The sequence below is a fragment of the Sycon ciliatum genome, chromosome 3, assembly GCF_964019385.1.
Source record: "Sycon ciliatum chromosome 3, ocSycCili1.1, whole genome shotgun sequence".
Taxonomy (NCBI): Eukaryota; Metazoa; Porifera; class Calcarea; order Leucosolenida; family Sycettidae; genus Sycon; species Sycon ciliatum.
Window position 1 is genome coordinate 17,421,308 of NC_088645.1, and position 243,793 is coordinate 17,665,100.

The 243,793-nt window shown below is 46.2% G+C and overlaps 10 protein-coding genes and 3 long non-coding RNA genes across 15 annotated transcripts in view; all 13 read right to left on the bottom strand.

Moving 5' to 3' along the window:
• Positions 1–22,792, bottom strand: part of LOC135811602 (probable serine/threonine-protein kinase DDB_G0284251) — a 151,166-nt gene extending 128,374 nt beyond the window's left edge. For both annotated transcript variants that reach the window (XM_065324837.1, XM_065324836.1), the window contains exon 1: positions 21,755–22,792. In XM_065324837.1, the coding sequence (XP_065180909.1) occupies positions 21,755–22,699 (945 nt within the window). In that variant the 5' untranslated portion in view covers positions 22,700–22,792. The remainder of the gene's footprint in view (positions 1–21,754) is intronic.
• Positions 22,793–34,599: 11,807 nt separating this feature from the next.
• On the bottom strand, positions 34,600–37,191 carry LOC135812888 (hemicentin-1-like). Its single transcript, XM_065326108.1, has 3 exons — positions 37,100–37,191; positions 36,327–36,845; positions 34,600–35,009 (listed from the first exon to the last, which is right to left on the bottom strand). The coding sequence occupies exons 1-3, from the start codon at positions 37,113–37,115 to the stop codon at positions 34,600–34,602; spliced, it is 945 nt and encodes a 314-aa protein (XP_065182180.1). The 5' UTR covers positions 37,116–37,191.
• Positions 37,192–44,388: 7,197 nt separating this feature from the next.
• Positions 44,389–47,718, bottom strand: LOC135811620 (uncharacterized). The gene is made up of 3 exons (XR_010552669.1): positions 46,900–47,718; positions 46,358–46,483; positions 44,389–45,326 (listed from the first exon to the last, which is right to left on the bottom strand). It is a non-coding gene; the product is annotated as an uncharacterized LOC135811620 (long non-coding RNA).
• A 4,077-nt stretch (positions 47,719–51,795) lies between these two features.
• On the bottom strand, positions 51,796–55,027 carry LOC135811616 (uncharacterized). Its single transcript, XM_065324851.1, has 3 exons — positions 54,676–55,027; positions 53,897–54,415; positions 51,796–52,508 (listed from the first exon to the last, which is right to left on the bottom strand). The coding sequence occupies exons 1-3, from the start codon at positions 54,689–54,691 to the stop codon at positions 52,078–52,080; spliced, it is 966 nt and encodes a 321-aa protein (XP_065180923.1). The 5' UTR covers positions 54,692–55,027; the 3' UTR covers positions 51,796–52,077.
• Positions 55,028–78,463: 23,436 nt separating this feature from the next.
• On the bottom strand, positions 78,464–92,243 carry LOC135811609 (uncharacterized). The gene is made up of 5 exons (XM_065324844.1): positions 91,932–92,243; positions 91,074–91,601; positions 88,060–88,524; positions 86,938–87,063; positions 78,464–79,693 (listed from the first exon to the last, which is right to left on the bottom strand). Exons 1-5 carry the CDS (start codon positions 91,945–91,947, stop codon positions 79,167–79,169), a joined length of 1,662 nt encoding a protein of 553 aa, XP_065180916.1. The 5' UTR covers positions 91,948–92,243; the 3' UTR covers positions 78,464–79,166.
• LOC135811606 (uncharacterized) lies at positions 82,752–85,887 on the bottom strand. The gene is made up of 2 exons (XM_065324841.1): positions 85,716–85,887; positions 82,752–85,059 (listed from the first exon to the last, which is right to left on the bottom strand). Exons 1-2 carry the CDS (start codon positions 85,826–85,828, stop codon positions 83,064–83,066), a joined length of 2,109 nt encoding a protein of 702 aa, XP_065180913.1. The 5' UTR covers positions 85,829–85,887; the 3' UTR covers positions 82,752–83,063.
• Positions 92,244–124,554: 32,311 nt separating the features above from the next.
• LOC135811615 (uncharacterized) lies at positions 124,555–127,580 on the bottom strand. The gene is made up of 2 exons (XM_065324850.1): positions 127,361–127,580; positions 124,555–126,156 (listed from the first exon to the last, which is right to left on the bottom strand). The coding sequence occupies exons 1-2, from the start codon at positions 127,554–127,556 to the stop codon at positions 125,150–125,152; spliced, it is 1,203 nt and encodes a 400-aa protein (XP_065180922.1). The 5' UTR covers positions 127,557–127,580; the 3' UTR covers positions 124,555–125,149.
• A 4,578-nt stretch (positions 127,581–132,158) lies between these two features.
• Positions 132,159–144,412, bottom strand: LOC135811605 (uncharacterized). Of its 2 annotated transcripts, XM_065324839.1 has the most exons (10): positions 144,306–144,412; positions 142,698–143,216; positions 140,968–141,105; positions 139,281–139,403; positions 137,751–137,873; positions 137,351–137,482; positions 136,981–137,103; positions 136,485–136,607; positions 135,233–135,364; positions 132,159–133,643 (listed from the first exon to the last, which is right to left on the bottom strand). In XM_065324839.1, the coding sequence occupies exons 1-10, from the start codon at positions 144,337–144,339 to the stop codon at positions 132,808–132,810; spliced, it is 2,283 nt and encodes a 760-aa protein (XP_065180911.1). In that variant the 5' UTR covers positions 144,340–144,412; the 3' UTR covers positions 132,159–132,807. The 2 variants fall into 2 exon arrangements, with proteins under 2 accessions (XP_065180911.1, XP_065180912.1); XM_065324840.1 differs by lacking the exon at positions 137,751–137,873.
• Positions 144,413–145,720: 1,308 nt separating this feature from the next.
• LOC135811611 (fibrillin-1-like) lies at positions 145,721–155,937 on the bottom strand. The gene is made up of 7 exons (XM_065324845.1): positions 155,861–155,937; positions 154,263–154,811; positions 152,540–152,677; positions 150,231–150,353; positions 149,738–149,860; positions 149,028–149,159; positions 145,721–147,273 (listed from the first exon to the last, which is right to left on the bottom strand). The coding sequence occupies exons 1-7, from the start codon at positions 155,889–155,891 to the stop codon at positions 146,786–146,788; spliced, it is 1,584 nt and encodes a 527-aa protein (XP_065180917.1). The 5' UTR covers positions 155,892–155,937; the 3' UTR covers positions 145,721–146,785.
• Positions 155,938–159,308: 3,371 nt separating this feature from the next.
• Positions 159,309–174,554, bottom strand: LOC135811617 (pro-epidermal growth factor-like). Its single transcript, XM_065324852.1, has 4 exons — positions 174,433–174,554; positions 173,010–173,132; positions 170,173–170,304; positions 159,309–159,937 (listed from the first exon to the last, which is right to left on the bottom strand). Exons 1-4 carry the CDS (start codon positions 174,548–174,550, stop codon positions 159,429–159,431), a joined length of 882 nt encoding a protein of 293 aa, XP_065180924.1. The 5' UTR covers positions 174,551–174,554; the 3' UTR covers positions 159,309–159,428.
• A 619-nt stretch (positions 174,555–175,173) lies between these two features.
• On the bottom strand, positions 175,174–178,735 carry LOC135811622 (uncharacterized). The gene is made up of 3 exons (XR_010552671.1): positions 178,655–178,735; positions 177,147–177,659; positions 175,174–175,303 (listed from the first exon to the last, which is right to left on the bottom strand). It is a non-coding gene; the product is annotated as an uncharacterized LOC135811622 (long non-coding RNA).
• A 3,859-nt stretch (positions 178,736–182,594) lies between these two features.
• LOC135811614 (adhesion G protein-coupled receptor E2-like) lies at positions 182,595–242,153 on the bottom strand. Its single transcript, XM_065324849.1, has 6 exons — positions 241,945–242,153; positions 239,959–240,096; positions 193,351–193,482; positions 191,920–192,042; positions 186,040–186,171; positions 182,595–184,235 (listed from the first exon to the last, which is right to left on the bottom strand). Exons 1-6 carry the CDS (start codon positions 242,138–242,140, stop codon positions 183,733–183,735), a joined length of 1,224 nt encoding a protein of 407 aa, XP_065180921.1. The 5' UTR covers positions 242,141–242,153; the 3' UTR covers positions 182,595–183,732.
• LOC135811619 (uncharacterized) lies at positions 212,765–214,274 on the bottom strand. Its single transcript, XR_010552668.1, has 3 exons — positions 214,116–214,274; positions 213,247–213,333; positions 212,765–212,866 (listed from the first exon to the last, which is right to left on the bottom strand). It is a non-coding gene; the product is annotated as an uncharacterized LOC135811619 (long non-coding RNA).
• Positions 242,154–243,793: the final 1,640 nt, after the last annotated feature.

Genomic DNA, 243,793 nt, shown 5'->3' on the forward strand with positions numbered 1-243,793 from the left:
TAGCGCTAACCGACAGCCTTCCAACTTGGAAGGTTCAAGGTTATGGAAAGACCAAAGAAGGGAAGGCAAGCGCGACGAGAACGAGCAAAAGCTACAGTCCCAACGGAACAAAGCATGTCGATTGTTACTGGACGATGACGAGACCAGTACGATATTTGACAAAGCGGTCTAACTACAATTCGAAGCAGCAAAGCAGCACACCACCCAACTTGGGTGGGTCATAAATATCAAAGATAAGTAAAGAAAGGGGAAGCTTTGCGAAAACGAATTGTACGAGCCGAAAGCCAAACTCCTACAGTACTCCTCATGCATGACATTGTGATGGACTAGTTGACTACAAAACAAGTTGTTTCACACGACGTACGTTTCGCCGTATGGTTCGTATGGTTCGTTCTCGTCGCGCTTGCCTTCCCTTCTTTGGTCTTTCCATAACCTTGAACCTTCCAAGTTGGAAGGCTGTCGGTTAGCGCTACGGAGATGTGTTGAAGCTAGGTGTCAGGACGTCGAATGACTCAGTACTCTTGTCAGTTGTGTGCCTAGTTATTGCACTTTCTGACTGTATATAGTATCCAGTTACAGTGATGGAGAGTTACTCTTAACTCGTATCCTTATGTCCTTTTCCGTTCTACATAACCAGTTGAGAGCATATATTCCATATATCGGCACTCCCGGAGCGGATCACAAAGTGCAGCTACCCGTTCAATCTGTGAGCAAGTGCAAGCTAGGTAAAGACTATCAGAACTTAAGATCATGGGCTGAGGCCATTGCCGCAGCCACCCGTGCTTTGGCTGCAGGTGGCGTCCGAATGTTGCTCGAGCAGACATTGCCTTCCACCTTCCAGCCTCTCTGAATATCGAGTCTGGCAGCTGATGCGAAACAAGTGGCCGGTGTACAACGCCAGGCCAAAGCCACAACTGATGAGCAATATTCTCGCAGTTGCCGGAAATGGCGATCGATTGGCATTCGCAGCTGATGCCGCTAGCTTTCCCATGTGCTGCAGGCTGCCACAATTGCAAACAACTCTTTGCAATTGCTGCTCTGCTTGATTGACTGTCCATCGCCCTATCCCCGGTCGCAATTGTACGTGCACCGGCCAAGTGCACCACTTGCATCAGTGAATAGCAGCAAGTCGGGGGACGGCGTCCACTTAGGATGTAGGAAGAAGGACCGGCCGTTCTGTTAATCCAGGAGCTCAGGCCATCAGCGAAGATCTTTGAGACACTCTTTGGAGAGCTTGATCAGGTAATACGGCTGCCGGTACCAGTTGGCAAGTGACCATAATCTGCAATTTGCGTCCAGGGGCCATCACTCTGGTAGAAAACGAGAGCTTTCATAGAAGAGACTCGAGTTGACATTGGGTAGTTGAAGCTGTGTGAAGAGTGGCCCCAGGAGATCACGAAGCTTGGCAAGTTCGTACATAGGCATACTGATGTTAGCGCGGTGGGTGTCCGGGATGATGCTGATAAACGTCAGGACGTGGGCTGGACCCTCCACTTTTGCTAACGCCAGAGAAACACCGAGGTATGTAAACGGGCAATGTGCAACATACCAGCATAGGATCCGAATGTGAGTCCAGTAAGTTAGAGAAGTGAGAAACTGAGTGCTTACACAGTTACTGACTGGGCCTTGCACTGAGCCCTGGGAGGTACTCCTATTGGCACTGGAGGCAGCACTGCCTGAGCTGACACTTGCTAGCGTTGTACTCGTAGTGGCGGCATACGGTTGTGGTACATGATGCGAATCAGGACTGGTGAGTGGGACGAAATGCGCACGGAAATGCTGGGAGGTGAATTGAGCTGCACCGGTGGCAGGCAGGTCGTGCTTTCCGAGTACGCGGTGGAGCGCAGTTGCAACAAGTTGATATTGATAACCGGGCTTTGGAAAATTGTATTTCATTGCTATCAGATTCGGCCCCATTTCCTCTGTGTTGCGCTGATGAGTCCACAAAGGACGAAACAGTTCTGTCCAGTTCCTTGCCGGGCTTCGGACAGGTATCGGACAAGAACTGGCGATTGGCCGTGGCTATCGCGGCCAGATACGTCGACAGGTACTCGTGAAAGGTGGCGAGGGACAGCGGAACACAGACCATTTATGAACACTGTCCAGGCCTCAACCGAATTACTACCTGACAGCAGCTGGGCCGAGGAGTCGGACTGTCCACCTGAGGGGAAACTCTCAGGGGGCGATGAGGCTAGAGCATTGGCGATATTGGCAGACTGCTTCCACAAGAGGCCGCGGGAGTCGACCTCCCCATTGGTAGTTTCTAGTGATAACCAGAGGAAGAAGAAGGCGAAAAAGATCACTGCGTCAAGCAATAAGCAGTTAACTTGGCGCAGATAACATCTTCTCCCCCTGTGTAGCCCTAGGTATACAAACACAATCTGGTTTTCCCTGTCCTACTTCAACCTCGTGTCTTCCTCCAGCTTCCTCATTCTTATCTTTAGCTTGATCCTTTTAGGTATTTCATTAGATTTTAGTACCCTTAGCCATACATGTAACTATGCACCCGCTTACGCCAAATGTCCCTCCTCTTTTTTAATTACTTCCTCCTGCAATGAAGGGTAGCAAGCATCTTCGCATTCTCTGCACAAACGCTTTCGGCCTAGCCAGCAAACTTCCCGACCTACAGCACGCACTCCTGCAGCATCAGCCCGACGTAGCAATTGTGACAGAAACGAAGTTCACTGCGGAGAAAGTGCTTCCCTCTGACATTAGCTTCCCTGGATACAGCTCACCACTTCGGTTGGACAGAACGGCACATGGGGGAGGGGTAGCCATCTGGGTGAAGTCGTCACTCCCCTCCATGCTCATCCCTGAACTCATGTCCCCCGCACATGAGATCATCTGGGTTTCTCTCCAGCTGGCCCCAGGTCTCCGCACCGTCTTGGGAGCAGTGTATCGGTCGGGGTCCTGTGCCCCTGGCGATCTTACCTTAATCGATCATCTCGACAACATCCTCCCAGAAGCTAGACACCAGGGCTCCCACATCATCCTAGCTGGCGATTTCAACGTGCACAACCGGGCTTGGCTGAACAGCTCGAAAACTACGCCTGCAGGCGAGGCTCTCGAAGATACCTGCGCTGCCCATCTTCTTGTCCAGCATGTCACAGTACCGACTCGTGGAGACAACCCGCTAGATCTCATAATGTCAACGTTCACGTCCCCAGTAACTACACGTATACTTCCGCCCCTCGGTCGATCTGACCATGCAGTTGTACTGTCAGACTTTTCTTCCGTGCTCCCTAGACATGAACCCCCTGTTAAGCGAACAGTATTTCGCTACAACAGGGCAGACTGGGATCGCCTCAGGGCGCACCTTCGCAACGTGGAATGGGGTGATATCATCACGGAGGACCCAGAAACTTCCTGTGAGCAGGTTACCGCTTCGATTACTGCAGCTGTTGCACAGTTTGTCCCATCCAAAGTCCTGGAAACGAGGCCTTCCGATCCGGTATGGTGGACGCCTGAATGCACCCAGACCGAGAGGGAGAAGGAGAAGCGCTGGCGCGACTGGAGAAAACACCCTTATGACCCAGCATTTCAGCAGGCATTCACCGATTCCGTGACTGTAGCGATCGCCACCCAGTTCCGATCACGACGTGCAAAGGAGGACAGCCTCCGTCGCAGCCTCTCAACTGGGTCAATCAGAGACAAACAGTGGTGGACGAAGTTAAAGAACGCTGCTGGCAACCGCACACAGCCCGAAATTCCCTTAGTTGTCGACTCTGACGGCCGCGAGTGGGCAACGAGCTCAGAGAAAGCAGAGGCATTCGCTCGCTTCTTCTCGAAGAAATGTAGCGTTGCCGGTCCGGACCTTGTGGAGGCTGACCTACCGGACCCTGCTCCCTCAGAGGCTCCACCTCTTCGCACCATCCGCTTCCGCCCACAGGCTGTACGCCGCCTCCTGGCAAGGCTCGACGTCTCCAAGGCTACCGGGCCTGACGGTATTTCTGCTCGCGTCCTTAAGGAATGTGCTCATGAGCTCGCAGAGCCACTGTCCAAGTTATTTGCTTTATGCTTCCGGTCTGGAGTGCAACCTAGGATGTGGAAGACGGCCAACGTGGTTCCGATCCACAAGTGGTCTTCCCGCTCAACCCTTAAGAACTACAGGCCCGTATCCTTACTGTGCATAATCTCGAAAGTAATGGAAACTCTTGTAAACAGTCACATCGTAAACTATTTTGAAGACCATCATCTGCTCACGTCGCACCAGTTTGGATTTCGCAGAGGCCTCGGAACATCGGACGCTTTGCAAGCTCTCCAAACTGCCTGGGCAAGCGCTGTGGGCTGTGGAGGGGCGGCTCGTATCCTTGCTGTGGACATCGCAGGAGCGTTTGATCGTGTCTCGCATGTCGGCCTCCTCCACAAGGTACGTAGCCTAGGCATAGATGGTCCGCTTCAGAGATGGCTGGCGTCGTACCTGGACACCCATTCCCTACAGTGCCTCGTTGGAGGGCGGACGTCATCTAGGTATACGACCTCCGCTGGAGTCCCCCAGGGAAGCATCCTTGGACCAACGCTTTTCCTGGCCTACGTCAACGACGCGCCAGATGTTCTCGCTGACGGCGCCAGCTTGGAAGCCTATGCTGATGATACAACTTTGTACAGCTTAGTCACCTCCCAGCAGACCCCAACAGTCGCCGCGCAGTCACTGCAGGTGTCCGTTGACCGACTGCACGAGTGGGGTCGTACATGGAAAGTGATGTTTGAACCGACCAAATCCCAGGCCATGACAGCCACCCTCAGACGCACCGGCTTAGATCTCCCCCCACTCCTGTTTGGTGGCACACTGGTGCCCGAGACAACCACCATCACCCTCCTTGGTGTGAAGGTGGACGCCAAGTTGACCTTCAGCGATCACCTACGCTCCGTAGCCACCCGTGCACGCCAACGGCTTGGGGTCCTAAACAGAGCCGCCCACATACTCACCCCCGCCGGCCGGACGACCGTATACAAGGCGTTCGTACGACCAGTCATGGAGTATGCGCCTCTTGTATGGATGGGAGCTGCGCAGAGTCACCTCCAGCGTCTGAACAATGTTCAGCGCCGCGCGCTTCATGCTATCGGCCCTGGGGCACACCTACCCAGCCTGGCCATCCGCCGCACTGTTGCCTCGCTTGCCTGCCTGTACAAGCTGCACTACTTGCCTGGTCCTCCGCAGCTGCTCTCTGTGTTGCCACCGCGCCACATCAACTCTACCAACCCCAGAACTCGCAGCGAGCACGGTGCTGTCAGTGGCCATGACCACCAGCTCCAACACCAGCTGCCTGCATCTGCCCCGCTGGCACTGAAGCGCTCGTTCCCACACTGCAGCATCAGCGATTGGAACTCCCTCCCTGCCGCTCTCCTATCCCAGCCTCCCCACAGCAAGAGAATGCAATCATTCAAAACGAATGTTTACCGCCATCTTCGCAGCACAAACTGGCTCTGGGCAGTCGATTCCCTATGAATAGTATGACGCTAAGACAGTTTCTCCCCCACAATCGCTCGTGTTAAGCCTTGGGTTTTTGCATCTTTCTCACCTGTACAGCTCTATCTTCTTCTTTTTTCATTGTTTTTGGTGCGTGTTTTTGGCCGTGACGCCGAGACCTCAGGTCGGCAGAGTCATCAATGCCCCACCATCACTGCTGCGTCTCGGTGCAGCGCCTGCTCATTAGTTGTCACGTTTGTCCTAGTCTCCGTACCATTGTCTTTCCTTATTCTTTTCGAGCTGGTTATGTGAACGTAGTAAAAAAAAAAAAAAAAAAAAAAAATACAGTCATTTACCCTACGACGCAGAGTTTTGGCTTCGGATTCAAATAGAACTAATGCTAGTGCGCCGGAAGAGCAACCGGGGCTACGGAGTTGGAACGTCGCCGGAGCTGCACTGTAAGTAGAACTGACTGAAACTGAATCGGGCAGCAAGAAATCAAAGTCCGAAAACTCGCCTCTCTGGACACGATCGAGAAGGGCACGGATAGGGCAGTCAGGTTCACCTGCTGTAACAGGGTTGGTGCTGCATGGCGGTCATCACCGCACTGCGCTCCCAGTAAGGCCCGGCTTGCTGGCGGTGATCGGCGATACGGATCCAAGTAGAGTGAGGAATAGCTGGGTGGCGTTGGTGACGGCAGTGGATGCGGCGCGTTGAACTTCCAACAGAAAATCAAAGAACACAAACTCGTCTCTCTGGATCCGAATTATGATCGTCAGGCTCGCGCCTGCTGTGGTAGTGTTGGCGCTGCGTGGCGGCCGTCGCCGCGTTCGCAGTAGGGTCCGGGTTGCGTGCGGCGGAGCCAGGTAGAGCGAGGAGCTCCGGAGAGGCTTAACGCCGGTTGGTGACGACGGCATTGTTTCAAGGCACAAACAAGGGTCCCTGAGATCGGAATTTGAAGCGTGGAGGTACTTCACAAAACCTGATGCTGGCGCAAGCTAAAAGTCCACAGTCGACGGTCCACTGTAGACGACGACATTGTTTCAGGCACCAACAAGCGTCATTGAAGTCTGAATTTGAAGAGTAGGGATACGAATTTGAAGAGTAGGGATACGAGAATGCAAGCTCGAAAGTCTAAACGGAAGAAAATTGTTTGGGAACGCATGATCCGCAAGTTGCACGCTCGAAAGTCGAAACAGCAATGACATGCAAGAGACATTGTACAGGATCTTGGAGGGTGCATGCCCAAGTGACTCGCGCATGTGCGCAGGTCGGTCCAGCTCGCTGGGCTGGGCTGGCTGCTAACTTGTGTTAGCATACTAACGCTCATTTAACCCTCTGATACAAGACCATACAAAATCATCTGTTTTTGGTTGATGTAGTTGCTTGCACTGAAATGCTCACAACTTATACTGTTCTTGACGAAAGTTCACAGTCAAAATACCAGGAAAGAAGGAGAGCATCGCAGCTCTCCAATGTAACATTTGCCAAAGGTCTACAATGCAGCATTGCACTATTGGAGCATTCTTCGATGAATGAGTGTGAAATAGCTGGCATCGAGGGAATTTGCTGGTATATTCAGCTCTGTGGACTATTCGAGGCGCTGCTGCCTTTGATATGTGACAGGTGTGGTGTTGAGATTGGGCTCATTGTTCTCTGTACAGGGGGAGGGGTCTTTCTATACAGGCCAAGGTTATGGAAATCTGATAACCAGAATCAAAAATATGGCCAGGGTATGAAGGTTAACATGTAGCAATTCATAATATTGCAATTCCAGTTCAGGAAATCAACGTGAAAGCCGATAAAATCCAGAACCAGTAGCAAATACCAAAGAATCAATACAGCAAGCTAATGAAAGACAATATCAACAAAACTCTAAGATCGCGCCTGAGCATGGGTACGATGAAGTCAGCAGCGAGGCAAAGGAGATCACAGAGGGTCTAGATCTTGCCATGTACGTACTGGCTAAGTAAGAAGCATTCATTAAGTAATAGTGCTCAAAGACGATAAGGACAACTTCGCTAGAGCGCCGCCCTACAGACTAATTAACCCGGCCAAGTCCGAAGTGGGTGTGTCCGTTCCTGATGGTTCAGGTAGAGTCACCAATTCTGGACTTGCTGTTCACACACCCATCAGATATGCTGACTCTATTATTTCTTCAAATTGTTTCCCAGGATACTTGCATAATGTCTCTCAGACCTTTTCTATTCACATGTTACAGTCTTGCCAGATTCTATTAGCCATTTCGCATAACTCTTTTTTCTTTACCTGTTTTCCTGCTTTGCTATCTCTCTCTCTGGGTGAGCGTTTTGAAAGGGGAGATGTAGTAATATCGTGACTGTTATGCGTACACCACTGTACACTTATGACCATATGCGCTGCATGCCGTATGTACGTCATGCAGGCTATCACCCGTAGGCCAGAACGTTTGGTGGGCTTCTCTCAAGGGCTCGGGAACTATTTGGGTTCACTGACCTGCGGTTTGTGAATGTTCTTGCTCCTCATTAGTTTACTCTTCTATGTCTCAGTGTCCAGACAATATCGAGAATGATACTACATAGAACTGGCAAGAATTATGGCTGCTATGCGTCGCCAAACAGAAGTAAACCTATGTAGAAACACCGTGTCCATGAGTGAGTAGTCTGATTAAGGAGATACCAGACAAGCAGCGCCACACATTCCTATGCTTTGACGATATAGAATTCTACCCCTTGATTGGTGAGCGACTCCTTTGTTCTCTGCTCTATCGGTTGCAGAGCAGTTCACTGCAATCGAGTAGCATGAAATGGACATCATTCACGACCGAAAATTGCTTCTTTTTTATAATACCCGTCCCTGGATGAAAAACAAGGACAATATATGTTGGACCTAACGAGAGGCGGCTATGATGGTGCCAAGACTTGTAAGCTTGTGGGCACTTTTCAGCTCAACTAGCTCTCAAACAACGTGCATATTGATCTTCAAGCGCTTTGACCTGAGAATGACTATCGAACCAAACTTCAAGAACTCAGATGGTGAGCCAAGGAAAAAAATTGTAACATGGAAATTGTGGGCACAAGTTATGCGATCGAGCCCACCAACTAAACCAGATTTTGAACAGTGAGACGTTTCATGTCGTGAAATGTCTCAGTACTCCTTGTTAGTTTTGTGCTAGATTGTGCACATCTGACTGTTCAAAATCTGGTTTAGTTGGTGGACTCGATCGCATAACTCGTGCCCACAATTCCATGAACCAAACTTTATTAAGATAGTGGATTTTTTGGATTTCACCATGAACCCGGATATGGGGAAATTTCAACCTCTCCTAAAGCAAAATGACAACTCCCTCTACGTTAGCAAACAGTCCAATCATCCACCCGGGATCACCAACAAAATACCTGCTGCTGTCAACAAGTATATTTCCACGATATCGACCAGTGACGCATTGAGGCATCCAACCCCGCAGCACCTTGTACCCAGAGCTCATTGTAGTCTATTGGATATACAGAAATCTTGCTCTATCGGTCCGAGGCACAAGAGCAGCGGAGCGGGAAGAGAAGTAGCTGGAGGGTTATATGGTTCAACCCCCCCCCTCCCCCTCCCTCCCCTCCCTTACTCCAATAACCTGTGTACTAATGTCGGCGGTAGATTCCTGAGCCTTGTTTCCTAGCACTTCCCGAAGACATAAAAACTCCGCAAGATCTTCAACCGCAATACCCTGAAAGTGACCTACAGCTGTGTGCCTAACATGGGGGCGGTGATCAGCAGCCACAATGAGAATAACCTGAGCAAACTGAAGCATGTGACTCCAGAGTCAAGGAATCCAGCTCACTGTGAGGAGAGTGCTAAGCCAAGGAAATAGTGTACGAACACAAGGAATCCAGCTCACTGCGGGGAGAGTGCCAAGCCAATGAAACAGTGTACGAACACAAGGAATCCAGTTCACTGCGGGGAGAGTTCCAAGCCAAGGAAATAGTGTACAAACACAAGGAATGCAGCTCACCATGGAGAGCGTGCCAAGCCAAGGAAACAGTGTACGGACACAAGGAATCCTACTCGCTGCGGGGAGAGTGCCAAGCCAAGGAAATAGTGTACGAACACAAGGAACTCAGCTCACTGCAATGAGAGTGCCAAGCCAAGGAAACAGTGTACGAACACAAGGAATCCAGCTCACCATGGGGAGAGTGCCAAGCCAAGGAAATAGTGTACGGACATGTTTGAATCTAGCAACAAGCCTACATCTACAGCATCTCACCTTCTCATAAACTTATCTTATTGGCGATGGTGCCAAGGAAAGAAGGTGCGGAACTGGTTACCCTATCCCGCTGGAAGGTTGGTATAGTGTACTTGAAAAAGGCTAGTTTGCCGTCATAGCCTGCTACCAGGGGTCATGTATTGCTTGAAAACGAAGTTTCTTGACCTGAATTTGAACGCGTGTCTTGTTCAGCGTATTGTTGAGTGCAAAAGAGTCTGCCTCAAACTCTGATGAAGACGTCGACCCTAAAGGGAGGCCACAAATTAACCCATTTAAGGCTAAAGGCCATTGTACCCAGGCTCTGCACTCCTAAATAACGAGAGAGCTTGGAAGCTCAGGGCCCTACGCTATGCTTTTTTGCTTGATGACATAGCCAAAAAAAGCATAGGGATGTTATAAATTCTTATAAGTTTCTACTTTTTGTTTTTAGACATAACCTGGGATTCGAACCCGCACTATCGCCGTGCATGCATCCCCCGATAGTAGGGCCGATACACTTCGCGTACATACTAATTCTTCCAAGTTGCTTCACGTTATGATCTTGTTAGTCTGTGGGCCAAGTGGAAAATATGAATTTTAGTTCCGAGGAAGAGGGCACCGCAATTTTTCTTACCCAGTCGATAGATGGGCTGGCATACATTGAAAACCACTTGTCATTCCTGATTTTGTCCAAGGGTTGCACTGGGAGTAAAACTAAATTCAGCACTGGTTGCTATGGTAACCGGAACCTAAAATGGACTTTCTGGCTAATTGTTATGGTTTTTTGGCAATATAACTTTTCTGGAGGGTCATGTAAACAGAATGTTTCCTTCCTGGATCTCACTGGAAGGCTAAAAACATGATTTGAACTTGAAAAACTCAAAACTGAGCAAACTGCATCATAAATGTACATGTACATGCACATGCACTACATGTACGAGTGCAATACAGTCTGTCAATAGCATGAGACAGTACACAATAACTATTTTGAAGTATAAAGGAGTCATTGCATGCCATTTCATCAGAACATGACTGGCTGCAGCATGAAGCAGCCACGTTTCTGATCACTTTGTCGGATCTAATAATAATAATAATCTCAGACGGATCCATGCAACGTACAGAATATTCAGAATATGCGGGCGCATTGTGCATTGTATATTGGTTGCAGATTGTCCACAGAAAGAAACAAAACGTTGAACGTCTGCACCAGTCGCTGCAAACCAGATAGACAACCCATAAAGAATGATCAACAACACAAAAACATGACAGTCTGGACATACCTGTACATGTATTGCTAATAAAGTACATACACTGGCAGACCAGAGTTGAAAGACCGTGTGATCCAAGAAGACCATGCCGACCGTTGTGGCTGTTGATGCGACAGACTTCATCATCATAACACTGGCTTATGACATCTCCTTCATAACACCAATGTGTGGCATCATCCAGATGAAATGAAGCAGTTTAGAGTGTAGGTGAACATTCTGTGCGGATGAAGGCGCGAAGCTGGCATAGTTCATGGGGGCACGTGCACCTCCCTAAAAAATTCGACCTTGGTCCCTATACAAGCATCCCTACACTATACAGGCTATACAAGCACCATGTACCTGCACAAACATTCACAAATTCTCCCCTCCACTACCCCAGAAACGCTCTCACAAACACCCCCACAGGTATCCAGGGGTCACTACTATCCACGCAAACATGCACACTCGAGAAGCACACCCACGAACGCCCCCACAGGTATCCACAAGAACACCCCCACAGATGCCCCACAGTAACTCCCACAAACAGCACATGTACACACACACACAACTACAAACATCTACACACGCACACACACACACACACACACACACACACACACACACACACACACACACACACACAAACACACACATACCTACACACACACACACACACACACACACACACACACACACACACACACACACACACACACACACACACACACACACATACACACACACACACAAACACACACACACACACACACACAAACACACACATACCTACACACACACACATACACACCAAGGCATTTACTTCAGAGCATAAACAGTAAGCTACGTGATTGTACGCACCATGTATGCACTGCAAACGATTCACACCATGGACAGGCAAGCCTTACCTCAGCTGCAAAGGAATCTAGAAAACCCTACACATACCATTATCAAAGCAAGTTGTTTCTTCTCTACTTGTCCTATAATTGCAACCACATGCTCAGCATGGCTCCTGGACCAAAATTTAGTTAAGTTTACTTTCTCCGCGTCATCGAAGTTGTCGCAGTTTGACTTTTGATATAAAACGGGGTATTTACTCACCAGCACTCGTACCAGAGGCAAGAAATCGGACATAGGCGATAGTCATCAGTATAGGGTGACGGCAAAGTTCTATTTTCTGTTATTGGAAGCTGACATTTTTGAACTAGACGCAATTTCTTCGCTGATGTCGCTGCGATGGTAATTTCGACTCGCTGAGATCAGTCAAGCGCTGCAGCCCGCAAATTTCTCGTGCTTATGGCCATTCACTCAAAGCCTCATCACTGTTTTACCTTAGCCGGGGTGAGAATGACTTCGTGGAACAAGTGGCAGCGCTTGGAGAAACATCGAGGGGTCAGCAAACTAAATACATGCAACAGCAATAAAATTTGTCGCTCTGGCTGAGACACTCTTGCAGGTACATGATTGTACCTGCAAGAGCCGTGTAGACTACACGCAGTGCTAGTGATGAACGCGCAGATGCCGTACCATGGTATACCAGTGATGCTGAAAAAGAGGGCGCGCTGGACGTGATAGTACACTTACCTGCATGAGCTGTGACCACACAGCTAAAAATAATTGGGCATGTCACGGCTAAAAAAAGTTCATTTCAAGATCGAGGTGATTCCGCCGACGGTAATCAACCGACCTCGCAACGATCGTATATTCTTACTTCGTTGGTGGTGAAGTAGAAATCATCCAGAGCTAGCAGACGACAACCATAGCAGCTCTTGTCCTGTTGAGAAAGTCAAAGCGTTTGATATGAGGCGCGACCAACTTGCAACCTTCCTTGAAATATATCGGAACGATATTTTTGCGTCAATTGACATCAGCGACGACGAAGCCTTCATCTCTGCGTGAAAACTCTCAGCCCAACTGTCCTGGAACGTTACTTCAGACTATCATACTGTGTAATAGGTTTTGAATGGTTTAACTTATGGAGTTGTGAGTAAAAAGTGACAAGTCACTAGTCAAACTGCGACAATTTCGATGACGCGGAGGAAGAACATGTATAGAGTTTGCAGCAAGGAAACTTATTGCTTGGACGATGGTGTGTGCAGGGTTTTCTTTGTTTGTTTGTTTTTATTACTATTATACACAAACCCAACTCGTAAAATAAATAATGATGTGGAGAAAAACAAACAGCTACTGAGTAGGGGCTGCACAGGGCAGCAATGATGGTGAGGTACCAGTCCAGGGGCTCCACCGACCAAAGGTCTCGGCTTTGGTCCCACACTGTACTGTGTTATGTAATGGCTGCTGTGGATCTTACACGCCTTGAGGAAATGCTGTCACAAGGAATGTAACAAAAGGGCTATTGTGTGCCGTAAGGGACTGTCAAAGCTGTTATGGCATCTCTATTATTGGGAAAACTCTAGATTTCCTGTCGACTGATTCGACTGTGCCGGTCTTACTCTACACAACAAAAGACGGTTCAGTTTGGTACACGACACCAAGCATTAAACCAGCTCCTCGAACATGCCATTAATTCCCGTAGCTATGCAGAAGACGTTACTTCAGTAACGTCTGGCGCTAGCCAGGGTCTACACAGCTTTAATTTGATTTTTTTGTGTCACACCTGGCGCTATCCCATATCTGTCCCGTATTGTACCATCAAACACAGCTGGCCACAAGCAGCTGGCCACAATATTCAAATAGGGCTTTCAAATGCAAGATCATAACGTGAAGCAACTTGGAAGAATTAGTATGTATGCGAAGTGTATCGGGGGACGCATGCAGCGCGATAGAGCGGGTTCGAATCCCAGGTTATGTCTTGAAAACAAAATAAGAGAAATGAACAATTTATAACGTCCCTATGCTTTTTTTGCCTAGGTCATCAAGGCAAAAAAGCATAGCATAGGGCCCTGAGCTTCCAATTTTTTTTGAACTTTGTTTTACTTCGCAAAATCCAAACGGGAATTTCTTCCCAATGACAAGGTAGCAAAGATCTTAAGAGGGAAAGAAAAAGAGAGAGAGAGAGAAAAAGAAAAAAGTGTGTATGCACATGATAGAAAAAATTATAGTCAGCTGGAAATCGGACCCATTGTCAAACACGGCATTTGCTACTGTTGCATGTAGTCAACGAGCAAGTGCGTAGGGAATGTAACGGAACGACACTTCACACTGAAGTCGCACACAGCACACACTGAGCCACACGTCAACGTCTTGACAGAGAGCTAGAAGATATGTTCCATTGACTTTGTAGAGTGGGACGAACAACAAAGAAGACAAAAGCAAAAAAAAACACGAGAACGCAAAAGCGCTCCGGGAACGGTCTTCCAGTACGCATGTACGCGCACGCTGCGCATGTGTACGGCAGAGCAACGCCTGCGGCGTCGCGGCTGGACGGCCGCGGGCGCGGCTCAAACAAAAGTGCAAAGCAGGCATGCACAAATCAATGCTACGCAAACGAGAAAGAAACAAACAGTCTTCGAATAAATCAGAGAGAAGTAATGCGCTGCAATCAAAGTAGACCACAGGACATCAACAGACAAGAAAGACATTTATGCAGTTTATGCAGATAGGCGAGGTATAGTGAAACAGGTAAGCTATTGTTGATGATGTTATTACATGTTACCAAAGTGACACATTTCCTTACACCTCACCCCCTGGTAACATATAATTATAAGCAATAAACAATCAAAGTGCCAGCCGATTCCTCAGACATAACGAGAAGGCTTGGCTAAGTTTCCTCTGTTCCGCAAGGCATAGCTTCCAACCTCAGCTGGAGCCTCTAGGCCTCCGCCAGCAACATCTTCGAAAAGATCAATGACGTCGACATCTACTGCAGCGTCGTCAGCTGCATTGGGCTCTACCGGTCGGCCCTGCTCCTCGTCGTCGTCGTCAGGTCCTAGCGGGTCGGGCTTCAGAAGATCGATGTTAACGACCTTCGTGCCACCATGTGTCGCTTCAATAATAACCGTTGACGCCGATATCACCCGGTGGACATGCCAGCCGGATTCGTAAGGCGACAGCCGTTTCTGGTGGCGGTGTGGCCGACGCAGCAACACAGCATCGCCGTCCCTGAACGGGCACGGGACATCAGGCTCGTCCATGAAGTCCAGCGCTGACAGCTCGCCCTCCAGGAAATCTCTCGTCTGGGCGGCTTGCCTCCGTTGGCGATCCATACTGCACACGCGTGAGGCGACGGTCCTGGTCATCATACTGCAGACTGACACCGCCCAGGCAGGAGATGACGTCCAGGCCAATCAGCAGGTCTGAGTTGACCACCGCCAGGTCATCCACTACCAAAAACTCCGCCTCTGTTTCCGGCAGGCTCACACAGTCGTCGTCCAATCTTGAGACAGAGAGTGTGACGGACCCAGACACTGCCAAGGCTTCACCATCAATGGCCACGATCCTGTCGGTGTAGGGCAGCACTGACAGCCCCTTGCTGGTCACCAGGCTGGAGCACACCAGAGAGCCTGTAGAGCAGGAGTCCACTGCTGCTGAGTGCCTGCTACTAGTGGGAGCTAGTGCGCACTTCACATCCACATAGATGCGTGGCAACTTGGCTGATGCATGTACCACCATACCCAAGCACTTGTCATCCACTACCTTACACCTACAACATGCCTGGCGCGCTGCTGCACTCGCCGCTCCCTGCTTGGCCAGCTTGGGACAGCTCGGCTTCATATGTCCCTGCTCCTGGCAGTGATAGCACCGTGGCCCTGGTTGACTGCGTCGCTCACGCTGGGGGCAGTCACGTCGGATGTGGCCAACCTGCTGACAGCCGTAGCACATCACGGACCTGGCCGGAGTCGTGGAACTCGCTCCAGCGCCAGGCGAGGACACAGCAGCCACAGCCTCACGGTGATCACCGCTGGCGCTGCTCAAGTCCAGCTGGGCAGTCTTGTCTGCAAAGCAAAGCGCTCTCGCCTGACTCGCCATGACGTCCACGCTCAGTCCGTTCGCTTGTGTGGCGATGCTGAGGCGCAGGTGACGCCCGAAATGAGCTGGAAGTCCGTTCAAGAACTGTTCCTGCAGCATCGGGTCCTCGTTGTCGGACTTCGCCGTGTGGCCACTCAGGCGCAACAATCTCCGCAAGTCGGCGAGATACGCATCGACAGTCTCATCGCCACGTTTCCGCCACTGCACAAACTTCGTGTACGCCTCGGCAGGCGAGCTGGAAAACGACTCTGTCAGCCGCTTCACAACTTTATCCTCGTCTTTCTGATCGGCTTCAGCCATCTCACTCCACACTGTGAACGCATCACCAGCCAAGTAGAGGGGGAGATACGCCATCCTGTCCTCCGCGCTGTCGATCTTGCGAATCCTCGCAACCACCTTGAATTTCTTCAAAAATTCATCTAGATCATCTTCTGTCCCTCGGAAAGGCCAAAGCAACGAGCTTTCCAACTGTGACATCTTCCCCACCGGCCTGGTCCTCCCGGGTTTCGGCACCAACTTGTAACGGAACGACACTTCATACTGAAGTCGCACACAGCACACACTGAGCCACACGTCAACGTCTTGACAGAGAGCTAGAAGATATGTTCCATTGACTTTGTAGAGTGGGACGAACAACAAAGAAGACAAAAGCCAAAAAAAAACACGAGAACGCAAAAGCGCTCCGGAAACGGTCTTCCAGTATGCATGTACGCGCACGCTGCGCATGTGTACGGCAGAGCAACGCCTGCGGCGTCGCGGCTGGACGGCCGCGGGCGCGGCTCAAACAAAAGTGCAAAGCAGGCATGCACAAATCAACGAGTGTCCAGATAGCGCGCCGCGTGGCAAGCGTCGCATCCTGAGAGAAATCTGCATGCACCGGTATGCTGTGAAGTATGGCTGCCCTTTCCAGGCCTCAGTCATACTGTTAATCAAATTGGCTGTTTACGAGTGTCCAGATAGCGTGCTGCGTGTCAAGCGTCGCATCCTGGGAGAAATCTGCATGCACCGGTATGCTGTGAAGTATGGCTGCGCTTTCCAGGCCTCAGTCATACTGTTAATCAAATTGGCTGTTTACGAGCGTCCAGATAGCGCGCCGCGTGTCAAGCGTCGCAACCTGAGAGAAATCTGCATGCACCGGTATGCTGTGAAGTATGGCTGCCCTTTCATATCCAGGGTTCTACCGCATCTGATCTGTCTCGATAAGCGGTACGGCTTGGAATGAGACAACACGACAACGCCCGAAAACGATGCCTAAACGGAACGAAATGGAAACGCACATCAAAGGGTTTTGAAACGTTTCCGTTCTCGTGCAAACGGTGAAAACAGTGAAAACGATTGAAAACAAGCGCGGACATGGAAACCATTCCGCGCAGGACTATATTTCGCGGGAAATACCCAACCCTTACAACCACCAGCACTTACCAATTCCAACTAACGTGCTACTACCCGCCCTTGCGCCAAGCCAGCACGTGATAACTCCACTCTCCAGGCCGCTAATCGCCCGTTTTTCGTTTTCGTGTAACCGGTTCAAAACAATTTGCCGTTCTCGTATAAACAGTTTGAAAAGGATTCGAGGACAGCCCGTTTTCGTTCCGTTTCGTTCCGTTTCATTTCGTCTCCGTGTAAACGCAGCCCTCAAGCTGCGTTAACGAGTATGTATGCTAAGTGTATCTGGGGAATGCATGCAGCGCAGGGCGCTAGTGCGGGTTCGAATCCTAGGTCTTGAAAAAAATAGGAGAAATGAAAAAATTATAACATCCGTGTGCTTTCTTGCCTAGGTCATCAATGTGGTTGACGGTGTCGTGTTACCCTCGAATGCAAAGAGAATGTTTATTTCTTTCGCTCACGGCCCTACGCTATGCTTTTTTGTCTGGCTCATCATGAATGTTGTTCGAATAGATGGAAACTGCCTGCAATACAACGATGTAGCCGATCAGTTCGTTGTGGCATGGTTGGGAATTGTAGCCATTATTATTTTTCTGGTTTTAGAGTTCATATCGGAACAGCCATTCTGTAATTCAAAGGGAGCCGTCATGGTCGACATAAAACACTATTTACAATACACAAGCTCGGGGAGCAAAAGTCTCTCTGTCCCATAAGCTGCCACATACCAAGTAAATACAAACCCATGCACTTTACATGAGCTAACTGTTACTTGCAAACGTTGCCCTTTTCACGAACCCAGACAAAGGGATTAGTCTATTTCAATTTAACCAAGAGTACTCTTGTTATAACACATGTGCGAAGTCACTAGATTACACATGCACCAGAGATGAAGGCGACAGCGCCAGACATCAATACGGTGTTGTACGGTATAAGGATGGCGTATAGCATGTCGTACAACAGTACGATGAAATCGTGGGAGAAACCAACGACCACTTAAGCGCTTGGGAACGATTAACATTGCAACAGTCTTATTGTGAGTGACAGTCAGGCTGAGTTTCCGAAGATCAGTAGCGAGTGCTATCCCGAGGATTATGTTAGCATTACAAAAGCATAGACAGGATGCGTATTACAGGAGACCCAAGTTGCTGAAGACCAGTAGTCATTGCTGATAGCGTGCAGAAAAACTACATCTGCAGCTTATTTTGCCGTCGGACAGGATGCGTATTATAGGAGACTGTAAAGTTATGTAATGTGCTCCACAGGCAACCATGCATTCGGCCATCAGCAACAGTTAAGCACAAGCACACTATCAAGGTAAGGACATTATTGTATTTTTGTATTGTATCGTATTTTATGGAATCTAATTTTACCCCATTGGCTCAACAGGTCAATGTATTACTACAAAAAGCCAGAAAATCCGATTATAAGGAGATATAAAGGAAAAGAAGGAGCAAACCAAAACTAGATGAAGTGAGAGAAAAATAACAATCCGCAATAAATTCTGCAAATGCTTTTGCCTAACTCATATTCAAACTGATTGAAACGATTTTGCAATACAATGATTTAGCCAATGAAAGTAAAAACATTTTCATCAGTTCTAATGACATGCACGATGAACTAGGCAAAAAAAGCATAGCGTAGGGCCCTGAGCTTCCAAGCTCTCTCGTTTAATCCACGCGTCGTATACTTGCAACTGATTGATCGTAATAGAAGGAGTGATAGAAGAGGCGGTTTGAAAACCGATAACCGCACTGTCCAGTTGCTATTCATGATTCTCTCCGCTGCATTGGTTGGTGGGCATTAATTGTAGATGTACTCAATCTGCGGACAGAACTGTTTCGACCTTTGCGGGCTCATCAGATAATGAGGCCGAACCTTATAGCAATGAAAATAAATCTTCCAAAACCTGATGTAATTGTAGATGTGAAAATATGAAGTTTCGGGCCAGTCGCCCATCAACAGAACAATTTACTAGGGGATGGGTGACTGTCTTGAAACGTCATAACTTTTACATCAACCATAAAAGAATTTCCATTTGCAGCGCATGGGTAGATCTTGAATAGCAACTAAATAGAGGGATTATCAGTTAATAAAACTCTTTTTTTCTATACTGCTGGTGCGTGATAACCATAAATTCTTTTTAGACTTCATTGAAATGAAGTCTAGAGTCAAAGGGACCAGTAAGCTACGAGTCATGATTAACGGTGCACCAAGGCGACGAGATATTATACAGTCTGATAGTGCGACAACAGGCAGGCACAGTGGTTTGGTCAAAGACCATCATTGAGATACAAGAGGTACCTTGTTCAAGTCCTGCCTGGGAGCGGTTTTCCAGCCGTGCTGCTACCAGAGTCAACTGGGAACTTGTGACCAGGCACGAGGGGTACATGGATGCAGCTAATGGGGTTTCTCGGCACTTATGCCAGTGGTTGTGAAACTTATCCACTCATCCCCATTGCTGCATCTGCCGCTAGGGTTTAACAGTTTGCTAGTGGCTGTAGTGAGTTCCCTTTGGGAACGGACACGATAATGTACTCATTTTAGTGCGACAACAAGGCACCACACTGACAAGGACAGTGAAATATTCAACGACCTAACACCTAGCTAGGGTTTATCGGGTGTTAGCGGCCGTCGTGAGTTCCCCTCTATAACGGATACGATAATTTACTTTATTCCCGTAGCTATGCAGAAGACGTTACTTCAGTAACGCTTGGCGCTAGCCAGGGTCCACACAGCTTTAATTTGGTAATTGTGTGTTTGTTTGTTTGTTTGTTTGTGTCACGCCTGGCGCTATCCCGTATCTGACGGCAAAAAAATCATAGGGATGTTATAAATTTTTCAGTTCTCCTATTTTTCAGGCATATCCTGGGATTCGAACCCGCACTATCGCCCTACATGCATTCCCCCATACACTTCGCATTCATACCCATTCTTCCAAGTTGCTTCACGTTATGATCTTGCGTTTGAAAGCCCTATTTGAATATTGCGGCCAGCTGTATGTGGCCAGCTGTGTTTGATGGTACGGTACGGGAGACGGTGTTGTATTACCCTCGATCGTACCTGTCCCGTACCTATCCCTACCGTACCGTACCATCAAAGACGGCTGGCCACAATGCATATTCAAATAGGGCTTTCAAATGCAAGATCATAATGTTAAGCAACTTGGAAGAATTAGTATGTATGCGAAGTGTATCGGGGGATGCATGCAGGGCGCGATAGTGCGGGTTCGAATCCCAGGTTATGTCTTAAAAAAAGAAATTGTTAAAGAATTTTATAACATCCCTATGCTTTTTTTTGTCTAGGTCATCAAGGCAAAAAAGCATAGCGTAGGGCCCTGAGCTTCCAAGCTCTCTCGTTTTTATTTTTTAACACCTAGCTTTTACACATCTAACAAGCGCAAACCAACTACCTACCAACTTGGAAGGCTCAGATGCGGAGAGTTCCAAGGAGAGAAATTCTCTCTCCCATTTCTCTTTGCTTGACATCTACTGTATTGGCTGAACATCAGAGTTTTAAGAAGTAAAGGGTGAGAATGATTTTATAAAATCATTCTCATTCTCAATGCATATAATGCATTCATCCACAAGATAATCAGGGTAATGTGCAGTGCAGGCACAGTGTCCAGCGCAAGCGCAGTGTCCAACGCACGCGCAGTGTGCACCACATGTGTAGTGTACAGCGCACGTGCAGTGTGCAGCGCACGCGCAGTGTGCAGCGCACGCGCAGTGTGCAGCGCACGGGCAGTGTGCAGCGCACGCGCAGTGTGCAGCGCACGCGTAGTGTTCAGCGCGCGCCTACGGAATTAATTTATAGAAGACAGGTGCGTACATGTACTTGTACATGGCCGTCTCAACGTTCCTGGACGGCAGCCTTCAAGACAATGTTGGAACCAACGACCGGGAAACTCTGGATTTCCTCACAACCCCATCATCCCCCCCCCCCTCCCCCCCCCCCCCCCCTCTTCCGCCGGATATCGAGAAGTTACAAAACAAGAAAACGACGAGGCCGAGGTGGCAAGGCAAAAGAAGCAGGCGCGTCGGAACGACTTTGGAAGTGGGGCGGCCATGGAAGGGGGGTCGGGGGTCCTCCCCCGGGAAAAAATTTCAAAAATTAAAGCCAATTGCAAGCATTTCCGGGCATTTGGTGCCATTTCAGTGTACGGTAACTACAATGAAAGACTTTTTGATTCTGCAAAAAACCAAGAAGATGCTACGATCGGGGACAAACATAACCCTCCCCCGGGAAAAAATTCAAAAATTGAAGCCAATTGCAAGCATTCCCAGGCATTTGGTGCCATTTCAGTGTACATGGACTTTTGATTCTGCAACAAACCACGATCGGGGACAAGGATTTGCCACGTTTGCGCTGAGATCATCGCGCTTTGTTGCAGTGTGCTAAAAAAAAAAAAAGGCCGAAAAGTGGGGCGGCCATGGCCGCCCCGACCGGTGCGGTTCCGACGCCCTTGAGAAGGTAAACATTATGAAGCTCTCAGAGTTCTTGGGAACTCGTGCCACAACAATACAACATGGACGTCATTGATTTTCGATTTCTAACAGTTCAACACACACGTACCTGCGGCAATGAGGACAAGAACTGAGTAACACCCTGGACGAATTCGTGAATCTCCTCTGCAGCTGGTCGACGGGCCGGTGGGTCAGCAAGACAGCGTCTCACTAGGTCCTTCAGCGGGTGGCCGTCAGGGATGCGAGCAAACTCCGCGTGTCGCCGCTCCAGCTCTGGTATAGCGACGTGGCTGCCGTCAGCTGCCTGGCGCGATCTTGGTGCGAACATGAGCTCAATGGAGGGCATCACACCGCTCAGCACGCTCATTGCCGTCACTCCGAACGAAAAGACGTCAAGCGAAAGATCGTACCTTGCCCGGCCAGATTCCGTCTCTTGCAACGCCTCTGGCGGCATGAATAACTGTGTACCAGGCTGTTGGGTCATGGACTGAGCGGCTTCACGGAACTGATCGGCAACGCTAGGCAGTAGCGTGGAGAGGCCTAAATCCGTGATTTTGGCCACACCATTGTCAACGAGGACATTGCTTGGCTTCAGGTCGTGATGCACCATCGGGATGGAGTGCAAGTAGTGAAGACCTGCAGCAGTATGTTCGATGTAGCGAATCAGCTGAAGCAAGTCCTGTCTGCGTGCACCAACGCTCATTGTTTCCAGTGTGTCGGACATAAATTCCACCACGATGGCTGGAGTTGTTCCGACCATGCCCACGCCGAAAATTTGACACAGATGCGGGTGGCGAAGACGTGCCATGCGTGCAATCTCTGCTCCAAAATCATGCAGTACGACGTCGCGTCCTTGGTTTCTTCGATCAATCAGGATAGAATGAAGTGCCTTTGCGGCCACCTTCAATCCACACCATTTAGTCTTGTAAACTACAGCAAATGAGCCACGACCCAACTCATCCTCTGTTTCATTCACGTCCAATGTACCCAGATAGGGCACTGCAGGCTCGTTCAAGCCCAAAGCGGTGAACACCGCATTCTCCTCAGCGGCCATAGCAGCAACTAGCGCACCGCCGACCACTGGCACTATAGAATAATTGTAAACGACCAGGGACAAAGACTTGAGAGAGACGAAAACACAGTAATGGACGAAGGACGATCGTGAAGTGCGACACCTACTACAGACTGTCAGTCTACTACTAGTAGTAGATCTACGTCAACACCAGTGAATCGGAAAGGGCTTTTACGAATCCCTGGTCAACACGGTTGCTGAAGTACTACCGTCCGGCGACAGACAGATTATGACTCATTCATTTTGACGGTGTTTTCCATGGTTTAGTGATCCCATTAGTACTGACTGTCTGTACATCACTGATCACGCCGGGAGTCGTGTAGATCCCAGTAGATCTACTACTAAGGACTACAAATGAACAGTTATGTCATGTAGTAGATCTACCAGATCTACTGTCGACATGTCTGTAGACTCTGTACACATGTACGGATCTCACGGCTTTACGTGAACTCTGCCATCACTGAAGTCACTGCATTGCCGTCACTGGCGTCAGGTCGGGCCGTCAGTACCGTCACCAACACCTTATCTATGGTTCGAACTCACCCCTCCGCCTTTGCCATGCAAGTCGCGCTGTAGACAGCGGAAATGAGACGGCTGAGCACGAGCTACAGCCAGGGCCAAAGGCGTGAACAGGCTAGCGTCTAATAGTAGCGATCCAGTGCAGCCAGTTCATGGTCTGTCATGATGAAAAGCGGTTGGAGGCCCTCTCAACCACGTGCAAGCAAAAAATGTGTCCGACTTTTCTGCCAAATATCCACCATTCAATTCTTGGCTGACCATTCGTACAAGAAAATCGCCCCAGATTTGTCGAAAACTTGCACTCTAACACAGCATTCCGGGCAATTATTTTCGCCCCGATCTTGAGCCGATGAGGATTTCCCACGCTGGCCGAAAAATCTCTCTGGCGTGGACCAGACATCAGACCAGGCATCAGAACCGGGAAACTGAACGCACCATTGCTAGCAGTAGCAGATATCCGTGCTAGGCATGGGCGGGTGATGGTAGCATTATGGCTGGCATTAAAGTCCCTTTTTTCCAGGTGGCATAATGCTGGCATTATAACACCATTTCGCATGCAAAATTAGCATTACAAGCATAATTGCCGGTCGACAACGGTGTCATGCATGAAGCTGGCTAGGTCCAGTTCCGAAAATCGTGCATCTGAACTCGTCTGGCTTCGTCCCAAGACTTGACTTTGCAAATCAACCTTCTGACTGGATTGTTTCAGACAACATGCTCACTGCTGTGAAGTTGATTGTTCCAACTAGGAACACACGCTAAGTTCGTATGCTCACTGCTGTTTTTAAAGTTTTTCTCTTCTACGCTTTGGCCTTGATCCAAGACGGCCTTCTTAAATCGACTTTTCCAACTTTCAAACTGGCATTATGGAGGAGTGTGAGCATTATTAGTGACATTATATCCTCATATTATTTAGAAAAGCGATCCTATCAGCTTTTCTATTATTGTGTTCACACGGTAAGACCTAACGAAACCGCAATTGAGACACGTTGTCTACGTAAGGTGATTGGTACCTGGACCATGCATGTACTTCATTCCAACCATCGCGTGGTCGGCCGCGTGCGTGTGCAAAACTGTGCATGGCAGACATGTTGCAGCCTTTTCGGATGTGCATGCACGAGGAACTTCCTTCTTTGGAACTGCTTCTTGCATGAGATGGTTCGGATATTTTGTCTCCTGGCCTGGCTTATTTCGATGGCGCTGCTGAGACCTCCTTTCACTGAATATTACTCAATGACGGGCGAGTTGGCCAGTTCCCTTTGATTCATTTGCTTTTGTTGACTTTTTCATTTTACGAAAAGTGTGCTGATTTTAGGTGCAATGCAATAAATAATGGAAAAGCTGACAGGATCTCTTTTCTAAATTTAGCTTTTCCGCTCTCGAGGCCTCCTTAATGACAGGTGATCTCTGAGTTGACCAGTTTCCTTCGATTCATTTGCTTATGCTCACCCTTTTATTTACGGAAACGTGTGCTGATTATATTAAGATTTAGATCCATTCGCATCTCTTTGCCCTTGCCCACAGTGTGCGAAGAACGCGAGTTCACCTTCTTGACGATAAAGCTTATGATGCTGCTGAGGCTTAGATGTGTTGTCGAAATACTCATGTTCATTGTACATTGGTACGTTACAAGTAAGGCACTGGTATTGCTTCCGGCATTCCTTGCCCCGATCATGGAGTAGAATCTGAATTTTGCAGTGGCATAATATCTTTGGCAGTTCCCAATCTGGAGGGAAAGGTTCAAGGACGCATTGACCGAGCATGCAAAATAAATTCACGTATCAGGGAAAATCTTCATTATGGAGAGGTTCAGTGACTTGTTTGCTTCATACGAAACAAGCCAATGGGTGCAGTCTCGTCTCGTGTTAATCTCGTACGATTGGATTTGTTTAGTCTGGGCTGCTTGATTTGTGAGTAGCCCCGAGATTGCACTGCCCCAAATAAAATTGCATGCCGGCAGATCAAGAATTACGATCTGCAATCTGTTTGTAGTACCTGCAAGAATGTGCTGTACATGTATCGCATTTTCTCTGTTGTTGTTTCAGTTGCCCTCATGTTCCTAAAGAAAGGTTCAGTGACTCATTTGTTTCATACAAGACGATTCAATGATTCGGTCTGGCTTAGAATCTGTCGCTCTAGACGAAATCCATTCGTATCTCTATTGGAGAAATCATTATATTCACTGGTTATAAAATAGGGTTAAGACAAACATACAGAACAAATACCATCGGTCCCTTGATGTTCGTCCTAAAGAGGTTCGACTGGATATCATTCATCCTCACCAAAATATGTGTAACATTTTATTATTATGGAGTGCCTTGTTTATCTCCCAGTACCTCCAACCATATATCCTTGCCCCTTGTATCCTCAGGATCAGTGTAGTAGTTGGAACGAGGTGTCAGACTCAACAATGTGTTTGTTTACATTTTAATTCATGTTTATTGCTCCTACTTTGCTGTGTTGTTTTAGACAATCGTGGACTACCACTTTGAAGTCATTGAACTACTTCCAAAAGTTATATCGACATCAACAGGATTACTATTTCAGTACAATATGATGCAGGATGACCTTACCACGACAACTAAACCCATAGCTACTTCAGAAGTACAATTATATACACAGAATCAACAAAAACATCTGCGACACGCACCTGGTTACATTTCTCAAGTAAATCTGATTGAGGGTGGGGAAATCTGAATTATCTGAAAGACAAGACAATTTTATGACAGAGTCATGAAATTCTGCAACGGCAACATCCACAGAATGACCTGAATATTTAAAAAAAAGTATCACCACCACTACCCATTTGTTTCCCCTGCAGAAGAACATGATTATACAATACGAGTCAAGTGCCATTTTCTGCAAGAAAAGGCTTGCCCATCAATGCGTCTAATACGGTATTGATGATGTAGAGGCCCTCATTTAGGTCATTCCATTGGGGACATACTACATGATTGCAGTATTATAAGATATCCTTAGCTAAAAAAACAAAAGAAATTATTGCCCCCCCCCCCACTGAATAGATGTAGTATTATCACCCTTTCTTTGTTTCGATCTTGTTCAATTTCTTTCACTTATATTTGTCCATATAAGATAAGTTCAAGTAGCTCCCATTCCTTTGTTACGTAGATTCACTGATGATTGTAACAAGAAAACAGTTCTGAAGGAATCCTCGCTTTCCCTTCCTTGTGTGCCTTGCGATAATCGTACAATATTTTACAATTACATGTCGACATAATATATGAAATGCTTACTGTGCAATTAGTTGTCTTTGAAGCTATATTATATATTTATTACAACATCTCAAGACTCGGTGGAAACACCGGCCAATGTGAAGAGAGTGGTTGATTGCCAACCACGGCGATAAATAAAAGTAAGGGGAGATATTAAAAGAAATTATAGCAATAAAAACTGCTTTATGGCAGCTTTCTAAAAAACGTTATTCTGTTCTAGTCCTGGGTGGCGTGGGTGCTTCCCCTTTAGAAAATGTATAAAATTGCTTTCCAAACTGCCTTGGACTCCGTCTAAAAAGTAAGAAATTAACAAAATGTGATTGCCGAAAATAAAAATTTCACACAAAACCTCACAATAATCACACACAGGATGTAAAAGCTAGAAGACCTTTTCCCCCGTGATCCTCTTTCCCATGCATGCATGTTGGTGCAGTAGAAGTGTTGAAAGCAGTATTTCAAGTGTTGTGATTATTGTGAGGTTTTGTGTGAAATTTTAATTTTCGGCAATCACATTTTGTTAGTTTCTTACTTTTAAGACGGAGTCCAAGGCAGTTTGGAAAGCAATATTATTAATTTTCTAAAGGGGAAGCATCCAGGACTAGAGTTTTTATTGCTATAATGAGCATTGCCTTTAGCATTACGGAGGATTAGCAAGACGAAATTCGCGTTCTCGTTCGCAAACATTTTTCAGTTCGAGAACTGGATTGCGAACTTTCGCATTTTTCGTTCGGAAAAGTAGTCGGAACACGAATCGCGGATTCGTGTCAGGGCAGTCATAAATTTACCATGCTGTACTGTCTGTACACAATGGACGTCGTGTCAACGTCATGCATGTGCGAATTCTGTTTGATAATCCTTCTCATAACGCGAATTCCGTCACTGAGTTTTACTTTCCTTGGAGAGCGAAAGCAAACGCAAATTTCGTGTTGCTAGTCATCCGTATTATCGCAGCAAACGAGAGAGCTTGGAAGCTCAGGGCCCTACGCTATGCTTTTTTGCCTAGCTCATCCTGCATGTTATTAGAACTGATGGAAATGTTTTTTCCTTTGATTGGCTACTAGCCTTTAAGGTGCTCTTCTAATTCGCACTTAGTGCTTTTTGCGTCCCTCAAAATATGCTGAAAAAGTGCTCTTTTCTCAGTGAAAACAGGCAAAAAGTGCTCTTTTTTCAGTGAAGCATAGCCATGATCCATGTTCAGATATCAACCCGAGCTGATAAGTTGTTGGTTGGTTGGTTTTTATTTCACTTCGCACATTCAAACGGGATGACGACCCAATAAAATGACGGCGAAGGCTTAGCCTAGAAGTGGCTATGAAAGAACATAGTAAAAGCTATGGAAGCACATAGTAAGAGAATTGGATACTAATATCTGCGGGTAAACGGGGGGAGAGAGAGAGAATACGATGTATCTGTGATACTACGTGCGGGTTACTGAACTGCACGGGGAGGGAGAGCAGAGCGATCAGCAGCAACTCGAACTACTCCCTACAGGCGTATGGTACACATGCATGCTTAAACTCAGGTAGCCGGGTAATTGTGCGGACCTCACCAGGGAGAGCGTTCCACAGCAGAGCACCAGCAACAGAAAATCTCCGCTGACCGCGGCGGCTACGGTTTGCCTGGCTTAGTAGGCCATTTGACTGCTGATGGCGGGTAGGGGTGCCTTGTGCCGGGGTCAGAAGCTGGGCGAGCACAGGGCTGGTGCGGGCGTGGATGCACCGCCAGATGGTGATCAATATTTTCTGCCTGTAGAGCTCGCTGACACGGTACAGGGAGTGAGCAGTTAGCAGCGGCTGCATGGCTGTCCGGGGCGGGTTGCCATCGATACAGCGGATGGCTCTGTTTTGCGTGGTTTGCAGTCGATTCAGAGTGAATACGCACTCTTCCATTTATGGGTCCATGAGAGGCAAAACAGGAAGTAAAGTTCAAAAACCCACTTTTTACAGCATTGTGTACCCGGTCGTGCAAGCTTCACCAGCCTGTTGCCCCCCCCCCCCCCAAAAAAGCAGCGTGCAAAGGCCCATCGAGCACTCGGAAAATGTGATCGCATGCATGAGCAACGGACAACTGTACAGACTTGCCGATACTTTTATCGTCTTCAGCAGCGACAACTTAGTCAGAAACAGCTCTAAAAACAATTGTGAGCTCCTACTTGCCACGACACTTCTAAAATATGACTGTTTTTCGAACTGGGACCCCGCACTATTATTGTCTTCCAAGTGAGGCGTGCATTTGCCTGACTCCGTGTGAGAAGATTCTTGTAGTACTGGGTCCTGAGGCGTCGGGACATTCGCTTAGCCTCGGCTCGTGCTGATTTGAATACAGTTCGCAGAGCCATATCAGTCGGCGACGCTCGCCAGCGACGATGTGTTGCTTTGCGAAGTAGAATAGCGTCGTGGAGGGCAGGTATTTTCCAAAGGACAGGGCGTGCGGGAGGAAGATTTAAGCCGATACGCTCGGACAGGAGCGTGCACGTCCAAAGCGGAAACAATCTTGTTAGTCCAAGAATACCACATGGCATCCGCAGTCTGAGCGGTTGAAACATTCTCCAGGTCACAATGATGCAAGTCATGAGCGAATTGGTTCATATCGATCCTTGCTAGGTTACGACCGCACTTGACAGCAGGAGGTTCCACAGTGCACTTGAAAGGTAGGTCAATTACGACCGCAAAGTGGTCACTGATGGTACAAGGGAGAACGTGCAGGAGGTTATCGCTCCATCCACAGCTAGAGCGAGATCCAGTGTTGTTCTGCTGCCGTGGGAGGCAATGCGGGTAGTGTCCTGCACCTTGTTGCTGATATTGAACTGGTCGCAGAAGCGATGTAAATTGTCGAGCCGGCTTACGTCGACATTGAAGTTGCCCGTTAAAATCAGCGGGGACGATGGCATTGACGCCGCTGCTGTGTCAACTGCGTTGGACAAGTCCTGCCAAAACTGTACTGGCGTACCTGGAGGTCGATACACTCCTCCTAGGAGAACATCCACTTGTACATGTACGTTAGAGCGTACACTTGGCGGCGGGCAGCTAGGCTCTGTAGCAAGGCGTCAGGACCAATATTAACAAGGGCCTTCCGCTGTACTCGGTCGAGAGTTTGCAGGTGAGAGTTGGCTGCGCCCACCCATATCAGGATTGTCCGTTGTCAAGCGTCCTTCACGACCAAGAAAACTTGATGCTCGACGCAAAAATCCTAGCCTGTGTAATTTTAATTTTTTTAATTAATTTTATTTATGGATTCCCCAAAAGCGAAGGCCTAAGTCGGGGGGTCTCCGTTCATGGCTTACTGGGAATAGATCTGCAAAATTATAACATATAGATTGAGAAGAGGAAGGGTTATAACAAATGCATACTGTAGAAATCGGCCATACCATTCTTTACTACTTCAAATTATGAAGTTTGTACCGCCGAAGTCGCAACTTCTAAGTTCGGACTTCAAATTATGTTATAGAAACTCTGGAAGGAATGAAACCAGCGGGTTTGAAGCGGGTGTTGGCAAAGATGGTACGGACACGAGACACAAAGCAATGACTATTTTGGGTGGTTCTAATGTCAGTGGGGAGATAATTCCAGGTGGCAGCGGTAACAAAGAGGAAGGTGGCACGCGAGTAGCTGTTCGCCCTGGCAGGCGGTACAAGTTGGAGAGGGCGCCGCGCGCTGGTGGAGAGACTATAGCCCAGCTCCATAAGGGCAGTGGTCTGGTGGTGGACCAGGTGACGGAGCTCCCGGAGGCACTGGATGTGTCGCCGCCATGCCAGACTGGGCCATTGCAGGTGCCCGTTTCACCTTCTTCTGCCTTCCTATCACTGCACACCTTGTACGCGCCTATCACTCCACACCTATGTACGCACCTATCACTGCACAGCTTGTGCGCGCCTATCAGTTGCACACCTTGTGCAACTTCTAGCTCTTACTGTTCACGGCTAACCTTGGTACCTGTTATTCTACTTACTGTATATAACTGCTTCTTTACTAATAAAGAGACGATGATTCCTCAGCCGACTAAGTGAGACGGTTACATCTGTAGCAAGAGGATGGTTATCAATGGTTATCTTCAGTTTGCACTCGTTCCTTCCGACGCCTGCTGTCTTATCGTTCCTGGTACTCAGTTTACTGGTTTTTGCCGCTTTTCGGGAGCTGCTGCGAGTTGCTAGGCTACTAGCCAACGGTTCAACACTAGCAACAGTACCTGTGACTCCTTGGAAGGGTATTGTAGCCACGGTCAACCAGAATCGGCCTACCTCCAGACCTCGGCCCTGTACGAAGGAGCCTCAATTGTTCGGTGGCGAGGCAAACCAGTTCAAGGAGTGGTCTTTCGCTATCGAATTGGCTCTCAGGTCCCTGGAATTAGGCAGTTCGGATAGAGAAGTGAACTATGCCGCTAGTTTCCTTATAGGCGACGCTCGCCTTTGGCTTATCTCTTCCCTGGAAGCTGGTGAAACCTTTCCTGACTGGCCGTCACTAAGAGATGCGCTTGCTAAGGTATACGGTCCAAGCCTTCAGGTTCCTGAGTTGGACGAGCACTCAAGGGCGCTGCTGTTCACCAACGGGCTGCACGGCGATGTCCGAGAACAGGTACTTCGTGACCATCCTTCACCCAGTGTCACCCAGATTCACCCATAGTCACCCAGTCACCAAGTCACCAAGTCACGGAGATATGGAGACACCAAGTCTCCAAGTCACGGAGTCACCCAGAATCACCCAGTCACCAAGTCACCCAGTCCTGGAGTCACCCAGTCAGCTAATGGGTCTCATCTCACCCAGTCAGGTAAATTCCCGTAATGACAATGCATATCGCCTAAACCTGCCGACAACCTTACGCTGCCACCCTGTGTTCAATGTGACCGCGCTGAAACCATACTAACCGAAAGCAATTCATTGGCGCCGCCAGCCGCCTCCGCCGCTTATAACTGATTTGGACGGCAAAACAAGGTAGAGTGTTGAGGAAATCTTGGATCACCGAGGATGCAAAGGCACACCCGAGTTTTGCTTAAGTGGAAGGGTTATGATGAGACAACCTGGGAGCCAGAAAAATTTCTCAAGGACGAGTCCGGAAGAGACGTTGTTCCACTTAGAACTTATAAAGGAAATTTATCCTGAATTGTATTCTTAAGTATTTCATTCTATTATGTTTTGCACAATCGAGAGGAGGGGGATGGTGTAACCATTACACCTTCTTCTGCCTTCCTATCACTGCACACCTACATGTATGTACGCGCCTATCACTGCACAGCTTGTGCGCGCCTATCAGTTGCACACCTTGTGCAACTTCTAGCACTTACTGTTCACGGCTAACCTTGGCACCTATTATTCTACTTTATGTATAAAACTGCTTCTTTACTAAGAGACGATGATTCCTCAGCCGACTAAGTGAGACGTTTACAGCCGGGCTACAGCACGAAGAGAAACATTGCGGAGATGGCGTCTGAAGGTGAGTTTGCTGTCGAAGGTCACTCCCAGGAGCTTCAGCTCGTCCCCGCAGGGAATATCATGGGCTCCGAATGTTAGGTCTGGGAATGGCCAGGTGTTGCGGTGGTGGCCAATATGCAGCAGCTGCGACTTTGTCGGCTTAAAGTGAACATGCCATTGTTCTCCCCAGCTACTCAATCGATCCAGGCTAGATTGCATGTCTGCAATACCTGCCAGCGGAGTCATCTCTGGATCGTATGATGGTGTACAGCGTAGTGTCATATGCGTACACGCCCATTCGCGTTGATGGGGAAAGACAGGTGTCAGCATCGTTGACATACATCATGAATAAGGTGGATCCGAGAATGCTGCCTTTGAGCATTGACGATTGCGCTTAGTGTGCGATTCCGCAGATAGTCCCGTAGCCACTGGAGTAGGCCACCGCCAATACTGAGAGTGGCCGCTTTGTGTAGGATGCCAGGGTGCGACACGCGGTCAAACGCACACGCAATGTCGACAGCCAGGACGTGGACACAGCTGTAATGGGTAGCCGAGTGGTAGGCGCGGTGAAATCAACAAAAATTACTTTTATTTTACTTCTTTCAGATGCACACCTGAGATATAATTATTAGTGAAAGAAGAAACGGCAAAATAACTGACTTTCTCTCCGGCGCACACCTGGAGGTTGAATAGCTCGTTATTATCAAAATCTCTCATCTTCTTCAAAACAGAAATGCGCAGCCGCTTTTATGCAGCAGACGCCGTACGCTTACATACGGAGATACACTAACTATACATCAGGCAAAGCTCCGTATTAGTTCCGTACTACTTCCGTATTGGTCGGGCAGGGATACTACCCCCTCCCTTTCTACAGATAATCACGCCCTCGTGATTTTCAAAAAATTAGTGAAGAGTTATGAACACAGCGTCAACCGGAAGATGGCAAATTATATCGGAAATGATAACGTTTAGAGTAGACAGAAGAAATGAACTGATAACAAATCATAAAGTAGAAGCACACCAGGTTCACACGATCTCACGGGGTTAAAAGGGGAAAGAAATGTCCTCCAAATAGGACCTGAAAAACCACAGCACTCTTGCTACACAACGCTGGCACAACCCGCCAGGAACATCGCAGGTCAAAAACCGAACTGAATACACTATACCTATAAGGGGCGTTGTCACACACATTGTCCCACGTTAGCTGGGTAAACCGTGGCTCACCATGATCAGACGCCTACCAAACTAAACTGGATTCACACACTCGCATAAAGGAAGACTGAAAAGAACAGGGAGACTGAAGGAAGAGAGGAAAGAAAATGCCATACCTAGAATCAGCGTTAGTAACCACGGCGGCGGCTGGAGCTACAGCGGAGGGCGAGCCAGGTTTTATCTTCGTCTTGGTTGAGCCGGGCACTCAGAGCGGCTAGCTCGGCGTCAGACAAATAACCTCCCTCCTCGTCTTGAATCGAGGTCTTCACATTGTCGATAGCATTGCTCTGCGCGACGTAAAGAGTGATGGTCTAGCCAGGAAGAGTGTCGACGAAAATCTGCATCCCACCACGGAGGCGAAGTACCAAGTGAAGAGTGGGCTCCTGCTTCCGACTGCTGATCTTGGGGACTACCCTCCTTGTCTTGGGCAGCAGCCTGCCTGTTGTCGTCCTCATCAGCTTCGCCATCACCACCGGTAGTATACATGTAGGTAGGGGGTCGCTTGGAATCGCCATCGGAGTCTTCAGTGTGCCGTGCGGAGAGAAGGGTGATCCACGCTAGCACCCTGACTGAGCTGCAGGCTAATAAGCAGTGCCAGGCCGAGGAAGGCAAGAAACATGATTCTCATCTTGATTCGTCGCACGGAGCTGTAGCGGGTTGAGCCATGGGGGTCTGGGGTCGAATCACGTTGTTTTATTTAAAACTACACCGCTGCCACCAATGTAATGGGTAGCCGAGTGGTAGGCGCGGTGAAATCAACAAAAATTACTTTTATTCTACTTCTTTAAGATACACACCTGAGATATAATTATTAGTGAAAGAAGAAACGGCAAAATAACTGACTTTCTCTCTGGTGCACACCTGGAGGTTGAATAGCTCGTTATTATCAAAATCTCTCATCTTCTTCAAAACAGAAATGCGCAGCCGCTTTTATGCAGCAGACGCCGTACGCTTACATACGGAGATACACTAACTATACATCAGGCAAAGCTCCGTATTAGTTCCGTACTACTTCCGTATTGGTCGGGCAGGGATACTCCACAGCCACCAGAACCAGCTGCCAGCGACCAGACTCGGTGTCTGAGAAAGTTAGCACTGTCTAAGGCGAGAACCTATTGCGTACATGTATGGTCTTTGTTTGCGTGTGTGTGGAGGGGGGGGGGGGGGGAGCTGAGAGTGTCATCACGTGTCTACTAATATTCTGGAGGTATTCTGGAGACATACATGTACACGTGCCTACATGTACACTTACTCTGTACCTGAATGACTGTACAATAATGATCATTCTGTGTACATCTACATTGTATTTGATTGTGTCTGGCGGCTGAGCTACTGAACGAGGGCATGACCTTAGGAGGACATGGAGAATGCAGTGCGCACGGGCAAAACCGTTTAACCATAAACCCTGCAAGAAGCCATGAATTAAACCACATGGCGTATCAGCTTCAGACACGAGATATACCCAGGTCTAAAGTACATGAATAACTACTTACCTACACATATGGTTCTATTACTAGTATCCCTCGACGCAATTACACGAGTAGGACCCCATACTGTTCACGCATCTTCTAGGATCTTGCGCAGAGTACGCAACACAGTGGTGAGGTGTAAGAGAGCATTCATCAATATCCTGGCATTGAAATCGGTCTCCCTTCTTGACAATCTCATAACCTTGCCGGCAAATACACTGATAGGCTCCAGGAGTGTTCACACAGTCTGGCTCATTATCCCTGCGGATATATCCATAGCAAGGCGTAGAAGACAAAGCGCATTCATTGATGTCGTTGCAAATATGGCCATATCCATGTCGATATCCACGCGGGCAAGTCCTCGTACAGCTGAAGGATCCCCACGTGTTTGTACAATATGAAGGGTTGTAATATCCATAGCAGAGATGATTCGATGCTGAACATTCATCGTGATCTGAAGGGAATATTGAAAAATGCTGGGCAGTCATTGATTAAATTGTTCACAATAGTTGATCATGCACGAGACATGGAACGCAACGATTCTGATTCATTTTAAGTTACATGTACTTCAAGTAGAATGAAGTTGAAGACACCACTGCAGCTGTGCCTATGGTTGATAAATATGGTGGTAAAGACACACCTGGCAATATGGCGGTAAACACACGCCTGCCCACACACGCTCTCTAAGCTGCAAAGTTCTGGCACAGAGCTCTACTGTGCCAGAACTTTGCAGCTTAGAGAGCGTGTGTGGGCAGGCGTGTGTTTACCACAATATTTATCAACCATATGTACTTCAAGTACTGGTATATGTATAATCACTGGTTTCAGGACCACAGGTGATTATCATACAGCTGATCCCACTGGTATTTTATCTTATTATGCGAGTGGATATCTAGCTTACATCAACAATTCTGGTTAACGAATCTTTGAGAATGAACTCGAATGGAGAGCGAAGGAAATATTATTAATTGAAGACATGGAAACATCAGCCCACAAGTTATGCATAAGAGTCCACCGACAACACCAGACGTTGGCGTAGATAATCTAGCAACAAACTGACATCGAGTATTAAGACATTCCACGTTGGGCAACATCTGGCATAGATGATTGAATGCAAGGCACAACTTGTGCACCACTGTTTTCTACAGTAGCGCGACTATATTATTATAATTATTATGCGAAACCCCAGGAAAGGAAATCAAAGGATTCCGAGCATGACAGTGCTAATCCACTAATATCTGCAATCTGACATACGAATCTATGAGATTGAGACCTCATTTTATACGAACCCCCAAGAATGGAAAGAAAAAGGATTTCGAGCGATGCTACACCACAGATATGCGTTCTGAAAAACCAGAAAAACGGGTGCTTAGATGGGACAACCAAGAGCAAGATTTTCAAAGTTACTAGCAGTATTGTAGAGGTCATTTTAGAAATAAAGGTTTGCAAGTATATCTCCAATGATGAGTTTATACTTTCTCTATTTTTCGCCTTCGGATATTCAAGTAGTTCGAAATGACCGTTCTACTTCATGCAAATGATACAGAGGGCACTGGTCCACGTACATTTAAATACATTTAGCAGCAGGAATATACATGACTGTACATATAAATAATGTACCAAAATGACTCAGTAAAATTGCTGTACACTGTACTGAACATCTTTCAAGGTGTTCAATAAAACACATTCTAGAAAAGCGACTAACTGTGGTATACTGCGCCCGCCTAAATGGAAAGATTTCCTAACTAACGAAGGAGTTAAAATAACATACCTTCTTGAACCTGCAAGGCGATGTACGGTTCACGTGCTTCATTGAGTTTAAACGCACACTGGCTGAGAGGACGTGATGGCGGACTCCGGACTGTGAATTTGATTTGCAACCCATGTGATGATTGCACGGAGAAATGGAGATTGTGACGAAATCCATATTTACAACTATGGCTGAACCTGACTGACCTTTCATTTGACCAACCATTGTGGTCAAACGACTTAGACGAAAGTGAGACGCGACATCTTCCAAGTGCCGTGAATGATATGCCTATTGCTTTAATAGTGCAGCTCCCGTTAAACTCAAAGTATGTGCTATAAACACGATTGTGGCGGAGGTAGAAATTTGATAATGTACCAGGTGTATACCACTTGAATGTTTCTAATCCCCCGTTCCTGCCTTCGTCAGTATATGGGTGATGAGCTTTTGGAAAGCATCTTGGCGTCAAACACCATACCTCAGTTGTGATCACAACCAGTGTCGTCACTAGTACGATCCAACTGTATTTGGTCTGGACACAGACTGTAATGCAGAGGGCAGCAAGGACAACACGAAGCAAAGTATTAATCTACCGCTAGCTATGTACGTATGTACATTGCTAGTTGTATAACGTATGCAATCAACAAGTGGTGGTCATACACTTTATGATTTCTAAGAAAGTGAGTTGTGTAGACCAGTCAAGTATAACAATGATGGGCTGGAGGAAAACAAAATGAATTGTTTGGGGCGGATATTTTCGCTGTCAATGTAGCAGTGACACTATCTACCATCATTACCTGACAAGTGCACCATTATCACACAATTGTGTAAGTATCAGGACAGAGACGACGTTCCAACCCAGGTCAAGCCAACAAGTGGTAGAATTGGGTACGAGTTGCTGAGGCAATCCTTCCTCGATGTGATCCACACAATCATAGACTGACCTTTTCCGAGACCGAAGCCAATCTGAAGAATATCTTCATGAAAATAGCACTGATCAGTATGGAGCCTCTCCACAGAGTAGCTTTCCAATGTCAATTTGTGTACGAAATGATTTGAGTCGGTCACAAAGATGCACTTTGCCGGCGAGACGTTAGAAAAGCAACGTTCTGACATCCGTGTTGCCACCGGCTATGCAATGGTGTTAGAAGCGCAATCAGCTTAAGATGATTAGCACTTTGCAGGTCACCAGCATGCCTGATGCATATACATGTGGGGATGTGACCAATGATACACTACTGCAGATCCAGTGTGCCACCCTAGCACTGATATGCAGGTAGCGAAAAGGTACAATGGTTCTACACACGACAGCTGTGGCGTCATGGCTGTAACTCATACGAATACCAGCTGTTCTCTTACAAAATGTGTACAACATTGGCTGGCACACATCCCACGAATCAAGGAGATGGACATGTTTAACGTGTTCAACGTGTCGTTGGAAACCGCTATCAATGATGACCTCGCCCAATGTGTCTTCTGGTTTGCCAAAGACTTGCACTGCACGTTTGTCTAGTTGTTTGGCACACCAGCGAGTCATGGTGTCTAAAGAAAGGTCCTAAGCAGATCGCAATATGTTGAGGTCAGGCAGCGGATTGTGCATGTTTGTGTGATTACCATAAATGGACTGTTGCTGATCATTAGTTGCATGCAGTATGGTGTCTTAGGCTTGGTAGTGTTTGGGATCATCGAGTCACGGCCGGACGGGTGGGAGGTCCAATCTATAAACAAGACTGAGACCTAGACGAAGAGACTGTTAAAACGTGTGAGCGAGGGTGACCGTATGCTCTGATCGTTGTGTGTGCAGTTTTAGAGTGCATACAGTGTATTTGGCACGTAACGAACTTGATTAAGATTTGAAGTGCATTGAGAGGAGTTTTGCAAAGAATATGTCATAGTTCCCGCCCGGATTGAGCAAAGCAAAGCACGCGTCCCACAGGATGAGAATCGGACAGACCATACACAAAACAAGTCTGATAGCTAGTGTTCACCCAAAGCGGTTACAAATGTAAGCAGAGCTGATTGCTCTCGTATTGTTTTTCCGCAGCTCAGTGACGGCAGATTTTACACGTATCCATACATACAGGATCAATGGCTCTGTGTATCACTCTATTATGTATCAGTATGATTACATTTTAGGTGCAGCATGTACGATTGCTGTCCAAATGGCTACTGATGACTATACAGTTCTTTGGGCGTCAGTGAAACTGCATCCGCTTGGCCCTGATGTGAATCGTGTGGTTTACCATGTGTGCACCATGCTTGGTTAGCGTCTCTAACAATACAATAGAGCTCATTGAGGTAAGTACTAGGGCCGACTCCTGCTTAGAACGCATACTGGTCCATGCACTGGTGTCATGATCCAAACCAAAGTATTTTGAGATAAAGTGTAACTCAGATACTACGTACTATGTACACTTTCCTGCTGCCCATGGGGAAGTCTTGCAAATTTGACACCTTTGGTGATGCGGCAGCCATGTTTAGATTCCCATAACACGAGCTAAGGCTTCCACGTGAGAATTAGAAGCTGACTTGGTCCAGCTTGCAAACAAGTATCAGCAAATTGAATATCTCAGCCGCCTGTTTGTACTGGCTGCCCATTAACCATTGCGCAGCTGCTCTCTTGCTCTTCCATAGCCATTTGAGACTGCACATGCAAGTCCTAAATGAAATCAGAAGTTGATGATGCAAATTAGGAATGGCGTGCAGTTGAATTCTGAGGATATACAAATAGTACTTATACAAAGCTAACACTTCTATTGTGACTCATGACGATCAGTTTGCGCAGTAGACAGTAGCTGAGTACAAAGATAAAAACAACACGTCATGTGGATTATGACTATGAAGATCACGAGTTTCAAAGTCCCGAAAAACACTACACATGTACTTGGTAGTTGTTGTTGTAAGTGTCTGGAATGGTCAAAAATGCATTGTACGTCTTACAGATCTACACAGGAAAATACTATCCGCTCATACAGCTTTGCAATGTGAAAGCACTCCGCAATGGCATAATATTATAAACAAGAAAAATGTTGCACCAGTTGTAGAAGCAGTGCTGAATGCTCTAGGCACAAAACTCTCTCACACACACATACACGAACACTTGTACTCGCACACACTCTCACACATACACATGGATAACAAAACAGCAAAGAGAAGTATGTTTCCAACTCTTACGGACGTTTATCATCCGTTGCACTCCATTCAGTTGCTGTCCTTTTGGTTCGGCCTTGCTCCATTCCCTTGTTTGTTTCCACCTATGCGAGTTTGGTGTCAGGATATTGCGTGAAAGTTATAATATACTTAAAGGAAAGCAATTAGTCGTGAGAAAAGAATATTGAAAGGCTGGACATTGTGCTAAAACGTTGGCTATCACTTCGTTGCAAAGGTAGGGTAACAGTCAGTCGGAGGGAGAAAGATAATCTGATGGATTCTCTGGTACTTTTCTTTCGCCTGAGAATTAATGCTATCTTTTGCTCTGAACATGTCCCGCGATAGGATTCATTTGGCAGTGGAGGTGGCATGCCAGCCAGAGTGTCATTGACAGGAGGTCTATCCATTCCAACCATTTAGTTTTCGGGATCTTTCCTAGTCACCATTGCTCTCTGATTTTTGGCCGAGGTGTTAGACACATACGTTGAATCAGACGTGGATCTGGAGCTGCATGGTGTGGTCCTGCGGTTGGGAATAGAAGTGCGAGCCGTGGCTAAAGCGTAGCCATAACCATCTGTGCTCCCCATCAAGCTGCTTGACACAGCGCCCGCACATCTCCCCGTGTGATCAACACAATTCATTCATTGCCTGGAGCAGTGGCAAGGGCTTATGTATATTCCACACTCTGATCCATATGGTCTGGAACACAAGTATATTCGTTTGGCGATTCTTTGTTATGTTGTCGTTTTCCATTCGATTCGAAAGCTGGGAATGCCTCGCTGCATTAGTAGTAGAGCCAGTATTCGGGGCTGTTGCAAGAGAGTATTCACACTGCATATTCTGCTGCTTTTGGTCAGGAACACTAGCGTATTCGTTTGGCAATCCTTCACCGAGTGTGTAGACGTTTTCCATTCGGTTCGGAGGCTGGGAGTGCATCCCTGCAGTAGCAGCAGATTCGGCGGTGGGTGCCGTGGAAAGGGAATATGTATGATCTTCAATCCGGGCAATCCCAATGGCAACGGAAACGGTAGTATATTCGTCTCCTATTCCCGTGTATGTCGGGAGCGTTCGATTCGGCTGTTGAAGGGACATTTCCGTCTCTGTGCGGTCTGCGTGAACCATATTAACATGTCCATGAACAGCTGTGGGCCAAGCGATTGAATTGCGCTGAAATAATATCAATATATTCTCTCTCTTCCGGAGTGTAAGCGCCACCAGCAAAGCAATAAGTATTACACTAATAGTCGACAGAGTCACCAGCAAAGTCTTGTCGTTCCGTACTTTTCCTGATGGTGACCTTGGCACTTGCGTACTGACGAGATGAGTTGCTCATGTTGAAGTAGCTGTAGTATTTCGGAGCGATGTTCGTGCTGCAACGGTTTTCAAGTCCTTGTGTAAGGCCACCCTTTGTTAATTCATTGTGTAACGTCCTTTTTTTCGCGAAAAGGTACGCGGGAGGGCGGAAAAAAACAAAAGCCCATTCCAAAAACTGGAAACCCCAATCAAACATTTTGACCCGTAAAGCATGTGATATATACAATATATCTGGGTCTAACGGCACTTGCAGGCATAGAACAACACTCTTTGATGGTACATTGGAGCACATGCCTGATGAATCCAACAAAAAAGGTACATAGCATTGAGTTAGCATGTCATGAATTCATTACATCTGGATTTTTACTAGGACACACACCGTACGATATTTAAAAGCCAACAAAAAAGAAAAAGAACACAAGACAAAGGCATGCCCGGGAGGCAAGATTATAAGTTTAAGGTCATGATCGGCACACTGTGAAACTAAACAATCATGTATTTACAACTTCGCATATTATTGGTACTACTACTTTCTTGTTTTTTTTTCGGTCGGAGGCAAAAAGGTACGCGGGCGCGGACGTTAAACAACGAAAAAAGAAAGGGTGGCCTAATAGACCAATCCCGAAAAGATTGTCTGGGTTCGTGAAAGGGGGCACGCGTGCAAGCCAGCACGTGTGAAGTGCATCGTTTTGTATTCAGTTTGTGTGTGTCAGCTCATGGCGGAGGAGAGAGAGACTTTTGCTCGCCGAGCTGAAGCTAAAGGATTTGATGGAGTCCTGCCAGCATCTAGTCAAAGGACCTTCGGTACCTTAGGCAGACCCTGACGGAGTTTGGAGGCCAGATAGCTCTCGGTGAGGAGAGAAACATTCGCGTGGCGATCGACTCTCCGTAAAAAATGCAAGCTACATAGCGCCGACATACTGCAACAGCTACGATTTCAGCTAACTAATACTTCTCGATCTGCTGCTTCACAAAGTTCAACTATTTACAAGTCCTGACTGTTGTAGTCTGAAGCTGGAGTCTCATCGCCCACCTACAGGTAGCTTTTGGAGCTGATGGATTTCCCGACTTGGACTCCTTCCGCGAACTCTCGCAACATTACTACAGTGTATGCTGTGTTTCCGCACGCTCGTGTCGACATGTCACCTATACTGTACATGTACTGGGTCGCGGAGGAGCTTGACGACCTCCGCTGACTCCAGGTTTCCGAAATACTGCCGTCGTCTTCGTTGATGTCGCTGGTGACATTCTTCCCTTGCAGGACGTGCACATAGTTGTCGTCCCGGGGGTAAAGACTATGTTGTTTTTCGAAATAGTTCTTCATCACGCTCGCGCGAATGATGTTTTTCATCATGAACTCGTTCCGACGGTGTGACACGGCGATGGTCTTTGGCGGGGCACTGGCTTGCGAAAACGATATCTTCTTGTGCAGTATAACATTGATCGGCTGCAGATGAGTACAGTAACTTCGTGGTTGGTCCTATAGGAGGGCAGCTGCCAGGAAAGAGGCAGGACTCATCGAAGACGAAGCGCTCGCAACAAACAATAGCACTCGAAATATCTCGTAAGATTTAGGGCCTATCGCTTTGAGCCACAGCGCTCACAGCCTTGCCTACTTCATCAAAGTGAGCTCTACATGTTCGTTGAACTCTTCACACTACACAGAAGAGCGAAACAAGGATTATGTCTTAGCATTTCAACTCCAACAGCAGACCATTACCAGTGCGAGAGAGAAAACTACAAAGGGCTTCGCTTTCTGTCGCATCGTCTCTCTTGGCCTTGCATGCAACTAACGAGAAAATCGTGTACTTACCCTCGCATTCACACGCGAACTATCAAACACGTCCTGTGCCGCATGCTGATCAAGTAGTGCCATGTATGTGTTGTACAGTGTACTCTCAGTTGACATGCCCCCTTTCGAACCCAGACAACCTTTTCGGGATTGGTCTATTGTGTTGGGGTTGGTGACGCAGTTGACAAGACTACAGGAAACCGGAAAAATAAGTTACAAGTTCAAGAGTCCATCGACCAATTCCAACTTGTACTGGTGATGGATTGTTGTAGAAAATCAGGACTGTCAAATTGCAATGCTTCTTCAGGACTACTCTAGTCAGCATTTTAAAAACGTCATGAAGTGTCAGACACATTTCGTCTACCTATTTCTGTTCTCCCTTGTACAGACCACTCTCTTTATAGACATTTTTGTTCCCCGAGTACACCCACCCCTCTCTTTAAATTGTTTTAAAATGAACTATTGGCATTATTTAGATCTCTCTGGTGCTACGTCTCGGAACAAGTCAGCTGATATCATTACTAGTCTAAGCCGCAACATTCATCAGACCCAATGACAGAAAATCTCGTGTGTTACCGGAATAGAGCAAACAAAATGTGGTCGAGACAACCCATACCATATTGTTTTAGAAAATAGACCAACACGGAAAGGCATTTACAAGTTACTTCATGAACTAACGTCAGCATGTTCAAGTGCTATAGCTTCCGGGCGATATACAGCATGTGGATGTTTGGCAACGGATGGTAGATCTATTGAGTTTTGCAATGCACACATCTCCGGTAGCGAATCCACATTGATAGCAAAGCGAACAGCGATACTCGCCTGCAACAAAAAAATGTAACGTTCTAGGCACATCCTCGACTTATGAATAATTGACTATCAGGCAGATTCAACTCTTTGATTAGTTAGTAGCTTCCAGGTTGGCTAGTGATACAGCCATACGTGCGGCAGATGCTGGAAGCATATCCTATCCGGTGTAAAGTTAACCAATCCGGTTCCCTATCTGCTCACTTGAAGTTGATTACTGCTGTTACTTGTAGCATCTACATCTAGAGATACATGTACATGCGTTATGGTCAGTTAAAAGTCATTGATAACTGAAATTCCATTGCTGATACTAGAACAAGTACCTGCAAAGGCAACACCATGTAACCTATCCAACTCTATAATCACAGAGTATTAGTCAAACAACTACCAAAGCCGCACAGCTTGCATAAAAACCGCACTTGATTCAGTCCACACGTCAATAGCAAACTTCTGAACATATCACATTCCCACCCGATGCGCCTTCTACTCATGGTTTTCAAAGGACTGTTAGCGTTTGAAAGCATTTAGCGCAATATACAGCCACACTGCTTCAATGGCTCTAAATATCCTCAGTTCCATGTTCAAACTCTACGAGGATGACAGTAATATTATGTTAATGCATCGGCTAGCAGAGAGACAAGTGATAGGACCTATGCCGTGAAACTACAATGTACGTGGAAATATCGAACAGAAATTAGCGCAGTAGCATTGTGAATGCAGCATACAATGTTTGAATACCAATGAAAAATGATGAAATTGGCGTACAGGATTAAACACCCTCTGAGTACAGCGAGTTGCAAAGAAGGATGTGCAATATCGCAAGGTGTGCAAAAGCACATGAAGTCACACAGGGGAGAAAATAACTATAAAGCTGACTCACAAGGCAAGTGGAATTGGTCGATGACTTCATTCATCGTAACGTTATTATGCACGAGATGTAATAAAGAGATTGAAGTCATCACCTTTTTGACACAAATTACTTAGTTCTACACGACGTGCAGAAGCAATGAAGGAATGAGTTAAAATACAACATCTTCCAACTGAATGAGAATGGTCTTATTCGCAGCTTATCCGCCAAGAAGATAACTAAAACTGTAAAAAACGTAAAAGAAGAAAAGGAAAAAAAATAAAAAGGTACACATATGGATTTCACCAATTAATCAACATGGATTCAGACCTATAGCTACGGTTCGTATCGTGTTAGCGTCACGCGATGGATTTTTAGAAGCACAGGAGGTGTAAACTTAGGTCTGGTGTGGTGCCGGTGTAGGTACCACCACAGAATATTGCGTGTCCTGACCATGGATCTCGTCATAAGGGAGATACTTGGTCTGAAGAGTCGTTGAGTGAAAGGATAGTGTGGTGTATTCGTAGATGGGTACATCACGAGCATCAGGTGCATTCGAAAAAAAAACTGGAATATATTTGTGCGCATGGTTATTAGAATAATGATATTTTTGATACGTGGGGTTCCGATGTGCGACTTATAGATCCGCAGGCGTCACATGACTCAGTAGGGAAGAAACCCAACGTTGTTGTACCAACAATCTTGGTTGTCATAAGGATTGGTGTCACGTGTAGTGGTGCGTCGTTGGAGCTCCCCGTGAGTGGCGGTGAAATGTTGCCATTCTCGGGAATAGACTGCAGGACGTAGAGTTCATTTTCAGTGAGGTGGGTCGTGTAGGATGGGTCTCGCCGTACACAAACTGTCCTCGTTGAGTTTTCGGGAGGTGCGGAGTTTTTCTTGCTACGACGAACAACAATGATAATAAACAAAGCAGCAACAAAAAGTAAGACTGATACAATAGATCCTATGATGATGTAGAGAGTATAGGACGCTTCTGGCTGAGCTGTTGACTTTATCATAGTTGATTGCACTGCGATCGATATGGGATCAGAATCCCTTGATAGTGGACGTGTTGCCGTATCGAGCTGATGAGAACTTGTGGATGGAGTCATTGCTAGAAAACAGAGTGGGATGCAGAGAAGGAATGTATCACGTACAGATGGAAAGCCAAAAAAGGTAAGTCCACTGTATCGCCCAAAATCAAAATGTCCCTACTTTTAGTCTTCCAGGAACTGTATGATTCCATTGGTCTGGGTCCGAACCAGCTGAGACGCCTCCTTTCTCCTATGCTCCTATTGGTCGTAGTTATAATGAAACTGGCGTAATTACTGCGGCAATGAGGGAGACTAGATTATGTTTTTGTGTGTACATTTCTCTGAAAGCGTCACTTCCTTCTTATGGAACTACGGACGAAGTTGGAGCCTTCTGAACGGCGTCTTCTGGACGCTGAATTGAATGGCCTTAGTCCGAAGAGGTTGCGATACTGCGCGCGGCCTTTGTTTCTAATGCAATGCACTCCTCGCACCAAGCCAATTAGACTCGTGCAGTATCCCGACATTTCATCTTACCCCATACTGTACCTCCCAGTTAATTGTTCCGACTAACAGTCCACCAAGGTAACAAGATAATATACAGTCAGGTAGTACGACCACAAGGCATAAAACTGACAGGGCATGAGACATTCAACGTCTTGACACCTAGCTTCAACACATCTACCAAGCGCAAACCAACTGCATTCCAACTTGGAAATCTCAGGTCCGGAAAGTTCCAATGCCAGGTCGCTGAATGTCTTAGTATCTTAGGACTACTGGCTAAATATCTGAATTTTTGGTATAATTACATTATCATACTCCGAGCATCACGTTAGTGAACACCTGCAATTTGGGGCCTGAAAACGCGCATAATATGTATCAAATCTTCACTAGTTTGAGTGCACCAAACGTTGCCATTATACTCCAGCAAATAAGGTAATGTATGTTGTGGTACGTTTCCCCTTGTAATCATGATAAAAGTCTCGTGGCAGTCAAATGAACGCGACGTTCAAATACGTATACATTGTTGCTCATGCCATGCATGTAATCTTTTTTCATCGTTGTTAAGATATGAACCACAATAAGGAGACAGGAATCTGAGCATATCACTCACCATCACAATCGGCACCATTGTAACCAGGCAGACATGGGCAGTCGTAAGATCCGTTCAAATTCTGACAATACCTGTTGTCACCATTGGTCTTGTTGTTACAGCTGTGAGTGCCGGATTTGCACTCATCTATATCGGAATATAGCGATGTGGACCAGTGATGTGTATGAATAGCAGCGATGGAGATCAGAGTGAGCAATTATACAGACAACAAAAACACATTGGCACACACCCGCATACCCAGATAATCATATCAAAAAGGACAAGTAGCTGTTCGCCAATATTGATCGTACAAGTGCGATCATCAAAACTCTCTGTTAGCCGCAGCCAATCAGTGCTCAATTTCACAAGATTACACTTCCTCCATACTTCATAACTATAATATTATACAGGATAATGCCTCAAGCGCGATTGTGAATAACATAAGAGGGAAATCTTTTCACCAGATATCCAACAAGACGCAATTGACATAAAATATCTCACAACTCCTTCAGACACACAACAGACCTACATTAAAGTACATTTGATCATTGCAAATTACTTACCTACTTGTAAACATTGAGTACCATTAGGAGTATCTCGGATAGTGAATCCCTCGAAACAAATACACGAGTAGGTGTAACAGATTCACTGTTACTACTAACACTAGGAATAGGATACACTTATCACCTGCTATTATCACGCTGCTGCTGTTAGGTGTTATGTCCATCATTGCTTGTTCATGTATATAAGAATGCATTATGGCAAGGATCATTGCTTATTCCAAGAATGACTACTGAAGTTAGTTGGACTGTTACACTGGTAGCAAGAGGATGGTTGTTCTTTTCGTCGTGTTCGGGCTATGCGCAGTGGCCGCATTAGTCGCCTACGGTATATTCGAGATTCAGAAGCGTCTGAATCACCTTATCGCACTCGGTCAGTGCGATGGATCAGATCAAACGCCAAGACGTGCTCAAGCTCCCAGCGGAGAGAGGCCACGCATGCGCCATGTTAAGTCTCCGCCTGTGTTTCGTGGAGATACAAGAGAGTTCAAGGAGTGGGCCTTCGCCATCGAACTCGCCATGAAGTCCCTGCAGCTGGACAACGCGGAGGAGCGCTTGAGCTACGCGGCGAGTTTTCTGGAGGGCAACGCTCGTCTTTGGTTTATCGCCTCTCAGGAGGCAAACACCCTGTTTTCCGACTGGCCAGACCTGAAAAGCAAGCTGGGAGAAGTGTACGGCCAGGTTTATGACAGGGAACAGGCGCGCATCGACTTATTCGCTCTTCACCAAGATGAGACTCTTGACGAATACATCAACAAATTTTCGCGGCTTAGCTTACAAGTTCCCGAGCTTGATGACCACTCCAGAGCTATCTTGTTCACGCGTGGGCTGGCTCAGGGCCTAAGCGGTGAGGTACTTAGGGAGCATCCGCAACATTTGGCCCAAGCCATACGAGCTGCGGTCTCAGCAGACCAGTCGATGCGGCTAGCCCAAGCAAGCTACGCCAAGGCAGTGCGCGCACCAGGGCATCAGAGGCGCCAGCCTGGACCCTGGTCAAGCCAACCAACACCATCCGGTGGGAGAGAAACCAGGGAGCCAGAGGGTCGTTCAAGGCTGTGTTTCACCTGCAGGAAACCCGGCCATATTGCCAGATTCTGTCCAGAAGGAGGGAGGAACGCCACAAGCAAGCCTTCTTTAAACGATGGACGCCAGTAAGGAAGGGAGTGCGACTACTGGCGAACACGAGAGCACCCAGGAATAGGCCACGAATCAAAGTTCAGAACAAATTCAGCCCCTTAGCAAATGAGGAACCACGCCTCGAGGAGACCGAAATTCAAGCCTCGCCTGTCAAGCATTCGTCACCTGATACTGTTGGCCGGCCTAATGAAGTAACCGCCAGCACAGGGAGCATTTCCGCCGACAATGAACACGACCTAATGCGCGTCCAGGGCAAGATAAATGGACGTCGCGTTACCATGCTACTGGATTCTGGGTCAACCCACGACTTCATTTCAACTGACTTTGTCAAGAAGCACAACATCTCCACAACAACCGGTAGCGACGTCCTGAACGTCACACTTGCTGATGGATCGGTCCGCTCACAGCCTATTACGAAAACGGACAGCTTAAAGACCGTAGTCGGCGACTTTAGCGAGCACCAACAGTTCCTAGTATTCCCTATGACGCGGTATGACGTGATCCTCGGCAAACCATGGCTGACCCGGACGAACCCACAGATCAATTTTCGTACCAATGAAATCAAGCTGGAGGGTGGATCCATCATCTGTCAACCGAGTGAAAGTGATGGCACGGACAAATCCAACCCACCGATCGAGACGTTCCTCATCTCAGGGAAGCAGGCTAGGCATGCAATGAGAGGTGGCGCAGAAGGAATCCTAGCGTATGTGACAGCAGATCCGGATGAGCCACAGACGGTGGATAGTCCGGGTAGGGAGGATCAGATGGATGTCAAGGACCTGCTGAACGAGTTCGGGGACGTCTTTCCCGATGAGCTTCCAAACAAGCTGCCACCCAGAAGAGGCGCAGATCACGAGATAAAAACGGAAGAAGGAGCTAAACCGCCATCTCGTGCAGCATATCGTTTACCAAAACCAGAGATGGATGAGCTTCAAGCTCAGCTCACCGAGCTGCTCCGTAGAGGATTCATCCAGCCCAGCAAATCCCCATACGGAGCCCCTGTGTTCTTCGTTAAGAAAGCGGATGGAACACTTCGAATGGTATGCGACTGGCGTGAGCTAAACCGCATAACCATTAAGAACAAGGCATGCCTACCGAATATTGACGACCTCTTTGATACCGTCCAAGGCAGTGCGTATTTCACCAAGCTGGATCTGAGGTCCGGTTACAATCAGATTCGAATAGAAGAAACAGATATTCCGAAGACAGCAATAAATACCCCATTCGGTCACTTTCAGTTCACAGTGATGGGTTTCGGCCTAACAAATGCCCCGGCAACATTCCAAACCTTGATGAACAGTGTCCTCCAGCCATACCTGCGTAAATTCGTTGTGGTGTTTCTAGACGATATCCTCATATTCAGCAAATCATGGGAGGAGCACCTCGATCATGTCAGAACCATCTTAAACGCCCTCAGGAGGAATGAGCTATATTGCAAACCGTCTAAATGTGAATTCGGCCGGACAGACGTTCTGTTTCTTGGGCACCGGATAGACGGCCAATGCATTTCTCCAGATCCAGAGAAGATCAAGGCCGTGCATAACTGGCCTGTCCCGACGACGGTCACGCACGTAAGACAGTTTCTGGGATTTGCTAATTACTTTCGAAGGTTCATTAACCATTTCTCGGCCATCTCCAAACCCCTGGAGGCACTGACAGGGAAACATGTGCGCTTCGAGTGGAATCAGACTCGACAGGAGGCATTTGAGCGATTGAAGTCTGCTCTGCTGGATGCACCAGTGTTGCGACTAGCAAACGTCAGTCAGGATTTCCGCGTTGAGACTGACGCAAGTGACTTTGCTGTGGCAGGAGTCTTAACGCAGCAAGCAGAGGACCAGTCCTGGCATCCTGTGGCTTACGTGAGCCGAAAGCTGTCTTCTGCCGAACGGAATTACACGGCCGCCGAGCGAGAAACTTTGGCTGTAGTGTACGCCCTGCAGTGCTGGCGAGTCTACCTATTTCGCCACTTTCAACTCTACACCGACAACATGGGAGTTGTCTACCTCAGGACCAAACCAAACTTAACCAAGAGAGAGGCTCGATGGATTGAATTCCTGGCCGACTATGACTACACGGTACATCACAAGCCAGGGAAGTGTAACATAGCAGACCCGTTGTCACGTCGACCAGACTTGGAACTGAATGGAATCGAGTTCTCTCTGGATGTGAATCAAGGAATTGCGAATCAGATCTCAGCAGGGTATGATAGTGACCCAGAGCTTTCGCCAGTAATCAAGCGCTTGATGGCTTGCAGCGAAGACGCCATGCATGAGCGATACGTCTGGAACAGTGTGGACCGGAGGCTGTACCTAGTAACATCGGGCGATGCTCGCCTCTGCATTCCTCGCGGTCCGGTACGGCTGCAACTGCTCAAACAGAATCATGATTGCCTGACGGCCGGCCATCCGGGGAGAGACAGGACCTACCTGAAGCTGAGCAGATACTTCTATTGGCCAGGCATGAGAAGTACTGTGAAGGACTTCGTTAAATCTTGCGACCGGTGCCAACGCGTAAAGGGTAGCCAGACCAAGGCAGGACTGTTGCAGTCCCTTCCAGTCCCCGAACAGCCCTGGACAGACATCAGCATGGATTTCATCATGGCACTGCCGCTGACCTGCCGAGGACATAGCGCCATTCTAACCTTTGTGGACCGTCTGACGAAGTATGTGCACCTGATCCCGACGACTGTTCATGTTGACTCTAAGGAGGCAGCCCGATTGTACGTGGATCATGTGTTTGCTGCCCATGGCTTGAGCAAAACGATAGTTTGTGATCGAGATCCGCGATTCACGTCGGCGTTCTTCAAGGAGGTTTTCAGTATTCTTGGCGTGGAGCTAAAAATGAGCACGGCCAACCACCCGCAGACCGATGGCATGACTGAGCGTGTGAACCGTGTCATTGAGGATACGCTAAGAGCTTTCGTCAACCATAGACAAAACAATTGGGATGAACTCCTATCGCTATGTGAGTTTGCGATCAACAATGCCGATCAAGCGTCAACAGGTAACACGCCATTTTTCCTCAACCATGGATGCCATCCAGTTACTCCCTCGAGCTTATTGACGAAGCAGAAAGCTGGAGCTGGCATGGACACGAATGGTCCGCTGTCATGGCTGGATGGCCGCGTAGAGGCACTACGTGAGGCACAGGATGCCATCGTGGCGGCGCAGGCCCGGCAATCATTGTATGCGGATCGAGGACGGGTGGAGGACGCCCTGAAGGAGGGGGATGAGGTGTTGGTCTTCAGGGACTTCCTGCTGACGCCCGAGGAACGAGACAGGCCTTCACACAAATTAAGGCTCAAGTGGTATGGGCCGTTCAAGGTGCAGAAGAAAGTGGCCCCGAATGCGTACAGATTAGCTCTTCCAAGAATCATTCGGGCCCATCCAGTGTTCAATATTGCTGCCCTCAAGCTGTACCATGGCAATGAGATACCGGGCCGTACTCAGCCGGCACCTCCACCCCTAACCGATGCGGATGGCCATACGCGGTACATTGTCGAAAAGGTGTTGTCGCACAAGAAGAGAGGACGGCGCACGCAGTACCTAGTGAAATGGAAGGGCTACCGAGATGCCACCTGGGAGCCGGAGGAATACTTGATGGATGAAGCAGGAAACGCTATTATTCCGCTGAAAACCTACCTGGACCGTTTTTCATAAATTGCTATTTAATTGGCAGCCACAGTTGTATTGCTAGTTCCTACGTGTTGCAATAGAAATGTAGCATTCTGCATGATAAGGATAGTGCTTCCCTGCCAGCCAGGCGTTATTTGCAGAGGACATGCACTGGATCTTGAGTTCATCAGTGTTGTTTTCGGCTACCATGCATTCCACATATCCATGCATGATCATTAGTTACCATAACTGTTCCTTCGAATTGGTACTGTTCTGACAGTTGAGAGGGGGGAATGGTGTAACAGATTCACTGTTACTACTAACACTAGGAATAGGATACACTTATCACCTGCTATTATCACGCTGCTGCTGTTAGGTGTTATGTCCATCATTGCTTGTTCATGTATATAAGAATGCATTATGGCAAGGATCATTGCTTATTCCAAGAATGACTACTGAAGTTAGTTGGACTGTTACAGTAGGACCCTGGAGTGTTCACGCATTTCCCTGTAACTTGCGCAGAGTACGCAGCACAGTGGTGAGGTGTAAGAGAGCATTCATCAATATCCTGGCATTGAAATCGGTGTCCCTTCTTGACAATCTCATAACCTTGCCGGCAAATACACTGATAGGCTCCAGGAGTGTTCGCACAGTTAGGCTCATTATCCCTGCGGATATATCCATAGCAAGGCGTAGAAGACCAAGCGCATTCATTGATGTCGTTGCAAATATAGCTATATCCATGTCGATATCCATGCTGGCAAGTCCTCGTACAGCTGAAGGATCCCCACGTGTTTGTACAATATGAAGTGTTGTAATATCCATAGCAGAGATGATTCGATGCTGAACATTCATCGTGATCTGAAGGGAATATTGAAAAATGCTGGGCAGTCATTAATTAAATTGTTCACAATAGTTGATCATGCACGAGACATGGAACGCAACGCTTCCGATTCATTTTAAGTTACATGTACTTCAAGTTGAATGAAGTTGAAGACAACACTGCAGCTGTACTTATGGTTGATAAATATGGTGGTAAAGACACACCTGGCAATATGGCGGTTAACACACGCCTGCCCACACACGCTCTCTAAGCTGCAAAGTTCTGGCACAGAGCTCTACTGTGCCAGAACTTTGCAGCTTAGAGAGCGTGTGTGGGCAGGTGTGTCTTTACCACAATATTTATCAACCATAAGTACAGCTGCAGTGGTGTCTTCAACTTCATTCTACTTCTACTTTACCACAATATTTATCAACCATATGTACTTCAAGTACCAGTACATGTATAATCACTGGTTTCAGGACCACAGGTGATTATCACACTGCGGATCCCATTGGTATTTTATCTTATTATGCGAGTGGATATCTAGCTTACATCTTCAATTCTGGTTTACGAATCTTTGAGAATGAACTCGAATGGAGAGCCAAGGAAATATTATTAATTGAAAACATGGGAAACATCAGGCCACAAGTTATGCATAAGAGTCCACCGACTACATCAGATATTGAACTGTTATGCGTAGACAATCTAGCAACAAACTGACATGGAGTAGTAAGACATTACACGTTGGGCAACATCTGCTATAGGTGGTAGACTGTAAGGCACAACTTGTGCACCACTGTTTCCAACGAGAGCGAGACTACTGTTATATTATGCTAAACCTCAATAAAGGAAATCGAAAGATTCCGAGCAGGACAGTGCTAATCCACTAATATCTGCAATCTGACATACGAATCTATGAGATTGAGACCTCATTTTATACGAACCCCCAAGAATGGAAAGAAAAAGGATTTCGAGCAATGCTACACCACAGATATGCGTTCTAAAAAACCAGAAAAACGGGTGCTTAGATGGGACAACCAAGAGCAAGATTTTCAAAGTTACTAGCAGTATTGTAGAGGTCATTTTAGAAATAAAGGTTTGCAAGCATATCTCCAATGATGAGTTTATACTTTCTCTATTTTTCGCCTTCGGATATTCAAGTAGTTCGAAATGACCGTTCTACTTCATGCAAATGATACAGAGGGCACTGGTCCACGTACATTTAAATACATTTAGCAGCAGGAATATACATGACTGTACATATAAATAATGTACCAAAATGACTCAGTAAAATTGCTGTACACTGTACTGAACATCTTTCAAGGTGTTCAATAAAACACATTCTAGAAAAGCGACTAACTGTGGTATACTGCGCCCGCCTAAATGGAAAGATTTCCTAACTAACGAAGGAGTTAAAATTACATACCTTCTTGAACCTGCAAGGCGATGTACGGTTCACGTGCTTCATTGAGTTGAAACGCACACTGGCTGATAGGACGTGATAGCGGACTCTCGACTGTGAATTTGATTTGCAACCCATGTGATGATTGCACGGTGAAATTGAGATTGTGACTGGATCCATATTTACTACTATGGCTGAACCAAACTGGCCTTGCATTTGACCAACCAATGTGGTCAAACGACTTAGACGAAACTGAGAAGCGACAATTTCCGTGTGCCGTGAATGATATGGCTATTGCTTTAATAGTGCAGCTCCCGTTAAACTCGAAGTGTGTGCTATAAACACGATTGTGGCCGAGGTAGGAATTTGATAGTGTACCAGGTGTATACCACTTGAATGTTTCGAATCCCCCGTTCCTGCCTTCGTCAGTATATTGGTGATGTGCTTCTGGAATGCATCTTGGCGTCAAACACCATACCTCAGTTGTGATCACAACCAGTGTTGTCACTAGCACGATCCAACTGTATTTGGTCTGGACACAGACTGTAATGCAGAGGACAGCAAGGACAACACGAAGCAAAGTATTAATCTACCGCTAGCTATATACGTACATGTATGTACATTGCTAGTTGTATAACGTATGCAATCAACAAGTGGTGGTCATACACTTTATGACTTTTAAGAAAGTGAGTTGTGTAGACCAGTCAAGTATAACAATGGTGGGCTGGAGGAAAACAAAATGAATTGTTTGGGGCGGATATATTCGCTGTCAATGTAGCAGTGACACTATCTACCATCATTACCTGACAAGTGCACCATTATCACACAATTATGTAAGTATCAGGACCGAGACGACGTTCCAATCCAGGTCAAGCCAACATGGGGCAGGATTGGGTACGAGGTGGGAAGGCAATCCTTCCACGATGTGATCAAAACAATCTTAGACTGCCACTTGCCGACACCGAAGCCAACCTGAAGAATACCTTCATCAAAATAGCACTGATCAGTATGAAGCCTCTCCACTGTGTATCTTTCCAACGTTACGTTGTGCACGAAATGATATGAGTCGGGCATAAAGATGCACTTTGCCTGCGATATGCTAGAAAAGAATCGTTCTCACATCCGTGTTGCTACCGGCTATGCATTGGTGTTAAGAAGGGCAATCAGCGTAAGACGATTAGCACTTTGCAGGTCACCAGCATGCCTGATAGAATCTATCAGCCGGTGGCAACACGGATGTGAGAACGTTTCTTGATATACCTGTGTGGATGTTACCAATGATACACTACTGCAGATCCAGTGTGCCACGCTAGCACTGATATGCAAGTAACTACAAGGTCCCAGTGGTTCTACACACGACAGATGTAGCGTCATTTCTGTTATTCATAGTAGTACCAGCTGTTCTCTTCCAAAACTTGTACAAAATTGGCTGGCACACATCCCACAAAGAAATAAGATGGATGTGTTCGACACATCATTAGAAGCCGCTGTCAAGGATGACCTCGCCCAATGTGTCTTTTGGCGTGCCAAAGACTTGCACTACCTCTCTCTAGTTGTTTGGCACACCAGCGAGTCATGGTGTCTAATGAAATGTCCTGAACAGATGGCAACATGTTGAGGTCAGTCACCGGATTGTGCATGCTTGTTTGATTACCATAAATGGACTGCTCAGGATAATTAGTTGTATGCAGTATGGTGTCTTAGACTTGGTAGTGATTGGGATCATCGAGTCACGGCCGGACCGGTAGTAGGACTAATCTATAAAAAGCCTGAGACATAGATGAAGAGACTGTTAAAACGTGTGAGAGAGAGGGTGAACGTATGCACGGATGATGGCTGTGTGCAGGTTTAGCGTATATACAGTGTATTTGGCACGTAACGATCTTGGTTAAGATTTGAAGTGCATTTAGAGGAGTTTTTGCAAAGAGAATGTCATAGTTTCCGCTAGGATTGAGCAAAGCAAAGCACGCGTCCCACAGGATGAGAATCGGACAGACCATACACAAATCAAGTCTGATAGCTAGTGTGCTTCAGTTCACCCAAAGCGGTTACAAATGTAAGCAGAGCTGATTGCTCTCGGATTGCTTTTCCGCAGCTCAGTGACGGTGGATTTTACACGTATCCATACATACAGGATCAATGGCTCTGTGTTTCACTTGTATTCGGTATCATTATGATTTTATTTTAGGTGCAGCATGTACAATGGCTGTTCAAATGGCTACTGATGGCTATACAGTTCCTTGGGCGTCAGTGAAACTGCATCCGCTTGGCCTTGATTTGAATCGTGTTGTTCACCATCTGTGCACCATGCTTGGTTAGCGTCTCTAACAATACAGTAGAGCTCATTTTAGTACGTACACAGGCAGACTCTTGCTTAGAATGCATATTGTTCCATGCACTGGTGTCATGATGCAAACCAAAGTATTTTGAGATAAAAGTTAACTCAGATACTACGTACTATGTACAATTTCCTGCTGCCCATGGGGAAGTCTTGCAAATTTGACACCTTTGGTGATGCAGCCATGTTTAGATTCCCATAACACGAGCTAAGGATTCAGCGTGAGGATGAGGTGACTTGATCCAGCTTGCAAACAAGTATCAGCAAATCGAACATCTCAGCCGCCTGTTTGTACTGGCTGCCCATTAACCATTGCCCAGCTGCTCTCTTGCTCTTCCATAGCGATTTGAGACTGTAAATGCAAGTCCCCAATGAAATAAGAAGTTGATGATGCGAATTGGGAGTGGTGTGCAGTTGGATTCGGAGGATAGACAAAAGTACTTCTACGAAGCTAACACTTGCATGGTGACTCATTACGCTCCGTTCGAGCGTTTGTGGGCAGTAGCTGAGATCAATGCTAAAGACAACACGTCATATGGAATATGGCTGTGAAGATCACGAGTTTCAAAGTCCCGAAAAACATTACACATGTACTTGGTAGTTGTTGTTGTAAGTGTCTGGAATGGTCAAAAATGCATTGTACGTCTTACAGATCTACACAGGAAAATACTATCCGCTCATACAGCTTTGCAATGTGAAAGCACTCCGCAATGGCATAATATTATAAACAAGAAAAATGTTGCACCAGTTGTAGAAGCAGTGCTGAATGCTCTAGGCACAAAACTCTCCCACACACACACATACACATGGATAACAAAACAGCAAAGGGAAGTATGTTCCCAACTCCTACTGACGTTTAGCATCCGTCGCACTCCATTCAATTGCTGTCCTTTTCGTTCGGCCTTGTTCCATTCCCTTGTTTGTTTCCTCCTATGCGAGTTTGGTGTCGGAATATTGAGTGAAAGTGATAGTATACTTGGAGGAAAGCAATTGGTCGTGAGAAAACAGCATTGAAAGGGTGGAAGATGTGCCAAAAGGTTGGCTATCACTTCTTTGAATAGCTAGGGTAACAGACATTCGGAGGGAGAAAGATAATCTGATGGATTCCCTGGTACCTTTTCTTTCGCCTGAGAAGTAATGCTACCCTTTTGCTCTGAACATGTCACGCGATAGGAATCATTTGGCTGTGGAGGTGGCATGCCAGCCATAATGTCATTGACAGGAGGTCTATCCATTCCAACCATTTACTTCGAAGTAGTTTGTTTGGCGATCTTTCCTAGTCACCATTGCTGTCTGATTGTTAGCCGAGGTGGTAGACACATACGTTGGATCAGACGTGTATCTGGAGCTGCATGGTGTGGTCCTGATGTTGGGAAAAGAAGTGCGAGCCGTGGCTAAAGCGTAGCCATAACCATCTGTGCTCCCCATCAAGCTGCTTGACACAGCGCCTGCACGTCTCCCCGTGTTATCAATACATTCATTGCCGGGAGCAGTGGCAAGGGCATAATGTATATTCCACACTCTGATCCATATGGTCTGGAACACAAGTATATTCGTTTGGCGATTCTTTGTTTATGTTGTCGTTTTCTATTCGATTCCAAAGCTGGGAGTACCTCGCTGCATTAGTAGTAGAGCCAGCATTCGGGGCTGTGGCAAGAGAGTATTCACACTCCATATTCTGCTGCTTTTGTTCAGGAACACTAGCGTATTCGTTTGGCAATCCTTCACCGAGTGTGTAGACGTTTTCCATTCGGTTCGGAGGCTGGGAGTGCATCCCTGCAGTAGCAGCGGATTCGGCGGTGGGTGGCGTGGAAAGGGAATATGTATGATCTTCAATCCGGTCAATCCCAATGGCAACGGAAACGGTAGTATATTCCTCTCCTGTTCCCGTGTATGTCGGGAGCGTTCGATTCGGCTGTTGAAGGGACATTTCCGTCTCTGTGCGGTCTGCGTGAACCATGTTAACACGTCCATGAACAGCTGTGGGCCGTAGTGCGATTGAATTGCGCCGAAATATTTTCAATATATTCTCTCTCTTTCGGAGTGTAAGCGCCACCAGCAAAGCAATAAGTATTACACTAATAGTTGACAGAGTCACCAGCAAAGTCTTGTCGTTCCGTACTTTTCCTGATGGTGACCTTGGCACTTGCGTAATGCCGAGATATGTTGCTGATGTTGAAGTAGCTGTAGTATTTCGGAGAGATGTTCGTGCTGCAACGGTTTTCAAGTCCTTGTGCAATTGTGTTGGGGTTGGTGACGCAGTTGACAAGACTACAGGAAACAGGAAAAGAGGTTACAAGGTCAAGCTGTGTTCTTTTGAAAAAAAAGAAAGAAGAAGAAGAAAATGGCCATTATCAAAGATCCTCATTCCGACGTGAAGCTATCCAGGTATTCTTGTGTTGCTCAAACTCCGATATTATCCCATGCTCATGTAACTGCCTTGTACAAGTTCAATCTCAATGCTTCTCTCAAAAGTCTTGTAACATTTCCCCATGTGCTTTATATTTGTACTGCAAAAGTAGCCAATGCCATGTTACACACTGGATTCACACCTTTGAAACCCGCTCTCTATCGTTACCATACATAAGAGAGATGGCTTAATTCGGATACAGTGAAGTCAGTCCAACTGAATTTGTACATGAGCAGGGACAAACGTATATAACAATGCTCACACTTTCGCCCAGAGTGCAGCAAAATGGCTGCGTCGGCAATTTGAGCTGAATCATCACCCAGGAAAGAAAAATATCTTTGAGTCAAGTACTAGTCGGATACTTAGATTCAGATACTAAGATGAGGAACAATTTAAAATAATATTGATACAGTATCAGATTACAGTTGTATATGGAATGCTCAAGCACTTTTAAAGTTCACATTGTTAGGACTAATCTGTATCTCCAAACGAGCTCTAATGCGTTTTCCCTTTGACTGCGCGATCAAAAGCCGACACTGCCATACGTAAGAAGTCCCACTGCACGAATTAATGCGAAAAAGGTCAGATACACATGGATACGAGTTATGAGCAGTCGTTCATCACTTAAACTAGACAATAAACGGTACAAAAGAGCGAATAGTAGGCACCTTACTGACAGAGAACTGAGAAATTTAGCCGCCCCGCTCACCTTCCCCTCTTTTGTATTTCTCCAAGCTTACCTTACAAGTACTTCAAAAGGAAGTAAATTGGAAGGTCTAGCAGATAGTATATGTATTGTAACTACATGTGGGAGTTAGGTCGTTGAATGTCTGACCAGGCATGAATTACAGTGGCGGACAGTTGTTCATAAATCGAATCCATTGGTAGTTACTTGTATTAGTTATAAGGATCTAAAGCAGTACAATTACAATGCTTCGGATCACAACTAATGATTTGTCAACAAATCACGTATGACTTGAAAAATTGGGCAACGAAAACCTTCTCCCACAATTGTATGGCCGCCATACACCTCATGGTGCTGCATCCCCCATCTTTCGGAGAACTCCTCCTCTGTTGTAATCCTTACCTCGGCATAACGTGCCATTAGATGTGGGAGTAGCCGAATATCCACTGGAGCATTTACAATAGTAGGACCCAGGAGTGTTCACACATTTTCCAGACCCTTGATTGGAAGGCTGGTTACAGAGATGACGAATCTGAGAACATTCATCGATATCCCGGCAGAGGATATTACTCCAATACTGTTTGTGTTCATAACCGTTGTGACAAAAACATCGATAGGATCCCATCGTGTTTCACAGTATGGCTCGTGATTACTGTGATACTGACCATAGCAAGGATTTTTTGATTTTGAACATTCATTGATATCTTTGCATGTAAAAACTGGCGCATTTCCCCGGGTAATAGGTTTATATCCGTCTTCACAGTCACATTCGTAGGACCCCCATGTGTTGATGCAGGCGGGTGTATTGCCGTTGCTAGAGTGATCATCGCAAGGATTATGTGCATGATCGCATTCGTTGATATCTAACACAGTTAAAGAGGGAAAATCATTCCTTGGGATTCACACATGACTTTGTTTGATTACACGAGATAATGCGACTGTCTCCAGATCGCACACTTCACGCCATTAACTAAAACCCTGTATCCGGAGAACAAAATACCTTCTTGAAAGATTAATCCAATGAATGGTTTCTTGTCTGGAGTCAATCGCATCATACATGATCGACTCGATCCAGTCATTTTAAGGACGTTGAATGTGATACGAAATTTAGTTGATGGTATCAGTGCCAGCTTGATATAGCCATGACCTTCTGACGTAACTTGGCGCTGCATAGTTGTTGTGGACGAACCATTGTCGTAGACATCTTCCGAGGATACCATGAACAGGCAGGCATCGTTTGAGTTGTATTCTATTCCTGAGACATTGATGCGACAGGTACCTTGAAATTCGAAGAATGCAGTCACGTTATTGCCTGAGAGGTTTTGCCACTGAGGATGGGGTTTGGTAATAGGATTCCAGGTTACCCATTTGAGTACTTCAAGGCCTCCAAACATCTCTTTTGTAACAGTAAGGTAGTGATCATCTCCCAGCACACATTTAGACTGCACTGTACTTGATACCAACTGTGTAACCGACCACATGCTGATTGCGAGGACAATCAAAATGACGTTAGTGCATGATAGATGAGTACCTGGGTATATGAGGAGCAACACAGTACGAAAAGAATGGATTCGTTTCCATCGATTTCATCGTAGTAAGAGCTGTTAGAGCTTTGCTGGCCCAAAGGGAGGGTCCCTAGTTTGAGTCCTGGTTGTGACAGTTAATTTTGTCTTCAGATCTTTCCCGTTTTCTACTCTCAAACCTCTGAATATTTGTCATATTAAATATAGAAAATATTACGTACAAATTGAATATTCACTTGTTTCAGAGAAAGACACAGACGGGAAAAGTCGGAATAAAAAATTGACTGTCACCACCTGCACTCGAACCAGGGAGCCTCGTTCATAGCCAGCGATGCTCTAACCACGGAGCTATGGTGTAGTCGGCATCCAGGCAGAGACACATTATCTTCAAAAATTGAATTTCAATTTTTACTTGCCCAACACAAAATATGTACTTGTACATGCATATCTGAGGTAAGATATTCATTCAGAAATTCACCCTTTTATCAAACACATTCAGAACTAAATCGTGCGATTTTCTACTTCTGGAGAATCCATGGAAACTATTCAGGTTAGATAAACTTACAAGGTAGATTTGATAACCGTATCATGATGGCTACGATGTGGAAGCAAAAGGAATAGAAGAATATTGTACCGGTGATAGCGAGCCTGTTATCCGATTGCAACAATGTTTCGGCTGGGATTCAGCACCATCAGTCGGTATATTGGCCAATAGAATAGCTGAGATACCTATAGTTGGTTTGTCTCTGAGATAATTTCAGACGTGAAAACCTATCACCGGTTAGGCTTATGCGTTAACGTAGAGTCCATGGAGCAATTGGAACTTGTACTGGTGATGGATTGTTGTAGATAATCAGGACTGTCAAATTGCAATGCTTCTTCAGGACTACTCTAGTCAGCATTAAACGTCATGAAGTGTCAGACACATTTCCTCTACCTATCTCTGTTTTCACTAGTACAGACCACTCTCTTTATATACATCTATGTTTTCCGACTACACTCCTCTCTTTAAATTGTTTAAAATGGACTATAGGCATTATTTAGCACTCTCTGGTGATACTTCTCTGAACAAGTCAGCTGATATTAGTACTAGCCTAAGCCGCAACATTCATCAGACCCAATGACAGAACATCTCACCTGGTACCGGAATCGAGCGAACAAATGTGGTCGAGACAACCCATACCGTATTGTTTTAGAAATTAGACCAACACGGAGAGGTATTTACAAGTTACTTCATGAACTAACGTCAGCATTTTCAAGTGCTATAGCTTCCGGGCGATATACAGCATGTGGATGTTTGACAACGGATGGTAGATCTATTGAGTTTTGCAATGCACACGTCTCCGGTAGCGAGTCCACATTGATAGCAAAGCGAACCGCGATACTCGCCTGCAACAAACAAATGTAACATTCTAGGCACATTTTGCCCTTTACATTGTCCTCGACTTATGAATAATAAACTATCGGGAAGATTCAACTCTTTCATTAGTTTGTAGCTTCCAGGTTGGCTAGTGATGCAGGCAAACGTACGGCAGATGGTGGACGCAAATCCTATCCGGCGTAAATTTAACCAATCCGGTTCCCTATCTGCTCATTTGAAATTGATCACTGCTGTTACTTGTAGCATCTACATCTAGAGATACATGCACATGTGTTGAGGTCAGATAAAAGTCATTGATAACTGAAATTCCATTACTGATACTAGAACAAGTACCTGCAAAGACAACACCATGTAACCTAGCCAACTCTACCATCACATGGTATTAGTCAAACAACACGGAGCGGAGCCATACGCGCAGATTACCTCCTTGCGGCGCTGTCGCCTTGGGTTTGCCCTGGTTCGTTGTGATGTAATGTGCCTGCGTGGCTCAAGGAGCATGTTTGTTCCTGTGTTGCCCGAGTCCCCTGCAATGCTGAGGCACGCAACCACTGAACCTGGTTGGGTTCTTTTCATTTGCTTTGAGTTATTTTCATTTGCATCAGGTTCTTTACATTTTCAAATTGTTTTTATGTTTTAGTTGCATTTCTATTATTGATCAATATGGTATTTTTGCCCGTGCAAGAAGAGGCTTGGGAAAGGTAAAAATCCAGTGAACCTGCAGCGATCCTACTGACTCTGTGTAGTGATTACTATTACAGTGTATTATCATTCGTTTGATGTTATTGTGTTGATGCTTAAAATGTGTTATTTTGCCCGTACAAGAGACGCAACCTGCTTGGAAAACAGTCAAACAACCACCAAAGCCGCACAGCATGCATAACGGCTGCGGAATTCAGTGCATACGTCAATAGCAAAGCTCTGAACATATAACATTCACATCCAAATGTGTGCGTCTTCTACTCATCCTCTTCAAGGGACTATTTTGGGAGTGAAAGTGAGAACCATTTAGCACAATATACAGCCACACTGCTTCAATGGCTAAGCATTACACCGCACTCGGAAACCATTTCCCTTATGTATTTGCTCAAACACACTAACGTTATAAATGTGATGAATACCTTTACTACCCACGATATCATTTTTTTTCAAATACCCTCTGTTACTTGTTCAAACTCTACGAGGATTACGATAATATTTATTCATGCATCGGTTAGCAGAGAGACAAGGAATAGAACCTGTGCCGTGAAACTACCATGTACGTGGAAATTTCGAGCAGGAGGTAGGGCAGTAGCATTGACAATGAAGCATACACATTTTGAATACTAATGAAGTGTGTGTGTGTGTGTGTGAGAGAGATTTAGAGAAGGAATATGTGTGTGTGTGTGAGAGAGAGAGACTTAGAGAATGAATGTGTGTGTGTGTGTTTGTTTGAGAGAGATAAATTTAGAGAATGTGTGTGTGTGCGTGTATGTGCGTGTGAGTGTATGTGTATGTGAGAAAAGGGAGAGAGTGTGGGTGTATGTGTGTAATAGTATGGGCATGTGTGAATTTGGCATTTAAAAGTCCCCAGCTCTATTCTATATCATTTGCGCCGGAACTGCTGCTGTATAGCCCCAAGTCTGAAGACTTGGCAACTTCACGCCTGCACCTGACTCTTGCGCTATGATACTCGGAATTTCCCTCCTTGCTCCCCCTTATGTTCTGGCTGCCCGTTTTGGATCCATCCGTTGCCTGATGATCGTAGTAATACGTGAAACTCAGAGTTGTAACAAAGCTTCCAATCTCTCTCTTGTATAATGAAAATAATGATGAAATTGGCGCATAGGGTAAAAAAGCTCTGAGCACGGTGAGCTGCAAAGAAGGACGTGCAATATCGCAAGGTGTACAAAAGCACATGACGTCACACAGGGGAGAAAATGAATATAAAGCTGAATCATAAGGCAAGTGGAATTGGTCGATGACTTCATTTGTCGTAACGTTATTTTATGCAAGAGGTGTAATAAAGAGATTAAAGTCATCACCTTTTTGACACAAATTACTTAGTTCTATACGACGTGCAGAAGCAGTGAAGCAATGAGTTAGTACGACATCCTCCAAATGAATGAGAATAATCTTATTCGTGGTTTATCCGCCAAGGAGAAAACTAAAAGTGTAAAAGTGATAAAAATAGAAAGGGAACGCATATGTATTTCACCCATTAATCAACATGGATTCAGACCTATAACTACGGTTCGTATTGTGTTAGCGTTACGCGATGGATTTGTAGAAGAACGAGATGTGTAAACTTAGGTCTGGCGTAGAGTGCGTGTTGGTACCACCACAGAATATTGCGTGTCCTGACCACGTATCTCGTGATAAGAGAGATGCTTGGTCTGAAGAGTCGTTGAGTGAAAGGATAGTTTGGTGTATTCATAGATGGGCACGTCGCGAGCATCAGGTGCTTTGGAGAAAAAAACTGGAATATAGAATGTCTCTGGAGGTGTGCGCATGGTTCCGAGGTGATAGTTCTGATACGTGGGGTTCCGATATGCGACCTATAATCCGCAGGCGTCACTTGACTCAGTTTGCAAGGCATAAAAACCGACATCATCCTTCCAACAGTCTTGGTTGCCATGAGGATCTGAGTTACAGGAAGGCATTGTGGTGTGGTGTATGTCTCTACCCTGAGTGAGTAAAGCAGAAAATATTGTATTGATCGAGTCTCGCTGCCCGCTGTACAAGTGTGTTCAAACACACAGTAGTATTATGCAATCTCCATGTAATCAGAGGCATCTTCCTGAGTGGATACTGTTTTCGTTGAACCCCGTGACTGTTGACAAGTCGATTCTTCGTACACTGGATTGATGGTAGTGAGTGCTCGTACGGGTGTAATTGGTATCAAGGGTAGTGGTGCGTCGTTGAAGTTACCTGTGAAAGTCAGTGAAATGTTGTCATTCTCGGGAATAGCCTGCAGGATGTAGAGTTCATTTTCAGTGAGGTCGGTCGTGTTGGATGGGTCTCGCCGTACACAAACTGTCCTCGCCGAGGTTTCGGGAGGTGCGGAGTTTTTCTTGCTACGACGAACAACAATGATAAGGACCAAAGCAGCAACAAAAAGTAAGACTGATATAATAGATCCTATGCTGATGTAGAGGGTATAGGACGCTTCTGGCTGAGCTGTTGACTTTATCATAGTTGTTGAATTCGTTATTCTGACGATGTCACTATCGCCAATAAGAGGTATAGTTGATTGCACTGCTGTAGCACGGCTCATTTTTGATTGCACTGAGATCGATATGGGATTAGAAGTCCTTGGTAGAAGCCTAGTTGCTGTATCGTGCTGGTGAGAACTTGTTGGTGCAGCTGTTGGATTTATCATAATTGTTGAATTCGTTATTCTGAGGATGGCACCATCGCCAATAAGAGATATAGTCGATTGCACTGCTGTAGCACGGCTCATTTTTGATTGCACTGAGATCGACATGGGATTAGAAGTCCTTGGTAGAAGCCTAGTTGCTGCATCGTGCTGGTCAGAACTTGTTGGTGCAGGCGTTGCTACAACACAGAGTGGAATGCAGAGAAGGAAAGTGTCACATAAAGATTGAACACGTACAAGTGAAGTAAGGTCTCACTAAATGTCACTACTTGGAGTCTTTGGTGTGCTGCATGAATTAGAATGGTCTGGGTTCGAGGAAGCTGAAACGCGCCCTGTATTCCTAATCGAACCTGCGTACTTCCTCCGAAACTGCGATACTAGACAGGTAGATGTGAGCAAAGAGTCACTTCGTTCTCGCTCCACTTATACTGGCCCACACAGAGACATAGACACCAACAGCGACAACACACAAAGTGAAGGATAGTTGGCCGCAGCCAGATGTGAACCGGATAACGAGTGAGGTATGGAAGCAAGGACTGAGAACAGAGTGTCTCAGATGGAATAGGCGTGCCAGTGGATAGAAGAAATAGGCCATGATGCAGAACCAACTGGGTCCGTCAGATAAATCTTCCTGGACTGAGCCAGCCGGGAAAAAACCCTCGCGCCGACAGACACAGTTGTGAGGGAAAACACCGGGTGTATATCCCAAAGGCGATTAGGCGTCATGTAGGCATGGCAAGCACATCACGGCAAAAAGTGATAAAAAGCATTGAGAATATGCACAGAAAGGAAGGTTGGAAGGCAGGGGCACTGGTGAGACTCAAAAACTGACTGAAGAAGTCAGGAAAAGAAGCGACAATAAAGAGCACACAAGATGCCATATTTGCAACTGAAACTGTTTCGCGAGAAATCATTTTCTCGCCTATCTCGCTGCGCTCGGCCGGCGAGAAATACAACTTGTCATAGAACTACTGGGAAAGAAGAAACTCTCAGACCCTTGTAGTGTTCTAGACAATGAATTGAATCGCATTTGTCCAAGGAGGCTGCTATACAGCATGCAGCCTGTTTTCACAATCGAATGGGGTCCTCGAAACAGTATCACTCGACGAGTGCAGCATCTCGTACACAACAAGGACAGTGACATTTTGATTTTAGGCCATACTACCCCTTTTACGTCATGTATACTAAATTTATAGTAAAGAAAAGGACCAATGAACTACGAGTTACGCCACTAACACCACCAGTTACTAATATAATATGTTGCCTTAGATCTCCTAGGATATAGTCGTATTTCATCAGTTCCAAGCGCGAAACCAGCACTGCTGGTAGAGAATTAAACACTGAATCGCAGGGTCGTAGGTATGAACCCCAAGGGGTTCGAGCGTAATGTTGAGCCACCCAAATCCGCATGGTCACCATTAAAAGCCAGCCAAGGAGGACATAATAATGTTGGCGAAGAAATTGGTATGGGGAATATTCAGGAACAGAAATTATGATCAACCGGTCAGTATCATTACATACATGTATAAATGCCTCCGTAGTGTCCTCAACAACGATTAGTATGGGATATTGACCAGGACGAGGTCTATATGGAATATATAGGCTGAGTGAAAGACCGAGGTCCGCCGAGGTCTTTTACGAGGCCTATATTTCCCATATAGACCGAAGTCGAGGTCAATATCCTATTAATATTATTTTATCACGATTCCTTTGGCATAACCCCAAAATTTGAACTTTTAGGTCATTATCCCATACTAATCGCTGTTGAGAACACTACATTTATAACCTACTTTAACCTTCTTAGCATAGCATTTGTACTATAGTGTACATAGGATGTTGCCTATTTTGGGTACAAGACTGTAAGAAGAACAGGGTTCAGCAGCTGCAGCACAGTGGCTGGGTGGTATAAGGGGTTGCTTTAGATTCATACTGTTGTGGGTTCGAATCCTGCTTGCTCTCTTCCTTTCTCTTCTTTCTTTCAAATTTTCTTTTTGAAGTGGAGAGAAAATTTCTAAGTCCCTCCAAAGTCGAAAGATTACAATGCCTAAGTGGTCGATACAAGCGGTCGATACAAGCGGTCGATATTACGGCGATATGGGTAATATAGGACCAGTCAAGGATCACAAGAATTAGTGGAGGTCGATACAGAAGAGTGATAAGTATATATTAAATACAACCCAACAGTACGCTTGTACGTGAAATATATACCGACATACAAACCGAGGCGAAGCCGAGGGGGTAGTTGTCGCTTCCCTGAACGATTTTTCAAATTTATCTTGTCTACCCGAAAGGCAAAGAAATCAGCTACAGTAGAAATTGAGGCAGAGCATAGTCGACGGACCAAGCGTTAGTTTGTGGCCTTCCGCTTCGCTGCACTTGCAGCTAAGGCCGACGGCTTCATCAGAGTTTGAGGCAGACCATTCAGCCCTCAACAATACGCTGAACAAGACGCGCCTTCAAATTCATGTCAAGAAACTTAGTTTTCAAGCCATCCATGCATCCAGGTGGCAGGCGGAGGAGGTGGCAGGCGATGACGGCCAACTAGCATTTTTTCAAGTACACTGTAACGCCCTTCTACCGGGATAGGGTAAGCAGTTCCGCACCTTCTTTCCTTGGCAAGCGCTTCGCTGATTTTGTTGGTATTTTCAGACCTGCTACCTTCGCAGCAATATGCGCCACACGTAGAGCATTTTAGGAATTTGAGAACACTTTGTTGATGGGGTGGTGTGTGTATGTGTGTGTGTGTGTGTGTGTGTGTGTGTGTGTGTGTGTGTGTGTGTGTGTGTGTGTGTAGGGGGGAGGTTGGTGGCTACAATGACATGTAGATTACAATGTGCACAGGAAATCCCTTTTACAAAAATCCATTGACTAGATAACATGGCGGACCTGCCTAAGAAAGGCTAAGATACGAGATAGGCCAAAGTTTAAAGTGTATTGATTTGAAAAACAAGTGATTCACCGAAGTACACATATAACGTGACTCACCTGCACATATCCGGCCATTTTGAGTATCTCGGATAGTGAATCCCTCGAAGCAATCGCACGAGTAGGACCCCGGAATATTCACACATTTTCCTAGACTTTGCGCAGAGTACGCAGCACAGTGGTGAGGTGTAAGAGAGCATTCATCAATATCCTGGCATTGAAGTAAGGTTCCATTGCCGATAACCTCATAGCCTTGCCCACAAACACAGGTATAGCTTCCAAGTTTATTTACACAGTGCAACGCATTATCACTGCGAATATATCCAGAGCAAGGAACATCAGTCTCTACACATTCATCAATATCGTTGCAAGTATAGGTTGTTCCATTTTCCGTGAGTTTATATCCATGTTGACAAGTACACCTGTAAGATCCCCACGTGTTGTGACAATGCGGACCCGAATCATGGTTCACACTGTATCCATAGCAGGGATTATACGACGCTGAGCATTCGTCGTGATCTGAAGGGAATATTTAAAACATGCAGAGCAGTCATAGATTAAAAGTTTTAATTTGAAACACGGATGTTGGGACAGTAATATAATCAATGTGCGGACAATAATATAATAAAATATATATATTATTATGTACTCAATCTGCGGACAGCATGCTGTTTCGTTCTTTTTGAACTCATCAGCGCAGCACAGAGAAAATGAGGCCGAACCTGATAGCAATGGAAATAAAAATTTCCAATCAGGCCCGAACGTACCATTATTATGTAGAAAGGAAAAGGACATAATATGTATGAATCTTCCCAGAACCTACGAGTTGGACTGCTGTTGGTTTGTTAACTGATTTGTAAGGTGCGACATTATGCTCTTGCATGGCACAGGCTATAGCATCTTCTAAGCGATGGTCCTTGTTCTTGAACCTTCTTCTAGATTCTAGCATATTCAACTTGATTCTCTTGTCAGCCAGCTTGCTGATAACATTATTGCCTTACTGCTCGCTATATAGGCACACTATTCCACTCTTCTGAGGCACCTGCCTCGCGCATTGCTTGCACATTGGCAATTCGTACGACTTGCACTCAGGACTTCAACTGAGTTCATGGTTCACAGACTTGAACAAGTTCAGCAAGATCTGCAATTTGGGTTTCTTATGCAGTTTTCAGGAATGATTGTGTGAGCCGCTGTGACTAGATGCGGATCGAGTCAGCGCATTGGTTGCGGGAAGGTCTGAATTAAGAAGGGATTCGGAACATTGTTTCGGTGAATTGTGGAAGGATTCCTTTCTCTTCACCTCCGATACGATTAGTTCGAAATGGTGTTAGTGGCTAACTTTGGAGAGCTGCTTGCTTCGGGCATCCAATTTATTAACGTTACTTAGTGTCATTTAGGGGTTGTCCACAAATTAATATCAATATATTTTTAGAGAATGTGAAGAAGAAGTTGGTGCGACTTCGGCGATAATTGGACACCATGTATTGAGCAGGGAGTGGTGCTTCCTTGCAGGTTTTCCCAGTGGAAGGTTCTATGGACTTCTCGTGTGCTCTGGATGGCAGTCGTGAGTCAGTCAAGTGAGAATTCAAGTCGGCCGGAATAGCGCAAGCTCACTCGCAGGGAGCAAAACACAATTACGGAAAATAAGAAAGAGTACAAAAATCGACGTGAATACATGTAGCAGCAGAAATGTGCCAAAAGATATTCATGCAAAGTTCTTTGTTATTACTGAAGTGCACAGTGGAGCAGAGAACCAAAAAGGAAGACAGAACAAAGTGGAAGAAATAACGATACAACGGGAATCCGGAGCAGCATGCTGATGCATTGGGCCTACCTCCCCCGACCATGGGCCTCGAGCGGCAGGACCAAGCACCAAGCACAAAATACATTTTGAAACTCGGATGTTGAGCCATAAATAAATGTAGAAAGGAAAAGGACATATGGATACGAGTTAAGATTAGCGCTACGGAGATGTGTTGAAGCTAGGTGTCAGGACGTCGAATGTCTCAGTATTCTTGTCAGTTTTGTGCCTAGTTATTGCACTTTCTGACTGTATATAGTATCCAGTTACAGTGATGGAGAGTTACTCTTAACTCGTATCCATATGTCTTTTTCCTTTCTACAAGATACATTATATAGGTATAACAGAAAAATAGAAAATACGAAAGTATGTGTGATGTAACGAAACAACATGAGATGGCAAATTGTCTGGTGTTGCAGATGAGGTACAGAGACTCGAGCAGAGAGAGAGAGAGATAGAGAGAGAGAGATAGAGAAAGAGAGAGATAGAGAGAGAGAGAGAACAAAGAGAGAGAGAGTGAGAGAGATGGAGATAGAGAGAAATATATAGAGAGAAAGAGAGAAAGAGAGAGAACAAAGAGAGATAGAGAACAAAAAGAGAGAGAGAGCGAGAACAAAGGGAGAGAGAGACAGAGAGAGCGACAGACAGAGAGAGAGAACAGAGAGAGAGAGAACAAAGAGACAGAGAGACAGAGAGAGAAGGAGAGAGAGAGACAGACATACAGACAGAGAGAGAGAAAGACAGACAGAGAGAGAGAGAGAACAAAGAGACAGAGAGAGAAGGAGAGAAGGAGAGAGAGAGAGACAGACATACAGACAGAGAGAGAGACAGACAGTTGCTGTATAAAATTTTAACAACCTAAAGAGAAGTCCAGCACAAGGACCAACTGACATCGAATCCCATCTAAACGGGAATATTTATTACATAAAGAACCAAAAAGTAAATAGCGTACCTTCTTGGACATGCAAGGCGATACGTGGCTCATGTGCTTCATTGAGATGAAACCAACAGTTGAAGTGACTTGCCCTCTGAACTGTGAAAATGATTTTCAGCCGATGTGATGATAGCACGGAAAAAGGGAGCCAATGACGGATTGTAAAAGGAGCACGATAAGTATGCTCTACTGACCTTTCCTCTGACAAACCATTCTGGTAAGAAACGGAGAGGTGGCAATTTCCGCTTATCGCAAATTCCACCCCTATTGCTTTAATAGTGCAGTTCCTTGGAAACTCGAAGTGCGTGCTATAAGAGTGATGGTAAGCTAGCCTGTAGAATTTTGGAAGTGTATCTGATGTATTCAATGGATACCATAGGAATGTTTCCAATCCACCGTACAGACCATCATAATTATATCTTTGATGACCAACTGGAATGCACCTTGGCTGTAAACAACATACTTGAGTTGTCATAGTAACGATCGTCATCACTAGGACCGTCCAGCTGTACTTCGTCAGGAGACTAACTAAAACGCAGCAGAAAACAAGGAAAACACGGGAGCGAAGTACAAGTATCTATTCACTTCACAAATGTGTATACTTTCAACACAGCGATCGACAAATCTTTCAATCTCTCTTGTATACTATCAACACAGCGATCGACATATCTTTCAATCTCTCTTGTATACTATCCATAAATAATCTGCGAGGAGACATCAATAAGACTTAGTGGTGCTCGTATTTGTTATCTATTTTGGAAAAAAGACAGGCACATATGGATAGGAGTTAAAATTAGCTGTCCACCACTATATTTAGATACAGTCAGAAAGTGCAACAGCTAGGCACTAAACCTGACAGTGTACTGACTCCTGACACATATTAGACAATAATGTTATTGACTCGACATCCGAGTTTCAAATCCATTCTTCATTCATTCCATAGAACAGGACAACATAAACGGGACTCAAACCTAGAATAGTAGAAATGCATATCGGTGCTTGCATACTTGGTCACCGCCCATGAGAAGACTTTCTGAGATATAGAGGATTGATAAATTGTCCAGTGTAACAAGGGGGGGGGGGGAATTAAATTTTCGAAAATGAATGTTTACGGCAGATGGCTTCGCCTTAAATACAGCTGTGAAATTTACTAACCATCTTTCGTTGAAGAATGAGCCATCATCACGCAGTGATGTAAATAACGAGACAGTATCTAGAACACGATGAAGTTTCTTTCCACGTGAAACCAAAATCTGGCAGGATTCGGCATGAGGGTCTTCGGCAGTCTATCCAGGATGTGATCAACACGATCTTAGACTGAACTGTCCCTCTAACGAAGGCAACCTGAAGATTATCTGCACGAAAAACATACTTAGTAAGTAAGCACTTTGCAGGCCACCAGCATGACTCATAGATTTACATGTACCTGCAGGGGTGTTGCACTACATGTACTGCACATACTGCAGATCCATTTTGCCACACCAGCAATCTTATGCACCCACATGTATAAACAATGGAGAATAGTTCTGCACACGACAGCTGTTGAGTCATGGCTGTAACTCCTAACCAGCTGTTCTCTTACAAAATGTGTGCAACATGGACTGTCACACTTCCCACATAAAGCGAAATGGGTATGTTCGACACGCCGTTTGGAAGCCGCTATCAATGATGACCTCGCCCAATGTGCCTTCTGGTTTGCCAAAGACTTGCACTACACGTCGGTCTAGTTGTTTGGTACACCAGCGAGTCATGGTGTCTAATGAAAGGTCCTGAACAGATGACAAAATGTTGAGGTCAGACACCGGATTGTGCATGTTTGTGTGATTACCGTAACTGCACTGTTCAGCTTAATTAGTTGCATGCAGTATGGTGTCTTAGGATTGGTAGTGTTTGGGAACACCGAGTCAACGCTAGACGGGTGGGAGGTCCAATCTATAAACAAGCCTGAGACGTAGACGAAGAGACTGTTAAAACGTGTGAGCGAGAGGGTGAACGTATGCACGGATGATGGCTGTGTGCAGGTTTAACGTGTATACAGTGTATTTGGCACGTAACGATCTTGGTTTAGATTTGAAGTGCATTTAGAGGAGTTTTTGCAAAGAGAATGTCATAGTTCCCGCAAGGATTGAGCAAAGCAAAGCACGCGTCCCGCAGGATGAGAATTGGACAGACCCTACACAAATCAAGTCTGATAGCTAGTGTGCTTCAGTTCACCCAATTACATTTCACGGTTCGCGTGAGACTCGGCTGGAAGCCGGGCTTTCCGCATCCGTAGGAACGCCACCACCCTTCAAGGATAAAGGCGCAGATACAGCTCCTAAAGCGGTTAAGGCGGTTACAAATATAAGGAGAGCTGATTGCTCTTGGATTGTTTTTCGGCAGCTCAGTGACGGCGAATTTTACACGTATTCCTACAGGATCAATGGCTCTGTGTTTCTCTGTATTATGTATCAGTATGATTATATTTTAGGTGCAGCATGTACGATTGCTGTCCAAATGGCTACCGCTGGCTATACCGTTCCTTGGGCGTCAGTGACACTGCATCCCCTTGGCCCTGATGTGAATCGTGTGGTTTACCATGTGTGCACCATGCTTGATTAGCTTCTCTAACAATACAGTAGAGCTCATTTAAGTATGTACTAAGGCACACTCCTGCTTAGAACGCATATTGTTCGATGCACTGGTGTTATGATCCAAACCAAAGTATTTTGAGATAAAGTTCACTCAGATACTACGTAGTATTTTCACTGTCCTGCTGCCCATGGGGAAGTCTTGCAAATTTGACACCTTTGGTGCTGCAGATAGGCTTAGATTCCCATGACACGAGGCAAGGATTCCACGTGAGAATTAGAATCTAACTTGGTCCAGCTTGAAACAAGTATCATCAAATTGAATATCTCAGCCGCCTGTTTGTACTGGCTGCCCATTAACCATTGCGAAGCTGCTCTCTTGCTCTTCCATAGCTATTTGAGAGTGTAAATGCAAGTCCTAAATGAAATCAGAAGTTGATGATGCGAATTGGGAGGGGTATGCAGTTGGATTCTGATGATATACAAAAGTACTTATACAAAGCTAACACTTGCATGGTGACTCATTACGCTCCGTTCGAGCGTTTGTGGGCAATAGCTGAGTTCAATGATAAAGACAACACGTCATATGGAATATGAATGTGAAGATCACGAGTTTCAAAGTCCCGAAAAACACTACAAAAATACACTACACTGTGCTTGGTAGTTGTTGTTGTAAGGGTCTGGAAAGGTCAAAAATACATTGCACGTCTTACCGATCTACACAGGAAAATACTATCCGTTCATACAGCTTTGCAATGTGCAAGTACTCCGCAATGGCATAATATTATAAAGAAGAAAAATGTTGCATCAATTGTGGAAACAGTGCTCAATGCTCTAGGCACAAAACTCTCTCACACACATACACATGGATAACAAAACAGCAAAGGGAAGTATGTTCCCAACTCCTACTGACGTTTATCATCCGTTGCACTCCATTCAATTCCTGTCCTTTTCGTTCGGCCTTGTTCCATTCCCTTGTTTGTTTCCACCTATGCGAGTTTGGTGTCCGAATATTGAGTGAAAGTGATAGTATACTTAGAGGAAAGCAATTGGTCGTGAGAAAACAGCATTGAAAGGCTGAAAGTTGTGCTAAAACGTTGGCTATCACTTCGTTGCAAAGCTAGGGTAACAGTCAGTCGGAGGGAGAAAGATAATCTGATGGATTCCCTGGTACTTTTTCTTTCGCCTGAGAATTAATGCTACCTTTTGCTCTGAGCATGTCCCGCGATAGGATTCATTTGGCAGTGGAAGTGGCATGCCAGCCAGAGTGTCACTGGCAGAAGGTCTCTCCATTCCAACCATTTAGTTTTCGGGATCTTTCCTAGTCACCATTGCTCTCTGATCTTTAGCCGAAGTGTTAGACACATGCGTTGGATCAGACGTGGATCTGGAGCTGCATGGTGTGGTCCAGCTGTTAGGAATAGAAGTGCGAGCCGTGGCTAAAGCGTAGCCATAACCATCTGTGCTCCCCATCAAGCTGCTTGACACAGCGCCCGCACATCTCCCCGTGTGATCAACACATTCATTGCCGGGAGCAGTGGCAAGGGCATATGTATATTTCACACTCTGATCCATATGGTCTGAAACATAAGTATATTCGTTTGGCGATTTTTTGTTTATGTTGTCGGTTTCCATTTGATTCGAAAGCTGGGAGTGCCTCGCTGCATTAGGAGTTGAGCCAGTATTCGGGGCTGTGGCAAGAGAGTATTCACACTCCATATTCTGCTGCTTTTGGTCAGGAACACTAGCGTATTCGTTTGGCAATCCTTCACCGAGTGTGTAGACGTTTTCCATTCGGTTCGGAGGCTGGGAGTGCATCCCTGCAGTAGCAGCGGATTCGGCGGTGGGTGCCGTGGAAAGGGAATATGTATGATCTTCAATCCGGTCAATCTCAATGGCAACGGAAACGGTAGTATATTCCTCTCCTGTTCCCGTGTATGTCGGGAGCGTTCGATTCGGCTGTTGAAGTGACATTTCCGTCTCTGTGCGGTCTGCGTGAACCATATTAACATGTCCATGAACAGCTGTGGGCCGTAGAGCGATAGAATTGCGCTGAAATAATTTCAAAATATTCTCTCTCTTCCGGAGTGTAAGCGCCACCAGCAAAGCAAAAAGTATCACACTAATAGTTGACAGAGTCACCAGCAAAGTCTTGTCGTTCCGTACTTTTCCTGATGGTGACCTTGGCACTTGCGTAATGCCGAGATGTGTTGCTGATGTTGAAGTCGCTGTAGTATTTCGGAGCGATGTTCGTGCTGCAACGGTTTTCAAGTCCTTGTGCAATTGTGTTGGGGTTGGTGACGCAGTTGACAAGACTACAGGAAACAGGAAAAGAGGTTACAAGGTCAAGCTGTGTTCTTTTGAAAAAAAGAAGAAGAAGAAGAAATTGGCCATTATCAAAGATCCTCATTCCGACGTGAAGCTATCCAGGTATTCTTGTGTTGCTCAAACTCCGATATTATCCCATGCTCATGTAACTGCCTTGTACAAGTTCAATCTCAATGCTTCTCTCAAAAGTCTTGTAAAAAAAAAAGTAGTCAATGCCATGCTACATACAGGATTCACACCTTTGACACCCGCTCTCTATCGTTACCATACATAAGAGAGATGGCTTAATTCGGATACAGTAAAGTCGTCAATTTGTACATGAGCAAGGACAAAATTCTATAACAATGCCCAACACTTTCGCCCTAAGTGCATGAGAAAGGGTACGTCGGCAATTTGAGCTGAATCATGATCCAGGAAAGAAAAATATCTTTGAGTCAAGTACTAGTCGGATACTTAGATTCAGAAAATAAGATGAGGAACAATTTAAAATAATATTGATACAGTATCAGATTATATGGGCTGCTCAAGCACTTTTAAAGTTCACATTGTTCGTACTTATCTGTCCCTCCAAACGAACTCTAATGCGTTTTCCCTTTAACTGCGCGATCAAACGGCCACACTGCCATACATTTTCTTCAAAAATTAAGTTTTAATTTTTACTTGCCATGTAAATCTGAAGTAGGATATTCATCCAGAAATTCACCCGTTTATCAAAATCATTCAGAACTAAATCGTCCGATTCTCTTCTTCTGGAGAATTCATGGAAACTATCCAGGTTAGATAAACTTACAAGATAGATTTGATAACCGTATCATGATGGCTACGATGTGGAAGCAATAGGAATAGAAGAATATTGTACCGGTGATAGCGAGCCTGTTATCCGATAGCAACAATGTTTCGGATTGGATTCAGCACATTAGTCGTCATATTGACCAATCGCAAAGCTGGGAATAGTTGAGATACCTATAGTTGGTTCGCCTCTGAGATAACTTCAGACGTGATAACCTATCACTCTTTAGGCTTATGTGTCAACGTAAAGTCCATCGAGCAATTGGAACTTGTACTGGTGATGGATTGTTGTAGATAATCAGGTCTGTCAAATTGCAATGCTTCTTCAGGACTACTCTAGTCAGCATTAAACGTCATGAAGTGTCAGACACATTTCGTCTACTTATCTCTGTTTTCCTAGTACAGACCACTCTCTTTATAGACATCTTTGTTCTCCGACTACACTCCTCTCTTTAGTTTGTTTAAAATGGACTATAGGCATTATTTAGCACTCTCTGGTGCTACGTCTCTGAACAAGTCAGCTGATATTAGTACTAGCCTAAGCCGCAACATTCATCAGACCCAATGACAGAACATCTCGTGTGTTACCGGAATAGAGCGAACAAATGTGGTCGAGACAACCCATACCATATTATTTTAGAAAGTAGACCAACACGGAAAGGCATTTACAAGTTACTTCATGAACTAACGTCACCATTTTCAAGTGCTATAGCTTCCGGGCGATATACAGCATGCGGATGTTTGACAACGGATGGTAGATCTATTGAGTTTTGCAATGCACATGTCTCTGGTAGCGAGTCCACATTGATAGCAAAGCAAACAGCGATACCCGCCTGCTACAAACAAATGTAACATTCTAGGCACATTTTACCCTTTACAATGTCCTCGACTTATGAATAATAGACTATCAGGCAGATTCAACTCTTTGATTAGTTTGTAGCTTCCAGGTTGGCTAGTGATGCAGCCATACGTGCGGCAGATGCTGGAAGCATATCCTATCCGGTGTAAAGTTAACCAATCCGGTTCCCTATCTGCTCACTTGAAGTTAATCACTGCTGTTACTTTTAGCATCTACAGAGATACATGAGATACATGTACAAGCATTGTGGTCAGTTAAAAGTGGTGGTCAGTTAAAAGTCATTGATAACTGAAATTCCATTGCTGATACTAGAACAAGTACCTGCAAAGGCAACACCATGTAACCTATCCAACTCTATCATCATAGAGTATTAGTCAAACAACCACCAAAGCCGCGCAGTTTGCATAAAAAACCGGACTTGATTCAGTCCATACCTCAATAGCAAAGTTCTGAACATATAACATTCCCACCCAATGCGCCCTCTATTCATGCTTTTTAAAGGACCACATGTATTTGGATGTGAATGTGAGAATCATTTAGCGCAATAAACAGCCACACTGCTTCAATGTCCAAGCATTACACCGCACTTGGAAACCATTTCCCCTATGTATTTTCTCAAACACACTAACGTTATAAATGTGATGTCTATAGCTAATACCTTTACTACCCACCGGCACGATATCATATTTTTTCAAATACCCTCTGGTTCCTGGTTCAAACTCTACGAGGATGACAATAATATGTTTCAATGCATCGAATAGCAGAGAGACAAGTGATATAACCTATGCGATGAAACTACAATGTATAATGGGGAAGTGAAGGATGTAGGGCAGTAGCATTGTGAATGAAACATACAATTTTTGAATACCTATGAAAAATGATGAAATTGGCGTACTGGCTAAAAAAGCTCTGAACACGGTGAGTTGCAAAGAAGGACGTGCAATATCGCAAGGTGTACAAAAGCACATGAAGTCACACAGGGGAGAAAATGACTACAAAAGCTGAATCAAAAGGCAAGTGGAATTGGTCGATGACTTCATTCGTCGCAACGTTATTTTATGCATGAGGTGTAATAAAGAGATTAAAGTCATTAAAGTGTCTCTGGAGGTGTGCGCATGGTTCCTAGGTGATATATCTGATACGTGGGGTTCCGATATGCGACCTATAATCCGCAGGCGTCACTTGACTCAGTTTGCAAGGCGTAAACAGCCTTGGTTGTCATGAGGATCTGCGTTCCCAGAAGGCATTGTAGTGTGGTGCATGTCTCTACTCTGAGTGAGTAGAGCAGAAGCGAATACTACATACTTATATTGTGCGTCTACCGATCTGTCAGTGGCAAGGGCATAGATCGAGCCTCGCCGCCCATTGTACACGTGCACTCAAACACACATTAGTGTTATAGAATCTCCAGGTAATCAGAGGCATCCTGCTGAGTGGATACTGTTTTCGTTGAACCCCGTGGCTGAAGACAAGTCGATTCTTCGTACACTGGATTGATGGTAGTGAGCGCTCGTACAGGTGTAATTGGTATCACGGGTAGTGGTCCGTCGTTTGAGTTCCCCGTAAATGTCTGTGAAATGTTGCCATTCTCGGGAATAGCCTGCAGGATGTAGAGTTCATTTTCAGTGAGGTCGGTCGTGTTGGATGGGTCTCGCCGTACACAAACTGTCCTCCTTGAGTTTTCGGGAGGTGCGGAGTTTTTCTTCCTACGACGAACAGCAATGATAATAACCAAAGCAGCAACAAAAAGTAAGACTGATATAATAGATCCTATGCTGATGTAGAGGGTATAGGACGCTTCTGGCTGAGCTGTTGACTTTATCATAGTTGATTGTACTGCGATCGATATGGGATCAGAATCCCTTGATAGTGGGCGTGTTGCCGCCATATCGAGCTGATGAGAACTTGTGGATGGAGTCATTGCTAGAAAACAGAGTGGGATGCAGAGAAGGAATGTATCACGTACAGTTGGAAAACCAAAAATGGTAAGTACACTGTATTGCCCAAAATCACAATGTCCCTACTTTTGGTCTTCCAGGAACTGTATGATTCCAATGGTCTGTGGCCGAACCAGCTGACACGCCCCCTTTCTCCCATGCTCCTAGTCGTCATAGTTATAATTGAACTGGTGTTATTACTGCGGCAATGAGGGAGCGAGACCAACTAGATAGGTATTTGTGTGTAAATTTCACTGAAAGCGTCACTTTGTTCTTATGTAACTACGGACGAAGTTTGAGCCTTCTGAACCGCGTCTTCTGGACGCTGAATTGAATGGTCTTAGTCCGAAGAGGTTGCGATACTGCGCGTGGCATTTTGTTTCCAATGCAATGCACCCCTAGCACCAAGCCCATTAGACTCCTGCAGTATCCCGACATCGTAGTCCATACTGTACCTCCCAGTTAATTGTTATGACTAACAGTCCACCAAGGTAACAAGATATTACCAGTATACAGTCGGATAGTGCGACAAAAATGCAGAAAACTGACAGGGCATGAGATATTCAACGACCAGACACCTAGCTCCAACACATCTACAAGCGCAAGCCAACTGCATGCCAACTTGGAAATCTCAGGTGCGGAAAGTTCAAATGTCAGGTCGTTGAATGTCTTAGTATCTTAGGACTATTGACTGAATATCCGAATTTTTGGTTATTACATTCTCATTATTCCGAGCATCGCGTTAGTGCACACCTGCGATCTGGGGCCTGAAAAAGCGCATATAAAGTGTGCATTTTACTCCAGCAAAAAAGGTAATGTATGTTGTGGTATGTTCCCCTATAATAATGATATTATTTGGTGGCAGTCACATGAACACGACGTTCAAATACGTATACTCTTTTCATCGTTGTTAAGATATAGAGGACAATGAGGAGACAAGAATCTCAAATGATTCTCCCGCACAGTTGGTCAAAGCCTTGATGGACTACTCCATATTAGAAACACCTAGGTAAGGGATATGTAAACTTTTACAAGCACACCTTTTAAGGTGGCATATTACCCAAAAATTTCATATGGCATTCAATAGACCTTATTCAATTACGTCATCCTTTCACCGCGCGGCCGGCGCGGGGGTACTGTTCAAAATCAAGCTGGCAGAGGCAGCATTTGCATTGTCTGGGAGAAAGATTTTACGAACAAGAAGTCCGCTTTGCTTGTTTTCTTTTGACGTGACTTAGTTTTGGAACGTGTGTTGTTTTAATCCCTTACTAGCTAAGGGGTTTTCTGTTTTAACCGCTGTCAGCATACGTTCTAAACTAGCAATGCCGCACTCCTGTACTGTTCCTGGCTGTCGGAACGTGTCTGGGGCGAAGAAATGCAAGCGAGGGTACCGACGTGTTCAGGACTGCACTGGCAAATGGTCGATGGAAGAGTATCGTCTTTGTGGGAATACGGCAAAGCGAGTCGGCTGTAGGGGCGCTTGCAGCGTGTGCAGGACGTTGCCGTTCGCCAAGTTCCCCAAACCCCTGCCCGAAAGCGCTGATCCACATCTAGCTAAACGGCAAAGAAAATTAATCAAATCGTGGAAAGATGCTGTTCGAAAACAAAATTTGACTGTGACTGCAACAAACGATGTGCGTGTATGTGGAGCACATTTCCCAGCCCTGCAACGCCAGAATGACGATGAAGTTCCCTCTGTATTTGCTTGGACCATCCCAGTGGTGGAGCGCCAAACACTGACCTCCAAGAAAGCGAGTGAGGCCGAGGAAGAAAGTATGACGGTGGATGAGGAAGAAGTGGCCAGCACCGAAGATACTGGAGAGGTGGACGTTGTCGAAGAGAATCAGCGGCTGAGGGATGAGATCTTGGACCTGAAATCACAGCTAGAGCTATTGAAAGACCAAAACACGATCCTCGAAGCTCAGCTTGAACGGCAGCGTTTTACGGCACGGCAGTTCACATCGGACAAAAACATTCGCTGGTATACTGGGTTCAGAACATTCGGACAGTTTTAGGAGATGTTCAAACTTGTTTTGTCCACCCGTTCTGCCACCCAAGCAAGAGGTACTGCACCAATCCTTCCACTGGAAGACTGTTTTTTTATTGCAATGGTGAAGGTGTGGAAGGATTATCCGGAAGAGGAGCTGGCACGGCTAACTGGTGTCTCCCAACCAACAATATCCAGGATTATCCGCCATTGGATTCCGTTGACTGCCAATGCACTTCGCCAAATCCCGATCTTCCCGAGCAGATCCCAAGTGGATGAGCTAATGTCACTGTCGTTCCGCGAAATGTATCCACGGACACGGATTATCATCGATGCGTTGGAGATTCCGATAGAAAAGCCAAAGAACCCCACCACTCAAGCTGCCACATGGTCGGAATACAAGCAACGTAACACCGTTAAAGCGCTTGTAGGAATAACACCTGGTGGTGCTCTGTCGTTTGTGTCGCAGCTGTATGGTGGACGGACGTCTGACAAGGAGTTGGTGAGGAGATGCGAACTACTGAAGCTGCTGGACAAAGGCGATGTGATTATGGCCGACAAAGGGTTTGACATTGCATCCGACGCACTTGTGTATGGTGTTGGTGTCAATATCCCACCCTTTCTCCACCATCAACAGTTCTCCGAAGAAGATTTACTTACAACACGACGCATTGCATCACTGAGGATTCATGTGGAGCGAGCCATTCAGCAGATCAAGAATTATTCCATCCTTCGCTTCCTGCCGATCAGTATGGCTGATATTGGAGATGAAATCTTTTCATGCTGTGCCCTTCTCACTCTATTTAATCCACCATTGATGTAAGTTATTCTGCAATGGTCTCTCCCTCCGGGACTGTCGCGCACATAATCGCGTAATTTACATACTTCCGTGTACATACAGCTATTCCACATAACCTTTCCATAACGCGGTTGCTTGCGACCAACTAGTTACTTTCGTGCATCTCAAGTGACAGTCACTATGGTAGTGACAGCTATTGTAGCGTGTGGGACAGAATGGTGCTCAGCAACAGCCTAAGACTCCCCCCCCCCCCTGCTGCCATTGAATTTGTATACTGTCGACATTGCATTACTTGTGATCTGTGCGCCTCCTTATGTAGCCTGTATTGTTGCCTTCAGGACAGCACACCTTACTCCGTTAGGCATCTAATGCAGTACATTGTAGGATATTTTGGTGTTTGTTTGTTACATCGGACTTGGAATGGGCCTTCACTTTTCTGTGACTAAAGATGTTCTGCTCTGGAGCCGTGCTCCCAAGCAGATGTGATGCCGTACACACCCAACAAGTATCCATTCTCATTACGACATTATGAGTGACAGATCATGAAAATTCTCACATAAAATATGCTCTTCATGCCGGTACAACTGCAGCATACATAATGTGGCCAAGCTGATAGCCAGCTGGAGCCACTGGAGGGCCAACCACAGCCTGAGGCCGCCCCCCTGTGGCTGCATTCATGCCATCGTAGAAATAAAACGTGCCATTTTCATGAATATGAGACACAAAATGTTGACCATTTCCATAGGTCACACCCAGCAACCGGTATGCAGTCAGGCGGCCGGAATCAGTGCCTGGCACTTCAACCTGTAAAGGAAAATCTGCAGCAGAATAAATTGTGTGCCGACCAACCATTTCGCGGCAAATGCAGCAAAAGAATGCCACAGAGCACCCCACTCTGGAGCCACGTAGCACCTGCAACCTCCGTCGAGAATACGAGCGCACACCACCACAACGACAAGGCTGACTTCCCGGAAAAAACCAGGCATTCAACATCACCTTTACCTGGTCCGGCCCAGGCAGGTGAGATAGGTCTCCATCTGCAGAGATAAAGATTTCTGGAGTGACGACATCTTTCTTCACATTGCACGTGTCACATTCGTAGGATACTGACGGAAGACAAAACGATTGATTAAACGCTATAACAAACCGATCTGCTTCTGAACCATAGAAATTAATGTTCTGTCCATCACAGGGTACTCGGGGAAGGCCTAGAAGTTCAAGGGCGTGCCACCAGATGTACTTCGCTGCGCCTGGTTCGCCAATGTCAATGAACCCACACATATCCAGCAGGGCATGAGCTGCGCGGTTCCCACTTTTAGCTGCGTCTCTAAATTCATGAATATATATGTCATTGCTGCTGAGGAGAGTAAAACAAAACATCAAGCCATTGTCCAGTGGGCACGTATTGCTAAAATAGAACTGTTTGCCATCTTCTGTCCGGTGAGAGCCACCCCAAGGCAGGGGGTACTCTTGCACTTGTCTGTTGTCACTAGCATTCCCAGTCACATCCATGGGCGACTGCGGATTCACTTCCTCTCGGGTAAGTTGCGTGTCAGGTTCACCACTTGGACTATGTTCACCACTGAGACTAGGTTCACCACTAGGACTAGGTTCACAGGATGCACCCTTAGAAGCCTTATCTGTGCCTTCAGCCCGCAACTCACGACACGCCTGCTGCTGTTCTTTCACCCGTGCAATGCGTTCCACCCTTGCAACCAGCGTTGACTCGGACGGCAGAACGTGGGTGAAAGCCATTGCCACGCCGCGGGTACTAAGTTCGTTTACGTTCTTGGCGAAAGTCAGCAAGGCAGTTGCTGGCAGCCGAGGTGGGGCAAGTGGCTTGTCCAGTTCCTTCCGTGCAGCAGCTACCGGCGTTGCGCTGCTCTTGCTGTACGCAGCCTTTTTAAACACCAGATCCTTTAGCAGGCACACTTCAACCTTCTTGCTCCGTGGCACATTCCATTTGCTGGCCTCTTCCGTGCAAGTCAATGCTGACCGGTGGTACCCCAGCCGCACAAACTCCTCAAGAGCATACGCAAATGCCGCAAGGTGTTTGCAGGAAGCGTGAGGAGGGCGGCCAGCAGGACAGCCACACTCTGCGTACAGGACCTCTGCATGTCTGTCCAGCTTCATGTATAGGGTATAGGTTTTTTTTTGTTTCATTTCTGCCAGCACAATGCAGCGGAGATACATTGTTCCTTGCTCTTCGGGATCCACTGCACCTTTAATGGCCTGCACCAATCCATTGCTGAATAGAAGCAGGGCATGCTCATTTACAGCCTTGAAGTTCATTCGGCTCCCATCAGTGGACTGACCATAAATGAAATAAGCCACCATGTTGGCCATGGTGAACATCGGCAAGGCAGTCCGAATGTCAACCAAGGGCTTCCACAAGTTCGGGTCGACTGGAAGCTTGCTTTTCGTACGGGTCACTTCTATCGACTCTGTGGATAGTGGTATATGCGGTGGTTGTGACTGTGCTGGGGGATTACTGACGTTGCCTTGTACCGGTGGCGATAGAAAGCTACTTTCAGCACGGCCTGAAGTTTTCGCAAATGTCTTTAATCTGCAGTTGACACAGGAACACAAGCCACAGGAAGATTTGGAGTTTTTAGGCTCAGCAAGGAATATTGTCTCGTTTCATGGGTACGGTGTCACAAAACAAAAGTAAAATGACAAGAACATAATACAGGTAAAATGACTATGGATGCTGTTGCACACTGAGTTGAAAGCAGATCCCATTATAGCAACTCTCAGCAGAGTCGCAATGCTGCCATGCACATGGTCATGGCTATGGCTTCGTCCATGCCCACACCAAACGTAGTCCAAGTGTAATCCCCCCTCCAGTCTCTTCGGAGGCGTGGGTTCGAATCCCACCGCTGCCACCATTGTAACTCGTATACTCTCAGCACTCAAAGCACATACTTGTAGTTACGTAAGTAGTTATCATTCGTTCATTGTCTCACAAGGAGAAGAAGAAGACAAGGCCGTGCGAGTGTGCGCAGAGCTATCCAAGCATTCCTACGGTGTACTATTTATGTGTATACAAATAACGTGTTATAAAGTAGCCATGCTACACAAGTCTACTGGTTTTTGAAAAATATTTTTAGTTCAGCTCCATTCTTTGCACGCGGGCCAATAACGAAAAAACAGACGCCTGGGAGAGTTTAGTAATTTTCGGCAACACACTACTGAGTAAGAAGTGAAACGAAGAAAGCTTACCTCCCAATCAGTTCGTCCTTCTTTCCGGAAAGGGGTAAGCCATGTTCACGGAGTAGCCTCTTCAGCTCAGGCACTCTCAAGTCGGCTAAAGACGAAACTTTCTTGGCACTCATAGCTGACGGACCAGTCGGTGATACTCCACGACAGGCACTGCCTGGAACTCGACGTGAGGGCTAACTCTCGAAATACAAACAACCACAACTGTCTGATGTCCAAGACGAAAATTTTGGAAGAAGTGAAGTCTTTCTCACCACGAAATCTCAAGTATACCCCCGGCGCGAGCCGATGACGTAATTGTAAATAAGGACCATTGACCGTAACTTTGGTGTCTCTCAATGGATTTGGGTGAAATTTTCACCACACACTCCTGCCACTATGCTGGCTCTCTGGATATGATTTAAAAGTTCTTGCGCCTCACTGACAGGCTTTCCAGGCCGCAAAAACTCAACATTCCGGCATAGTGCCACGGTGTGCGAGCCACCCAGGAGCCAAACAAATGCATTTACAATTTTTTTCATATTTTCTTGCCCATTCTGTCCGTGCGCAGGATTCAAACCTAACAAAAGTCCAAAACCAGCCATGGGTGGTGAGATAGGGCCCCTCAACGTGGCCCTGGAATCTGTCACAACGGCAGGAGTGGGCGTTCTCTCACAGACTCCCACAGACCGAAGTCATTTTTTGAATATTTTAGGTTTAGCCCGTGCTACGAGGTCGTACCTTTGATACAACATCCAGTGCTGGGACCTCCACAGCAAGCCATTTCCACAGCGCTGCACACCAAATCCAGGATACCCTCAAAAATCGGCAAAGTCTACGACTCACGTTCCACTACTGCCTAGTACTGAATCCTACATGACTTCTTGACACGACTCAAACTTGCCAAAGTCACTAAATCCACGTCAACCACAGTAATTAAGCCACATATCTGCAACGTCACGAGGGTGCTGGCAAAAGTGCAGCCCAATACATGGCTAAAAACGTGATTTTTTGGACTCTCCTTGCAAGGGCACATTTTCGGCCATAAATCTTGAACGGTTGGTCAGATCGAGACACAATTTTCAGATATTTTGGAGCTATTCAAGCCCTTTCAACTGATGTAGCACTCGACATGAATTTACAATTTCGAATTATTGGAGAATTTTTGGGTGATATGCCACGTTAAGGAGAGTGTTCTTTGCATCGGTGTGGATGGTGGCTTTGTTCTATTGAGTATATCACTAACCATCACAATCGGCACCATTATAACCAGGCAGGCATGGGCAGTCGTAAGATCCGTTAAAATTTTGACAATACCTGTTGTCATCATTGGTCTTGTTGTTACAGCTGTGAGTACCGGAATTACACTCATCTATATCGGATTATCAGCGATGTGGACCAGTGATGTGTATGAATAGCAGCGATGTAGATCAGGATGAGCGATTATACAGACAACAGAAACACATTGGCACACACCCGCATACCCAGATAATCATAAATATCAAAAAGAACAAGTAGCTGTTCGCCAATGATGATCGTACAAGTGCGGTCATCAAAACTCTCTGTTATCCGTACCCACCGGTGCTAAATTTCACCAGATTACACTACCTCAACACTTCATTCTTCAATCTCCGGATAGAACTATTTCGGCCTTTGAGCATTAGCGCTGCACAGAGAAAATGAGGCCTAGCTTGAGAACAATACAAAATGAATTTCCGAAACCAGATTTACACCAGGCCCGAACATACCTTGCCAGAGTGCTCAAACTGACAAGTTTGTGAACACTGCGTTACGCAAACAGCAAAGGCATTACCCCACATGAGAGTTCTCATATCTATGATAATATCGACATGTGGTTTCCGGTTTTCTGGCGAGGTAGTTTACATAAAGTATTAAACTTTGATCTTGGACTCTTAGAGGAATAAGTGATAATGCATTATACAAGAATATGGTGTAAGCAAAAGCGTCAATTCCATTGCAATTACACAAGATTTTGCTCTGTTAATCAACTTAGAATCTATGTTGCAGAAAATCAATTGCTGAGCTTGGATTTAAAACGCCAATCAACCTATTCATGTCCAAATATTTCCATGCAAGATAATAATATTCCGTGGGCATGTCTGTTAGAGATCACGTTGTTTACAATTTGCCTTGGTCCACCAAACACTTTTATGCTTTAAAAGGCACGCTCAATATTGCCAATAGCATGCCACTCCGGCCAACTATATTGATCTCAATACAGGTTTACCATTAGGTAAATCCTTTCCCCAGATATTCAACAAGAAGCAATTCATATAAAAATCACATAACTCCTTCCCACACGAAACAGACCTACATTACATAATTATGATCTTTGCAAATTACTTACCTACTTGTAAACATTCAGTACTATTAGGAGTATCTTGGAAGGCGAATCCCTCGACGCAATTACACGAGTAGGACCCCATACTGTTCACGCATCTTCTAGGACCTTTTGCAGAGTACGCAACACAGTGGTGAGGTGTAATAGAGCATTCATCAATATCCAGGCATTGAAGTAAGGTTCCATTGTCGATAATCTCATAGCCTTCTCGACAAACACAGGTATAGCTTCCAGCTGTGTTTACACAGCCTGGCTCATTATCACTGCGAATATATCCATAGCAAGGATTATCAGCTTCTACACATTCATCAATATCGTTGCAAGTATAGATAGTTCCATCTTGAGTGAGTTTATATCCATGTTGACAAGTACACCTGTAAGATCCCCACGTGTTGTGACAATGCGGTCCAGAATTTTGGGTTTCCGTATATCCATAGCAGGGATTGTACGACGCTGAACATTCATCGTGATCTGAAGGGAATATTTGAAGCATGCAGAGCCGTCATAGATTAAATGTTTTAACTTGACACTCGGATGTTGAGCCAATAGTATACCAGTACGTAGAAACGAAAAGGACATAATTATGAACCTGCCAAGAACCTACCGAGTTAGACGGCTGTCGGTTAGCGCTTGGGAGGTGCGTTGGAGCTAGGTATCAGGTGGTCAGTTTTGTGCCTAGTTGTTGCACCGTCTGACTGTATATAGTATATAGTTACAGTGGTGGACAGTTACTCTCAACTTGTATCCATATGTCCCTTTTTTTTCTAAATGGTTTAACAGTTGCTTTTACACGAGGCACGGAGTGATTCCGATCCATAATATTTTAAAAGTTTTAACCGCAGGTTTCATGTATAACGGAAATCATCATGTCAGACAACTGATCTATTTTTCTCACCATAGAATTCGAGCGGGCAGCTGACAACAAAAGCCTGCGGACACGAATCTCCAATTTCTACATGTATGAGATTTAATTCAATGTGCCACAAAAAGAATAGAAGGCAAAGGATGTTAGACAATGCTTCTCCACAGATGTACGTTCCACAAAAAGCATGGAATAGGCTGGTGCTTGGTTGGGACTATCAAGAGCCATTTTTTCAAACTTAACAGCAATACCGCGAGGAGATTGGCTGCTCGCCAATATTGATCGTACTAGAATCAAAACTCTCCGTTATCCGCAACCAATCAGTGCTCAATATCACCAGATTACACTACCTCCACACTTCATAACTCAATCCCCGGATAGAACTGTTTTGGCCTTTGTGCATTAGCGCTGCACAGAAAAATGAGGCCTAGCTTGAAGCAATACAAAACGAATTTCCGAAACCAGATTTAAACCAGGCCCGTACCAGGGAGTAGTACAATACCGGTATTTTACTACTCCCTGGTTGTAATATCTATAGCAGAGATTCTAGGATGCTGAACATTCATCGTGATCTGAAGGGAATACTGAAAATGCTGGGCAGTCATTGATTAAAATGGGCAAAATAGTTGATCATGCACGAGACATGGAACGCAACGCTTCCGATTCATTTTAAGTTACATGTACTTCGAATACTCAATCTGCGGACAGCATGCTATTTCGTTCTTTGTGAACTCATCAGCGCAGCACAGAGGAAATGAGGCCGAACCTGATAGCAATGGAAATAAATATTTCCAATCAAGCCCGAATGTAGCTTGCCAGAGTGCTCAAACTGACAAGTCAGTGAGCTCTGCGTAATGCAAACTGCAAAGGCACTACCCCACAGGAGAGTGCTCAACTACTACAAGAGCAGGAGCGAAAATACTCAATCTGCGGACAGCATGCTGTTTCGTTCTTTGTGAACTCATCAGCGCAGCACAGAGGAAATGAGGCCGAACCTTCAAGTATATGTATAATCACTGGTTTCAGGAACACAGGTGATTATCATACAGCTGATTGCATTGGTATTATCTTATTGTGCGAGTGGATATCTAGCTAACATCTACAATTCCGGTATACGAATCTATGAGAATGAACTCGTATGGAGAGCCAAGGAAATATTTATTGAAAACATGGAAAACATCAGCCCGCAAGTTATGCATAAGAGTCCACCGACTACATCAGATATTGAACTGTTATGCGTAGACAATCTAGCAACAAACCGACATGGAGTATTAAGACATTCCACGCTGGGCAACATCTGCTATAGGTGGTTGACTGTAAGGCACAACTTGTGCACCACTGTTTTCTACGAGAGTGAGACTATAATTATATTATGCGAAACCCCAAGCAAGGAAATCAAAGGATTCCGAGCGGGACATTTCTACACAACTTCTATCTGCAATGTGACATACGAATCTATGAGAATGAGACTGCATTTGATACGAAACTCCAAGAATGGAATGGAAAGGATTCCGAGCAACGCTACTCCACAGATAAGCGTTTTGAAAAACCAGAAATGACTGGTGCTTGGATAGGACCACCAAGAGCAAAATTTTCAAAGTTACTAGCAGTATTCTAGAGGCCGTTTTAGAAATAAAGGTTTCCAAGTATATCTCAATGATGAGTAAATTATTTTCTCTATTTTTCGCTTTCGGATATTCAAGTACAGTAAAGCCTGTAACTAAAGACCACCGGGACTAGCGACCAGCCTGGTACTACAGACGACTTTGCCAGGCACGGACTGTCGCACATTAGTACATGGTTGTGCGGTGCAAACCTCTAACTAAGGACCACCTGCCACTAAAGACCGCTTTCTCTGGCCCCAAGGGGTGGTCGTTAGTCACAGGTTTTACTGTAGTTGGAAACGACCGTCCTACTTCATGCAAATGATACAGAGGACACTCATCGAAGTAAATGTAGCTGCAGGAATATACAGTCATGACTGTGCATCTACATGTCATGTACCATAGTGACTCAATGAAATTGCTGTACAATGTACTGAACATCTTTCCAGGTGTTCAGTAAAACACATTCCAGAAAAGCAACGACTAACTGTGGTCTACTGCGCCTGCCTAAATGAGGAGATTTCCTACCTAACGAAGGAGTTAAAATAACATACCTTCGTGGACGTGCAAGGCGATGAACGGTTCACGTGCTTTATTGAGTTGAATCGCACACTGGCTGAGAGGAGGTGATGGCGCACTCTGGACTGTGAATTTGATTTGCATCCCATGTGATGATTGCACGGAGAAATTGAGATTGTGACTGGATCCATATTTACTACTATCGCTGAACCTAACTGACCTTGCATTTGACCAACCACCGTGGTCAAATGACTTAGACCTAACATAGAAGTGACAATTTCCGGCTGCCGTGAATGAAATGCCTATTGCTGCAATAGTGCAGCTCCCTTGAAACTCGAAGTTTATGCTATAAATAGGATTGTAGCCGAGGACGCGATACGATAGTGTACCAGGTGAATGCGATGTGTACCACTTGAATGTTTGAAGTCCACCGTTCAAGCCTTCGTAACTATTTTGACGATGAGCGACTGGACGGCAACTTGGGGTCAAACACCATACCTCAGTTGTGATAACAACCAGTGTCGTCACTAGAACAATCCAACTGTATTCGGTCTGGAAATAGACTGTAATGCAGAAGAGGGCAATGACGACACGAAGTAAAGTATTAATCCACCAGTAGCTACATTTTGCACATCGTTAGCTGTATAACGTATCCGATGAAGCAGTGGTGCTCGTGAATTATACCGAGGCAGAGCCACAACGATAGGAATACATGATTATTGCGTGAATACTGGGTAAATTACTGCCCACAGGACTATTGTAAGATAGGGAGATGCCTAGGGGAGTCCAGTATAACAATAGTGGACTGAAGATATTGACCGTTCGAAAATGAATTTGTTTGTGGCAGATACATTCGCTGTCAATGTAGCAGTGACAATAACTACCATATTTACCTGAAATGGACACCATTATTACACGATGGTGTGAATATCAGAACGGCGAAGAAGTTCCAATCCAGGTCAAGCCAACAAGGGGCAGGATTGGCTATGAGGTAACGAGGCAATCCTTTCTCGATGTGGTCAAAATTCAAAATGTTCGATCGCTCGCTGCTCACTCAAACTTCATCGGAGAGACTTCAAACCTGTTCGAGGCGATAGATGATACCTTACTGCAGATCCAGTGTGCAACGCTAGCACTGATATGCAAGTAGCGATAAGGTACAATAGTTCTTCACACGACGGCTGTGGCGTCATGGCTATATCTCATAGGGGAAATGAGATGGATATGTTCGACGTGTCGTTGGAAGCCGCTATCAATGACAACCTCGGCTAATGTGCCCTCTGGTTTCCCAAAGAGTTGCACTACACATCTGTCTAATTGTTTGGCACAAAAGCGAGCCATTGTGTCTAATGAATGGTCGGAAACAGACGGCAATATGTTGAAGTCACGCAGGGGATTGGGCATGTTCGTGTGATTGACATGAATAGACTGTTCAGGGTGATTAGTGGTACGTAGTATGGCGTATAAAGAATGGCAGTGCATGGGAAGTCCCAGTCACTGCTAGACGTTTAAGTAGGACCAATCTATAAACAAGCCTGATACCTAGCCCAAAAAACTGTTAGCGTGTGAGAGAGTGAACTTATGCACTGATGGTTGTGTGTCCACGTTTTGCGTGCATAAGTTACGTTGGCATGTTACGAACTTCGTTAAAAAAAAGTGACAGTGCATTCAGTGGAGATTTTGCAAATGACGTTCTCATGTACGGAAAGGATTGAGCTAAGCAAAGCAAGCGTTTTGAAGAATGAGAATGGTACAGATCCTAAACAAGTCAAGGCTGATAGCTAGTGTCCGTCAGTTCACCTATATTGGTTACAAATATTACCAGAGTTGATTGCTCTCGGATTGTTGCTAAACAGCTCATTGACGGTGGATTTGACATGTTTTCTCACTAGATTAATGGCTGTGTGTTGCCGTATGTACAAATAAACCAGCATGTACGATTGCTGTCTAAATAGTTACTGATGGCTGTACAGTTCCTTCGGCGTCACTGAAACTGCATCCGCTTGGCCTTGATCGGAATCGTGTGGTTTACCATCTGCGCACAATACAATGTAAAGGTACTCGGTTAGCTTCTCTAACACTGTCGTGGAGCTCCCTTAGTACGTACACCACTATGGTCGATTCTTGCTTAGAACGGATATTGTCCGCTGCACTGGGGTCATGATCCAAACAGAATCATTTTGGGATAGATAGTATCTCAAATACTAGGTACACTTTCCTGCTACCCGTGTGCGTTATTTCAGTTTTGGTGATACAGCTATGCTTAGATTACCATAACACGAGGCAAGGATTCCACTAGAGGATTAGAAGCTGACTTGGCCACGTTTTCAAACACGTTTCAGCAAGTTGAATATCTAATCCTGTCTTCTTTATTCACATCTATCAACCATTGCGCTGCAGCTCTAATGCTCTACCATAGCTCTTTGAGGCCTTACATGCATATCCTAAATGAAGTCAGAGGTTGATGATGCGAATTAAAGCGAAATCAGAATGGCGTGAATTGTGATTCTCAGCATTTACAAACGTACTTTATACAAATCTAACACTTGAATGGTGACATGCATGTATAACGCTCAGTTCTAGCGGGTTGTATGCAGTAGCTGAGATCAAAGATACAGACAAGAAATCAGATGGAAAATATGAAGTCTTCAAAGTCTTGGAAAGCACTACTTGGTAGTTTTAAGTGTCTGGAAGGGTCAAAATGCACTGTACGTCTTACCGACCTGCACAGGAAAAATGCTATCCGTTCATAGAGCTATGCATGATATTATTAACTGTGAAGTGATGGAGCAGTTGTAGCAACAGTGCTCATGGCTCTTGGCATGGATCTAGGCACACAGCTCTCTCACACATACTGGTACACACATACATGAACGCATGCACGCTCATGAATCATGTTCGTTCCTGCTTCGGTTGTTGCCTTGTGTGTTTCCTGTAATGCGAGTTTGGTGGCTGAGTACTAAGTTAAAGTATTATAGTACTGAAAGAAAAGTAATTGGTCGCGAGAAAATAGTATTGAAAGGCTGGAAGATGTGCTAAACGTTGGTTATAATGTGAAAAAGAGGTTGGTGCGACTTCGGCGATAGTTGGGGAAGAGTGTGTTGCTCCCTACAGGGGAGCTCGCAGTTTTCCTGCCAACTTGAATTCTCGCTTGGTTATACTTCGTTGAATAGCTAGGGTTCCAGACAGTCGGAGGGAGAAAGATAGTCTGATGGAGTCCCTGGTACCTTTTTTCTCGCCTGAGAAAACCTGCTGCTGCTCTGCTTCGAACCTGTCTCGCGATAGGACTCGTCAGGCAGTGGAGATGGTACGCCAAGGAGAGCATTACTGACCGGAGGTCTATCCGCTCCAGGCCAGTAGTTAGGTTTGGAATCTTTTCTAGTCACTATTGGTCTTCGATCTGTCGCGGAGGTGTTAGCCACTTGCGTCTGATCAGACATGGATCCCGAGCTGCATGGTGTGGTCCTGCTCTTGTGCATGGAAGTGGGAGCCGTGGCTAAAGCGTAGCCATAACCATCTGTTCTCTCTACTATTCCGATTGATACAGCGCCTGCACATCTGCCCGTGTGATCGTCACATTTCCTGGCTGGAGCAGTGGCAATGGCATAGGCATACTCCACATTCTGCTCCATTTGGTCAGGAACACTAGCGTATTCGTTTGGCAATCCTTCGAGTATGTAGTCATTTTCAATTCGATTCGGGGCCTGTGAGGGCATCTCTGTAGTGGGAACAGATCCAGTGCTTGAGCCCATGGCAAGGTGATACTCATGGTAATCACTTCGGTCAATCTCAATGGCAGCCCTAGCTTGTTGGTCTCCTTCACCTGTGGATGTGCGGTGCGTATGATTGCGCTGCGGGGACGGCATCTCCACCTCTGCACGGTCTGCCTGAAACGTATCAACAGGTCCATCCCCAGCTGTCGTGGCCCGTCGAGCGGTTGAGCTGCGTCTAAGTAGTTTCAATATTTTCTCTCTCTTCCGGAGGAGCAGCGCCACCAACAAACCTATCAGGGTTACACTAATTGTTGACAGAGCCACCAGAACCGTCTTGCCGTTCTGCACTTTTCCTGATGCCGAACTCGTCATTTGCGTCGTTACGTGAGATATTGCAGATGTTGCTGTGGCTATGGTGGTGTTCAACGGATATTTGGTTATCAATTGGATTGGAAGTTGTGACGCCGCTGGAAAACATGCAGAAAATCAGATACCAAAGTAGTGATGAACGCGAGGTGCACGTAAATCATAGCTCTTCGCATACTGAGATTGTCATTCAGATTTTCGGCTCCCAAAACATATCGTCCAACTGGCGACGCTCAAAGCTAGCAAAGAGTATTTGAGGGGTACAGCTCTCGTTAGGAGCTGCATCTCCCGCTAGGGTATACCAGGTGTTAGCGTCCGTCGTGGGTCCCTTCGGGAACGGACACGATAAATTACTTATTTACTTTGCAGCTCCCTAAAGGCAAATTTAACACCAAAACAAAAGGACAACTCCGTCGAGGTCAAATTGTCAGACGCCTCACACAGCTAGTTCATTCCAACAAACCTCATTATAGTGTCTCTCCCTCTCATCAGCGGAGCTCAGAGTTACGGACCGAAAGGATCCGCTTTGCGAACAACAAGGGTAAATCGAAATCGGACAATAGTATCAATTTCAGAGGTTCCTAACGGCGAGGAAAACTGAGAGCTATTCACGAATGATGTTATGAAGGGAACACCAACCTGGCTTAACTAGAAAATTGATACTTAGAAGTGTGGAATGCCCTAGAAAATGGAGACCTGACTATACCAAGTCTCAAATCTCTCAATGGAGTATACCCGCAGTCCCTGGCTATGTCGTTTAGAAAATATTATCAATTCATTTTCCAGCCTAAGTGCAGTTGGCTTTTAAAGTAGTGAAAATGGTAAGACATTGGTATACTTTCCTTTCAGAGGACAATGGCGGAATGTTGGTATGGAACCACGGACACGTATAGTCACATGTTATGTTCATGATCTATAGCAAAGGGAGGATATGGAACCTAAAGAAAAGGATTCTCTTCCCCCAACTATAGGTACGTACATGTAGATAAAATCTCGTGATACGCTGTCAAGATGAAGAAAATAACGCGTTCAGAAAAATCCTCGGAGACCTGGTAACTGAATGCTCAACTTTGGCCATCAGTTACCTTTCTACCTTGGGTGAATTTCTGGAGAATACGATAGGGAGGAGACATGCAACTAAACGGCAGACATTTACCAGATCATCAGGTAACCACATTGATGATCGCTTTTGGTGGAGATTCAACTCGGAGTACCTGAAAATTTTCTCTGTCCCTTTTGTATCAGCACCTACACCTAGAGTGCTTAACACTCATCGTTCTGTGGACTACTTCGCTTGTGTTTTTCTTACCTCTGCATATCGTGCCATTTTGCGCGGGAGTAGCCGAAAATCCACTGGAGCAGTTACAATAGTAGGACCCAGGAGTATTCACACATTTTCCAGATCCTTGATGCTGACTACAAAGATGAGGTACTAGGATACATTCGTCGTTATCAATGCATCCAAAATTATTCCTCTCATGTACGCGTACTTCAAGTGCATACATGAATCCATTTTGACAAACGCATTGATAAGATCCCAAGGTGTTTTCGCACTCCGCTACGTATTTACGGTCATCGTTCCAATGCCAATGGCAGGGATTACTAGAAGTTAATTCACACTCATTGATATCGTTGCATATAAAGTCATGTTCATGTCCTACAGCCAGTACAGGTTCATATCCTTCTTCACAGTCACATTTGTATGACCCCCACGTGTTGATGCAGGTGGGTTTATCGCCGTGTTTCGAATGGTCGGAGCAAGGATTTATATGTGTGTGGAGACATTCATTGATATCATCTAACACAGTACAAGGCAAGAAACATACATGTACATGCATTATCACATCTTCCATACATGATTTGAATTTTTGTGTGTTGTTGCACGAGCCAATCTGATTCTCTTCACATCGTACACTTCACACTTGAAAACCCCGTGTCAGGTAAAGACCTTACCTTCTTGAAAGAATAATCCAAGGTACGGTTCCGTCTCTTCAGTCAAAGGGGTACTACATGGTGAAGACATTCCAGTTACATCATGGACGTTGATTTTGATGCGAAGCTTAGTGGATGATGCCAATGCTAGCTGTATATAGCCAGGTGCATGGTAGCCTACTGAATTGAGTTTAGACTGCACATTCTTAGTGGACCATCCATTCTTTCCATCAAAGTAGAATTCTTCTGAGGTTACGGTTAGCTCACAGGCACCGGATGAAAAATATTCTATTCCTGTGACATTGATAAGACAGTTGCCTTGGAAATCGAAGACTGCAGTTACTCCCTCCGACTGTACGTGTTGCCACACAGATCGGCTGTTGAGAGCGACACTAGGAGACCAGGTTGTCCATTTGAAAACTTGACGGCCTCCATCCTGACTTTGAACAGCAGTAACGTAGCGGTCCTCTCTCTCCAAACATTCAGGCTGCACTTCGACAGACGCCACTGTTGTTGCTGAACACATCGTGATTACTACGACAATCAAAATGACAGTCTGGCATGCTAGGTGAGTACCTATTGTATAATAAGAACAGCACCAGTAAGAAAATAATGGATCAATTTCCTTCGAATACACCATAGCCTAGTGGTGGAATAGAACACTCGTTGAGAAATGTAAACCTGTATCGAATACATTCAGAACCAGATTGTCTGGATTGTGTTGATAGTCCAGGGAAATTATCCACGTAATTTACACTTACATTGTAGATATGATAACCAGTTCATGATTGCTAGGATGTGTGGGCAGTGGACACCCTGGTACACTGTGCTGGCTCTATCCAGGCCGTGAGCCAATCATGACTACTTTCAGCTATGATTCGATGCTGTAATGGTTGGTTTGCTATATTGGCCAATGCAATCGCCTAGATCTACTTTGATACGCTTCTAAGACACTTTCAGAGATGATCACCTAACCACATCACTAATAAACACCTATTTGTCAATGTAGAGTCTGTAGGGCAACGGGAACTCGTGCTGGCGACAGAATATCTCAGCGAATCTCCTTTTTCAGGACTACTAACGCTTATATCAGCCGCACAGGTCATGAAGTTTCAGACACCTTTCTTCTGCCAATCTCTGTGTGAATTAGCCCAGGTAGTATCTCGATACGTGCGGCCATGGTTCTCCAAGTACACACCTCCTTCCTTTAGTGAATGAACGACTCAATGAAGCGTCCGTATTCTCGAGTGCTCTGCTGTCGCTAGTCCTCTCAGCAAGCCCAGTTGCATAACAGTATCATTGGTACAATAGCAAGCATCTCGTCAGACCCAAAGACAGAGCATCTCACGTGTTACCGGAATAGAGTGTACAAATGTGGTCGAGGGGCCATTAGTACCGGTCACAAAAAACACATAGTTAATCGTTTTCAAGTACTGAAGATCAGGAAGCGAGGTACCACATGTTGATGTTTGGCAACGGATGGTATGCATTGGTGAATGCGCATATCTTCGCTTACTTGTCCACATAGTTGACAAAGCTGCAGCTTTTCACAACTATTCAGTAACCTCCAATAACAACTAAATTACAGATACATGAGTAAAGCTATCTGTTTTCGTTCTTTTGACATTCACAATCATCAGTTGTACTTGTAATTACACCAGAATATGGAGTACGAGAAGGAACACATCAATAAAATTGTTCTTTTTTAGTCTATATTTACACCGTTCGGTTTGTGATAGGGGCGCACTCGTTGAGATATTATGTACATGCATATCCCCAGATTTGAGTATAATGCTCCCTAGCAATCAGCAATGTTGTTAGGTTGAGCACTCTTGCCTTAGCGCGAACCCCTGCCGCTCGCCTTATGCAATGCTCACTGCTCTTGGAGCATTTCGAGCACTCTTGGCTGGGTGCAGCTCTTTATAAAAATGCTTTGCTTCACGGAAACGTATTTCATTGCGAAGAGCTGCGCTTCGGTCCTCTGAGCTGTGCTGAGGAGCTCTAACAGAGCGAAACAGTTGCTGTCCACAGATTTAAGTGCATATACAATGTATATTATAGCTTGCCTGTCACGGTCGCGCTGTCGAGCACATTCGCCTGATCCGATAATTTTGTCAGTTCCGATCAAGTTGACACCCTTATACAGCAGGTATCTTCCTGTCTCGAACCTATGTGTTTCTTCAAACTTCTAGTTTGGCAAGGGATGCAACCACATGTATGGTAGATGGAGGAAGTATTCCACTTACACCAGTACGTATTCATGTTTCATTGCACAAACACTTCTCTTGAAACGTAGAAGCAGACCACAGCCATTCCCTTTAGCATCGAGATATACTGTGTTAATTCCATTTAAAACTTATACCCCAATCTGCTCATTATGAGTACGAGAGTAAGTATCTCCGAAGTCACTATGTTTTCACCTAGCTAATTACATGGTTAAATCGCAGCCTTTCGTACGGACCACCACCACCACCACCAACAGCTAGGCATATGCCGATAATAATAAGAATAATAATAATAATAACAGCTCGCATGTACCCCATGGGTGAGATCACCCATGGGGCTAACGCCTCTGTCGGCAAAAGAGTTGAAAACGAGAAACACATGACATACACACCTTCTTCATTCTGTTATTGCAGGGAAAAACTACCTCGATTCCACCATGAGCCTAGGCATGAGGAATATAATATTAAGTACAGAATGTTATTTACCAAAAGGATATTCAAGTAAGCGCAGATATTTTTTAGCATGATAAGTTAGTACATTGATTCACAATGCCGAGCCAAGCTTCCCTGTCTTGGGAAATAGTTTCCGCTTCGGCAATGGAAACGTTTATTGTCTTTAAGTCATTCTTGATGTTGTCGATCCATCTGGTGACGGGGCGTCCCCTGGGCTTCTTGATGTCTTTGGTGTCGATTGAAAGTCTTAGAGCTTTGTAGGATGTCGAGTCACTGCCTTCTCTGATTACATGGCCGAACCATAACAAGCGCCGTTCCCTGCATGTTCTGGTGATAGGCAATTGGTTGGACAGCTTGTATAAGTTTTTATTCGATATTTTTTGGGGATACACTACGCCGAGAATGGATCGTAGTTTGCGGCGATGCCACGTGTCGAGCCTGTTGCCGAGTGCTGCTGTCAAGGTCCACAGGCCACAGTTGTATAGTAGAACCGGAAGGATAAGAGTGGTAAACATAAGCATTCTAGATAATAAAGTGTGTCTCTTCCAGGCTATTGTGCCAAACGCTCGGTTAGCGGCATTGATACGGTTCTCGATGTCACTTCCAGATCCCAAGAGACTTCCAAGTAGTTTCGTCTTTCTCCATGCGTCATCATCCTTGGAAGGAGTTACAAATTGAGTTTTTGTTAGATTTAATCTCAGGTCATCCTGGGCGAAAATTGGCTCACATTTCGCTGCAGCGGCCACCACAGCATCACGATCAGTGTCATGTATTGTGGTGTCATCTGCATACTGTGAGAAATGAGTAGGCAGGCATGAAGGGGAGGTGCAGGCTGCTCTCACCTGCCTCATCGCACCTTCTGCGTAGACAATGAACATGGCCGGAGACATCGGGTCCCCCTGAACCACGCCGATATTGGTCGAGAAGGGAGCACTGAGCTGCCCAGCAATCTTCACCCTAGCTGTCGTATCGGAGACTAGCAATTTCATCATTGAGGTGTGTGCACCCGAATCGGCCATTCGATCGAGCGCCTTGCCACGGTTCACTGTGTCGAATGCACCGCTGAAATCGAGTAATGCTGCCGAATAGTTCCAATTTCCGAGCAAAGCTCTCTCACACAGAGACCGCACACAGAACACCCCATCAGCTGTTGAGCGACCTGGTCTGAAACCGGCTTGTGACTCATCCACAAACTGCTGAATATTGGTGCTAATTCTCTTTGTGATTATGGTTGTAAGGACTTTCCGAACCACTGACAATAGCATTACTGGTCTGTAACTCTTCGGGGCTCCTTTCGGTTTGCCATTTTTGTATATTGGCACAATAATTCCAGTAGTCAGGTCTGCCGGGCAGTGCTGTAATTGGCGAATGACATTGAAAAATGAGGACAGCCAACCAGCTAGAATGTCAGAACCTGCACGCAGCACCTCACTGCTATATAATGCCGGCAGACAAATTGGCAGAATTCGGTACTTTTTCTGGTACGTTTCATGCATGTTTGGTATGTGGATACAGAAATGGAGCAGAATTCGAGGAATTGCCCGCCATAAGGTGTGTATGGTTCTGCCAATTTCACTGCTTTTCGAGCAGAATCTGCAACCTTTTCGAGCATTATCCCCACACCCCTACATACAGCTCAGCACCAACAGCTCACAGCTTGCATAGAACACCACAATAGACGCAATAATGCATGTGTTGCATCATGCACAGAGACTGTACCGTTGCTCAGGCTGTAACCACATTATAGTGCTATTCACACCCGACAGAGGCGAAAGGCTGTGTTAGCTGTAACTGCAAGTTTCACGCATTTTAGCGATCATCAGACAGCAGCATTCAACGGACAAGTGTGTATACTGCTCTGTATATTCCTGTATTGAGCACTCTACCTCGCGCTTCCTAGACCGGCCTTGTTTGTTAGTGCTATTCATTCGTTCTTTCATTCAGTCTTGCTATGATGTCGAAGCGCCACAGTCAAAAATAGCACCACACTTGAACATTCGCAAAGTGGATGGGATTTTCGGTCTTTGACCACATGCTGGTGAGCTTATCTACTCACCTCCCACCGCTTTAGGAGCTGCATATGCGCCTTGACCCTTGAAGGGTGGTGGCGTTCCTACGGATGCGGACAACTCGGTCTCTAACCGAGTCCCACGCGACTCGTGAATCGTGAATTAAAAAAATTTGAACATTCGCATATGCCCTTGCAAACATCCAGCCTAATTCCTGCCTGGAGCTCTTTGACTCTCTTTTTTCGACACCCTCATCTCCTTGTATACGTAGAGTTATCGTGATATGCACTAGCATTCCACTTCGCTACTTGCATGAAGCTCTGAGTTACAAAGTGATTGCTCACATACTGTGCTGTGTTGTCAGCTCTGACCGGGCTGAATTGTAGCACGTCTAGCACCCTGGCTACTCCAGTCTTGCACATGTGCATGTACGAACATGCAATGTGTACAAGACTAAAGGTAAGGTCTATGTATGCTGCAGGAATCATTCGATATACTTTGGTGGTGTGTATGCGGACCGGACGCTCGCAATGGCAAAACAAGGTAAGTGGTCTCTAACCCCACTACCTGAGCCCCTTACTAAAGAGGAGGATATTTCGATTCAGCTCACTGTTAACTCTGATAATGGTCTTTGTGGCTATGTCGCTGATTGGTCGCCTCCCTAACGACAAAACTGGCCACGTTCTAAAATGTATTAGGGTGCAGAAATTATTTTGTAAATGACAAGCATCACGCAGGCATTTCGTTGACAATCATTGTGCGGGTGGCGTGGATGAGACGCCACGTAGGCAATCCATCCGATGCTACGGGTATGTCAGATGTGGCTTCCAAGACTATCGCTTTGGCCTAAAAATGTCTGTACAGTGTTGGTACTTCTGATCATTAACACCGTCAGAAAAGTTAAAACCATGACATTTTAATGTCCAAGACGGCGAATTCATTAGCGGGCCCAGGAGGATTCGGTTTCGAAACATTTGAGTTTCATTTGAACATCCCAACATGAGAGTTTCCATTTGGACATCCCAGTAAATTCTAGGTTGATATCAGCTCTTACCTGGGTACAATCGTCTGTCAAACTACGGATTTTTAATTTTATTTTGTAGAGTTGTAGTAAGCTCTGATATCATTGCTGAAGAGAAACGAATGCCGAAACAATAGAGTTCCGAAAATACGGAGCCCTGATGAACTCGCGGATCCACTGTCGTGAGAAAGACAATACGTGAGACACAAGGTCATTTGGACGGCGCTAAACGAGGTATTGTACTTGATTAAAGCCACCCAATCATTCTGGACTTGTTTTTGCTGCTATTAATATTATTCTTATAAGCACGTCCATTTTTGCTGGGGCCCCCATTGGATGGAGGTTGCCCAGGTTCGCATGTGCCAAGCTGATTATGCCAACGCCTCATGACGAAAACATACAGAGAGAAACAAATCGTGCGGAAACGAAACAAGAACAGTATTCGTAGAAGCAAAAAGGAAGCTACATGATAACAAAAAACAAAAATCTAAAACAAAAACAAACAACAAAATTAATTTGCTTCTATACAGTAGTTCACTAATAATGAATAACGATTTCATAGTGACATAATTGGAGGAGTTATGCATGGAGCAGTTGATTAATGGGCTTGATGCATAGGCTATACCTCGAAGTATTCAGAGGATAACATGTACAAAGAAAGAATAATTCAGGACGAAAAGAAAGTGAGGGGATTCGAAATATTGTTACAGTCATGTGTCCGTGACCATATTAACTAAAGATGATTTTCAGCGGATGACACGAATATAAGTAACAAGTGATTACACAGAAAGGGTTTTCTCCCCACACCGGAGCTCGCGCTATTCCGCCGACTTTACTTGACACTTGACTGACTCACGACTGCCATCCAGAGCACACGAGAAGTCCATCGAACCTTCGACTCGGCAAACCTGCAAGAAAGCACCACTCCCTGCTCCATACACAGTGTTTCGGGGAATTCACCCCTCATCAGTTGAGCTTGAGTAGGCTGAGGAAGATTGTGCCTGAAGAGCACCACTTATATAGTGCTCTCCAGGCACAAACATCACCAGGGATACAAACTTACAGAGACGCTCCGTTTTCAGCGCGACAAACACCTCGTGAACACCAGATAGCAGCGTGAGTCAGTGTCGCTCCTGGACGGTGAGACAGACGTCGAGGACGCTCGGTCATTCGCAACGCTGTCACCTCCAAACCAACTAGTCGCAAGCCCGCGCTGGGCACAACAGTACGAAGTAGTGGTTGCGACTTCGGCGATAATTTGTAAGAAAGGGTTTGCTCCCCACACCGGAGCTCGCGCTATTCCGCCGACTTTACTTGACACTTGACTGACTCACGACTGCCATCCAGAGCACACGAGAAGTCCATCGAACCTTCGACTCGGCAAACCTGCAAGAAAGCACCACTCCCTGCTCAATACACAGTGTTTCGGGGAATTCACCCCTCATCAGTTGAGCTTGAGTAGGCGGAGGAAGATTGTGCCTGAAGAGCACCACTTATATAGTGCTCTCCAGGCACAAACATCACCAGGGATACAAACTTACAGAGATGCTCCGTTTTCAGCGCGACAAACACCTCGTGAACACCAGATAGCAGCGTGAGTCAGTGTCGCTCCTGGACGGTGAGACAGACGTCGAGGACCCTCGGTCATTCGCAACGCTGTCACCTCCAAACCAACTAGTCGCAAGCCCGCGCTGGGCACAACAGTACGAAGTAGTGGTTGCGACTTCGGCGATAATTTGTAAGAAAGGGTTTGCTCCCCACACCGGAGCTCGCGCTATTCCGCCGACTTTACTTGACACTTGACTGACTCACGACTGCCATCCAGAGCACACGAGAAGTCCATCGAACCTTCGACTCGGCAAACCTGCAAGAAAGCACCACTCCCTGCTCAATACACAGTGCCAGCGCGGGCTTGCGACTAGTTGGTTTGGAGGTGACAGCGTTGCGAATGACCGAGGGTCCAGGAGCGACACTGACTCACGCTGCTATCTGGTGTTCACGAGGTGTTTGTCGCGCTGAAAACGGAGCGTCTCTGTAAGTTTGTATCCCTGGTGATGTTTGTGCCTGGAGAGCACTATATAAGTGGTGCTCTTCAGGCACAATCTTCCTCAGCCTACTCAAGCTCAACTGATGAGGGGTGAATTCCCCGAAACACTGTGTATTGAGCAGGGAGTGGTGCTTTCTTGCAGGTTTGCCGAGTCGAAGGTTCGATGGACTTCTCGTGTGATCTGGATGGCAGTCGTGAGTCAGTCAAGTGTCAAGTAAAGTCGGCGGAATAGCGCGAGCTCCGGTGTGGGGAGCAAACCCTTTCTTACAAATTATCGCCGAAGTCGCAACCACTGCTTCGTAAAGTGATTACACAAGAGAAAGAAAAAGGAGAAGCTGTGTTGCAACTCCGAGTTTCACGTAGTCACGATCAGCAGGCAACTGATGGCTCCAAAACCGGCAGCCTAAACATAGAGGAAGCAAGGTTAGAAATACTGAGGGTAATACCGCACGAGTCAGGAGCAGGCGGAACGTTCCTTAGTTTTGAGAGTTGAGGCTATGCAGCAGCAGCAGCAGTTCCGGCATGAATAGAATAGAGCTGGGGACTTTAGAAATGCGATTACATGCACAGAGATCACACTGATCAGAATTGTTCAATTGTAGGTTGTACTGAAACACAATAACACTTCAAATGAAGCTTCAGTTGTGATTGACATTGCCCTTTCATTTGGTTTTCCATAATCAAATATTTGGCAACGTCTCCGTGAAATTACAAGTTGCCAAACCCCTCGCCTGTTGGGTGCAATGCTCATTTTTGTCTACAGTGAAGATATGTTGTCTGCAGAAACCATATTCCTGAAGATGGTCCTTGCTCAAACATTCCAATGATATTATTCTTTTTATTCTTTTTCAGTGGTTTATGTAGCCCAGAGACTGTTTGGAGAGTGTTGCGAGAATGTATGGTTATACTGGATTGCCGCAATGAAGTCCACGCATATTGAGAAATATGTGTTCAAGAGCTGAGAGATTCATAGAATCTCTAGGTAATCAGAGGCATCTTCCCGAGTGGACACTCTTGCAGTCGAATCACGTGACTGATGGCAAGTCGATTCTTCGTACACTGGATTGATGGTAGTGAGCGCTCGCACGGATGGACTGGGTGTAGCTGGCGTTGTTGCACCTTTGCAAATCCCTGTGAATGTCTGTGCAATGCTGACATCCTGGGGAATAGCCTGTAAGATGTAGAGGTCATTGACGGTTAGGTCAGTCGTGTTCGAACGATCTCGCCGTATACAAACTGTCCCCATTGGGTATTCGGCAGATGCGGAGTTTTTCTTCCTACGACGAACAACCATGATAATGACCAAAGCAGCAAAAAAAAGTGAGACTGCTAATACAGATCCTATGATGACGTAGAGGGTATAGGACGCTTGGGGCTGAGCTGCTGATGTCATCGGCATAGTTGATTGCAGTACCGTAGCAGGGCCCATGGTTGATTGTACTGAGATCGAAATGGAATCAGAATTCCTTGATAGTGACCATGTTACGGTATCATGTGGATGAGAAATTGTTGCAGGAGTCATAGCTACAAAACAGAGTAGGATATCGAATGCAGAGAAAGAACGTGTCATATTCAGATTCCAATTTGACTATGAGTATGAGCCGTTTGATTTGTATGGAACGCGCGGTGAGAGTTATGTGTAGTTTTGAGGTGAATGGCAGAAGGGTGGAAAGAGTTTAGACACTGCACTGCCTTCTACAAAGAAGCCTCGAATTTCCCTTTGGGAAATCACTAACATCAAAACCTGGCGGGCATGGGATGTGGTCCTGGACTGGTGTGCTGGGATGTTGTTTCACTCGCCGGAAGAGCGCAGCGAGATAGGCCATAAATGATTTCTCGCCCAACATTTTGGTTTGCAAATATGGCATGTGGCATGCTTTTTTCAGTCAGTTACTGAGTTTCACCAGTGTCGCATCTGGCTGGGACCAACTACCCTTCATTGGGCGCTTTCGATTACCCATTTGGGCCCAGGTTTTATAATTCTAGAATGAACAGAATGAACGGCCATCCAATACCGGTAGTCTATTATATTAATTATTCATATCTTTTTGCATCTTTCCCTCGAGTGGGTCTATTGTTATTAGGCAATTGTCTGTTATAGTCACCACTATAAATAAAAATCCAATCCAATCCAAAAAAAAGGATTGCGGCCATGTACACAAACGACTTTTGTAAACAAACGACTACACGTAAAAATCGCAAAAGGGGATCACATGGGCTCCCGTGATCCCTCGCGCGCACGTGGACCTAGCATGGCGTTTACGTGGAGTGTGTCAGTACTGGAATTTGTGTAATCGAACGGTGTATCCACCATAACTAACCCACAGACCTATGGTCTCCTTACGGGGTACCCTAGCCAATCTAGGATTGGGATACGAAATTGACTTGATAAAGCAGCAAGACGGACCGATACCGGACCTAAGTTCCAGCGGTAAAAAAAAAGAAAGTAAATTATCGTATCCGTTCCCGAAGGGAACTCACGTCGGCCGCTAACACCCGATAAACCCTATAAACCCTAGCGGCAAGATGCAGCGCCTAACGGTGGGGGTGAGTGGGCAAGACTCACAACCACTGGCACAAGTGCCGAAAACGACCCCATTAGCTGCATCCATGTACCCCTTGTGCCTGGCCACAAGTTCCCAGTTGACTGTGGGTAGCAGCACGGCTGGAAAAACCGCTCCCAGGCAGGACTTGAACCAGGTACCTCTCGTATCTCAATCATGGTCTTTGACCAACCCACTGTGCCTGCCTGGTTCCAGCGGTCAGCGGTCAGCGGCTAAATAAGAAAGAGAGGAATAACCAAATCGAGAGGAGGCTCGTGGCAGTACAAGTCCAAGCGAGACTTGAGACCTTGTGCAGGTGCGGCAATGTGCCTCAGTATTGGCACGAAGGCAGAAAAGGCGGCACAGAAGTGAGCTGGCAGAAGAATGAACGCATCTGAATACAAGAAGAACCAGTTTAAGGGAGAAACGGATAGTGATGGGTGTGAGGTTGTTTCATGACGGAATACATTGGACATCTGCGGTGGGTGAGCAGCCAAATACAGTACGCAATGAACGGCGGGAGATGCAGGTGAGATAATCATATTCATGTTGTCGCAGACTGTGTACATAAGTATTGCTTGCATATTCCAGTGTAGACTGGACAAAAGAGAGATATAATGTGCGTCTGGCTGCATTGGTCAACATGGTGCGGCAGCGCCGAATGCATTAACTTTTGCATTGACCTTCTTTCGGAGTGCATCAACTTGCTGACGGATTGTCAAGTGCTCATCAATAATGATGCCAAGATACTTAGCACAAGATGATTGTTCGACCACACTGCCACAGAACCACAACTGACGGGATCCCTGCACGGTGGGCTTCCCCAGAACAAGAAATTGAGTCTTTGCCGGGTTTAATTTGAGTTCCCTGGAGTGCAGAAACTCGCTGACTGAGTGCAAGTCTTTCTCAAGCTTTTCAATTGCTGCGTCGGCAGTCCTGTCTGCAACATAGACATTTGTATCATCGGCATAGAGTTGGCTGGTGGAGAAAGCCAAGCATGTTGGAAGAGAGCGTGTGTACAGGGCGAACAGAAGCGGACCAAGTACAGAACCCTGAGGGACACCACGGTTGTCAGGATACTGTTCTCCCGGGGGGTTGCGGCGACATACAACTTGCTGTTGACGACTAGACAGGTAGCTGCAGAGCCAGGCCAGGGCTTTACCACCTATACCACACGCATGGAGCTCCAGGAGAAGTTTGGCATGCTGAACACAGTCAAAAGCTTTACTGAGGTCCAACATCGCCACCGCTACAACATTTCCATTGTCTAGAGAATGTTGCCAACTGTCAATGCAAACAGCCAGTGCGTCTTCACATGAGTGGGATTGACGGTACGCGAATTTCCCGTTAGGAATGAGTGGAGGAGCACGAGGGGTCCTGATACATTGGCGAAGCTGGTCATATACAATTCGCTCCAGTAGCTTGGAGGCTATCGGCAGAATTGAGATGGGTCGGTACTTGGTTGAATCACTTCAGTCTCCTGTCTTAAATACAGGGCAGATATTAGCAAGTTTGTATGGGCTGGGAAATACTCCGGTAGATAGCGACTCATTAAAGAAAAAAAGAAATCTCTCAGGGTTGCTGCGAGGTAGTGGTGATTGGCTTTGAGGATAGCAGCTGGTACACCATCTGAGCCAGTTGCCTTCCAAACATTAACTCCTTCCAGGAGCTTCTACACTTCAACCACTGTGACTGGTCGGAATGTGACAACTGCCGACTCACTACATGGTCCACTCGGGATCTGGTATGTTGGAGCAAGGGCGGACGATGTTTCACAGACTTGGCCTTTAAATGTTAACGTCAGAGCAGGTACGTCCACTGGCAGGGTGCCAGATGGCTTCTGGCGTCCAAGAAGACGGTTGATGATTTTCTACTGAGCACGTACATCATGTCGACTTACAGCAAATTGCTGAACAAAGTGGGTTTCCTTCAGGCGACGATTCAGAAGGGAATACTCACGGCGGGCTGCGCGGAAGGCTTGATGCGCAGACTCATTTGTACGGTCTTTGAGCCAGTTTCTGCGCAAATGGGCTTCCTTCTAATCAGCTGTGTCAGAGCTGGCGTAAGCCATGATGGAGGTGGATGGTGAAAAGTAGCTGGGACAGAGCGCACAGGACAGAATTTGTTGATGGCGTGCTTAACTGTGTTTGTCCAGAAGGCGGTGAGCTCGTCCAGCGACATGTCCGTGCAATTGACAGAGGTCAGGGAGTGTTCAACGGCAGGGCCGAACACACTTGCTGAGACACTTCGGATACTTGGTTTGCGAGCAGTGGTATGTCCAGTGCAGTGTCCTTGTGCAAATCACGAGGATGAGATCAATTCAGGTGTTGCTGGGTACTCGTGTTGGTTTAGCAATGACATTACGAATGCAGAGACTGTCGCATAGACGTTGAAGATGTGGATATTGAGGCTGCTGCGATGATGGAGAATATCGACATTGAAGTCGCCTAGAAGCAATAGTTGTGCACTCATTCCATGAATTGCTACATCAACTGTATGTTCCAGATCCTCCCAGAAGGCAACTGGTGCTGTTGGTGGTCGGTACACACATCCAATACAGATTTCTCCAGGCCCAAATGTGCACTTGGTGGAAATTTTGAGGAATAGGGCTTCTACACCGGAACTCGGAATGCAGCTCAGTACTCTTGCTGCTTCACGCACGAAAAAGCAGACACCTCCACCTTTGTTGAGTTATCTATCATGTCGATATAACGTGTAGCCTGGTACATGGACGAGGGCGTCAGCCACACTGGTATCTAACCAGTTTCCGTAACTGCAAGAATGTCAATCAAACTGGGTGAGTTGAGTGGATAAAGGATGTGGGTGATATCAGTTATCTTATTTCTTATGCTACATTAACTATGTTAATGTGGGCTATGCTAACTGCCACTGGCTGCTTACTTGTTTTCGGAGCTGTCTGGCGGGGGAGCCCTAGACATCCCTATGCTGCTGACTGTGTGGGGTGCGCATTGACCTGGCTGGTCATGTGGTGCGCAATGCTCTGGTTGGTCATGTGGTTGCCATCTCCATCAAGGAAATCACCAAATGGCATGACGCATTTGATCCCTTTGGAGCGGAGTTCCTTAAACACTGGAAGCATCTTCTTACGTTGTCGTTGTTGTTCTGGTGAGAGGTCGTGGTGCGCAATTACTGGCTTGCTTCGGTATTCAAGCTTGAAACGGCCTTTGACAAAGGTCAGCTTCGCTGCCTTCGTGGCAAACGTGACAAGGATAGGTCTATGGCGTACTGGTCCATCGGATGATGACTCACGAGACGCTCCCAGGCGCTCAGCTGAGACTACGACCTCGAATCCATTTTGACAAACGCGTTGATAAGATTCCATTCTGTTTTCAAACTCCGCCACATATTTGCTGTTATCGTCGCAACGGCAGGGATTACTATAAAGTTCACATTTGTTGATATCTTTGCATATAAAGTCATGTTCATGTCCTACAGCCAGTACCCGTTCACATCCGTCTTCACAGTCACATTTGTATGACCCCCATGTGTTGATGCAGATGGGTATATAGCTGTGTTTCGAATAATCATCGCAAGCATTCTGTGTGTGGAGACATTCATTGATATTTAACACAGAACAAGGGAATAGATATACATGTACAGGAAAACCTGTAACTAAAGACCACCGTGACTAGCGACCAGCCTGGTACTACCGACCATTTCGCCAGGCACGGACGGTCTCACATTCAAAATGCACTGTGACTAGCGACTACCTGCTGAACGCGACCAGCGACCGCCTTTTCTTGTCTCAAAGATGATTTTTGACCCGTAACTAGCGACCGTGCTGTAGGAAATCCAATGTTGCTCGAAGCTCCTTCTTGAAATTTTGATGATTTTCCGTAATCCTGAAAGGAATCTTTCGATACTACAGCTGAAGAAATGAACGCAGGTCATTTTGACTGTGGAGTCCGTGTGGACTGCACTACACCTGTCAGAATTTCAAGCACTGTCTAGAATAGACATGATAGGAAACGTCTTGGAGAGCGCATCGAAAGCGCTCTCTGATTGATGTTACTACTCGGAGGAGAAACGAAGACTAAGCGGCTCCCTCACCCCAGTAATACACACGAATCGACGATGGCATCAAGGAATCCAAAAACAAAGCAGCACCGCAAGGTCCCGATGCTGAAGGATCGCGTTCAAGCAATCGAGAAGTCGCAACAAGGACAGTCGGTACGATTGATCGCATGAACAAATTTGAAGCCCAGCGCAAAACGAAACTTCCACAGGGAACGTTTGACTCCTGGCTTCAGAAGTAGGAGCTGAATTTGATGTCCACAAAAAATATTAATCTTCTCTCTCTCTCCATCTCTCCGTCTTTCTCTCCAAGTGTTGTTTGACCTGAAATAAGAATGGCATTGCGCAAGTCTTGGGGAATTGTATTAGCTGTATTTTGATATACATATCATATAATGGAATCCATATATGGTCGCGCGGTGCAAACCTCTAACTAAAGATCACCTGCTACTAAAGACCGCTTTTTTACATGTTATTGCACTTGTTCTTGGTTTAGTTTTTGGCCTTTTTCGTGCTTTGGAGTTATTAATTTTGTTGTTTGACAGTGTGGAAAAAATACAAGTCACTAAAGACCGCTTTTGCTGGCACCAAGGGGTGGTCGGTCCGTACGTCATTTGAATTTTTGTGTTGTTGCACGACCCTATAATTATTATGATTCTTTTCACATCCTACAATTCACGCTTGAAAACCCTTGTCAGGTAAAGACCTTACCTTCTTGAAAGAATAATCCGATGTACGGTTCCTTGTCTTCAGTCAAAGGGCTCCAACATGTCGAAGACAATCCATTCGCATTATGAACGGTGAATATGATGCGAAGCTTAGTGGATGATGCCAATGGTAGCTGGATATAGCCAGGTGCATGGTCACCTACTGAATTGAGTTTAGACTGCGCATTCGTAGTGGACCATCCATTCTTTCCATCAACGTAGAATTCTTCTGAGATTACGGTTAACTCACAGGCACCGGATGAAAAATATTCTATTCCTGTGACATTGATAAGACAGTTGCCTTGGAAATCGAAGACTGCAGTTACTCCGTCGGACGTTACGTGTTGCCACATAGGTCGGCTGTTGAGAGCGACTCTAGGAGACCAGGTTGTCCATTTGAAAACTTGACGGCCTCCATCCTGACTTTGAACAGCAGTAACGTAGCGGTCCTCTCTCAGCACACATTCAGGCTGAACGTCGACTGGCGCCAGTGTCGTTGCCCAGCACATCATGATAGCTTGCACAATCAAAATAGCATTATGGTATGCTAAGTGAGTACCTGCGGTATAATAAGAACAGCACCAGTAAGAAAAGAATGGACTAATTGCCATTGGCTATATCATAGTTGAATTGAGGAGTAGAGCAATCATTGAGAAATCTACCCCCTTATCGAACACTTTCAGAACCAGGTTGTCTGGATTGTTTTAGTAGTCCAGGGAAATTGTCCACGTAATTTCCACTTACATTGTAGATATGATAACCAGTTCATGATTGCTAGGATGTGCGGACAGTGGTCAACCTGGAACTCTGTGCTGGCTATATCCAGCCGCGAGCTAATCACAGTTACTGTCTGCTCAGATTCGATGCTGTAACAGTAGGTATATTGGCCACCACAATCGCTAGGATCTACGTTGATACGCTTCCGAGACAATTTCAGAAATGATCACCAAACCACGTCACTAATAAACACGCATTTGTCAACACAGAGTCCATTGGGCAACTGGAACTTGTGCCGGCGACGGGTTATCATAGCGAATCTGGACTGTCACGTTACAGTGCTTTTTAGGACTACTAACGCTATTATCAGTCGCACAGGTCATGAAGATTCAGAAACCTTTCTTCTACCAATCTCTGTGTACATTATTGTAAGTAGTATCTCGATACGTACGCGATCGTTCTCCAAGTACACACCGCATTCACTTAGTGAATAAAGACTCAAAGAAGCATACATGTACGTATTCTCGAGCGCTCTGCTGGCGCTGCTCCTCTCAGCAAGCCCAATTGCATAACGTTACCAGCGGTAAAAATAGCAAGTACCACATCGGACCCAATGACAGAACATCTCACGTGTTACCGGAATAGAGTGTACAAATGTGGTCGAAGTACCCCATTTTTAACATTACTAAATGCACCTGTCACGAGAAACAAACGTAGTGTATTATTTTCAAGTATTGAAGCTCAGGAAGCGAGATACGGCATGTTGATGTTTGGCAACAGATGGTATGCATTTGTGAATGCGCATATCTTCGCTTTCTTGTCCAAACAGATGACAAAGCTGCAAATTTTCACAACTATTTAATTTATTATTTTAGTAACCTCCAATAACAACTAAATTACAAATACATGATTAAAGCTATCTGTTTTCGTTCTTTTGACATTCGTTGTAATTACACCAGAATATGGTGTACGAAAAGGAACATATCAATTAAATTGTTCTTTTTTAGTCTCTTTTTACACCTTTTCCTTTGTGATGGAGGGCGCACCCTTCAGGATATATGTACATGCATGTGTGTGTACATGCATATACATTGTAGATTACAACTTGCGTGTCACGTCCGCGCTGTCAAGCACATTCACCTGATCCGATCATTTTGTCAGTTCCGATCAAGTTGACACCCTTACACAGCAGGTATCTTCCTGTCTCTAACCTATGTGTTTCTTCAAGCTTCCAGTTTGGCAAGGGTTGCAACCACATATATGGTAGATGGTGGAAGTATGCCACTTACACCAGTACGTATTCATGTTTCATTGCACAAACACTTCTCTTGAAACGTAGAAGCACAGTCATTTCCTCTAGCATCTACAACTACAAATATACACGTACGTCGATCTTCATTGACTAATCATTGATTTTCATTCTCTTTGTGTTTTACTTCAAGCTCCAAAGTAAATCACATACGCCACCTGTACAATTCATTTGGGTTTTGGATTGATTTTATAATTGATTTTGGTTTTGGATTGATTTACTTTTTATTTCATTTTCATTTTCATTTAACCTGCCATATTTTGCGTGTGCATTTTTGCCTCTTCTTGTTCTTTTATTCCATGGCTGGTAGCCCTCATTCATAATATTGGTTGACACCATGTCATCCATGAATTGAGAATAATAATAATAATAATAATAATAATAAACGCCTGTGTGGATTCACAGGAAGTGTGAGTTACGAAGTCTGAAGAAAACGTCGAACGGACTCTGCTGGGATGACGACTACACCATAGCTCAGTGGTTAGAGCATCGCTGGCTACAAGCGAGGGTCCCTGGTTCGAGTCCTGGTGGTGACAGTCAATTTTTCCTTCAGACTTTTCCCGTTTGTCTCTTTCCCTCAAACCAGTTAATATTTTATGACTTGGGGCTCCCCGCGTGCTAGTTTGTACGTGAAGTGTGTGGGTTACAGTGAGGGCTGCGTCCCACCCGCCTGTGTGGATTCACAGGAAGTGTGAGTTACGAAGTCTGAAGAAAACGTCGAACGGACTCTGCTGGGATGACGACTACACCATAGCTCAGTGGTTAGAGCATCGCTGGCTACAAGCGAGGGTCCCTGGTTCGAGTCCTGGTGGTGACAGTCAATTTTTTCTTCAGACTTTTCCCGTTTGTCTCTTTCCCTCAAACCAGTTAATAAATAATAATAATAATAATAATAATAATAATAAAGTAGATATACTGTGTTAATAGACCGATCCCCTTATTATTGTCTGGGTTCGAGCAAGGGGGCAACTCCGCAGTCGCGTGGAATCCTGCTGCAGACACGCGACCAACCTCACCTCGGCTGTGCGTGACTTCTCGCATGCGAAGTGCAGAGCACGCGAAATCTACATGCAGTGCAAGCCTGTCCACAAAAAATGTCACAAGGACTTTTGATTTGAGCTGTTTTATTTTTGGTCAGACGCCTTCTTTTTACGACTTCAGGATGCCTTCTCAGGATCATTGCTGCGTTCCTCACTGTCAGAACAGGAGGACGAAGCAAACAAGTCATTTCACTCCTTTCCCCGTGTGGAGCCACAGCGGCCTGGAGCAAGCGGATCCAGGCTATTCCCCGTGAAGAAGGACGTAGTTTTAGGGTCACTCTGAATATTCGAGTTGCAGCGGTCATTTCGATTCCGAAATCGAAATCGTTTTGCCCAGCTCTACAAGGACAGGATGAGTCCAGGAAACCAAACAGCTGTCCTACCTGGTTTGCCTTTCGCAAGAGAGTGGAGTCTGGACGCCCTGCTCCCCATGCTCGCAAATCAGTATTTGCTGAGCCTAGTGCAGTTCGGTCATATAATGGAAGTGCATCGTCTGCATCACGAGCTCCCCATGCTCGCAAACCAGAATTTCCTGAGAGGCAACGGCACATTGAGTTGGAAAGGAACCTGGCTTAGTGCAGTTTGGTCCTGTAATGGTGCAGCATCTGCATCAGGAGCTGGCAGCAAGTAGAGCTCGTGTACAGAGTCTGGAGGAGCAGTTGGACGATGTGAGGACTGGGGTGAAGAAAGCCGAATAGCAGCTTACGTATATAATAACATAAAGAAAGACTCTGAGCCGCTCCAGTTTCTGACTGGTTTGCCTTCAGGTGTTGGACCGCTCTATGGGACTTCTTTGAGCCTAGCCGAGAAAATGTACTGCGCTGTGCCAGATCTGTGAAGGCGGAAGCTAAGGGATGGCGAATACAGTTTTAGGTGGCCGTAAAGCGGGAATGAGCATGTAATGGAGGATCAGCTGCTATTGGCATTGATGTGTCTACGCCTGGGCCGAATGGAACAGAAGCATCATATTTGGCACAAGTAAATCATCCGTTTCACGGTATATAACTAAAGTTAGCTAGCTGAGCTGGAAAGATGTCTTGTTCCTCCGTTTGGGCATTATCCCCATCTGGGCGAGCTGGCGAGATGTACACTCATCAATCCAATGTACCGCAAGACATTCTGCATTGTGGATGAAACTGTTCTATTTTGCCATGCACTTAGGGTTCTCGCACAGGCACGGCACGACAAGACCCAACAGAAATTGATACTCGCGCTCTTATTTTCTCCCATGGTACCATTGCTGGTCACAACACCCGATAGCCAGTCGTAGATGCAACCAAATCAACCAGGTTCTCTTACTCTTTTTTTTTCAATACTGAAACCAAAGGTATACCATTACCGTTAAATCCCGCCAGAGCGCCCCGCCCCGTCTCTCCCATCCGCCCCTCTCTGACTTCTTGTCAGGGACGTGATTGATTGTATCCTCGTATGACTCTGTCGCAGTCTGTGATGCCGTACTGTACTGCAGACGCGTGCTCTACCCCGTTGGAAATGTACGCAACAGTGCCCACCCTCTTGACCAGGGATCGCACAAACCCTGCGTTTTGTCGGGTCTGTACGACTCCTGGCTCTTGACCTTTGGTCGGTGTACGAGATGCACGAACAGTTTTCGTAGGGTGAGTACGTTTTCATGTAGCACTGAATGCGGCAAGTAGGACTCGCCCATCCGCCCCTCCCCACCTGAAGCGTCGAGGAAGTAGGGGCGCTCTGGCGGGATTTTACGGTATTTGCATCGAATGCAGTGATGATTTTAATACTGCCCACCAGTACCGGTACAACCAAGAGTACATAAACCAGAGTGTGCAACTGTGCATATCAGATCTGAAACAGCGCAGTTCGTGCACTACGTCACCCTGATGAGGTCAGCCAAGCCGCGACTTCCGTACAGCTCAAATTTTCATGTTTCATAGCCCGGAAATCAGCCAAGTTTGCTTGATTTTAGACGTCCTGTTTCAGGATTTCGGTGTTTTGTGTGACTGTGTACGCTGCGTACATCCACCGACAAGCAAAGTCACCAGGCTATCCGTATCGAAAAACCGAAATCAGGACAGACTCAGTGGACCTGCACCACCGCGACTGGTTACGCAACTTTTCACCATACCTGTGGCTTACCATGCCGTCAGAAATGACGTACTGCACGAATTACGCTCCCACAGGAACCATCCCGAGTTGCACACTCTGGTTTATGTACGAGTACTTTTGGTACAACCAAGAGTCCATAAACATATATATGCACTCTTGGTACAACGCATTAGGGCCTGGTCAGACTGCGGCAAAATCGAAATAATCCTACGATTATAATCCGACTCTCCATAGTTATTTGCCGCCAGAGCGGCAAAAGCGAGAGTTGACGCTCCAAAAAAAAAGTTAGAACGGGCCACGCTTTTCCGCTCCAAACAGGATTTGACGCTGATACGCCATTGACGCTGATAATCACTGATTTTTTCATCTCGATATCAAGGAGCTAATTGGCCACGGACAACAACAAAACTCATAAGGATGGTTGCAAGGATTGCACTGAAGGTGTTGGCGATCCCAAGGTGAAGGAATTTGACGTCGTTCGTGGAGATTTCCACTTGACGCTCGAAATGAAGTTTGAATTTTCATTCTCCCCACATGTGTAGTGTGATCGCGATTCAAATTCTGGACGCTGTTCTTTTTCCGTCAGGCAACCAAAAGTTGCCGCAGTCTGACCAGGCCCTTACCAGATTGGCATAATTATACCGTAAAGTACCGCCAGAGCGCCCCACCATCTCGTCCTTTCGTGGTCGCCTTGTGGAGGTGGATTGTGTCTGCAGGTCATACGACACGGACCTTGCACAAACATTGCACATTGTGCAGTCAATCCGTACCCAGTTTACCTTCGAGCTCCACATAAAAGCATACCAAGTGTGACCTTAGTACACGAAGGTTCTCACGTCGTACAAACTTAGTAGCATTCTGCCATACGATTTTCTCCCCTTGGCTGTAAAATCAAGGTGTGGCGTTCTCGCGAGACGGGGCGCTCTGGCGGTACTTTACGGTAATCATGAGAATACCGTAAAGTACTGTTGATCTGCCCCCCACGCCATGTCGCTTCCCAGCTGGGTTTTCGGCAGGGGGCTGGAATTAGGCTGTGTTTACATGAGGCGTTTCAACCCGGGTTGAGTTCGACCCGGATCAGATTTCAACCCGCCATGTGCACAAAGTGAATGGCGCGTTTACATGACGCATTGCGCTTGACCCGCGTTGAAATTTCGCCCGGGGTTGATTTCAACCCTCCCCCCAAGGGGAGGGTTGAAACCAACCCGGGTCAAGAAAATCGTACAAACGTACTTCTGTGCGTATCTCGCGCCAGGTTTGAACAGCACTGCAGATGCAAATTTCGCGCGAACGGATTCACGTGACCATGCAGGACTGTAGACAACTCCATTGGTGTCAATGCCCTGCTGCCAGGGTCAGATAACAGTCAAAAGTGCAAGATGCTCGTGCAAGAGCTCCGGAAAGCCGTGTGTGGATTGTTATCTCGGCCGCAACGAACCACCAACCTGTCGGAATAGCGAGCAAATCACGGCTATGACCGTGGGGTCGCATATCGCGGTGCAGGGCATGGCTCCCGGGTCACAGGTCGTCGGGCAGGATGTGGCTCGATCGGGTGTGACCGTGGGTGCTGACCAGAGCGTTGATTGCCAAAATCAGCCTCTAGCCTGGTTGAGGAGAACATACCCAACAAGTGATAATCCCGAGACACTAAGACCTCGCGCCAGGCACTTGTCATCTACAGCAGCGCCGACACCGTCGTCAGGAGGTGAGGATGTACCATCCCTTTTGCCCACAGCACCTCCTGTAAATCTGATGGACACCGGGGACTCATCTGATACAATGAATACTGGTCAGGAGAGAGTGGAACCTGCCCTTTCCTCTTCAGTCAGCAGGGGCCAAGGGATGCTGCCGGCTGCGAACCAGGCACAGCCTCCTGCAGAGGTAGAGCAGCGGCGGATTCTGCGCCAGGGCGACCCTCCAACGACTCCCGACTCAATAAGACTGGCGTGTGACAAGATTGTCCACTGGAGGAAACTGTTCTTCAAGATTCCGACTGACTCCGCTGGCAAGGTTTTTGTGAACCTTCTGGCCACGGAGCTGCGGAGCTTCAGTGATTCCGGAGGAACTGACAACGGTGGCCCTTTACGGTTTCTCTGTACTGCCATGCCGACTGCTGCAGTCTACACGTCACAATAGCAAGGCCAAGGAGAACGCTGAGCATCTACAGAGGCGAATAGCATTGTGGCGTGCCGGAGACCTGAATGCTCTGATGAGTGAAGGACTCCTTGTTCCGTCCGCACAAGGGTGGTCGAAGGTAAGGTGAAGAAGACAAGGCGCGTCGGTTCTCTGCCCTCATGTGCCAGGGCCGTGTGCATGGTGCCTTGCGCTGTTTGGACCCGGACCAGCCGGGGGAGTCCGGCGGTGTGCTGAACATTTTTGGCACCATAACTCTCAGGGACGGCTCATCGGCCCAGGCGAAGGACGCACTGCTTGGAAAGCATCCCAAGGCGCAGCCGGCGGGTCCGGAGGCAATGTTGCCGGGTGATGCTGCGGCTGTGAACAGCATTCGCGTTGATGGCCTCACCGCTTAGCTACTGAAATCCGTGGCATTGTAGTCGGAGGGTCCAGCTGGCCCCTCTGGGCTGGACTCAGCCTGTTGGAGGCGTATGTGCTCTGCCTTTGGCGGGGCCTCAACAGGCATGTGTCAGGCCATCGCTGATCTTTCCCGCATATTGGCGGCTGGTCCTCTGCCCGTGGAGGAACTGGTTCCATTCCTGGCGTGCCGTTTGATTGCCTGGATAAACAGCCCGGCATCCGCCTGATCGGCGTGGGCGAGGTCTTAAGACGCATTGTGGCCAAGGCGATTCTGCGCATCGCCTCGCAGGATGTGGAATCAGCGTGCGGATACATACAGAAGTGCGCTGGGCTTCCCGGTGGAATCGAGGCAGCTGTCCACGCGATGCGGCAAATTTATGAGCAGCCCTCCACTAATGTGGTTCTGTTGGTAGACGCGAGTAACGCCTTCAACAGCATCAATACACAGGATGCGCTACACAATGTCCAGCGATTGTGCCCAGTCCGCCACACTTCAGAACTGTTATCAGTCCAGTGCATGCCTGTTCGTCTCTGGTGGCGGGGAGATAGCTTCACACGAAGGCACGACTCAGGGAGATCCGCTACCTATGTCTATGCACTCGGGACGCTCCCCCTCGTCAACCACCTGCAACGGGAACACACAGACGTCAACCAAACTTGGTATGCGGACGACTCCAGCGGCGCAGGGAGATTGCGTGCGGTGCGGGATTGGTGGACTACCACAAAGGAGCGTGGGTGCCTCTACGGGTACCATACCAACCCAGACAAGACAACTCTGCTCGTCAAGCCAGACTTAGCTGAGGAGGCGTCCGAAGTGTTTGCTGGTACCGGGATCCGCATAGTGACCGGCGCATTCAAGTATCTCGGGTCATTTGTTGGTGAGCCTGAGGCGGTGGCTGGTCTCGTGAGGAAGAGGGTGGATGGTAGGTCGCGCGAGTTGCGGAAGCTGTCTCGGTTTTCCAAGACGGAACCACATGCTGTCTATGCAGCACTAACCCATGGTTTACGGGGTAGGTGGGTGTACCTTTTCCGCACTGTGCCCATCCCGGATGAGTGCATCAAGAGCTTAGACAATATCATCGCTTTCGAGTTTCTCCCAGCACTGACGGGTCGTGGTGCATTCACAGAGGAGGACTTACGCATGCTGAGACTGCCCACCCGGTTGGGTGGTCTGGCAATCCCGTCGTTCAACAGGATGAGTCAGACGGAATTTGGCGCGTCAGTGAAGATAACAGAGGCTCATGTTGCTGAACTAGTCAATCAGAACAACACATCCTGGGAAAGACACCGGACTGAATGCATAAGGGAGGCTGCTTTTAACGCAAAAAGATGCACCAGCAAGCAGCGAGTTGCAGCAAGTGAAAATGACTTCAAGCTGGTGGAGCAGGCTGCATCGCTCGATGGGGCTCGTCGACTTGGGAACCTGGCGTCTTGAGGGGTGTCCAGCTGGCTCAACCCACTGCCACTGCGGGACCATGGTTACCACCTCTCAAAAGGAGATTTCCGTGATGCTTTGGCGCTGCGGTACGACTGGTCACTGGCGAATGTCCCGTTAACCTGCTCCTGTGGCCGTCCATTTAGTGCAGCCCATGGCATGAGCTGCCCGACTGGAGGATTCCCGACAATACGGCATAACGAAGTGCGAGACATCCTGGCTGATTTGCTGACTGAAGTGTGCGTGGATGTTGCTGTGGAGCCAGTGCTCGCGCCACTCTCTGGTGAGGTGTTTGTCGCGGCGTCGACAAATACAGCGGATGATGCCCGGGCAGATATTCGCGCGGGGGGGGGGGGGGGGGGGGCTGTGGACCCGGGCCCAGAACGCCTACATGGACGTTCGAGTATTTCACCCTGATGCGCCTTCCTATGCTGCGAAGCCACTGGAGAAGCTTTTGGCCGAGCACGAGCGCAGAAAGAAATCCGAGTATGCTGAACGCATAATCAATGTGGATCGTGGTACATTCACACCTCTCATTTTCAACACGGCCAGTTGTCGTGCGCCAGAGTGCTCGCGTTTCATCAAGCGTTTGTGTGGTCTGCATTCCATGGGAGAGAAAAGAAGTATGCGGAGATGCCGACATATGTACGCTGTCGCCTGGCCTTTGCACTATTACGGTCAGCTACTATGTGCATTCGCGGAGCTAGATCATCGTACCACCGACCAGTCAACGCACTGCGGGAGTTGGCTGTGGCTGAGGGCCGCCTGTGAGTGGCTGAGAGACAATGACAGTTTACATCACATTCATAGGTCTGGATTTTGTATTGTTATTGTCTGAAGTTAGTTGTACTATGATTGGATTCGTTCCATGTTGGTTTTGGGCATTCCGCCTGGTTTTCTTCCGTCGTGCTGATTGTAGAGGTTGGCTTATTGAAGTTTTTTCCTTCATACAATTATTCTCTTCATTTGTGATAACATCCTTCATCTTGGCAAATTGTGTTTTGTTGCCCGTAAAAGAGGCTTTTGGATCATCACAGCTTGCGTAGAACACCACAATAGACGCAATAATGCATGTGTTGCGGAATGCATAGAGACTCTACCGTTGCTCAGGCTGTAACCACATTACAGTGCTATTCATTAATTTATTCTTTCAGACGTGCTATCATGTCGAGGCGGCAACAGTCAAACACTGCACCACACTTGAACATTCGCATAACGGTGATTCCTGCCTCGATCTCTTCTGTCGACACCCTCATCTCCTTGTATACGTAGATTTATCGTGATATGCACCAGTATTCCAGCTCGGACTTATAGATGAACGTGCAGGGATGTTGAAAATGATACACTTCTGCAAATGATTTGCAAGTAACGACAAAGTACAATAGTTCTACACACGACGGCTTTGGCGTCATGGCTTTATCTCATAGGAGAAATGAGATGGATATGTTCGACGTGTCGTTGGAAGCCGCTATCAATGACAACCTCGGCTAATGTGCCTTTTGGTTTCCCAAACATTTGCACTACCCATCTGTATAGTTGTTTGGCACAACAGCGGCCCATGGTCTCTAATGAATGGTGGAAAACAGATGGCAATATATTGAGGTCAGACACCAGATTGTGCATGTTCGTGTGGTTCACATGAATAGACTTCTCAGGTTACGTTTGGTTGGTCACATCCCCAAATGGGAATCACTTGGAATCACTCGGAATCATTCTCGCCCGTTTGGTTGGTCAAAAGGTACGTTAGGTTGGTCACATTCCAGAATGGGAATCGCTGAGAATGATTCTTTTTGGAGAGTGACCATTCCACCTAACATGCTGGAATGAGCATTCTCATTCCGGAATCAAAAATTATAATGGTTGCCACGAGCCAAACAATGTAGCATCAGGTTCAAGTGCCTCACATCGTGCACTCAGAAGTACCTTGACTCTCTCAAGGAAAGTAGAGTCGGGTAAAAGAGAATAGAGCCGCCGTTCCACAACGACATCATGGAGTTGTTATGTCAAGTGATTCCTAGTTGATTCTGGCGTGTTTGTTTGGTCAGGTGATTCTTGCCCATTCCCATTCCAGAATAGTTGTCATTTACATTCTGAAAATGCCCAACCAAACGCAACCGCAGAGTGATTAGTAGTATGTAGTATGGTATCTAAAGAATGGCAGTGCATGGGGAGTCCCAGTCACTGCTAGACGTTTAAGTAGGACCAATCTATAAACAAGCCTGATACCTAGCCCAAAAAACTGTTAGCGTGTGAGAGAGTGAACTTATGCACTGATGGTTGTGTGTCCACATTTTGCGTGTATAAGTTACGTTGGCGTGTTACGAACTTCGTTAAAAAAATGGCAGTGCATTCAGTGGAGATTTTGCAAATGACGGTCTCATGTACGGAAAGGATTGAGCGAAGCAAAGCAAGCGTTTCAAAGAATGAGAATGGTACAGATCCTAAACAAGTCAAGGCTGATAGCTAGTGTCCGTCAGTTAAACCTATATTTGTTACAAATAATACCAGAGCTGATTGCTCTCGGATTGTTGCTAAACAGCTCATCGACGGTGGATTTTACACGTGTTCTTACTAGATTAATGGTTCTGTGTTACCGTTTCGTTATGTACGAATAAAGCAGCATGTACGATTGCTGTCTAAATAGTTACTGATGGCTGTACAGTTCCTTTGGCGTCAGTGATACTGCATCCGCTTGGTCCTGATTTGAATCGTGTGGTGTACCATCTGCGCACAATACCATGTACAGGTACTCGGTTAGCTTCTCTAACACTACCGTGGAGCTCCCTTAGTACGTACACCACTATGGTAGATTCTTGCTTAGAACGGATATTGTCCGCTGCACTGGTTGCATGATCCAAGCAGAATCTTTTTTGGGTAGGCATAGTGCTGGCAACTGAAATCCGACCCCCTGAGCGGTGGGTTCACACTCTTTGGGATGTGAGCGCACTGCTCAGGGGGTCGGATTTCAGTTGCCAGCACTGTAGTACCTCAAATACTAGGTACACTTTCCTGCCACCCGTGTGCGTTCTTGCCGTTTTGGTGATACAGCTATGCTTAGATTCTCATACCACTAGGCAAGGATTCCACTAGAGGATTAGAAGCTGACTTGGCCACGTTTGCAAACACGTTTCAGCAAGTTGAATGTCTAATCCTGTCTTCTGTATTCACATCAATCAACCATTGCACAGCAGCTCTATTGCTCTACCATAGCTCTTTGAGGCCTTACATGCATATCCTTAATGAAGTCAGAAGCTGATGATGCGAATTAAAGCGAATTAAGAATGGCGTGAATTGTGATTCTGAGCATTTACAAACGTATTTTACACAAAGCTAACACTTGAATGGTGACATACATGTATTTACGCTCGATTCGAGCGGGTTGTATGCAGTAGCTGAGATCAAAGATAAAGACAAGAAATCAGGTGGAAAATATGAAGTCTTCAAAGTCTTGGAAAGCACTACTTGGTAGTTTTAAGTGTCTGGAAGGGTCAAAATGCACCGTACGTCTTACCGACCTTCACAGGAAACCTACTATCCGTTCATAGAGCTATGCATAATATTATTAACTTTGAAGTGATGGAGCAGTTGTAGAAACAGTGCTCATGGCTCTAGGCACACAGCTCACTCACACATACTGGTTCACACATACAAGAACGCATGCACACTCATGAATCCTGTTCGTTTCTGCTTCCCTTGTTGCCTTATGTGTTTCCTGTAATGCGAGTTCGGTCGCTGAGTGCTAAATTAAAGTGAAAGGAAAGTAATTGGTCGCGAGAAAATAGTATTGAAAGGCTGGAAGATGTGCTAAACGTTGGTTATAATGTGAAGAAGATGTTGGTACGATATCGGCGATAGTTGGGGAAGAGTGTGTTGCTCCCTACAGGGGAGCTCGCGGTTTTCCTGCCGACTTGAATTCTCACTTGGTTATACTTCGTTGAATAGCTAGGGTAACAGACAGTCGGAGGGAGAAAGATAGTCTGATGGAGTCCCTGGTGCCTTTTCTCTCGCCTTAGAAAACCTGCTTCCGCTCTGCTCCGAACCTGTCACGCGATAGGACTCATCGGACAGTGGAGGTGGTATGCCAAGGAGAGCATTATTGACAGGAGGTCTATCCGCTCCAGGTAAGTAGTTAGGTTTGGAATCTTTTCTAGTCGCCATTGGTCTTCGATCTGCAGCTGGGGTGTTAGCCACTTGCATCTGATCAGATATGGATCCCGAGCTGCATGGTGTGGTCCTGATCTTGTGCATGGAAGTGCGAGCCGTGGCTAAAGCGTAGCCATAACCATCTGTACTCTCCACTATGCCGATTGATACAGCGCCCGCACATCTACCCGTGTGATCATCACATTTCCTGTCTGGAGCAGTGGCAATGGCATAGGCATACTCTACATTCTGCTCCATTTGGTCAGGAACACTAGCGTATTCGTTTGGCAATCCTTCGAGTATGTAGTCATTTTCAATTCGATTCGGGGCCTGTGAGGGCATCTCTGTAGGGGGAACAGATCCAGTGCTTGAGCTCATGGCAAGGTCATACTCATGGTAATCACTTCGGTCAATCTCAATGGCAGCTCTAGCTTGTTGGTCTCCTCTCCCTGTGGATGTGCGGTGCGTGTGATTGCGCTGCGGGGACGGCATCTCCACCTCTGCACGGTCTGCCTGAAACGTATCAACAGGTCCATCCCCAGCTGTCGTGGCCCGTCGAGCGGTTAAGCTGCGTCTAAGTAGTTTCAATATTTTCTCTCTCTTCCGGAGGAGCAGCGCCACCAACAAACCTATCAGGGTTACACAAATAGTTGACAGAGCCACAAGAACCGCCTTGCCGTTCTGCACTTTTCCTGATGACGAAATCGTCATTTGCGTCATTACGTGAGATGTTGCAGATGTTGCTGTGGCTATGGTGGTGTTCAACGGATATTTTGTGCTCAATTGGATTGGAAGTTGTGACGCCGCTGGAAAACATGGAGAAATTCAGATACAAAAGCAGTGATGAACGCGAGGTGCACGTCAATCATAGCTCTAGGCTACTGAGATTATCATTCAAATTTTCGACTCCCAAAACATATCGTCCAACTAGCGACGCTCAAAGCTAGCAAAGAGTATTTGAGGGGTACAGCTCCCGTTAGGAGCTGCATCTCCCGCTAAGGTATACCTGGTGTTAGCGTCCGTCGTGGGTTCCTTCGGGAACGGACACGATCAATTACTTATTTACTTTGCAGCTCGCTAAAGGCAAATTTAACAACAAAGCAAAAAGACAACACCGTCGAGATCAATATTGTCAGACGCCTCACACAGCTAGTTCTTCCCAACAAACCTCTTTATAGTGTCTTTCTCTCTCATCAGCGGAGCTCAGAGTTACGGACCGAAAGGATCCGCTTTGCGAACAACAAGGGTGAATAGAAATCGGACCAGAGTACCAATTTCAGAGGTTCCTAACGGCGAGGAAAACTGAGAGCTATTCACGAAATCGGAATGATGTTATGAAGGGAACACCAACCTGGCTTAACTAGAAACTTGCTACTTAGAAGTGTGGAATGCCCTAGAAAATAAAGACCTGACTATATCAAGTCTCAAATCTCTCAATGGAGAATCCCCGCAGTCCCTATGTACTTTAGAAAATATTATAATTATCAATTCATGTTGGGGCCAAAGTGCAGTTGGCTTTTAAAGTACCAGTGGTATACTTTCGTTTTCAGAGGCCAATGGCGGAGGGTTGGTATGGAACCTTGGACACGCACAGTCACCTATTATGTTCATGATCTATAGCAAAGGGAGGCAATAGGACCTAAAGAAAAGGATTCTCTTTCCCCAATTATAGGTACATACATGTAGATAAAATCTCGTGATACGCTGTCAAGACGAAGAAATTAACGCGTTCAGAGAAATCTTCGGAGACCTGGTAACTGTATGTTCAACTTTGGCCACCAGTTACCTTTCTACAGTGGGTGAATTTCTGGAGAATACGATAGGGAGGAGACATGCAACTAAACGGCAGACATTTACCAGATCACCAGGTCACCACATTGATGATCGCTTTTGGTGGAGTTTCAACTCGGAGTACCTAAACATGTTCTCTGTCCCTTTTGTATCAGCACCCACACCTAGAGTGCTTAACACTCATCGTTGTGTGGACTACTTCGCTTGTGTTTTTCTTACCTTTGCATAACGTGCCATTTTGCGCGGGAGTAGCCGAAAATCCACTGGAGCAGTTACAATAGTAGGAACCAGGAGTATTCACACATTTTCCAGTTCCTTGATGCTGACTACAAAGATGAGGTACTAGGGCACATTCGTCGTTATCAATGCATCCAAAATTCTTCCTCTCCTGTACGCGTACTTCAAGTGCATACATAAATCCATTTTGACAAACGCATTGATAAGATCCCAAGCTGTTTTCGCACTCTGCTACGTATTTACTGTTATCGTTCCAATGGCAGGGATTTCTATATAGTTCACACTCATTGATATCGTTGCATGTAAACTCATGTTCATGTCCTACAACCAGTACAGGTTCATATCCTTCTTCACAGTCACATTTGTATGACCCCCACGTGTTGATGCATGTGGGTTTATTGCCATTTTTAGGATGATCACCGCAAGGATCCTTTGTGTGAAGACATTCATTGATATCTAACACAGCACACGGGAATAGATACACATGGACATGCATTATCACATCATCCGTACATCATTTGAATTTTTGTGTTGGTGCACGACCCTATCTGATTCTCTTCACATCGTAGACATCACACTTGAAAAAACCCGTGTCAAGTAAATGCCTTACCTTCTTGAAAGAATAATCCAATGTACGGGTTTTTGTCTGCAGTCAAACGGGTGCTACATGTTTGAGACATTCCAGTCTCATTATGGACGGTGAATATGATGCGAAGCTTAGCGGATGATGCCAATGCTAGTTGTATATAGCCTGGCATACGTGGGCCCACTGAAATGAAATGAGATTGCACATTCATAATGGACCATCCATTCTGCCCATTGTCGTGGAATTCTTCTGAGACTACGATTAACTGACATGCACCCTCTGTAGTATATTCTATTCCTGTGACATTGATAAGACAGTTGCCTGGGAATTCGAAGGCTGCAGTAACTCCATCGGGCGGTAACTGTTGCCACATTGGTTGGCTGTTGAGAGCAACAATAGGAGACCAGGTTGTCCATTTGAAAACTTCAAGACCTCCAAAATGGCTTTCAATCACAGTTACGAGGTTTTCATTTCCTGGCACACATTTAGGCTGCACTTCGCCTGAAGCCAACGTTATTACCGACCACATTGTGACTATTAGGACAATCAAAATAACCTTCTGTCTTGCTAGACGAGTACCTGGGATATGAGACAGCAATAACGACAGTACCAAAAAAAGCCATTGCTTCATTTCTGGAAAGGAAATTTAACCTACCAAAGATGTACTTCCTCCGTATACAAAAACTTCGTGACTTTTTTGAAAGCTGCGCACAGCTCTGGAATTGTTCCGTTTGACTCGGAATAACACTCGTGGCATTGTCTAACCTGTTTACAAGCTATATACAAAGAAAAAAACAACTCAGACGAATGAGATTGAGTTTTTTCAGAGTCTTCGTCGCTCATGTCATTGTCACCTGACGACGCCGACTCCGCATCGCCAAACGTCGCTGCTTCCGCTCGCATTTCGTTCAGATTCTTGTCACCTTTAGTGATGATCCGATGCTGGACTTTGGCTACGTCCTCTTCATCTCTAGAGCTGTGTACGAATCGGTGTCGGCTATATTCAGTCGTTCCAACCCGCGACCTCCATTATGCCGTGAAAAGAGTCGTACAAGCACATCCACACGCTTCGCATTTTCTCGCCAGGATAATCTACAATGGCTTCGAGGAGGTCCCTACCATTCCCCTTGGCGACAAAAGAGACGTCTGACTGGAGAGAGGCGAAGAAAGCTAGGCCATCGACATTCTGATCCTGAGTCTGCGCTGGTTGCACGACGACTGAAATGTTTCATCTTGCCGTGCGAGCGAAACAAATCTATGTTCTCACGCTGTGTAGATCTATGGGGCCGCGCACCGCAAGTACGAGCCTGGCCACTTGCAGGGCAGCGAGTGCCGAGTGACTCGACTCCGTGTTCCAGGCACGAGCTACACTTTGTCACTGTGTCAGTTTCGAGCAATTAAGTGTTAGTTTTTATTGCATTTGACTCTTGAGTTTCTGTCGGCAACGTCCTCACACGCGTCAGTGGAGAATCTGTTCGGGATCAACCAAACTAACCTCGACATGGACGTGAGTTGTCGATGACAGCCTTTGGCACCGTTCGTTGAGCAGGTTCTTGCTCAAAACACCGTTCAAAAAAAGTCACGAAGTTTTTGTATACGGAGGAAGTAGTACAATGATGTAGACGTAAATATGCTCAGTCTAGGGACAGAACTGTTTGGTCCTTTGTGGACTCATCAGGGCACCACAGAGCAGTTAAATAAGGCCGAACCGTAAATATTCGAAGTGGAATATTCTTAGAGGCATTACACGCTTTTACCAAGCACATTTTAAATGAATCCAGGCGACCTTTCCCCTTCATATACACTCACAACTTACAATGTAGACCGGGTAACCACGTCATGGTTGCTAGGGCAATGTATCCACGAAGGCGAGGCTACGAGCCAGAAGCTAGTTTATGCTAGAATTGGATACTGTTGATCGATAGAACACTGCCTTCGCTAAGATCTACACTTATTTGTCTCCCAGATAATTTCAGAAATGTTCTTCAATGCGCATCACTAGTGAAGACCTCTTTGTCACCGCAGATTCCAATGACCAACTGTATCTTGTACTTCGAGCACTCCCACCGGATTACAGTAGGATAGATGATTATAACCGTGAAGTTAAAATGCTTCATAAGGACTGATCTAATCAACAGAACACGTCAGAACGTGTCAGACATTATCTTATCTCGTCTACCAATCTCTGTTTTCATTTGCACAGACAATCTCTCACATATATAACCTCAATTTCCTTTTTTTAAAGGGACGATAGACACTACTAATACTTGTACTCTCTGGCGCTAGTATTCCGAACAAGCCTAGCTAGCCTAGTTACATGACATTATTACTAGTCTAAGCAGCAACATTCATCAGACCCAATGACAGAACATCTCGTGTGTTACCGGAATCGAGCGAACAAATGTGGTCGAGACAACCCATACCATTAGTGTTATAGAAACCTGCTTCAAGTATTCGACACAAAAAAGGCATTGACAGCTTTCTTCTCTAACTAACATCAGCTTTTGCAAGTAATAGAGCTCCCGGCCCGAGAATGAGCCTGTCTATGTTTGGAAAACGTTGGTAGATCTACCTGGTTCCCTTTTCATTGGCCTCAACTAAAGAATAACGGACTGGCTGGCGAGTTTACATCGCTGATAAGTTTCCCTTTCCTTTCTATGCAGTCACTATGAGAATTATAGACGCGTGATAACCCTGAGACTGAACGTATAAAGCACTCTTCCAGCAATCGATGATCCCATTTGCACATTACTTGTTTCCTGGACACGAAAATTCACGGTTCGCGTGAGACTCCGCTGGAGGCCGAGTTTTAACCGTATCCGTACGAACGCCGCCACCTTCAAGGACCAAGGCGCAGATGCAGCTGCTCCTCAAACAACAGCGCAAAAAAAATCTTTGTAAAATCCTGGCCATAGAATGAAATTCAGTTTCCTGGTCATCAGCCTGTAAAAACGAAGAAAGGGTAAGGTTCAGATCTTCTGCTGATGATGATCGACACTCTGTTTCCTTTTAAAACATCACATTCGGCTTGTCTGTTTGCTTGGGTTCACTTCACTTCGCTCGCCCGGAACAAACAGAGAAACAAACGGAGTGTCCATTATAACAAGCAGAAGATCTGAGCGTTCTGTACCATGAACATAATTCAAATAGGGCACGCTGAACACTGCGACGCATTCCTTACAGTGACATGGCCAACAATGGCCCTTTGGGATTGAACGTACTTTATCTATGCATGGAATTGAATAATGAAACAATTATAATTATGTGGTGGATAAGAACTGTGTTTACACCTGGCGCCCCCAAGTGCAACTTTTGAAATAGTGAGTTGAAGCAAATGTCGCGTGATGGGATTGACCACTGTGCTGGGAGAGGAGCACACAATCATATTGAGGTCATAATAATTACAGGTGCCCCAAACACTCCGAGTTGCGCAGCACGGATTCTTTGATACAATGCCGATTGTCTCGACTGTGATCGACATCCTAGCATTGTATGTGGCTTCCTGTTGTGACCTTAATGGTACTTCTAACTTCCATGTTGATTAGTGGTACAGCTATACGTATGTATGACAGATGGTGGAAGCATGTCCCACCGGGTGTGAAGTTAAACAATGCGGTTTCCCTATGTGCTCGCTTGAAGTTGATCACTGCTGTTAACTGTAGTATCTAAAACTGCAGATACATGTACATGCATTGTGGTCAGGATTGGCATTGATAACTGAAACTGCTACTGCTGATACGAGAACAAGTACCTAAAAAGACAACACCATGCTACGTAGCCAACCCTGCCATTGCAGGCATCAGTCAAAGAACCATCTAAGCCACACAAGGTGCATGAATACCGCACTAGATCCACTCCTTACCTCGATAGAAATGTTCTGAATCTCTCACATTCACAACCAAATGTTCCTTCTACTCATGCTTCCGAAATTTAGCGCAATATACATGTACAATCACGCTGCGACAATGGCTAGGAATCACACCATACTCTGAAACCATTTCCCTTATGTATTTGCTCAAACACGCTAACGTTATGAATGTGATGTATGCACCTATATTAAATACCTTTACTTCCCCCGACCTTATTTTGAATATCCTCAGTTTCTTGTTCAAACGTTACGGGGATTGCATTAAGCGAGGGATCATCCCCACGCCTTTCGCCTTTCGGAGCATTTTAGTTTCATGTGGAGATGAGTACAACACCAAAATGGAAATGTGTTTCAATGCATCGGTTAGCAGTGCGACAAGTAATAGAACCTATGCGATGACATTACAATGTACGTGGAAATATCGAACAGGAGGTAGGGCAGTAGCATTGACAGGGCAATGAGTCATACAATGTTTGGAATACTAATGAGAAAACGATGAAATTGGCGCACAGGCAAAACAAAGTTCTGAACGGGTTGAGTTGTAACGAAGGACGTGCCATATCCCAAGGGGTGCAAAATACATGAAGTCACACAGGGGAGAAAATGTTGTGCATTGGATAAAGCTAAATCATACTGCGAGTGGAAATGAACGTTGAGCTCATTCGGCGTAACGTCACCTGATGCATGAGGCGCCATACGGATAATACAGTCATCACCTTTGTGGCGTAAATGACATAGACATGCACAAGAGCAGTGAGGCAATGAGTGAGTAGGATGTCTTCCAAATGCATGAAGAAATGATCTTATTCGTGGATTGTCCGTCAAGGAGATAACTATGAATGTAAACAAAGGTGAAACGAGGGTGCAAGTAAAGATTTTCGCCCATTGATCATCGTGGATTCAGACGTATGGCTACGTTTCGTACTGTGGTAGCGTCACGCGATGGATTTGTAGACGCACAAGAGATGTGTAAACTTAGGTCTGGCGTGTTGCCCGTGTTGGTGCGACGGCAGCATATTGCGTGTCTTGAACATGCAACTCGTCATAACGGAGATTCTGCGTCTGAGGAGTCGTCGAGTCATGAGATAGTTTGGTGTATTCATAGATGGGCACATCAGGAGCAGCAGCGGCGAGTTCAGGTAAATTGGAGAGATCTGTTCTCCAATTGGAGATCAAATTGGCATACGGGGTCGGTTTCTCTGGGGTTGCGCGAGTGGTTGAGGTGATCTGAGTTCCATGTGAGATCTCTGACACGCGTGGCTCCGATGTTCCACCTCTGGATTCACTTGACTCAGTTGCCAAGGCGTAAAAACCCAAGTCGTCTTCCCCACAGTCTTGGTTGCTTGGAGGTGCTGCGTTCCTGGAGGATATCGTGGCCTTGTTGATGGCTCTTCCCTGACTAGATTCAATAGGGTTAGAATACTCAGGTGCGTTTACCGATCCATCAGTTGCAAGGGCATAGATCGAGTCGCGCTGCTCGGCGGCGTTGTCAAGACGTGTGTGAGATGTGGCACCAGCGCTTGCAACGCTATATTCATTCTCCTCTGGTCCATTTGCGCCCACAGTCTGGTAGTAAACTACGGCAGGCGCATTCTGGTGTAGCTCCGGCTTTTGATCGGAGGCGCTGACAGTGTCCACAGGCAGATCATTCTGTGTTTGGTTTCCTCTAGCAGCTGCAGCTTTCTGTCGTTTCCTGATGACGATGTAGGTGACCAGAGTGGCCAGAATCAAGACAACCAGACCTGTAGATATAGAAACCGCAACTGTGGCCGTTGTACGGACATCAGTAGAGCTAGTAACACCAACCAGAGCTGTAACAAAACACATATTCACACGCATACCCCATACATGAACCCATACAAAATACACAGTCATAAAGACCGAAAAATGCATACATAACGCACACACCCACACACAAACGCACACTCGCAACACACACACACACACACTTTGACCTTTGACGCCCGTCGCCGGAGGCGATGATAGCAATGCTACGGCAGAAGCCATAGCAACTTGTGCTGGGATTGCACCATTCAACAGCTTGCAAGGCTGAAGAATTGACCGTCACTATTCAGCCTGGTCTACACCATACAGCTATTTGAAGTGACTTTTTCTGGCCAGTGAATCCCTATTTTGGTCTTTTTTGGTCTTTTTTTTCTTTCTTTTTCCCGCACAAATATCACACCACATACTCCGGCATGCACTGGCTGTTGGTAACCACCCAGGAGAATGAAAGAAAAGTCAGGAAGATTCTAAGAAAGAGAAGAAAGACGTGTGTGACCATAATCGTCGGGAATCGAACCCGCAACCTATCGATTGGAAATCGCTGCACATACCACTGCGCCATATGGGACACACACACACACACACCCAAACGCGCACTCGCAACATTGTCTGAGCGATATCCCGTGTCGGCATATTCTGAATAGTTATCAAGTGCGAAAATCATCCTACCCTGTTTTTTACTTCTAGTACAGACTAACATGAGTGGCTAGAGAATGGAATTATGCATGATGCCATATGTCACCTGCTCACAGCTGTATAGCCTGGTGTGTAAGGAGAGTGGTCTCAATGCCTGTGGGGACAAAGTTCGAAGTCTAAATTATAAACGTAAATTAAAAAAAGCGACTGCTTTGCAGTTGTTGCCGCGGTCAGGCCAGTGAAGTCATGTTCTGTGAATGCCCGTATAAGGGGCTTAAAAACATTAACAGCGACAGATCAACCAGGTTTACAATAATGCTCACCAAGACCCCTCTTCTAGGCCCTTCCCTCAAAGACAGAAACGAAAAGGTGTTTTAAACAAACTATCCCAAACTGAAGCAAGGAGGCGATTTCCGAGCAGACACCTTTTTAAAGTAGATGGAATCTTTCGTCACCTATTATTACGTCGCCAGATTTAAAATGTGAAATCAGGAGTACGTGGACCATTGATAATCCCCATATCTGGCATCTTCGAAGAATACGGTGGAAAATTAAAAGTAATAGCTGTCTTTCAGAGAGGAAAACATAACCGAACCTCATATCTCTACATAGCTATGTCACTGTTGGGAATGGTGCAAATTGAAGTCATGCCAGCATCGTATACGTACGGCGTACTTAGGTGTCCATCTCATCCTTTGCCGCTGGTCATGCCGCCGATGAAATAGAAGTTGCAACCTTTGTTTTGCTATCTCGGAAACATCCTCATATACAATCAGTGGTCAGTGAACAGAGCACCTCCAGGGTGTCAGTCCCCACATAACTTACCTAAGACCCAATCAGCTCTACTGGAAATCAAACAAACGTAAATGAAGCAATTGGGCCTCCTAACACACACATATTGCATGCCGCAATATGTCCTACTACAAAGACATAGTCATTTTCAGTTGGCACAGCTTATGTATATCCACTGGTGTCTAACCTGAACAGTTGACGTCGTAATTCCCTGCCAAACATGGACAATGGTAGGACCCGATCGTGTTTGAACAAGCTCGATTCTCATTGTTGATCTCGCCGCTACATACGTCAGCTTCATCTGTACATTCATTGATGTCTGTAAAGGATTAAAGACATGGTCCTGCTTTCTGAAGTACTTGCTGCACACGGTTTCTTTGAGGAGTGTATAATGCCGTTTTGCCGTTTCTTCTTTCACTAATAATTATATCTCAGGTGTGTACCTGAAAGAAGTAGAATAAAAGTAATTATTGTTGATTTCACCGCGCCTACCACTCGGCTACCCATTACATTTACACTGGATTGAGGCTCCAGTCTCTCCGGAGGCGTGGGTTCGAATCCCACAGCTGCCACCAATGTAATGGGTAGCCGAGTGGTAGGCGCGGTGAAATCAACAATAATTACTTTTATTCTACTTCTTTCAGGTACACACCTGAGATATAATTATTAGTGAAAGAAGAAGCGGCAAAATAACTGACTTTCTCTCCGGTGCACACCTGGAGGTTGAATAGCTCGTTATTATCAAAATCTCATCTTCTTCAAAACAGAAATGCGCAGCCGCTTATATGCAGCAGACGCTGTACGCTTACATACGGAGATACACTAAATACACATCAGGCAAAGCTCCGTATTAGTTCCGTACTGCTTCCGTATTGGTCGGGCAGGGATACTACACTAACAACAATGTGAATGTGTTGCTAGGTTTGATACATAAAATTTCTTCCTTGGCATGTGTCTTTGGTCCGTGATCCTAAAAGAAAGGTAATTCATGTCGTTATTACATAACACTAATCTGTAAAACTACTAAACTTCTATCTCAAAATTATTGCTGAAGGTCGTATCGCATCAAAGGCACAAAACTGTATTTACAAAAGTGTTAGGTACCTCCTACCGTACCTTTTCTAGCTGGCCTGCATGCACTCGTGTACTCACCTTTTATCTCCTTTTGTTCCGCTGGCCTGGGTATCTACTTGCGCGCCCATAATTGCCATAGCTACCCAGGCCCTTTATCTTGCCGTTCAGACTTGATCTCTTCCTCTCTTTTCTCACTCTTCAATGTAGTCGTTTCGTTCGTCTTGGTCTCTTGTCTCGTCGTCTATAATAAATGTCGTTCCACCAACCTACCTGTTCCCGTTGTAATGTCTGGATAATAATATGTCGTCAGTCGTCCTTTTCGTATTCAACAAAAGCATCAATTATCAGAAAAGGTAATTGTGTACCTTCGCATGACAATCCAGAGTAGCCATCTGTGCATACACATTGGTAAGATCCAATTGTGTTTTGACAGTAACTGCGAGCATTCCCATTACAGATATCCTTGTCTTGTTCGCACTCATCCACATCTGAGCATTGAAATAACAGATATAAAACAAGAATGTCAAAAATACGGAGACACTAAAATTGTCCTCTTGTCCTACCATCCGAAATCACAGTAGGTCGAGCACTCGAATGCAACGTGTAACTTGTACACTTTATGCATACTTCATTCCATTCATTCCTTGACAAGATTATACTACAAGCATAATTATCCCGAAGTAGCATATAGCTCCTCCTTTCGCTTGCCATGAGGCAGGCTCTCCACCTTAGCTCATCGCTTGAGTACTGTTAAATTAAAAAAGGCTGCAGCTAGGAGGGGTGCTCTTTGTTGAAAAAAATATTTGATTATGCTAAAACCTATAGAGAACTACAATGTACAGTGTGTTGTTCCTCTTGTACCTTGACACGGAGGTCCAGTAAAGCCTCTTTTGCACGTGCATTCAAATGATCCTTTAGTGTTTGCACAATAGCTATTCTTAACATCAGTGCAGACGTCCTTGTCTGTCTTGCATTCGTCAATATCTGTAGAAAACGAGGACATAAGCTTTATCATTTAAGTGCTCTTTTGAATACGTTAGACAGCTTGAAAACATTTTGATCGACAGTTCTCACATCTTTTCACGTCGATTACCCAATGGACTCATTTTGAAAATGCGTATGAGGAGGCTTGGAGTACACTTGAAATTTGAGGAAATATCGTACCATAAAATACCGTCCAGACAATCTTAGAACCCTTTCCTCCATCTAGGTCAATCTGCTGCTGTCTTACCTGAACAGTTTCCATCATACTTTCCTTCCACACATGGGCATTGGTAGGACCCGTTTGTATTATGGCAGATGCGGTTCTCACTATTCCGTAGTCCACTGCACACTTGATCTTCATACATACATTCGTTGATATCTAACAAACGCAGAAATCAGATGGTTCGGGGCGTCAGTTCTGTGCATCTCAGAGCAATGTTAGTCCGATAGGCTGCTCACACTCCCACAATTTCTGTGATGTGGTGTCAACAATAGATTATTGATTTATTATTATTTATTTCATTTTTTGCGTTGTCGGACTGTATCATTGCACAACGTTCATCACTACACATATTTTCGAAACATCTATCCATGTGCATCACGGTGAGGTTTGTCCTCAAGCACATGTTGCATAGCTACTTCCATACCTTGGCATGACCATCCGGTAAAGCCAGATTTGCAAACACATTGAAATGAACCAATGGAGTTGATACAATGACTGTTGACAGCGTGCATGCAAATCTCTTCGACGTCCTCACATTCATTGATATCTAATCATGAGAATGTGAAGTATAAAAAGGGAAATGACTGTAAGCAATGCTGATGGATCATAGGGCTAAAACATTAGGTTTCCTTCTCCTTTTCTGTGGCAGGTTTATGATCGAGGTGTTTCTGATTGGTTACAACAAATTATAGTTCGTGTGGGTGAGATTTTGTCATCGGGTAAATCCAGTGTGACCGTTTTGAAAAATACAACAAATTGTTGACGGTGTATAATCTGAGGACTGTTCCCTCAGTGTGACCGGCCTAAGGCATTCATTTTGAAAATGCAAAATTGAACCCTTTTATCCTTCCTATATTGTCCACCTTTTGCTGTCTTACCTGAACAATGTTCATTATACTTGCCTTCCACACATGGGCATTGGTAGGACCCGTTTGTATTTCGGCAGATACGGTTCTCACTATTCTGTAATCTACTGCAAAACTGATCTCCATGCACACATTCGTCAATGTCCAGCAAACACGGAAAACACAATGTTCGGGCGTCCGTTCTGTGCATTTCAGAGACATCACCGACAATAACTGATTCCAGCCTTATTTCCTTACCTTTCGTATCTCCAAGTTGTACTACATGGACACAGGACACAAGATACTATTGTCCCCTGGTTGACCACATACTATTATCACAACTCCCAACCAAGAACCACATATTATTATTATGATGTTTTGAATGTGATGGTATGGGCGTTGGGGCGAAGAGCGAGTCAGTGTGGACCTTGTCGGTAAATAGTACGTCTATACTATTGTTGACTTTCTCCATATATCGGTATTAGTGTACAGTATCGCTGGTCTCAATGTAACAAACGCATGCTTGCTTCAGCCAAACTCGGCCGCCACTCGGCCGCCACGCAAGCAGCACGAGTCCACGTTGCAGTAGGTACTGGTAAAGTCTGAACACCTCCATATCGCAGCGTATCCCAAGCCTCCGTGTTAGAAAGCAGGATATGCGAAAGAGTAAATTTTGTCTTCTAGCTCGTTCAGAACTTACGCCAATTGCTCACAGTAAACACATGGAATATCTAAGAGTAAGATGCAGTGCATAATGGTGGTCCATCCCACAATATCCTGTGATGTTTTGTAAAATTATACTTCAAGTACCAACATAGTATTCAATGTTTGCGTTGCGCGGACTGTATCGCTGCACAACGTCCATCGCTACCCATATCGGAGCAACATAATAATATAGTGAAAAAAGGAGAAGGACAAAATGTTACGAGTTATGACCAACTGCCCACCAACGTAACCAGATCTTATACAGTCAGTCAGTTCTTCTCCTTTTTTCACCATATTTTAATTGGCTCACTATCCGAATTCCACATAATAATATGATTATATTCATGTGAATCACGTTGAATCACATTTGGTCTTAAGCACATGTTGCATAGCTACTTCCATACCTTGGCATGGCCGTCCGGTAAAACCAGATTTGCAAACACATCGAAATGAACCGATGGAATTGTGACAATAACTGTTGACTTCTCTTTTGCAGATCTCTTCGTCATTCCCGCATTCATTGATATCTAATTGCGAGAAAATGCAATTATATTAAAGTCGGGAAATGTAAGAAAAAACTTAGAAGTAGCGACAACCTCGGCCATTTGAAATTAATTTGAACTGTCCACTTCTCAACACTGCGCTCTTGGCCCACATTCACAGAACCGTACTTCATAGCGAGGATGGTGGTTCTTGAATAGATGCTCCATATCCTCCTGACAGCGGTTTCGCTCATGATGAGCTCCTCAGTGGAGGAAGATAACGAATGAATAGCAGATGATAAATGAATGAGCATATTTATAGGGTAAAAATGGCGGAATTGCGCACTTTCTACATAGTAATTTGTGGCATACCGAAAGAAGTTGAAGGTGACAAAAGTTCTAAAGGTGATAACGAAACGCACAGTGCTGCTGGGACATGCATAAAGATGGCGCTAGAATTGAGACAAGCTCGTGATGCTGACAATCTATTAGAATGTCACTATGGGACCATTAACTTCAGTCTATCATTGTGCATGTATGTGTGGCCACGTTCCACGACTTTTTTTATTGAAATCTGCCCCACTTTAAGTGAATAATAGCAAGAAGGCACAAGAGAAGAGTGCGGCCACGTTAGTGCTAGCTTCAAAAAACATACATTGGATAGTAAATAATAGGCCTAGAAAATAGTAGGGCTACAGCACAGGTTCGAAGGTTTGGTTTCTTATGGTTTCTGAATCCAGAAGAAAGAAGGCTGCCCTCAAAGAAAGGTTCTGAACCAGGCTTCTGTACATGCACATTATTACAATCTACTACTCCTGTTCTACCCTGGGATTGGATGCCAAGTGCATGAAACAACAAGAATGGCAACAAAAAAGTCTCACATACTGCAATACTTTCCACAGTTGCCTTCAAATCTAGCACATGAATTCTTCACGCATAGCGTTTTCGCTCGATTACAGCCCTCTCTTTAATAATGCCCTGTCTCGAATAATGATTTCCAGATCAAAATCGCAGCTCTTTTTGCCTTTTGTGTTGAGTCGAGAAGGTTTACAAAAAATTTAGACTGCCTTTCTTTGCCATCTTCGTTTTTATGCTGGAAAATGGAAGTGTACCAGACCTGCATCGAACAGTGAAACAATGCACTCTCTTGAATACTGCCCCATCTTTGATGGACAATGCAAATATAGTGCCCCAGGGGCGCTAATCGAGCGATGCGGTAATTCCCTTTGAGAGGACGTGTATAGCTATGCCATGAAAATTGCTGTGAGATGCTACTCGTCATATATTAAACAGCCGAAAATGTTAGAAGCTTTGGTTGTTTAGATTTGAAGGATTCTTCAGCCATTGAGAACATGAATCGCTTGGCTTTGGTGCCTGACTGAGCATGTGATGATCGCGATGTGCACAATACCATCGGTCCAATCTTGATTTTGCAAGCGGAACCCCACTGCCTTCTCTGTAGACATCGATAAGTCAGCTGGTCTCTTATAATAAATTATGCAGGCATCAGAGTCTCAAAGATGTATGAGACCGGCTCTGTGACCAAATACAAGATCCACTGCCTGCAGAAATCCACCACGAGAACCATCAAAGTACATGTATTACTAACCTTGGCATGTTCCGCCAGCCTGTGTAAACGAGGAGTGGCACACGCAGGAGTAGGAACCATAGTTGTTGAAACATCGGCCAGAATCAACTCCACTGTACGGATTGCATGGATGTGGAGTTTCTGTACATTCATTTACATCTATACAAGCACCGATATTATAGGTATATGCAAGCATCAAGAGGATAGTGAACACTTAGTCGCAACTCAGATTTAAGATTCTCTTCAGACGATCACCGCTGCTTTTCCCTGTCAGAGATAACAATACACTTTTATGGTTCTGCAGCGTTGGGAGTAGTGTTCGAGTAGTAATGTCTCACTAGACGTCGCGAGGTGCCTGCTTTCCTGCTCAGGTATGAGGTTGGCCGTATTTCTGCATGGTGGAGTGGAAAAATTCAAAAATGTTTGTTTCAAGGAAACCCAATGCTGTAGACAGCAAGCTGTTTTGGCCATGGATTCCTTATCAGCACAGCTACGAGCTTTAAGTAAGCTATGCTACCAGCCATTTCATTAAAACCCAACAAGGATGATGGGGGGACATGTCTTCAGTGCTAGAGGAGGAGTTGGGCTATCTTCCCATGTATAGCTCTTGCTAATTGAATACGTAGCCCTTTTATCATCGCTTGTAAATTGGCGTTTTCAAAACGATTATTTGTCGGGGGCGATGGCTCTCGTCCTCTGGGATGCTGGCGTAAGCGGCGCTTCGTCAGGATCTCCTCCAAGGTGAGGCAATGTTAGCTTGATGGAAGTTTGTTCCTAGTTTGTATGTGTACACTGTGCCTGTTTATAGACCCATATATCATGTGATGTTCCGACCATATTTGAGGTGTATGCCAGTTTCAAGCTTGAGAAACTTGTTCAAAGGCTTCGCACAGTCGGTGTACATCCCAAAAGACACCTATTTTGAACTACCTGCAAAAGTTGGGCGAAATCGGAGAGATTGACTTGAGCACATTGTCTAGTTTTCTCAGACATACTCTCTTCTGATGTCACAAACAGAAGGATAATTTTTTCCTTGTTTTACTATTCTGCTGTTGAAATCAGATAGTGAGCCAAGGAAAAATTGTAACACGGAAATTGTGGGCAGAAGTTATGCGATCGAGTCCATCACCTACTAGTAAAGCAGATTTGGACTCGATCGCAAAACCTGTGCATACAATTTCCATGTTACAAAATTCTGCTGTTGCATGCGTATTAGCACCTCATTGATCAAGCTTGTTCCTCATTCTTCATTCCATTTGGCCTAAGCGAAGATTAGCCAAGCTTGCTTGGCGTTAAAACGTGAAAAGGTAGATGATACTAATGATAATTAACAGAAGGACGGACAGTTGCGATGTCGTAACTCTGAGTTTTACAAATGTAATCGATCATTAGACGTCCTAAGAAGAAGATTCGAGTCAGTTCGTGTAACTCAGAGTTGCGAAATCGCAAATGTTCGTCCTTCTGCTTGTGTATTACGCTCTTTGCCTTCTGCAAATCGAGCCCTCTACGAACGGTGCAATAACCCCACACAGTTGACATTAATTTTCATCATGTTCCGTTCATGAAGTTAATTATTATTTTCGTAATTTCCACTGAAGGGTGGGACGCGCAAATAAAGACTCTAGTATACGATCATCATCAAACGTACATTGTAGATTATACTGGTATACCTATATCTGAACTCTTACTGTTCATTTCTCTTTATAATTCAACACAGAAAAATTGGACAATGATTTGTAAAAAGAACTTACCCTCGCAAACCAGAGATATGAATGGCTCAGTACCGACCAGGGGTGTGTGACATCCATTTCGGTTCCGTATTTTAAATCTGATACGGGTACGTCTCACAATGGGTAGTACTATCCTTAGTTCATCGTACCACTTCGCTCCATTTCTATCATTATGCTGGTGATGAGAAAATTGTACAGATGTCCAACTTGACCACACCTCTCCATTGTGCTGTTGACGTGTTACCCTTAAGTCACACAGACCTAGTGACGCGAACGAAATCTTACGAGCTACCAAGTTGCAATTCCCAGGATACTCGAAAACTACTGTGTATGGTGTGCTGGACGACAGCCTCGTTCGTGGTGTGCTTCTAGTAGCAGTAGCAGTAGTGTAAGAGACGTAACTCTGAAGAACACTTTTATCGTTCTTAACCAGTTGAGTGGATCGATTGACGGCTCCACATGATGTTTCTTGGGCACATGTTGAGTATATCCAGCACAATGAGGACAGTAAGCAGAATAGCACACTGGTTCTGTATGGATCTGTAATCAATATGAAGATATTCACACGATATGATCAGTTGTGTTGCTGAGTCGCATGCTGATCAGTGGAACGCTCATTGTATTTTAAAAGTGAACCACTCATGAACGTCCTACAGTTTGTTGGGCCTATATTCTGGATTCAGATGCAAGTAAGTGTACTGGGAAAGGTGACATTCTTTTTGGTGACTATTCACAAAAGCGGATAGACAAGTGCGAAAGCTGCTGACCTAGCCAATATCAATCTCGACCAGCCGAGTGAGAACATTGTGCAATTTCATGCACTTCTGTTAATCATTGACTTCCAATGTGTTATGAAAGAACGCATTATTAATACCTGTTCAGATATTAAAGAAATTCACTCTGTAAATATTGCGTCACCAGTACAGAGTTTCGTGCCATGATACTTTCTCCCATCTTTCCAGCCCTGCTCTACTGCACGTGCTGGGATTTCCTTTTGCTGGCTGAATAGCGCTTCACGAGATTTAGCTGAGGTTTTCGCTCCTAATGTACTACTTGCACGAGTATCTTCGCTGAACCAGTAGCACTGCCTTATTTCCACACATATACTTCAGAACATAATGAAGTAAAGTACAAACCAGCACGAAATATTTACCTAAGTCTGCTCGCAAAAACTCCAGTAGTAAATATAGCTGTCTGAGGTTTCCTCAAATGCGTGGAACAATTTCAAGTAAAAGCTTCCAACAGCCCTCCGCCTCCTGTGTACATGAAGAAATGTTCTAGAGACGTGACCATCTCTTTGTCTGAAACGATGCCACCTGCGGCCATGCTCGTGTGTAGAAGAAGTAGGAATGCACCAATTCTTCTCAGCCTCCCACCATTTCAAGAATCACACCCGTCCAACATTAGGCTTGCTACGTCGTGTGTGTAATGAGAACAAGACTCGGTGTGAATAAGTCTTCGCAGTCTACTTCGCCATTTACAAATGCCCGAAACGGCCTTGCAGACGGAGAGCGAGTAGTACAGGGCATCTCTTATTGCCTTCTTTTGGTGTGCATGATCGATTACAGACCTCAACGGGCTATGACATGTATTAGTGTACTGGCCATATTAGCAACGAAATGAACTTACTTTTACGATACGGCTTCTTGTTAATATCCATCATTGGGATATGGCTGCCGGTGTAGCGAACTCCGCACAGAAGACGATCTCTTGTTGACAATACAGCATGTTCAAGAAATGGCAAACATGATCACGGTGCTGTCTATGTTTTATGGCTACTGTAGGAGCAAGGAAAAGGAGACGACCCCTGACTCGGATGGCTCTATTGTGCCAAACATGTACAGCCATCTGCTTGGTGTCTAAACACATTATTGGCCTTATGCGTACTTGCTTCGAGCACGTTTTCCCCCCCAAATGGGCCGCAATTCGGAACAAGTGTAATCAACTGTCAGCAAGCAGATCAAACCATACCAGTAAATAGATTGGTTCGTTCTGTGTGTGTGTGTGTGTGTGTGTGTGTGTGTGTGTAAAATGAAAAAGACCAAAAGGTAGGGATTCACTGGCCAGAAAAGGCCACTTCATAGCTGTGTGGTGTAGACCAGGCTGAATAGTGGCGGCCAATTCTTCAGCCTTGCAAGCTGTTGAATGGTGCAATCCCAGCACAAGCTGCTATGGCTTCTGCTGTAGCATCGCTATCATCGCCTCCGGCGATGGGCGTCCAATGGTCCAATGGTGTGTGTGTTCGTGTCCCATATAGTGCAGTGGTATGTGCAGTCGATTTTCAATTGAGAGGTTGCGGGTTCAATTCCCGACGATTATGGGCGCACACGTCTTTCTTCTCTTTCTCATTCTCCTAGCTGTTCTTTATTTCTCCTGGGTGGTTACCAAAAGCCAGTGTATGCCGGAGTATATGGTGGGGCGTGTGTGTGTAAAAATAGAGATGCAAAAAATTAAAAAATTGGAAAATAGGAATCCACTGGCCAGAACAAGCCATTTCAATCAGCTGTGTGGTGGATACCAGCCTAAAATTAGTGGCGGTCAATTCATCAGCCTTGCAAGCTGTTGAGTGGTGTAATCCCAGCGCAAGTTGCTATGTCTAACATAGCTGTTCGCTATCATCGCTTCCGCGATGGGCAGATCTGAGGTCTGAGGTGTGTTCGCGTGTGTGCGTGCGTGAGTGCGTATATTTGTGTTCGTGCGTATAATTATGTGTGCGAGTGTGTGTGCGTGAGTGTGCGTATGTATGTGTGTGTTGCCTAGGAGTGAGCGGGCGAGTATGTCGAAATGTTCGTCTTCGTTTACGCGTGTATGTGTGCGAGTTTGTGGGTGTGTGGGTGTACAGGTATGTGCGTGTGTGGGTGTGTGTGTGTGTGTATTTGGTCAGGGTCGTGGGTTGAAATTTCTAGTTTTACGCACTCATAGGTTCACGGAGAGTAGTCATTAGCCAGCATTTTCAGAATTATTTCCCAGTACACTGTATCGATGTTAGAGAGCTCTAGCAAGTGGTATTGAGCACTTTTTGAACAGCCTGAGCGGAAATTGAGCACGAATGTATGTCCACACCGTCATATGGTGGTGCACTTTGTTCCTCTGAGTTTCGTAGCACTAGGAACAATCATCAGAAGAAAGTGGACGTTGATTAGACGGTGCTCGGGAGTATACATGTAAATGGCGCGATGTGTTAGAAATTGCAATGGTAAAAGTGCAAACACAGAAATGAAACATGCGCATAAAAAATAGGCAACATGGAAAAGAAAATGATGTATGTACTTGTATGATTGCAAAATAAGCATCAAGAGAGGAAATGATCCTCGGCGATTGGAATGAGTTTGAAGTTATCAGTAGATAGTCGCAGGATCAGATTTGATTGGATATTTCCTGTGAAAGATTAATGGCGTACAGAAAGGTGATCACTGCTGCAAAAAGGAAAAAAGATCTCATTGCTTTCATATGAATACCCTCGGCCACGATTCACGTAAAACGTTTCATTCATGTAAATACTATTACACAAGGGGTGATTCCGTAAAGCCTTAAAAGGTCGCAATGCTATCGCAAGGGTCGAAGCCAGAAGGCCGCAATCTGTTCTACCTTTATATCGGTATCATAACATTGGGCATGACTTCCTGTTTGACTTGCGATGTAGAATAAAAGTAAAATACAGAAGAAAACGAAAATACAATGCTCTAATCATGGTATTGAACGCAGCAGCTATTCGAGTTTTTCGAATTATGCTTTCAAACTGATGTGAATAATGAATGGTACGAGAATACGTTTATTGCACAATGTGAAAGCTTCGAAAATTGGGTATGATTATGATTTTGGCAAAATTATCGTAGCAGCGATCGAGGTACACACAGCACAAAAACTTAAAATACCAAAACTTTAAATTCTGCAATGTATTAAAGACTCGACATGCAAACTGGCGGTATGTGCTCGATAGCAGTAATTTGATAAAAGTCGAATTTTCAAATTCGGGTCAAAATTCTGCCAATGGTCTCATTATTGCAAATTTAATTCGTAGATGAGCGAAAAAGGAAATATTATTTTCTTTCTTGCACGTCTACTGGTTTGTATTACATATGTTGTGCATAGTCAATCTGTGATAGGGATCAATTCTTTGGGAAAGCAATCACCTCCTCGTATTCACAATCAATTGGATTTGTTGTGGTGCTTCGCCCGTGCTTGGTCGGTGGTGGTGCAGTTTCTTCATACACAGGATTGACTGTCATGTAAACTTGGCTGGGACAGCTGGAAGACGCCATGTTGGTAACGTTCGAAAATCCCGTTGTAGCCGTGTTATTGACCACCAGTTGAGTAGTACAATCGGATAACACGTACAGTTCACTTGGCGTCAGCGTAGCAGCATCCTCTTGACCTTGGCGTGCTTCCCGTCGTGTTGTACCCCTACATACTGCTCCGGTTGTACATTGAGCTCGGGTTCTTTTCTTCCTCTTCACACAGTACACTAGAGTAATGACACTCAGAAGTACTGCAAGGACGGAAGTTGCTGCCACCAGAATATAGACCGTTGTGTGAGACATGGTAATCGTGCTCTCGTCCCCTGTTGTGATTGATCTAACAGTTGTAGTGCCTATACCTACAGGTAGATACATGAAAAACAGGATCATTAAAAACTAAGTTTTTGAACAGCTGAAATATTCATCAGTTGAGGTCGTTGGCAAAGAGAAATATTCGAACAAATATTGACGGTCACACCAGGACTCGATCTTTTTGTATTTCTTATGAAATAGAAGGTGCTGTGAAAAGTGTGGTAATTACTACTTAAATTTATACAAAGAGAAAACCAAGGAACTACAAGATACGCTATACTGTCCAATAACACCACCAGTTACTAAACAATCAGCTCATGCGACAACATTGCACGACACTGACCGACTGTACTGACGTTCTATAACTAACTGGCTAACAGCTCTAGCACATCTTGGATGCGCACTCCAACAGCCTTCCAACTTGGAAGGTTCTAAGATAGAAATACCATAAGGAGGCTCTCCATCTGAATCCAATTACTACTTTAGTTTTTAGCTAACTCGGATGGTGAGCCAATTAAATTATTGGTCATAACTCGTAACATTTTGTCCTTCTTCTTTTCACAATTATTTAGTTTTTAGTGTCAGGTAAAAGAACGTCCGTCTCTCATGTCATGCATTGGAGGCTATATTATTGATTTCGCCTACCCTTCACCGATTTATGCCTTCAGAAGGAGCAGATTTCCTCGCTCACACTTTTGAATGAAACATGAAATCTTTATGAGCTAAAACCCGTCACCACAACGCGCTCTCAGCCGAACAAATGCACTAAGCGTAAACATAGCTTGCATACAATGTATGCCAATGTTCTACTGTATAAGAACACATTTTTCGTTTAATACGAAATCTTTCGTTATATCACTCCACCAGCAGGCGTATCACGTCCTTAATTTCGTTTTTGGTCGAGGTCTGCCAAATGCTGCAGTCTGACGATCGCTGAAATGCGTGAAACTTGAAGTTACAGCTATAAAGCTTTTCACCTCCATTATATGTACACATCAAATGTATGCCACTGTTTAATCAGGTTGCAAAGCCTAAATTTTGCAATTACGAGCCTGTTTCCATGCATGATAATTTCCAGTTGCCATGTGACAGAGGCACATTATGCAACTACTTCTCACGCACATAATGCCGTTGTTTCTTCCTTTATTCTTTCTTTTGGCTTATCATGTTTTATCAGCAACCCAGAAGATCAGTCCTCTGTCAATTTTCGCATTGCTCTAAAGGCTCATTACTCTCAGCATAGATATTCTCTGACTGGAATTCCGAACTTTTCCGTTTGAGAATTTTTTTTCCTTGAAATTAATCCTTGCTGGGTTTTTTCATCTAAATGTCCCGCTATTATCTGCAGAGGTGATTTCTTCCCTCGTCGATTTCTTTCCTGCTTTTATACCTCGATATTTAGGTACTTGTTTCCCTTCTTCCCATGCTTCATCTTCCACTCTCCTCTCCCCATTTCCCCATTTTTCTTGCGATATTTATGTGGGAGACTTCCGTGATAAGCATCCATTTGCTTTTGGAGAATCCTTTTAAATAAATACAATACAATACAATACAAGATGTTGATGAAAACATAATAATGTCCAGTCAGTACAGATAGCACCTCCAGCGGGTCAGTGGCCACATATTTTACATTGGGACCACATACTTTACATTGGGTCCAATTAGCTTTACTGCAAACCAGATGAATGCAAATGCAGTAATTTGACCTGGCACAAAAAAATTTGCATGGAGTGTGAATCTTGCTACAAAAACACGACCATCCTCTCATTTGATAGGCAAAGAGTGCTCACTGGTGACTTACCTGAACAGTTGACGTCGTAATTCCCTGCCAAACATGGACAATTGTAGGATCCATCGGTGTTTGTACAAGCACGATTCTCACTATTGATCTCGCCGCTACACACGTCAAGTTCATCTGTACATTCATTGATGTCTGTAGGGAATATAAGACATGGTCCTACGTCAGTACTTGATATACATGTAAAGGTACATGGTTTCTTTTAGGAATGAATCATGCTACCTAAACTGTGGATGTCTTGCCATGTTTAATGCATATACCGGTAAATTCGTCTGCTGCACAAGCTGTGTCGGAGGCTCAAGTCTAAATTTATGGTTTTTATTGATCCGTTTTTGAGGAAGTTTACTTTTTTATGCTGCTGCTCCTTGTGTGCTCCGTGTGCGGTTGTTTGGGTTATTTTCTTTAAGTTTGGGTTCTTTTCATTTGCTTTGGGTTCTTTTCATTTGCTTTGAGTTATTTACATTTCAAAATTGTTTTCGATTTAGGTGCATTTCTATCATTGATAAAGATGGTTTTTCCCCTTACAAGAGGCTTGAAACACTGTAAATTCTCTCTTGCTATGTCTCCTTGGTATGTGAACATTCGTGACGTCATCACAGATTTATCTATGAAACTATTGTACTTCTATCTCAAAATTTCTTTGGGTGTGAAATCGCATCAAATGCACAACTTTGTATTTTAAACACCCACTCTCCGACAAGGCAATTGTGTACCTTCGCATGAAAATCCAGAGTAGCCGTCTGTGCAAACACATTGATAAGATCCAATTGTGTTTTGACAATAGCTGCTAGCGGTGCCGTTGCAGATGTCCTTGTCCTTCTCGCACTCGTCTAGATCTGAGCATTGCAATGGAAAGCAATAATACGGAGATTCTTAAAATTACCCTCCTGTCCAATCATCCGAACGCAGAGTGGGCCGAGCACTCTCATGCAAAGTACCACTTGTACGTGAACACCGTCTGCATGCTCTACTCCATGACAATATCACATACTTAGTAACTGTTAGCATAATAATCTCGATGTAGCGCACAACTCCTCCTTTTGCTTGCCGTGAGATATGCTCGCCACCTTAGCTTATATCCTCAGTACTGACCTATTTTTTAAATGAGCTTGTAGCTAGGTGGGGTTCACAAACAATAATGATCATGCTCAAACATGTACTTCGAAGTAGAGAACCACAATACATAATGTGTTGCTACTCTTGTACCTTGACACTGAGGTCCGGCAAAGCCTCTTCTGCACGAGCATTCAAATGATCCTTCAGTGTTTGTACAATTGCTATTCTCAACATCAATGCAGACGTCCTTGGTCGTCTTGCATTCGTCAAAGTCTGTAGAAAAATGAAGAAAAACAATGTCATTCAAAAGTGCTCTGTGCAATACGCTCGACAGCTGGATAACATGAATCGACAGTTATCACATCTTTTCTACATCAATCTACATGTAGTAAGAACCCGGTCACACGGAGGAAAATGTGGAAAAAATCCGTGGTTTCCATGGATATGAATTTTGTCGCTAAACGGGACATTTGAGCACTACCATACTAACTGATGGCCTAACTCTTTCTTCTTTTGAAAAAAAATGTCAGCACCCACTCAATTCACACAGTTAAGTAAAGCCGAATTAGGACCGGAACGTTTCGTCCCTTTTCATCATTGGTAAGCACTAGTACAGGGAATAATGGAAAAATGTCAAAATACAACAACTTCTAGAGCTACAGCAAAAGCATAGGTCGTTGCTCTATAAGTTGCTATATTTTGGCATTTTCCCATTATTCTCTGCACTTAAGGTTGTTAGGTTGAGTTGGGTAACTCCGCTCTTCTTCCTCGCTCACCGGAGGAATTTCTCCAGTCTCCTCGCGCAACTGGGGAGCACTCCAATGGAGAGAGAAAGATTTTTATAGGGCGGCTTGGTGTGAGAGGTGGACTGAGACTTGCCGTGACGGCGCTAACGGCGAATATCAAGACCTTACGGCCACGGAGCTGCGGGACTCTGCGCTGGTCGTCTATCCGTGTGGAGGCAAAGCAAACGCGGGCAACATTCTGCTGAAGCGAGCGTGGAGCTGAAGCTGGATTGGTGACTGACGTACCTGCTTACTCCACAACACCGGCGCATAATGATGTGCATGTACAAGACTTCGTGAGTATTCAACTCAAATTCGTGTTCCGTCAGCGTCAGTATCAGCAAGTACAGTCATGTAGTACAATTTGTTCCCAAAATAACTTCGGGACAGTCTGTTCATGGTTTTCATTTGTATTGGACTCGTTCTCTACACTTGCGATAATTTAGCGGCAATTCTAACGTTGTAGCGTTGTTCTCTTGTAATTTAGTGGAACCTGTATTGAGTACCTGAGTTTTATGTTTCGTTACATTTTCGTCAGATCTCCTGTGTACCGGTTTTGTGGCACAATGATTATAGCCATTATATTTGGTCGTCTCCATTCTTGTGCAATCATGCATTATGTAGGTTGGTTCTCTTCATGTTATTGTGACCAATTTCATAGATGTTGGTTGCCTTGTTGCTTTCTCTCCCCTCTCCTCTCACCCAAGCCATTCTGCATAAGCGAAGCTGTGGACGCAGCATACTGCTGCTACACTTCAACGCGGGAATGCGTATAATAATAATATAATAATTCGTTTGCTAAACTGGCTTTCCTTGACTGCGTGGATTGCGTCGGTACTGACACTTTTTTTCGAAATTGGAAGGATACTGAGACCTTTGGTCGGGGGAGTCCACAACGCCCACCTACACAGCTGCGCTAGTGGATACTAGTAGTCAGCCCTGACTCAATAGTTGTTTGTTCTGCCAAACCTCAACTTCTGTGTTCTAGTCGTTTCTTCGTTCTCCCTGTAACTTTGTTATCTGAAACTCGGATGTTGAGCCAAAAATAAATGTAGAAAGGAAAAGGACATATGGATACGAGTTAAGAGTAACTCTCCATAACTGTAACCAGATACTATTATACAGTCGGAAAGTGCAACAACTGGGTACAAAACTGACAGAGGACGGAGACATTCGACGACCTGACACCTAGCTTCAACACATCTCCGTAGCGCTAACCGACAGCCTTCCAACTCGGAAGGTTCAAGGTGATGGAAAGACCGAAGAGGGGAAGGTAAGCGCAACGAACACGAGCACAAGCTACAGTCCCAACGGAACAAAGAATGTCGATTGTTATTGAACGATTACGAGACCAGTACGACATTTGACAAAGCAGTCTCACTACAATTCGAAGCAGCAACGCAGCACACCACCCAACTTGGGTGGGTCATAAATATCAAAGATAAGTAAAGAAGGTTGTTAAATATCCTACTGGTCTCGTCATCGTCCAGTAACAATCGACATTCTTTGTTCCGTTGGGACTGTAGCTTGTGCTCGTTTTCGCTGCGCTTACCCTCCCCTCTTTGGTCTTTCCATCACCTTAAACCTTCCGAGTCGGAAGGCTGTCGGTTACACCAAGTACAGGATACACTGGCTGCAGAAATCCACCGCGGGAACCATCAAATTATTACTAACCTTGGCATGTTCCGCCAGCCTGTGTAAACGAGGGGTGGCACACGCAGGAGTAGGAACCATAGTTATTGAAACATCGGCCAGAATCAACTCCACTGTACGGATTGCATAGATGTGGAGTTTCTGTACATTCATTAACGTCTATACAAGCACCGATATTATAGGTATATGCAAGCATCAAGAGGATAGTGAACACTTAGTCGCAACTCAGAGTTTCAGACACTCTTGAGACGAACCTCGCTGCTTTCCCCTGTCAGAGTCAACAACACACTTTTTTGTTCTGCAGCGTCGGGAGTTGTGTTGGAGTAGAAATGTCTCACTAGACGTCGCAAGGTGCCTGCTTTCCTGCTCAGGTATGAGGTTGGACGTATTTCAGCATGGTGGAGTGGTAAAATTCCAAAAAGTTAATTTCAAGGAAACCCAATGCTGTAGACAGCAACATGTTTTGGCCGTACATGCCTTATCAGTACAGCGACGAGCTTTAAGTAAGCGAAGCTACCAGCCAATGGCTAATGAGTACGTAGGCCTTTCATCATCGCTTGTAAATTGGCTTTTCATTATTTGTCAGGGACGATGGCTCTCGTCCTCTGGCATGCTTGCGTGGCTAAGCGGTGCTTCGTCAGGACCTCCTCCAAGGTGAAGCAATGTTGGCTTGATGGAAGTTTGTTCTTAGCTTGTTCGTTTACGCTGTTCCTGTTTGTAGACCCATATCTTATGTGATGTTCCGACCATATCTGAGGGGTATGCCAGTTTCATGCTTGAGAAACTTTGTCAAGGGCTTGGCACAGTCGGTCTACACCTATTCTGAATTACTGCAATATTTGGGCGAAATCGGAGAGATCAACGTGAGCACATTGTCTGGTTTTCTCAGACATACTCTCTTAAAATGTCACAAACAGAAGGATAATGTTTCATTTTTACTATTCTGCTGTTGAAATGTTACAAAATTCCGCTGTTGCATGCGTATTAGCACCTCATTGACCAAGCTCGTTCCTCATTATTCATTCCATTTGGCCTAAGCGAAGACTAGCCAAGCTTGCTTGGCGTGACAACGCGAATAGGTTGATGATACTATAAATAATAATAATAAACAGAAGGATGAACAGTTGCGATGTCGTAACTCTGAGTTTAAAAAATGTAATCGATCATTCGATGTCCTAAGAAGAAGATCCGAGTCAGTTCATGTGACTCAGAGTTACGAAATCGCAAATGTTCGTCTTTCTGCTTGTGTATTGCGCTCTTTGCCTTCTGCAAATCGCGCCCTCTAAAAACGGTGCATGAACCCCACACAGTTGACATTTAATCATGTTCCGTTCATGAAGTTAACAACATTAGCTTCATAATTTCCACTGAAGGGTGGGAAGCGAAAATGATGACTCTGGAATACGATCATCTTCAAACGTACATTGTAGATAATAATAATAATAACACAGATACGCGTACAACATGCACAGCCGTGCCATACATGCTTCCGCTGCTGTTCTCTAGCTCTGTCCATTATGTATGTCAATATCCAGCAGTTGTGGCGACTCCTTCAAATTATCTGCCGCCATTCATTGCGATCTGCAGCAAACTGTCTTAGGTCGTCCAGATGGATTCGGCTCGAGAGGCCCGGCTTGCCTCTGCTGACATTATATTGGTATACCTATGTCTGGACTCATTCCGTCCATTTCTCTACATAATTCAAAACGGGAAAATGGGATGATGATTTGTAAAAAGAGCTTACCCTCGCAAACCAGAGATATGAATGGCTCAATACCGACCAGGGGTGTGCGACATCTATTTCGGTTCCGTATTTTAAATCTGATACGGGTACGTCTCAGAATGGGTAGTACTATCCTTAGTTCATCGTACCACTTCGCTCCATTTCTATCAATATGCTGGTGATGAGAAAATTGTACAGATGTCCAACTTGACCACACCTCTCCATTGTGCTGTTGACGATGCACACTGAAGTCACACATACCTAGTGACGTGAACGAAATCTTACGAGCTACCAAGTTGCAATTTCCAGGATATTTGAAAACTACTGTGTATGGTGTGCTGGACGACAGCTGAGTTTGCGGTGTGCTTCTAGTAGCAGTAGCAGTAGCAGTAGCAGTAGCAGTAGCATTAGCAGTAGTGAAAGAGACGTAACTCCGAATGATACTGTCATCGTTTGTAACCCGTTGAGTGTATCGATTGATGGCTCCACATGATATTTCTTGGGCAGAAGTTGAGTATATCCAGCACATTGAGGGCAGCAAGCAGAATAGTACACTGGTTCTCAATGGATCTGTAATCAATATGAAGATATTCACACAATATGATCAGTTGTCTTGCTGAGCGAAATACCACTAATCAGTGGAACGTTCGTGAACATTCTACAGTTAGCTGTCCCTTGATTCTGAATTTGGAAACCAGCGCGGGGAAGCTGTCTTTCTTTCTGCTGACTATTCAAACTCATACAAAAGCCTGGCGACCACGGGCTTGTCAATCTCGACCAGCGGCAGCGGCGTGTGAACATTGCGTAACTTCAAGTACAAACATTAATCAATGAATTCCAATGTTATGAAAGAATGTATTGGGTCCTGAGGGAATACCTGTTCCAATATGGGAGAAATTCACTCTGTCAATATTGCGCCACCAGCACAGAGTTTGGTGCCATGATTCTTTTTCCCTTCTTTCCAGTCATGCTCTACTGCACTGGGATTTCCCTTTGCTGGCTGAATAACGCTTCATGAGATTTCCTGAGGTTTTCGCCCCTAACGTACTACTTGCACGAGTATGTTCGCTGACCAGTAGCACTGCCCTATTTCTACACGTACACTTCAGACATACGGATTAAAGTTCAAACCAGCACGAAATAATTAGGTCGGCTTGCAAACACTCCAGTCATGCTCTACTGCACTGGGATTTAAATATACTAAATATAGCCGTCTGATGTTTCCAACAGCCCTCCGCCTCCTGTGTACGTGAAGCAATGTTCTAGAGAATTGACCATCCTTTTTTCTGAAGCGATGCCATCTGCGGCCATGCTCTTCTGTAGAAGCAGTAGGTATGAACCAATTCTTCTCAGCCTCCCGTCATTTCAAGAATCGAACCCGTCAAACATTAGGTTTACTACGTCGTGTGCGTATTCAGAACGAGGCAAAGGTGTGAATAAGTCTTCCAAGTCTATTTCGCTATTTACAAATGCATGGAACTTCTTTGCAAGCTGAGAACAAGTAAGTAGTACAGACCATCCCTAGTTGCCTTCTTTTGGTGTGCATGATCGATTACAGACCTCCACGGGCTATGACATGTATTAGTGCACTGGCCCTATTAGCAACGAAATGAACTTACTTTTACCATACGGTTTCATGTTATTATCCATCCTTGGGATATGGCCGGTGGTGTAGCGAACTCTGCACAGAAGACGATCTCTTGTTGACAATACAGCGTGTGCAAGAAATGCCAACCATGATCACGGTGCTGTCTATGTTTTATGGTTACTGTAGGAGCAAGGAAAAGGAGACGACCCCTTACTCGGATGGCCCTGTTGTGCCAACCATGTATAACCATCTGCTTGGTGTCTAAACACATTATACGTGCTTGCTTCGAGCACGTTTTCCCCCAAATGGGCAGCAATTCGGAACAGGTGTAATCAACAAATGCGCCGCAATTCGGAACCGGTGTAATCAACAAATGGACCGCAATTCGAAACAGGTGTAATCGACAAATGGGCCGCAATTCGGAACAGGTGTAATCAACAAATGGGCCGCAATTCGGAACAGGTGTAATCAACAGATGGGCCGCAATTCGGAACAGGTGTAGTCAACAAAACGGCCGCAATTCGGAACAGGTGTCATCACCAGTTGGGCCGCAATTCGGAACAGGTGTAATCAACAAATGGGCCGCAAATCGGAACAGGTGCAATCAACAAATGGGCCGCAATTCGGAACAGGTGAAGTCAACAAAAGGGCCGCAATTCGGAACAGGTGTAATCAACAAATGGGCCGCAATTCGGAACAGGTGTAATCAACAAATGCGCCGCAAATCGGAAACGGTGCAATCAACAAATGGGCCGCAATTCGGAACAGGTATAATCAACAAATGGGCCGCAATTCGGAACAGGTGTGATCAACAAATGTGCCGATATTCGGAACAGGTGTAATCAACTGTCAGCAAGGAGACCTAACCATACCAGTAAAATGTTATAGATTCGTTCGGCCTGTGTGTGTGTGTTTGTGTGTGTGTGTGTGTGTGTGTGTGTGTGCGTGTGTGTGTGTGTGTGAACCCTCGGCATTGACTGTGATGTCGCTGACATCATCCGGGAATATCTACTGCGTTGGCTTGGCCATGTTGGCCGGATGAACGACGACCGGATGCCGAAGCGAGTTTTGTTTGGGGAGCTCCCTGCAACACGCCATGGTCCACGCAAGCGGTAGCGTGACGTCATCGTGGATGATCTCCGCTCAATCAGCCCCCCTGTGCCTTCTGACTGCTGATTTGATGCCGCCCAGGATCGCTCTGCCTGGAGGCAGATTGCTCATCGTCGTCCTCCCGCCCGTGCTCCTTCTGATCCTGACTCTGGCTTCCGCTGCGCATGTGGAAAGGTCTGTCGTCGTCCAGGGGACCGCAAGCGCCACGCTCCGTACTGCAACGCTAGCAGATAGTCCCTTCGCTATCATTGCCATCGGCAATGGGCACGTTCAAGGTTCAAGATTCAAGGTGTGTGTGTGTGTGTGTGTGTGTGTGTGTGTGTGTGTGTGTGTGTGTGTGTGTGTGTGTGTGTGTGTGTGAACGGGCTCACTGGTGGGAGTTTTGATTGATATAGTTTTGGTATTTGTCAAGCTGACGGTCTGCCCAAGTGTACCCTGTTTGGGGAGCTCTCTGCAACTCGACCTCAGCACGGCCGACGCAAGCGTTGGCGGGATGTGGTTGTGGACGACTTCAACCGCATTCATCCACCTGTCCCCGAGAAGGACTAGCTCGACACTGCCCAGAACCGCTCGGAGTGGGGGGAGGTCATCCACCGTTGTCCTCAGCCTCGTGATGTCTCCGCCGAGCCAGAGTATTGTTGTGCTTGCGGGAAGACGTGTCGCCATCCCGGCGATCTCAAGCACCACAAACCTTTCTGCCGGTTGCCGCCGAATTAGTCCTTTCGCTATCATTGCCTACGGCATTGGGCAAGTTCAAGGTTCAAATGGGGAAAGACAAAGCGAAGCGAGGCTCAACCGAGGACAGGAGCTCGAGACGCAGCACTACTGAAGAGTGAAGTAGAAGAACCACACACTGTATGCAGACCAACCGCACAAACCAAGCAGGGTGCAAACGCACACAGCTAAATCGAAATGAATCTCACACGGCTTCGAGGTGTGTGTGTGTATGTACATGTGTATGTGCGTTTGTGTGTGCATGTGCGTGTGTGCGTGTGTGCGCGTGAGTGTGTATATTTGTGTGCGTGTGTATACGTGTGCGAGTGTCCGTGCGTGAGTAAGCACGTGTATGTGCGTGTTTGCCACGGAGCGAGCGAGCGAGTATGTGTGTATGTCGGAATGTTCGTCTACGCGTGTTTGTATACATGTATGTGTGTATGTGTGTGTATTTAGTCAGGATCGTGGATCGATATTTCTAGTGTTACGCACTCAAAGGTTCACGCAGAGTTGTCATTAGCCAGCATATTCAGAATTATTTCCTAGTAGATCTACACTGTATCGATGTTAGAGAACTTTAGCCAGTGGTATTGAGGACTTTTTGAATAGCTGTAGTGGAAATTAGCCATGAAAGCATGTCCACACCGTCACGTGGTGGTACACTTTATTCTGTTGTTCCTCTGAGTTTCGTGGCAGAAGATTCAATCATCAGAAGAAAGTGGACGTTGATAAGACGGTGCTCGGGAATATACATGTAAATTGCGCGATGTGTTAGAAATTGCAAGGGTAAAAGTGCAAACACAGAAATGAAACATGCACATCAGAAATACGCAACATGGAAAAGAAAATGATGTATGTGCTTGTATGATTGCAAAATAAGCATCAAGAGAGGAAATGATCCTCGGCGATTGGATGGAGTTAGAAATCATCGGTAGATAGTCACAGGATCAGATTGGATTGGACATTTCCTGTGAAAGGTTAGTGGGGAACGAAAAGGTGATCACTGCTGCAAAAAGAAAATCTCATTGCTTTCATATGAATACCCTCGGCCACGATTCATGTAAAACATTTCATTTGTTCATGTAAATACTATTACACAAGGGGTGAAGCCTTAAAAGGTCGCAATGCTAGGGTTTATCGGGTGTTAGCGGCCGTCGTGAGTTCCCTTCGGGAACGGACACGATAATTTACTTTTTTTTTACTTTAATGCTATGGCAAGGGTCGAAGCCTAAAGGCCTCAATCTGTTCTACCTTTATATCGTCATCATAACATTGGGCATGACTTCCTGTTTGACTTGCGATGTAGAATACAAGTAAAATTCAGAAGAATACTAAAAAATACAATGCTCTAATCATGGTATTGAACGCAGCAGCTATACGAGTTTTTCGAATTATGCTTTCAAACTGATGTGCATAATGAATGGCACGAGAATACGTACATTGTGAAGGCTTCGAAAATTGGGTATGATTATGATTGTGGCAAAATTATCGTAGCAGCGATCGAGGTACACACAGCACAAAAACTTAAAATACCAAAACGTGAAATCCTGCATTGTATTAAAAACTCGACATGCAAACTGGCGGTATGTGCTCGATACCAGCAATTCGATAACAGTCATATTTTCAAATTCGGTTCAAAATTCTGCCACTGTTCTCATTATGCCAAATTTAATTTTAAAATCCGTAGATGGGCGAAAAAGGAAATATTATTTTCTTTCTTGCACATCTGCTGGTTTGTATTACATATGTTGTGCATAGTCAATCTGTGATAGGGATTAATTCTTTGGGAAAGCAATCACCTCCTCGTACATGTGTTTACATTCAATTGTATTTGTTGCGGTGCTTCGCCCATGCTTGGTCGGTGGTGGTGCAGTTTCTTCATACACAGGAAAGTCATACACAGGATTGACTGTCATGTCAACTTGGCTGGGACAGCTGGAAGACGCTATGTTGCCAACGTTCGAAAATTCCGTTGTAGCCGTGTTATTGACCACCAGTTGAGTAGTACAATCGGATAACACGTACAGTTCACTTGGCGTCAGCGTTGCAGCAACCTCTTGACCTTGGCGTGCTTCCCATGCTGTTGTACCTCTACTTACTGCTCTGGTTGTACATTGAGTTTGGTTTCTTTTCTTCGTCTTCAAACAATACACTAGAGTTATGACACCAAGAAGTACTGCAAGGACGGAAGTTGCTGCCACCAGAATATAGACCGTTGTCTGAGACATGGTAATCGTGCTCGCGTCTCCTGTTGTGATTGATCTAACAGTTGTAGTGGCTATACCTACAGGTAGATACATGAAAAAGAGGGTTATTAAAAAGTAAGTTTTTGAACAGCTGAAATATTCATCAGTTGAGGTCGTTGGCAAAGGGAAACATTCGAACAAATATTGACGGTCACACCAGGACTCGATCTTTTTTGTATTTCGTATGAAATAGAAGGTGATGTGAAAAGTGTGGTAGTTACTACTAGTTTTTAGTGTCATGTAAAAAAAGCGTCCGTCTCTCATGCCATGCATAGCAGGCTATATTATTGATTTCGCCCTCCCATCACCGATTTATGCCTTCAGAAGGATCAGATTTCCTGACCCACACTGTTAAATTAAACATGAAATCTTTATGAGCTAAAACCCGTCACCACCACGCGCTCTCAGCCGAACAAATGCATGAAGCGTAAACATAGCTTGCATACAATGTATGCCAATGTTCTACTGTATAAGTACAATTTTTCGTTTACGAAGTCTTTCGTTATATCACTCCACCAGCAGGTGTGTCACGTCCTAAATTTCGTTTTTGGTCGAGGTCTGTCACCCCGAACGTTCAGAAAAAAAACTTTAGTAGGGTACAACCTTTAGTTATTTCGTGCCCCTTAACGAATATAGCGAAAGTTAAGTCTTTCTTTGGAACTGAAAAGTGAGGCACGCGTTTTTCGGGCTCTCCTTTTTTCCCCTTTTTTGCAGCCCAGCCGGCATCAGGCCGGACTGGAAGTAGACTAGATCAGTGATTAGAAGTAGAGTAGTGTCGGAAACTTGCCATGCCCGGAGCTACCACGAGAACTAACTCTCGTGTATCAGCCTTGACTGAATCTGAGACGAAAATGTTGGGCTCCCTGCCTAGTATCGAGTCGGATGTATCGGCAGTGCTAAAAAGTCTGGCCGCACTTGTCTCCGAGGCCGCCGATCGCGAGGATCGCCTGAACAATAGGTTCGATGAGCTATCCAGACAAGTATCTGAGCTGAAGGAGGAGGTAGCTTCTCTCAAAGAATCCGCCATTGCCGCGGCGAAAGCTCCTCAGCCATGCCAGCCAGGACGTACTACGAACCCTGACCGTACCCGTACTGACCCCCGCACAGCCTGCAGGCAGTGTAGCATGAGTGCGAGTACGAGCAGATCTACCAGCTACAGCAGCGCGCTGAACCAAGGTCCAGCATCCGATGCGCCCCGTACTGAATTTGAAAATGATGTTGTTGTTGTTGTTGTTGTGTTTATTTTAATTCGCAAACCAAACGGGCAGATCTGCCCAATGAAAAGGTGGCGAATGCAGATAGAAAGCAGTAATAAATGAAATTGGGGACTGATGTAATTAGGATACAGGTGGAGAAAAACTAAGCCAGCTGATCATCAAACAGGACGTTTGGTATTCTAGGTACTAAGGGTGTGCGGGATCATGCTGGCGCGGAACTGGCGGAGCGTGGAGATGGCACGTATGTCGCTGGGTAAGGTGTTCCACAGCTGGGCGCCCCGGAACGCGAGGCAACCCTTGCCGAACCTGGTGGAAACTGGCGGTTGGCGCAGACCCATGGTGGAGTGCAACCTAGTTGGGCCAGCTGACGAAGGAACTAGGAGGGCTTGCAGATCAGAACTTGCGTGCCCATTCCGAGACCTCCAGACCAGAACGATGAACTTCTGCCTGAATATCTCGGATACCCTGTAGGTGTCCAATTGCAGCAGGAGGGTACGCGCGGAGGTGTGATGCGAGAGTCCGAAAACAGCCCTTGCCGCCCGATTCTGCATGACTTGTAGCCGATCCAATTGGTTGGCAGTAAGAAGCGGGGAAAACTCATTGGAGCCGTACATCAGGTCAGACATGATGATCGCTTTAAAGTAGAGAACTCGGCTCTGATGAGTCAAGCAGCGACGCAACCTCCATAGTGCTCCGATCCTCTGGGCCAGTCGAGCGGTGCAGCGATCAACATGGGGCGTCCATGACAGATCCGAGTCGAGGAGCACTCCAAGATACCTGGCCGCAGTAACGACAGGAATCGGCGTTTCGTGACAGTTTACATTGATCGTATGCTGGGGCTGCTGAGGCTGCCTGTTGGGGTATACAGGGATCACGTGGCTCTTGGCTGCATTCAAAATGAGACCACGGGTCTGCAACCAGTCAGCAAGTGCAGAAACCGAGGCCGATAGCGTAGGAGATGCCGTGTTCAGGGATGTGCTGCTGCTGATCAGCGCGATGTCATCGGCAAATTGAACTGATGAAGACTGGTTAGCTATGGTTGGAACTTCGCGGGTGTAGATACTAAAAAGGATCGGTCCTAGAACAGAACCTTGTGGCACGCCACAGGATGGTGCAGAAATGGCACTCTGATCCCGTCCAATACAGATACGCTGAGTACGGCCCGACAGATAGGCGGAAAACCACTTTAGGGCTGTCCCTGTTATGCCGATATCGAATAGGTCCTGGAGTAGCCGTTCATGACGAACCTTGTCGAATGCCTTTGACATATCTAGAAGGCATATGCCAGTACACAAACGCTTGTCCCGTGCAATAAGAATACGATTTAGCATAAGTACCAGGGCATCCTCCGTTGAGTGGCCTGCGCGGAATGCAAACTGAGTCGTGGGGAGGGTACCGGATATGTCCAGAAACTGGGCTAGCTTCTTTTGCACGACTTTCTCCAAGAGTTTTGATAATATGGGAAGTAGGGACACTGGACGGAAGTTAGTGGGAATAGACGGGTCCCCAGCTTTGAACAGCGGGATAACGTGTGCGAGTTTGAAGGCTGTGGGGACAGTGCCATTGACAAGCGAGGCATTAAACAACGTGGCCACGGACGCAGCTAGAATATCGGCACAGCACTTCAGAAGGTGACCAGGTATCCCGTCGCTTCCTGTTGCTTTGGCAGGATTGATTTGTCGGAGAAGCCGTTCTACTTCGCCAAAAGACACTTGCGGCAATTCTGACATTGCAGTCTGAGGCTGTGGACCTTGCGGTAGCGGGATGCTGTGAGGACGGGCATTGTCTGTTACTACTGCCTGGAAGACTGACGAAACTTCTTCAATGGGGCAAGTAGGCTCCACACGTACTCTCTTCCTGTTCGTAACGGAGTTTATGACGTTCCAGAGCTTACGCGGGTTCTGACTGGACGCGGCACATTGCGCTCGGAAGAAATCGTTGCGCTTTCGGCGATAGGCATGTCTGGCGCTTGAGCGTGCTTGCTTGAACTGTACGTGAAGATTCTGGTTTCCCTTATCGCGTAGCCACCGTCGGTGTAGCTGGTTTTTACGTTGGTTGAGCTTGTGGAGCTCTCTGTCGGACCAGGGCGGATGGGATTTGCGGTTGGAGGATACATAGCGGATGGGTGCATGCTTGTCCACGACAGCCAAGAACTTGGTGTGCCACGATGCCCACATGGTGTCCACATCCCGCGTGTTAGTAAAATCATCCAGCCCTGCGGAGCTGACATCCCGACGGAATTCGCAGAGGTTCACCGACCGAGTATTTCTCTGAGCTCGGACCCGCTCTACTGCCTGAGGTGACACGCTGCGAGAAACCTGAAGGTGCAGGTTAGCCTCAATCCCCAAGTGGTCGCTAATGGTCAAAGGCAGGACGTGGCACTCACTGATGTCTTGACTAGCTGAAAGAATGAGATCGATAGTTGTACCAGATGGGCACGCCGGTGAGATACGAGTCGGAGCATGAACGTGATTAGTGAGGCCGTAGCAGTTGCAAAGTTCGAGAAATTTCCGGGCGATGGGACAAGGTGGGTAGGGGGTTGAAACATTAACGTTAAAATCGCCAATGACTGTGATGCTTGGGTTGTCCACGAAAGCCCTGTGCAGCTGCTCTTCAAAATTCTGCCAGTACAAGATGGGCTCGTCAGGTGGCCGGTAAAAGCACCCAACTAGTTGTCGCCTTCGTCGTCCTTTGACTTCGATCCAGGACGATTCAATGTTAGCGTCGGAAAGCTCTGGGCGCGGTTTTACCTGGAGTCCGGAACGGAAATAAAAGCATACACCGCCACCTCTGCGCACTGGACGATCGTGCCGTATCACACAGTAACCTGGTATATCAATATCACTGTCTGACGTTGTGCTGTCAAGCCAGGTTTCTGCGACGCCGAATATGTCGAAGTTGTATTGCTGATGCTCGCCCAGCAGCCAGCCCTGGCCACAATGTGGACAGCGTGAGCGAGACTGACGCGGATGACGGTTTTCAGCAGCCACGGAGACGAAAGCGCAACAAGAGCACAAAGGTGTTGCAGCCCATCTCCGACGATGCATGGAAACTAATTGCAGATGAGCCCCACAGAGCGAAGAGAGCTGTCGTATATGTTGGTAACCTCAGCAGGGAGACAACTGAAGACCGGTTACGCGAATTTGTTGATTTGCGTAGCAGGGCCGTCAACTCCGACACACCAGTAGTGCTCCACACCTGTAGCATGCATGTCAATGCTAGCGGCTGCATGTCTGCAAGAGCGTTTGTGGATGCCAGCTCCCTGCATATCCTGCTGGCTGCCAACTTCTGGCCAAGGCCACTTTATTGCAGGAGGTGGACCTTCCACACATCCGACACTCACAAGACAGTACCAGGGTCAGCTCAGCCTGGCTGCCCACCAACTGACACGCCAGAGACATCCCCATCCCTGCCCAATCCACTGCAAAGCGTAGGTAGCAACAAAAGCAGCAGCGCAGATACTGCAAGCAACAACAAAAGCAGCAGCGCAGATACTGCAAGCAAGCAACAATGAAAATCCTCCTTACAAATGCTGGTGGAATCATGTCCAAATTTGGAGAGTTTCAACACGCGCTTGTATCCTCCAAAGCTGATATCGCTGTTGTTACTGAAACCAAGATCACCGCAGAGAAATTCTCCCTTCACGAGTTAGCCATCCCAGGGTACTCCGGCCCACTCCGGCGTGACAGGACTGAACATGGTGGTGGCATAGCAATCTGGATACGCAGCCCATTGGCGTACCATCATCTAGATCAGTACGACTCATCTGTTCACGAAGTAACTTGGCTCACAGTGCAGTCTGCCCATCATGGTAAGATAGTGCTGGGTGCTGTATACAGGCCAGGATCCGCCTCAGACACTGATATCTCAACACTTGAGCACCTCGATGGCATCCTGGATAGCGTCAGAAAACACGGCACCCACACCATGCTGGTCGGAGACTTCAATGTCCACAACACGGCTTGGCTCGGCAGCTCTAAGACCACCCGTGCAGGGGAGTACATGGAGGAACTAAGCGCTGCCCACAGCCTCATGCAGCATGTCCAAGAACCAACCCGAGGTCTCAACACCCTGGACTTAGTGCTCTCTGACTTCACTGGTACTGTGACCACCGGTATCTCGCCGCCGATAGGAAGGTCAGACCATTGTGTTGTCCACGCTGTGCTCGCTCAAGCCCCGCTAGAAAATGAGCCCAGCACACGGAGGCGTGTGTGGCGATATGGCCAAGCCGACTGGAACAGACTGCGTGCCCACTACCGTCGCATTGCCTGGGCAGCTGAGTTTCCGGAGGACCCAGAGGAAGCATGCAGCCTTGTTACTAGGCACATCGTGTCTGGGATGCTGCAGTTTATTCCCCACAAGATGCTGGAAACAAGGCCGTCCGATCCGAGCTGGTGGACACCAGAATGCACTGAGGCTCAACGTGCCAAAGAGAAAGCATGGAAGGCCTGGCGTCACCAGGGGCCCAGCGAATGCCTGAAGCAGTCGTCCATGACAACTGTCACTCAATCTATTACAACCCAACATCGTGCACAACAAGCTGAAGAGCAGACAGTCCGAGAGCGTCTCACACGTGGTTCCATGAGAGACAAGGACTGGTGGAGGAATGTCAAGCGCGCCGCCGGTCTGGGTAGGACTACAGACGTGCCAACACTCACTGATGCGGACGGGCACGAGCACAGTACATCGAAAGCCAAGAGCGAGTGCCTTGCTAGATTCTTTGCTGAAAAATGTAGCCTTGGGGATAATGACATCGACAATGCTGAGTTACCAGCAACACCCCGCACTACCACTCCGGGCCTGCAGCGCATCCGCTTCCGCGTCTCTGAAGTCCAACAGTGCCTGAAGCGTCTCAACACATCCAAATCCACTGGTCCAGATGAGATCCCAGGACGAGTACTCAAGGAGTGTGCAGCTGAACTAGCACATCCGCTGGCTAGATTGTTTCGCCTGTGTTTTGCAAATGGAGTCCAGCCACAATCATGGAAAATTGCCCGTGTCGTTCCAGTGCACAAGAAAGGACCCAAATCCATGATGAAGAACTACCGGCCTATATCTCTCCTGACGATCATCTCTAAGATCATGGAAGGTATCATCAATCGGCAGCTTGTGAATCACCTGGAAACCCATCAACTCTTCTCCTCGTCCCAGTTTGGCTTCCGACGTGGACTGGGCACAAGTGACCTACTGACGGCTCTCCAGCATTCCTGGGCCACTACCCTGGCTGGCGGCGGTCTTGTGCATGCCCTGGCAGTTGACATTGCCGGGGCATTCGACAAGGTTTCCCACCCAGGTGTCCTTGCGAAGGCACAGCAATGTGGCATCCACGGCCAACTCCTGGCTTGGCTAAGGTCGTATCTCCATGACCGAAAACTGACTGTAGTTGTTGGCGGTCAGTCCTCCCCACTGTTCCCGATCAAGGCTGGAGTGCCCCAGGGTAGCCTCCTAGGTCCCACTCTTTTCCTGTTATATGTAAACGATGCAGAACAGTGTTTAGCCCCAGGCTCCAGTCTAGCTGTCTATGCGGACGATACAACACTCTATGCCATAATCAGAAACCCAGATACCATCGCTGCTGCTTGCAATAGCCTCCAAGCATCTATTGACCGCCTGCAGACTTGGGGTGCCCAATGGAAGATAAAGTTCGAGCCATCAAAATCTCAGGCAATACTCCTTGACCGCCACAGACCATCCCTGGATGTCCCACAGCTCACATTTGATGGCATGCAGGTGCCTGAGAGCCCTCAGCTCAAGCTGCTAGGAGTGTTATTTGACAGTACTCTCTCCTTCCGGGCCCACATCCGTTCCCTTGCCGTTAGAGCCAACCAGCGCTCCGAAAGGCATCTCCGATCCTGGACAGTGCAGGGCGCCTAACTGTGTACAAAGGATTTGTACGGCCTATAATGGAGTACGCCCCTCTCGTCTGGGCAAGTGCGGCACATTGTCACCTCCATCAGCTGGACCTGGTCCAGCGTCGAGCCATGAAGGTTATTGGCCCCTCATTGCTCCCCAGCCTGGCAATCCGAAGGCATGTTTACGGGCTGTGCTACCTGTATAAGCTGCAATGCATACCAGGTCCAGCTCTGCTCACCAACATGGTACCTCCCCCAGCAAGAGTTAACGCTGCACCCCGGACGCGCCGGCAACGCCAGTCCCTCGGTGGCCACTCTTTCCAACTCGCAACTCCTCTGCCAGCCTCCAGTCCAGAGTTCATCCGCCGCTCCTTCCCATACTTTGTCCTGGAGAGCTGGAACACACTGCCTGCCCCAATCCTCGCCGAACGCCCAACTCTCAAGAAATTGCCGACATTCAAGACCAAGGCCTACCATCACCTCCGCCAGACCAATTGGCTATGGGCCACTGAAGTCCACCAGCACTGAGAATAACCGGTTGTCTCTATTATTATCATTTTCTGTCTCTCTCTCTCTCTCTCTCTCTCTCTCTCTTCCTCTCCTGGGAAGTTCTTCATGCTCATTCTCCCTTTCTCTGTCCATTTCCCCTTCCTGATGCGTAGACCAACTGTTGAACCCGAGACCACTAGGTCGGGGGAGGTTGACCTACCTCATCGGCACGCATGCCACGCTCCTCTGTGTTGTCAAAGTTCGCTTGTCCACTTTTGTCTACCTCCCCTTTTATGTTGCTGGCCAGTGCTTTGTAGTAAAAAAAAAAAAAAAAAAAAGTCTAGGCGAAAATTTGTATTTATACCGTATGTGAAGAGCGCGCACTTGCGCCCATGATCATCCTCTACACTCTACAATATTTATTATCGTCATCATCAGCTGAGAGCGCATTGTGGTGACGAGTTTCAATAAATTGGAGCTTGGCCGAAAGCTCTGTCACAATATTTAACTGTGATCTTTATGACCACTGTCTTAACATGTATCAGCCAGCATTTCTGCCAGCTAGCTGGCCTCTGCGTACACCGCAGACACACCCACGCACAACAGAAAGATACGGATCACAGCAGTAGTGTGGTCTTTGTTCACTCACGGTTGAAGATGGAAAAGGGTCTGACTTTACCGTAGTGTATACAGGAGCAAGAAGAAGGGCATGCCACCTCACACAAATACATGTACACGTATGTACCAGACCAACATGATACAAAAACTGAACCACTGTGGTGAGTGGGGCCGTCGGATAATTAGCCAACCTGAAGCTGGCTGAAAAAACCTCAGGCCCCCGGCGGAGGCACAACCCTTAGGAAAAATCGGTTAGCATAACCCCATAAGATAAGTGAACAAAACGTAGCGAGCAGGACCTATCCAGAAGTGAGAATAAAGGGGAGGGCGGGTGGGAAACTACAACGAAAAGAGAAAGACCACGATGAAGAGAAAAGTTTGAGAACACTGACAAAAACCAGCTGACGCAATCCTGGTGCCGTAACTATGGTGAAAATGCTGGGAAAAAAATACATTTTTCGTTTCATTCGCTACGCTCAGCCACCACAAAATAACACTTTACTTCTATTTTGGATACACATACTTCCAAGAACGTGACGTGTACTTAGTACATGCACAGTACACGTAACAAAGGTCGGAAGGGAAACGTCGTTTCCCTTACGACCTCTGCATGGTTGGAATGTTTGGCGGGAGATTAGCAAGTGATTTGTTGAAATGAGTAACAATGCTGAAAAACTATTCTGGACGGCTATGCGTCCTTCGCAAACATCATAGAACGATCTGTGGCAGTTTCTGAAAGCAAATTTCTAAGTCATAGTAGAAGGTAGTACCGTTCTCGATATGACTACCAAGACTAAGCTTTCCCCAAATCGGCCCGTTTTTTCGCCTACTCGGCTTTTCGCTCCGCTCAAAAACACATCAGATTCGGCTGCAAAATCAGCTGATTGTTCGAAAATCGGCTGCAAAATTGGAATATATTGGAAAATCGGCTAAAAGAATTGTTGGCATATTGCCTTCAATGGGTGAGATATTGGTAGATTTGGGTAGATTTTCAGGGGATTCGCGAATTAACCCTTCAAAATCGGTAAAAAGCTTCTCGTTTCCGGGGAATGTTTCGGCTGGTCGATTTGGGGATTTTACTAGTAGCGATCTTCCTAAAGGATAATGTTTATTTGAGAGGTCAAAGGGCACGAGACACACGACCTCAATGTTCTAGTACCACAAGTACTGATGTAGAGAGCTCTAGTGGTCATGCTTGCAGCAGCATCATTCGTTCGTAAACGCACTTTGCAACAACATTTGGTAGATTTTCGGCGATTCTCAAAGGAACCGTCCAAAATCAGCGAAAAACTTAGCGAGTTTTCGATAAGTCCCGTTTTGGGCCAATTTTTCGGCCGGCCTATTTGGGGAAGCCTATCCAAGACTCTGGCAACTACATTGGACATGTATGTCATTCGTGTACTTCAAAGTACTATAGCTATGGGACCACCAGATTGAGGTTTTGAAATACAATCCACACACCACAAACAAAGCCGGTCGAGGCAGCTCGAAGCAGTGAATGCCAAATGCTGCAGTCTGACGGTCGCTGAAATGCGTGAAACTTGAAGTTACAGCTATAAAGCTTTTCACCTCCATTGTATATGTACACATCAAATGTATGCCACTGTTCAATCAGGTTGCACAGCCTTTCGTTTGCAATTACGAGCCTGTTTCCATGCATGATAATTTCCAGTTGGCATATGACAGAGGCACATTATGCAACTACTTCTCACGTACATAATGCCGTTGTTTCTTCTTTTTTTTCTTTTCCTTTTGGCTTATCATGTTTTATCGGCAACCCAGAAGATGTTTATGAAAACATACTCATGTCCAGTCTGTACAGATAGCACCTCCAGCGGGTCAGTGACCGCATATTTTACATTGGGCCCAATTAGCTTTTCTGCAAACCAAATGAATGCAAATGCAGTAATTTGACCACACACAAAGCACTTTACATCTGCGCCTTTGATCCTAGAGGGAGGTGGCGTTCCCACGCCGGATGCGGAAAACTCGGCTTCCAGCCGAGTCTCACGCGAACCGTGAAATTTTCTCATTCTTGCTACAAAAACATAACCATCCTCTCATTGGATAGGCGAAGAGAACTCACTGGTGACGTACCTGAACAGTTGACGTCGTAATTACCTGCCAAACATGGACAATTGTAGGACCCATTGGTGTTTGCACAAGCACGATTCTCACTATTGATCTCACCGCTACACACGTCAGCTTCATCTGTACATTCATTGATATCTGTAGGGGATATATTACACGGTCCTACATCAGTACTTGCTATACATGTAAATGTACATCGTTTCTTTTAGGAATGAATCATGGTACCTAAACTGTGAATGTCTTGCCAGGTTTGATGAATATAAATTCTCTCTTGCTATGTGTCACTGGTGTGTGAACCTGCAAGATTGACTAATTTTGTGTCGTCATCACAGATTTATCTATGAACCTATTGTACTTCTATCTCAAAATCTCTTTTGGGTGTGGAATCGCATCAAATGCACAGCTTTGTATTTTAAACACCCACTCTCAGACAAGGCAATTGTGTACCTTCGCATGACAATCAAGAGTAGCCATCGGTGCAAAACATTGATAAGATCCAATTGTGTTTTGACAATAGCTGCGAGCGGTGCCGTTACTGAAATTACCCTCCTGTCCAATCATCAGAACTCACAGTGGGCCGAGCACTGTCATGCAAAGTGCCACTTGTACGTGCACACCGTCTGCATGCTCTACTCCATGACAATACCCCATGCATGTACTATTAGCATTATAATCTCGAGATAGCGCACACCTCCTCCTTTTGCTTGCCGTGAGGCATGCTCGCCATCTTAGTAGTTTTTATTATTTTACTAGGGGAGTCCCAACAGGCTACTGCGTTTTTACTGGGAACCCTAGGTGAAGTTTAACCATATTAATGAACAGAGCAAGAGAGTGGGCCTGTCGACAGTCAGCTGTAATAGAGTTCCATCTGCCTGCCGCCAGAAAAGAAATAGAGCGCATGCCGTGCTGCATATAAACGAGTGGGAGAACTAAAGCTCTTTGTGCCTTGCCCCGGGTGCATGCCTGGTGACCAGGTGCAGTTGCCCGAAGCTGGTACAAAGACTGAAGAAAAGGACTAGCAAGATGCTGGGCTAAGCAGCGGTACACAAAAACATAGAGCTTGAGGCTAATACGCTGTTCCAAAGAATAGAGGTGATATAAGCGAAGAACTAGTTCAGTGGGTGTGGTACGATCGAGTCCAAACACTCTCCTCATTGCTGTGACTAACGGTCACAAACCTATTGTACAAAGTTGTGCTTAAACAATGTAAATTTGAACTCGGATGATGAGCCAATATAATGTAGTTATGATGAAGAAAGGAAAAGGACAAAATGTTACGAGTCCTTGTCAGTTTTGTGCCATTTTGTTTGTCATAACTCGTAACATTTTGTCCTTTTCCCTTCTTCATTAAACAATTTAGTTAAGCATTACTGGCATAGTCTAGGGTAGACTGGATAATAGACAAGTAGAATGTTCCCTTTGCATCAGTTGTTAAATTTCTACGGCCATGTCGGAAAGCAGCAACTTTAGCAAAAACTGAGTTACACGATTTCTGGACCTGTGGATGGAAGGTGAGATGGTCGTCTATCAATAAACCAAGGTATTTGGCAGTGCTCGTAGGGGTAATAGCCTTTCCTTTACAGGTTAAGGGCCGTGGCAACTGCGTTGCTGGAAGGCGGGACCGCTGCAGGATTAGAAATTGCGTCTTGTCGGGGTTCATGATGAGCCCCTTCAGATCTAAATGGACCTCCAGGGCAGTTAGATCGTACTGGAGATCCTGTAACATAGCAGGAAGGTCCAGTCCGATGATGAAGAAGGCAATGTCATCAGCATAGAGTTGTGACACGCTGTGCTTGAGAATTTCCGGCACCTTTCGAATATAAATGCAAAAGAGCAGGGGACCGAGGATCGACCCTTGCGGGTACAAAGACACAGTCCCACCATGCTCGCCATGCTCGCCATTGACTATGACTTGTTGACTGCGGCATGACAGATAATCTGCAAACCACTGCAATACAGTGCCCCGTAACCCAACATTAGCTAGCTCATGGACTAGCTGCTGATGTTGAACGCGGTCAAATTTCTTACTCATGTCTGCAAACACTATTGCGCATCGTTGACCATCGTCCAATGCTCGGTTCCATCTATCAATGGAGAGAGCAAGGGCATCCTCACAGCTGTGGTTGGAGCGATATGCAAATTGTTCCGGTGGAAGGGCAGAAAGCTCATTGTGATCACTAAAGAACTCCACAACCTGTCGATGAACAATTTTCTCCAATACATTGGAGGCAAGTGGGAACAGAGATATGGGACGTTAGTTTGTAGCTGACAGTTTGTCTCCGGATTTGAATAGAGGACACACATGTGCGTGCGTGTACGCTGTAGGAAACACACCCGAGAGGAGGGACTGGTTGATGATGGACGCTAGCGGGGCTGCAATAGACGCCTTACATGACTTAAACATGCATGGAGGAATGCCATCCGAACCAGCAGACTTGTAGGAGTTAAGATTGGTCAGTATGTCCATAACTGTCTCCGCATTTATTAAGGCGAAATCAGTCAGGGTGCTCGTTGTGGCAGCATCTTTCGAAGCAGGTATCTGCAGTGGTTGTGGCCGGTTTGGATCATGAACAACTGCTGCAAACGTATCTGTGAGTTCTGGAAGTGGTGCGGCGGTAGTAGACTTTACAATGGCTCGGCCAGATAAGTTGTTTAGTCGGGACCACTATCCACGGGGATCACGCTTCATATTTCTTAGCTTATATTATCAGTACGGTCCTATTTTAAATGAGCTTGTAGCTAGGTGGGGTGCACGTTTTTCATAAACAATAATGATTGATTATGCTGAAACATGTACTTCGAAGTAGAGAACCACAATACATAATGTGTTGCTACTCTTGTACCTTGACACTGAGGTCCGGCAAAGCCTCTTCTGCACCGGCATTCAAATGATCCTTCAGTGTTTGTACAATTGCTATTCTCAACATCAATGCAGACGTCCTTGTTCGTCTTGCATTCGTCAATGTCTGTAGAAAATAAAGAAAAGCAATGTCATTTAAAATTGCTCTGTGAAATACGCTAGACAGCTGGATAATATGAATCGACAGTTGTCACATCTTTTCTAAATCAATCTACATGTACTAAGGACCTGGTCACACGGAGGAAAATGTGGAAAAAATCCGTGGTTTCCATGGATATTAATTTTGTCGCTAAACGGGAAATTTGAGCACTATCACACTAACTGATGGCCTAACTCTTTCTTCTTTTGAAAAAGGTGTCAGCACCAACTCAATCCACACGGTCAAGTAAAGCCAAATTAGGACTGGAACGTTTCGTCCCTTTTCATCATGGGTGTTAGTACTGGGAATATTGGAAAAATGTCAAAATACAGCAACTTATAGAGCTACAGCAAAAGCATACGTCCTCGCCCTATAAGTTGCTATATTTTGACATTTTTTCATTATTCTCTGTACTTAACCAGAAGGAGAAGGGAACGAAAACGTTCGTTTGCTAAACTGGCTTTACTTGACTGCGTGGATTGCGTCGGTGCTGACACTTTTTTCGAAATTGGATACGCCGCAAATATTTTAATTCTTCTTTCTTTCTTGTTCCCCCCCCCCCTGGTGCCCGTAGTGTGCAAGTATACCGAGACCTTTGGTCGGGGGGGGGGGGTCCACAATGCCCACCTACACAGCTGCGCTAGTGGATACTAGTAGTCAGCCCTGACACAATAGTTGTTTTTTCTGCCAACCCTTACGTTCTGTGTTCTAGTCGTTTCTTCGTTCTCCCTGCGACTTTGTTATCATTCTTGTCATTATTTTTTGTCTCGAGCCGGGTTTGTGTTCTTTGTAAACAATAAATAAAGAGTCCACTCAATGAGAATCAACTCGAGGATGTGCTTTTCCGCAGAAGACTATTATCATCCGCAGCTTCCACGGTAGTTGTTTGGGTTTCCTTGTTTTGCTATTGCTTTCATGAAGTGGAGCGACACTCTAAAGCCTGCGCTGATGCAGCTCTGGCCAAGGACTGGGGCTGACAGACTGGCAGAAACGATCGGTTACGAAACAATTATTATAGCTCGTGTGGTAGAGATTGTTTTCATCGTACAAGTCCAGTAAGACCCTTTTGAAAAATACAACAAAATTATTCACGGTGTATAATCTGAGGACTGTTCCCTCAGTGTGACCGGCCTGAGGCATTCATTTTGAAATGCGAACTTGGAGGCTTGTAGTACACTTTAAATAGGAGGAAATAGAGTACCATAAAATGCCATCCGGATATCTTGGAACGTCTTTCTTCAATATTGTCCATCTGTTGCTGTCTTACCTGAACAATGTTGATCATACTTTCCTTCCACACATGGACATTGGTAGGATCCGTTTGTATTTCGGCAGATACGGTTCTCACTATTCAGTAATCCACTGCACACGTGATCCCCATACATACATTCATCAATGTCTAACAAACACGGAAAACACAAGGTTCGGGCGTCAGTTCTGTGCATTTCAGAGAAAATACCTATAATACCTGATTCCAGGTTTATTTCCTTACTTTTGGCATTTCCAATTTGTACTACATAGACACGGGACGCAAGACACTGTTGTCCCCTGGGGTTGACCACTTACTATCATCACAGCTTCCAACCAAGAACCACATTATTATTATTATTGTTATCATGATGTTTTGAATGTGATGGTATGGGCGTTGGGGCGAAGAGCGAGTCAGTGTGGACCGACATGGAAAGAAGGAAGAGCACCAAAAGAAGTTTCGTTCCTTTACATTTGAATGATTTTCCGGCATTGAGAACATGAATCCCTTAGCCTTGGTGCCTGACTGAGCACGTGCTGAGCGCGATGTGCACGATACCATCGGTCCAATCTAGATTTTGCAATCGAAACCCCACTGCCTTCTCTGTAGACATCGATAAGTCAGCTGGTCTCTGTAAATAAAATTAGGCAAGCATCAGAGTCTCAGAGATGCATGCGACCAGCTCTGTAACCAAGTACAGGATGTACTGGCTGCAGAAATCCACCACGGGAACCATCAAATTATTACTAACCCTGGCATGTTCCGCCAGCCTGTGAAGACGAGGAGTAGCATACGCAGGAGTAGGAACCATAGTTGTTGAAACATTGGCCAGAATCAACTCCACTGTAAGGATTGCATGGATGTGGAGTTTCTGTACATTCATTTACATCTACACAAGTACCGATATTATAGGTATACGCAAGCATCAAGAGGATAGTGAACACTTATTCGCAACTCAGAGTTTCAGACATTCTTGAGACGATCACCGCTCACACCTATCTGCATTTTTAAGCCCAGCGGCCTTCGTGATCTCGGCACCTATGCCCGCGACAGAAAACAATGGAGTAACATCTGCTCAGCCATTTAGTCTAGTACTGCTCTTCTTAAATTTGACCTTTATTACAAGACTCTTTTTTTCTTTTTCTTTTCGTTCTCCCACTCTCACACACACATGCTCACAGTTAATTCTGCGTCGTAAGTCCCATTCGGGACGGATACGAGAAAAATAATAATCACCGCTGCTTTTCCCTGTCAGAGTAAATAACACACTTTTTTGTTCTGCAGCGTCGGGAGTTGTGTTGGAGTAGAAATGTCTGACTAGACGTCGCGACGTGCCTGCTTTCCTGATCAGGTATGAGGTTGGACGTATTTCAGCATGGTGGAGTGGAAAAATTCGAAAATGTTAATTTCAAGGAAACCCAATGCTGTAGACAGCAAAAATTTTTGGCCATGCATGCCTCACCAGTACATCTACGAGCTTTAAGTAAGCTAAGCTACCAGTCGGTGGCTAGTTGAGTACGTAGCCCTTTTATCATCGCTTGTAAATTGGCTTTTTCAAAACGATTATTTGTCAGGGGCGATGGCTCTCGTCCTCTGGGATGCTTGCGTGGCTAAGCGGTACTTCGTCAGGACCTCCTCCAAGGTGAGGTAATGTTGGCTTGATGGAAGTTTGTTCTTAGCTTGTTCGTGTACGCTGTGCCTGTTTGTGGACCCATATCTTATGTGATGTTCCGACCATATCTGAGGGGTATGCCAGTTTCATGCTTGAGAAACGTTGTCAAGGGCTTGACACAGTCGGTCTGCACGTATTCTGAATTACCTGCAATATTTGGGCGAAATCGGAGAGATCAACTTGAGCACATTGTCTGGTTATCTCAGACATAGTCTCTTAAAATGTCACAAACAGAAGGATCATTTTTCCTTTTTTATTATTCTGCTGTTGAAAAGTTACAAAATTCCGCTATTGCATGCGTATTAGCACCTCATTGACCAAGCTCGTTCCTCATTATTCATTCCATTTGGCCTAAGCGAAGACTGGCCAAGCTTGCTTGGCGTGACAACGCGAATAGGTTGATAATACTATAAATAATAATAATAAACAGAAGGACGAACAGTTGCGATGTCGTAACTCTGAGTTTAAAGAATGTAATCGATCATTCGATGTCCTAAGAAGAAGATCCGAGTCAGTTCCTGTGACTCAGAGTTACGAAATCGCAAATGTTCGTCCTTCTGCTTGTGTATTACGCTCTTTGCCTTCTGTAAATCGCGGCCTCTAAGAACGGTGCATGAACCCCACACAGTTGACATTTCATCATGTTCCGTTCATGAAGTTAACCAATAGCTTAATCATTTCCACTGAAGGGTGGGACGCGAAAATGAAGACTCTGGAATACGATCATCTTCAAACGTACATTGTAGATTACAATAATAATAACACAGATACGCGTACAACATGCCCAGCCGTGCTACACATGCTTCCGCTGCTGTTATCTAGCTCTGTCCATTATGAATGTCAATATCCGGCAGTTGTGGCGACTCCTTCAGATTATCTGCCGCCATCCATTGCGATCCGCAGCAAACTGTCTTAGGTCGTCCAGATGGATTCGGCTCGAGAAGCCCGGATTGCCTCTGCTGAAATTATACTTGTATACCTAGATCTGGACTCATACTGTTCATTTCTCTACATAATTCAAAACGGGAAAATGGGACAATGATTTGTAAAAATAACTTACCCTCGCAAAACAGAGATATGAATGGCTCAGTACCGACCAGAGGTGTATGACATCCATTTCGGTTCCGTATTGTAACTTTGATACGGGTACGTCTCCAAATGGGTTGTACTATCCTTAGTTCATCGTAATATTTCGCTCCATTATTATAACGATGCGGCACATGAGAAAATCGTACAGATGTCCAATGTGACCACATCCCTCCATTGTGCTGTTGACGCATTACACTGAAGTCACACAGACCTAGTGACGCGAACGAAATCTTACGAGCTACCAAGTTGCAATTTCCAGGATACTCGAAAACTACTGTGTATGGTGTACCGGGCGACAGCTGCGTTCGCGGTGTGGTTCTAGTAGCAGTAGCAGTAGTGTAAGAGACGTAACTCTGAATGATATTGTCATCGTTTGTAACCTGTTGAGTGTATCGATTGACGGCTCCACATGATGTTTCTTGGGCACAAGTTGAGTATATCCATGAGGCCAGTAAGCAGAATAGTACACCGGTTCTCAATAGATCTGTAATCAATATGAAGATATTCACACAATATGATCAGTTGTCTTGCTGAGCGAAATACCACTAATCAGTGGAACGTTCGTGAACATTCTCCAGTTCGCTGTGCCTTGATTCTGAATTTGGAAACCAGCGCGGGGAAGTTGTCTTTCTTTCTGCTGACTATTCAAACTCATACAAAAGCCTGGCGACCACGGCCTTGTCAATCTCGACCAGCGGCAGCGGCGTGTGAACATAACTTCAAGTACAAACATTAATCAATGAATTCCAATGTTATGAAAGAATGTATTGGGTCCTGAGGGAATACCTGTTCAAATATGGGAGAAATTCACTCTGTCAATATTGCGCCACCAGCACAGAGTTTGGTGCCATGATGCTTTCTCCCTTCTTTCCAGTCATGCTCTACTACACTGGGATTTCCCTTTGCTGGCTGAATAACGCTTCATGAGATTTCCTGAGGTTTTCGCCCCTAACGTACTACTTGCACGAGTATGTTCGCTGACCAGTAGCACCGCCCTATTTCCACACGTACACTTCAGACATACGGATTAAAGTTCAAACCAGCACGAAATAATTAGGTCGGCTCGCAAACACTCCAGTACTAAATATAGCCCTCCGCCTCCTGTGTACGTGAAGCAATGTTCTAGAGAATTGACCATCTCTTTTTCTGAAGGGATGCCATCTGGGCCATGCTCTTCTGTAGAAGCAGTAGGTATGAACCAATTCTTCTCAGCCTCCCGTCATTTCAAGAATTGAACCCGTCTAACATTAGGTTTACTACGTCGTGTGCGTATTCAGAACGGGGCAAAGGTGTGAATAAGTCTTCCAAGTCTATTTCGCTATTTACAAATGCGTGGAACTTCTTTGCAAGCTGAGAACAAGTAGTACAGACCATCCCTAGTTGCCTTCTTTTGGTGTGCATGATCGATTACAGACCTCAACGGGCTATGCCATGTATTACCATTTGCCACTGGCCCTATGAGCAACTAAATGAACTTACTTTTGTCATACGGTTTCATGTTATTATTCATCCTTGGGATATGGCCGGTGGTGTAGCGAACTCTGCACAGAAGACGATCTCTTGTTGACAATACAGCATGTGCAAGAAATGCCAAGCATGATCACGGTGCTGTCTATGTTTTATTGTTACTGTAGGAGCAAGGAAAAGGAGACGACCCCTGACTCGGATGGCCCTCTTGTGCCAACCATGTATAACCATCTGCTTGGTGTCTAAACACATTATACGTGCTTGCTTCGAGCACGTTTTCCTCCAAATGGGCAGTAATTCGGAACAGGTGTAATCAACAAATGCGCCGCAATTCGGAACAGGTGTAATCAACACTGAATGGACCGCAATTCGGAACAGGTGTGGTCAACAAATGGGCTGCAATTCGGAACAGGTGTAATCAACAAATGGGCCGCAATTCGGAACAGGTGTGATCAACAGATGGGCCGCAATTCGGAACAGGTGTAATCAACAAATGGGCCGCAATTCGGAACAGGTGTAATCAACAAATGGGCTGCAAATCGGAACAGGTGTAATCAACAAATGGGCCGCAATTCGGAACAGGTATAATCTACAAATGAGCCGCAATTCGGAACAGGTGTAATCAACAAATGTGCCGCAATTCGGAACAGGTGTAATCAACTGAGACCTAACCATACCAGTAAAATTTAATAGATTCGTTTGCCCTGTCTGTGCGTGTGTGTGTGTGTTTGTGTGTGTGTGTGTGTGTGTGTGTGTGTGTGTGTGTGTGCGCGCGTGTGTGTGTGTGTGAACCCTCGGCATTGACTGTGCCGTCGCGAACATCATCCGGGAATATCTACTGCGTTGGCTTGGCCATGTTGGCCGGATGAACGACGACTGGATGCCGAAGCGAGTTTAGTTTGGGGAGCTCCCTGCAACACGCCCTCGCCATGGTCCACGCAAGCGGTAGCGTGACGTCATCGTGGATGATCTCCGCTCAATCATCCCCCTGTGCCTTCTGACTGCTGGTGTGATGCCGCCCAGGATCGCTCTGCCTGGAGGCAGATTGCTCATCGTCGTCCTCCCGCCCGTGCTCTTCCTGATCCTGACTCTGGCTTTCGCTGCGCATGTGGAAAGGTCTGCCGTCGTCCCGGGGACCTCAAGCGCCACGCTCCGTACTGCAAAGCTACAGTCCATTTCAAAACTATAGACGCGTACCTAGGGAAAAACCGTTATGCCAGCATCTATACCACATAATATCCGTGATCACTTTGTGCATACATTTTCCAAATTGGGCGTCTGTTATCCAATCTTTTAGAAACTATATGAGAGTAATTGTGGAGCGATCCTGAGCAATATTCCGAAAACTATTCTCAAAAAGTTCCATCCAAATTTGAAATATTTCAAAAACCCTACGCGTCTATAGTTTTGAAATGCACTGTACCAGATAGTCCCTTCGCTGTCATTGCCATCGGCAATGGGCACGTTCAAGGTTCAAGGTTCAAGGTGTGTGTGTGTGTGTGTGTGTGTGTGTGTGTGTGTGTGTGTGTGTGTGTGTGTGTATGTGTGTGAACGGGCTCACTGGTGGGAGCATTGATTGATATAGCTTTGGTATTAATGTTGTCAAGCTGACGGTCTGCCCAAGTGTACCCTATTTGGGGGGCTCTCTGCAACTCGACCTCAGCACGGCCGACGCAAGCGCTGGCGGGATGTGGTTGTGGACGACTTCAACCGCATTCATCCACCTGTCCTGGAGAAGGAATGGTTCGACACTGCCTAGAACCGCTTGGAGTGGAGGGGGGTCATCCACCGTCGTCCTCAACCTCGTGATGTCTCCGCCGAGCCAGAGTATTGTTGTGCTTGAGGGAAGACGTGTCGCCGCCCCGGCGATCTCAAGCGCCACGAACCTTTCTGCCAGTTGCCGCCGAATTAGTCCTTTCGCGATCATTGCCTACGGCATTGGGCAAGTTCAAGGTTCAAATGGGGAAAGACAAAGCGAAGTGGGGCTCACCCGAGGACAGGAGCTCGAGACGCAGCACTACTGAAGAGTGAAGTAGACGAACCACACACTGTATGCAGACCAACCGCACAAACCAAGCAGGGTGCAAACGCACACAGCTAAATCAGAGTGAATCTCACACGGCTTCCAGGTGTGTGTGTGTGTGTACATGTGTATGTGCGTGTGTGTGTACATGTGCGTGTGTGCGCGTGAGTGTGTATATTTGTGTGCGTGTGTATACGTGTGCGAGTGTCCGTGCGTGAGTAAGCACGTGTATGTGTGTGTTTGCCACGGAGCGAGCGAGCGAGTATGTGTGTATGTCGGAATGTTCGTCTACGCATGTTTGTATACATGTGTGTATGTGTGTGTATTTAGTCAGGATCGTGGATCGAAATTTCTAGTGTGACGCACTCATAGGTTCACGCAGAGTTGTCATTAGCCAGCATATTCAGAATTATTCCCGTAGCTATGCAGAAGACGTTACTTCAGTAACGTCTGGCGCTAGCCAGGGTCCACACAGCTTTAATTTGGCGTTTGTTTGTTTGTTTGTGTGTTTGTGTGTTTGTGTCACGCCTGGCGCTATCCCGTATCTGTCCCGTACCGTACCGTACCATCAAACACAGCTGGCCACATACAGCTGGCTGCACTACTCAAATAGGGCTTTCAAACGCAAGATCATAACGTGAAGCAACTTGGAAGAATGAGTATGAATGCGAAGTGTATGGGGGAATGCATGTAGGGCGATAGTGCGGGTTCGAATCCCAAGTAATGCCTGAAAAAAGGAGGAAAATTGAAAATTTTATAACATCCCTATTCTTTTTTTGCCGTCATCAAGGCAGTAGATGGTGTCGTATCACCCTCGACCGTACCTGTCCCGTTGCTGTCCCGTACCGTACCGTACAATCAAAGACGGCTGGCCACAATGCATATTCAATTTTTTTGTATTTTCATGACGTACATGATTGAATCGGTTTATTAATTTTGCCCGTACAATTAAGAGGCTTCGTAGCTGGCTGAAAAAAACAAAAAAAACAAGGCAACGACACATTTCGTTTTTTGGCACCTATGATCAGGGGATGGCCCACGCCTGTTAAAAAAAACAAAAACAAAAATAAATGAGAAGTTGCGCGTTCAAACGAATGAAAAACGCAAAATGTTTTCACCTATGAGGCTATGATCAGGGGATGGCCCACGCCTGGTAAAAAACAAAAAACAAAAAAAACAATGAGAAGTTGCGTACAAATCATGTACAGACAGACTATGGATTGTTGTTGTTGTTGTTGTTGTTTTTTATTTGAATTCGCAATACCAAACGGGCAATAAGCCCAATTACATGGAAGCGAATAATTCGAACATAACAGAGTGGAAAACCGGAATCCGAGAAAATGATAACATGCAAAATCATGAAAAAGGGGGGGGGGATGAAGCAGAACAGTAGCCAAACACACCACGGATAGTTACCGAAAGCACTCTGCAGCAGCAAGGACCACAGAAGCATCAAAGTCAATGACTCTCTGGTGGGCATCTTGAGACCGTGGCCTTCGGTGACCACGGAGGCTGGTATTGGAGGCGCGAACAAGAGAAAAGGAAACCCTTGACCTAATAAATGCAAGAAGTGAGGAGATATTCAAATAGGGCTTTCAAATACAATATCATAACCTGAAGCACCTTGGAAGAATTAGTATGTATGCGAAGTGTATCGGGGGATGCATGCAGGGCGATATTATTATTATTATTATTTCACAATCACGATGACATAGTGCCAATAAGCATGTGATGTGGGCGATTTTAACCAGCCATGGTGATAGTGCGGGTTCGAATCCCAGGTTGTGTCTAAAAACAAAGTGTAGAAATTTATAAGAATTTATAATAATATATTATCCCTATGCTTTTTTTGTCTAGGTCATCAAGGCAAAAAAGCATAGCGTAGGGCCCTGAGCTTCCAAGCTTTCTCGTTTCCTAGTACACTGTATCGATGTTAGAGAGCTTTAGCCAGTGGTATTGAGGACTTTTTGAACAGCTGTAGTGGAAAATAAGCATGAAAGCATGTCCACACCGTCACATGGTGGTACACTTTGTTTTGTTGCTCCTCTGAGTTTCGTGGCAGAAGATTCAATCATCAGAAGAAAGTGGACGTTGATTAGACGGTGCTCGGGAGTATACATGTAAATTGCGCGATGTGTTAGAAATTGCAATGGTAAAAGTGCAAACACAGAAATGAAACATGCCCATCAGAAATAGGCAACATGGAAAAGAAAATGATGTATGTGCTTGTTTGATTGCAAAATAAGCATCAAGAGAGGAAATGATCCTCGGCGATTGGATGGAGTTAGAATTCATCGGTAGATAGTCGCAGGATCAGATTGGATTGGACATTTCCTGTGAAAGGTTAGTGGTGAACGAAAAGATGATCACTACTGCAAAAAGAAAATCTCATTGCTTTCATATGAATACCCTTTGCCGCGATTCATGTAAAACATTTCATTTATTCATGTAAATACTATTACACAAGGGTGAAGCTTTAAAAGGTCGCAATGCTATGGCAAGGGTCGAAGCCTGAAGGCCGCAATCTGTTCTACCTTTATATCGTTATCATAACATTGGGCATGACTGCCTGATTGACTTGCGATGTAGGATAAAACTAAAATTCAGAAGAATACTAAAAATACAATGCTCTAATCATGGTATTGAACGCAGCAGCTATACGAGTTTTTCGAATTATGCTTTCAAACTGATGTGCATAATGAATGGCACGAGAATACGTACATTGTACATTGTGAAGACTTCGAAAATTGGATATGATTATGATTGTGGCAAAATTATCGTAGCAGCAATGGAGGTACACACAGCACAAAAACTTAATTAAAACACCAAAACGTTAAATTCTGAAATGTATTAAAGAATCGACATGCAAACTGGCGGTATGTGCTCGATAACAGCAATTCGATAACAGTCGTATTTTCAAATTCGGGTCGAATTCTGCCAATGTTCTCATTATGCCAAATTTAATTTACCAATCCGTAGAGGGGCGAAAAAGGAAATATTATTTTCTTTCCTGCACATCTACTGGTTTGTATTACATATGTTGTGCATAGTCAATCTGCGATAGGGATCAATTCTTTGGGAAAGCAATCACCTCCTCGTATTCACGATCAATTGCATTTGTTGCGGTGCTTCGCCCGTGCTTGGTCGGTGGTGGTGCAGTTTCTTCATACACAGGAAAGTCATACACAGGATTGACTGTCATGTCAACTTGGCTGGGACAGCTGGAAGACGCTATGTTGCTTACGTTCGAAAATTCCGTTGTAGCCGTGTTATTGACCACCAGTTGAGTAGTACAATCGGATAACACGTACAGTTCACTTGGCGTCAGCGTTGCAGCATCCTCTTGACCTTGGCGTGCTTCCCATGTTGTTGTACCGCTACCTACTGCTCTGGTTGTGCATTGAGCTCGGGTTCTTTTCTTCGTCTTCAAACAATACACTAGAGTTATGACACCAAGAAGTACTGCAAGGACGGAAGTTGCTGCCACCAGAATATAGACCGTTGTGTGAGACATGGTAATCGTGCTCTCGTCCCCTGTTGTGATTGATCTAACAGTTGTAGTGCCTATACCTACAGGTAGATACATGAAAAACAAGATCATTAAAAAGTAAGTTTTTGAACAGCTGAAATATTCATCAGTTGAGGTCGTTGGCAAAGGGAAACATTCGAACAAATATTGACGGTCACACCAGGACTCGATCTTTTTTGTATTTCGTATGAAATAGAAGGTGCAGTGAAAAGTGTGGTAGTTACTACTAGTTTTTAGTGTCATGTAAAAAAGCGTCCGTCTCTCATGCCATGCATAGCAGGCTATATTATTGATTTCGCCTACCCATCACCGATTTATGCCTTCAGAAGGAGCAGATTTCCTGACCCACACTGTTAAATTAAACATGAAATCTTTATGAGCTAAAACCCGTCACCACCACGCGCTCTCAGCCGAACAAATGCATGAAGCGTAAACATAGCTTGCATACAATTTTGTTGTTGTTGTTGTTGTTGTTTATTTTACTTCGCAGATTCTAACGGGCAAGTTGCCCAATAACAAGAAAGCGAAGGCAAAGAAAATAATACTAATAAAAGAAATAACCGGGGGCAGCAGAAAATGAATAATAGCTTTAAGAACTCAGATGGTGAGCCAAGGAACAAATTTCCATGTTACAAATAATCGCTTTTAAAAGTAAAAAAAAAAGAGCGGGTGATACAGCAGACTTCCTATTCTGAATTCCCTGAACCAAGCAGAGACATTAGCTGGGTGCATGTCACTATTACACAGTAGCAAGAGAGCTACCTTGGTCGACATCAGTGGACGTGGACTACGAGTGGATGCGACAGCAACAGTGACTGGAATAATGGGTGATACGTTTCATGGAGCGAGCGTATGTGGGATGACTGACATCTTGAACACACTGCGTTGGGGGATGGTGCGGATGTCGCTGGGTAGTGCGTTCCACAGCTTGGGAGCGGCAACAGAGAACCTAGCCTGACCAGCGCGGCTTGCGGCGGGTGGCATGTGCGCTCCGATGTCCTTCAGCGAAAAACTTAGCGAGTTTTCGATAAGTCCCGTTTTGGGCCAATTTTTCGGCCGGCCTATTTGGGGAAGCCTATCCAAGACTCTCGCAACTACATTGGACATGTATGTCATTCGTGTACTTCAAAGTACTATAGCTATGGGACCACCAGATTGAGGTTTTGAAATACAATCCACACACCACAAACAAAGCCAGTCGAGACAGCTCGAAGCAGTGAATGCCAAATGCTGCGGTCTGACGATCGCTGAAATGCGTGAAACTTTAAGTTACAGCTATAAAGCTTTTCACCTCCATTGTATATGTACACATCAAATGTATGCCACTGTTCAATCAGGTTGCACAGCCTTTCGTTTGCAATTACGAGCCTATTTCCATGCATGATAATTTCCAGTTGGCATATGACAGAGGCACATTATGCAACTACTTCTCACGCACATAATGCCGTTGTTTCTTCTTTTTTTTCTTTTCCTTTTGGCTTATCATGTTTTATCGGCAACCCAGAAGATGTTTATGAAAACATACTCATGTCCAGTCTGTACAGATAGCACCTCCAGCGGGTCAGTGACCACATATTTTACATTGGGCCCAATTAGCTTTTCTGCAAACCAAATGAATGCAAATGCAGTAATTTGACCACACACAAAGCACTTTACATCTGCGCCTTTGATCCTAGAGGGAGGTGGCGTTCCCACGCCGGATGCGGAAAACTCGGCTTCCAGCCGAGTCTCACGCGAACCGTGAAATTTTATTTTTTAAAGCACTTTGCACGCAGTATAAATCTTGCTACAAAAACATAACCATCCTCTCATTGGATAGGCGAAGAGAACTCACTGGTGACGTACCTGAACAGTTGACGTCGTAATTACCTGCCAAACATGGACAATTGTAGGACCCATTCGTGTTTGCACAAGCACGATTCTCACTATTGATCTCGCCGCTACACACGTCAGCTTCATCTGTACATTCATTGATGTCTGCAGGGAATATAAGACATGGTCCTACATCAGTACTTGCTATACATGTAAATATACATCGTTTCTTTTAGGAATGAATCATGCTACCTAAACTGTGAATGTCTTGCCAGGTTTAATGAATATAAATTCTCTCTTGCTATGTGTCCCTGGTGTGTGAACCTGCAAGATTGACTAATTTTGTGTCGTCATCACAGATTTATCTATGAAACTATTGTACTTCTATCTCAAAATCTCTTTTGGGTGTGGAATCGCATCAAATGCACAGCTTTGTATTTTAAACACCCACTCTCGGACAAGGCAATTGTGTACCTTCGCATGACAATCCAGAGTAGCCATCGGTGCAAAAACATTGATAAGATCCAATTGTGTTTTGACAATAGCTGCGAGCGGTGCCGTTACTGAAATTACCCTCCTGTCCAATCATCAGAACTCACAATGGGCCAAGCACTGTCATGCAAAGTGCCACTTGTACGTGTACACCGTCTGCATGCTCTATTCCATGACAATACCCCATGCATGTACTATTAGCATTATAATCTCGAGATAGCGCAGACCTCCTCCTTTTGCTTGCCGTGAGGCATGCTCGCCATCTTAGTAGTTTTTATTATTTTACTAGGGGAGCCCCAACAGGCTACTGCGTTTTTACTGGGAACCCTAGGTGAAGTTTAACCATATTAATGAACAGAGCAAGAGAGTGGGCCTGTCGACAGTCAGCTGGAATAGAGTTCCATCTGTAACAGCCCAACTAACTTCAGTAGTCATTCTTGGAATCAGCAATGATCCTTGCCATAATGCATTCTTATATACATGAACAAGCACTGATGGACATAACACCTAACAGCAGCAGCGTGATAATAGCAGGTGATAAGTGTATCCTATTCCTAGTGTTAGTAGTAACAGTGAATCTGTTACACCATTCCCCCCTCTCAACTGTCAGAACAGTACCAATTCGAAGGAACAGTTATGGTAACTAATGATCATGCATGGATATGTGGAATGCATGGTAGCCGAAAACAACACTGATTAACTCAAGATCCAGTGCATGTCCTCGGCAAATAACGCCTGGCTGGCAGGGAAGCACTATCCTAATTATGCAGAATGCTACATTTCTATTGCAACACGTAGAAACTAGCAATACAACTGTGGCTGCCAATTAAATAGCAATTTTATGAAAAACGGTCCAGGTAGGTTTTCAGCGGAATAATAGCGTTTCCTGCTTCATCCATCAAGTATTCCTCCGGCTCCCAGGTGGCATCTCGGTAGCCCTTCCATTTCACTAGGTACTGCGTGCGCCGTCCTCTCTTCTTGTGCGACAACACCTTTTCGACAATGTACCGCGTATGGCCATCCGCATCGGTTACGGGTGGAGGTGCCGGCTGAGTACGGCCCGGTATCTCATTGCCATGGTACAGCTTGAGGGCAGCAATATTGAACACTGGATGGGCCCGAATGATTCTTGGAAGAGCTAATCTGTACGCATTCGGGGCCACTTTCTTCTGCACCTTGAACGGCCCATACCACTTGAGCCTTAATTTGTGTGAAGGCCTGTCTCGTTCCTCGGGCGTCAGCAGGAAGTCCCTGAAGACCAATACCTCATCCCCCTCCTTCAGGGCGTCCTCCACCCGTCCTCGATCCGCATACAATGATTGCCGGGCCTGCGCCACCACGATGGCATCCTGTGCCTCACGTAGTGCCTCTACGCGGCCATCCAGCCATGACAGGGGACCATTCGTGTTCATGCCAGCTCCAGCTTTCTGCTTCGTCAATAAGCTTGAGGGAGTAACTGGATGGCATCCATGGTTGAGGAAAAATGGCGTGTTACCTGTTGACGCTTGATCGGCATTGTTGATCGCAAACTCACATAGCGATAGGAGTTCATCCCAATTGTTTTGCCTATGGTTGACGAAAGCTCTAAGCGTATCCTCAATGACACGGTTCACACGCTCAGTCATGTCATCGGTCTGCGGGTGGTTGGCCGTGCTCATTTTTAGCTCCACGCCAAGAATACTGAAAACCTCCTTGAAGAACGCCGACGTGAATCGCGGATCTCGATCACAAACTATCGTTTTGCTCAAGCCATGGGCAGCAAACACATGATCCACGTACAATCGGGCTGCCTCCTTAGAGTCAACATGAACAGTCGTCGGGATCAGGTGAACATACTTCGTCAGACGGTCCACAAAGGTTAGAATGGCGCTATGTCCTCGGCAGGTCAGCGGCAGTGCCATGATGAAATCCATGCTGATGTCTGTCCAGGGCTGTTCGGGGACTGGAAGGGACTGCAACAGTCCTGCCTTGGTCTGGCTACCCTTTACGCGTTGGCACCGGTCGCAAGATTTAACGAAGTCCTTCACAGTACTTCTCATGCCTGGCCAATAGAAGTATCTGCTCAGCTTCAGGTAGGTCCTGTCTCTCCCCGGATGGCCGGCCGTCAGGCAATCATGATTCTGTTTGAGCAGTTGCAGCCGTACCGGACCGCGAGGAATGCAGAGGCGAGCATCGCCCGATGTTACTAGGTACAGCCGCCGGTCCACACTGTTCCAGACGTATCGCTCATGCATGGCGTCTTCGCTGCAAGCCATCAAGCGCTTGATTACTGGCGCAAGCTCTGGGTCACTATCATACCCTGCTGAGATCTGATTCGCAATTCCTTGATTCACATCCAGAGAGAACTCGATTCCATTCAGTTCCAAGTCTGGTCGACGTGACAACGGGTCTGCTATGTTACACTTCCCTGGCTTGTGATGTACCGTGTAGTCATAGTCGGCCAGGAATTCAATCCATCGAGCCTCTCTCTTGGTTAAGTTTGGTTTGGTCCTAAGGTAGACAACTCCCATGTTGTCGGTGTAGAGTTGAAAGTGGCGAAATAGGTAGACTCGCCAGCACTGCAGGGCGTACACTACAGCCAAAGTTTCTCGCTCGGCGGCCGTGTAATTCCGTTCGGCAGAAGACAGCTTTCGGCTCCCGTAAGCCACAGGATGCCAGGACTGGTCCTCTGCTTGCTGCGTTAAGACTCCTGCCACAGCAAAGTCATTTGCGTCAGTCTCGACGCGGAAATCCTGACTGACGTTTGCTAGTCGCAACACTGGTGCATCCAGCAGAGCAGACTTCAATCGCTCAAATGCCTCCTGTCGAGTCTGATTCCACTCGAAGCGCACATGTTTCCCTGTCAGTTCCTCCAGGGGTTTGGAGATGGCCGAGAAATGGTTAATGAACCTTCGCAAGTAATTAGCGAATCCCAGAAACTGTCTTACGTGCGTGACCGTCGTCGGGACAGGCCAGTTATGCACGGCCTTGATCTTCTCTGGATCTGGAGAAATGCATTGGCCGTCTATCCGGTGCCCAAGAAACAGAACGTCTGTCCGGCCGAATTCACATTTAGACGGTTTGCAATATAGCTCATTCCTCCTGAGGGCGTTTAAGATGGTTCTGACATGATCGAGGTGCTCCTCCCATGATTTGCTGAATATGAGGATATCGTCTAGAAACACCACAACGAATTTACGCAGGTATGGCTGGAGGACACTGTTCATCAAGGTTTGGAATGTTGCCGGGGCATTTGTTAGGCCGAAACCCATCACTGTGAACTGAAAGTGACCGAATGGGGTATTTATTGCTGTCTTCGGAATATCTGTTTCTTCTATTCGAATCTGATTGTAACGGGACCTCAGATCTAGCTTGGTGAAATACGCACTGCCTTGGACGGTATCAAAGAGGTTGTCAATATTCGGTAAACCGGGCCGTACACTTCTCCCAGCTTGCTCTTCAGGTCTGGCCAGTCGGAAAACAGCGTGTTTGCCTCCTGAGAGGCGATAAACCAAAGACGAGCGTTGCCCTCCAGAAAATTCGCCGCGTAGCTCAAGCGCTTCTCCGCGTTGTCCAGCTGCAGGGACTTCATGGCGAGTTCGATGGCGAAGGCCCACTCCTTGAACTCTCTTGTATCTCCACGAAACACAGGCGGAGACTTAACATGGCGCATGCGTGGCCTCTCTCCGCTGGGAGCTTGAGCACGTCTTGGCGTTTGATCTGATCCATCGCACTGACCGAGTGCGATAAGGTGATTCAGACGCTTCTGAATCTCGAATATACCGTAGGCGACTAATGCGGCCACTGCGCATAGCCCGAACATGACGAAAAGAAAAACCATCCTCTTGCTACCAGTGTAACAGTCCAACTAACTTCAGTAGTCATTCTTGGAATCAGCAATGATCCTTGCCATAATGCATTCTTTTATACATGAACAAGCACTGATGGACATAACACCTAACAGCAGCAGCGTGATAATAGCAGGTGATAAGTGTATCCTATTCCTAGTGTTAGTAGTAACAGTGAATCTGTTACATCATCTGCCTGCCGCCAGAAAAGAAATAGAGCACATGCCGTGCTGCGTATAAACGAGTGGGAGAACTAAAGCTCTTTGTGCCTTGCCCAGGGTGCATGCCTGGTGACCAGGTGCCGTTGCCCGAAGCTGGTACAAAGACTGAAGAAGAGGACTAGCAAGATGCTGGGCTACGCAGCGGTACACAAAAACATAGAGCTTGAGGCTAATACGCTGTTCCAAAGAATAGAGGTGATATAAGCGAAGAACTAGTTCAGTGGGTGTGGTACGATCGAGTCCAAACACTCTCCTCATTGCTGTGACTAATTGTCACAAACCTATTGTACAAAGTTGTGCTTAAACAATGTAAATTTGAACTCGGATGATGAGCCAATATAATGTAGTTATGATGAAGAAAGGAAAAGGACAAAATGTTACGAGTCCTTGTCAGTTTTGTGCCATTTTGTTTGTCATAACTCGTAACATTGTGTCCTTTTCCCTTCTTCATTAAACAATTTAGTTAAGCATTACTGGCATAGTCTAGGGTAGACTGGATAATAGACAAGTAGAATGTTCCCTTTGCATCAGTTGTTAAATTTCTACGGCCATGTCGGAAAGCAGCAACTTTAGCAAAAACTGAGTTACACGATTTCTAGACCTGTGGATGGAAGGTGAGATGGTCGTCTATCAATAAACCAAGGTATTTGGCAGTGCTCGTAGGGGTAATAGCCTTTCCTTAACAGGTTAAGGGCCGTGGCAACTGCGTTGCTGGCAGGCGTGACCGCTGCAGGATTAGAAATTGCGTCTTGTCGGGGTTCATGATGAGCCCCTTCAGATCTAAATGGACCTCCAGGGCAGTTAGATCGTACTGGAGATCCTGTAACATAGCAGGAAGGTCCAGTCCGATGATGAAGAAGGCAATGTCATCAGCATAGAGTTGTGACACGCTGTGCTTGAAAATTTCCGGCACCTTTCGAATATAAATGCAAAAGGGCAGGGGACCGAGGATCGACCCTTGCGGGTACAAGGCACAGTCCCACCATGCTCACCATGCTCGCCATTGACTATGACCTGTTGACTGCGGCATGATAGATAATCTGCAAACCACTGCAATACAGTGCCCCGTAACCCAACATTAGCTAGCTCATGGACTAGCTGCTGATGTTGAACGCGGTCAAATTCCTTACACAGTGGTGCGGTGGTAGTAGACTTTACAATGGCTCGGCCAGATAAGTTGTTTAGTCGGGACCACTATCCACGGGGATCACGCTTCATATTTCTTAGCTTATATTATCAGTACTGTCCTATTTTTAAATGAGCTTGTAGCTAGGTGGGGTGCACGTTTTTCATAAACAATTATGATTGATTATGCTCAAACATGTACTTCGAAGTAGAGAACCACAATACATAATGTGTTGCTACTCTTGTACCTTGACACTGAGGTCCGGCAAAGCCTCTTCTGCACCGGCATTCAAATGATCCTTCAGTGTTTGTACAATTGCTATTCTCAACATCAATGCAGACGTCCTTGTTCGTCTTGCATTCGTCAATGTCTGTAGAAAATAAAGAAAAGCAATGTCATTTAAAATTGCTCTGTGAAATACGCTAGACAGCTGGATAATATGAATCGACATTTGTCACATCTTTTCTAAATCAATCTACATGTACTAAGGACCTGGTCACACGGAGGAAAATGTGGAAAAAATCCGTGGTTTCCATGGATATTAATTTTGTCGCTAAACGGGAAATTTGAGCACTATCATACTAACTGATGGCCTAACTCTTTCTTCTTTTGAAAAAGGTGTCAGCACCAACTCAATCCACACAGTCAAGTAAAGCCAAATTAGGACTGGAACGTTTCGTCCCTTTTCATCATGGGTGTTAGTACTGGGAATATTGGAGAAATGTCAAAATACAGCAACTTATAGAGCTACAGCAAAAGCATACGTCCTCGCTCTATAAGTTGCTATATTTTGACATGTTTTCATTATTCTCTGTACTTAACCAGAAGGAGAAGGGAACGAAAACGTTCGTTTGCTAAACTGGCTTTACTTGACTGCGTGGATTGCGTCGGTGCTGACACTTTTTTCGAAATTGGATACGCCGCAAATATTTTAATTCTTCTTTCTTTCTTGTTCCCCCCCCCCCCCCCCCACTGGTGCTCGTAGTGTGCAAGTATACCGAGACCTTTGGTCGGGGGGGGGGGGTCCACAATGCCCACCTGCACAGCTGCGCTAGTGGATACTAGTAGTCAGCCCTGATACAATAGTTGTTTTTTCTGCCAACACTTACGTTCTGTGTTCTAGTCGTTTCTTCGTTCTCCCTGCGACTTTGTTATCATTCTTGTCATTATTTTTTGTCTCGAGCCGGGTTTGTGTTCTTTGTAAACAATAAATAAAGAGTCCACTCAATGAAAATCAGCTCGAGGATGTGCTTTTCCGCAGAAGACTATTATCATCCGCAGCTTCCACGGCAGTTGTTTGGGTTTCCTTGTTTTGCTATTGCTTTCATGAAGTGGAGCGACACTCTAAAGCCTGCGCTGATGCAGCTCTGGCCAAGGAATGGGGCTGACTGACTGGCAGAAACGATCGGTTACGAAACAATTATCATAGCTCGTGTGGTAGAGATTGTTTTCATCGTACAAGTCCAGTGTGACCCTTTTGAAAAATACAACAAAATTATTCACGGTGTATAATCTGAGGACTGTTCCCTCAGTGTGACCGGCCTGAGGCATTCATTTTGAAATGCGAACTTGGAGGCTTGTAGTACACGTTAAATAGGAGGAAATAGAGTACCATAAAATGCAATCCGGATATCTTGGAACGTCTTTCTTCAATATTGTCCATCTGTTGCTGTCTTACCTGAACAATGTTCATCATACTTTCCTTCCACACATGGACATTGGTAGGATCCGTTTGTATTTCGGCAGATACGGTTCTCACTATTCAGTAATCCGCTGCACACCTGATCCCCATACATACATTCATCAATGTCTAACAAACACGGAAAACACAAGGTTCGGGCGTCAGTTCTGTGCATTTTAGAGAAAATACCTATAATACCTGATTCCAGGTTTATTTCCTTACTTTTGGCATTTCCAATTTGTACTACATAGACACGGGACGCAAGACACTGTTGTCCCCTGGGGTTGACCACTTACTATCATCACAACTTCCAACCAAGAACCACATTATTATTATTATTATCATGATGTTTTGAATGTGATGGTATGGGCGTTGGGGCGAAGAGCGAGTCAGTGTGGACCGACATGGAAAGAAGGAAGAGCACCAAAAGAAGTTTTGTTCCTTTACATTTGAATGATTTTCCGGCATTGAGAACATGAATCCCTTAGCCTTGGTGCCTGACTGAGCACGTGCTGAGCGCGATGTGCACGATACCATCGGTTCAATCTAGATTTTGCAATCGAAACCCCACTGCCTTCTCTGTAGACATCGATAAGTCAGCTGGTCTCTGTAAATAAAATTAGGCAAGCATCAGGGTCTCAGAGATGCATGCGACCAGCTCTGTGCTCAAGTACAGGATGTACTGGCTGCAGAAATCCACCACGGGAACCATCAAATTATTACTAACCTTGGCATGTTCCGGCAGCCTGTGTAAACGAGGAGTAGCATATACAGGAGTAGGAACCATAGTTGTTGAAACATTGGCCAGAATCAACTCCACTGTAAGGATTGCATGGATGTGGAGTTTCTGTACATTCATTTACATCTATAGAAGTACCGATATTATAGGTATATGCAAGCATTAACAGGATAGTGAACACTTCGTCGCAACTCAGAGTTTCAGAGTTTCTTGAGACGATCACCGCTCACACCTATCCGCATTTTTAAGCCCAGCTGCCTTCGTGATCTCGGCACCTATGCCCGCGACAGAAAACAATGGAGTAACATCTGCTCAGCCAGTAAGTCAAGTACTGCTCTTCTTAAATTTGACCTTTATTACAAGACTCTTCTTTTCTTTTTCATTTCGTTCTCCCACTCTCACACACACATGCTCACAGTTAATTCTGCCGTCGTGAGTCCCATTCGGGACTGTTACGAAAATAATAATAATCACCGCTGCTTTTCCCTGTCAGAGTAAATAACACACTTTTTGTTTTGCAGCGTCGGGAGTTGTGTTGGAGTAGAAATGTCTGACTAGACGTCGCGACGTGCCTGCTTTCCTGATCAGGTATGAGGTTGGACGTATTTCAGCATGGTGGAGTGGAAAAATTCGAAAATGTTAATTTCAAGGAAACCCAATGCTGTAGACAGCAACATTTTTTGGCCATGCATGCCTCACCAGTACATCTACGAGCTTTAAGTAAGCTAAGCTACCAGTCGGTGGCTAGTTGAGTACGTAGCCCTTTTATCATCGCTTGTAAATTGGCTTTTTCAAAACGATTATTTGTCAGGGGCGATGGCTCTCGTCCTCTGGGATGCTTGCGTGGCTAAGCGGTACTTCGTCAGGACCTCCTCCAAGGTGAGGTAATGTTGGCTTGATGGAAGTTTGTTCTTAGCTTGTTCGTGTACGCTTTGCCTGTTTGTAGACCAATATCTTATGTGATGTTCCGACCATATCTGAGGGGTATGCCAGTTTCATGCTTGAGAAACGTTGTCAAGGGCTTGACACAGTCGGTCTGCACGTATTCTGAATTACCTGCAATATTTGGGCGAAATCGGAGAGATCAACTTGAGCACATTGTCTGGTTTTCTCAGACATAGTCTCTTAAAATGTCCCAAACAGAAGGATCATTTTTTCCTTTTTTACTATTCTGCTGTTGAAAAGTTACAAAATTCCGCTGTTGCACGCGTATTAGCACCTCATTGACCAAGCTCGTTCCTCATTGTTCATTCCATTTGGCCTAAGCGAAGACTAGCCAAGCTTGCTTGGCGTGACAACGCGAATAGGTTGATGATACTATAAATAATAATAATAAACAGAAGGACGAACAGTTGCGATGTCGTAACTCTGAGTTTAAAGAATGTAATCGATCATTCGATGTCCTAAGAAGAAGATCCGAGTCAGTTCATGTGACTCAGAGTTACGAAATCGCAAATGTTCGTCCTTCTGCTTGTGTATTACGCTCTTTGCCTTCTGTAAATCGCGCCCTCTAAGAACGGTGCATGAACCCCACACAGTTGACATGTCATCATGTTCCGTCCATGAAGTTAACCATTAGCTTCATCATTTCTACTGAAGGGTGGGACGCGAAATTGAAGACTCTGGAATACGATCATCTTCAAACGTACATTGTAGATTACAATAATAATAACACAGATACGCGTACAACATGCCCAGCCGTGCTATACATGCTTCCGCTGCTGTTCTCTAGCTCTGTCCATTATGTATGTTAATATCCGGCAGTTGTGGTGACTCCTTCAGATTATCTGCCGCCATCCATTGCGATCCGCAGCAAACTGTCTTAGGTCGTCCAGATGGATTGGGCTCGGGAGGCCCGGCTTGCCTCTGCTGAAATTATAATAGTGTACCTATGTCTGGACTCATACCGTTCATTTCTCTTTATAATTCAACGCAGGAAAATGGGACAATGATTTGTAAAAAGAACTTACCCTCGCAAACCAGAGATATGAATGGCTCAGTACCGACCAGGTGTGTGTGACATCTATTTCGGTTCCTTATTGCAACACTGATACGGGTACGTCTCACAATGGGTAGTGCTATCCTTAGTTCATCGTACCACTTCACTCCATTTGCACCATGATGCGGCACATGAGAAAGACGTACAAGCCGCCAACGTGACCACACCTCTCCATTGTGTTCTCGACGATGTACAGTGAAGATACACATACCTAATGACGTGAGCGAAATCTTACGAGCTACCAAGTTGCAATTTTCAGGATACTCGAAAACTACTGTGTATGGTGTGCTGGACGACAGCGGCGTTCGCGGTAGGCTTCTAGTAGCATTAACAGTAGCAGTAGCAGTAGCAGTAGTGTAAGAGTCGTAACTCTGAAGAACACTGCCATCGTTTGTAACCAGTTCAGTGTATCGATTGACGGCTCCACATGATGGTTCTTGGGCAGAAGTTGAGTACATCCGGCACATTGAGGGCAGTAAGCAGAATAGTATACTGGTTCTGAATGGATCTGTAATCAATAGGAAGATATTCACACAATATGATCGGTTGCTTTGCTGAGCGAAATACCACTGGTCAGTGGAACATTTATGAACCTTCTACAGTTCGCAGTGCCTTGATTTTGGATTTAGAAACCAGCGCTGGGAACGTTGTCTTTCTGTCTGTTGACTGTACTTGATCACAGAGCTGTTTTCGTGACTTGCAATGTGTTATGAAAGAAATCATTGGACTCTGAGGGAATACCGGTTCAGATAATGAAGAAATTCACTCTCTCAAAATTCCGGTACAGAGTTTGGTGCCATGGTGCTTTCTCCCTTCTTTCCAGCCCTGCTCTACTGCACACGCTGGGATTTTCCTTTGCTGGCTGAATAGCGCTTCACGAGATTTAGCTGAGGTTTTCGCCCCTAACGTACTACTTGTACGAGTATGTTCGCTGAACCAGTAGCACTGCACCACCACTGCCACGATTCAGGTTTTGCGTGCTTCCCCTAGCTGCATCTCATGTTTGGCATTTAGTGGTCTTTGTAAAAACAAAAAACAAAAACAAAAAACTACCCTATTCCCACACGTACACTTCAGAACATACCGAGTGACGTACAAACCAGCACGAAATATTTACCTAAGTCGGCTCGCAAAAACTCCAGTATTAAATATAGCTGTCTGAGGTTTCCTCAAATGCGTGGACCAATTTCAAGTAAAATCTTCCAACAGCCCTCAGCCTCCAGTGTACGTGAAGCAATAATATTCAAGAGAGGTGACCATCTTTTCTGGGAACAATGCCATCTGCGGCCATGCTCTTGTGTAGAATAGGTAGGAATGCACCAATTCTTCTCAGCCTCCAGTCATTTCAAGGATCAAACCCGTCCAACATTATGTTTACTACGTCGTGTACGTATTCAGAACAAGACTCGGTGTGAATATGTCTTCCCAGTCTACTTTACGATTGAACTATACATGTACGGGCGGCAGCACCATTTTTTGGCTCCCGAAAAGCGGCCTTTTTGTCATTTCCTGGGCTTTAGGCCACCGGAAAAGTCCTTTATTTAGTAATAAAATGGCTAATAAGCCCGCTGCTGAAGTGGACATTGCAGTCCTGATCGACGGGGAGCTGAGGGACCTCATCAGGCAGCGTGGACTGGAAATCCCACGAAAAGCCACCAGACCCGATCTTGTTGCCCTGCTCAGAACATCGCTGGATGAGGACAAAGAAGTAAGTGAACCTACTAGCACGAGCCCCCTGGCTGCTAATGAGGGTGTTGTTGCCAGCCTGTGCTCAGCTCTGTCTGAACTCACTAATGTCGTCCGAGAGTTGAAGACTGAGTTACACGCCATGAGAGAAATAGAAGGTAAATTCAACGATTCTGCCAGAGAGGTGTTGTGCCTGAAGACGGAAGTACGGGAACTTAGGAACGACCTGCATGCAAAAGTTGAGAGGTACGATACGGTGATTCAAACTTTGAACAATGACCCCACTGAACCAAGCTTTACCAAAACCGTATCCTTGACCCCACAACATCGACCCACGTATGCAGAAACTTTGCACCAACAACCAGCATTGCAGGCCAAAAATACTGCCCCTGCAGCTGCCCCAGCTGCCCAAAGGCCACAACGCCAGCCTCCCAAGCCGTACAGGCGACAGGAATCGTCTCGCTGGCTGGCACCGAAGCTTCCAAAGAGCACCACCCGATGTACACTAACGGGTAAGCCAAGAGTCAAAGTGTTCTACGTTGGCAACGTGGACCCCGACAGTCCGTGCGCCAAGTTCAAAAAAGTCGTCTAAAAGTTGCACTTTTATTTGCAACCGCGGGAAGTTTGAAGACGAATTTAGTGACATACCGAATTATTCTCAATTTTCGACTATTGGTTACCTCGAGAATACAGGCTTACCCTCCTATATCGATTGCTTTTGCGCCGTTATGGTGTTATAAGGGTGAGCGATGAGCACATTTTTCGAAAGTGCACCTCGATATTCGACATCTCAAGTCGTTGCGGTGCCTTTTTGTTTCTCTTCTCAATTTCCCATTTCGTAGATACGTCGCAGGAGATTGTGGGCCGTCTTATTTTGCAAGGCTCTATCTCTGATAAAACTACGCGAATGGGCGGACAGATGGTGTTGCTATAGGCCAGGAAGAAACCACGAGTGTCCGCACTGTGACCAAGTCCAAATGGGCCGCCAAAGCCAGAGCTCGAAACTGCATCCTGACAGGCAATGCGGACCATGTGTAGCCTGCCAAGATGTTCCCCTTGATGGTAGATATGCCCACCCCGATACCACGCAATGCTGGGAATATGCACATCACCCTACAATACCACGAAATGCATGTATCTGCAAGAAATGCATGAAAAGGCTCATAAATCATTCAGCAGAGCCAATGCCTGTCACTGACAACGTGCAGCCTACAGAAGCGATGCCTGCACAGCATGTTGCAACAGCAGCAGCAGCAGCAGCAGCAGCAGCACCGGCACCAGCACCCGCAACAATACCAGACTGCTCAGTAGATGGTTGTGATTTGCCACGGCATGTCACAGTTTCATTACAAGCAGTAGAGCTGGCCGAGAAGCTTAACGTGAAAGTAAATGCAAACGATCAGCCAGCGGGTCTCTGCAACCGGCATAACATGCAGCTACATGACAGCAACAGGCCCACATGCACCATGTGTGGCGCACAAATAAGGGGTGTTAAGCGTAAATGTCCGAACGTCGGAGCAGTTCAGCGTCAGCTGCACGCTGAGCGTGGTCTTACGGTCACCGCGGACAGTGCTTTTTGCCTAGCCTGTTCTAAAGGCCAACTGGATATGGTGGACAGTCAGACTACTGACTTCAAGCTGGAGAGCCTGGTGCAGAGTATAACAGACGAAATGCACCAATGCACCTCACCCCAGGAGTCCGCATTGCTGGCAACAGCAAGATTCGTCTGTCTTGCATTCCTCGAGAACCGTTCTCTTCTTCTGGCAACGGCTGCTGATTTCTTCACCTCTTCTTCACCATCCATCGACTGCAACAACTGGTGGCTACTGTCCAGCCTTATTTCGAAGCTTGGCGCTCATCTCAGCCATGGGTCATATGGTACCAGTAAGAAACGAGGTACGCTCCTGTATCGAACAGGGTGTGACACAGTTCTGTGCTTATACAATTCCCTCGCCGTTGCACGATCCCAGACCCTGAAACACAGAGCACAAAATGAAACCCAGCACACACAGCACACAAGCCAACCCAGTGGCCCATCATCCTTCGTATCAGAGCTGTCGGCTGCAATGCACTCATAAATCAAAAGTCAAGCACAAGAATTCAAGCACAAAGAGCATAACGACCTAACTTCACTGTCGGAAATGAAGCTGGACGCAGTGGTGGATAGTGTGGACAGTGAGTTGTGGGGAAACATTTGGCTGATGATGTACGGCCAATCGGAGTCAGAAGGAAGTCAAGCATCCAACCACCGTGCAAAGAGGATCCGGTGCTTGTGTTCTGGAGATTTACACAATTGTGGTGTTCTTGTTAGTTACGGCCCTAGGATTCCCTTTTAATGTCTCAATGTCACTTGGTCTATAGTACTAGACTTTTCATGCTTCGTAAGCACGGTGAGTGCAACAGTCCACAGTGTATGGTTTGGCGGAAGGTCAAAGTCACACCTGATCGATTTGCTCTTACATGTGCACATTCACATCTTAGCTGATAGATACGCAAGGCTACGTGCTTTGTCCTTTGCTACATTTATTGGAGTACGAGACGCTCATATTGCGGTTTCTCCTTTTGTACGCTATGTAGTCGGTCCAGTGATTTCGTGATAGCACACGCGATCGCATTTCCACTGTACTTTCATTTGTTTGCAGCAGAACTAAGCGGCACGCGCCGTTTGGTCTCATTCTTGTCGCTACTCGCTTCTTTCGCGTATAAATAGTGGATCGATATTCACTTTGAAGTATTCGGTTTTTCATCCAGTCTTATCGGTTATTATAGTAGTTCCTTTTAGTTTCTTCTAGTTGCTTTTTAGGACTTAGCTTTTCTTTGAAGAGAAGTCGTAATTTGCATAAGCAGTTCGAATAAAGACGTTCAAACCTAGATTCCTCGTGAACATTTGCTGGTAGCAGAGGATGGTTATCGCGTAACACCATCATGTCGAACGAAGAGCAACACGATCTCACCATATCGGGTGAGGGCGAGCAAGAGGAAGTCGGACCTGACGCAAATGCGGCGGAAGGTCACAGCGTGGACCAGATCGGAAGAGCCGAGCTGATCCAGTTGAAGGCCGACAAGGTACAACTGAAGCGCGAGTGCACAAATCGTCGACGTGCACTGACGGTAGCGCTGAGAGATGGCCACGTCGGCAAAGATGAAGCGAACGAGATGTTCGATTCGATCGCCACAGTTGAGTCCCAGCTGAATACACTACTGCTACGACTACAGGAGCTGTATTTCGCTGTCGAGGACGAAACCAGCATGGACAAGACGACAGACGAGATGGAAGAGTTAGCAAAGGACATGCGTGGAATAGGAAAGCAGCTCGACAAATTCGTGGAGAGCTGCGAAGATGCCGAGAGACGACAGAGAGATTTCGAATCCGGCAGTCAGAGCACCTGGCAGAGGGGTGACGGCATAAGCGATAGTAGTGCTGGTGGTGGAGACATGGGTCTCTCTGACTACGGACTGGACATATACGAACAGTACAGCAGTGGACTGAGCGCCGGTGCCACGACCTATGAACCGAGCAACGCGCAGAGAGGTCACGGAGCTGGGGCAGCGGAGACTACAGCCAGTCCCCAAGTGCCAGCGCCAGCGCAATCGAGTAGTACTAGTAGTAGTAGTACCCTGGCCACAGTAATTGGCCAGGCTTCTCAAGCACCCATGACAGCTCAAGCGCCTATCAGTGTCATGCAACAGGCTATCAGCAGCACTACACAGTCCACAGCTAGTGCTGCCAGTGCAGGACCTACAACAAGTACAAGTAGAGTGAGGTTCACCAGAAGTACTGGGGCTGCAGTGTACAATACAAGCCTGCATGCAATGCAGCCAGGGCTGAGCAGTTTCAGCACTACAGGCCAGTACAGTATGGCCAGTCGAAGTACCAGTAGTAGTAGTAGCACTAGAAGCGTACAGACAGGGCCAACTGGCAAACCCTATAACGGCAGCTATCCATCAGCAGCAGTGTGGACATCGCCAGGACCATTGGCAAGTATGGCTGCAAGTTACCACCAGCAGACACCTGGACATCAAGGTGCACAGCCATGGCAACAGCTACGACGCGTTGGCATCCCAACGTTCAATGGTGACAAGGCAAAGTATGAGTCGTGGAAAGCAGCCTTCACCGCGTGCATTGACGGTGCATCGGCGTCACCTGAATACAAGCTATTGCAGCTCAAGCAATACCTGACTGGAGAGCCACTAGAAGCCGTAGATCGCTTTGGGTTCTCGCCATCGGCGTACGACGCTGCGAAGGCCTTGTTAGAGAGGAAGTATGGTGGTAGCCGAAGGAAGATAGCATTACATCTAGAAGAAATAGATAAAATCAACCAAGTAGGTCACCGCAAGGCAAAGGAGCTGGAAAGGTTCACCGACCTTCTCTCCATAGCAGTAATCACGATAAAGGACACAGGTCGACAGGCAGAGCTAGGAGCAGGTACCTTCTACGTCAAGCTGCTCCAGAAGCTTGACGAATGAGACATTGCCGAGTACCACCGCTGGAGGATTCAGCTCGGCAAGACAGAAGCGGTAGAGACGCTCCTGGACTGGACGACTCAGGAAGCGGAGTTATTGACGATCGCCTCTGAAACAGTGAAAGGTGTCGGTCGGGCAAAGGCGGCACCAGAGACGACATTTCGGCGAGCACACAACGGTACGCAGCATGTCAGCAGTCGACCACGAACCTACGTTACGGGCACTAGTGATGCGAAGCCGAAGTGTGCAGCGTGTGGTGGAAACCATCCGTTGTGGAGCTGCTCAAACTTTCGACAAATGAATCCAAAGAAGCGATGGGTAGTGGCCAAACAGGCAGGCGCCTGCTACCGCTGTCTGAGCACAGGCCATCAAGGGAAAGACTGCTCGCTGGAACGACGATGTGCCATCGACGGGTGCACAGATACACACCACCGGATGCTGCATGTAAGTAGCGAAGGAAGGCAGAGATCGTCAGAAGCAACGTCTGAGCCAACGCCCAACGCTAGCCGACAAGAACAGCGCTCGCAGCAATCGTCTCAGCAACGACCGGCAAGTGAAACAGACGGCAAGGCCAACGCTCAGTCTGCTACGGAACGCACTCATGCCACAGCGGTCACTGAGGAGGAGCGGACTCTAGCTACAAGACAGCTCAAGAGCGGCTGGCCCTCAGTTGTTCTGCGTACAGTTCCTGTGACGCTGTGCAGCAACGGACAGAGTGTCAAGGTGAATGCACTACTCGACGACGCCAGCACAAAGTCGTACCTCAGTTCGGCAGTCGTGTCGCAGCTCAAGCTGGAAGGTCCTAGCCAACAGATCACCATTAACACACTGAATGGCAAATCGGAGAGAATCGCTACGAAATCGGTAAGCTGCCAGCTGTTGAGTGTAGACGGGCAAACGGAAGTACACCTGACGGCACTCACGATAGATAAACCCGTCGGCGACATGGAGGTAGTTTCCTGGAATCAAGTTCAGGCCCGGTACTCACATCTCGCAGACATTGAGTTCCCACCTCCTGCTGATGACGGCGTCGACCTACTAATCGGAGTAGATCATCCTAGACTGCATGTGTCAATAGAGGAACGCATGGGCAAGCCAGAGGAGCCGATAGCACGACGTACACCCCTGGGGTGGACGTGTGTCGGAACCACCGTCACCGGAAGATCAGCTACACGCAGCTACGTCACAGAAACCCGCCCGGACATCGAACTGACTGCAATAGTGCAACGCTTCTGGGCAATGGAAGAAGCCGGCTCAACGGCACGTACACAGCTCATGAAGGACGCAGACACAGCAACCGAAGACAGAATACGAGAATCTCTCACATACGACGGCGGGAGATACACAGTTGGCCTGCCATGGAAGAACGAGAAAGCAGAGCTGGATACAGCAGCCAGCTACGCAATGGCCATGAAGCGACTGCAGAATACCGAGGCGCGGCTACGACGAGATAAAGAAGTGGCAAGTCTTTACGCAGAGACAATACAGAAGTATGAAGAGAAAGGCTACGTCAGTCGGGTGCAGTCGTCACAGCAGCCAGGATACTATCTAGCGCACTTCCCGATCATCAAGCTGAATCGGGAAACGACGAAAGTTCGCATCGTGTTCGACGCTGCAGCACGGTGTGGGAAGCTCAGTCTCAACGATACCCTGGAAGCAGGACCTAAGCTACAACACGACTTAGTGGACATCCTGCTTCGGTTCCGTCGCCATCAAGTAGCAGTAGTGTGCGACATCTCAGAAATGTTCATGCAAGTCGGAGTGCAGGAAGAGGATCGTCGCTGTCTTCAGTTCCTATGGCGTCCATCCCCCGACTCGCCTACAAGGACGTACCGATTCAACCGTCTGGTATTCGGCTTGAATGCGTCCCCGTTTATCGCACAGTTCGTGTCTCGCCACCACGCAACCAAGGTAGCAACTGAGTACCCACTAGCAGCAGACGCAATCAACAACTCAACGTACATGGACGACACCATGGATATGCCTCATTTCTCGTTGGCTGACGTAGGAAAGAAACGAGAAATGTAGTTCTTTTTTGTCTTTCTTTTGCATGACGTAACATTTGCTGCTCGCAAATGCGAGATATTAGGAGCATGCGCTCCGGCTGCGGCATTCTTTTTCTTCTTGCTTTGCAAGTGTAGTGTATTTCTCATCCCGTTTGTTTTCAACGTACTTTCAGGATCCTTTTTAGGAACATGCCTCCCCGAAAAAGGACCCGCCGTGCTGCAAGCGCAGAACCCGCACGACTGCAGCTGCAGGCTGACGCGCAGCAGAACGATGCGGCGGCGGCACGCCTGGAGGAGCAGGCAACTCGCATCAGGCTGCTCGAGGCCCAAATCGAGCTCGAAAGGGCCAGGGCCCCGGAATCCCCACGCGGCAGAGGTCGCAGACGGAGACGTTCTCCGTCATCGTCGTCGTCGTCGCCGTCGTCGTCGTCATCTAGGTCATCGTCGAGTGCCAGCAGTGCATCGCGGTCACCCAGCCCCAGGAGCCGGAGATCCAGGTCCAAAAAATCCAAAAAATCAAAAAGTTCCGGCAGGAAGGCTCGCCGTCATCGCCATCACTCGAGTGCTACGTCAACGGGCCCCAGTAAATGGAGGAACGTGGCGTATGAACACCAGCACTCAGTCAACGCCCGGCTCCAGGAGCGCCTGGAGAAAGTGCGGAGGGCACTAAAATCCGACCGGCTGAGGAGCGCAACGAAAAACCTAAAGAAAGGTGAGGACATTCTAGAGGACAGGCAAGAGTGGCTCGCCGTCGCCGATACCCATGGGGTAGAGGTGGCGAACAAATTTGTGGAGGGAGGGGGAATCCTCAGCATTGTGACCTCCGCAGAAAAGAGCAAGAGACTGAATGCGGCCGTGCAGTCCGTGGCCATGCAGCGGCCCTTTCGGGGGGGCATCCCATCCAGGTTCGGCAGGGGCGGGGTGGTCACCCCTAAAGCAGCCGCACGAGGGGCTGAGCAGCCACCACAACAGCAGTCACCTTCTGGGCCCAGCGAGGCACCAAGGACGCAACCGGGGAGAAACCCCATCCAGCCTGGCCCCAAAGTCTGCTTCCGTTGCGGCGAGCCAGGCCACTTCATCAATTTCTGCCAGAAGCCAGCCGCTCAGAAATAGCTCTGAGGGCTGTGCGGACGGACTCCCCCCTGATGTAATAGATGATGAAGTGTATTCGGTGCTGAGTGTTGTTGACGAGGGGTGCGTGGCGGGCTTGTGTGAATCTGACGATCAAGGGGAACTAGAGGGGCAAGGGGTGGTGGTGGGCAGTTTAGCTAGGTGCAAGCCATTTTGGGAAACTATGGGGGCATCCGAATTTGTGCTAAGGATCATTTGTGAAGGGTATCTACTCCCGTTCGTGCAGCTACCAAGGCCGAAAACTGTAAAAAATCACAGTAGCGCTCAGTGCCAATTTGATTTTGTCACAGATTCAATTAGAGACTTGATGGAAAGAGGGTGCATAAAGGAGGTCAAGAGTGAGGAGGCAATGATTTGCAGCCCTTTAGGCGTGGTAAATAATGGAAAAAAGTTAAGACTCATTTTGGATTTGAGGTACGTCAATACTTATCTGGCGAAATTTAAATTCAAAATGGAGGACCTGAAAACAGTCGCAAGAGTCTACGAAAAGGGCGACTACGTGATTACTTTTGACCTGAAAAGCGGGTACCACCACATTGAAATTGCACAGGAGCATCAAAAGTACTTGGGGTTTAAGTGGTTTAATGCGGAGGGAACTATCACAACCTATGTATTTTGCGTGTTACCGTTTGGCCTCTCCACGGCTCCTTATGTTTTCACAAAAGTGACACGTGTTTTACTGCGGCGTTGGAGGGAGTTGGGCATAAGATGTCAGCTCTACATGGATGACGGGTCTGGTGGGCACTCTACTGTCGAAGGGGCAAAGGTGGTGGCAAAACAGATGAAAGCTGACCTCTTGAGAGCTGGGTTTGTGCCCAATGAACAAAAATCCCAGTGGGAGCCATCACAAACGGTCGAAATGCTAGGCATGCGCATTGACCTCAAAGAGGGTCGAATTTTTGCGACAGAGCGCAGAGTGGCGAGGCTTAAAGAGTGCCTAGCACGGCTGAGCGGTCTAGCAGCGCCACCCGCGAGGGAAGTGGCGAGGCTAGCCGGCTTCCTGTTGTCTATGTCGCTTGCGCTCGGGCCAATTTGCCGTCTGCGTACCAGGGCATTCTACAGCATGATATTGTCTAGGAGTTCTTGGTACGCCCCAGTGAAATGGCCGGATGCGGCAAGGTGCGATTTGGAATTTTGGAGCACGGTTTTTGAAGACTGGCACGGCCAACCATTTTGGAAAAACTGCCCAAAGGCAACGGTCCTGACCTGGTCCGATGCGAGCGACTCTGGCTGGGGCGGATTTTTAGTAGACGGCAGTGCAGTCGAGGTAGCCAGAGGAGAGTGGTCCAATGAGATTTTGAATGACCGAAGAAGCTCCACGTGGAGAGAATTGAGAGCAATCGCGTTGGTGCTTGAATCATTAGCACACAAACTAGAAGGAGGTATCTGCATTCACAGAAGCGATAACCAGGCAGCTGTGCACATTATCCAGGTGGGCAGCAGAAGGGAGCATTTGCAAAGGGAGGCCATGCGAATCCTCCAGGTGTGCATGAAACACGGAATCCGCCTGATTGCCGAATGGGTTCCCAGAGAACAAAATGAATTGGCGGACTACTATTCGAAAATAGTTGACACAGATGATTGGCGGCTAAACCCGGCTGTTTTTGAACAAATCGAGCGTTTGTGGGGTCCCCATACGCTAGATTGCTTTGCGAGTCTGAGGACGAAACAGTTAAAGCGTTTCTGTTCAAGGTGGTGGAATCCGGGATGTTATGCGATCGATGCCTTTACGGTTGATTGGTCAATGGAAACGGTGTGGCTTACACCTCCGTTCCACCTAATACCCAGAGTTTTGAGTATGTTAAAAATGTGCTGCGGCCATGGCACACTGGTTGTGCCTAAGTGGGTGTCAGCGGATTGGTGGCCAAAATTACATGGGAGGCAAAGCTGGAAACCATTTGTAAAAGGAGTTTTGGTGCTACCCCATGATGAAAACACATTTCTGGAAGGTACCTGCCCTTACAACTTGCTGGGGGGCAAGCAATATTATTCAGAAATGCTGGCTTTAAGAGTGTGCATGAAGAATAACTGTTGCTGATTTGCGTACTGACACGATTGCTGTGGTTTTGTGGCGCGAGCACATGTGAGTGCACGGTGCACGAGGCATTGTCCTATGTTGGTGTTCAGGGAACACCATTGCCTGCAGGGCAGGAGGCAGATGCTGCTGACAATGTCATAATCCGCAGGGCGGATGGATGCTGCTGCTGGTGATGCCGATGACGATGTTGTAGCCCACAGGGCTGGCAGACGCTGCTGCTGATGCCGTTGTATAATGCTCTTCAAGTGATGCTGATAGCTGCTGCAGATGCTGAAGCCGACGCTAATGCTGATGACTCTGTTGACAGGCGCCTCACGTTATGATCTTGTGTTCATGCCTAGAGCTGAGGGCGGTTCAAGTGGAGCCAACCCAGGAGCTCGTGAACCTATCCAGGAAGATTCCAGAAGTCATGTTGGCGAGTAGGGCACCGGGAACAGTGACCAAGTATTTGTCGACATTTCAGCGCTGGCAAGAGTGGGCTAGCAGTCAAGAGATCCCGAGCGTACCAGCCGAGTCTTGGCACATATGTTTGTATGTCGTGAAGCTGCTCCAGGAGGCACGGACAGCGTCACCAATAACATCCGCTATTTGCGCGTTGGCCTGGTCGCACAAGGTGCGAGGCCTACCGGACCCCACAGACAACGCACAGGTTCGGAACCTAGTCCAGGCCGCCAAACGACTGCTGGCGGCGCCGAAGAACCGGAAGAGGCCGATGACGAAGCAGATGCTAAACCAAGTTGCTACCAGGCTCTTGCGCAATGAATCACTGCAGAACTTGCAGACAGCGACTCTGATGACCGTTGGCTTCGCAGGGCTCTTGCGGTGGAACGACTTGTCAAACATATACGTCGACGAGATCGAAATCAAGGAAGATTACATGGCACTATTTCTCGAAGTGAGAAAAAATGATCAACTGCGCCAAGGTAACTGGGTGCTGCTGTCAAGATGGCATGGAGCAGTATGCCCAGTGGCTCTAACAGAGCGACTGCTGTCTAGAGGTGGCTACGAAGGCCACCAGAAGTTGTTCGGCTGTATTCGGCAAGGAAACGCTAGTCAAGTTGTCCGGGACCAGATGTCTTACAGCCGTGCCCGAGAGCTGATCCAGGACGCGCTGTGCCAAGCGAACTTCAACCCAAGCGCATTTGGGCTGCATAGCCTGCGTTCTGGGGGAGCATCGGTGGCCGCGGCAGCAGGAGTCCCGGATAGACTGATCCAACGTCAGGGCGGCTGGAGAAGCGAAACATCCATGCGGATGTACTTCAAGGAGTCACTCTCAGCAATGCTCTCAGTGTCAAGGGCACTGGCCATCCATTAGCTATGCTTTGCTGCTCTTGCTGTTGCTGCTGTCCCCGCAGAGGCTGTTTGTTGTTGCTGTGTGCGTGTGTACGTGGGTGTGCATGTGACTGAGGTGTGTTAGGGGTGGGAGCACGTATGGTGTGGCTGCACACAGGAGTGAGAAAGAGAGTAAAAAAGAAATGCCTCATTTCTCGTTGGCTGACGTAGGAAAGAAACGAGAAATGTAGTTCTTTTTTGTCTTTCTTTTGCATGACGTAACATTTGCTGCTCGCAAATGCGAGATATTAGGAGCATGCGCTCCGGCTGCGGCATTCTTTTTCTTCTTGCTTTGCAAGTGTAGTGCCCATGCCCGCCCGCCCTAGTGAATGGTTATTTTGTTGAGTCGTTTGGATATTTCCGTAGCACACCGCTGGCGGTGTGCTCAGATTGCAGACTGCACTAATTTCGATGATCTAGATGAGTTGCTTTCTTTTTAAAGCTGTTTACTATTGTCGCCGTGAGTTGACAATACACTTGCTTGCTGTTGCTGCTGTCCCCGCAGAGGCTGTTTGTTGTTGCTGTGTGCGTGTGTACGTGGGTGTGCATGTGACTGAGGTGTGTTAGGGGTGGGAGCACGTATGGTGTGGCTGCACACAGGAGTGAGAAAGAGAGTAAAAAAGAATCGGTGGAAACTGATGAAGAGGCCGTACAGCTCTACACGGAACTGATGACGGTGTGGAGTGGATGCGGGATGAGTGCCCGCAAGTGGATATCCAACTCGGCAACCCTGCTGGAAAAGATACCAGCTGAGCATCGCGCCGCCAGCGTCAATCTGACCAGTGACGGCCTACCCACAACGAAGACATTAGGCATCAGTTGGCAAGCGTCAAGCGATTCGTTCTCGATCAGTGCCACCGCAGCTCCGCAACAGCAGCGCATCACCAAACGGGCCATTCTGAAGGCAGTGGCCAAGGTATTCGACCCACTAGGATTCGTCGCTCCGTTCGTGCTACGCGGCAAAGTGATGATTCAAAGCCTGTGGGCAAGCGGCATTGACTGGGACGAGGAAGTAGACACCAAGACAGAGCAGCTGGCTCAAGAGTGGTTCAGTGAGCTCGGCGATCTCCAGAAGCTCAGGATCCCACGTTGTTTGAAGATCAACAAGGCTGCTCAGCTACACGTGTTTGTTGACGCCTCCAGTTCAGCATTTGCAGCAGTCGCCTATGTCCAGTACGTCGAGGACGGTAGTGGTGTGTTTCGTCGCTTTGTCGCATCGAAGAGCAAAGTAGCACCACTGCATGTGATCAGCATTCCGCGGTTGGAGCTGATGGCCGCTGTGACCGGTGTGCAACTAGCGCAGACCGTCACCGCGGCACTACAGATGTCCATGGCTGAAGTACAGTTCTGGAGCGACAGTCAGAATGTCTTGGCATGGATCAAGAAGCCAAGTCGCCACTTCAAGACGTTTGTAGCCAACCGGGTAGCAGAGATACAGCTAGCAACCTTACCACGACAATGGCACTACGTGGCAACTGCCGACAACCCAGCCGACATTCCGTCACGAGGCGCCACATTAAATCAGTTATTGGAGTCAGAGTTGTGGTGGACAGGGCCACAGTTTCTGAGTCGACGGCCAGTGGAGGAAGCTACGCAGAAGTCAGAGATGACAGAAGTGGATCTCTCGGAATTGCGGAAGTCGGCCGAAGTAACCCTCGTGTCGCGAACCGTTGACAAGCCACCGACAACGGCAGTTGACGCTGAGTCTCGACTGCAGCCAGCCAGATACTCCAACTGGAAGCGCTTCATACGTGTCACTGCCTGGGTATGCCGCTTCTTACACAACAGCCAGAAACCACACGATCGAACCACAGGAGAGCTATCGGTAGCGGAGATACAAGATGCAGAAGAACGTAGCATCAAATCAGCGCAGCAAGACAGCTATGCTGAGGAGATTCGTCAACTCAAGAGCGGCAAGGCGGTTGCTGCCAGTAGTCCACTGACACCCATGATGCCATTCGTGGATGGAAACGGTTTGCTGCGGTCCAAAGGACGCTTGCAGTATGCAGATTATCTGCCGAGCACAACGGTCAACCCGCTCATCCTGCCACGTCGACACCCTGTCACGACACTCATCATTCGGGACGTGCACGTCAGCGGTCATCATGTTATGGGTACCAATCACAGCATCAGCGTCTTGTCAGGTAGATATCTCGTACCCCACATGCGAGAAGCTGTCAAGGAAGTAGAGAGAGACTGCTGGACTTGCAAGCGCAAGAAGGCCCGACCGGCGCAGCAGTTAATGGCACCACTACCAGCGCACAGGGTAGTTCCGAGCTACAGAGCATTCGCCAGTGTCGGTGTGGACTACGCAGGTCCATTCATGACTAAACAAGGACGGGGCCGGTCGCAAACGAAGCGATGGCTGTTCCTATTCACATGTCTCTCCACCCGAGCAGTTCATCTCGAAGTAGCGTCAGCGTTGAGCACAGACGCCTTCCTGAATTGCTTCCTTCGATTCACAAGTCGCCGAGGTATTCCGACTCAAGTCATATCGGACAACGGGACCAATTTCGTAGGCGCCAAGAAGGAGATGGATGAGCTATGGCAAGATGTCGACCAAGACAGAATCAAAGGGGTCACATCAGCTCATCATGTCGAGTGGAGCTTCAACCCTCCAGCAGCACCTCATTTCGGAGGACCATTTGAAGCAATGATCAAGGCAGCGAAGAGAGCTATCTACGCTATTCTAAGTTCGAGCGACATCACCGACGAAGAGTTTCTCACTGCTGTCATCGCCGCGGAAGGACTGATCAATTCTCGGCCATTAACCACGACCTCGACGGACCCACAGGACGAGACGGTGCTGACGCCAAACCACTTCTTTATGGGACAACTGGGAGGTCAGTTTGCACCGGAGATGACGGACGACCAGATAAATCTGCGCAAGAGGTGGCACCACGTCCAGCAGCTGGTGTTGCACTTCTGGAAAAGGTGGATCCGGGAGTGGTTGCCACTGCTGAGCATGCGCCGGAAGTGGACAGAAACGTACGCAAACATCAAAGTCGGAGATCTTGTGCTTCTCCTCACACCGTCGACACCACGAGCACAATGGCCACTGGCACGAGTTCTGGAAGTCTTCCCAGGGAAGGACGGCCTCGTGCGAGTCGCAAGAGTAAAGGTTGGTGGGAAGGAACTGACACGCCCCATCTGCAAGTTATGCCCACTGGAGATAAAAAGTTAAACAGTGTCATTGGAGAGCAGCCATGAGTGGCTAGCTAGCATTGTAGGCTAAGCGCTAATACGCATGCGGATCACGATATAATTCCTTTAGTATTTGGATCACGTTGGTTCATTTTTTTAGTAGTTCAGACTCGATCATTGGTGCACCATGATCGAGGAGGAGGAGAATGTTCTGGAGATTTACACAATTGTGGTGTTCTTGTTAGTTACGGCCCTAGGATTCCCTTTTAATGTCTCAATGTCACTTGGTCTATAGTACTAGACTTTTCATGCTTCGTAAGCACGGTGAGTGCAACAGTCCACAGTGTATGGTTTGGCGGAAGGTCAAAGTCACACCTGATCGATTTGCTCTTACATGTGCACATTCACATATTAGCTGATAGATACGCAAGGCTACGTGCTTTGTCCTTTGCTACATTTATTGGAGTACGAGACGCTCATATTGCGGTTTCTCCTTTTGTACGCTATGTAGTCGGTCCAGTGATTTCGTGATAGCACACGCGATCGCATTTCCACTGTACTTTCATTTGTTTGCAGCAGAACTAAGCGGCACGCGCCGTTTGGTCTCATTCTTGTCGCTACTCGCTTCTTTCGCGTATAAATAGTGGATCGATATTCACTTTGAAGTATTCGGTTTTTCATCCAGTCTTATCGGTTATTATAGTAGTTCCTTTTAGTTTCTTCTAGTTGCTTTTTAGGACTTAGCTTTTCTTTGAAGAGAAGTCGTAATTTGCATAAGCAGTTCGAATAAAGACGTTCAAACCTAGATTCCTCGTGAACAGCTTGTTTGTTCTATCATGCATGATGCATGCAAGCACACCAGCATGCACTTACCCTTTCCAGCTTGTTCTTTCGGACTTTGTGGATGCACATAGCAATTCCAGCGAGCTCATGCGAGTACTAGCTCGAGTCGGCGCAACAGCAGGTGGCGACTCCTACAAGCGATATCAAAAGACCATCATTGATAAGAAATCAGAGCTCGGAATGAACAGTGAGATACCTCACACAAAGTTCTCCATTGCAACAATGGATAATATCGACAAAAACAAGCCAGGCAGGCGAATGTACTACGGAGACCAACCAAGAGGCTTTCATGGTACATCTATTCAGAGCATCACACCAAAGCCCATCAGTGGCAATATCTTCGCGTGCAACAACATAGACTGAGTGCCACATCAAGGATTCCACTGTGCATCACAGCCTGCCAACACGAGTGAACCACAGGGTATGCGAGGCAGGCTGAGGTCCCGTGCAAGAACAATGATTGAAGGCCAGAAGCCACAAGTCGACCATCAGAGCACGCAGAGACACTTACCTACACCCCAGTCACAGCTGGATGATGCCATTCAGCCTGATTGGCCCACTGGACCTAGTGCTGTTGATGACGAGCGCGCAAGACCATCTACATAAAGCACAGAGAATCCAGAAAATACGGCAAAAACCTGTGACACAACTATCACACATGATCAAGATAAGGCTGCAAGTACAGAATGTTCAGTATGCAATACCCAACCCGCAACCCGCGCCAGATGACGCGCGCGTGTCTGTGTGTGTGTGTGCTTCTGTGGCTTCTGCTGTAGCATCTTTATCATCGCCTCCGGCGATGGGCGTCCAATGGTCCAATGGTGTGTGTGTGTGTGTGTGTGTGTGTGTGTGATACGTGTTTGTGTGTGTGTGTGTGTATGTATGTGCGCGCATGCGCGTGTGTGTGTGAGTACGTGTGTGTGTGTGTATATGTGTGTGATGCTGAATTCGAAGACACATGCTCTCACAATGCTTTCACACATGCTGCGGACCCTGCGTCTCCAGCGCTTGCTTTTCTTTCAGGCCCTGCACTTCTGTGCAGTTGTGCTAAACTACATAAAAAGTTTCTTTGACTATGTACTCCATCTATAATTATGTAATGAACGTCCTACCATGGTACATACAAAAGAAACTGTTCCACAGACTACCTTCAGCCAGAACTTTAGCAAACTAGATCAGCAGCCAGGAATACTGCTGGATTTTGATTAAAAATCTGGGCCCCAATCACACGACTTACAGAGAAATTCCGTATAGATGTCGAAGACAAAACAGCAAGGGGACTGGTTTGCAATGTAGAGGTGCCCAAGGAAAATAAGCAGCCAAAACGTCCTTGTTCAAGCACAATTACTTTAGTGCAAAATTCCACACAATTCGACATACCTCCACGAAATTGTGGGCCGCTCCATTTTGCATAGCCTGATTGGGATGTGCTTTGGGAATCCAAACCCAAATATATCTACCTTTGGCTTAGAGCATAAGCCGAGAGTGTCCGTTATATGCTATCCACTCCAGCACGACAAGCAAGTTGATGGTACGATTACGACGAAAAAATGTATAGAGCAAACACAGGTCTTCATGGTCTACAGTTGGGCGCAACGAACCTCAGCTAAAGTGCCATAGGTGACAAAGGGACATACCTCAGCAGCAAACCAGTTATGAACAAGGATTCCTCCAGCACACGCCAGTTCAGATCCAAATAAGGTTGCAAATTCCCAACAAAACAATTGTGTCGTCGTCATCTTTTTGCACCTCGATTTTTCCCGCGGTTGCAAATAAAAACAGGCTACTCAAGGGCTTGGCGCACGGACTGCCGAATGTGATGCCAAATCAATTGCAGAGCATTGTCAGGCACAGGATGTACACATCGTGCAGAGTGTTGTGTACACCTCGGAGCGCTTCCGAACAGGGTTCGCCAGGGTCACAGTGTTGGCGTCGGACGCCACCACCGTACAGGGGAAAGCATTTTGGCCGGACTCGCTCGGTTTTGCAGTTCGTGAATGGCGCTTTGGTGCTGACGGCACAGCTCCAGCACTCACATAATGCCACACACCATCTACCGGCATTTACAGCCCCTGAGCCCGCATGCTCCTGTGTTCACCCCTTCGTCTCCAAATCCCTCAACCCCAGCATTCTTTTCTACAATTCATCCATCCAACCGACTAAATGTTGGCCACATTTAGAAAAGCGATCCTGTCAGCTTTTCTATTATTGTGTTCACATGGCGCTACCTAACGACACCGCTATTCAGACACGTTGTCTACGTAGCTACGTAAGTTTCTACGTAAGATGCTCGGTACCTGGTCCTGGACCAGGGAGCTACTCCACGGCTCCTACCATCGCGCGGCCGGCTGGCCACATGCGTGTGCATTGCAGACTTTTTGTTGTTGCCTTTTCGGATGTGCATGCACGAGGAACTTTGGAACTGCTTCTTGCATGAGCTGTTTCGGATATTTCGTCTCCTGGCCTGACTTATTTCGTTTCGGCGCTGCTGAGACCTCCTTTCGCGGAATATTACTCAATGACAGGTGAGTTGACCAGTTCCCTTTGATTCATTTGCTTGTGTTGACTCTTTCATTTACGAAAAGTGTGCTGACTTTGGGCGGAATGCAATAAATAATGGAAAAGCTGACAGGATCTTCTTTCTAAATTTAGCTTTTCCGCTGACGAGGCCTCCTTTTACGGAATACTCAATGACAGGTGATCTCTTAGTTGACCGGTTTCCTTCGATTCATTTGCTTATGCTCACCCTTTCATTTACGGAAACGTGTGCTGATTTTATTCGGATTTAGATCCATTTTTATCTCTTTGCCCTTGCCTACAGTGTGCGAAGAGGCGAGTTCACCTTCTTGACGGTAAGGCTTATGTGTTGTCAAAATACTCATATTCATTGCACATTAGTTCGTTACAAGTAAGGCACTGGTCAGTGGCATACTATCGTTGGCATTTCCCAATCTGGAGGGAAAGGTTCAAGGACTCATTGACCGAGTTTGCCAAATAAATTCGCATATCAGGGAAAATCTCCATTGTGGAGAGGTTCAGTAACTTGTTTGCTTCATACGAAACAAGCCAATAGGTGCAGTCTCGTCTCGTGAAAATCTCGTACTTGTATGATTGGACTTGTTTACTCGAGTCTTGGCTGTTTGATTTGTGAGTAGCGCCGAGATTGCACTGCCCCAAATAAAGTTGCGTGCCGGCAGAGCAAGAATTACGATCTGCAATCTGTTTGTAGTACCTGTAGTACCTGCAAGAATGTGCAGTACATGTATCGTACTTTCTCTGTTGCTGTTTCAGTTGCCGTCATGTTGCTAAAGAAAGGTTCAGTAGAGAGGTTCTGCAAAACGAAAATTCGAACGAAGTTTCGCGACATTCCTTGCGAAAGCGTGTACGAATTTTTGCACGAACTTTGCGTTCTGTACATTTTCGTAGTTTGCGCGGGCTAGGCACGTACACCATGACCCGATCTCACGAAATTTCCTACGACAGTTCATTTCGCGTTCCTTGCAAGTTTCGCGTCCAAAGTTGCGAAAGTTCGTGCGAAGTTTCGCACTTCATGATGTAGAGCAAAAGTGTGTACGCATTTTCGTTTTGCAGAACCTCTCTAGTGACTCTTTTGTTTCATACGAGACGAGTCAATTAGTTGGTGTGGCTTAGAATCTTTCGCTGTAGAAGAAATCTATTTGTTTGTCTATTGGAGAAATAATTGTATTCACTGGTTATAAAATAGGTTAAGACAAATTCACAGAATAAATACAATCGGTCCCTTGGTGTTCGTCCTAAAAAGGTTCGACTGAATATCATTCAAACTCACCAAAATATATGTAAGATTTTATTATCATGGAGTGCCTTATTTATCTCTCAGTATTAGTACCCTTAGACCCTTTTATCCTCAGGATCAGTGTAGTTGTTGGAACGAGGTGTCGGCCTCAGCAATGTATTTGTTTACATTTTAATACATAAGAAAGGGTTTGCTCCCCACACCGGAGCTCGCGCTATTCCGCCGACTTTACTTGACACTTGACTGACTCACGACTGCCATCCAGAGCACACGAGAAGTCCATCGAACCTTCGACTCCGCAAACCTGCAAGAAAGCACCACTCCTGCTCAATACACAGTGTTTCGGGGAATTCACCCCTCATCAGTTGAGCTTGAGTAGGCTGAGGAAGATTGTGCCTGAAGAGCATCACTTATATAGTGCTCTCCAGGCACAAACAACACCAGGGATACAAACTTACAGAGACGCTCCGTTTCCAGCGCGACAAACACCTCGTGAACACCAGATAGCAGCGTGAGTCAGTGAACCACTATTTCGTACTGTTGTGCCCAGCGCGGGCTTGCGACTAGTTGGTTTGGAGGTGACAGCGTTGCGAATGACGGAGGGTCCTCGACGTCTGTCTCACCGTCCAGGAGCGACACTGACTCACGCTGCTATCTGGTGTTCACGAGGTGTTTGTCGCGCTGGAAACGGAGCGTCTCTGTAAGTTTGTATCCCTGGTGTTGTTTGTTCCTGGAGAGCACTATATAAGTGATGCTCTTCAGGCACAATCTTCCTCAGCCTACTCAAGCTCAACTGATGAGGGGTGAATTCCACGAAACACTGTGTATTGAGCAGGGAGTGGTGCTTTCTTGCAGGTTTGCCGAGTCGAAGGTTCGATGGACTTCTCGTGTGCTCTGGATGGCAGTCGTGAGTCAGTCAAGTGTCAAGTAAAGTTGGCGGAATAGCGCGAGCTCCGGTGTGGAGAGCAAACCCTTTCTTACAAATTATCGCCGAAGTCGCAACCACTACTTCGTATTTTAATACATGTTTATTGTTCCTCCTTTGCTGTGTTGTTTTAGAAAATCGTGGACTAACAGTTTGAAGTCGTTGAACTACTTCCAAAAGTTGTATCGACATCAACAGGATTACGATTTCAGTGCAATATGATGCTGGATGACCAGTACCTATCGTGGGGTCCGTCGCATTGAAGGATTATTATTATTGATATAGGGCATTCCATTGATTGGTGACAGAAAAAAACAAAAGAAATTATAGCAATAAAAACTGCTTTAGGGCAGTTTTCTAAAAAAAGTTATTGTGTTCTAGTCCATGGACCATGGACCCCGTCTAAAAAGTAAGAAATTAACGAAATGTGATAGCTGAAAATTAAAATTTCACACAAAACCTCACAATAATCACACACAGAATTAAAAGCTACATGTAGAAGACCTTTTCCCCTCGTGATGCTCTTTCCTATGCATGCATGTTGCCAATTGTTGGTGCAGTACAAGTTAAAGTTGAAAGCAGCATTTCAAGTGTTGTGATTATTGTGAGGTTTTGTGTGAAATTTTAATTTTCAGCTGTCACATTTCGTTAATTTCTTACTTTTTAGACGGGGTCCATGGTCCATGGACTAGAACACAATAACTTTTTTTAGAAAACTGCCCTAAAGCAGTTTTTATTGCTATAATAAACGTTTGCAGCCTACGACATAAAACCCATGTTATAACTAAGCTAATAGATGAGCACTGCCTAGATCTGCTGGCGGTTACGGAAACGTGGCTCGACTCAAGCATCTCGGACACTGAGGTTTCTGTACCAGGCACAATTCTCTTAAGTCGAGACAGGCCGTGCTGATGGATGCACTTGCCTATCCTCCTGCACTCCATGTCGTAAAGGAGGCGGGATCTGCATCTTCGTAAAGGAACATGTTAAGGCTAAGCACATCTTGGACCACTCACACTTCAGTCTAGAGTTGATGTGGCTTAGAGCTGGCACAGGCAAAGATAGTACCTTGTTTGGTTGCATATACCGCCCCCCATCCGAGCCTGTAGAGTTTTGGAATCGGCTCGCTACATCCACCGAGCAGCTGGACGGCGAGAATATTGTGTTGCTAGGTGACATAAAAGTGGACTTTCTGCGTCAGACGTCCAGTGCGTTCCACCGTCTCAAAGACACGTTGCTACTTCCGTGCAGACTGGCCAATAAAGTAACTGAAGCAACAAGAATAACAGGCTCTACCCGTACATCCATTGACTGTATTCTCACGAACATTGATCGAGTTCCGTCAGCCTCTGTCGTGGACTGTGAGTTTTCAGACCATCGCCTCGTCATTACTTCCGTCCCAGTGCCCATCATGGATGCGCGGAGCAATACTACTACCCATCAAACACGCAGAGACCACCGGAACTTCAACGCTCAGCGTTTCTGCGATATGCTGCTGTCCTCCGATCTTCATATCTTTACATCCCGTACCCCAGACCTGATGTTGGACGAGTGGACAGAGAAAGTCAATGCTGTGCTTGATATCATCACACCGTACGTAACCAGGAAACACAGGAAGTCCCGTCGGAAAAATTGCCCTTTCATGACCTCGCCCCTCCTTCCCTTGATTAGAAAGCGTAAATCGGTCTTCAAGAAACTAAAAGCTACTAATTTTCGAGACGAGAGCCTATCTGTACAATTCAAGCGGCTGCGCAACCAGTGCAATAACTTGTATCGACACCTACAGAATCTATACTTTTCAGACCAGTGCCAGCGGTATGAACGGGAGCCTCGGCAGTTCTGGAAAGCCTTGAATATGATCACAAAGCGTTCCTCTCCGAAGCAAACGGTTACCATCCCACCTGAGCGATTGAACGACTATTTTCACTCTATTGTCACAGATAAGGAAGCGAATTACAAGCTCCCAATGGGACCTGCTAAATCCGACGACCTTACTACGTTTTCAGCCGTTACAGTAGCAGAGGTGGCAGCTTCGGATCGGTGACCTCCAAAGTAATAAAGCCCCTGGACCGGACGGCAATCTTCCGTGTCTACTTAAAATATCAAAAGACGTAATTGCTCTATCACTTGCTATCTTATTCAACACTTCCCTCTCGTCTGGTCAATTCCCATCCTTGTTCAAAATTGCAAACATTACACCAATTCTGAAGTCAACTCAAGGCCCCCGCGACTGCCCTTCTAACTACCGCCCAGTGTCTTTAACATCTATCCTAGCCAAGCTCTTGGAGGGGCTTGTGTTTTCTCGTATACATCTTTTTTCGTTGCCCATTCCATGTGGACCAGTTTGGCTTTCGGAAGCACCGTTCTACAGGACAGCTTGTCACCAAGGTTACGAGCGACTGGCTTGTCTCGCGCGACGCTGGACTGCATACGGCGGTTGTCTGTATTGATTTGAAAAAAGCGTTCGATATGGTGAAGCATCAGCAGCTTCTTCTTGCTCTCGCAGCTGTCGGTATTTCGGGAGCGGCCCTGGCCTGGTTCCAATCATACCTTTGTGCCAGACAACAGCGGGTGGTTACCCACACTGGAACATCTCCGTTGGTGGCAATCACTAGTGGCGTGCCACAGGGCACCATTCTGGGTCCGGTTCTATTTAACATCTATGTACGGAAGCTCCCATTGACAGCAGAGGCCTTTCCTTGCAAACTCCTGATGTTCGCTGACGACATAACGTTGTATGCCAGCAGACGTACACAAGCTGAGGCCGTCGCTACCGTTACTGATTCGTTATCTGCAATTTCTGTGGATCTAGACGAGCTTGGGCTGCGCATTAATACAACAAAGACTGTAACTTTGATGATTTCTAAGTCTTCTCAACCCCTCTCAACTCCAATCGTTTTTAACCAACAGCCTCTGCCTCAAGTGTCTAGCACGAGAATCCTGGGAACCTTTTCTCTCAAGTTTCAACCGGCAACAAGAAGCTCTTTTAATGCTGCTATTGCAATATCTAAATTCCGGACGACTGACGCTGTCAATTCCTTTTCAAATCTTGCTGCCCTGTTCTTTAATTCTTTGCCTGTGGAGTAGCGCACCCAGCACCGCACTACATTTGCTAAGCACCTTCAGACCATGCTAAAAGACGCAGCGTCTTTTCAGAAGTATTTTGATCTTCTTTTCAGCAAACTCCCTCATTGATCTGCACCGTCTGTATTGTATAACTGTGTTTACTGCGTTCCTAGTTTAAATTAGTTTTTAAAAACATCTCTTTAATTCTTGCATTATCCCATTAGGACCATGCTTAAAGACGCAGCGTCTTTTCAGAAGTATTTTGATCTTCTTTTCAGCAAACGGCCTCATTGATCTGCATCGCTTGTATTGTATACCTGTGTTTACTGCTTACTGCTTACTGCTGCTTTATTACGAAGTAGCGGAATAGCGGAATAGCGCGAGCTCCGGTGTGGGGAGCAAACCTTTCTTGCTGCTTTATTGTTCCAAGTATCAGTTTAGTTTAGTTTAAATATATTTTATTATTATTTTTTCTCACTCCACACCCCTCTACTCTGTTATCAGCCTTCTTAAGAGTTGTGTTCATCACTGTTGAGGCTTCCGATGGAAAATAAAAGAATACTACTACTACTACTACTACTTCGCCATTTACAAATGCCTGGAACATCCTTGCAGACGGAGAACGAGTAGTACAGGGCATCCCTAATTGTCTTCTTTTAGTGTGCATGATCGATTACAGACCTAAATGGGCTATGACATCTATTAGTGTACTGGCCCTATTAGCAACGAAATGAACTTACTTTTACCATACGGTTTCTTGATAGTATCCATCCTTGGGATATGGCCGGTGGTGTAGCGAACTCTGCACAGAAGACGATCTCTTGTTGACAATACAGAATTTTCAAGAAATGCCAAGCATGATCACGGTGCTGCCTATGTTTTATGGTTACTGTAGGAGTAAGGAAAAGGAGATGACCCCTGACTCGGATGGTTCTATTGTGCCAAACATGTATAACCATCTGCTTGGTGTCTGAACACATTACTGGCCATATACGTACTTGCTTCGAGCACGGTTTTCTCCCAGATGGGCCGCAATTCGGAACAGGTGTAATCAATTGTCACCAAGCAGATCAAACCATACCAGTAAATAGGTTGGTTCGTCCTGTGTGTGTGTGTGTGTGTGTGTGTGTGTGTGTGTGTGCATTCCGCTTCATGGACAGGTGGTGGAAAATGTTTCCTCCTTCGTTTATCTGGGTTCTGTCATCACTCCGGATGCGCGTTCTGCGGGAGACGTTTCGAGGCGTTTGTCACTCGCCTCGCGTGCCTTTGGATCGCTTCAGGATGTGTTTGCTAATCGTGATCTTTCACTCCATGTGAAGCGCCGATTGTATAACGCCTGTGTGATGACAGTGCTACTGTATGCTTCGGAGTGCTGGTGCCCTTTGCAGGGTGACCTCCGGCGCCTCGATAGTTTCCACCACCAGTGCATCCGTAGCATCTTGTGTGTTTCGCGAACACAACAGTGGGAGGAACGCATCACCAATGAGCAGCTCCGAGAGATGTGGGGTGATACATCGCTATTGTCCTCCCGGCTTCGGAAGCGGAGGCTTGAATGGCTTGGCCATGTGGCCCGCATGTCGGATGTTCGTGTGCCCAAGCAGCTGTTGTTTGGCTTCCTACCGTCGCCTCGGCCTGCGTGTGGTCCTCGTCGTCGCTGGAGGGATGTGATTTCGGCTGATCTTCGGCACATCGGCATTGAACATCTAGCTTGGTATGGGATAGCTCAGGATCGATCTGCCTGGCGGGTGTCTGCCGTTGGGCCGAGCCTCGGCGGTCCTTCCCATGACCAATCTCAACGGGTGGACTGTCTTATCTGCCACCGTTCGTTTCGTCGGCCAGGTGACAAAGCAAGACACAAGTGTAGCGCAGAACGAAGTCTCCCCATCCAGGAACAGCGTGGTGCTGTGCAGTGTGGTACATGCAGGAGGTGGTTTCACTCTCGTGGTGGCTTGCGTGTACATCATTGTTTGCCCCTGGAACCATCGGAAGCGTCCGCGCCGGCATCACCTATTCCGCTCAACGTCCCAGCTTCTCTCTTTTGTGTGACATGCAATCGGCAGTTCAAGTCAGTGCCTGGTTTCAGACGTCACAAGTGCGACCGTGGCCATCGAGCAACCAAGTCTGATAGAGCGGCGTATGGTGTTCGCTGTTCTCGCTGCAGCCGTCAGTTCCGTCGACAGAGTGACCTGAGTCGTCATCTCCGTTTCTGCTCCTGACAATGACTCTGGCTCCTTTCGGAGTGGTGTGGCCCTTGTGGCAACCAAGCTACAGTAGTAGTAGTAGTAGTGTGTGTGTGTGTGTGTGCAGCACTTTTCGCGACGACTCGTGCAGGGGCGGAGACGGCACTTGCAGTGTTTGACACGACCGCAGCTGAGTTTGGGCTTAAAGTTAGCGCTACCAAGACACAGTTCTTGGTTGCAGGTAGGGATGTTTCGCCTGGGGACTGCGCTCCAATCGAGCTAGCTGGCACGGTCATCGAGTGTGTTTCGGAGTTCCGGTATCTGGGATCTCTCATTCATCGCGGTGGCCGGTCGACACAGGACATCACTGCTCGGATTGCGCATGCCTCTCGTGCTTGTGGCGCCTTGCAAGGAACCATCTTCAGCAATCCTGACCTTGATTTGCATATCAAGAGGTGTGTGTTTAATGCATGTGTGCTGTCGCTCCTCCTCTATGGGTCAGAGTGTTGGACACCATTGCAACACGATCTCAGACGTTTGTCAGTCTTTCATATGCGGTGCATCCGTTCCATCCTGGGTGTGTCCCGCAGAGATTGCTGGAATAATCACACGACCAACGCCCAACTGTTGGAGATGTGGGGTGACTCTGATACCATCTGCGTGAAGGTCGCACAGCGTCGCCTAGAGTGGCTGGGCCATGTTGCTCGAATGGACAGTAGCCGGATGCCGAGACAGATCCTGTTTGGCTCACTTCTCACACGTCGCCCAGCACATGGCCCTCGCAAGCGCTGGAAGGATTGCGTTGTCTCCGACTTAAGAGTTCGTGGCCTCACCAAGGAATGGTACCCTATCGCCTGTGAGTCCCGTGCTGACTGGCGGACTATGTACGCCGAGCCTGTGGAGAATGTGCCTCAGCCTGACCCAGTGGTATGTGCGGATTGCAATCGGTCATTCTCGCGCCCTGGAGATCGTGCTCGCCACAAATGTGTGGTTGAGCGGGCAAAGCCGATTGCTGAGCAGCGAGGGGCTTGCCACTGTGGAGATTGTGGGCGTTGGTTTCGCAGCAAGGGTGGTCTAGCTGTTCACCGCTGTTCCGCGCCTCAGCCTCCCGAGCCCCGGCAAGTCTATGTGCAAGATGCCTGCTGTGCTGCGCACTATGCTGTGTGTGCCCGCTGCTTTCGGTCTGTGCAAGGCCGCGGTCGTCACCGGTGCTCGAGGACTGGCCCGCGCCCGACTGCCCAGCAGCGTAATTCGTTCAGCCATGTATGCGTGTGTTCTCGCCGGTTCCGTTTGCCCCACCATCTCCGGCGTCATCAGGCTGCGTGCTCCATCTTCCTCTCTGATGCCCCTCCGGGGCCCACGTGACCCCTGTGGCAGTGGCTCTACAGGACAGGACAGGACAGGTGTGTGTGTGTGTGTGTGCGCGTCTATGCGTGAGTGCGTATATTTGTGTGCGTGTGTGTGCGAGTGTGTGTCTTGCAAGCTGTTGAATGGTGTAATCCAAGCACAAGTTGCTATGTCTAAACATAGCCGTTCGCTATCATCGTTTCTGCGATGGACAGGTCTGAGGTCTGAGGTGTGTGCGTGTATGTGTGAGTTTGCCACGGAGTGAGCAACCGAGTATGTCGGAATGTTCGTCTTTGTTTACGAGTATATGTGTGCGAGTTGTGTGTGTGTCTGTGTATTTAGTCTGGATCGTGGGTCGCTATTTCTAGTTTTACGCACTCATAGGTTCACGCAGAGTTGGCGTTAGCCAGCATTAGCCCCATCTCTCAAACAAACAAGTCAACAAAGAGGCATCTTTGGATTGAGGAGTGCTGCTTTCAAAACAACTGGTTTGAAGCTCAAAGTAGAGCTGCTGTTCCCTCAGAGTAGAGCTACTGTTGGCTCAAAGTGGAGCTGCTGCTAGCTCAAAGTAGAGCTGCTGTTGGCCAAAAGTAGAGCTGCTGTTTGGTCGAAGTAGAGCTTCGGTTAGCTCGAAGAAGAGCTGCTCTTAGCTCAAAGTAGAGATGCTGTTAGCTCAACGTAGAGCTGCAATGCTAAATGGATGTAATATAGTGCAAGCCAGAGCCGCAGCAAAGAGCTAGATAACACCAGTTGTGAGAGTGGAGCCGATCAGTGGGTACGATAATGATAGTGATGGTGTCAATAAGTGAGATAGGGAGGGTTGGTGGAAAAGAAAACACTGCTGAAGCTCGATCCGTTGTCTGGAAGAGCACCACAGGGCAAGCAAGGCGCGGTGCAATCAAAAAGAGTTAGTTTTCTTCTTCTTCTTTCAGGTACACACCTGGTATATAATTATAAATAAAAGAAGAAGCGGCAAATAAATAACTTTTTCTCAAGTGCACACCTAGAGGTTGAGTACTTCTTCTTCGAGTTAGCTTTGTCGTTGCCATAAAATCTCATCAAAACAGAAATGCGCAGCAGCTTTTATGCAGCAGACGCCGTACGCTTAAATACGGATGGGGTATTTCCTGTGAAAGATTAGTGGGAAGCAAAAAGGTGATCACTGCTGCAAGAAGAACAAAATGCTCGTTGGTTTCATATGAATATCGTCGGCTATGATTCATGTAAAAAATAAAATTTCATTCATGTAAACACTGTTACGCAAAGGGGGGGGGGGGAAAGCATGAAGTAGGCCTCGACCAAATATGCTAAAAAGAGCATATTATGCTCGTCGCATATCAGGGAAAACGTCAATAATTATGCCAAAGGCTTAGCAAGATATGCAAAAAGATATGCCAAAATATGCCAAAATATGCTCGATATAAGCAGAAAGTGTAGATCATTTCAGTAAAATTACAACCTTGGAATATTCATTGGCTTCACGGCTATCATGCTTATGCCCGAATAATGGTGCAAATCAAAACAAATATGGAATAGTGTGGCTGGGGTGTCTCCCCAGCAACCGTAGCGATAGTGTTCATCCATGGGGAAATGTAGCGAACGCTTCAACCGTTCCAAATTCATCCATAAAAGGCATTTCTGAACGCATTTTGTCAATAATATGAATGTTTTGTCCTCATTTTCTTCAGTATAATTGAATTATATGCTGCCTTCATTCCAATATTCCCTTTGTCGCTCAATATGCCATTATGAACTGTCTCATAAAAATATGCGGAAATATGCGCAAGCATATTTGGTCGAGGCTAGCATGAAGGTCGCAATCTGTGCTCCATTTCCATTGTAATCATAACATTGGGTATGATTATGATTGCCCGTTTGACTTGCGATGTACAAAAAATGGATATTTCCTGTGAAAGATTAATGTCGAACAGAAGAGTGATCACTGCTGCAAGAAGAAACAATTCTCATCGCTTTCATTTGAATACCCTCGGCCACGATTCATGTAAAACATTCATTCATGTAAATACTATTATTACACAATGGGTGAAGCCTTAAAAGGTTGCGCTGTTATCGCAAGGGTTAAAGCCTGAAGGCCGCAATCTGTTCTACTTTCCGTCGTCATCATAACATTGGGCATAACTTCCTGTTTGACTTGCGATGAAAAATATAAGCAAAATACAAAAAGACACAAAAATACAACGCTCTAATCATGGTATTGAACGCAGCAGCTTTACGAGTTTTTCGAATCATGGTTTCAAATTGATGTGAATAATGAATGGCACGAGAATACGTACATTGTGCATTGTGCAAGCTTTGAAAATTGGGTGTCATTATGATTGTGGCAAAATAATCGTAGCAGCGATGGAGGCACTTACAGCATACAAATTGTAATTACCAAAACGTTCTGGAATGTATTAAAGGCTCGACATGGAAACTGGCGGTATGTGCTCGATAACAGTCATTCGATAACAGTCGTTTTTCAAATTCGGGTCAAAATTCTGCCAATGTTCTGATTATGACAAATTTACAAATCCGTAGATGGGCGAAAAAGGAAATATAATTTTCTTTCTTGCACATCTACGGATTTGTATTACATATGTTGTGCATAGTCAATCTGTGATAGGGATCAATTCTTTGGGAAAACAATCACCTCCTCGTATTCATGATAAATTGGATTTGTTGTGGTGCTTCGCTCGTGCTTGGCTGGTGGTGGTGCAGTTTCTTCATACACAGGAAAGTCATACACAGGATTGACTGTCATGTCAACTTGGCTGGGACAGCTGGAAGATGCCATGTTGGTAACGTTCGAAAATCCCGTTGTAGCCGCGTTATTGACCCCCAGTTGAGTAGTACAATCGGATAACACGTGCAGTTCACTTGGCGTCAGCGTTACAGCATCCTCTCCACCTTGGCGTGCTTCCCGTCGTGTTGTACCCCTACATACTGCTCCGGTTGTACATTGAGCTCGGGTTCTTTTCTTCCTCTTCAAACAATACACTAGAGTAATGACACCCAGAAGTACTGCAAGGACGGAAGTTGCTGCCACCAGAATATAGACCGTTGTCTGAGACATGGTAATCGTGCTCTCGTCCCCTGTTGTGATTGATCTAACTGTTGTAGTGCCTATACCTACAGGTAGATACACGAAAAACAGGATCATTAAAAAGTAAGTTTTTGAACAGCTGAAACATTCATCAGTTGAGGTCGTTGGCAAAGGGAAACATTCGAACAAATATTGACGGTCACACCAGGACTCGATCTTTTGTGTATTTCGTATGAAATAGAAGGTGATGTGAAAAGTGTGGTAGTTAATACTAGTTTTTAGTGTCATGTAAAAAAAGCGTCCGTCTCTCATGTTATGCATAGCAGGCTATTTAATTGATTTCGCCTACCCATCACCGATTTATGCCTTCAGAAGGAGCAGATTTCCTCACTCACACTGTTAAATTGAACAAGACATCTTTATGAGCTAAAACCCGTCACCACCACGCGCTCTCGCCGAACAAATGTATGAAGCGTAAACATAGCTTGCATTCAATGTATGCCAATGTTCTACTGTAGAAGTACAATTTTTCTATTACGAAATCTTTCGTTATATCACTCCACCAGCAGGCGTATCACGTATAAAAATTTCGTTTTTGGTCGAGGTCTGTCACCCCGAACGTTCAGAAAAAACTTTAGTAGGGTACAAACTTTTGTTATTTCGTGCCCCCTAACGAATATCATCCTCATCATCATCATGATAATCTGCGTTGCCGAAAAAATAATAATAGTAAAATAAAAACGAGAGAGCTTGGAAGCTCAGGGTCCTACGCTTAGCTTTTTTGCCTTGATGACCTATACAAAAAAAAGCATAGGGAGGTTATAAATTCTTAAAAAAGATCCTTTTTTTAGACAAAACCTGGGATTCGAACCCACATTATCGCGCGCCCTGCATGCATCCCCCGATATTCTTCGTATACATACTAATTCTTCCAAGTTGCTTCACGTTATGATCTTGCATTTGGAAGCCCTATTTGAATATGCATTGTGGCCAGCCGTCTTTGATGGTACGATACGGTACGGGATAGGTACGGGACAGGTACGATCGAGGGTAATACGACACCGTCTCCCGCCTTGATGACGGCAAAAAAAGCATAGGGATGTTATAAATTTTTCAATTCTCCTATTTTTTCAGGCATATCCTGTGATTCGAACCCGCACTATCGCATACACGTCGCATTCATACCCATTCTTCCAAGTTGCTTCACGTTATGATCTTGCGTTTGAAAGCCCTATTTGAATATTGCGGCCAGCTATATGTGGCCAGCTGTGTTTGATGATACGGTACGGTACGGGACAGATACGGGATAGCACCAGGCGTGACACAAAAAAACAAACACACAAATACCAAATTAAAGCTGTGTGGACCCTGGCTAGCGCCAGACGTTACTGAAGTAACGTCTTCTGCATAGCTACGGGAATAAAAAACGGCATTATGCAGCTGTGTAAGCAGTAGATGCACAGTGGACTACCAGGCATCACTGTCAGATGCCAACTGGCAATTCTCATGCAGAGACATACCATTCTTTTCTCACTCACACGCCAGTACTGCACACATACTCACACACACACACACCACACACACACACACACACACACCTACACACACTCCTCTCTCTCTCTCTCTCTCTCTCTCTCTATCTCTCTCTCTCTCTCTCTCTATCTCTCTCTCTCTCTCTCTCTCTCTCTCTCTCTCTCTCTCTCTCTCTCTCTCTCTCTCTCTCTCTCTCTCTCTTACACACACACACACACACACACACACACTCATCACAGAATAACAACTGCGGGGTCAGCCACAGCAAGGCTGGTTGCACTCTTGTGTCCAGAACACAGACAGAAAAAAACATCCAGCGAAAACAACACCTCATAGAGTGACAGCGTTGTGAAAGGTGAATCATACAGAAAAGCACAGCAATCGACAGAGCATCCGCACATTCCATGCCTCGCACACCTTATAACCTATATTGTAGCAGCAATATTGAGAACTCTATCAAAGAAAGTGAGTAACCCAGCACTCTCACTATCATGACCCCGTACAAAGCTCCTCATTGGGAGGGAGGGTGGGAAACCAGCTTGCAAAAAACTTGCAAAGCAAGAAAACAAAAGATGAGGGACTACAGCGTGCCAGTACGCCCAAAACTGTCGGACCTCGGTCCCAGACCTGTTCGTTCGAAAAGAACAACATTTCTTGTTTATTTCGTAAAACTCAGCCAACAAGAAATGAAAACTTCTTTTCTCACTCACACGTCAGTACTGCACACATGCTCACACACACACACACACTCCTCTCTCTCTCTCTCTCACACACACACACACACACACACACACACACACACACACCACATACGCACACCTACACACACTCCTCTCTCTCACACACACACACCAAACACACACACACACACCTACACACACTCTTCTCTCTCTCTCTCACACACACACACACACACACACACACACACACACACACACACACACACACACACACACACACACACACACACACACACACACACACACTCATCACAGAATAACAACTGAGGGGGACAGCCACAGCAAGGACGCTAAAGCATAGCAGTACTACTACTGACTCTACTGTAGAGTCACACAGCTAGCACTTGGGACACCTGCAGCAGATTGGGCAGGGAATCCTGAATGTAAGCCTTCATAGCATCACTTCTCCATCCTCCCTTTCGCTGAATGAGCCTATCTGGTACTCCTGCTGCAGCAGCCGTGGATGCACCTCTCGACCTCAAACTGTGTAAACCATACCCATCTGGGTTTACGCCGATACGCTTCAGAGCTTCACGCACTAACTCTCTTGCTCTGCTTTAGGATAGCGGGTGCTTGATGGCGGTCCTGCCCTTTACACGAGCTATACGCCCGAACAGCTTGACATGAACTTGGTGCCCTCCTTTTTCAATCAGATGCTCCACTAGTGATACTGGGCACAGGTCACTCTCCCACCGGCTGATGAACACCCAGTTACCTTGCCTTAGTTGGTCGTTCTTGCGAACTTGCAGGAAGACCGCCATATGCGATGACTTGATGGCTACCTCACCCACGAAGATGTTGGCCAAATCATCCCACCTGATCATACCGGCATAACCCAGTACTATGAGGGTTAGGGTGTGCAGGTCTTGCAGTGATGAGCTTGACAGTTCCCGATGGAGGCGCTCCAGAAGTGGTTTTGATAATGGCAATTTTATATCCTTTGGTCGAGCCAGAGAGCGCTTGGCTGCCTGCATCACATTCTTCACCACCCCGTTAGAGCATGGGTCTGGGTATCCCTGGATATCATGTTTCCATGACAAGGCGCACACGGCTGAGACCAATGGACTGACAGTTTTGACATCTTTCATGATGTAGACCAGATATAGGGCTACATGAAATGGGTCTGCTGGCAGATGAGGCACCTTCTGACGCTCTGCCCATTTGCTCCATCTACAGAAAGCAGAGTCGTACTTCTTCACAGTTCTTGGTGCCCGACTCATATTCATAATGGATGGCAGACATTGTTCCAGCGCCTTCATGTCCTCTGAGAGGTTGTCCTTGGCTGGTTCTGAACAGAGAATAGAATGGTTTCTGTCAATGCTTCCTAGCTGGCTATGCCAGTGCAGTCGACTCGTCAGCTTCCTTCTTCCCCCAGGGGGATGTCGTCGCTATACCTGGCCATCTTCCACCACTCCTGCCATTCACCCGCACCCACAGCTTTCCACTGCCAGGCAGTTGCTTACGTGCTCAGAGCACAATCACCTCCCCACAGTGGAGACATCCTGCAGCAGGACCTCGCAGACACTGAATGCACGCATTCTCGCTCCTCACCACATGCTCTACAAACAGACATCTTTCCGTCAGAGAAAAACTCCAGCGGCCGGGGAATTTCAGGATCCCTCTTCTAACAAACACAGTTTGTCACTGTACAAATGCGTAGTGCATACACGTCACAAGGACTCACACTGCCACCAAAGAAATTGTATGGACAAGTACCCTCCAGGAAGGTATCATGAGGACTTTGGCAGGCTGATTGCCTCCTTAACGAATTCTGCCCACTTTGGGCCGCTACGCAACTTTGGCCACCATGGCACCGATTGCCATTCTGGAACAACCAAAGTACCGTGGCATTTTGACACGATCAACATATCTACCACACGCCCTATCAAGTACATTGGTGGTACCAGCCAAACTCTTTCTCCGCTCCAATTCACAGTGAATGCATCAGTACCCGAGCACCACCTTGAGCAGAATCTACTCATTTGCTTTGTTCTGCTGCTTGCAAAGCAATCAATGCTGTGAGGGCCCCACATCGAATCAAGCCAATCGAACAATTTGGGATTTAACTGCCAGTCATCCGTATCAGACAGCTTTGAAAGGTAATCGGCCAGCTCATTTTCTTCGCGAGGCACCCATTCTGCAAGCAACTGAATACCATGCACGGCGCACAGCTTGTAAATCTCCAGTGCTTCGCTCTGCAAACGAGATTTTGAACTGCCTACTTGTATGATGTGCACGGCTGCCTGGTTATCGCTTCTGTGAATGCAAACGCCACCTTCAATCTCTTTCGAAAGCGAACTCAGAACCAACAAAATAGCTCGCAGCTCACGCCATGTGGAGCTGGCACTAGCCTGCACAATTTCTTTGGTCCATTCCCCTTTAGCTAATTCAGTTCCTTTTGATGTAACTGAGAAACCTCCCCAGCCAGAGTCGCTCGCGTCGGACCACAAGAGCACTGTAACCCTGGGGTCTTTTTTCCAAAAAGGTTGACCGTGGCATTGACTAAACGAGCCAGACCAAAACTCCAGATCTTGAAGCGCCATTTGAGACCAGCTGAGTTTTGCATGCCACGACTCACGGTTCATAATCAGAGCATAAAATGACCTCGTCCTCAACCTGCAAACGGGGCCTAATGCCAGAGACATAGATAGTAAATACCCCGTAAGCCTGGCCAATTGTCTGGCAGTTGGATATTCGACCTGTGACAGCTATTCTACAAACGTCTTCAGCTTTTCCACGCGTCCATTAGTGACCCGTATGATCCCTTCCCTCATGTCGACTTCCATGCTAAGCATTTCTACTGTCTGTGAGGGCTCCCAGTGGCACTTATTTTCGTTTGGAACAAATCCGGCCTGAACTAGATCTGATTTCAATCTTTTCGCTACTGCCTGTGCACCCTCGACTGTAGAGTGCCCACCCGACCCGTCATCCATGTAAAGCTGGCATATGATGCCGTCCCTCCGCCAATGTCTTATTAAGACACGGGTTACCTTCGTGAAAAAATACGGGGCAGTGGATAGACCGAAGGGCAGAACACGGAAAACGAACCACCTGCGATCACCCCCCCCCCCCCCCCCCCTTCCCCACCCAGGAGAAACCCAAGTACTTCCAATACGCCTTCGCAATTTCAATATGATGGTACCCACTCTTCAAATCGAACGTTACCAAAAAATCTCCCTGAGAGTACACATTTGCCACGACCTTCATGTCCTCGAGCTTGAACTTAAAGTTTTGCAAATGCTTGTTTACATACCTCAAGTTCACAATGAGTCGTAGCTTCTTGCCGTTGTTCACAACGCCTAACGGACTGGTGACTACAACATCATCCCTTTTTACTTCTTGAATGCAACCCTGGTTCAGCAGACTTTCCACCGAGTCACAAACAAACTCGGCATTCTCGCATGCACTGCGGTGGTTTGCAAACTCTCTTGCACGCGGGACCTCTATGAAGGGCAGTGCGTATCCATGCAGTACTAGGGTTTGAATAAACCTAGATGCCCCCATCATGCGCCAAAATTGCATACATTTAGCTAGGCTACCTACTTGAACATCTTGAACACCAACTTCACGCACATCCCACCCACCATCAGCCTCCATCAAATAAGAATCAACATCTCTTTCTTCATCGGAATGAATTGGTGCAACAACAGCAGGCTTATTTTCTAGCAGCGGGGGCAGAGATGGCCTGGGTGCAGAATCTGACGAAGCGGTCAGCGCTGCTGCAGCGGTGGCACACAGGCCTGGGGGGTCTGGGGGGAACTGCTGGGGCAGGGGTTGCTGTGACGCCCAGCGTGAAGGGGATTGGGGAATTGCCCCAGCTCCTGGACGAGGTGGCTGGGGCACTGCCACCAAAGGGCTGCCTAGCATTAACAGTGGGGGCTCTTTGCTTTGTGCTTTGAATCGCAGTGATTAGCTTTTTCGACTTTTCGGAGCACGACGGGATGTCGACCAGCTCACCCCCCTTCTGAAACCTGATTGCCGCCTCGTGGCCATGCACATCCGCCACCACCAACCATTCTTGTCTAGCAGACAGCAACGACTCACCTCTTCTGAGCCTCTTAGAGAGACTTCGGCCACCCATCAGCTTCCGCAGGTCCCGCCTGGTCTTCTTGAGTAGGCGTTGCAGCTGCTCATTCAGGCCGTGCTGCACTTCATAAGACCTTGTCTTTCACTTTCGCGCTGACATCGAGGTGGAGGATCTTCGCGACTTCTTCAATTTTTTGAATTTTTTGGTTTTTCTTTTCCGGCGGGAGTCGTCCGATGAGGCCGACGAATCTGATGATGAGGACGATGAAGAAGATGATGACGAAGACGATGAAGACGAGGACGACACAGAAACATTACGGCGTTGACGCTTGGACGAGGACGACTCATTTCCCCATTCCAGCTGTCCGTCGAGGAGCCTGATTCTCAGGGCGCTCTCTTCCTTTTCCGCCTCAAACTTCTCCCTCATTGCATTGAGCTCCACGGTCAGCTGCTCTGCCGAGGGGGCCTTGGATATTTTCCTTGGAGGTACCAGCTGCGCTGCCGAGGGGGCCTTGGATTTCCTTGGAGGCATAACGGAAAGGCAGGTACGACTGATGAAATCAAGGGAGTCCAGAAAAAAGGCAACCAGCTTGCAAAGCAAGAAAACAAAAGATAAGAGACTGCGGCGTACCAGTACGCCCAAAACTGTCGGACCTCGATCCCAGACCTGTTCGTTCGAAAAGAACAACATTTCTTGTTTATTTCGTAAAACTCAGCCAACAAGAAATGAAAACGTCCACGAAACGATATTGTCAGCAAAGGAAATATTCGGACGACCACGCTTTCTGTTACCATCCACGACACCAAACATCACGTCACGTACCAGCTTGCAGCCAGATGGGCGGCATGTGTGCCCGAAATAGGTCAGCTTGCGCATCTTGACCCTGGCTAGTAGCTGTCTCTGTACTCCCAACTCCACCAGGATACTTTCATTTGTGCGCTTCTCCATCCAGGATACTCTGAGCAGACGTCGGTAGCACTACATTTCTGCTGCCTGTATTCGTCGTTCATCTGTCTTCCGGGGAGTCCAACTCTCAGCTCCACACAGCAGGACAGATCACACAAGGGCATGCATTATCCGGATTTTCAGCTGTCGGTAGATGTTGTGGTCTTTCCAGATGTCAACTAACTGCAGCATACGCTCTTTCGCCATGGCATTTCTTGACCGAATATAGCGAAAGTTATTTCCAGGCGAAAATTTGTACTTATACAGTATGTGAAAAGCGCGCACTTGCGTCCATGATCATCCTCTACAATCCACAATTTATTATCGTCATCATCAGCTGAGAGCGCATGGTGGTGACGAGTTTCAATAAATTGGAGCTTGGCCGAACGCTCTGTCGCAATATTTAACTGTGATCTTTATGACCACTGTCTTAACATTTATCCCCAACATTCTCTTCTATTTTGGGTACATATACTTCCAAGAACGTGACGTGTACATGCACAGTACACGTAACAGAGGTCGTAAGGGAAAACGACGTTTCCCTTACGACCTCTGCATTGTTTGAATGATTGGCGGGAGATTAGCAAGTGATTTGTTGAAATGAGTAACAATGCTGATAACTATTCTGGATGGCTATGCTTTCTTCGCAGACATCATAGAACGATCTGCGGCAGTTTCGGAAAGCAAATTTCTAAGTCAAAGCAGGAGGTAGTACCGTTCTCGACATGACTACCAAGGATTTGGGTAGATTTTCAGGGGATTCGCAAATTAACCCTCCAAAATCGGTAAAAAGCTTACCAATTTTTCGATAAGTCTCGTTTCCGGCGAATGTTTCGGCCGGTCGATTTGGGGATTTGACTAGTAACGATCTCCTTCAGGGATAATGTTTATTTGAGAGGTCAAAGGCCACGAGCCACACGACCTCAACGCACTAGTCCCACAAGTACTGAAGTAGAGAGCTCTAGTGGTCATGCTTGCAGCAGCATCATTCGTTCGAAAACGCACTTTGCAATAACATTTGGTAGATTATCGGGGAGTCTCAAAGGTACCGTCCAAAATCAGCAAAAACTTAGCGAGTTTTCGATAAGTCCCATTTTGGGCCAATTTTTGCGGCCGGCCTATTGGGGAAGCCTCTCCTAGACTCCCGAAACTACATTGCACATGTATCTCATTCGTGTACTTCAAAGTACTATAGCTATGGGACCACCAGATTGAGGTTTTGAAATACAATCCGCACACCACAAACAAAGCCAGTCGACGCAGCTCGAAGCAATGAATGCCAAATGCTGCTGTCTGACAATCGCTGAAATGCGTGAAACTTGAAGTTACAGCTATAAAGCTTTTTCACCTCGATTGTATATGTACACATCAAATGTATGTCACAGTTTAATCAGGTTGCACAGCCTTTCGTTTGCAATTACGAGCCTGTTGCCTTGCATCATAATTTCCAGTTGGCATGTGACAGAGGCACATTATGCAACTACTTCTCATGAACATAATGCTGTTGTTTCTTCTTTTTTTCTTTTCCTTTTTTTATCAGCAAACCAGAAAATGTTGATGAAGACATACTCACGCCAAGTCCGTACAGATATCACCTCCAGTGGTTCAGTGACCACATATTTTACATTGGGCCCAATTACCTTTACTGCAAACAAAATGAATGCAAATGCAGCAATTTGACCTTGCACAAAGCACTTTGCATGGAGTATAAATCTTGCTACAAAAACACAACCATCCTCTCATTGGATAGGCGAAGAGAACTCAATGGTGTCTTACCTAAACAGTTGACGTCATAATTACCTGCCAAACATGGACAATTGTAGGACCCAGCGTTGTTTGCACAAGCACGATTCTCACCATTGATCTCGCCGCTACACACGTCAACTTCATCTGTACATTCATTGATGTCTGTAAGGGATATAAGACACGGTCCTACATCAGTACTTGCTATACATGTACATGTACATAGTTTCTTTGAGGAATGAATCATGCTGCCTAAACTGTGAATGTCTTGCCAGGTTTAATGCATAAAAAGTCTCTCTTGCTATAATTATGTCCTTGGTATGTGAACCTGTAAGATTGACTAATTTCGTGTCATCATCACAGATTTATCTATGAAACTATTGTACTTCTATCTCAAAATCTCTTTTGGGTGTGGAATCGCATCAAAGGCACAGCTTTGTATTTTAAACATCCACTCTCCGACAAGGCAATTGTGTACCTTCGCATGAAAATCCAGAGTAGCCATCGGTGCAAAAACATTGATAAGATCCAATTGTGTTTTGACATTAGCTGCGAGCGGTGCCGTTACTGAAATTACCCTCCTGTCCAATCATCAGACATCAGAACTCACAGTGGGCCGAGCACTCTTATGCAAAGTAATGTCAACAGCATAGAGTTGTGACACGCTGTGCTTGAGAATTTCCGGCACCTTGCGAATATAAATGCAAAAGAGCCGGTGACCCAGGATCGACCCTTGCGGGTAGGAGGCACAGTCTCGCCATGCTCGCCATTGACTATGACTTGTTGACTGCGGCATGACAGATAATCTGCAAACCACTGCAATACAGTGCCCCGTAACCCAACATTAGCTAGCTCATGGACTAGCTGCTGATGTTGAACGCGGTCAAATGCCTTACTCATGTCTGCAAACACTATTGCGCATCGTTGACCATCGTCCAATGCTCGGTTCCATCTATCAATGGAGTGAGCAAGGGCATCCTCACAGCTGTGGTTGGAGCGATATGCAAATTGTTCCGGTGGAAGGGCAGAAAGCTCATTGTGATCACTAAAGAACTCCACAACCTGTCGATGAACGATTTTCTCCAATACCTTGGAGGCAAGTGGGAACAGAGATATGGGACGGTAGTTTGTAGCTGACAGTTTGTCTCCGGATTTGAATAGAGGACACACATGTGCGTGCTTGTACGCTGTAGGAAACACACCCGAGAGGAGGGACTGGTTGATAATGGACGCTAGCGGGGCTGCAATAGACGCCTTACATGACTTAAACATGCATGGAGGAATGCCATCCGAACCAGCAGACTTGTAGGAGTTAAGATTGGTCAGTATGTCCATAACTGCCTCCGCATTTACTAAGGCGAAATCAGTCAGGGTGCTCGTTGTGGTAGCATCTTTCGAAGCAGGTATCTGCAGTGGTTGTGGACGGGTTGGGTCATGAACAACTGCTGCAAACGTATCTGTGAGTTCTGGAAGTGGTGCGGCGGGAGTAGACTTTACAATGGCTCGTCCAGATAACTTGTTTAGGAGGGACCACTGTCCACGGGGATCACGCTTCATATTTCTTAGCTTATATCATCAGTACTGTCCTATTTTTAAAGGAGCGTGTAGCTAGTAGGGGTGCATTTTTTCATAAACAATTATGATTGATTATGCTCAAACATGTACTTCGAAGTAGAGAACCACAATACATAATGCGTTGCTATTCTTGTACCTTGACACTGAGGTCCGGCAAAGCCTCTTCTGCACGGGCATTCAAATGATCCTTCAGTGTTTGTACAATAGCTAACAACATCAATGCAGACGTCCTTGTTCGTCTTGCATTCGTCAATGTCTGTAGAAAATAAAGAAAAGCAATGTCATTTAAAATTAATTTTGAAACTCGGATGTTGAGCCATAAATAAATGTAAAAAGGAAAAAGACATTACGGATACGAGTTAAGAGTAACTCTCCATCCCTGGAACATGATACTCGTATCCATAATGTCTTTTTCCTTTTTAAATTGATTTAAAATTGCTCTGTGAAATACGCTAGACAGCTGGATAACATGAATCGACAGTTATCACATATTTTTTACATCAATCTACATGTACTAAGATTAAGAACCCGGTCGCAGGGAGGAAAATGTAGAAAAATCCGTGGTTTCCATGGATATTAATTTTGTCGCTAAACGGGAAATTTGAGCACTATCATACGAACTGACGGCCTAAAATTTCTTCTTTTGTGTCAGCACCGACTCAATCCACACAGTCAAGTAAAGCCAAATTAGGACCGGAACGTTTCGTCCCTTTTCATCATGAGTATTAGTTATGGGAATAATGGAAAAATGTCCAAATGCAGCAACTTATAGAGCTACAGCAAAAGCATAGGTCCTCGCTCTATAAGTTGCTATATTTTGACATTTTCCATAATTCTCTGTACTTAACCAGAAGGAGAAGGGAACGAAAACGTTCGTTTGCTAAACTGGCTTTACTTGACTGCGTGCATTGCGTCAGTGCTGACACTCTTTTTTCGAAATTGGATGCGCCGCCAATATTTTAATTCTTCCTTCTTTCTTGTTCCCCCCCCCCCCTGGTGCTCGTAGTGTGCAAGTATACCGAGACCTTTGGTCGGGGGGGGGGGGGGAAGTCCACAACGCCCGCCTACACAGCTGCGCTAGTGGATACTAGTAGCCAGCCCTGATACAATAGTTGTTTGTTCTGCCAACCCACAACTTCTGTGTTCTAGCCGTTTCTTCGTTCTCCCTGCGACTTTGTTATCTTTCTTGTCATTAATTTTTGTCTCGAGCCGGGTTTGTGTTCTTTGTAAACAATAAATAAAGAGTCCACTCAATGAAAATCAGCTCGAGGATGTGCTTTTCCGCAGAAGACTATTATCATCCGCAGCTTCCACGGCAGTTGTTTGGGTTTCCTTGTTTTGCTATTGCTTTCATGAAGTGGAGCGACACTCTAAAGCCTGCGCTGATGCAGCTCTGGCCAAGGAATGGGGCTGACAGACTGGCAGAAACGATCGGTTACGAAACAATTATTATAGTTCGTGTGGGTGAGATTGTTTTCATCGTATAAGTCCAGTGTGACCCTTTTGAAAAATACAACAAAATTATTCACGGTGTATAATCTGAAGACTGTTCCCTCAGTGTGACCGGCCTGAGGCATTCATTTTGAAATGCGAACTTGGAGGCTTATAGTACACGTTAAATAGGAGGAAATAGAGTACAGTCGTCCCTCTCTAATCCGGCACCTTTTGCTACGGCGTTTTCTGTCAGTTTTGTGCCTAGTTATTGCACTTTCTGACTGTATATAGTATCATGTTACAGTGATGGAGAGTTACTCTTAACTCGTATCCATATGTCCTTTTCTCTTCTAAATTATTATTATTATTAATATGAAATGACCCAAAGGCAATGTGCCTATCGAGGGGTTCATTTGATTGAAAGAACAGTAGATGTGGATGTATGTACAAAGACAAGTAGAGATTGATGAGGAGAGAAATGGGGAAAATCAACTGCAAGGTGGCGGAATTCCGTTGATTGCATAAGCATGGTCAGCTGTAAATTTCCTGAGGGCAGCTTTGAACTTATAGAGCGAGGCTTCCGATGTTAGACTGGGGAGGTAAACAGTTCCATAGAATAGCAGTTCGGAAAATGAAGAGAGACTTAGACAATGATTTAAATTTGGGAAGATTGATTTTATTTAGTCGTCGCTCACTATTCGTAATCTTGAAATGGAAATCAGCAAGGTAATCACGATGATGGAAAACATATCTGTGAAAAGTAGTGAGACTGATGATTTGACTTATGCTAGCATCAGAGTCTCAGAGATGCATGCGACCAGCTCTGTGCTCAAGTACAGAATGTACTGGCTGCAGAAATCCACCACGGGAACCGTCAAATTATTTCTAACCTTGGCATGTTCCGCCAGCCTGTTTAAACGAGGAGTAGCAAACGCAGGAGTAGGAACCATAGGTGTTGAAACATTGGCCAGAAACAACTCCACTGTACGGATTGCATGGATGTGGAGTTTCTGTACATTCATTTACATCTACACAAGTACCGATATTATAGGTATATGCAAGCATCAACAGGACAGTGAACACTTAGCCGCAACTCAGAGTTTCAGAGTTTCTTGAGACGATCACCGCTCACACCTATCTGCATTTTTAAGCCCAGCTGCCTTCGTGATCTCGGCACCTATGCCCGCAACAGAAAACAATGGAGTAACATCTGCTCAGCCAGTTAGTCTAGTACTGCTCTTCTTAAATTTGACCTTTATTACAAGACTCTTCTTTTCTTTTTCATTTCGTTCTCCCACTCTCACACACACATGCTCACAGTTAATTCTGCCGTCGTGAGTCCCATTCGGGACGGATACGAGAATCACCGCTGCTTTTCCCTGTCAGAGTAAATAACACACTTTTTTGTTCTGCAGCATCGGGAGTTGTGTTGGAGTAGAAATGTCTCACAATACGTCGCGAGGTGCCTGCTTTCCTGCTCAGGTATGAGGTTGCACGTATTTCAGCATGGTGGAGTGGAAAAATTCAAAAATGTTAATTAATTTCAAGGAAACCCAATGCTGTAGACAGCAACATTTTTTGGCCACGCATGCCTCATCAGTACAGCTACGAGCTTTAAGTAAGCTAAGCTACCAGTCGATGGCTAGTTGAGTACATAGCCCTTTTATCATCGCTTCTAAATTGGCTTTTTCAAAACTATTATTTTGTCAGGGGCGATGGCTCTCGTCCTCTGGGATGCTTGCGTGGCTGAGCGGTACTTCGTCAGGACCTCCTCCAAGGTGAGGTAATGTTGGCTTGATGGAAGTTTGTTCTTAGCTTGTTCGTGTACGCTTTGCCTGTTTGTAGACCCATATCTTATGTGATGTTCTGACCATATCTGAGGGGTATGCCTGTTTCATGCTTGAGAAACTTTGTCAAGGGCTTGACACAGTCGGTCTACACCTATTCTGAATTACCTGCAATATTTGGGCGAAATCGGAGAGATCAACTGCACACACATTGTCTGGTTTTCTCAGACAAAGTCTTTTAAAATGTCACAAAGAGAAGGATCATTTTCCTTTTTTACTATTCTGCTGTTGAAAAGTTACAAAATTCCGCTGTTGCATGCGTATTAGCACCTCATTGACCAAGCTCGTTCCTCATTATTCATTCCATTTGGCCTAAGCGAAGACTGGCCAAGCTTGCTTGGCGTGACAACGCGAATAGGTTGATAATACTATAAATAATAATAATAAACAGAAGGACGAACAGTTGCGATGTCGTAACTCTGAGTTTAAAGAATGTAATCGATCATTCGATGTCCTAAGAAGAAGATCCGAGTCAGTTCATGTGACTCAGAGTTACGAAATCGCAAATGTTCGTCCTTCTGCTTGTGTATTACGCTCTTTGCCTTCTGTAAATCGCGCCCTCTAAGAATGGTGCATGAACCCCACACAGTTGACATTAATTTTCATCATGTTCCGTTCATGAAGTTAACCATTACCTTCATCATTTCCACTGAAGGGTGGGACGCGAAAATGAAGACTCTGGAATACGATCATCTTCAAACGTACATTGTAGATTACAATAATAATAACACAGATACGCGTACAACATGCCCAGCCGTGCTATACATGCTTCCGCTGCTGTTCTCTAGCTCTGGGCAATATGTATGGTAATATCCAGCAGTTGTGGCGACTCCTTCAGATTATCTGCCGCCATCCATTGCGATCCGCAGCAAACTGTCTTAGGTCGTCCAGATGGATTCAGCTCGAGAGGTCCGGCTTGCCTCTGCTGACATTATAATAGTGTACCTATATCGGGACCCATCATACTGTTCATTTCTCTACATATTTCAAATGGGGAATTTGGGACAATGATTTGTAAAAATAACTTACCCTCGCAAACCAGAGATATGAATGGCTCAGTACCGACCAGGTGTGTGTGACATCTATTTCGGTTCCTTATTGCAACTCTGATACGGGTACGTCTCACAATGGGTAGTGATATCCTTAATTCATCGTAATACTTCGCTCCATTTTTAGAAAGATGCGGCATATGAGAAAAAAGTACAGGTGTCCAATGTGACCACATCCCTCCATTGTGCTGTTGACGATGCACGCTGAAGCCACACATACCTAGTGACGCGAAAAAAATCTGACGAGCTACCAAGTTGCAATTTTCAGGATACTCGAAAACTACTGTGTATGGTGTGCTGGACGACAGCGGCGTTCGCGGTGTGCTTCTAGTAGCATTAGTAGTAGCAGTAGCAGTAGCAGTAGTGTAAGAGTCGTAACTCTGAAGAACACTGCCATGGTTTGGAATCAGTTCAGTGTATCGATTGACGGCTCCACATGATGGTTCTTGGGCACAAGTTGAGTACATCCAGCACATTGAGGGCAGTAAGCAGAATAGTATACTGGTTTTGAATGGATCTGTAATCAATAGGAAGATATTCACACAATATGATCAGTTGTTTTGCTGAGCAAAATACCACTGGTCAGTGGAACATTCATGAACCTTCTACAGTTCGCTGTGCCTTGATTTTGGATTTAGAAACCAGCGCTGGAAAAGTTGTCTTTCTGTCTGTTGACTGTACTTGATCACAGAGCTGTTCTCGTGACTTGCAATGTGTTATGAAAGAAATCATTGGACTCTGAGGGAATACCGGTTCAGATAATGAAGAAATTCACTCTCTCAAAATTCCGGTACAGAGTTTGGTGCCATGGCGCTTTCTCCCTTCTTTCCAGCCCTGCTCTACTGCACACGCTGGGATTTTCCTTTGCTGGCTGAATAGCGCTTCACGAGATTTAGCTGAGGTTTTCGCCCCTAACGTACTACTTGTACGAGTATGTTCGCTGAACCAGTAGCACTACACCACCACTGCCACGATTCAGGTTGTGCGTGCTTCCCCTAGCTGCATCTCATGTTTGGCATTAAGTGGTCTTTGTTAAAATTAAAATAAATAAATAATCTACCCTATTCTCACACGTACACTTCAGAACATACCGGGTGACGTACAAACCAGCACAAAATATTTACCTAAGTCGGCTCGCAAAAACTCCAGTAGTAAATATAGCTGTCTGAGGTTTCTTTAAATGCGTGGAACAATTTCAAGTAAAATCTTCCAACAGCCCTCCCCCTCCAGTGTACGTGAAGCAATATTCAAGAGAGGTGACCATCTTTTTCGGGAACAATGTCATCTGCGGCCATGCTCTTGTGTAGAATAGGTAGGCATGCACCAATTCTTCTCAGCCTCCCGTCATTTCAAGAATCACACCCGTCCAACATTATGTTTACTACGTCGTGTACGTATTCAGAACGAGACTCGGTGTGAATAAGTCTTCCCAGTCTACTTCGCCATTTACAAAATAATGCCTGGAACATCCTTGCAGATGGAGAACGAGTAGTACAGGGCATCTCTAATTGCCTTTTTTGGTGTGCATGATCGAGTACAGACCTCAACGGGCTATGACATGTATTAGTGTATTGGCCCTATTAGCAACGAAATACTTACCTTTACCATACGGTTTCTTGATAGTATCCATCCTTGGGATATGGCCGGTGGTGTAGCGAACTCTGCACAGAAGAAGATCGCTTGTTGACAATACAGCGTGTGCAAGAAATGCCCAGCTTGATCACGGTCCTGTCTATGTTTTATGGTTACTGTAGGAGCAAGAAAGAAGTAGAAGCCCCCTGACTTGGATGGTTCTATTGTGCCAAAGATGTATAACCATCTGCTTGGTG

What these genes read in the sequence shown, in the direction of transcription:
- LOC135811611 (XM_065324845.1), bottom strand. Translation starts at nt 155,891, where the DNA reads ATGGATAATAACATGAAACCGTATGGTAAAA. An exon ending in CATGAAACCGTATGGTAAAA is followed by an intron (nt 154,812 to 155,860) that starts GTAAGTTCATTT and finishes TATTGATTACAG; the next exon opens with ATCCATTGAGAACCAGTGTA. An exon ending in GGCTGGCGGAACATGCCAAG is followed by an intron (nt 150,354 to 152,539) that starts GTTAGTAATAAT and finishes ATTTTTCTACAG; the next exon opens with ACTTTGACGAATGCAAGACG.
- LOC135811616 (XM_065324851.1), bottom strand. An exon ending in CGCCTTGCAGGTTCAAGAAG is followed by an intron (nt 52,509 to 53,896) that starts GTATGTAATTTT and finishes TATTCCCTTCAG; the next exon opens with ATCACGATGAATGTTCAGCA.
- LOC135812888 (XM_065326108.1), bottom strand. An exon ending in CGCCTTGCAGGTTCAAGAAG is followed by an intron (nt 35,010 to 36,326) that starts GTATGTTATTTT and finishes TATTCCCTTCAG; the next exon opens with ATCACGATGAATGTTCAGCA.
- LOC135811606 (XM_065324841.1), bottom strand. Translation starts at nt 85,828, where the DNA reads ATGAGTGCCAAGAAAGTTTCGTCTTTAGCCGACTTGAGAGTGCCTGAG. An exon ending in AAGGACGAACTGATTGGGAG is followed by an intron (nt 85,060 to 85,715) that starts GTAAGCTTTCTT and finishes TGTCAACTGCAG; the next exon opens with ATTAAAGACATTTGCGAAAA.
- LOC135811617 (XM_065324852.1), bottom strand. Translation starts at nt 174,550, where the DNA reads ATGTATGGGGATCACGTGTGCAGTGGATTACTGAATAGTGAGAACCGT. An exon ending in GTATGATCAACATTGTTCAG is followed by an intron (nt 173,133 to 174,432) that starts GTAAGACAGCAA and finishes TATTTTCTACAG; the next exon opens with ACATTGACGAATGCAAGACG. An exon ending in TGCCGGACCTCAGTGTCAAG is followed by an intron (nt 170,305 to 173,009) that starts GTACAAGAGTAG and finishes TATCCCCTACAG; the next exon opens with ATATCAATGAATGTACAGAT.
- LOC135811605 (XM_065324839.1), bottom strand. Translation starts at nt 144,339, where the DNA reads ATGATGGATATTAACAAGAAGCCGTATCGTAAAA. An exon ending in TACCGGACGGCCATGCCAAG is followed by an intron (nt 137,874 to 139,280) that starts GTATGGAAGTAG and finishes TCTCATGATTAG; the next exon opens with ATATCAATGAATGTGAGGAC. An exon ending in TACCGGATGGTCATGCCAAG is followed by an intron (nt 137,483 to 137,750) that starts GTATGGAAGTAG and finishes TGCGTTTGTTAG; the next exon opens with ATATCAACGAATGTATGTAT.
- LOC135811609 (XM_065324844.1), bottom strand. An exon ending in CGCCTTGCACGTCCACGAAG is followed by an intron (nt 88,525 to 91,073) that starts GTATGTTATTTT and finishes TATTCCCTTCAG; the next exon opens with ATCACGATGAATGTTCAGCG. An exon ending in TACTGAATGTTTACAAGTAG is followed by an intron (nt 87,064 to 88,059) that starts GTAAGTAATTTG and finishes AATCCGATATAG; the next exon opens with ATGAGTGTAATTCCGGTACT.
- LOC135811614 (XM_065324849.1), bottom strand. Translation starts at nt 242,140, where the DNA reads ATGTGGTCACATTGGACACCTGTACTTTTTTCTCATATGCCGCATCTT. An exon ending in GGCTGGCGGAACATGCCAAG is followed by an intron (nt 193,483 to 239,958) that starts GTTAGAAATAAT and finishes CGTGTTTGTTAG; the next exon opens with ACATTGATGAATGTATGTAT. An exon ending in TTACGACGTCAACTGTTCAG is followed by an intron (nt 184,236 to 186,039) that starts GTACGTCACCAG and finishes ATCTACCTGTAG; the next exon opens with GTATAGGCACTACAACTGTT.
- LOC135811615 (XM_065324850.1), bottom strand. Translation starts at nt 127,556, where the DNA reads ATGTATGCACTTGAAGTACGCGTACAGGAGAGGAAGAATTTTGGATGC. An exon ending in AAATGGCACGTTATGCAAAG is followed by an intron (nt 126,157 to 127,360) that starts GTAAGAAAAACA and finishes CATGTTTTCCAG; the next exon opens with CGGCGTCACAACTTCCAATC.